Source organism: Leuresthes tenuis, unplaced genomic scaffold (assembly GCF_036924035.1).
Source record: "Leuresthes tenuis unplaced genomic scaffold, fLeuTen1.0.hap1 SCAF_11, whole genome shotgun sequence".
In the NCBI taxonomy this organism is placed as follows: domain Eukaryota; kingdom Metazoa; phylum Chordata; class Actinopteri; order Atheriniformes; family Atherinopsidae; genus Leuresthes; species Leuresthes tenuis.
Genome location: NW_027325365.1, coordinates 14,455,396 through 14,729,452, shown reverse-complemented (window position 1 = coordinate 14,729,452; position 274,057 = coordinate 14,455,396). Strand labels below are relative to the sequence as shown.

At 38.7% G+C, this 274,057-nt stretch overlaps 1 protein-coding gene across 2 annotated transcripts; it reads right to left on the bottom strand.

Annotated features, from left to right (window-relative positions):
* Positions 1-87,191: 87,191 nt before the first annotated feature.
* Positions 87,192-207,965, bottom strand: pcdh11 (protocadherin 11). 2 transcript variants are annotated; one of them, XM_072395622.1, is made up of 7 exons: positions 207,231-207,965; positions 201,243-201,823; positions 191,993-194,500; positions 157,425-157,484; positions 136,890-136,925; positions 130,780-130,978; positions 87,192-90,996 (listed from the first exon to the last, which is right to left on the bottom strand). In XM_072395622.1, exons 2-7 carry the CDS (start codon positions 201,780-201,782, stop codon positions 90,536-90,538), a joined length of 3,804 nt encoding a protein of 1,267 aa, XP_072251723.1. In that variant the 5' UTR covers positions 201,783-201,823; positions 207,231-207,965; the 3' UTR covers positions 87,192-90,535. The 2 variants fall into 2 exon arrangements, with proteins under 2 accessions (XP_072251723.1, XP_072251724.1); XM_072395623.1 differs by lacking the exons at positions 87,192-90,996; positions 130,780-130,978; positions 136,890-136,925; positions 157,425-157,484 and adding an exon at positions 185,429-187,464.
* Between the last annotated feature and the right edge of the window lie 66,092 nt (positions 207,966-274,057).

Below are 274,057 nucleotides of genomic sequence, written 5' to 3'. Positions count from 1 at the left end.
AGTAAGTAAATTCTAATATTTGTTTTTCTAAAGAGACAGTGAATGATGCTACATCCATCTCTTCGAGACATGAGCGTTTTTGCACACCCATAGGTCTCTTTTGGCAACATTCGTCAATGAAATTTTGCCACGGTTTGTCCAACATGTCCAACAATGAGGAGAAGTAAACAAGTGCAGATCAGCTTGTTTCTGGAAAGTTCAGAGAGAAACGTTGGGGTGGGCCTGCATCATGAGTGAGGAGCAAGCGGCATACACACTAACAGCTTTAGAAGAGACATAAATTTCTCCAGATTATATCAGCACAAACATGATTATCTCATTTCATATCTGGTTTGAAAAAATGTCAGTATAAGGCAGATGCAATTACATTGTACTAATCTTATTCACAGATAAGCCTGTTGCTCTTGTTCTAGTTGGAAGTATCAGTCAACATTGGAACTTATATTTTTCCTTCTGGGTGTGCACAACCATTGCCTGTGATGATAAGCTGCCAAGTAGCATTCATAGCTTCAAATAAAGACATTGGAACTTGTGGCCAGCAGTCATGTTCTTATAACTTCCACACTAAGGGAAAATCTTCCTGAATCTGTTGATTCAGTAATGGTGATTATCATGGAAGATACTCCAGTGGTCTGGAAACTGACATTATCCAACACAGCAACGTAATATGGCAAATGTAGTCCTGCTAAGATTTGCTTTGGGTCCTATTGTTAGGTGTCTGTTAAGTGCATTTAGAAAAAAAAACACACACACAGAGAGCCTAATGTGTAGAACATGTGACTTCACAGTAATGGCAGCTCACACTGACTTCACTGGTCTGGTGTGCTGCTTTAGACTGAACCTCCACTTCACCATGAAAAACAGAATGTGGGTTATTTGGGCTCCTTCCAGGTGAAGAAAAATTTGAATTATTTCCTGTTACCTGACAGATAATTTGCGAACTTACTTGACACATCTTTCATAATTTCTCACATACACAGCATTTATGAAATATACATGTTTTGCTGACAATTTCATGGCTCAAAAGATGATAAATTGAGATTAAATTATTGATATCATACCAAAATCACAGCATATACATATGTCTATATACATATATAGAACATTCATAGTTGTTTACAACATGAACATACCTACTGGATGCCATTTTTATTCTTAACTTGCACTTGCTTTGTATTCTAACAGAGTTACTGGTTGTATTTCATCTTTAACAAATGCCACATGGGGCATTTTGGGGAGGAGGGCAGTATCTATTGTAGTCACAACATTAACAACGGTGGAATTTATGCTGCTACTGTTTCGGTGACCTGCCTCTTGTCTGTTTACACATCTCCACCTATAAACTCTGCTTTTCATACAGTAATTGCAGTATAAGTTAAAGCTAGAGCTAGTTTATTTTCTGTCTGCCTTTGCGACCAAAAGAGTTTTGGTTTTGCTCTATATTGTCTTCCTGACTTGTTTACACACAAAAAAAGATGGATGAAATCCACAAAAATAGGAAAAATGTTCCTGTGCTGCCTGTTCTCAAGAAAAGTCCTGTCAGACAATGGTTAAAGTAACAACAACACCAAATAAAAATATCCCAGACAAATTATAATTGACTACTTTAATCTTTAAAGCACTTAAAATCATTTGCATGCACCCATGCTATTATGCTCTTAATTCAAATTCCCATAGAAAATGACAGGTCAAACTGAAATTTAATTCAGTGAGAAGAGACATGCATACAGCTTCCCGTGCTCAAGGAGTAGACAGTTACAAGCGCAAATGTTCTAAAAGAATGGAAATGCACAAGTACAACGAAGCAATTTGGCCAAACTGAACAATTCTGCCACAATTTTCAAGCTGTAGGCAATAGTCCATACCTACTTACTGATGGCATCTGGACAGATACATACCAGGCTTGATTTAATCAATTTTTAGAACATGCTTGCTTAACCCCAGGCGATCAGAACCACACTGGCAAAACCCACACTGCAGCCATATAGCCAGAAGGATTGCCCACGGTGGACAAAAACTGAACCTTTCTTATCCTCCTATAGCCCACTGTCAGAATCTGATAGTGAATGTATGCTGATAACAACTTCAGAAGATTAATTCTCATCTTCCTAAACACATTTTTACATGAAAATCTCTTGTACTCAAAGTAGCCCGAGTCTTTTCTCACTTAGCCTTTAGCTTGATAAGAAACTTTCCCTTCAAATGCATCCTGAGGCTCATTCCTTATACGCCTGTTTGATATGCAGAGGTGCTAAATTATTTAGGATGAATCTGTATTTTGTTGTAGACAGGAGTTGGAATGAATACTAAAATACATTCAGTTAGGAGCTCTAAAGGCTACTTTGGGTGAATTTAATATGATATTGACCTTGTAAATTGTGTTTTTTTTTATACCTGATCATTACATAACTTAATGTTTCCCCTGACTGCCCCTGAGCAAATAATATTTTAGTCACAGAAAATGTGAGGCAAGAAATTTACACTCTAGAGAGAGGTGCATGTGAGCTGGCTTTTAATGACCACAGTGTCATTGCATATACTGGAGTTTCACCAAAATAGTAAAGTGTGATTAGAATTATATATTACACTACAACAGTAAAAATCAGAAGATAGAAACAAATCAAATGAAAGATGCAAATATAGTACAAAGGCAAATAATGAATCTCACCATTTTAATCCCCCCATCTCCTCTCCCTTGCACCGTACTGTATGCCTTATGTCCTTCACAGCATAGGAAACTAGGCATCCCAGCATGCCTCAGGCATTCCAACATAGCTGCCAGCAGGATGCAACACTGCAAAAGGTGCTGCCTCTTTAAGTCTCCTGTGTGGCATGTTAAGCAATGGTAATCTGCCGCAGTGCAGACAATAAATTCCACTGCATAACTAGTGTCGCCATGGCATCGTACCTGGATGGAATATCATATAGGCAGATGGAGGGATAGCTGCAGGGAGGCCATATCCCATGCAGACTGAATATGTGTCCCCAATGTTGACACAGAAGGGACAAAGCTTGACCACCAGTCACAGTGTCACCACTTGTCTGTGTGCTGTGTTTGAGAAAAACAAGGAGGACTTGTTCCTCTGGTTTAGTGCTGAGTTGGTCAGCATGCGATTCATCCATTCACTCCAACAACGCTATGACAAGGCTGAAGGTCTGGGCTATCTTCCCAGTACCCAAAAGCTTAATAGCGTGCCATGTGGAGTGATGTAATGCTAAAACATTGCAATTCTTGAGTGCTTACCCGCTTTTGTGAGGGTGGGAGAATGGAGAGACTGACTATAAACTGAGAGGGAGAAAGACAGTAGGGGACTCAGAGGGCCTGATTACTGCATATCATCTAGAATACAAGTTGTACCACAGAAATCTCCAGTGAGATCCCCATACTGTTCGAGTATGATAACAGAAATGAAAAGCCAGTGTTTGTTTGGCTTTTCTTAATGCAGACGCCTTGTGGTGTAAAGGAAAGTGATGCTCACTGCATGACTTAGACAGCAACTCTGCAGTTATTTGACAAACGGAAAGCCATTTCGGGCTGTCACAGGCAAAATTATTTGGAATACCCTGTAGCAAGGACCTATAATCCCCAACAAAGAAATGATATTATTCACAACAGTATGAAAAAGAGACACACCAAAGCTGCCCTGCACTAAGTGTGGTTTTTGATCATTTTTTTCTCCCTTTTTTCATGAAAGATATTAGACCGGCTTTTTATTCTTTTCATTTCTTTCCGAAACAGAAGATTAAATGGTGGAGCTCTGTAGCAAGCACAGTAACACTTGATAAGACTTGAGCAGCATTGACATTGCTTGTTACATGACGAAAAAAAAAGTGCCATTTCCACGTGTGACATTAAGCTGTCAAGTGGATGAGAACTGCAAAGTGAGATGGAGTGAAATACATTTACTATGGTGGTTTAATCTGTTTGTATGTTTTCCTCCTGTGTGAATAGGATTCTTTGGCATGCCGTTATAACTACTCCGAATGTTTTAAGACTGCAGCCTTTGAACATAGAATCTGAGTTTTCCACTTTGTACAACCACATTGTTGAAATAAAGCCAAGTATTTTGTTCCAATAAGTCAATGACACCAACATCAATGTGACACTGAAATTACTTAAAATGAAAATCTGAAAGCAAAACACGCACAAGGAATACATATCAGCTCTCGATCAGAGAATTCCACACCTAAGCCACAGTTTTTTGTACATCAACAATGAAATTACATTATATCATTAGGAAACATAATTGCAGTTTGTGTTTTCAATTATGATGTAGATGAAAACATTAAATCCAAGTTGTAATGAGGTCTGGTTGTTTAAAGGTCTCATAAGGGTACTTTTCTTCATGGCAGGTCTTTATTATTGCATAGTACAGAAATCAATTACAGTTTTATAAAGAATCTTGATCCCTTATGAGGAATTCAGCAAGGAGCACTTAGCATTTTTACAGGTCCTCATAACTGAGAAAGACAAAAAGAAAAAAATATTCACAGAAACAAGATGGTCTAGACTTTAGTAATAAACACAATGAAGTAAAACTTCATAGAAGACACTGTAGACTGAAATACCTTTTTTTCTGTGGCTTTTTTGAAGCTGTATGGCAAACTTGCTATCAAAGATTCAAAGTTGATTTTCTATTTCTATTCAGGTCCCTGGCCAATTTGTTGCAGTCCGTAGAAACACGCTCTTTACTATGCATGGTGCTCTAATACCCTTGGCTCTTTTTTGGACAAAAGGCAGAGTAGAGAGCCAGGGGCATTTCATTTCATGCTCTGCCTCCTCAACCCCAGATGTTCACCTCAAAAAACATCTCCACTGGTACAGGTAGAAGCTTAATGGCCAGCAAATTGCCCCAAGCTCAGGTAATGAAATGCAACCTCTGTATAATTTTAATTGAGAACTCTGGATGGAATTCAAATGATAATGTGCTCCATGCATGGGAAGTTTTCATGCAACAGTGAAATCTGTATCTATTGTAAGTCCAGCCAAGGTAATGGCTTTTTTCCTTGTGAGCCTTTCTTCCTTTTAATTGTGGATTGCATGGTGTAATAAACGAGTTGGTCATGACTTAACATCTGTTAAATGAGGCAGAGGATGTACACACCTCTGAATGCACAATGGTCTTCCATATTTACAATTCAATCTGACAGGGTGCCTATTAGAAACCATAAAGCTGCTCAACTGTTAGATAAGATACCCTAAATAACCCTCAACTCTCTCCCCTTCAGTGCAGATACATACACATACCCAGTTCCTACACTTGTTCAGTGTGTGTTCTCATTTATATTGCATGGTTCCTCCAAGTTGCCACTTCCAACTATTTGCTTTACTTGATTAAGACCAACACAAAACAGTGTCTACATGTAACTGTCCAGTCTTTTTGTGGCAGAGTTGCTGCACGAAAGAGGGAAAGTATGTAAAAGGTACACCGTCCCAAAAGCATTGACCAGATAATTTTGTATCAAGGTATTCCGAGTTACTGTTTTCTGCTAAGTCATTCAACCAGAGATCTCCCCATATTTTATCATGTTGTTTTCTAAATCTACTCTGCAGTTATTGATGTATTTGAACTAGACATTTAGCACATTGTGATCATAGAGAAAAGAAGGGAAGTTTTAATCTGCACATCAGTGGCTGTCACATTATATTTATTTTTAATGCCAGATTTCCAAAATAATTCACGATAAAGACAAAATTAGAAAATAATTATAAAAATGCATTTCATTCATTTTTCTCTGTTTTTGTGAATCGATTACATACACAATCCAGTACAAGGAGGCAGAGACATAAAAATAATTTAAGTACATGATAAACTTATATAATGCCTAAAATCAACTTCCTGTCATTACCTGTATGCAATAATGCTATATATGTAAACAGAGTTTTGCTATAATAGGGCCAGTCTCTATCATTTTAAAAGTGGTTTTAAAAATGTTAAAAACTGTACCTGTAAAATTTCTCACCATTATTCTTATAAAGCAGCTGCAAAAATAGACTGTATATAAAGATGAATGTAATGTTTGTGTTGAAACCCAGTGTCATCTCAGACTCAACTGAAATAATTTGGTGATGGTATTGAAGTGCAATATTTCATTGGTTTTTGAAACCAAAAGTGATTGTAAGGGACGGATTTTATTTAGACTGAGTATAAATTGTGTAAATTGTATAAATTGCATAAAGAAGAAGACTTCATGCAAACCCACAGCTCTAAAACGTCACTTAAAGTTGCTTCGTTTTTAAGTGTTAGTTTATTCCAGGATGTAAATGTTTGTTTCTGCTGTTAACTTGGATATTCTAACACTGAAGTCCAGGGGACTGATTTTGCTTTTGGCTCCAGTCTCTTCTGTCTATGAATGAACTGATTTTGTATTTTCACTCCAGAATTTACTCTCTAGGTTGCCAACATCATCTGTCAGTTTTGTTTTTTTGTTCTTTTTTTTACTGGGCTGGTAGGTGATGATGAATATGTCAGAACTTTTCATGAAAAAAGTGATTTGTTTAGTGCTGATAGAGGGTTGGTAATAGAAGTGTACATGAATTACTTGAAAATAAGGAATCATGGAGTCAAATTATAATTCCATTGTATTCTTCTCAGCTGCTAAAACAAAAGTACCGAAGTGTCCCACTCAGGAGCATCTTTGCCAACTATAATTAATTAAACCTGAGCTCCATCCTCTTAACAGTTGGATGATAAAAGTGGGTCACAGCCAACAGGTGTCAGCCTGCAAAGATGCTGCGGGTGCACTGCACCACGGGAAGCGCTTCAAGGACTCAGGGCAAACCAGATGTTGTCAAACTGTCAAATGAATCCCCAACTGTGGCATCAAATACAGTATTTGAAGCCAAAACTTGAGTGACAGTAAAACGCTTTAAAAAATGCATACATATTGAGAAGTAATGTTTCAGATGTTGAAAGAGGGCAAAGCATGCCAACTGTTTACAAAAAAGCCATTAGATTCAGCAAATACTTGGTTTTTCTTTGTCTCTCTATACGTGTATGTATGTGCGTGACATTTGACATTGGACGCAGAATTGCAATTCAACTGAAGTGCTGGTATCGTTTCAGAACTCTGCTGCTTATTCGACATTTGTCAAAATTTCCAGATGTTTTTGAGAGGCCTAATGATGCGCCCTCTCATGGTCTCGCCACAGTTTTCTTCAGGAGGATGAAATTCATACTCTGCCTGAAGTTGACTTTCAGTTACTGTGCGCGTGTACGAACGTACACACACACACATACCCACACACGCGCTGTAGATACATGCACTTAGAGCACGCATGAACCAAATTCGAAAGTCCTCTGACAGGCAGCAGGTGATGGCGCCAAGGCCAGCTGCTCCTGCTCCACCTCTGCTCAGCTGTCCGAGCCCAGAGCAGCCTTTGAACAGCCTATTACCCCGACACAGCACCAGGGGAAAGCAATCAGCTCCAGAGGTACACCGCTCTCACACCAGATGGCGTGGGAGATGAATCGAGCCATTATATTAGGGCCGGATAATTCCTCAGATGAAGCTAATTAAAAAGAAAAATAAGTGCTTTCCTCTCTCTTCTTTCCTCCTTAGTAATCTGAATAGAAACTCCACCTACATAAAAGACAGAAGAAAATGTGAAAGTGTTTTTTTTTTTAAATTTCTTTTTTACATCTCCTCAACATCAAGGGATGGAAAGTTTCTTTGCAAGATGTGAAAAACACGTTCTGTGAAATAAGTGAAGACACATTCTGATCCTCTTGCTTTCAAGCAATAAAGAGTGCTGTCGACAAGTTAGACTGTGCTTTGCAGGCCGGGACCTGCACGTTGTAATTGAGCTGAATGAGACTGTGATCTGATGAGAACGTACAGTATATTACTGCTTTTATCCCAGTAACTATATTATGATGAAGGATTCAAAGAGAAAAAGTTTTGGGATGATTTTTTCGTTTTTTTTTTTTTTTGTTAAAATGGAAACAAACAAACAAACAAAACTTTTTCTGGGCTTCAGAGCATTTAATTGGGTGACTTGGGCAGGAGTGACAACCAACTCAAGAAAACTCAGAAAAAAATACAACTCTGTCACTTTGTTTGAGGCTGCCTATGTCTGAAAATAATGTCATTCAGTGAGCTGTCACGAACCCAGCTCAGAGTAGAATTACCCGGCTTCCCCATCTTCATGTTCACCCAACTTCAACTTCAAATCATGCTGCATTCGCTGCACCTTGGAAGTGGGAAAACAAATCTCTTTAGCTGTTGCTTTTTGGCGTTGCTGTTAACGCCGCCGTTTTATAGTTCACTTAACTTAGAAAGATTCATGCTCTGTATCTCAACAAGGAAATTTATCTTTTTAGCGTTTTCTTAGATTTTTTCATACACTCAGAATTCCCATTGGTTATTGAATGCAACATCAATGGTGCAACAGCACGTTTGCCATTACACAAACCCATTTGGAAACGTCATTGGAACATTGGCCATATAAGCAACAGTTCTTAACAATAACTCTGAAATCAAAATGGGCCGACGGTTAAGGGTCGGATTCATCAAGCCAATATACAACGGGCAAATTATGGGATTTTTACTGGCCTAATATACCTGCGATGCATTGTTTTGATAACCAGGGACAGTTCAACATATTAAAGTGAGATTAGTACAACCTACCCATAGTTGAACTGCAAATGGCTGAAATGTGATTGTTTGAGAATAAAATTGCCAAGTAGTCTTCAATGCTCTGGTAGTCTGGTAGTGTGTGGTCAGTGTTGTGTTTGTTTGCAAGCTTTCAGACTTGGTTCTACTCAATAACTCAATATTTATTGAGTTATTGGGGGTTATTGAGGGCAATCTGTGTCCAAATTCCTGTTTGCATATTCGCACCAAGCTGTACCACTGATCTCAGATAAGCCTCAGCCTGCATATTAGATACAGTAGTTAGAATAAAGTGAAGTGGCTTACCTCACATTTTAAAAGTGGACATTGTTATTTAGTAAAAAGTTATTTCTTTCTATCCTTCTTACTGAATTTCAAATTGACTTAAATTGATTTGAATTAAATTTCATAATTTACAAACTGGAGATACAACATTCTACTGTAGGCATTTTTTAACTCCTTCCAACACTTCTTGATGTTGTCTAAGTTTACGCTGCTTGATGAAAAAAATAACTTCACCCCTACTATTGTTGCAGTCCCACCCTTTTTTAAACATATGGATGAAAAACTATGTCAAAAAGCTCTGCAAATACGGTTCCTGTGTTGGCTTAAACCTGAGCAGACAGAGACAGGTGACACCAGAATATGAATCTCAGTTAGCTTCATAGGATTTAGGTAAACTCTGAAACAGTGCTTATTCCTCTCTTATCCACTTTTTTGTTAATGAAAAGCATGTCCTGAATCTGTCAGTGGAGATTAGGGAAATATCATTACTATTGTTCTTTGCCAATGTAGATTCACTGAATCCATAGGGATTATAGCCCATCCCATCCCAACTTGCATTACCTCTCTCTGCCATGGAAACTTAAGAAAGGTTGAGCTGATAAGGACTACAAATCATGTGTCAGAGTAAATTCTGACTGGCTTAAATTCTGAGAGATCCCATTTTCTTGCTTCGCCATTAAGATCAAGTGTCTAGAAAGTAAAAAATAAATAAAAAAAGGATAGAGTAGAGAACTTTTGGATGATGAAGATGTGTGTGCTCCATATTAAAGCAATACAATTATAAAAAACAGATTTTTGTATCATGATAGATTCTGATTTCACAGTTATCACACATGGATTTTCAGAAAGAGTGCAAACCATTTCACGTGTAAATTGCTCCCCAAAATTACTCTCATTTAAAAGTACAACAGAGCAACAATTCCAAATATCGGTTTGGTTTGGGAAAAAGGTTAAAAATGTCATTTTGACAAAGGTGTTTTTTCTTATTTTCTGTTTTGCAGAAATCTAAGAACAAAGATTTAGTTTGAAATGTTTTTTTCTTTCTTTTCTTCCTCTTGTGATTTCTTTGTTTTCATTTGCAAGTCTTAGGTTAAATAGTGGGGCTGCACGGCGGTGTGATTGCCTCACACCACCAAGAGGGTTCCAGATTCAACTCCCGGCTGGGGCCTTTCTGTGTGTTTGCATGTTCTCCCCGTGTATGCGTGGGTTCTCTCTGGGTACTCCGGATTCCTCCCACCATCCAAAAACATGCATGTTAGGTTAATGGACTGGATAGTGTGGTGGTAAGATTGCCACCTAAGTCGCTTTGGATAAAAGCGTCTGCCAAATGAATAAATGAATGAATGAAATTAATAATTGGTGTCAAAAATTGTGCTTAGGAGTGAGTGAGTGAGTGTGTGTGTGTGTGGTTATTTGTACTCGTTTGTCCCTGTGATTGACTGTCCAGGGTGCACCACACCTCTCGCCCAATGACTGCTGGGACCCTGTGACCCAACCATGGGTATAGAAAATGGATGGATGGAGGTTAAATGTGTTAATTTTGATTATTTTTTCCTTCCAAAGTTAAGTTGTGTGGTTCATCTCTTCTTTTGCACTGATAGCTGTCTTGTCCTGCCACAAATTTACTGTCAAAACAAAACTCTGACACTACATACAGTCAGGCATTATGGCTGTCATCTGTTTTAGTTATTAAATTCCTTTTTTTGCTTGACAATAAATATTAAATGCATAGCACATTTAATTGCACATTATTTTTCTACTTTGCATTAATCAACCATAAAAAATATAAAAATTGAAATGTTTATTTGGTCTAATTTCGGTGTCTGTCAATAGCAAATAGAAAAAGTAAATTAATGACTAGATAACAAGTTAAACAAAAAAATACATAGACAAGTGAATGAATAAAGCAGCTAAATTGTGGAAGTATGAAATGGCTCAAAATAGGGATAGCATAAATTACTAGCATAAATTGTAGGCTGCTGTGCTGCTTTTTGTATTCTATTGTGGTGCTTGCCTTCTCAAGGAATGGTGAAGCAAGATCGAGTGTTGCTGGAGACTTATTTACAGACAATAGACAGGCTATTGTGGGCCGTCGCCAACCAACAGTCAACAGCCATCCCCTCCACATGGATGACTAACTGATCCATATCACCAAAATACACAGCAAAGAACTTTGACTGTCATTTGGATTAGATAAAAGCATTTGAATGGTACCAAAGACAGGCAAGATGATAATTATTAAGGGGTTGAACTACCATAAGACAATATAACAGATGTTTAGGACAGTCTCAAATACCTTTGGCAACAAAAAAGTGAAGAGGCCTCAAATCAGTCAGCCACAGTTCAGGTCCAAAGAGATTAATGGAAAGAACAAAGTCTTAGCCATCAACAAGTATGCCCTGCCAGTTAAAAGTAATAAAAGGTCATTGCAGCACTCGAAGTTGTGACTCCCAAAATGGGAGAGTGGATCCAAGAAATCCCAGGAAGATCTTCAAAAATCTGACGGGAACAGCACAGAGATACCTATAATACTCGGACCCTTCAAGCTCCTAGACCTCCTTTAGAGGACCTGAGCTTGATCAACAACAACAACAAAAAAAAATCACTTGTTTGGAGAGACATAAGTTGAAAATCAACATTTTTAAGTGATAAAATTGTTAATTAGAAGCAAGCAGTTTCATGAAAACAGCTGGCAACTCGGGTCCGAGTTAAATTATCGACTTTATTCAAAATACTTTAACTGTTTTGAAATGTAATCTGGTTAGACACTTTGCCTTAGTGACAATCTATTAACGTGTGCATTTATGTTGCCAACTGCAAGCTGAATTCCTTTTGTAGATTTCGATGAAGACTGGTTCATGCATGAATAAATATATATTTTCTATTTCTAGTTGTGGCCTAACAACATCACCTGTGCCATCAGTGTCACAAGTAAGAAACTAATTTCAAATCAATGGAATCTGGCATCAGTATCATACAGCGTGAATTGAGCTTACTTTTAATCTTTAAAAAGATTAGTTTCAATACACATATTTGCAACATGAAGTTAAAAGTTACCACAAAACAGTAATAAGTACTTTAAAGTCATTTTCTCTAAAACCTGCTCTGCCTAATGTTCCCAAATTGGTCACAGCAACAGAAATACTGAAATCTCTTGTCTTGACCACATAACATTTAAAGTCAGAGGTGAAAAGCTCTTAGTCTTAATTCCAAGAAAATGGACAGGTTCCCTTGTCAGTGCCTGGAGATGCCTTGAGGGCTTTTTCATTAAAAATCGCAATAACTGAATCATATTTGTACATTGACATATCTTTATAAACTCTTTCTGACTTTGCTTTAAACAGAATATCTTGATGTAACCATTGCAAAACGATGCACATTCACTGTATTTGCAGAAGATATTGAGTTTTAATACATATTTGTACTTGACTTAGATCAAAGTATCTTTCAAATTCAAATGAAAAACACAAACACATTCAAATCAAAGCACTCCAAAATCTAATGCCTTGCTTTGTTTGATTTTTTTCCTCATTGCTGGAACACTTTGTTCACAGTGGTTCATGTTAGGTCAGAGGACTGCATTGTAGTTATCAAAGGTCACACTGTTTGGCTTCACGCTTCCACTGTAGCCAGTGCAGTGCAATGTTTAGAGATGAGAGCTATGTTCCCCACACATATTCAGATAAAAACTTTAAAAACTTTAAAAAGAGTCCATTTGAAGATGTCAGCTTTGAATAGCGAAAAAAAGACACATCCACAAAAATGCAAAGCAGCCAATTATGTAGTCTGTATAAGTTGCAGTTCATTGAAAATACATTACAGGCCCACCAGTGTCTGTGAACTGATACACAACCCAAACTTTATTTTAAGGCACATATGCAGTGGTCAGAAATCAAAAGGATTCAACAGCAGAGTTGAGTTCAAATCTTCCCTTTTCTGAAGCTCTGCAAAACATAAATCTGCAATGCCTTACTGCTTGCCTCTTATTTACATAAAATGGAGCAAAGTGGAATCAAATCCAACCTGCTACTCTGCCATTTTTCTATTGCCGACAGACTTACTAGACCTTTTCTATAGATCCAATCCGTGCACCTGATGCCTATTAGACTGAACAGAGCTCAGAGCTGAGAGGATTTGAGGTATGAATCCAGTGTTGCCATCTGCATGCAGAATGCCTAGTGCCGTTTGCTTTAAACCAAGACAAGAGACAGACAATCCATTTAGGAAACATAGAGCATCTTTTAAATGCTTGTCTTTCGCATTATGATGCTGATAGACTGGGCACATGGAGTTTCACCTATCTGTGTTTTGTCAAGAGAAGTTTGGCAGTTCAGACTAAGTTCAGAGCTTTGGAGAAGACTGAAGGCATAAATGAGATTGTCAGCGCTGTCAGTGCAGGTTATAAGCTATACCCGAAGCTCAGATGAGTTTAAAAATTCATAGACTATTGATCCCCACACTGGAGCAAAGTAAAACAGCACATATACAGACAATATTGATGTATATCGTACCCGAAGTACAATGTTTAAGATACAAGTTAAGGAGACCACATATTGTTGATCCAGCAGGAGGTCAGCTCAGGTCTTAGCTATTACTCATGTGCTGAGCAGGGTCTTTAATCTATTTTGTTGTACAGCTTTTTTAGGTGACAGCAGAGCAATGGGAGGCGGAGAGAGGTGTTTGCTCTTATGCACCTGTATTTTTAAGAGTGATGCAGTGCACAACAACAAACAGAACAAAGTCAGTGGAATATTTAAGTTAATGTTGAGAGCAGCAACCAGACAATCTAAGCTTTTCTTAAAAAGGCACAAAGTAGCTGTTTAAGGACCCAACAATCATGTTATTCTGACATCTTTGGGTTGTAAAAATAGGAAAACACCTCAGTCAAAGTGATGATTTATTTCCCTCCAACTGTAATTCCAGGCCAATGCTGTGCCCCGTTCAGCAGTAGCAACTAATCATGCAAATGGTATCAAGAGTGCCACTTTTGTCACTCCCATAGGTGACAGTATGCCCACACAGCACAGGCATTTACACAAAAGTTCACGTCTACACAAAATCAACGTTTATAGACAAACACATACTGTCAAAAAACACAAGACAAAATACATATATCTAAGGTAAACAGCTATTCCATCAACCTATCAGACATGACTGATATATAATCAGTGGTAAAAAGGATTGCAAAGATGACCAAGCACTTGTCCAAGATGTAATTTCCATTTGAAGATGTGTTTGAAAGTAGTTACTGAGTGGATATTTCTTTTCTCATCATCAGCTGGACTTTGTTTTTTCTTGCATTTTGCGACACAACTTCCCTAGAAAGGACTTTTTTTTTTAAGTGAAGCTTTCAAGACTTTTCACAAAGTCAAAACAGATGCTAGTGTTGTTTAATACCCACATAACTCTACTACTTAAAATCTCAACACACTAGCTCTGGTCAGGGACTTGAGCGACCGCGCAAGTGTAAATTAAGAACACACAAAAATAGTATATGCAAAATAGATAAAAATATGGTGTAAATGCTACCTTGAAATGCTAATATTTTGCGAGTCTCAAGACTTTCTCTGACAGATATTCAGTAGAATAGTTTGATGTTTATGTAAATCATGTCTTGCTGACAGATGTAATGTTGTCTTTGGTGGTGCAAACAAAGGAAAACCGGGAAGGGGAAAGTAAGCACTGAAGAGCATGTCTATTGTTTCGACAGCTTGTGTCCCTTGCATCTGGCATCAAGCAGGAACAGCATGTCAAGATTAATGAAATGTTTCTGTTATTGATCTACAGCATGCAGTTTATAAATATATACTTCTCTAAAAAACTGCAGGGACTCATATTGTGCCCATCAGTGGGTGTGCAGGCTCAGTTTGCAAAGTTTCTAAAGTTTTACGGCTGCAAACTCAAAAGACAAGGCCTCAGCCATGCTGTACCACAAATTAAAAAACAAATGTTCAGTGCTAGGTTTAGGGAATTGATAAACTTAATGTCTTCCTTGCTCTATACTGGAGCTTTAAATTCCAATCAATGAAGTGAAATTAAAGACCATGTGAATGACTTTCAGTGCGAGCCGACTGAGCGGACTTGTTAGTGGGAGCAGGAGCACGGTGACAAGAGCGTGGCAGAGACTGCTCTCTCACTCTCCTCTCCCCATTTAATTTTCCAATCCACTTCCTCCACATAGTTAGGAGAAGTGAGTTTTGTTCTGGTTTGATACACCATCTAATGAGAGCTACTAAGAGCCTGTTGAAATCATTCCCCAATAATACATTCTGAATTCTGCGAATGTGGAATATTTTTCCTCTATCTCTCCATTCATGGTTTAATGTATTCTTTCATTCACCTCTGTTCCATTTCCTTTCCCACACTGTGTTTCTCCACTTTCATTAACTGTACTTCTAGAAGAGGGGGGAAAGATGTTTTGAATCATTACGCTTTGATTTTATATGACTTTAACAAGCCATGCACTTTGGATTTACTGTGTGTGGTCATTGGATGCAGATGTATCAGCAGTACACGGGTTTGATATTTTCTATGCAGAGATTCAGCTATATAAAAGTTCCAATGAAATTAACCTTTATCTCAATAAAGCCATTGGCTTAACCAGGAAACCTTGATACAATCTAAAATTTATTACACGCTCACTGTGGAAACTTCTTCTGATCCAGTTTATAAGGCATGCTCTATACTGTAGTGGAATATGTTTCCTATCAATCATTAATTATTCACTACTTCGTGTTACTGACAGATCCCCTGTTGAACTGATGAATACATGACAGCATGGCTTGTTCATTCTTAATCCATTGCACTTGCTTGACATACTTCATCTCTAACAGGAGCAAGTGACCTGACCTCTCTTGCTTGGCAGTATTCTGCCTGCTTAAAACTCTTCTGTGATGTAAATGTTATCTCCTCCAAAGATAATGCACTCTTCCCTCCTCTTGCTTTGGCTGTGAGTATTAGTTACAGCTGAAACACTAGTTGATATTCCGCTTTGAATCTTGGAATTTTGTCGGCACCTTGAGGTTTGATTGGATCTGCGCAAATACATGTATATGCAAATTTAGCAGACATCAGTTCTTGCTCAGGGTGAAATGGGAAACAGTGGTTGCATTCTGACGAGGCTTCTGCATGGACTTTCCCTCTGTGTCTCTTCAGAGAGCAGCATTTGGTGATCTATAAATTCACAGTAAATCTTAGAGCCTGGGTGCCTTGCCTGACATTTCTATGCTCCCACGTAGCATATTTTTAAGCAGGTAAAATCCATAATGTGTGTCAATGGTATCACACGGTGTATTCACAGGGGGGCCTGTATGCACTATACTGGCCATGGACGCTGTGCAGAAGCTCAGAGGAGGTAAAATGTTTGTTCTAACCTATGATGTTATACACATGCCTCGGGGCCTACAGCACAGTTACTCATACCCCTGCAAAGACAATCGAATATTCTGCTTACAACGCTGTCAATAGTGTTCATATAAGAAGACTAAACCTAACCATATTTAAAACAGCCATGCAGTTGCTTGTGGACTGGAACCCTTATTAATATTTGCAATAACAAAGTTAAAAGTAACTTAGATTACTTAGATCATGGTAAGATTTGTATAAAAAAAGTCAAAGTGAATGATCTAGATGCAATGACCACAACCTTTCTTGCTATAAACAAAAGATATCTTTGCTCATGTTTTCACTGCCATTTATTCTGTTCAAAATGATGGACTTATCTATATCATCAAAGATCAGTGTAAAGACAAATTTGCATGTAATGCCCTTATGTGATGTAATATTTAAAAATGCTATTTAGTGATTCCACTTGTACTACTCTTCACAGTATACAGCGTGACTGAAAATGAGAGGGTCCTTTAAATCTCCTCATTTCTACTTAAAGGATCCTTTCTTTTCTCTTTTAAATGTGGTTGTGTAAAGTATTCATGTATAATCATAGTCTCGTCTGCAGTAGACAGAAATCAGGGCATTTTCAGTTTGGAGGACTGAGATACAACTCCTGAAAGGTGACTCAAAGTTCAGACAGTTACATGGACTTGGTCCGCTTAACGTGGCACGTTACCACGGTGTAATCTGGAGTGTGTTGCAATGGACCAAGGACTTTGTTGTAACACATATGTTCTGTCGTTGGTACAATGAAATCACACACTGTATGATGCAAAGGGGACACAGTGTAAAAATCCACAACATGGTGCTCATTCAAACTGCCATGAAATGTTTCAGGTTTGAGTTGTTTTAGATGGCAACAAGTGTGCTCTTATCATGCCTCCTTTCTGACTAGCTTTAGCTTAGCTCAGTATTTGTTTGTAATTCTCCAAACTGAGAGTGCTGTGACCGATGTCTGCTGCAGGTAAGACAATGACTACTTAAAAGTACTTCACACAACCCCAACATAAAAAGAACAACATAAGAAGTTTTTTTAATATATTCTAAACAAGGGATCGGCAACACTCAAAGAGCCTATTCTGTCTGGAAACCAACTGGAGTTGGTTAAGTTTTTTTGTTTTCTTGACCTCAGTCTACTGTAGTTTTAGGTTATCCTTGGCTCATAACCCATGTTAATTTGGCTGAGGGCAGGGTTGATTCTTGGAGTGTTTTTGTCTATCTACCTGTCTTGGTCAACTGTGCCACTAGCTAGTACTAACTCTTGTCCAGTCTCTAGTCCTGTGCCTGATCTTTCCTGTGTCCCTCCTGAATAGCATAACGTAGCTCAGGTTATTAGCAAAGAGAGGGCCTCATCGCACCCCCCTTCATTGGCCCTACGACTGCGCCACTGATCTTCTTCCTGATGCGCTGCTTCCCTCCAGTCGCCTCTTTAATCTGTCTTGTCCTGAGGCTATGCAGACCCTGAGGCCCTGCATCGACTACTGTGAACTGAAACAAATTACGGTAAAGAACAAATATCCATTGCCTCTAATCATCTTTGAGTCGCTACAGGAAGCAAAAATATTAATGAAACTGGATTTGTGGAATGCGTATCACCTTATAACCCTAGGATGAATGGAAGATGGCTTTCAACACACCTTTGAGGCACTTTGAATATCTGGTTATGCCCTTTGGCTTTAGCAACACACCAGCTGTTTTCCTAGCTCTCGTGAATGACATCATAGAGGATTTTCTCAATGTGTTCATTTTTGTCTATCTAGATAACGTCTTGATCTACTCCTGGGTTCATGAAAATCAGCTGCATGTTAGCAAGGTAGTGCAATGCCTTTTGGAGAATCAGTTGCATGTGATAGCAGAGAAATGTGAATTTCATTGTGAAACAGCATCTTTCCTTGGTTATGTGTTCGAGAGTGGGCAGGTGAGGACAGATCCAGAGAAGGTGAAAGCAGTCATGGACTGGCCCACGCCCATCACCCAAAAGCAACTTCAGTGTTTCCTAGGTTGTGCTAATTTCTATCATCGCTTCATTAGAAACTATAGCAAGCTAGCAATACCCTTAACTTACATGACCTCTGACTTCTGGAACTTTTCTTAGACCCTTGAAGTTGACGAAACCTTGAAGAAAAAAATTGAAGGAGATTCAGTGGAATTCAGCTCCACGCCAGTGCTAACCCAATCTGACCCTCTGAGACAGTTTTTTGTAGTCGCTTATGTTGATACCAGTAAGTTGATGCTTCTAATACTAGCGTTGAAGCCATCCTTTCCCAACAACGCGACCCAGACGGAACGCTACATCCATGTGCCTTTCTCTCTCTATGTCTCACTCCATGTGAGTGGAACTATGATGTTGGGAGCAAGGAATTACTGGCAGTCAAACCAGCCCTGGAAGAGTGGAGGCACTGGCTGAAGGGGAGTGAACAACCTTTTCTGGTATGGGCTGATCATACAATTCTAGCCTATTTGCAAAATGCTAAAAGAATAAACTCAAGTCAATCAAGGTGGTCTCTGTTTTTTGTTTGTTTTAACTTTGTTATGTATTATCGTTCAGGCTCCTCCAGCCAAGTCCCGTCTCAGTCTTCCTCCTGGAGAATTGTACCTAGAATCACTTAACCGCAAAGTTTCTGCAAGATGTTTGCTTCACTTGGTCTGCTGGGATTTCACTGGTCTGCTCATTCTCCACCTGTAATGCACTTACCTCTTGGAGTCCAGCCAGCTGCCTCCAGTCCGCCTTGGGAACTTAGACCAGTATTTGGATTAAGAATCATAACTCGCATAACTTCGGATCCCACCTTGAATCATGCTTACCAGTCTTTCTCTCTCCACAGATCAACCCGTACCTGTGAGCAGTAGTTTCACTGTACACAAATTGTAAATAAATCAATTTTGCACCTAGAAACTCATGTTTGTGTGCTGATTCTGCATCGGGGTCCACTCGTCTTAGTTCAAATTATTACACAATAATGATTAATGAAATGATCCACTACAGAAGTACTGTATGCTGAAAGAAGAAGGGAAGGAAGAGTTATGAGTAACTGAACTGGATATAGAAGGACCTACTTGACACTTTTCCACCAGTGTCCCATTATTCTCTGATGACAACTTCGCAAATTCTAACCATTTGTGGTATTTGGATTTAGATGTGTTTCTGCTTTGATATTAATTCACTGAGAGAAGAGGAGATAATTGTATATGATACCCACTAAAAAGTAATTATACTGCTGTGTCTGTGCATCTATGCATTCTGACAGTGCTAATCATTAGTCTTTCAGGGATCTTTGCAATTAATCTATCTTGACATGATAATTTGTGTCTGTTCTATTTGAGGTGTTTTTGTGAACCTTTGCACAGCAGGATGGCACTGCAGTGTGCTTCTCCGAAAGAAACAAGAAGCAGATGCACTCAGTGTTCCAGCCTGTTAACACCACACAGGCTGTTAACAGGAAAGATCAGAACAGCACAGACCTGCCAGGTTTTATTCATTGTGTCACCAACTAATGTGACATGTGAAGGGAGGAATTCAGTGATTGATTAACAAAGTAATTCTTTACATGTAATTAATACGCTACTAATGGCTGTTCATTTGTCTTCCATGCTACACGGTAAAAAAAAAGTAGGGCAACATATTGTGATGAAGGCTCCAGACTAAGCTCCCTGTGATGTGGAAGATTGGGTTTCTTTCACAAGATTTTGTTACCTAATGGCTTTTTGGAAAGCCACAGGGACATGTAATGGACCATGTAATGGATAAAGGATGGTATTGATTGGCATGTGTTGACTTAACAACATTGATCTGGAGAATTTATATTGATAAATGTAAAATGATTTTTGTGTAAAAAAGTAATACAAAACGGCGCAACAAAAAAAGGCATCTCCATAGGAACGAATGTGTTTAAATACTGAGCAGTGGATGGTATTGGATAACGTGAAAGCTCTTAAGCACCACAAAGATAAAGAGTGTAGGCGTAGAGGGTGATGCCTTGCCTTTTCTTCAACAGCACCGATATTTGCTTGTAAAGAAACATGAAAAAAGACAAAAGAACTTAACATAAAAAAATAATTGCTATAATGAAGTAAATGACGAATGAAAGAAAAAGATGCAATAGAGATTAACGTAGTGTTTGATTGGGAAGATGTCTCTAGGGAACTACTGAAGTTCAGGTAAACCTCAGTAGAGAACACGGAGACAAAATGCAACAAAACACATTCAAAGCAAAGTCTTTCATTTATACTGTAAAAGGAGTGGGATATCTCCATAAATGAAATAATACATAGAAGGACAACGAGACAGGTGAATATATCCAATCAAACTATTTAAGCTTAGTATGATGGTGGGGAGAGAGGGAGGGTGAAAGAAAAGTGAGGCGAAAGAGCAGTGAGATTGTGATGGATGACCCAACATCCAGCATAGTATCATATCTCTGTGGATTAAATGCTCTGGGAAGCTGGCCCCGGAGTGTGCTTGTGCATCTCATTAAGCCCCATGAAGAGGAGGAGGAGGACACATTGGAGCTGTGGCTCGGCCAAGTGCACAGATAGGCCACATCTCACAGCTGGCTCTCAGACTCCAAAGGCAAGCGTTTCTAAGAAAGATAGAGTTTTATAACTTGTATATTTATTTTTTTTCACTCAGTATTTGAGATGATAAACATTTCAACTGGACAGAGGGAGAAAAATCAAAGTAGCCCTGCAGGACTCGGTTGTTTGTGTCTGAGTGTGTAGGTTGTGCAGGATTTTGCACATGCATGTACACTGACTGCAGCTTGTGTGTATTAACCTAGAGTGTCCGCAGTCTGTGTCTTTCTTCCGGAAGGCTGTTTAAAAACACACTATGTCAGACATTGGAAGGCGACTGTATAATTTGATGGGTCTGTGCACAGAGGCCGGCTGTGGTATGAGTCATTGATTACATATCAGCTTAGTATGCTGCAGTGCAGACCCCTACATTGGTGAGGCAACCTGAAGCCCCCAATCAATAGATGCAGCCCTGTGAAGCTTTCCGTCAGCTTTCCGAGTGAAGGACTCCCTGCCTCTCCTCTGGGCTCAGGCCTAACCTTTTGCAAAGAGAGGTGATGAAGAAGCTCATCATTTCTAATGAGGAATTAGTGATTGCGCAAGAAGAAGACTATCAGCACCACATTTAGGAGTCCAAAAGGTCTTGGAGACTGGGAAGTGCCAAACAGTATATATCAGGGAGCTGGAGATTGCTTGAGCAGCAGACGACAAGGTTTAACGACTGGGCAGGGAACCCTGGTGATAAAATATATATTTGTGTTCTTTTCATAATTCTTTATGCTATAAATTGGTAGAGAAATCATTTCGGTTCAGGATAACACTGTTGTCTTCTTTTGCAGAGCAGAGAAAGAAAGACATATCAGGACTTATCAGAGACTTGAATGGCAGAACTTTTAACCCAGAAGCCACTCTCTAATGCTGTAAAAACAGAAGGAGTGTTTTTTTTTTTGGAGTCTTTTTGGAATCACATGATGCATTTCATGTTGAAGAGATGAATCACTGCAATTGACAGAAACATATTCACAGCTAATTAAAAACGTAATTGCGTGCACTTTAGCCATTTAGAGGAAGATGAATGTGAAATCATTAGGCATCCTCTGAAAACCAGATGTTCATTAAATTATGTCTATACAAATGCCATTGTTCGATAGATTACCAGAATATATGCTTACAGTAAAATGCTGGGTAATTCATCCCATAAAGTCTTTAATTGATTTAGGTCTGCAAAAATAACCCATTGCCTCCACAAATAGGTCATCACTGCAGCACTATGACAGTTCACTGTTATTCCCCTTTTTCCCCCGTAGCTCTACATCTCATCCATATTTAAGATAAATTTAAGAATCTTAAAAGAATAGTGAATGCTTGAAGAGTTTGATTAGTTTGAAGAGAATGATCCTATTGCCAGGTAGCCTAATGTTGCTTTTAAATAATTAATATCTGTAACTGCTAAACTTAAGAGTGTAATCTGCATTTGAAGCATGCTAATCACAGTAGAGACAAGGCGACCTTCTTCTTCTCCTGGCCTCTGACAAAACCATCTCTGGAGAATGTAGCAATCATGTCCCAGTCTCTCGCTTTCAATTAGCCCCCACTGTGCAATTCATTGGCTTTGCTGTAACAGTCCCTTAACAATACTTACCCAACTTAGTCATTACTCAGTTCTACAAGATAGGGACTGCCATCTGCATATTTGGGAGGCATAAGTCTGATAAAGATGAAGTAAATCCTAGGTCTCCTAGTTTAGGGCAAGAGATAGAAATCTTCCAAAACTCCAACTAAGAATTATCCAATCATCCAATTCTCTGTAAAACCATCCACAAAATGTTTACTTTTCCACGAGCACTTATTAAGTTAAGCTCACACGTTGGCAGGAACACAAAATTTCTGTTTGGACTGCCAATGAGAAGCAACTATCTGGGAACAAAAATTCCAACAGTGTCTCACATTTTTTTCTTTTATTTCTTTGTTTTTTCATTTAATTTTCTTGGATTCGTTTTATCCATAAAAAAACAAACAAAAAAAAAACTTCACAAGCAATCCTGGCACGGGCTGGATGCATATTCAGTTCTCAGTCAAGATCACAAGGGTACACCTCAAAGTTGTCTCACTGGTAGAAGGAATCTGACTCCTGTACATTCTCCTCTTTCATTTGCCATATTTTTGTCTTTTGACAATTAATATAGGTCTTTTTCAGACACACCAGGAAGCCAACTCAATGATGTTTTTGTGACTAAGAAAAACCTTGCTGAGTAAATCAGTCATTTAAATTACTCTGAAGGCTTAGCAACAGCCTCTGCCGCTGCTTTTTTACACCAGACCTCCTTTCTGCAGGCTGTGGGTTGAAGTAAAGGTAGTGCATGTGCTTTTTCTCTGGAACGATGGTGGGAGGAAAAAAAAAACAAAGGGGGTGGGGGGTTACAGTACATGTAGTGGATCATAGATATGCAGACTACATATGTGAGTCTGTTCCGTACAGATTTGTGTACATCTCTACTTAGAAGAAGCTTTATTTTGAATATTTTGTTAATTCAGACAGATAATCCACTTTATAACTCTTTTTGTTCATTGAATATCTGGAACGATTCACCAAGCAGTAAGGTGTTTGCATTCCTAAATGATCTGTGTTACTGCTGGAGCCACTCAAAGTGTTGTTAACAAAAGAGTGTAAAAGACAAGCTTACATGCCTCGCTCAAAGCAGCCACATCTATTAGTCTCTGCTCTTGTGGAAGCCATTGGGACTCTGTCAACATTCACTAGGTGGCAGTCTAGTAACATAAAACCTCCTGGCTGACATATGCCTGCATGTACGCATCAAGATAGGAGAGATGAGTAGATAATATGGATTAACAAGATTTGGCTATTTTACAGCTGTGTCAGAATATGTAATTTAGTGTTGCATTTGAAAAAGGAACCTTGAAACTCAAAGTTCTACATGGAATGGTTCTGATTATGGTCATCACATCTTTTTCTTTGTCTTTTTTTTTTTTTTTTACATGACAGTGTTTGTTGATGCAGTTGTAACAGTTGTAGACTGGGGGGGTGGGGGCTCTCCTTTTTACTTTAGGGATCTGCAAATTGTCCAGGCTGTGTTCTTTCCTCAGTTATCTACCCACCTGAAACTGCTGTTCCTACACTTCACTGAAGCAATTACAGAGAAGGACTTTGGCAGATCAATGAAATCCCCTTTAGATGAGAAAGCCATACAGGCATTTTGATCAATGCCAGATCAATTCCACTGTTTTTGCCCAAACTTTGGCCAAATAAAAGTGGGACTTCTTGTTTAGAAGTAGTCCATGCCAATAATGATAACAATGTCTTCATCGATTGCTGTTTGCTGGCTACAGTATACTGTCTGCACTGCTGGGCTTAGGACACACCTGCTGGTCTCTCTGTCTGCACGCTTCCCCATCTCCCTTCTTTCAAATGTCAAATGGTGACAGGTGCTCGAATGCAATCTGAGCTGGCAACCCACATCAAAGCTCTCAGTATATTCTAAAGAGGAGCTGAAAGTCTTCATTAAAGAGACTCTGCATGGCTACATCTGACAAGACTAAGTGCTGTGTGTAATTGAGATGGCAGCGAATTGAATGATGGAGTAGCTGTAATTTCTTCTAAAATTCACTGTCATTGTACAATATTTTCATTGTCAAAAAATACTGCCAATATAGTTGATTGGTCTTGATGTAAGAGTACAGGATGAGAGAATGAACAACGTTTTTTCTTTTTTTTTTTCCAAAAGTTAGAAAGATGTTTACCACAGCTTTAAAAAACAAAGGTTACAGGAGCAGATTAAAAAGATACAACTGGTTAAACTGTCTTTTTCTGGAATGAGGTCTGGGTGCTAAGAATTATTCGTAACAGGTCAGACATTCGTAACAAGTCAACTTTTTTTTTTCTAATCTGAGTTCATATAGGCCAAATCCCATTTTTTTTTCAGTTGGTGAGAGTGGGTCTGATTTATTTAATGCAGGGTCACTTTTGGATGGAACTGATGAGCATAGGTGCCTCTTTGTATTAAAAGCTGCCTTTATGCAGCTTAGAAATATCAACTACTGCAGGACTTAATTTGCTCATTTTTGTATGCATTGCTTATGTTAGAAGCTGTTCTGTTTGCTGACATACTGTTTGCATAAAATGATCATCTTCCTTCTTTTGGTAGATTTTCTGTTTTGCTCTTTCCTTTATATTTGAACCCTCTGACCATGTCAGGCTCTCTACTCTTAACAGAGATAACATAACAATTGCCAATGACGAATTTATACACTTCAAGCATAAACTCTGCTCTGATCAACACACAGATGCACAAGCTTTGCCTCTTCTGCCGCACACAAGGGGAGCACAGCATGACAATATTTGTAGAGTCAAGCATACTCATCCTGTGCTTTGCACTAGAGCAAGTCAGAAGCTGCTAATACATTTGTGTGCTTCTCCAGCTCTCCACAGCTTCATAATAATATATTTCCATCAGTTGAAAACAAGAAAAACACATTTCAGGCCTTTAATAATGCAGACAAGAGAGCCACTTTGCCACACCCGCACAGTGCATCCAAAATTAGTGTCAAATGCACACATTGTCAGAAACAGCTTGGCTGCCAAAGCAGTCTGAAAAATAAATATGTCAAATGTATTGGCGTTCTGCATGAATAATGGATATCCTCATACATCACTGTGTTGTATTGTATCGCAAAAAAGCCATATGAAATATACATAATCTAATTAGACAATGTTCTCGGACGTGGCACGGCTTGTTTTTGATCAATATGTAATAAGATCTAGTATCAATTAGTAATGGTTGGGGGTGGAGCTTTAGCAGCAGGAACGCTGTCACACTAAAGGTAAGTAAAACTGGAGTAAAGTCACTGCAGCATAAAAAACAAACAAATCACACAATAAAGATTTGAAAGTACCATTTAGAACACACAGTATTGAAATCTTTAGATGTATTGCTTCATTATGCAGTGGTTCAGCTATGACCAGTGTATTGATCAAAGGAATTAAGCTTGGTATTCGGGTTCACATTCACTGTGCTTGAAGACTTTTCCATCTTTAAGAAGATAGCCTGAGAGAATGTGACCATAAATCTGTTAATTAGGACCACCCTTTCATGAAAGGGCTGTTCAAAACCTGCATTCGCAAACTTTGAACAGTGAAAACAGAAAATACATTTGATTTAGGAAAATATGTGCCAGTGGATGACAAAATATTCCACTTGTCATACAGAATGAGAGCGTCATAAAGTTTTGTTGTAAGGATTATAGAATCCCCACATCGAACTAACTACTTTGACTTTCACTCAAGCTGGGAGATTAATCCTGAGTTATGTGCACATCTATCAATCCACTTGCAACTGCAAGTCAGCACAGCTCAAGGATCTCAGACAGAGAGGGACAGAAAAGCCAGATTGTGATCTAACCTGTTCTGCTGCTGCTGCTGGTGGCAGCGGGCAGCCTATCTCTTAACACAGGAGAGGTGCCTGCTTGTGCCTCTGCAGGAGAATGTGTTGAGGGAAGTCACTGAAGCAAAGACAGAGCATGCACTTGAATGATTGAGGTTACCTGGGTGACCTCATAAACCAAAACCCGTGGCAGCCTCCCAAGGTGAACGCTGAATTATGCCGTCATTAAAGGACAGGCCCAGTTGCCAAGGTTAGTATGTAAAGTATAATCATCTTCCTCCCTCTTCTTCCACTCACTCATTAGTCCCCTTCACAGGCCAAGAGAGATTATACCTTGAACTTGCTTGACAATTGCTATCTGCCCGTTGGGAATGGATCCGCTATGGGCCATTTAGATACCCTCCCACTATCGGCAGCCATATCTGGGCCTGCGATTCTGCAGTTGTGTTTGGATGTGCCTGCGAGAGTGTGTGTCTTCTAGCCCTCACTCTGAACACAGCTCATCGAGTTTGTCCCATAAAAAATGAGAGATGCTTTGACTTACTGCCGATTTATGTCCTAATTTATAAAAGAACCACTGGGAGGAGGCCCGCTGACATTTCAACAGTTTGTTAGAATTAGCATCATCTGTTTTGTTTCTCTTGGCAGTGATTCAAACCCTTTATGCTAAAAAAGGTCTCAGTAGCATTTTTAGCACAACAACAATATCACATAAATGTTTGAAATATAACTTCATTCTTCAAGAGTCTATCTGTTCAAAGAGCTCTAATGGCAAACAAAATACCTATTGCAATCAAGCCTGGACACTTTGAAGGGACTCAATCTCATTGGTATGCATACAGGACAGCCAAGTTTAATCACACCCTGCTGAACGCATTTTAATTTTTGGAGGAAATCACGTGCTGCAGAAGGTAAACCTGACCAACCATTTTTGTAATTTCCATTTGTTTACCTGACACTGACCACTCAAAAACGAGTTCCATTCAAAATCAAATTAAATTTTTTGTCTTTGCTTTTAATTATTAAATGCCGGTTTGTCCGGTGATGCCCATTTCGAATATTTAAAGCAATTACTGAGATGAGTTGCAATCTCATTGAATACTGGCACAGGTTTGTGAACAGACTGTTTATGTTTGTATAAAGTGATAGATAATGTTTATCCACTTTCCCATTTACTCTAGCCAATTGCCCGCTAATGTTGGTATCGGACGCTAAGAGAGGGTATTCATTTCAAAATTGGCAGTGACACGCCGCACACTTCAATCTACGAGGGCTTTTGGTTGGATGTACAGCTGCTAAAAAGTAACACATTCTGACTCAATTGATGTGTCTGCTTTGACTTACTCGCTCATTGCGATTCCATTTAGGCGGAATCATTTTCGACAAGAGAGAGCTCGTGCATCAGGTAACCATTCTGTTGTAGGTTTATAGCATCAGAGAGTCTGACAGCACATCTCATTCCCCTCAAGAGAGTAAAGAACTGCATCTTTCCTGTTTGAATTTAAAAAGGAGACGATCAGGATCTCTGAAGTTTTTTTATTTCCTTTTTGCATGCATGTAATAAAGAAGCAAAGAAACCAAAAGGGAAGTTGTACCACATAATGCACTACAAAGCTTAATGATCACGAAGAAAACTATACATTTTGATCTTTCATGGTGTCTTTTAGAAAATGCTGTTTTATGATGTACGATTTGTTCAAATGGACTAAGGGCAACAGACATCTGCTGTAAGCACAGACAAGGGTCTCCATGGTTGCAAAAGGCTTTGATGTACTTCATAGTCTCGAATTTATTGCAGACTTATAGGCTATGCAGCTCAGCTATGCGTGGGACCCATTAAAATCATTGGTATATGAAGTATTCAGATTGCTAAAAGAGTCCAAAACTTTAAAAAGAAAAGCTGACCACTGACTTAAGAGTATTTGAAAGTTTATGATTCCTTCAGTATTCCAATAATTCAGCACAAACATAACCAAACACAGGTTTCTGAGGAACTTAAAAAAAAACAGTTGGTGTGATAATAAGACAGACAAAGGGTGAAAACTATTTTTAATGGCATTTTTACCCTTCCCATTTGTATCATCTACCCTTTATCTATTATCACTCTGAATCTAACTTTTAATCCTATAGTGAACTCCAGTTTGTGGATCTCAATAACAAAGCAAAAATGTAAAGTTTATACACGCACACACACACACACACACACACACACACATACATGGATTACATGGCCTTGACTCCCAAATATGTTGTTAGAACACAGAACAAAATTCACAGCAAATTCTACACCTGGTAGTCATTGTAGTTTAAAGTGGCGTCTTCAGTTGACTTCCTTTCATGCCAGTCTCTGGGAAAATAAGCTGTCAGCTTTCTGTTTTTAATAAATACAGTCAGGTCCCAGCGCAGGAACCTCCTAGGTGAAAGGTGTTAATACTTTAGTGTGGTTTTGCATGTGAAAACATTTGTCTGATGAAAACACATTTTCATTCCTATATTGAGTATACAGAAGTCATAATACCATCACTTTTGACTGCAAAATTTTAACCTTTACTAACAATATACTTGTTTCAAGATAAATGTTTCTAAATCTTGAGATTACACAAACAGAATTCATGACATTATGATTTGAAATTGGGCTGCTCGGTGGTGTGGTGTTTAGCACCATCGCCTCACAGCAAAAAGGTTCCAAGTTCAACTCCCAGCTGGGGTCTTTCTGTGTGCATGTTCTCCCCATGTATGCATGGATTCTCTCCAGGTACTCTGGCATCCTCCCACCACCAAAAAACATGCATGTTAGGTTAATTGGTGACTTTAAATTGACCCTAGGAGTGAGTGTGAGCGTGGATGGTTGTCTGTTGGCCCTGTGATGGACTGGCAACCTGTCCAGGGTGCACCCCACCTCTCGCCCGATGACTGCTGGGATAGACTCCAGCCCTCCGCGATCTGACCGACGGCTTAAGCGGGTATAGAAGATGGATGGATGATTTGAAATTAATTTGACCACAAAAATAAAGATTTTCTGGCCAAAAAAAGAGAGAAGATTTCAAGGTCTCGACACTTGAACTGAACTCTATAGAGATTACAGTTCTCTGACAACTGAATGATTTCAAGTTCTGTTTCGATAAAGTTATTTTTCATAACTTCCTCACAGAATCATGTTACCATTTGAGCATCACAGTTCTTACAGGCCCTTTTGAGCACATTTGGCACGTTTCTCAAATTGGTCGCAATTAAGATGGTATAGTTACCCACTTTGACATCCACAAAGAGAGAAAGTGTGTTTCAGTTCCTTTTTGTGAACCTGCATTGCATGAAAAGGCAGATCTGAGTAGAGCCTCAAACAAAATCCATCCCTCTTGCTTAAGCACATTTAACTCCAACACATCAGCACAATGCAATCAATCCTCCCACCTGTACGGATGACAGGCACAGTGACAGAGAGGTTGCATAATTTGTCCAGGGAAGATAGCATATCAAAATGGGATCCTCCTACAGTGGCGTGCAAGGATTCCTCAAGAGGCGTTCAGGCATCACGCCTTGTTCAGTGCAGCCTGTGTGTTCGAGATTTGTGCTTGATTCCCCTGCCCATTCATCAGCTTTACCTGCTGGATGTCTCAGTGCTTCTTCAGGGCTATGTTTGGCATTAAAGGATGTGTTAAGAGTTCAAGCTGCTGGCTACTGCTGAGGCACTTCTATGTTCAGCACAAGGGCCAACTTGTTTGGTCTGCTTTTTCTGGGGCCAGGCGAGCAAATTATTACTCGCTGACTTGCTGCACTACATCAGTTGGGATTTGCTGTAATTCTAAAGCTACAAGTTAACAGGAAAACTCATATTTGCTCGGTGAACTGAGAGCAAAACACATCAAAACTCACTTGAATGCCAGGGTTTTATAAATCCAATTCATGAAATTGTAAAAAGAAAAGGAGGTAAGGAAAGTTGTTTAGAGTAAAAACAGTGAGAAATATTTCTTGTGGCAATATTTATCTGTATTAGCACACAAATCCACTATGGATGCTCATATAGAGAGTGCTAATATCACTAGAGTTTAACTTTTTAAACTTTAGTTTCAGAATGCTCTGACTTAGTAATTCATTCTTTCACATTCCATGCCCACCTCATCCTATTCAGGGTGGGGGGTTGGATCATGTCCAATTACCATCTAGTTAGAGGCAGGGTGCACTCTGGGAAAAATCATTTTTTGTACCACATTATTTCAAATAATACAACTAATGTAAATGGCATGGACAAAAATCAGGGCTCTTACGTGAGGCAACCACAGCAATCAAGCACTTTTAGTATCGCTTAACGAGACCTCTACAATTCTTAACTGGTAGTTTGGCCTTCTGGAGCAACTGCTTGAGTTCTCTCAGATTTGTTGGACACTGTCTCCCAATTCTGCAAGTTAAAACTCTTTCCATAAATTATCATTTGAAATCTTTAGCTAACTTCTTCAATTTTCTTTCTTGATACATGTGGAACTGTATGGGGGAAAGGGTGTGTGTGTGTGTGTGTGGGGGTGTGTGTGTGTGTGTGTGGGGGGGGTGTCATGACCAGTTTATCAGCTTTTTGCTTCATTTTGCGCCACCATATGAAATTCTGGTGACACAGAGACACCTTCCTTGTGTATGTAGTGTGTTTATTGCACTCGGTTCTGAGAATAGAAGTGTTTTACGTCTTTTCAGAGTAAGTGTGACAGCAATGCATGACAGAGCTAAACTCTGGTCATCAGTAAAAAAAAGGAGTGGTTTACAAACGTACTCATGTATTCATAAGTAATTTACATGGATATGTCAATATGTCATCCCTGCACACAGATGAGAGGGGGGGGGGGCAGAAGACAACCCATAAACATGTAATTTGTGCCTGAACTGGATACCAATAAAAAAAGCCATCTGGTAGCACTTAAGCGTATAACAGGAGAAAACAACACAATGCGAAACAAGGGAATAACAACTGACTGCAAAGAAACGAGAACTAGATCAAACTTAATCTCTCAGTAGTCTTTAAGTACTTGGTACATTGTAGGGAGTTAAATCTGGAAAAGGGGAAAAAAAAAACCTGTAAGTTAAGGTCAACTTGCTCCAACACAATTGCTATGATTGCATACTATTTCCATTGCTGTGTGATGGGCAATAATATTTCAGTTTGTAGAAAGAAAATGCCAGTTCCTATTAGCAGAAAGCAGTAATTAGATTTACACTGACAATCTATTTGGTTTGACAGACACAAAAGAAAACTTTAATAACAAAACCAGCAGGTAGCTGACAATTCACAAGAGAAACATATTCGGACTAAGGGCAATTAAAATAACAAAAACCAAATAAAACACAGAAGGATTTCGGTCCAGTCACAACATTAAAAACACACAATTGCCTCAATGTTTTATGCTTCAGCTATCAGCTCTGCGCAGAGGTAAAGTCCTAGTGATAACTTTTAGTTAGTTCGTTTTATTTTGTAATATTCCTCACCATTTAAAAGTTTTCTCTGCGTCACACATTAAATATGACCTTACTCAACAGGTCCCAGAGTACAAAAATACATGGTTCATTACAGCTGGGAAAAGATTACTTTTAGAATATGTTTTGACCTGAGCTCAGTGGCCCGTTCTTTTCCCGTTCGGCAGCTTAACCAGAAGAACAACAAGAATAGGTTCACTGTGAAAGGTCACTGCTCTGAAGGCCAAAGAGGGGTGTGAGCTCAGAGTGCCATGCCAGTCAACCCAGTGCTAATGTGTGCACATAGAGAAAGTAACAAAGATGTGCTTCAGTATGATGTCTATGTTCTTACAGCCTTGAAAGAGTGGAAGTAATAGCTTGGTCCTGTGAGCAGTGTGACCACCGTGCAAATAAACAGGGTGACAGTCGTGAGGATGCTTGAAACTGTAAGCGCACGGAGGTGAATGTGTAGGTTCTCCAAGGCTTTGTTAGAAGTTCAGGGCAGGGACACTTTTTTTCATTTAGCACTTTTTAACTCAGCTGCATTTATAAATAAAGATAGAGGCAAACATCTGAACTTATATTAAGCAGTGATAATGGTAAAATGCTACACATATATTTGAAAACACATTTCTTATTTATGTGTCATGCAGATAAAGGATATCAACTGAAATGCTGTTGTGGTGCAGACCTCAAGTATTGACTGCGAAAGGTATTAGAGTTCAATGTTGATAAATTGACTGTGAGTGACTGATGGCATTATTTTATTAATGACTTAGCATTGAACTTTGCATTGTGCTGACACCTGAGATGGGCTAGCTAAGCTGTGTATTAAGCTCCAAATCCCTTTGATTCCCTCTGGCCAGAAGTCTGCTCATCACCATTACTTATTCACCAGAAATAAAAAATAAATAAAAAAAGGAACTTCCAGGCTGGTAGCAGCCTTCTACTTATACTATATCCTCCAAGTCCTACCTACCTGTTATAATCCTGCATAATGGAAAACTGGAATGTCACCTTGTGTGAGAGGCAGTTGATATCTCTACGAGCAGGAAAAAAAAAAGTCATTTAGCACAAGTGCAGATCACATTTAATTAGACGAGAGGATTTAAATTGCCATGCATCAAACACTGCAGATGACCAGAAAGGAAAGAACTTGGGCCACAGGCCAGATTCCATGAGCTTTTCCATAACCCATCAAAATCCCCACAGCTACGAGGGGTCAATAAGTCAGAACACAGCCACCTTAATTAACAATGACCATAGCTGGAAGGTGCCCAGAATTTAAATGCCTGCCAACCTGCACTCCATTGAAAAATGGAGGAAATTCATAAAGCAACATCTCCAATCACAGAGCATCCATTATTGTTTTGTGCAGAGAAAGCCTTAATTTTTGATTGTCCAGGACTGTGCCATTAGAAATCCTCTTTGCATGAGTAACATCAGAGGGTCACACTGCAGTGACTCATTACATATACAAGATTGATATCCTTTCAGGGTGTTGCAGATCATATGAGTTTGATGCTTCTCTTTCACTAATGACTCCAGTCTCGGGGTAATTTTTTTTTTATACAGGTTAACCTGTCAGGAGTAGGTGAATATTTTCACCATTTAGCTGCCACCTATTGTTGAGGAGTAATTTCACTTTCATTATGCTTCCTGGAGACATCAATAATAGCCACACAGCTGTCAGAGTCCATTAAGACACATCTACATAAGGATGGGAGCAAATATTCATAGGCATATCAGTTTTCTGGGGACTGTTGGTTGAGATGGATTTGAATGACACAAAGATGAACTCCCTTTTGAATCCATTGTGAGACTGGAACTGCCACATTGGCTCAAGGTAAAATATCACCCACGCCTGTACACACATATTGAACAGCATATGCACACACGCATCTATCACATAGAAATGTATCATGGAAATCCACTACTGTTGGGGTGAATGCAGGCTGGAATTAGGTAGCACATATATTCCATGTTTATTTGCTTACTGTGTGAGATTGATTTTGGCAATATCTTAACAAAAGACAAGTTAAGATAAAATATGTTGTTTTTATTATTTTTTTTAAACTCAGCTGAACTCAGGTTTATATATACAGCACTTTTTCAAGCACACGTTCAACCCAAGGGGCTTTACAGAGCAAAAGCAAACCTTGAAAGAAACACAGGCATGGTAAAAAAGAAAGAAAAAGTATGTGTAAAACATTGAAGGAATTCTAAAAGATTAAATTGTACTTAAAGCAAAAATTCAAAAATAAGTACAAACTTGTTAAAACCATTTACTGAACTCTGTATTCAAACTGGCAGCTGGTTCTTCAGTAGAAGGAGCCTGAAAACTAAGATCTCTGTCTATACTAGTAGAAAGTCTTGGAACCACAAGAAAGCCTGCATTTGGAGGGTCAAATGTTCTTGTGGGCAAATAGAAAAATATGATCTTGCGTTACCAATCAATACTGAAATATTTTCAGGAAATTATTTGAAAACCCAGCTAAAATTGAATTGCAGTAGTTGTAGTAAATGCATCCCATTTTTTAAATATTTTATTTGTGTTTTTGATTTGTACATTTTCATTGGGTTATTGTCGGAATGTTGTGATTCCAAACGGTCACTTTGGAATCCCAATCTTCTATTACAGAGGCTTGAACGTGTTATTAGTATTAAAATAATTACATTAGGCTGTTTTAAGTTATACCATCTGATAGATTTCAGTTTATTCGTACAAACAATGATTCTTGAGTTGGTTACATAGTTCAGCAGGATTCTGTGCTTAGACCTACACTTTTCACTTGTTATATGCTTTCACTAATATTGTTAGACAGCATAGTATACATTTCAGCCATACTTATCCATTAACCTAGATCAAACCAATCAGTTGGTTAGACTACAAGCATGTCTTAAAGACACAAAGTCCTGAATTAATTAATTTTTTCCTTTTAGACAGGACTGGGGTTGTTGTCTTTGGACCTGAGCTTCTCAGATAGACATTGCAACGTAATTATTTCTTTCACCTTTGGAATATTAGGAACATTTTGTCTGAGATTGATCCTGAAAAACTTGTCCATGCATTTATTACTAGATTGGACTACTTATAGGGCTATCCCAAAAAAATGTCTGAAAAGCCACCAGCTCCAGCCTCTGCAGGAGAAATCATATTTCTCAATTTCTTCTCCTCATAGTTTCCTTGTTAAATCCAGAGATAAATTTAGAATTCATCTCCTCACATAGATATTATTTATGGCCAAGCTCCATCATATCTTGATCTCATAGTTATTATTTTCCCAACAGAGCACCAAGGTCTCAGACTGCAGGTTTACTTATGGTTCCTAGAGTTACTAGAGCTTATAGTCAGGGATGGTTCAGGTGAACCCTGAACCATTCTTTGGTCATGGTATTATAGGACTTGGCTCCTGGGGGACCTGGACACCTTTCCTCAGCTCTCTTTACTCTCCATATATAAATATGTGACATTAATTTCGTAATTATTTGCATTTTTTTTTCCAGACTCGTGTAATTGCGCTTGTTGAGCCTTCCTTCCTGTCCTCTCAACCCCGAACCGTTTAAGGCAGATGGCCACCCCTCCTGAGTCTGTTTCTGCTATTAAAACAGAACTTTCCCATACATTTAACACAGCCGCCTCACAGCAGGCATGCTCAAGGTTGGACTCTCAGCAGGAACTGCATCTGTGGATTCTCACTGGGTAGTCCAGCTTCCTCCCACAGACTGAAAACATGCATGGTAGTCTACTTGGTGATTCTAAAGTCACAGTAGGAGCCAGTCTGAATGTGCGTTTGACCCAATGTTGGTCCTGTGATGGAACGACAACCTGTCTAGGATGTACCCTGCTTTAACACTTGAGCAAAAACTTGGGCAACTCACACATGGATGCTGGGCTTTCTCAAGAACAGATCACAGAGAGTCAGGATGAGGGACCACACATCATCCACTCTGATCTGAGCACCAGAACACCAGAGGGATCCGAGCTCAGTCTCTTCCTCTACTCTCCTTTTACTTATTACTGGTCACCCATCTACCCCACTAACACCATTGTGAAATTTGCAGATGATACTGTCATAGCAGTACTAATAACTCAAAATACATTCTAATAGACTTCAGGAGATCAAAGCTGGTGGGACACTCAGCCCCATGTATCGAAAGGGAGGAGGTAGAGAGATGGATTGCTTTATATACTTTATAGTTTACATCTTGGTTGATCTCATTTGGTCCAGACACTTCTCTCTTCAGATGGGAAAAGCTCAGCTGAATATAATTTATTTGGAAGCTGAAGCAGGCTCACCTTCCCCACACCTGCTGATCAACCTTTACCTGGCCACCATCGAGAGTCTCCTGTCCTACTACTGCACCATGTGGCTTGCAAGATGCACAGCAGACAACAGGAAGAGCCTACAGCATGTGGCGAGGACAGCGGAAATGGTGACTGGGACCACACTGCCCCCTTCTAAAAGAATTGTATTCTGGCTGAATTTACAGGAAAGCCAGCCATATCATAAAGAATGCTACCCACCCTGGACATAAACTGTTTACCCCTCTTCCATCTGGAATTAGATACAGAGCAACCAAAACACACACCAACAGACTTTGGTATAGCTTTTATGAAGAGGCAGTAAAAATGCACTCCCCCATAAGAAAAAAAGATTAAGAACACTATCTGCTATGGCAATATATGCTTTACTGATAGACTGTTTACCTATTTATTTCAATGTTTTTGCACCATGAATGATTTGCTCTATGAATAAAGGTTGACTGCTAAGAGAGCTGCTAAACTGCTTTTCATGTTTTGTTTTTTTTTACAATAAAGTTCCTCCCTGTGTTACCATTACTTAGTTTCTGCAGGTTTCACTCAGCACAGTTACATGCACATTTGAGTCATGCTCGTGCTACGGCTGGTTTTTATGTTTTGACAAATCTTTTTTATTATTATTATTAAGGTATTATTAATAAACATAACTACTATTCAGAGCTGAGTTTTGCAGATCAAATAAATGAAGATTTATAAAGAAATCAGATGTAGTGGAGCTCTTGAACGTAGCCCTGGCCTGACTCTGTCCCTAATGAAAGCCAGCTAGTATTAAGCCCTGCTTGGGCTACCCTCTTTTATCTACCTCACTTCCTGTCCTGCCCCTGCTGTGGCTTTGTGATTGTGGCCTCCTGGTAGGTAACTGCATCATTTTGCATGCTACATATTTTCCTTGTAAACAGTTGTTTGCTGAGCATCATCCTTTCCCCTTTGAAGGCTTTGACATTGGAAGCTCCTGGAACTTGAGTTTAGGCTTCCTAGGTGGTGATGAGTGGTTGTCAGCCCTTATTTATCTGTTCAGTATCGGTGAGCGTGGCTAACTGAAAATTTCCCCTTTGCAAGTTTCCTGCTCAGCCAGGCCAGCTGCTGTTTGTCCAGCTTCTGTTCCATTTTCTCTTGCTACTGCTCTATTTGTTTCTTTGCCCAGCTCTGTTTTGCCTTTGGTCATGTTACTTTTGTTTGCCAAGTTCAGTGTTGATTTTTATTTTGGTTTAGTTGTACATCTGTAATGGATTGTCTTGTTTATTGCTAACTCCTCTTGCTTTGTCATTGTTTCATTTTTACTTTAGTAATTTTGAATTTTTGGTTCATCCAACTGGTTTGATGTCTTGATTCACTGGTTATGTTGTTCCTTTCTATTGTCATTTTTTCAATATTTTTTGATGTTGGGTTGTGGGGAGGCTAAGCACTTGTGGTGAGGTCCCTTCACACTGTTGCATGAGTATTGGTAGTAATTGTACCTGGTGACATGAGGACTGTTGTATAGCACCAGTGGTGAGTACAGGGCCGTACGCAGAGCCCAAAAATTATTGAGGTCATGAGTCAGAACAGATTCGGGGGCATGCTCAAAAATCCTCAAAAATCTGGCCATTTTCAGGGTCTTAAGGAGCAAAAACAACATCAGAATGGCTTTTAGGCTTATTTGTTTTGTTTGTTATCAGAGAACATCACCCTCATCCTAAGTGATTTACAATGTAAAACTGGAGAATGAATTTCATCAAGTCTTGGATTAGGAATAAAAAGGAATGAACTGTCCTGGGACAGAGGGACAAATGCTTCATATTTCCTTCAGTATTTAAAATAGATACCCAAGCCCTATTACACTATCGTGTTGATGATAGTGCCTAATCTGTTCACTCTTGTTATGGAAAGCCAGCTTTTGAACACATTGCTATTATAATCTTACACAATACTTCAATTATCATGCATTATACATCTGACTTTTAAAACGTATACAGTTCTGGCATAGCCTCTTCCTTTTATAGTACCTGCTCTCCCTCTATCACTGCTCCTCTTCTTGCTGCTTGGCCCAAAGATGAGCTTGGTTTGGCTCAGCCTTTTCCTCCCTATCCTGTTTCCCCTTTAGTGAAGAATATAAATACAGTCAGATACTAAACTGATAGAAATGAAAACAAAAAGCCATTTCAAAATCATGTTTTCAGACATCTTAAAAAGCTTTTGAAATTTGAGGTAAAAATGGGGCATTCTGAGGCTTCCTGAAGGACCGTTATGGTGACTCATGAAGTAAGGGCAAGTTACCACAGAAAATTATTCATTATTATGGGCATGCCAAGAAATGGCATGACCATATTGTCCCTTCGGGACATTTTGCACTTCCCCACCAACTAACTAAAAAAACGTAAATACCCCCTGTGGAGTAGGGGGTAGTTACCTAGAATCTCCCTAGAAAATAAAAAAAAAAAAAAAAAAAACATACGAAAAACCCTTTTGGCATGCACATATTGCGATGGTGCTAAACGGCCCATCACCTAGAACTAGGTAAAAAAATAAACACATCCAAAGGCATGCAGGGGGTGCATGCCTAGAACCTCCCTGAAAAAAAAAATCGTGAAAAAAAAATTAACGTAGAAAAATAAAAAAAAATTGAAAAAACCTGTTTCTTAGGCCAATATTTTGATTTTGTTTCATGCATTTTTGTAATTCAGCAGTTCACTAGGTTAAAAAAAGAAAACACCCCTCGCAGAGCAGGGGGTGCATGCCAAGAACTTCCCTGAAATAAAATTGTGAAAAAAAAACAAAACAGATAAACGTCCGAAAAAATCAGAAAAAAACCCATTTTACATGAAAAAGTTGGGTAGACATGAACTCACTATGTTTTTGTGCTCTATTAGTTGATGCCATGAGGTAAATATGCCGATTTTTGGAGGACTTTTGCTCGGCTGCACTATAACGTAGAGACATCGTTCAAATGTTTAAACACACGGGACGCTTTGGACTACAACATATTAGAGTCTCGTTATGCTGGCTACTACGATGTTAGAGATATGACACTTTCAATTGGTCATAATTTTAATGCTAATGATTGACATGCTGATTTTGGAGAGGTTTTGCCAAACTTTATCATACAGACATTGTTCAAACATTGAAAGACTCGAGACAGTTTGGACTACAACATACTTAAGTCTCATTATGCTGGCATTTACAGTTTCTGAGAAATTGAACTTTAACTTTATGCTAATTTTGAAGCTAATTGATTGATATGCTGATTTTTGAAGGATTGTTGCTTGGCAACATTTCATTGTGGAGACATCATTCAAATGTTCAAAGACCCGGGGCGCTCCGGAAGCAGGGAGTGTGGTTCATTAACAACATCACCCCGAACTCAACCAGAACCACTTTAAACAAAGCAAAGCAGCAAGAGGGCAGAAATAGGCAGTAGGGCATGCCCATAATCAAAATTTCCTGAAATTTTTTAGTCATTAGTTTTATTTTGAAAATTAACTGGGTGTTTTATTTTGTTTCTGCACACGACTTCCTGTCCCGTATGATCTGCTGTGTGCCGTGTAGCTGCGTTGTGCTCCAGCATTCGGCAGAAATATATAGCAGGTTCAAGTTCCAACACTGAGAAATCAACACTGACTAAACGTTTAATTTTCAACCGAAGACATCACTGAGATTTCAGTCGCAAAATAAATTATGACTCAACCGGTGGAAATTGATTGACGACCGGTACTGACGGAGTTAACCAAAAGTAAACTTTGATTCGATGTTTCCTTCTGAGTAGTACGCTGGGCTGCAGTCATCTACCGCTTAAACTGCTCTCCACCTATTTTTTTTTCTCTTCCTCCTCCAGTGACTGGTGTGACTGACAGACTCACTAAGGTAACAACAACGTCCAACATGTGTGCGGTAGTTACCATAGCGACAGTGCATGTTGTTGATGACGCGCAGCACGTATGCCCAGACTGAGCCACTGTTTTATTTAACAGCGCTACTCTTGGCTCTTCAAATATAAAATCACCACAATTTCAGCAAAAAAATAAAAAATAAAATAAAATAAAAATACCGAGGACATGACCTCGGTGTCCTCTATGGTAGTTACGGCCTTGGGTGAGTACTGGTAGTACCTCTGGGCACCCCTCAGTGTAGTCTGCTTCTCCACAGGCAGCCTCTGCTTCCTCTTTCTGTGGGTTGGAGGGCTATTTCTTTGAAACATTTTAGATTTTAATATTACAAAGGCCTTCATATAATTCTAATAATATAGACAGAATTCTAACCTTTATCTCCTTGTTGGTGTCTTTATTATTTTACCATCTCCAGCCCAGGTTAATTTTATTTTCTTTGGAATAAAAATCTTATTTTTATTGTGAAAGCATATCTCTGCGTCTTCGGTGCTAGCCAGTGTGTTACATGAACAAAATTCAAGAGTATTTCCTGGGGTTCAACTCCCCAGGTGGTGTTGTCAACCCTATTCATTTTCTCCTTCAGCCCCTCGCTACACAGACATGATGTGACAATTTATGCTATGCATTTACTGATCGTTCTTTCTCTGAAAAGGCTGGACCCTGTCAGTTGACAGCCACTAGCCGTGAGCACGTACAGCAGAAGCTGCTTTGTCTTTGTGGCTGCAGATGTGATCATGGTAACTATATTATTACCACTCTTTTCTGTTCCCATTAGCAGAGAAAGGGGCACATGGGATTTGACCCACTGTGGCTGCGTCATGACACGTGTCACCAGCTTGTCATGGGTGTTCAGGAGTAGTTTCAGTCAAAGTCTCAGTCACATATACCAAGTCAGTTTGAAGCAAATGTATAAACCTTGTATGTAGTTACTTTGACAAATTAAATTTATCAACAACAAGCACACAGCAAGAGCTAATCAAAGCCACAGCAGGAATAAAAGCTGTTATGCCGTGGTTAGTCGTAACAGCTTCTCCAAAAGTGAAATCTTTGTTATCTTCTTTCAACACATCATTACTATCTGCAGCGTATAGGTGAGTATTCTGTTTGACACAAAAAGTTACCATGAACATCGCCTGCATCTCTGTCTTCCCAATGTCTCCTCCATAATTACAGACTGCAATGTTGATTAGTTTTTTTTTATTTAGTTTTTTATTGACGACATACTCTGTAACTAGCCCAATACTGGTGTTTGTTCGACACAGGGCCAGGCAATAAGCAGCAACTGTTCAGAGTGAGGTGGCTGCAAGAGAACCAAAGAATTAGATTTAAATTTGATCTGCAGTCAGATCAGATAAAGTATGGTGATTCCAGTAATTAGAAAATTCTAACAATAACCCTAATGGAGGTTATTCATAGTATTTAACCTCACTATCTACAATCAAAGCATGCCCTTAAATGGTCACTGTGATGTCAGCCACTGGTTTGTGAATTACAGTTTACTTCATGCCATCACTGTTTTATTGACCCAGCAATGACCACATCTGGACAAGAAGGTGGAGCTGAAGAGAACTTGGAAACTTCAGTTGGAAAAAAAAACAAAACACATCTTAAGTTATTTTCAGATATGCCACTGATCAGGAAGAGTAAATACTGGCAATGTTGACTTTGTAGTATTTGTTTCGTGAAGAATATTTTGAAAATGTTTTCACTGGGAATATATATTAATACATATACATACACTATATTGCCAAAAGTATTCACTCATCTGCCTTTACACGCATATGAACTTAAGTGACATCCCGTTCTTAATCCATAGGGTTTAATATGACGTCGGCCCACCCTTTGCAGCTATAACAGCTGCAACTCTTCTGGCCAAGCTTTCCACAAGGTTTAGGAGTGTGTTTATGGAAATTGTTGACCATTCTTCCAGAAGCGCATTTGTGAGGTCAGACACTGATGTTGGACGAGGCCTGGCTTGCAATCTCCGCTCTAATTCATCCCAAAGGTGTTCTATCGGGTTGAGGTCACGACTCTGTGCAGGCCAGTCAAGTTCTTCCACACCAAACTCACTCAGCCATGTCTTTATGGACCTTGGTTTGTGCACTGGTGAGCAGGCATGTTCCCAATCACTTCCACTTTGTTATAATTCCACTGACAGTTGACTGTGGAATATTTAGTAGCGAGGACATTTCATGACTGGACTTGTTGCACAGGTGCCATCCTATCACGGTACATATATATATGTATGCAAGTGTGTACTGGAGCGAGTATCTGGTGATGTTATTGAGCTTCCACATCAGGTTTATGTCTGAAAGTGGAGGACTAAACATATCTTGAGGTTTATGCTACATGAAAACCCCTCAGTAATGACCCAACAGAAGTTGTTTGTGCTTATCAACAGTATTTCACAAAAGAGGGAGGGTTTGTATCCAATTAAAGTCAGAAGGAAACTTAAGTTGAAACGGTCCAGGAAGTGTGTAGTCAAAGCTTGTCAAGCTGGTGGTTTGTTAGCGTGCGCTCTTCTTTGTTTATCCAGCTTTCCCTCTCACAGCATGGTCTCCCTCCACAAACCATTGCATAAGTTCATCTTTCTTTTTAATGTACTTGATGTAAATTGCAGAGTCAAAACAACTGACAGTGAAGTTTTGCACAGTTACAGAGACTTTGATGAATCCCTTGGGAATGAATGATCTTCTTATTGACACAGGTATGTGTAGATGACGCTTGTTTATGTGCCCCCATTCCAGATTTAGTTTGAGACATTAAAAAAGGCATTGTGCAAAAATGTCAAGTCGTATGATGAAAATTACAAAGACTTGGCCCTAAAACACCTGTGCAGTTAAAGTAAATAACGACCGTGGCCTGTATTTGAGGATAAACAGTATATGTGGAGACACCCTCCAATGCTAGTGTTTCCCTTGTTTATTCTTATGTCGGGACAATTTTGGGGGGTAAAGATTTGGGCAGAGGATGTGTAGATGCAACTGTATAATGTAATCATTTCAAATCACTGTATTTCTCAGATTAACTGCTTTCGTTTAGGTCTATATGGTACTTTCTGAACAGGCTCTTATGGATTGTAGGGGTGAGGTGGTGTTGTAGTACTGGTTTGGGTTTTGAGATCTCTTTTTGGTAGTCTCATCTCAGAATCAACTGGATTTTCACTCGGCCTTGTCTTGGTCTGGAGTGGACTGGATATGGCTAGATGAAGCTCAAGCTGTCAAACCATGGCCATATGAATATCACCAAACTGTCTGTCCACTGTCTGGCTGTGATTTTAAAAATTTAATAAAATTTTTCAAAATGTTCCTTCTATGAAAACCATGCTCATCAAATAGACAGTTGTAGGGTTCTAATTAGATGTTTTGTAGGCTACACATGTACAGGTCAGTTAAGCTTAATTGGTCAAATCCTGGTGCCTTTTGTATTTTGAGGGTTACACAGAATAATGGGGACTAAATTTATTAGGAATTTTGTTTGTTCACAGAAAGCAATTAAAGATTATCAAAACCAAATTAAATCTTTACATTATATATTCTATCCAAACAGTTATCACAATGTACTAATGCATGCATGCACATGAACTAGGCAGTGAACGTCAGGGGATAAATTAACAAGAATTTTATTGTTTTTTTCTGTTGGTTTCTAACTGAAATGTGGATCTCTCAGATGAGTTTGAGTGTCTATTGTTTTTGAGTTTAGCATTTAACTGCTCTGCGGCTGGTCTTGACTTGATCTCGACCTCTTAATGTGCTGGTCTTTAGACACTCAGGTCTTGGTACCTCATTGGTTTTGCTGTAGGTGGTCTAGACTACAACATTCAGGTAAGGGGTTTATTGTGTCTATGATATGATAGCTCGATTTGTTAGTGGAATCCTAACTTTAGCACTTGACATGAACAAACTCAATGAGATTTTTGAAAAAAAAAACAACATTTGGATTAAAGGACGCAACAGAAGAATAGAATAACAAGTTAGCTCACATAAATACACTGCAAGCTTGACGCAGTGCTTTTTCATTAGGAATGCAATGTTTTGTACAATCAACAAGAACATGACTTATTGTTCTTGATTCACATCTGTAAGATATAGAGCAAAATGGCCAGAGTGAGTTATCCTGCACTGGCATTTTTGCCATGATGGTGCCATAGCCCCCAGCAGTAACAGCATAACGACTACAATCTATTTGAGAGGCTAATGATTACTGCATATTGCTTTGCATATACAAGGCCTCAAAAAAGCCACACAAGTAGGCTTATGTGCCTCACACTTGCATTAATATTAAAAGGCCTATTGCTTTTATTGTCTAAGTTTAAAAAAAAAAATGTAAAAGAAAATAAAAGGAAGAATTAATGCGCCGCTCCATCATTAAATGGGATCAAATCCCAATGGAACGATACCGTTACAGTGACCGAACATCCCAGCCCACTTCTAGATGTTTCTGGAAGCATTGGTATTGACTATCGGAACACTGCTGGGGTGGGAACAACCTTCCCTGTGGGGCCCAGATGAGTAAGGAGCTGTCAAGGTTGGTTCCCCAAAGTGTTAATGGACCTCCCGCTTGAAACAATCTCCAGGTCTACATCTACCCTTGAGCTGAGCTTTCCAATGCTCGAGCTGTAGTGCCATGTTTCTAAATTGACCTACATCTCTGTCTATGTCACAGATGAAGAATTTAGTAATGGGGGATTGTTAAGTAAAGTTGTCAACAGTGTGCTCATTTCCTGCGTTTCACTAGCCCATATTTACGACAGGTGGGACTCTTTAGGCACTTGACGAATCGATTTTGTTATAACTGAGAGGGTTTACGAGGCCATTATAAAACAAGAATCAATACATCAGAATTTGTGTGATATGTAAAATGTTTGAAAGCACAACATTGACTGAAGAAAAAATAAGACCAAAAATCTTATCAACTCAAGAATTTGCCTTGAACTCTCGTGTATAAATTCTTGATGAACTGTATTTTGGGTTTCCTTGGGAGCAGCTGAGTTGTCTCTTCACAGACCGAACGAATAGCTCCAGTCTATGCAAAATGGATTCAGACATTGAATGTGTAGAATGTAAGGTTACTGTTACATGTTTTGTATAACTGTCCACTCTGGTAATGGATCAGAACTATATTACCTAAATACACAACATTCTCTACAGTCTTAACAATAATCTTTTATTATGTAGGAGTACAGTATTATGCTGTCAATGGCTAAACTAATTAAAACATGATAGCAGTTCTTATTTTTGTGGACTTTTGTGAAGTTGATTTTTTTTTTTGTTATGTTGCCTTAGCAGTGAAACTGGGTGACAAGTGATAGTGTTGACAAACTGACATTATGAACCTCATTTGCAGATCCTGAAATGAATCAGCATATTGTATTTGAGACCAAAGAATCTCCTATGAGTGTTTTGTCTTCCTGTGCACTTGTGAAATAGCAGTAACGATAATGCCTCTTTAGAGAGCAGAAATCTTAATCCTTCCATCATGCTAGAATTGTATTTTCTCTAAACCCTTTGTCATGTATTTTGCTTGCTTTTTTTTCTTTTTTTAGGGTTGTTGATTCATTGCCTAAGATGATTCATACATTTGTCTCCAAAGAACAAAAAGTGACTTTCTAATTTTGCTACTTGAAAAACTAAACATTGAGGGTTTGCAGAAAACAGCTGGGACACTGTGTAAAATGTAAATAAATTCAAAATGATTAGAAAATCTCATAAACTTTTCACTGTAGAACACAGAAAATACAAAAGTGCTGAAGGTAAAAGATTGTACCATTCCGTGAAAAATATGAGCTTATCTTGAATTTTATGCCAGCAACATGCCTAAAAAAGTTGGGACAGGGCCATGTTTACTTCTGTATATCAGACAACAGTCAGCAAACATCTGGAAACTGAGGATACCAGTTGCTGCTCTACAGTCCTGGGTCTTCTTTGTGATACTCTGCATTGCTGATGCGTCACTTGTTTTCAGTTGGTTAAAGATTGCAGGCAGGTCAGTCCAGCACCTGAACTCTTCTTCTACAAAAGGCCATGCTGTTGTAATAGATACAGAATCTGGGTTAGCATTATCTTGCTGAAATATGCAATGTTCTTCCAGATGTGCGAGTTCCCCGTTCCATAGGTGCCAATGTACCCTCATACCATAAGAGATGTAGGCTTTTGCTTAGAAAACAAATCAGTTGGTCTCTCTCCCCTTCAGTACAAGGGATGGGGTGTCCATGAGGGTTCCAGGTTTGAATCCCAGAGGGGCATTTTTCTGTGTGGTGTTTTAATGTTCTCCCCATGTATGTGGGGGTTCTCTATGGGTGCTTTATTCCAGGGTGTACCCTGCTTCTCACCCAATGACAGCTGGGATAGGCTCCAGCCACCCTGTGACTCTAGTTGGCTTAGGTGGACATAGAAAATAGATTTGTCTGACCACAGCACAATATACCACTTTACCACAGTCCATTTTAAGTGATCTTTAACCCAGAGAAGACAGCAGTTTTTCTGGATTATGTCCACATGTGGTTTTCTCTTGAAGTTGAAAGATTTAACCTGCTTTGGTGGATGCCATGGTGAACTGTGTCCAATTTCTGGGATTATTCCTGAGCTCATGCGATGACCTCCATGACAGAATCTTGTCTGTTTGTCAGGGCCTGAAGATCAGGGGAATCCAATTTTGATTTCCAGCTGTATCCTGTGTGCACAGAGATTTCTCCAGATTGTCTGGGCTGTAGATAATGAGATATTCAAAGTCTTCATCGTTTTACATTAAGGGACATCAATCTGAACTTGTTCCAAAATTTGTGAAAATGTTCTTTTGCAGATTGCTGAATGTCTGCCCATCTTCACTTCTGAGAAACTACCTCTGTAAAGTGCTCTTTTCATCCCAATCACACTACAGTCCTGTTACAAATGAACCTAATTAGTTGCAGCATGCTCCTCCACCTGTTTTTTATCTACCCCTTTTTCAACCCAGTCTCTATCCCAACTTTTTTGAGATGTGATGTAATATTTTATTGTGAAAAAAATGATGCTTTATGAGATTAGAATAATCACTTTTCATTTCACACATCGTCCCAACTGTTTTCCAACTCTTTTGAATTTTTTTAGTACTTTGGGAAAACATAGAATGAAAAGTAAAAATAACCACATCTGCAATTAGCGCATGCCCCGGTTGTCTGCGTGTTACTAAACTGCTTACCTCTATTCCAAAACACACTTGCACTGATTGATCTTCATTCTATTGGTTTTAGGAGAAGTTCAGTAAACCTGTGAATGAGTTTTAAAAGGGAAGGCCAGAATTCATATACACGTGGGAGCTTTTAAAAGGATTTCTAATCTATGTGGAGCTAGTAAGACTGAGATGTTTGGATTGTGGATTTTGCCCCTACCATTTTCGCACAGTGTCCTCTTTGCGCCTCAAGCATTCTAGCTTCACTAATGGGTGCAAATTGGAGGTGCACTTATCCAAGTAACTGTTGAACCACATGCCCACTTTTTTAAAATTGAGGTTACATTTGGAATTATTGGATCAAGGTGAGTTTAAAGCACCTCCTGACTTTGATTTTGTTTTGATTTCGATTTCTCATCCCATTGTATTTCATGAAGGAGTTTGTTTAAAAAAAAAGTGTGTGTGTCTGTGTGTGTATATATTTACATTAGCATGTCAAGTGCATTGCGTCTGTAAAACAATTAATGCATCTCAACCACAGCTTGATAGAGTTTTGGTGTAGGTCATATTTTTCACGAATAAGGTAAGCATCAGAGACATTGTTCTCACTGAAGATATCTAATTAAAACATTTGTAGATTTGTTGATCATCGTTTTTACTTCATATCAGTGACAATGGGGGCTGTATGGTGGTGTGGTGGTACCTTTGCCTCAAAGCAAGAGGGTTCCAGGTTTGAATCCTGGCTGGGGCCTTTCTGTACGGACTTTGCACGTTCTCCCCGTGTATGCATGGGTTCTCTCCGGGTACTTCGGCTTCTTATTATTTGTTCCTAGTGAGTCCAGGGTGTCCCCGACCTCTTGCCTTCACAAAAATCACTACTGTGCTCAACTGATCTGTTTTACCCTGTAATTGCAGCTTGCAGCTAGGTTTTCATGCTATATATGGCCTATGTTCGCATAAACTATGACCATAGATGCCAAAGTAGCTTTCCTGTCATTCCGTATTAAATGTAATGGTTAAAGATTAATTAAAAGTGATTACATAGTAATGATGCAACCATAACATTTTCTCATACTGACACCATACAGCCAGACATCTATGCAGTGCACACCGTAAATCATGGCATTAGCTTATAATCTTCACCACATGATATTTACTTTTATTTTCTGGAGTGACTTTGTGGAATATATTATAATCTATTTTTAGAGCCTCACGCTTTATCAAAAGTCCCATCCTGATGGTACTAACATAACAGTAAAACTGAGGAAAAAAAATCAACTCTTGCGGGTTTCTTTCTTCAAAAGATTCCATACATATGCACACATTCACTCACATACTTGCTAAATGCAAAACAACCCTGATCTGCCCATTTTCACAAGTTGCTCAACATAAAGTCGTTTAGTCACTCAGCGACTCGTTTTTCAACAACAGCTGAATGAGGTCAAACGATACCCATCCTTGTTCAGAGTCTTTGTGATCAAGAGTTATGTCACCCTGTCACTGTGTCTGTGTTGCAAATCAAAAAAACATCATTCATCGGCTCTGTTGTAGTACAGCTATGTTTTACTACCAGAAGAGACCGTGGTGAATACCATCAGAACTCTGTCTCACAGAGATGGACAAGTGCAAAAATTTAGGTAACAATGGGAAATGCAAGAGGTAAAAAGGTTTCCATGGTAACAGAGAAAGCCTTTAATACCTCTTGGCGTTGAATGATGAAGACAGAGACAGACTGTAGAAATTTACATGTTCCTCCTCCATTAGAATTCCTGTCATTTACAATGAAAACTGAAAACCTGTTGAATATTATCTTAAAACATATTTTGCACTTGGGAATGAAAATGACCCTCAGATGCAATCATATTATGCTAAAAGGTACCTAAATACTGCAAATACATTGCCTTGCTGAGGCTTTAGCAGCTGGCTTTATCCGTTTCAAACACATATTGGAACCACACAGCCTTTGTAGGGCTACAAATAATCATGAATAATTCAATTTCTTTTTGAAGAGTGTCTGGTTACATTTCTTAAACTTTCTTAAACTACATGCCTTTTGTCATGCACTCTCTTCCCTAAAACATAGAAAATAACTTTTTTATAGGACTGTTATTAATTTAAAACATATCCCACCTCTAACTCAAATGCCATGCTGATATGTAAGAATGTCTGCCACATTTTACAGTCGGCCCGTCACGGTGTGTTATTACAAGCCGCATTGGTTCCCTGATTTTCATTTAATCTGCCTCTGAGATGCATTATTGCTCACCCTTTATGATCTCATATTGTTTTATTGAACGTGCATTGTGCTTCTCTGGTAGTGCTTGCTTTTATGGAAAAGCAGTAAATTCCCCCTCTTTTAAGATGAAATCTTGGATCACTTTAAGAAGTTGGTACCGAACCGCACAGAGAACACAGGCTCAGTGTGGAAGATGCGGTTTGGTGAGACGTGGTTTGATGACAGGTTCACAGAATGTAACAGCCAACTACAGTGGAGTGGGACGCCTTTAACTGAAATCTGCTTCCCAGCCAGCCAGTTGAGCTTCAAAACAAGATCAAAGTGCTTTCACCTTTCATATTATTGAGAAAACATACAGGTTATAGCTTTAAAGATGTCATGCTCACCTGAAATTTCAGGTTACTGTGATGAGTAGAAGAATTTGAATATCTGGTGAGGTCTGATGAAATAACATGAACGCATTCCAAAATCTGAAAACAGTTTTATAAATAACAGCAGTAAAAATGTGGTGGGATATTCTTAACAAAGCCTAGAGAACTTTCTGTGCAACTATAGATAGAAATGGTATGCCTCACATTAGAAACCTAACTGAGGGGACTACCCAAAAACAGTAAGATAGATGAAAACAGACATAAATAAGCATCACAACTGCTTCTTAGATTAAATATATCACAATACACAACTTTCTAGCATGGTAAAGGAGACTCGTTAATTCCAACAAGAGTGATGTGGGCCTATGCTATATGCTCAATATGTGATGGAGGGCACTTATCCTGTCAAAGTAACTGTGAAAGTATTCACATTATTCTATATCTGATGCTATTATTAGATCGAAAATATTACCTTTGAGATGTTGTTAATTTGTCGGTAGTCCTGGTCTGTACAACTGTACACACCTTTACACTGACAGATGGAACTAAATGTATGAGGAAGGGAAGATTATATATTGGAGGACTGTGATCAGGGGTCAGATAAGAGGGACACCTTGCAGTATTTTGCTTGGGGACCCAGGGAGTACAGCACCAACTATTCAAGTGAAAATATTATTGGAATTGATGATTTCTAATGTGTACCTACTGCTCATTAATCTACAGGAATATTTTTAAATTTTGATATGTCCCGTGCTGTTTCTCAAGTCCTACTCCTCTTTTCCAGCTCATTGGTTGCTGTGGCGGTTACCGGGGTCCTTGAAGCCAGTCGCTGCTAAGGAGTGGGCCATGTTACCATGTTAAGTGGATCTGCACTTCTGGGCCTTTTTACCATTTATCTGCCATTATACCACGGCACTGTTCAGGCTTTCGGTTTTTGGTTACAATACTTGAATTGTTGACTTTGTTGTATTTAAATCTTTTATAAATTTTGATTATGTTTATAACATTTTGTTTGCCAAATTGGACTACTGGGGAATGATCATTTTCATTTTTCCGAGCTTTTCTTCTCTTTTGTTTGTAAAGTTAGGAAGCCATGTTGTTCATTTGTACGTGAGCTTTGTTTTCTCTTTCCTTTTTTTTCTGTGGTTAGGTTTGTGGAACTTTCTATATTTATGGTTATTTTGTTTGCTGTGTTGGCCTTGGCTCTCCCTAAGGTTTTAATGTATTTTTGTTTCAAAAGCAAAAAAAAAAAAAACCTTTAAAAAAAGGTTATCTGCCAAATCTTTCACTCAAATTTCTTTGCTTGGAAGTTTTTCTTTTTCGTGATTTTTACTCTATTGCCTAACAGAATGTGGTTGCATCTAAATGCTTCTGCAAGTGCCATCCATGGACTGAACATTAAAAAGTCATGCTGTCGTGTAAAGACATTTACACTTAAATTTGCCTAAAAATTGTAGGATTTTTTAATTGGGAATTTTATTTGCCTTTAAATCTAAGAGAGTATCTTCCTCACCAGTGGAAAGTGAGAACCAGCTTTCAACACCTTGTTCAAGATTCACAGGAAAAGTTAGAATGGTTTAACAGCCAACAAGAATGCTGTTTGCCAGAAATGCGAGAACAATGCTATAAATATATCGACTGCTCTTCGTCAGCTAATACTTATCTGACTGATTCAGTGGTTTCAAACACATGTTCCAAGTGAAAGGATTTCTTTGAAGGAGAACACATACATAATATAAAAGAGGAGCACAAGAAATACCACTAACAAGCTCTTTGGTTTTCACAAGGATTGGTTTGGGAACTCATAAAGCATGGCTAGTTGTGCTTTATGGGAATTATCAGCTCAGCTGGAGCACATCTTTGACCAAATTGCTTGGCTCAAGCTACACATTACTTAACAGTATATTAACCGCAAATTGTGATTCAGCAAAATTTGGGCATTACTATATCCTTTATTCTGTCAGTGGTGCAAAGATATTGCTTTATTAGACTGTCTGTGCAGTGAGTTGGGTGAAGATACTTTGGCTTATTCATGCGAAAGGGATATTAACCAGATTTGGGGGAGTAAAACTTGGATTCATGCAATTTAAAACATCCCAGAGTGCATCCACAATGCATTTACAACCCATATGTGGGTCTCAAAGTAATTTGGTAGTACTATGTACTATTTTGGTCCTACATGAATCCTCTACCGACCTTGAAATACCTTGTCTAAATGCAAATCGATGTAATATACATATGTTTCCATTTCAGAACATCTAAAACACTATTTTTTTTCAAATGCAAAATCTTCTATATCTTAATCACTGTACTGAAGTCTCGAGAAACTACTTGGGTGATGTAATTTACATAAACTTTGCAGAGACCTGTTAATATTTAGCGAGACATTGATTGCAACTATTTCTCATGCTGAGCTCTCACCCAGTGCTGCTTATGGGAGAATTCTTCACAGTGAAAAGAATCATATGGACGTATAAATCAAAAAGTGCATTCTAAGCTGATAAAGAGGAAGATAAATAGGCTTAATCCAATAATGCCTCTGGAAGGAGCTGTGAGCTTGAGGCATTCAAAAGCAGCCCACCCTCTTCAATAAGCCATGAGCAGATGAATGGACTATGCACCCATTCCAGGCTGAGTGGTGCTGACAAACTATAGATCACCTGTGAGGGAGCAGAACCCTATTTTACAAGGAGTTGTCTAACTCTATTCCTCAGCCACAGGAATCACTCTAACCAAGACAAAACGGCAACTCAGGCGTTTTGCGGGACTTTGTGATTTTTACCCCTAGAGCCATTTTAAGTTTAATAGAGGCCACTTTTTTTTTGTGGATACGGCACTGACAGTGCCAGGGTCCGGTTTAGGAGACTTAGAACCTGAATATTTTCAGCACAATATTTTCACAGCTCAGATTCTTTTACTGTTCATAACTTTCAGCATTTCCTTTTTTTTAATTCCAAACCTTGTTCATAGCCGCAAAGGAATCAATGAGTTTTAAGTGGAGTTGTCAGAGCGAAGCACTATCAGAATGAAAGACAGAGACCCTTCCCTTAAGAAGGTATTAGCAGCTCCTCACAGGCGGAACACCATCAAGAAAAGTATTCAGTGGGCAGTTTTTATGTCCTGACAGTCAGACCGCTTTAGAAAGTAAATGAATATACTCAGCAAGAGCTAAAACTCTTACATATTATCTTCTTATTCGGTAGATTTGACCAAAAACATCATTAAAACATGCATAGACAGCAAACACAAAGACACATGCAAGACATACATGCAAATGTAGACATGGATGTAGGTCAGCCTGACCTTCTTTGTGTCTTTAAAACACATCGTAACTATAGGACATTATAAATGCTTTCACGGTGAATGGCACAATTAATGCAGCACATTCTCATTCTCATCTAATCGCTTACTGCTACTTATTCAAGAGTCCATAACACAGGATTTGTTTTGGGGTTAAGCTTAACTTTTCTTTGACATTATTTTGACTTTTTTTACTGTACAACTTTACAAATGAATTACACATTGAAAATACTTGGTTAAGTTTATAAAAACATTACGATTTGGCCTTCGAATCAACAATGAAAAACTTTCGATTACATAAAGGTTTACCAATATTTCTCATTTGCCATGGTGGTGTGTCTTCTGTCTTACCAGCTTGTCTCCTGTCCTGAAGTGAAGCTTTGGGGATACCCTATGGTTCCAAAATTTACATTAAAACTGCTAATGATGATGACAGTTGAGAAAAAGAGTAAAATATTTTCATATTAAAGAAATATTTTAGTTAATTTGAAATAGGTTTCTGTGAAGTTCTTACCAATAGTATCTTACCAGTAGTAGACTCTTAGTTTGGAGAATCAGACAGTTTTCTGACTTGTGAGCTGAAGTTAAAATTATAAATGATACTACAAATTCAACATCAAAACCATATATATATATATTTTTTACCTTCTGCATTTGAGAAAGTGTAGTGACAAAGTAAACAACTGTCTGATTGACGGTGACACGGTGTAAAAATCCATAAAACAGTTCTCCCTTGATCTGTTATGAAATATCTAAAACTTGCCTCGGTTAAGATGGTGCAAAATTTGCACTTGTGGTGGCCGCATTCTGAGTATGTTTTAGCCTTTTAGCTTGCCCATCAAGAAACAATCTGATTCTGCAAACTAAGAGGGCTCTGACTGTTGTCTACTGCTGGTAAGACACTGATTACTCATAAGTACTTCACACAACATCATTTAAAAAAATACATATGTTTAGATATCTCTTCAAGGCTCAGATGATTGGGTGAGCAACGCGCATATAGAGGCTTAAGATATTTGTGCATCTGGCCCAGATCATTTTTCAAATTCATGACCCTTTGCTACATGTCATTCTCTTGCTGCTGAAGGCCACTAGAGTGTCTTGTAATTAGAACATGGCTTATCATCTGGATTTATTCTTTCTTTATGTGACTTCAGAGAGATACCCAGATATCTCAGCTGGTTAATGCCTGGCACTGCCATAGGTGATAGCTTTAAAAAAAACAAAAAAAACATGCAGGGCTAGTTGCCAAATTATGCTGATTTACAGTTTATATGAATCCCAGATGTAACATACAGTACATTTGAGAACATTTGACAAATGGTGTAATGAACCCACACCCACAGCGACTTTTACTTTGAGAAACATCTCATTAGAGTCAGAGAAAAGAGGATCTTCCCAACCACAGCAAAGAACAATTGGTTTAGTTGCTATTGGAGCATTATACATGTGAATGATGAAAACAGCTTGTGAACTACAGGCAATGGTGAACTTATCAGTTGAATAAATTGTGTGATTTATATCCTGTTAATACATCCTTTAAACTAATTTTTAATACCTTAGGCGAAACTCGGCTTCTTTGATCCTCTGCAAGTCTGTGCATAAAAGGATCATAAGGAATTGTGCCATTAGGATTAGGGGAACAGCTTCTTTTATCAATTACATCAAAGTTTCAGCTGGTGCCCATTAAATAAATGGTCACACAGACACATGGTAATACACAAACACACTATTTCTTATTCTGGACCTCCAAAAGATTGTTGGTATAAAATAAGGAAGAAGCGTTTTTGAACATGACTTGACTCAGTGTTTGCATAGTAATCAGCTTGTAAATTTGGGTTGAATCACAAGTCAATCCTCAAAGCATCATGCTTGTTAGACCCACAGGCTTGAGGCTGAAAGCTTGGAAGAAAGCCAGGGGCATTTAAAAACAGTCTTCTATCCAAAAAAGGGATGAAAGCTTACTTTTAACTCCTATGCTATCTGTGTTGAAAGTGTACTGCTGACACAGTAACTGTGCCCTCTGCAAACATTCTGAGATCTACACCCAACTATAGATGACACTAATGATAATAAGCAGCAGGGTATATTGTGTAGAGCCGAGACTCTCTTATTAGCAACTTCAAGTGCAGCTTTTAAAATGCGAAAAGATACCAAAAGAAAAAAAAAATCACAACTTGCCACTGCTCAAGAGACGAAACATTTTCATTTAAGTCCAGTAATTACATAAAAAGTTGAATTAGCATTCAGCTGCTGGAAGTAAAAAGCACAACCTCTAAAATGCCCTTGTGAGACAGTAAATTTTATGATGGAGCCCTCTGTGTTGGGTATTCACTGAGTAAAATCCCTCATGACTTGTTATATGGCAGCCAAGAGGAGATGGATCACCCGCTCAAAGCAGATGTTGTCGGCACACACAGGGCACTCTGAAAACAATGTGATCCTCCCAGACTAACTAAAGCACACGCAGAGGCAGACACAAATAAAAGTCACAGTAACACACGCTGATCTTAATCTATTACACAAGCAGCCTGTGGGCTATGCACACGCACACACACACACATAATCGCCTTTTATTTTACAGTCCACAGACACACCACTACAGGTACAGAATTTCAGTAGGATTTTGTCACCACACAAAGCACACATCAGCCGAGCTTTATTTGTTTGAGTTTTATCCTCAGAGCCGCCACAACAGAGAGCACATCACACTGCGAAAAGCTGTCAATAAAATCAGTGTGCCCTATAGTGTTTGTTTTAGAATGAGAGGTAAGGTCACCATGTTACAGACGGCAAACGCCTACAGCAAAAACACATGCCAAACACTGACATTACGTGTAATCTTCTTGAATACATATCGAAAGCACACGATGTAGAAGCCATAGGTAAATACTCAGGCAGGAGGGCTACATCACAATGATAGCAACAAGACAGCGCGGTGAGTCTCTGTTTTACCACCGATGCATAACATCTGTAAGAAATGGCCAATGGGGGACAATTTTATGATTTAACATTTCATTCATTTCTTGCTGATTTATTTCAACACCATAACCATCAGTTTTGTTTTATGATTTTTTTTTTCCAAAGTAATTATTTTAAAATGTATTTGATATTTATCCTCAAGGTAACAATCTAACCTTTCGACAAGCTTGCCTTACTGCTTAGCACATGAGATATATTATACTTTTCATCTTAGAATATACACACGTCATCCACACGATGCTCTGCACATCTGTCTATGGTTAGAGATGTGTGAGAATAGAACAGAGTTGCATTTTTCATCATGATTGATTCACCTTGACATAATGCGTTACAGCTGATGACCAATGGTGGTTCAGTTGCTAAATTGACTTATTGCAACAAATTGCTGAAGTGTGAAGTGTAGTATTTTAAATCTTTGGGACAGCTGCAGCTCAAGAGGAAGAGCAGTTGTCTGCGGTACGATTCCTTGCTTCCCTGGACCACACGTCAAAATGTCCTTGGTCAAAAACACTGAACCCCAAGTTGCCTTCAATGCACCCATCTGTGTTGGAATATATATACACACACACATAAAAAGAAGCGGTCGAGATGAGTGGTCCGCTAGACTGGAAAAGCAGTACATAAATACAACCCATTTAGCATTTAAATCCAAGTACAATATTTGCTTTCAGTTTAAAAAAACAAACAAAAAAAAACAAGACAAGGACGATTGTGTGGCGAAACAACAAGAAAATGTTGTTGAAACTGAAATAAAGCTTTTTTTTTAGTGCCCGTTTTGTTTAAGGATGCATTCCAGGGACATGATGCAAACATGTAGCTATATACGTGTTAATCAAACCTTTATTTTTTATATATCTAAAGCAAACCCAATATTTTGACAGTTTCACATAATGCAAAACAAAAAAAATTTATGATTTGCAAAGGAAAACATGGACATGCACCATTTTTTTGGAGCCCTCGAAATAGTCATTTTAGTATTTGTGAGCATTGGAACACAAATAATTGGGATGGTAAGAAATACCTGCCTAAATTATGAAGTGAATTAGAAGTTAGAAGCTCTGTGAATCAACATTTTACACATTCTGCTGCAAGACTGTTGTAGACAGAGGAGTGACGAAAGGGACTTTTAGGTCAGAGAAAGCACAATAAACTAAAGACTGTCACGGCTAGGTGCCTAGCCAACTCACAAAAAGGGCCCAAGAGCAGACGCAGACACTGGGAGTTAGATTTAAGACAAGAGTTTATTTACAGGTAGGTGGTGTAGGAAGCCAAAGGGATCTGCGTAGTCAGGGGACTCAGAGAGGAGGACACAATGTGAATCTGAGAGTGATTTGTCCAGACAAGGGGTAATGAACTGTTCTTACAGAGTGGATATCCAGAGTGGATGGGAGAATTTTGGCTGTGGTGCAATGGCTCGGAGTCTGCGGTGGGGCGAGCAGGCAGGAAGGTGAGACAGGAAGGTGTCCTGGAATCCAGCAGTGAATGCTAGTCCTTAGCATGGGAACCCAGAGCAAGGAGAATGATGATGAGATCGGTACTGAAGAACACAGGAAGGCAAGGTAAGTACGAGAAGGAATACTTTCTGAGAAGACACAGGAATTAGCCTAATTACCACTGGTGAAGTGAGACAATCTAGCGGATCTGGTTGCTCATGCAAACCCTTGAGAATGCGTCTTGATGAGGAGAGACGAGTGTGAAGGCAGGAGCAATCCAGACTCCGCCCAGGACTTCCTGGAAATGTGCTCAGCCCCACCTAAGGCCCAGAAACCACAACAACAACATCACAGCCAAGCATGATCGTGACGAAGACCCCTTATTTCATGAAAGCAACCGTTTTTGCAAATCGCAAACAGAAGACAACACAAAAATTAAGAATTGCATGCTCTAAAGACATGGTGAATTTACAACCTTCTTCTTAATGAAGAGAGCGCACACGGGGGACCGTTTTTATTCCTTTTTGATATCTTGAGATTTCTTGATTAATTCTGATGCTTGCATCTTTTCAAAAGCCACCGTTATCATGGGAATAAAGATGGAGCACATGCACACACAGAACTAAATGTCAACATTCCTCCTGTGGGTACATGAATCATAAGGTGTTTGAAGACTGGAGAGGAAAGGTGTGAAATAGACTAAAGCTAAAGCAAGTGAAAAGTTGGTGGTAGCTGTCCTAATAAAAAAGTCAGTTTAAGTGTGCCATTCATGTTTCACTAATTATAGAAAAATGTATGACATAGATATTTCAGTGCTTGTTCAATACAAAGGCAGATGTGAGAATAGCACACATGAAGTAAGCAACTTAAATTTGGCAGTTTTTGGTGAGAGTCCTCATTTCTCCTCATGCGTTGAAACTCGGTGCTCAAATTCCCTTCATTGTCTCTTTTGTCAGATCTGTAAGTGAGAGACAATTTATATTATGTGCCATTGGTAAAGGGATTAGAAGGCATGATTTATGCTCCAAAGACATTTATCGTTCAAAGCAAATGAGTTTCTTTTCTCAGAGGAACAATGGGGGACCGCCTGACTCCTCCCTTAATCTCTGTGAACAAAGAAGGCTCACCAAACTGGAACTCGGGGTCCATGTAATTCAGGCCCTGATTAAACAATTTCTCTTAATTTTACATGAGCACTGCTTTGTATTTCACAAGTTACAGGCATACATTACAGCTTCACAAGCCAATCAGTGGTTGAAACAACCTGATATGTTACTTTTTTTATTGGTTGTTGTATGAACAGAAAACCAGAGGCTGGAATCAAAGGTTTTCTTTGTCTTTGAAATAGTTGGAGAAATTGGAGAAACAAGAGTAAAGAGTAAAATAGTGTCTTTTGTTCTTTCTCTTTGTCCAGAGAGGCTGCAGTAGACTATGAGCTGAAGGTGCCTTTCCTTTTTATGAAAAAGGCTTCTGCAAAAAAACCCTCTACTGTTTACTACTGTCCCTTTTGAACATGATTTGTTGGAATTGGCTCCTGACAAAGCTCAAGGATATTCTGTCTTTAACATTGCAGATCCAAAAAACAACACACCTGCAAGACTGAAAATGCATACCGTTACTCCCGTTTGAACCGTCGTCCAACAACAACAGGGTGACTGGGTTGAATGGAATGTTTCCTGTGTTCTGCTCATAATGTGTTTTTCACAATCATCAGAGGCTTGTCCATAATCTTGATGAGCTCAAGGGACCATCAGAGTCAAAGAAGTCAATATGATTGGCATGACTTTGAACCTCGGCGGTGGTGCTTGGCAGTGAAACGGGGGCTGGGGGGGTTCTTGGCTGTTAGCACATGGCATGGTACTCAGCCAGGGAGATTAATGGTTGTGACTGCATCAGGCCAGTGACTGGGGATCAGAGGATGTAATTGGGTTGAATCCAAATATGGGCATTTTAGACAGCTGCTCATAGCAGGAGCCAATCACACGCTCTCATCTCCATCATGCTTCCAGTTGTTCACCACCTCAGGTAAAGATACTTGAATCTCTTCTGAGCTAGGGAAGCTGCTCTGAAATTCTTGATTACTTGTCTTATCCTTGAAGAGGTTCCTTCCAAAATCAAACATCCATTATTTCAGAGACTTGACAACTCCTTAGAAAAAGAATCACTGAGGGGATTATTATTTCTCTCATCTGCAACTTGCAAAATTTTATAACAATAGCGACTGTATCTTTTTATGTTCTAAATAGTGAGACTTTTGAAAGTGCAGAAAGCTTTGCTTTAAGCACAGTATATTTTACAATAACAGAGCCACATAACATCCATTGCACATCCATTGACTTTTTTTTATGTTCAAATACAAAGGTCCTTGGTGGTCACCTGACAAATTCATACAAAATCCCCATAAAAGCTAATTAGAACCTAGGTATGTTGTACCCTAATTTGTCATTAAAATATACTGTATTCCTAAGTTACGGTTATTCTTGTGTCAGCACATTGGGAATCAAAAGTTTTGTGTTACTAAAATGTAGTAATAAGCTTTACCTAAAACTAGCCAACTTTAAAAGAGCTGGTGTTGCTCTTTTGACATTGTCATGCTCTCCTGATTCCAGCAAAGTCCCCACTCTGATCCTGGCTGTAACAGGATAGATATCATGTAAATTTATTGGTGACATTGAGATGGCTCTTTGCTATTCAAATGAGGCCTGCCTCATCAGACGCTAAACTGTACCACGTATTGGCTTGTAGCGGTAACCTCCCCGCAAACAGCTGTGACCCCATGCAGGAAGTCAGACATCCCACTTCCTGTGGCAAGCTGTGCCACTGGCTCTCTTAGCTGTGGATGGCTTTCTAATTGGTGTCCTCTCACCTCTTTACTTTGAGATGCTCCTGCCTGACAGGTCCTGGCAGCAGGAGGAGATGTCCTTGGGGGTGGGGGAGAAAAAAGTCAGATCTATGAAAATGCCAGAGCACGAGATTTTCAAAAATGTCCCTCAAAGTCTTTTCAGAAAGTAAACTGAGAGAGAGTTTTATTAGATCTAAAGAACAATGGAGAGATTAACTAATGTGAGCATGTCACAAGCTGCCTGTCACTGACACAGATGAGACGCTTTGGGGGACTAAACTTTTTCTTTGTCTCAACAGAGCTGCTAAAAGTTTAAGTGATTCTATTCGGTCAGTTTTCGTCTTTGCCTGAGAAGCTGAATTGCTGTTCATGTAATGTGATCTAGTGATTAATAAAAACTATTCAAAGGATTTAGCAAGGAGAATAGTATACGTAAGGGATTGAAGTATGATACAACTTAGAAACTATTTATTTATTTACTTCTTTGACAGCAAAGTTTTAAATAATATCTTTCTCCTTTTTAAAAATCAAATTCTAGATGTTAAAAGAATGCATGAATTGTATTCAAAACCACAATAATGCATTCAATTTTGTATTAAAAAGAAGACAAAAAAGGAGAAAGAAAGGAAGTAAACACAAAGTGTAAAATACATTTTCATAAAATCATTAGAACACAATCTATAAAGTTGTTGAATACATAAAAAATGAAAAAATATGGTGTAAAAAATTGAAAACTTCATCCATACTTTAGACTAGACTCGCACAAAACTGTATTTAATATTTGATCTATTGGTAAAACTTATATGTATATATATCATAAATGACCTGTATGGGGCCATTTCAGGCTATGTTAAATAAAAAATATATACACAAAAATATGTTTTGAAACCAAAAGTCTGATTGTGAACTTGAAAAAAAATTGTGTTCAAAATAAAAGTTATTTGAGTTTAATTTTAATTTCATAAAGTTTTTTTTTTTATTTCAAAATTTCCCTTTCATACAAAATCTCATTTATTTTTCAGATTTGACATTTTCACATTCAGATACTTTATTTTACACTTTGAGATTCCTTTTTTTCAGTTTCAAACTTTTGGCACTTTTCTGGCTTGAGGGGCGGGGCTTCAGATGACGGGTGTAGAATACAGAGTGACAGCTAGCTGAAGAGGATTCCTGTATCACGTTGAACAGAAATAACTTGTCCGACGCCTTTTATACACAGTATTATCGTGATAATATATGGCACTGACAAAGTATGTTTTTTTTGGGTTAATACCAGACACAAATCAAAGTGTAAGAGTAATATAATATGCCAAATTGATCAGGATTCTCAGCAACACTTCAACATTAGAAATTTTTCACACCCACACAGTATTCCACACAGCAGTTCACTTCAACAGGAAATCCTACCGATCATCCTACCTGTGGTCAACCAGGGGATCTCTCAGAATACAGTCCTATCTGGATTCTTGTATTTCTGTGTGCTTGTGAAATGGCCTTAGTTAAAGCCTGGCTGAGGCCACTGCTGACCGCCTGTTCAATGTGTGTCTACCCCGGCAACCACAGACTCCTCTCAAGCTAATTGGTGGTTGTTGCAAGTGGTTGTTTATTTGCTGCATGTTTTTAAAATTTTGAATACAACCTTTTTATTTTCAAATTCCCGGTTCAAAATCAGACTTTCGGTTTAAAAGCAGATTTCTATTCAGTTTCAAATATTTGTGTCAGATTAACGAATATTATGAGCCTGACATTGGATCCATACATTGGATTTCATGAAACAGGCTTTTTTTTTTCAAATTCTCCTTTAGACCAAGCATCACAGGAGCTCTCATATTGATTTAAGCTTTTCTACAGCATTAGTCTGTCTCAGCCAAGTGACAAACTAAATTCAAGGTCAAATCTCAGCAACCCTTTTAAAGATTAAAACTAAACTTAGTGTTTGGACTGTGGCCCCAATATTTAAGGAGCGCAAATGGTTTTGTGGCTTTTTAACACTCAGGGTCTTGCAATAAACAAAACTGTTTTATGCCATGTAACTGGTGATGTCTTCGCTTGAAAAAAAGAACTCTTATGTCTGGCAATACTGTGGGGAGGTCCAAGGTGTCAATTTGACAGCATAATTCATATGCCTGCCATATTGGATTTATCACAAAGTTGACTTTTTCACCCTCCTATGCATCCTCTTATTTTACAATACTCACAAAAACTGTCATAGTTGATGTTCTGACCAGGTCTCTGAAAAGGATTCACATGGAAAAGAGAGATTTTTTAATCGGGTTTGTTACAGCCAAGCACGGAGTAAGCTGTGAAGTTCTTTTTCCACTCATCCAGCTGTCCCCACATATCTCCTCCCTCTCTGAGTTCCCCACTACTTGCCCAGTAGTTAATTTTTTTTCAAATTGTTGCACTGCAGTCTGTAACATTTCAATCAAAAGCTAATTTTCCATCATAAATATAAATTGCTGTGTAATGAGTGAACTTTATCTTCCTGTTTATTTGCAATTATTCATCCATTACTGATTTCTAATTGTTTTGTCAACTTTAAGCTGATTTAATGCATTTGAATATATTAGTATGTCTGTTTCAATAAAGGCATTACAGATTACGAATAATCAGGGAGTATTCAACTGAAGATGGTGGCTAAAATATGCCGGGGGGTTGTTTGTGGTTGAGGGACTATACACCGTTAAACTTGTTGCTGTGCATAAATACAACTTCGCTGATGTAACACAATTTGTTAAAATCCAAATCTTTATCATGTCTGTCCTTAACAGGTTTGATTAGAGGCAGAGCATGAAGTCTTTATTGCAAATTAGTGTTTAAAGAGCATTTTTATTTACATTTATGGCAAACCAGAGTTGAAAACCACGTTCATCCTGTTGTACTGTGAAAAGATTTATAAAAGAGAAAACTAAGGGAGGTTCTGTAAACATTACAACCATATCCATATTATGTTTTAAACATTTTCAGCAATATATCTTTAGCCTGTGCAATTACGTAATGGATTAGGCAAAGAATTGTACAAAAGCCAATAATCCTTTAATGGTTTTGTTATGTGCTTCGAAGCCATAATCTCTACTGCCGATATCAAATGTGTATGCTTTGCATTTAAGTAAATAAATTAAGCTCAAAGTCAAGTCATATGATATTACCTTTTGTGCATTCTCAATTTTATATTGCATGTATGTTTATGCATGTGTGTGTGTTTCTTTGATTAGCAATGATCAATAGCAGTTCACTATTATTTCCATGGTAATGATGAAAACTACAGGGTAGAACAACTTTGAAAAAAATCATATTGAAATCTGATCTTATCACTATGTTTAGACAGTAATTTAAAATGCAATATCATGACCTGCATTGTATCCTCAGTGTATCTGTTGCTTTTTAATTGGCATATCTATTTGCATCCAGCTGCATAGATAAACAAAAAAGGGAATTGCTTCCCACTGAAATGCACAAGGTTCACGTTGCTTCATGATTCTCTTGTTGCTCTTTTGAGACTTCCGGTTCAGTTCTGGATCTTGCACCCTCCAGCGATCTTTTGATGATTGTGTTATGGTGTGAGTTAGAAGAACCATCTGCCGTTAAATGTCAATAAGATCAAGGGGTTGGTGGTGGATTTCTGACAGACGGAGAATCTACTGACACATGTCATTATTCAGGGTGAACAGGTGGAGATGGTGCAGACCTTCAAGTAACTGTGTGTGTGTGTGTGTGTACATTGACAAACAGGCAAACCTAAGATAGGGGAATGCAGACTACAGACTTCTAAAAGCAAAAAACAGCTGTGCCAGGACACGATGGCTTATTTCTGCAAATATAGGAGTTGGGTTAATATAAACTGTATTGAAAAATAAATTAATGAACCTTTGCCACTCATTCACACAAGGACTCACACACCATTTGTCACAAACTGACATGGAATGTGCTTATTTGCATCAGCAGGAACGTGGGGTTCTACTTTTGCTTAAGACCCATCAGGAGGTGGACCAGGAGGTGCTTGGAACTGGACTGCCATCCTTACAATTAGTGGGCAAATCTGTCTTCCTTTGAGACTGTCCTTCTCACAAAAACAACCCCTTGCCTCTTTGTTCATGCAGGTAATAACTACATGTAATTACCTAAAATAATATTCACATTTCACACTTCACATGCAGTAGCTCTCAAGGTCATGAGAGCTACTGCATGTGAAGTGTCAACATTACGTCCATTAAGACCATAATGCATAAGAATGTCTTCTAGCCCTACTATTCTGTTCCATCCCGACCATTTTTTTTTTTAACTCTATCAAGTAGTCTTGATTTCTAACTATTGCGTTGACACAACCATTGAGTTGTGTTGACATGTCACCAAGGCAACTAGCAAAATGGCATCCATTAAAGTGATGGTGGTGTTGTAAAAACATCTATTCCAGTCCTAGCCTTGACAGTTTTCTAACTCTGAAAAAGTGACGTAATTGCTGGAACACAACCAGGAAATGTTGCCAGTAGTAGAAATCAGTTGTGTCTGGGTGTGTTTGAAAGTGCTGAGAGTAATTGTGACATCCACCCTACATCCTTATTCCTTAAAAGGATATTAAGGGAGTTTTGATGTAAGGCTGTGTGTAGAACTTTATTCAGTAGTACTTTATTTAATGTTTTCGCTGAAGTATAAACCAGTCAGAGTGCTCTAAGTTTGGAGAAGCAGAAACTTTTTTGAGGGGAATGCTACTGCAAATATACTCTCAATTGGGCCACCTGAAGAAGTATTTTCTTTCCAAAACAACTCAACTTCAAAAATTTCATAGCGGTTCCACTTTATTACACTTTATTGACGACTGAACGTCTGTGTCAAAGTCTGCAGTGTATACAAAAATAGTCTGGGTTGCACCGTCATTTCTCATTGTGTACCGTGTTACATGGACCCACTCCATGTAACCATGTCATGCAGAAGGGACGCCGGGTACAAATACACAATGCAGTGGTCACTCAAATCACTATGACAATTTTGAGGTTTGAGTTGTTTTAGATGCCCCAACATTTGCTCCTCTGGTTCCCCCAATTTTTGTAATTTTTGGTTTTCTGATTCTCCAACCTGAGTATCTTACATGCAGCAGACACACCACCTTCTACAGGTAAGATACTGACCATTCTTAAGTATTTCACACAACCCTACTACAAAGAAACTGAAATACAGGGTGCTGTGTTGCTCAAGTGGTTGAGTGGGGGGCAGTGGTGCCAAAAAAGTGTGCAAAATTTACAATCCTATCAAAACTAATTTTAGTCCACTTGCTGATGCTCTTTTAAGACTTATTTCTAACCCTAATCAGTGGTTTACAATACTCTTGGGTCATATTTAAGTCTAGGAACAAATTGCCTGTTTAGTCATTTCGATTTAAGTACTTGTTGCTTCCACCTGAAACTCATCAGGCCCCCTTTCTACCATATAAAACACCTCCTTCTGTCACTTAGTGTTGTTTTAACCCCTGCTGCCATCTTCGATTTTAGGTCTCTTACAGATTAATAACATTTGTACTTAGAGTACCAAATCTATTTTGTGTCATTTGTATATATTTAAATGGCTTGCATTTGCTCTATTTTTATTCTTTGTTCATATTCAGCATTCATGTATTCTGCTTCTATTTCCTATTGTAATGCAGTTCCCATGGTGATTATTAGGATGCCAATTTGTCTTCTCTTCTCATTGACAAAACACAATTTTCTTTTCACCTGAAATATCTTGAACCTGTATAGAAACCAGCTGTATAGGGAGAGATATTTCAGTTATGAGTTAACAGAATAGCAAAATCTAGAGTGAGGAACATGCAGCATTTCTGATACCCATGGTTTTGATATTGAGTGCACTAGCTGTGCTTTCAAACTTTATCTGATGGTGCACAGAGGAAAGGAGCACTATCTATATTGTTAAAGCCAAAGCCTGTGGGCATCACACATGGAAATGTCAGGGCTGGGCTAAATTCAAAGGATAAATTATTCATATGGCCCTAGTAAATGCTGTGCTTGAGGTCACAGGCAGGCCTCACAAGCAAAGGAAAATTTGACAGGGTGCGGCATACAAGTAGTCCTCCAGTCCCTGTTAGGAAGAGGGGGGTCATCACTGAAGCAGCTGTTCGAGCAAGCAGGGGAAATGACCTGCTCAGTAAACCATAAACAAGTGTGAAGAATATGCAAAAAAAAGCTTCTTCACTCTACACTCAGTTGGGTTTGGCATGATAGCACCCTCACCTTGGGGAGGTGATGAAGTGTGATGAGAAAGGAATGCCAAGATAAATACACTGATGTCATTGTAAATTTGGGAAACCATTTGATCTTGCTGATGGACCTGTACTGAAACATCATGACAGGAGTCTTTGCCCCTATCGATATGATGACAGGAAGACAATTTTGGGTTAAATAAAAGACAAAGTTGTAAAACAAGTGTTTATTCTAGGTAATCAAAAACATTTCATTTTCTTCTTTTACTGTGAGTTAAAGAAAAAATGGATGCACAGCATGACAAACACCTTTGATTGACATCTATTTGATCTGACAGAGCACTTACTGGAGAGTAAGTTCAGATAGATATGATGGCTTAAAAAGGTGGGGGATTCATCAAAGGAGAAAAAAAGTGAGTTTCATCAGCTATTTCTATTTGCCAGCGATGTTCAGTTTTTGTTGAAAAAAAAAAGATTCCTCACTTAGACAAAGATAAGACAGAGATGTTCATATAGTGTTTCAAATCTGCTGCTGAACAAATTAACACCGTTTATTATGTGCACACCTTGTTCATACAAGACCGATCTTGCACTTGCTGAAAGCTCTGCTATAGAAAAAGGTTGTATTGAAACAATTAATCCTCGGAGACCAAAAAACAACTTATTTCAATCTTGGAAGACCTCTTTCTTTCAAATACATAGATTGCTATATTTCAACTGCATCTCTGTAGCAGTGACAAGGAAACCGATGCTGACCTTCATTTAGACAAAAGAATGACAATACCAGAGGGAGATAAGAAAGTGAGGGGGGCAAAGAAAAAAAAAGGAAAATCAATAGCTCATTTTCTGCTTTTTTGTATAGGGATTCTCATGTTTGCTGAGATAAAGGTCGACTAGCCTGAGATATCTCTCACACCGTCTCAGCTTGAACAACCATGAAATTGCTATTGTGTCAGCAGCAATTCAAAAGTGAGAAATTTCTTAGAGCCTTTAATGTGCCTCATGGAAATATGGTTCTGTTTGCACTTATGTGCATTGTCTTAATTCTCTTTCCATAATCTTGTATTACTCCTGTATCTATTACATGCAAATTGTGAAAAAATGCTTAATTTTTGCAGATCTGTAGTAAAGATGAAGAAAAAAACAACAACTTTAAACTACAACAACATACTTTGGAATCTCAGATGTATTAATTTGTTATAAACCATATTGATTGATGCAAAATTTTGATTTAAGAAAAAAAGAAATAAAGCATCAGCTGGTAAGGTGTGTCTGCCCAGTGAACATGATGCAAGATGCGTGAAGTGAAACATCAGAAACGATGAAAACAGCTTGGATGGGCGGACCAGCAGATGCTTAACTTTTTTTATCATACATCATGGCTGATGAGTACATATCAGTGAAGCAGAGCCGTAGACTTGACTGACATGACATGTAGTGGTTACAAACGCAAATATGCCCATTAATCGAAACAAGAGCGCATTGAAATTGCACAAATATAAGAGCTTGAAATCTGTAATCCAACAACAAGTACAAAACAGAACATTTTAAAATGACTAATAGGTTAAAACAGTATCTGTTAATTATTTGTTGCAATTTTACAAATCACCTAAGCACGTGTTCTTTTTTTTTTGTTTATTCGAGAAACTGGCCAAAAATCTTTTGTTATCATGATCATCTACCTAATGTCAAAATAGATCCCTTCTGCCCATTTCAGCTGAGCTAGCCATTCATCACTGTGTTCCCTGTTGTGAGTTCTCTCGATAATTTGTAGGTTCTGAAGGTGGTCCTATTAAATCCACAGGAGGCCTTCACACTCATCGTCACTTCCATCATTTCCTCTATTCAAAGGGGACAAGTGTCAAATTCACATCCTCTTGCAATTATGATGTCTTTACAAAGCTGGATGGACATTTCGAAATGGGTCACGGACCAAACTCAACATTGTTTTGGCCCACCAGTGTCAGGATAACACATCAATCAATACAAATTCAACAGACACATTGTGATATATTCAGTTATTAGCCTTTCCTAGATTTGTACACTACTGAATACATTAAACAGCCTCAGCTACACTGAATTGTAAATGTGTTGTTGGTTGGTTGGATGATTATTTCATATTTTGTGTAAAATCCTATCTGTTTGGTGCTGTGAAACTGCATTAGAAGGCTGGAGAAGTTTGTGGGGTTGGAGGATGACGCTCCACACACGATTGTCAAGTGAAAGCCAAGATTGATTACCATGTCAACCAGCAGGGTTTTCAGGTATCTCTGCTTTGAAATGTCATTTTGTTTCACTCCCTTTTCGTTCTCTTGTGCTTTCACTCACTGTTTTTGTCTCTGTTCTCCACATTACACAATACGTGGTTATGGTTGGATATATTTAAAATGAAGTGAAGGTTAAGAAAACATGATGGCTCGCATTAAAACAGACACTGTAATAATATAGCACATCGAACTATTACTTTCATAGATTGCATGCTGCCGAGTCCTGCCTCCTCGGTGAAACAAATTCTACTTCATCAGCACAAATACAAAGTTTTCTTATGCGTGTCTCTTACATGTTTTAGCCATGGAACTGGGCAGAATTTTAATAGAAAATACAAGTCTACTCAAACACACTTTCATTAATCTTGCCCATTTGACCTAGCAATTAGTGCCATTTAAGCCGTAATTGGTTAATCTCTTATATTCTTCTGCCTTGAAACAAATCACAGGAAAGAATGAAACTGGTAATAGTAATAGTACTAAGCGACTGATATTTTCACTTTGGAAGGCACACATTCTTATAAGGGGGAAGGAGGGGTGGCTGGATGGAGCAGCTAACTGTGCTAAGTGCTAACTGCTGATTGCGACCAACAAACATTGCATCAGTAACACAATGAAATGTTACTAAAACGCCTTTGTCAATTCCTGGGCAGATCAAGGCAATAACCTTGCTTGGTTAGAGTTAGGAAATTATCAAGATTTCTTCACAACTCGACCATCAATATCAAGGATGCCATTAATCGGTTGCCTTAATTACATGTAAACACAACGTGCTACAACAACATGTTGTCACTTTTTGGTTGATTTTAGACATGACTCGACAAGATAGATAGATATATAGATATTCTTTTTAATGTCTGACAAGATAATGATGACTATTTATTTGTTAAAGCCAAAGCCTGTGGGCTTTATATATATTGACAGGGATTATTTCTATAATCAGTCTATTGTTTTGTTGAAGAAATATTACTCTCCAACCAAATCCTTGAAATGAAGTGAAGAGATTGAAACGGTCCATAATGCAGCTTTCAAATAAATGGTATCTATCTTTGAGGCTACAAATGACTAGTGAATAATGAATGGTCAATTTTTCTAACAACCATCCATCAGCTATTTGTTTGCAGAACTGATGGCAATCCATTGATCAAGATTTTGTCAATAACAGCTCAAATTCCAAGCCAGTCAGCAGTGAAGCAAAATTCCTGCTCATTAATGTATTCATGTCTAAATCATTCTGTTATTCTTGTTTAAATGTTTAATGATATGTTGTCAAGGCTAATGTTAACGAAATAGAAACACAATACATCAAATATTTCTGACTTTCAATTTTCAAATAGAAAACACACCAACTTGTATAGAAAAATAATATGTTGCGGTAGGCTATATGTTGCTTGTGGAACCTGTAGAAGTAAACCACCTGTTGTATGTGATTATTTCTGACATTGATGGCATAAGGACTGGAACCAGATAACAGATGCTTCTATCTAACCAGTCTGCCGGGCCACTAATGAATCACAGAGTCCTTGAATGCTAAGTGGCATTTGAGAACTCCCAGGGTAGGCATGTGTTTTTTAGTCAGAGTGGCTTTCCCAGTGCACCTGCACTATGACAGTTAAATGCCTCTCCAACGCCTGTCTAGCATCTAGTTAGGGATTTGTGCCAAAATGGGGAAACCAGTCACAATAATGTTTAAGAAATGCACAATGCGCACAGTCATGTTTGACTTAGATTTAGCTGTATTTTTCGAAGAAGAATCCTCCAGCCAGGTTGATTTCTTGTCAGTCATGTAGGCAACCTATCAATGAAAGTGACTGGTGAAATACCAGAGATCTTTTATCTGAATAAGCAGCATCCTTTTGCCCCCTACAATTGACTTGCACACATCAGCTGTTGTCTGCTGTGATCAATTACCTCAGATAAAAGTGACAAGGCTACTGCACCTTCACAGTGAAGCATTTCCTGTACTAGCCTCAACATAAGGAGTGATGGGTTGTCTCTGTCAGCAAATCTATCTCTTGAAATTCAGGCTTCTCAAAGGTGACATGTGCTCAAACAGCAACAGAAATGTGACTATGGTATGGAAGAGAGGTGTCAGTTATTGAATGACCCCCCCCCCCCCCCCCTATATATTGGTTGAAAAGAATGAGGTGTCAGAACAAAAGTGGTAATAGACTGGAATACATTAAATGATGTGGAGTGTCCATCCAGCTGGAACCAATTCAACCCATTTCTTTAAAGCGCACAAGGTGCGCCCACCTGTGTGTGATTTTGGGGGCTATGAGAGAGAAAGGAACAAAGATGAAAACTGAAATGCGAACAAAGCTCAATGAGGTCAAAGGTTGTCTTTGATTTTCCGTCTTTGGCATGCGTCTGCATTTGGGTGCACATGGCAAAAAATGTAAAATCGACATTTTCTTCATGTTTTGTCAGTGAGCAAAACGATAGTCTTGGAATCCACAAGCACACATTTCCCTGTGGTGCAAAACAGTGGACGAAAAATAATAGGATTTCAAAAAGGTCTCTTGAAATGTCATTCACTGAGATTTACGAGCTACTTCCCTGAGATACTTTCATTTATGTTGATTCTTTTGGGTTTTGTGATACTTTGTTTTTTTTTCTCATTCTGCTTTGAGTTTTGTGTTTTAGCTCCGTCTCACAAGAAGACCTGTAACAGGCACATTTCTCCATAACAACTTAGTGTGAAAATGAAAAAAGTATAAATTGTAAAATAATCATTTTTCTTTGCCTGTTGTTCTTTGTGGGGCAGTTTTTAGGCAAAATTAACCTAAACTGTTACCACGATTTGTTAATATCTATCTTTGATAATGTGCTTTTATTCAAAAGAGGAAATGTGAACATTTCTTTGACAATTTTGGATCAAATGGGACTCAAACGTGGCTCAAGCAAACCATGATATGATGCAACACTACTCCTCTCCTACCTTCTTGTGTTGTTTAACAAGTTACAGTTGCACAGTAAAACTTTTGTGAGCTTTTCATGCAATGCAAAACGCAGGCATGCTACTATGTGCGTGTTTTTCCATTAATCTTTTTGTTTAACTGTCGTGCACTTGATTTTTCTGTGTTTTTGGTTTCATTGTTTTCTTTAGGAATTCAACTCAAATGACTAGAATTAAAACAAAATCCCATCATTTTAAAAGACATAATAAGATATATAATGTAACTTAATTAGAAATTGAGAACACAATATCTGCATGAACATCAAACATTTAGTCCTTTATTGTGCGACATTAGATATTTACTTTGGGTACAGATGTTTAAGAAATTTGCCACATCTTTTTAAGCTTGACACTTCAAAGTGCACATGGTAAAGAAAAAAAAAAGTCTTTAATCTATTTCATAAGCCTTTTAAAAGAAAAATATGTCACCAATTTATTATGATTTGCATTTTCATGTTGAAATCATCCCTAAGCTTCACTGCGTCATTTTGTGGAAACATAATACCTCTTGTGAATCTTATTTGTGTGACATTTCAAATGATTTCAAAGTACGTCTCCTCCCCTCCCCATCTTGCTTTCTTTGACACACACATACTCATATGTCCACACCCTCCTCTCTTAGTCTAGTAAATCTCGTAGCATTGGCTGTGAAAGCTGCTGGGATCTGCTATTTTGCTCTCTTTGGGATTGCTGCCTCTTCCCACTTGATCCAAACAGTCAGCTTAGGGAGCTTGTGGCACACAGGCGCAGAAGTTGCCAAGGAGCTGTCACAGAGATGTCCGCACAAAGGATTTCTGCTGCAGACTAGTGGAGTTTGATAAACAGAGCAGCACTTTTCCTCGTTATTTCAATGTACATATTGGTAGGGAGTTGATCCAATTGCCGCTCCAAGAAAGGGCTGAATTTTCTACCACCAACCCAGTTTAGAGACAAAATGACAGCTTGAAAAATAAATGAGTGTTGATGAGGTACAAGATGCCGCTTGACAACACTGTCAACAAGAATATTTTTATTTTAAAAAAAAAGTCTGATGGCATGCAAATGAGTCAGGCAGAACTAGGGGAAGGCAGTTGGGAATGATTATCATGTATTTCTCAACCAAGTACTCCAGACAGTGTGATATATAAGTAAAGAACAAAAAAGCCAAAACACAGATAGACAAATAAAATACACATCCATGCAGGATGTTGATGTTTATTCTCCACCAGAGCTACATTTGTCCCTTTTTTTAAAAATGTCAATACGTTTGGTGTCATCTTTCTGAATATTAATGATTACACAGCACAGATGTCTCTTGTTTATGTTGTTTCTGCCCTCATGATTACCGGCACACCAGTGCCATTCAGTTTGGAAACTCTGGAGTGAATCTTCAGCCACTGTCCGTCTAATGGCATAAGAGACTCCAGCAAGCCCCCGACCACAGACAGCACTCAATCAGTTTGAACCTTCAAACTGACCTTGCTCTGCAATCATCTAGCTACAGGGGATTAGGCAATCACTCAAACTACCTGGAAAGGACTGTTTGTTCACATTTCACAGCCTCCATCATGTATACCAAATATACATCAAGGCATTTTTCCCCTTTTAAGCCCTTGGATTCATCAGTGACCATCTGATTAATGAGGAACCTCAGTGTTTCATACAATCACAGTTACAATGTCTGTTGAACATCTTTTTCCCCTTCATATATATATATATTTTTCATTTTCTTTTTTCATGGAGGCATGCCTATGGACACCTAATTGGACATTGTTACTTGATTATATCTATTATACAATCAGGATAATGAGGCGCTTCACAGGAGACATTCAGCTTCGCCTGATTTTAGCAATAACACATTGAGAATATCAAGTTTGCTCATTACTACTCTTCTCTTCTTTTTGTACTTTTTCACAATTGACTTTGTCCTCGAAAGCTTGTCTGTTTAATTCTTCATTTTAAGAAAATAAAAAAAGATTCCCATCAGGAGAAGGGTGTCATGGTGTCCTCCCCTTGTCCCCTCAAGAGCATACCTAGGTCCCTGTGTGACAATTATCCCCCTCCCCGCCTCCCTGTGGATTTAAGAGTTTGTTCTGTAATTGCAAATGAGACGACCAAAGAGAGATCATGATTGAAGGTCACTGTGATGTTGTTTTGTCTCCTCTCATCTTTGTGGTATTGTTTGGTGTCGTTAATTGGCTTATTTCAGAAACCCTATTAGAATAAATACTAAGCAGGGGACACGTAGTTAAGATGAAAGCACACACAAAAAAATCCATTTCTCTTGAAATTTTAGAAAAAAGACGACTGTTACCTTTTATTTTCTGCATTGTAAATGGCATTTGTTGAGTGAAACAATACTTTTGGTGTCAGAACTGATGTGTCTGTCAAGGTAAGCACTTAATCAGCACAGATTTGGAAAGTGTAGCTTCAGTTTTAATTCAGTCCTTTCATTGAAACAGTTTTTCATGTGATGTAGCGTTTTAACAAGGGATTACTGAACAACAGAGTGGAGACATATCAGGGCCCGGCGCATAGCAACACTGCAACTTGACAAAGTGAGGACAAATCTAGAGCAACTGACACAGTGATATGGGAATCAGGGATGTTGAAAATATATTCAGGTCTTCTAGTAACAAAAAAAAACAAAACATATTGTTTGTGAAGAGTCAGATTTTATTCTACCAGAGTCGATTCGTTAGAACTCGGTGCCCCTGAGAAGTGAACTTGCAGTTCCCGTCAAAACACTCAATGACAAATGTCATGATAACGGTGATGCATATTCATTAAACTGTGATGCCAGCTGTTGGAAAGAAACACCCAAAGCACCTACTCAATGTCAACTCTTCGTAAAATGCTAATACCTTTGGTAATCATGTCTTGGTATGGTACACGTACAGTTCATTTGGAAGATTCCCTGCCATCCTCATGTTGAAAAACTGCTCGTAATTAACTTCAGAAATATCAACGATATGACACGGTGTCTTCAAATGCGGCATGTTATTTAAGTTGATAAAACTGCTTTGGTATAATATAAGGGGTTGTAATGTATCTTTTTGCAACGTATTTTGGCTAAAACCGACATCAACGGAAATGTTTCCTCTGCTTTCCCTGTGACAATTACAAGTTGATTGTGTTTTGCTTTGTTTCTTAGCACAGGTAAAATCCATTACATTTCCAAAACAGGCTCGCAAAACAGCAGCTGATCGAGTTCTTTTACTTGTGCTTTTCTGAGTCAGGAGGAAAACAGATAAAACTTCTCTGTAGCTCAGATATGGGATTGTAACATTTTTTTTGTGTGTAAAAAATGGAACAAGACCTCTGACTCTGTTTCTTCAAATTACATTTTCTGTTATTTTCTGTTCACCTCTACCAAGTGCATATTTTTTTTCCCCTACAACCTCCCTGAACATACAAACTTGTGTTTTAGGCAATCCATCAAGACAAATCCTGAGAGAGGCACCAAGACGAGGTAAAGTCATGTCAAAGAAGATGGGCAAAGTCACCCAGAAAAAGATGACGCCAGCCAGCCGGCCTGCAGGTTGTCAAATCCTCGAAAGAAACTTGGACTTTGAGTGGGACTTGTCAGTGATGTCAGTTGTACAAGTCAGTGAGCTCAGTCATTCACACACTTAGACACAGACATACTTTTGGTCTTACAGCCACACTGCTCCGTCAGTGTTAATCACTGACTCACTAATCGCTCACTTATTCTGCTACTAAGTCTTTATTATTTTGATCATTTTTGCATAACTATTTCTTTAATCGCTTCAAAGTATTTACTGAGCATGTTTTAGGCTTTAATTCGTGCTCAGGTCATTACAGAATTGTATCTTTTGTCTGACCAGCTGCAACCCCAAAATGCAATGTTATCTTTCTTGCCTCTTATGGCAAGATTGCCAAGAAGTGATTTATCAAACCACAAAGTCAATCAAAAACTACATCTAACAGGCTGTGGCACAGCATCTAATATACACCTGATGCTGTGCCAAATCTGACTGAACAGGAAAATGATTGATAAGTAGAATGAGGGAGGGTTCTTCGTTATGGTAAGAGATTTTCTCACCTCAAGGTACAAATCATTCCCTCTGCTCTGCTTTGAACACACTGTTTCATAGCAATGAGTTGCTACAAATGAGGAAGATCTGATGGCTGTCATTTTAACCAGTCTGTGGCATCTTTCTGATCTCCTCTGCAGTGTTCTCCTTAATGAAGACTTCATCTTCTTGTTGCTTTATGTTGTACTTTCTGCATCCAGTTACGAGTCACATTAGGGACATTTCACACAGTGCTGCATTTGCATTCTGTATGAGACAGGCGACCGGGATGTCAGTCATTAATCATAGAGCAATGAGGGCTGTCAGAGCATTGTCATGCTTGTCAAATGTCTGTTCTCTAAACTCCCTCCAGTTATCAAATCCACATCAATGACCCACCTGGAAAGCTTGACAGAGCTGGAGGTGACCTCTTTTGAGAATGTAAAAGCAAGCCGGATTGGTGTGTGTGTGGGTTTTTGTGTGGTTATCTTTCTCCTGTCCTTCCTCCACTTGTGGTCGCACCGTGGCTTTCTCTACTCGACTGTGTGTGTGTGTGTGCGTGGATTTTGTTGTCTAAAATCTCAATTAGGTAATTGCAGTGTTTGTTGCTTGTCTTTTTCGCAGCCAATAAAACATAATGGGAAGCTGAGTTTTAACCGAGGCTAGTGATTGTGTACAAACATAAAGAAGAACCCAGTGATTAGATGGTGCTAAACAATGCTAATTCAGCTGTGGCAAAGCTGGAAAACAACAAAACCACCATTGGCTTCCTGGAGTTTGATGACACTAAATCTATGCCAGAAGCACCAGATCTGAGCCAATGAAATGTTTGCACTATTAGAATTGGCTTTATGTCACCTCTTCTTTTCTGTTACTCCAAATAACACCTTGATGTCCATTATCTGCACACGTAATTGCTATATCGATTTTCCTTGTTGGTTCTTTTTTTTTTGATCCAACCGTGCTTTCACCTGCCATTGTGCAAAATGTGTTCTTCAAAGTAAAGGTTGATTGCTTAGAATAGCACTGCTTTGGAATGATTAACCATATCGGTGCCTTTTTTTACATTTGGTCACACCCATTTTTCAGAGATCATTGTAGTATTCTGCTAAATCACTGCAGAATATCACATATTCTAGCTAGATAGATAGACAGACAGATAGATAGATACATAGATAGATAGAAAAAACTGTACAGATTCTAAACTAATAAGACCTTTAACCATATAATAGTAATATGTAATCAAACAACAAACACAGCACAGACTGCGTTAACACTGTTGTTTTGTTTGATCCTCCAGATTTCAAAGAGCAGGGAGAGGGATCCCTCTATCAGATAGACTGACAATAAACTCTATGGAGGAAGAGCTTCAGGGACTCGGTGCCTTAACTGCAGGAAAGTGGTGTGTGCTGAACATGAGCAGGCTTGTCAGGCACAGTCGCTGCCCTGTGATACTTTCTTTAGATTTGCACAAAGAACTCGCAGCAGTAGCAGTTTCACTGATGTACTTTCTAACTGTGAAAGAGGCATGATAGGAACTTTGTTTCTTTTTATAAAGCCAGTCAACACGATCCATGTTTAATCTTTTTTTTATATACCAAATCAGCAAAACAAAAAGCAAAATGTGATGGGGCTTTGTGGTTGTTATTTGTTCATGTTAAGAAAACAGATGTTTTTAGAGCCTTTTTACCCCCTCCTTTTTCTTTTTTTAAACAAGTCTTATTTAGAAGCATGTGACAGGCTTTGGTCAAAATACCTGTTGGTTTAAGCCTAGTGGCTCCTGTCTGACCCCTACAGAAACAGCTCTGCAGCACTCTGTTTGAAGGGTTGGAGACTGAGCAAGTGCTCAACCCCCACCCTTTTGGCAAGGTCAGCGACTCCTCTATCTCAGCTGATCAGGCCAAGCTGACCGACTTGAAGAAAGAGACACGAAGAAAGTTTCTGAATGGAAAGTGACTGTCTCTCTCACAGAAACGTGGATTTTTTTAGTTTGAAGCGGAGTTAAGGAGCTACCGGAGTGGTTCAACTAATAAAACTGCAGCAAGATGTCCCTCACTGACATCTTGCTGCAGTTTTATTAGTTATTAGTTAGTTTCCGAATGCTCGCACATTGACTTAGGACACACTACCGTGCTGGCTTTAGCGAGTTATGCTGTGTTTACATCCATTATCTGTCATCAAAACTTGGGTATCCATTGTGTAATTTAATACAATAATCGCAAATATAATGAAGATATTTCTCCAGTCGTACCAAAACCACTCCAGCTCTATATATACGTAGATAAAGACAGTTACTGTATATTTCTGAGAGGGAAATAGTTTAGCATTGTAGCTGTAAGTGTGCAACAGATGCAACTAAACAACTCGGAACAAGCTGGAGATGTATACCACATAACTTGTAGCAATGAATCTTTAATGTTAATTACTGCGTTTGAACATTTTTTATATCTTTTACATAATTAAACAATTGTACTTGGAGACCATCATCTTTTTTAGAAAGGATGTTCAGGCACTGAGAATTTAAACTCTCAGTCAAACAAAGGCGCACTAAAAATGCAAGGATTGTGTTTTTTTGGGAGTTTTACACTCACTTGTGACTTCAGAGACCCTGATATTTGCTCCCAAGAACAGAAAAAGGTGGTTTTCCCACAATATATCACCTTTAATCCCATCAACAATGTTTTATGGATGACCTGTGGATCAAAATTTTGGTCCAAAGTAAAAAAAAATTAAACCATTTCTTAGACAGTAAAAGTCATCCGGAAAAGCTAATAAGGGGTCACTTGAAAAAAATGGGTATAGTAGAATATAACTGTGAACAAAATCCGTGAACATTCTCAATCTGTCCATTTATTTTTACAGTTTAACTATCATACTGAGAGTTTCTTAGAAAACTTTGAAATAATAAGTTGCGTTAATTTGCACAAACAATATAAAATAAAGTTTGCATGCTTCCACTTGCAGCTGTGTGTCTTTTATCTGGAGTTAACTGTCTTCTATCAGCAATTGCTCTCTAATGACAGGGGTTGGGGGACTGGCTTGGCAGCAGTTTTCTCATTTCCAAGAGAACAAGGTCATTGCTTATTATCACCAGTTACCCCAAATTTTGACCAATTAGGGTCTTCTATGCAAGTAGTAAAAAGCTGTTTCTGACAATCCTTAATAGTATCCCATAATGTTAAAATGAGATCATACTTAATTTGAATATTTAGTGTTCCTGATCATACATTTATATTTATTTTGTCCTTTTAATACAACATATATCTATCTATTTATATAATATACATATAGTAAATGCAACATTCTCCAAAAAAATGTTGTCAATATTCAAAAAGGCCAATGTTTTCACTAGTTCACTTACATTAAATCAGACAATTGAATGGCAATTTCTTCTGTTTAGCTTCACTGATTTACAATGGGAAATTCTTATGATTTTGTCAGCAGTGCTCACTTCTCAGGTGAAATGAGAAAAAACTCTTTGACCATTCTTAAAAATGTTGTGTTTGACTGCCACTTGGTAGGTAGTCGTGTCATCTCCCTTCCTCTCTCCCTCTTTTTTTCTGTGCTTAATTGCAGGAGCAGTGCATGGTGTGTAAGGTTTGGTCACGGCAGAGGCTAATCATTCAAGTCCTCTGTGAATACATGATTGTTCAATCCAAACAGTGCCACATTTTAGTCCTGTTTTCACAATTGTGGACCAACCTTGCCTCAGAATGCTTCTTATCTGGAGAGAGACTCTGGCTTTCACTGCACCGAATAAGCCCTGGATTTCTCTATCAAGACTGGGGAACTCTAGATCCTTAGCAGAATCAAACAATATCAAAGTCCAAGGACAATACTTACATGCACAATATAAATGGTGAATCGACTGTACTTGTATAGCGCTTTTCTAGTCTAGCTGATCACTCAAAACACTTCTAACATAACACGCCACATTCACCAATTCACACACACTCATACAGCACGTCTTAGTTTTCATGCATAACTACGTGTTTCGTATTCAATCACACACATTCATACACCGATGGATGCATATAGGCAACATGGGGTTCAGTGTCTTGCCCAAGAATTTAAAATTGGCTCAGTATGATTTGGAGTACTTTGGAATTTAATGAACTGGATCATGATTGGATTACAAAGAATTTGAATTCAGAATTTCTCTTGAATTTCAAAGAGTTTGAAATTGGGTGGTGTGGTGGTTAGCACCGTCACCTCACAGTTAGAAGGTCCCAGGTTCAACTCCTGGCTGGGATCTTTCTGTGTGGAGTTTGAACGTTCTCCCTGTGTATGTGTGGGTTCTCTTCAGGTACTCCGACTTCCTCCCACTGTCCAAAAACATGCAGGTTAACTGAATAATTAGATTGCATAAAACATGCATGTTTTATGCAGGATAATTAGATTGCATAAAACATGCATGTTTTCATGCAGGTTAATTGGTTTCTCTACCAAATTGTCCTTAGGAGTGAGTGTGAGCGTGTGTGGTTGTTTGTTTCTGTGCGGCCCTGTGATGGACTGGTGACCTGTCCAGGGTGTACCCCGCCTCTCGCCCGATGACCGCTGGGATAGGCTCCAGGCCCCCCCACGGCCCAACCGGCGGATTAAGCAGGTATAGAAAATGGATGGATGGTTTGTAATTGGCTTGAACTGAACGGAATCTTTGAAGTGCCATGAGATGACATTTGTTGCGATTTGGCACATAAAACTGAACTGAAGTAAATTGAATTGTCTCTCCTTCACCATCTTGATCGGTCTTTTCATTCAAGCCCCAGAACTATGCTTTGGTGATTTCAGTTTCTGGTGCCCCTTTTTTTCCTCTCAGTGCTTTTTGGGTGTAGGGAGCAATTTTGTGCAGGTCAAGAGACGGAAACTTAGTGACCCTTTGGTGACAACAAATGTGACTGGATGTGACACTTATTCAAGGCGAGGATTTTGTATCCAGTTATTCTTTGGAGTTTCAGATGGGAGGCTGAAATTAGAACTGAGTGAGATTGATGGCAGACTGGGGTTCACTCCATGTGGTTGCTTCCATACAATGCCTATGTGTCCATTACCATCATGCTTTTAGGACATGTGCACAAGACCAAGTCATGTAGCCCTGATTTACAACTCAAGAGATACTGAAATTGCACAGTGTTAAATCATGTTTTCTAATTTGATAGTTTGCCTTTCATGTCTTTCCTGATTTACCCTCCCTTTCTTGCTCCTAAGTCACTGGCATCATATAATATAGGCTTTTTGAGCTACAGCCCCTTTCTTATTTCACCTAGTGTTCCTACATTGCCTACTTTGTGAACCTGCAAATGGATTCTGCTTTGGACTGGGGTGGTGAAGTAAGAGACTTATGCTGAGATATGAATTGGCTCTTGGACAGGGTAATCTCTGTGAGGCTTAGTTTGCCATAAGTTTCCTGACAGTTGCTGTTCAAAGCAGTTGTAAATGAAAATATTAAGGATGAGCTGGTCTACCACAAAAATGGCGAGGAAATTCCAAAATCTCCCTCAAACTCATTACACTTGACTCATCACTTAAAACAGCTACTTTTGATAGTTCACTGTTAGTAAGTAAACTTTGTCACCTCTCCAGTTAAGGTACTCATCTCTCGTAACAATCAAGTAAAGATCAAATTGAATGTATTCTTGTGTATTTTGCACAACTGGTTCTTCTTCTCCATTTGCTGAAATTCCCTAATTTTCTCATTTAACAGGAAGAGATGTTAATTTATCTCTTCGCATTTGTACTATTATTACAGTACAGCCACTAATCTCACTGAAATCTTGAAATGGGCACATCTTTTAACATGGAGAATATTGAGTGTAATGGCAATTCACCTGGTACAACTGCGTTGCCAAAAACACGATGTCTTTCTCTCTGTAACCAAGTCGTTTTTTTTGTTCCTAACTAGACGGCAACAGAGCAACGATGCCACAAAGGGACTTAAACAGAATCTGTTATTTGAAAGTCATACAGTTGGGCATCTCCATCACCACATGGGGACTCGTGTCTACACCACAGGAAAGCTGCTAATTGACTTTCCATCGGCATTGTTTCTGTGGTGCTGGCATGTTATTTCAACACATCACCTACCACCACCAGTGTTAACGAGGTCATGGTCATTTCCCCTATTACTGTGACACTATCTTGGCTAAATTCATTGGATGACTTCTTGTGTTTAGTAATAGAGACCATGTAAATCATGTAAAGGCAAAAATAGCTTTTTTTTATGGAGAAAAAATATTTGTGTTTAGGCTCTGCATTGATTCAGCCATCCAGATTCCCCAGCCACTCAGGGGGTGCCACATGCTGGTCTAACTTCAAGTACTAGTTTTATGGGTTTTTTTTCTGTATTTATGTCACACAGAGATATGGAGAGGAGTTTTGTGGAAGGTCCCAGGAGTAATTATGGCAAAGTGTCCCCAAAGGTTGAACAGATATGGGAAAGAAACTCTTCAGGACCTCTGCCCTCTCTCTGCAAAATACCCCACAGAAACATGTGAAGCATGAGGGAATAGATGCTGTTAAGAGTTTCTGAAAGTAACTGCAGGCAGATGAATTAGTTGGAATATGTTATCACAGCGTTGCCTCTCCTTCTTTTTGTTCTTCCTTTTGTCTTTAATGTCATATATTCTCTTTTATGAAACAAAATATTTCTTACTATTAAATTATCAACCCTACGTTTTGCTAAAGATCATCATAAATAGGAAATTGAAAGCAATATGTTTCTCTGGGCAGTTTTTAGTATCAAAATATGGTGTGAGATCTTATTGAAATTTAAAGTTTCACAGTCCGATATCACATTACAATGAGGGACTCTAAATTTAAGACAGCTGTGAGGGAAGAGGTGAGAAATGAATGACTAAATACTAATCAACCAACAGTTAATGAGTGACTTTTGCTCACATTTTCTTAACAAGCTAACAAATAACTAGTGCTTGAATAAAAATAAAGTGAGGAATAAATAAAGAACAACCTGAAATTTAGATTATAGTTAATAGATACTTCCCTAAAAATTAATAATGTGAGATTATAAAATAGATAATGCATTAGTGTTGGCAGTTTGTTCTCCCATTACTATTAACAATTACCAAGTCAGTCCAGAATTATTCTTCACTTTTTCTAATTTAATTAATCATTTACTAGTTATTTGCAGTTAAATAACGCTTACTTAGCAGTTACTTTCTCACGCTTATCTAATTTAATCCCTAGCAACTAATCAAAAGTATGTGTCCCATTCCCTTATGGTAGTGTTATTTTTAGAGTTTTACGTTTACATTTTACTTTGTTGAACTGGTATTTGAAAAGTTAGTTTAGTAAAAAATCTATTCCAATCTAATATAAATCTTAATGTATTGCATAATATATAACTGGAGAAATAAACAAACAAAACAAAAAAAAAACATTGTGGGTAGTGCTTGTCTGTTTTATTTATTCATATTTTAGTTTCCCAACCAATGCATTGTTTTACAAAACATGGAGAGCAATCTCTGTCAGGATACATGGTGCAAGTGGACCAAACTGCAGACAGCAGGCAGGAGCCAGGTAGGTATAGAACACAAAGAATTGAATTAACTTTCAGAACAGGTACAGATATATGTATCTCTCTTTCTCTCTATCTTTCTCTCTCTCTCTCTCATATATATATATATATATATATATATATATATATACTTCAGAGTAAGGATACTGAAAATTCCTGAAGATTTGTCCTGTAACGTTACAGTTAACAGGGGTTAATATAAATTGATCTTTTCTACATTTAGCATTACTCCATTACTCCAGGTTAGTGTTCCTGGGTGCAGGGAGAAATTTTGTGCAGGTCAAGAGACGGAAACTTAGTGGCCCTTCGGTGTGACTGTGTTTGACACTCATTTTAGACAAGAGTATCTTGTATCCAGTTATTCTGTGGAGTTTCAGATGGGAGGCTGAAATTAGAATTGAGTGAGATTGATAGCAGACTGGGGTTCACTCCATGCATTTGCTTCCATACAATGCCTATGTGTCCATTAACATCAGGCTTTTAGGACACGTGTACAAGATCAAGGCATCTGATTTACATCTCAAGAGGTACTGCACAGTGTTAAATCATGTTTTCTAATTTGATAGTTTGCCTTTCATGTCCTTCATGATTTACCCTCCCTTTCTTAATCCTAAATCACTGCCATCGTATAATATAGCTGTGTTTTGTTATACAGTGTGTAAAAGCTCTCCGGCTGATCACTGGGCATTAGGTTGTATTTTGTGTCCTTTGTGATAGTTCAGTAAAAAAAAAAAACAACCACATCTATTTTGTATAACTCTGGTAATTAAATTTTACAGTACTGTGAACACAACGTCAGCAATCATGTTAATGCCACTAACTCACTAGCACAGTTCTCCATCAGTTCTCCTCACACCACAAATGAATTTCTTTCTGATTACATTTCTCCAAATCCCTCCCTGATCTTTTCCTAGCTATCGGGCTCCTACATAATTATAAAGTGGATGTCTGTCATGTGGGTGTACAAAACTTGTATACCAATGCAGCTCTAAATTTGAATAAAGGGCATATGAAGACATTTTTTTCAGAAAAGTTCTTGCTACATGCTCCCACATTGTATGTCACAGGTGCACAGGTGCACTTTTTTACGAGTAATTCTTTTTTAGAGTATTTTCAGTTCCTCAGCCCCCATAAAACAGGTTGTCTTCTCTCTTCAAAATCCTTTAGCATTAATTTGACATATTTCGGTCTATTTTGTTTTCATTCATTTTTGTGTTTGAATAAGGTTTAATTTAGTCTTTGCTTTTTGTGAATAATCTCATTTTCTCTTGCCAAAAGCAACAGTTTTGTCCATCACCTGGCCTCATTTTCATGGGCAGAATGAACTCTTTGCATGTGTGTACAGTCAGCCGTCCCTTGGATGTGGTTGGCATATCTCCGAAGCAATTTTCTCAACTATGAATAATTCACCAGATATTATTCCAAAGGTCATCTTATAGTAATTAGTACCCTGCTGTTGACTAAACAGCCTCTAGGTACCTGATGGCCAGTTTAATTACAATTTGAAATGAGTGTACTGTTTGACAATCTCTATATGTTCTCCTGACACTTCAACAGATGACACCTTGAGAACTAAGTAGGCTTACAATAAGTTGGGCTTGTTAGCAGATGGCGAAGTAGTGTGTGGAGTATACGTGTGTCTCAGCATTCTGTTAAGATCACAAAATTTTAACTGCTCAAATATGCAGTAATTACTGGAAATGCAGATTAGTGTGTTTGGGTGTGTATTTTGACAGTGTAGATATCCTTGGGACCGTCACTATCTCATTATTAGCCAATTACTATGGAAAACTAATGGGACAAGTCAGAGCAGACTCCTTTAAGGAGACTGGGGACTGAACATATGCTGAAGATGACACAGTCCAGAAAGGCTTTAGAGAGGTAGCAGCTACATGTCATGGCACTTTGTGTCGCACGAGCTAGGAGTTGGTGTCGAGAGATCCTGTCATGTCCGGTTGTTGTTGTGAACATCAACCCCTGCACTGTACTGTATGCTTGAGACTTCCTCTCTGAGGGCTTGTATGTATTCATAAAAGAACAGTGGATAAAGCATTGAGCCAAAAGGGCCTCAGGTAAGATAGATAGCTCCGGGGGATTGTTGAGGTTGTTACAGAGTTTACCTTTGAGGCATCAAAGCTCTCATGGATGGCTTATGATGGATGGATGAATGGATAAACAGATACATGGTACAGATTTATCAGAAGCAATGACAAAAAAGACATATATCTACAGGTTCATATTTCCTATCTTTAGTGTTTAGGAGGCTAAATGACCACAGCTGGAGTAAACAGCCTTTCTGTGTCAGTGAAGCTGCTGAGAGATGAAGGTGCTCTGAGTTTAAAGTAAATCAAACTTGTCTCTCTATAAAATCTTTGCACACGGATGGAAAGATATATTTTATATTCCAGGCTTAAACTTACATTTACTTCTAGACTCTATTGAACCATCAGGCTCAAAGTTTATAGTGTCCTATTGATTTTTCTCACAAAATTTATGGGCTACTTCTGCCCATGGCCGATACTGATATGACTGAACAGTCTAATGAGTGTAGTATCAGCGCTGTGATAGAAAGCGCACTGTTATTCATTGCTTGACAAATCCAAAAATGTAAGAAAAGGAATCAAAATTTCATTTAGACTCTGGAGATGTCAGAGAATTTTTCAGTTTAAATAAAATCGTTGGTATGTGAATGCACATATTCTAACTGAAGCATCTGACTTACTATTAAAAGGAAAAAGCAGCAGTTTGTTTTTTTTCATTGTTGTGTAATGTGTGTTGGTCACATCTTTATGTAAAAATGGAACTCCATACATTCCAGGGACTGTTTACAGTGCAACACACCACAAAGTTATGGCTAGATATTTACACTGAGTCCAAAAATGCAGCAGTTCGACAATCCCTGGTTGAACATTTTGAGATGACAACCTATTTAGATGTTTTTGTCACATAATCGCATAATTTAAAGAACAATTTCCAAGAAATGGTTGCAACATCAAGCGGCGGTTATGGGGAGAATGCAAATGTTTTGTTGGTCAAGTCCAGCGGTGTGAGAGGAGAAGGAAGTGAATATTAAATATAGTTTGTGGTTGGTTTGTTATGAGAGGAGGTACGTTCGGAAAAGCAGAGTTTGCAACAGTCCAGAATAACTCATATCATTGAAAGCTGAGAGAGCAGAAGTTAGGAAAAGCAGGAAATAGGAGAGTGCAATGATTTAACGTGCAGGATAATTTGCATCTTCCAACATCATCTCCATTCTCCCTTATAAGCATTCTTGGCTCTGGAAATTTGAATGTACCATGGAGATGTAGGACATTCCTTACATTCATATCACCGTCAGCAGTCACTGACTTGCAGAATAAACAAACCGTTGAATTCTGTGTATTTCAATTAAATCTATATTTCCAACAACAAAAAGTTTTTAACTTAACTAATGAATGCCAAAGGCTGAACCATCTTACCAGCAGTGTTAGCTCTTAGAAACAATGACAGTAAAATGTTACATCCCAGGTTTGAATATGGTAGCAGGTACGGTTAAAAACAAGCAAGATCAGTGTATTCTTTGATGTCTCAATTTTTAATAACTCAAGTAAAATTCAATGACAAGAAAAATCATTTCACCATACAGAAGGTAATTTTTTTTAATAGAATTAAGTGGTATATCTTACAAAGGCATGACAACACAGACTGTATAGCTTTTACTGACCAATACAGATTTGCTGGCAAGCATTGAAGCCTTCTCTCAAAGCAAACTTGACCCGACTCACTGATGACTATTTTACAAGCATATACTTAAGTCTTATATCATATTTTGATACAGTTTTTTTTTTTTTTTGTACAAGATACATTGTGTACATAAAAATGCTCTGGCAAGGCGCATGCCAGTACACGCACACCCACTCTCACACACACACACATACATGCAAGGGGACACACCTGCTCGCACTCACACACATACAAGATCACTTATGAACACATTCAAACACACTCATCAATATTATGCATATGTATTCATTTACATTACAACAGAGATTGTCATCTCATCACTTCTTATGTTTTCCCTTATTCCTCATTGAGTACACTGTAAATTGAATTTTTTTTGTCTTTATCTAGGGTCTTTCCAGTTTGTAACCATTACTCACGGTTCTTTAGGGGTACTGCTATGTACAATTTAAAATCCAGTTTACCTGACAGTATAGATATTTGATATTTCTGTACGTGTAGAAGTGCGAGTGGTACACACGGTTGACTCACGGTTTGAATGTGTACACTGTATACGATTTGTTTTGTTCTTTCAGACAGACAAACAGGTAGAGAATTAAATATCAATGCTAACACTGATTGTATCGATGAATGCATGAAGCACGCAGTGAAGTGTCAAAATGTCTCGTCCAAGTCCAAAAGGTTTGTGCAACCAAAGAGGCTAACTGGACACAGTGATCATGGCACACATTTTGAACAGAAAATATAAATAATAAAAGTACAAATAGAGAAAAGGAGGAAACGTTACGTTGTTTGTCACTACAGTATTGTCACCGTCTCTATTATTCTATTAAAACAATGAGAGTAAAGTCATGTAAAGAGAAAATCTATGGCCAGTCATCATTTTGCCTTGCTCAACATTCTTTGAGATATTTTTGACACTGAAAGAGTAGCCATTCTCTTTGCTCTTGAAATAAATAGATAATCCACCAATACATTTACCTCTGACAGGAAAAAAAAATGCACGCAAGTAGACACTAATGAAGAAAAACTCAAATCAGTGCCAAAAGCTACATACTCCTGGTGTACATTCATGCAGTTATTACACCATTCCTTCCAGAAGTTGTCTTTCAATTAATGTCTCTGCTGCCACACTGCAGTAGCAAAAAGCATTGTAGACAGAATTAGCATAAACACAGTGTCGAGTTACAGATAGATGATTTTGTGCTTACTGTACATGTGTGATCAGAGTCATTTCAAACAATCTTATTTTCATTACAGCGAGACATTTTTTATTATTCCATATTCCATATATAGCTACTCTTTCCTTTCACGATATGAGGGCAGTTGTCTGAGTCATATTAATTATCACCCCAAGAGCAGAAAATGTTTTTTTTTTTCCCGTAATAAATGCGAGAGGACATTTTCTATTATTATTATTATCATTATATAATTTATCATTTTAAACCAACTCATCGACCCGGCTTTTTTTTTTTTTTTACACAGCTGTAAGAAGAGACCGAAAAGAATAATAAGAATTCTGAGGCAACTTTTGGTTCACATACTGGGGGTCTGGAATATGAAGAGTTAATTCTGCTTTTGGTAGAATGATAAAACTCCTATCTTCACTGACATCATGATGCATGTTCCCTTTGATATGTGCTCCTTTTGATTAAAAATGTAGACTGATACAGCATGTCTGTCCGAAAACAATGTGAGGAGATGAGAAGTGAGAAAAGAGAAAACAATAGTTATATTAAAGTATTAGAAACTGAGCTGAAACTAGATTCTCAAGGGAAGTTATTTTCAGAAATGAACATTTATAGGATGGTTTATCTAAGTTGCCTTTTTTAAAATTTCAATTCATTTTCACAATAGTTGAAACTGAATCATCTTTTCTTTGTCCATGACACACTGTCCCCTTAAGTGATCACTTCATTGACTATCAGATAAATTCTCTATATTGTTTGTAAGGAATCCTGATTTGACAGAACAGAATAGCTAAGCGCATACAACACACACTTAGCCTAGCACTTTCCCTTGAGGATACCATGTTGCATTATAGATTTAGGCTTGTTCCCAATTTGCAAGATGGTAGAAGTAAATGAATCGCATGAATCATATACCTGATGATGTAGACACCTGGCTTGGATGTTACCGAAAAAGAAAAATGGATATCAGCAAAGTCACTTATTGCTGTAGCAATACATTATGCTGCACCCAATCTGTTACAAGGCAAGTTAGTATGCAGTAGTTAGAATCATTAGAACAATTTGCACGTTCAGGCAGGGATGCAGTTTTCTTTGGAAACCTTGTGAGGAACAGCCTGCTGGGTGGACCTCTCAATTGGTCCCAGTGTCTATTCTAGTGATAACTGCAAAAATAACACCAACATAAATAATTCAGTTAGACTCGGGGCCTTGAAAAAATATTTTGCTGCCTGGTCTATTATTGTAGTGTCAACCCATAGTAAGAACCAATATCAGAAACATTACAGCCCACAGTAACTACTGTTTGAGTGTAGTCGATAAAAATGAATAGCAGGAACATAGGTGTTAATAACATGATAAGAACAGAGGAAATATGAAAAGCTGCTGTCTCCGGACCTTTGCACATGCAGAGCATGTTTTGCGAATTAGAAATAAAATCATTGCAAACCTCTAAACACAGTATGGGTTGCTACCGAGATCATGCATCAAAGTAATTAGACTGAGAATGTCATAATTGGCTCCAAAGCTGTTATTATGTGAAGGTTTCTGAGCAGTAAAATGTGAAGAATGGAAACAAAAGGAGAAAAACAAAGGCTACATTTCCAAAGCACATCTGTCTGTGCCTTTCAAGACTAAGCTACTGAGATAATGCTAGGAGTGAACATTTTCTTAATAGAGTTGGCAAGGATGGAGCAATCACCATATGGAAAACATCAGGAGTATGCAAGTGTGCATGAGTGAGGATTTTTTGTTATTTTGGTTTTATTTTGTGTACTGGTCCATGATGACAACGACTGCAAAAGATGAAGATGCTGTGCTGTTGGCCTACTTATGCTTTGTACATTTTGAAAAAAACAATCCTTCTGCAGTCCCCTGACCCAAAATAGACTTCTGAAACATGTTCAGGCAAGACAAAAGAAACTTCTTCTGCTACCAAAGGAGTTTGTGTCATGTGTTATAAAGAGCGATACTTCACAAGAACTTGAACAGAAACACCATCAACCCAGAGCTCATAATTAACATTTAGCCCAATTTAGCTCACTCATAACACCAAGTACTGCATTTGCATTTGCTTCTGTGCCAGGAAATGGTCTTTTAGAACACAGTCTCACTATGCTAGGCCAAATGAGCTTAAAGTGTAACAGTGCCCTTTCGTGTCACTAAGCAAGCATCACCAAACTGAAAGCAAAGTTATCTTTTTTTTTTTTTCTTCTGCGATGGATCTCCTTTGGTACAGAACTACCTCTTATTTACTATACATGGGTCTGATGTGTTGAGACTTACATTTTCTTTAAATGCTTAAGCTGTCAGACTGATTCCATTTGATTTTGTCTGATTACATCATCATGTCTCATCCATTCTCAGATGTCTTCATTGGTTAGCTTGAGCTGACCGAACTAATTCAAAGTATGCACACCTCCACATGTACGCATACATACTAATCATAAAGTCATTAACCATCTATGAAAACTGAGTCATATGCACTGGATGTCAGGCCAATGGAGATCTGTCTTTTACTATTACAGCTGGTGCTCATGTAAGAAGGGGCTACTGCCCCCACCAGTGGATGTCTGCTGCCCAGGCGAGGAGAAGCTTGCCAGGGGGATGACCTTGACAGGGTCCTCCTTCTTACTACTGCAGTGTCTATCCAGGGTGTTGTAGAACTGCGGCCGGTTGATCCCTTTGTCCAGTTCGTCTTTTTTGGGCACAGACCTGCCCAGAGTATGGCGTCCATCCATGACCCCCATGCTGCCCATGTTAGCTTTAACTCCCCGGGAACAGCTCTGCTGGAAACCAAATGAGGGGAGGGTGGCGATGGTGGTGGTGGTAGGGTTGGAGGTGGGGCTGTTGCTGCCAGGACTCTGGAACTGGGCCAGGGCTGGGGGCATCCAGCAGCTGTCGGAGTGGCCCAGTATTAAACACTCCTGGGTGCAGGTCTCAGAGGCCTCAGCCATGGCTTTCTGCAGGTTCACCTCGATGGCTGTAAAAATGAGAGAAACGAAGAAAACAATACATTCAATACACGAGGTCAGAATATACAGAGAGTGCAGCTGGAATGCAATGTTTTCACTTGGGTCAAGTCAAAGTGGTGAATGAAGTCAGGAATCATAATTGAAATAGAAAAAAGTTCAGAAATCAGAGATTGAGCCACTAAATGTCAGCCTTTTAGTGAAATGAAAGTCAGTGATAAATGTTTAATTTCATCTTGTAATGAGAAAAACACTAACAGAGCATTTAATTTCCATTGGTATTCCCATGACTCTGTCTGTTTACCTACAATACGCATTGAATTCCCTGTTGCTTAATTAGAGTTGGAAAAAAAAATGTCTCACTGTTTGTGTCTCGGATTGGCTGTACTGTGCTAAATATTTAATGAACGTATTAACAAAGTGTTGTGTATTTTGATCACTGTCAGTGCTTTTTTGATTTATCAGAAACCAAAACAAATATGGTGACATAAAAAAAACTCGAGATCTTATCGCTCCAGCATCTTGTGTATGAAGTGACGGATTGGCATAAAAAGAATAGTTGGGTGCAAAAATAACGATGAGAATAAACAAATGAGGAAACATGAAGGGGAATAAACAGAGGAATAAATGAACATAAGGTAAAGTTATTACACGCTGTGCAAGCATTTACATTTCCGACATGGAAGGGAAGAAATAACTGAAAGTCGAATGAGGAGGAAAGCGTGCAAGGCTAAGCACTCTAACTATCTTATCTCATTATCCCGACACTGACATCATATGTGGAATGAGTCGGGGATAAGACCTCAGCACAGAGACTTAGCAATAAAGCCTGTCATGCCAGATAATTAGAATGTAAAACAGTATGCATGAAGGCAACCCCAAGCCTGAAGTGTTATGTTTCTTAGACCATGCAAAGGAAAGGGGGTCCTCATTCAAACATCACATTGCTCCTGCAGGACTCAAGTTTCAAGCTGCCATGTAGAAATTATTCAGTGTATTTGCATAAGTAAGAATGCTGTAAATAATTAAGCTGTCTTACATCCGGGTATTGCAAGGACTTTTTCCTTTACACTTAGTTCTGCATGCTCTCCTTCGCAGATGTCTGCAAAACTTTCCACCGCTTAGTTTATTGTTTCACGGTATTCTGAAAATAAAATAAATAAAAATAAATAATCTCATTATGTTAGTAATATCGGTCAGGCCTCCCAAAATTATCAAGATTGGAGCAGAATGGTTCAGGGAACACCTTTCTCTTATGTTTGCGCCTCCCCGGATTGAATATCATTGCATCAACTTTAATTATCAGAGCAGTGTCTGAAAATGAATCACATGGCATAAATTGTGAGGATATATTTGGAGGGCCCGCATGGAGCCAAATCTGCCCTCTCCATATTGAACTGGAGCGGTGGAGCAGGAGTGTATAAATCCCTTGGGTGGTAAATGTGTCACCTTTCAGAGGGTCACTAACTTCATTAAGGCAAAAATGGATGCTTTCTCATTCTCTGAGCTAGCACAATAGGGTAGAGCCAATTCTCTACTATGCCTCGACTCAATCTTTCGCCAAGTGTTTTCTACTGCTGGAGAAGCCTTTTTGGGGTACTAATATTCAATGAGGTAATGCAGTTAAATACATGCTTCTTGTATTTCTGTTTTGGATTCATCACTGCCCGTTGAATTGAATTGATCCATACAGTCACAGGTGAGGCTATCTTTATTTGACCTGTGAGAATTTCTTTCTCACATTGTGTATCAATCTCCATTGATTGACAGTTTAGTCTGATACAATTTGCTTGTAGCTCTGTTGTGTTCAGGTATTTTCACAAATTTATATTTTAATTGATAGTCTGCTATAACAAATCCTGTGATAGCAGTGGGTAACATGATTTTGATTAAAAAATATCAACGATTTCCATACAACTTGAGTGAAAACTGCAAAATATACACATGCAGAGCAGGTCTGGACTGACATTGAGACCTAAGACATAGCTTTCCAAACACTCCTTTTGATGCAAATCTAGTTAATTGTGTAAGTCTTGTTAACTGGGAAGATTACAAATGTTGGCCTTCAATATAATATGCCTAAATACCTCTGCAGGAACTTCAAATGGTTTGAATTTTTTTTTCTTCACACACAATAGTGCTAAAATGAAATAGAGGGTAAAGGTTTTGTATATTATATAGAGACCTGAAATCAGTCATTGCACGAGTCTAATTGATATTTAATCTGTTCAGAAGAGTGTTAAAACAGAAGAGGCTATCTCATCCAACTACTTTTCTGAATCTCTTATCTGTTGCATTTGACAAACATATCCTTAAAAACCTGGATAAAAAATATTCATGTTTACATATCCCCAGTACATCTTAATATTTGATGGTATTATATTTACTCTGCATTATGTCATCGTCATCTCTAATAATATTTTATGTTTGAAGAAATTTGAATCTTTCTAGGTCAGCAGCTGAAGTGTATGCTTCATTTAGAAAGATAATAACACTAATTTGATTATATCTCGATTCAATAAACAAACACACCTATACCGTGGTTAGCATATCTGGCTGCAAACAAGTGCTGAACACGCATAAAAAGCCATACTATAAACATTGCATCATTTTCAAATTCAAAGTCCAAAACTAAATATAGGTCTCAAAGATAGATGACTCTTAATAAACTGAATAACAGAAAGAACTGTAGAAAAAATATCCCCTAAAAATTTGTCAAATTCTAGAAGTTTCATCGCAAATGGGTTTCCGTATGCTGTACGCAATACGGAACAAGATGGCATTTAAATGGAACCTTCAAAAGAAGACAGAAGAAGAGGCTGACTGTTCCTATATATATAATGAAGAATGTTACTGGCAGAAAACAACTCAGGTGACAAATTTCTTGTCAATAGACAGTTTAAGAATTTAGTTTTCATAAAAAGTGAATTGACTTGAGACTGTCAACAAACATACAGGCTTTCAGGAAAGAAAATAGTTTATATAAAAAAGTAATCTAATCCATTTGAAAAAAGCAGGCACCAGCCCCCAGTCCATCCCTTATCTATAACTTCACACAGTTTTAATTAATTGGAGTTCTAGATGCAGACGCGTACGCATTTTGTATGAAATCTACCAAAGACATGGGCCTGTACTATTTTGCTTTCCGGTAGGACAGTTCGGATAGGCAGCGGCAGGTTTGGGAGAGTGGGAGCATGACTTGAGTGATGTCGCTGACAGCTCTTGCTGCTTTTGTCAGTTAGAGGTATGCCGCAGCCCGTTTGTGATGCTGCTGTCTTTTGTATTCAGGGGAAACAACTGTACCCCACGGAGCTTTCGGGAGAAATCACACATCACTGATGCCACGGATCCCCTGATGGTGTGAACATTCTTTTCTGTGTTCCCTTCAAGGAAATTTGAATGGCAGACAAGTGGGGATAATGGCAAACAATGGGGAGTAATAGACAGCATGAGAGAGATCAGACACACAGTTCTCATTTGAGATGATTTATCTTCACTGTGTAGCGGTGATGTGGCTGAAAAATAACCCTGATACCTGTTCAGTAACTCCGCAGTGTTAACTTTAACAAAAGCTCCACTGCAGTCTGACTGCTGCTGACTGCACAAATTCAATGGGTTCAATTCACGATTTGATTCGAAACAGCCTGTGCCATAAGCCGATCATTTATCCATGGCCTTGTTGTGTATTCCTGGACAAAGTGCCACAGTTCTAAGTTTCCTCTTGATCTCGTGATCGTACACAAGGTCAATACCAGCGGTAGCCTACGGCAACCTTGTTCTGCAACATCAACACATCCTTTGGCCTGCCGCAGATCGAACACCGCTGCATCCACATTCAGCTGACCTTCCATCCGTGCGGTCAAACATCACAGCTTGTTTGAACACGTGTCGGAAAGCGATGACATGCAAAGCAGTGCTAAATATGTTTTTTTTTTATTTAGTAAAAACATTGGATAAATTGCAGCTTGTGGTTTGATTGGATACAAGGTGAGGTTGAGACAGTGCGACTGACATACTGTATACTTATGTTAGGCACATTTGGTGTGTACATTGCTTTAAAACAACTTGTAATGGAAACGGAAAAAAAGAGCAATGAATCAAATATTGGGCTTCCTGCTTCTGCAGGCTAATGGAAAGGAAAATGAACACATTCCGTAATATAAAGATAATCGGTTATATTTTGGCACCGATGTAGCATGACAATGATTTAATATATCCTTTGTGAGCAGCACATGTATGAACCTTATCACGTTGTTCTTTAGCCTTTGTAGCAGGAAATCTGATCTGGAGTAATGACATTTCAATAGGTATTATATTTGACTGTCGCCACTCATCCATTTTCTGCACTTTTTTTCTTCTGTGGCGGTCATTAAATCTACTAATGCATACATGACATGACCTCACATGCAGAAACCCACACAGACGCTCTCCCTCACACACACAGGTAGCCAGCTGATAGGTACTTTGCAGCACAATGGTATGAGATATTTAACATGACAGTTAATGATATTTACTGACAGAGCTTGTTACATCTTGATGAGCTTCACATTAAGGTCTGCACACATATCACGATTCAGCTCATTATTTCAGCATGCACAAACTCATTATTGCTAATTAAAAGGATAATTGCATGCATCTAGGACATTAAATTGTTCAAACAGGCATCAGGAAGGTGGACTAGGCCCCCGACTCATCCTACACTGTTCATTTGTACAGTTTTTACATTTTTTATTCCTTTTGCCTGAACCTTGCTTGCATCTATGCATCAAACAAGTCCAGTCATACCATTTGACTGGTATTGTCAAATGAAATGTGTCCTGCCCACATGGCAGCTTTTTGTTGTAGTCCAGTATTGTAGATAAATCCAATTCATCAGCATGAATTCTTTATTTCTTCTTTTAAAGTTTTATTGTCCATGGTTTGAAAACACGTGCTGTCACAATGCAGCATGGTTATTTTTATTCACTGCAAAGACCACAAAGGTTATTTCATCAAGTTACACAACATCCAGAGAAGTGCAAGTGCTCATGCATATTCCAGTGTGTAGCAGCCAAGTAAATAAACCTTTCACCACCCAAAGCAATAGCACCCTGCGCTCTCCCCCTCTCGGTGTCAGGTAATTTGGGATCAACAGGTTTAATAGTGCCAGAGAATGCAAAAGCCTCCGTAAAAGAGAGCCCCTGTCTTTCACCGAGAGTTACAGAACCATTCTGAAGTAGTACATATAATACAATTATCAGGAGTGCAAACAATATTATAATCGTCATTATATTATGTGCTCTTGTGATATGAGGAGGTAATGGAGGAGAGAATGAAAACAAAAAGTAACAAGGTACTCGAGCATGGCTCTTGTATCTGGGAGACGGAAGGCAGAAACACAAGATTATGACAGATTCTTTCAAAAAATAGAATCTCACTAGGAATAATTGGGTTTGTAATTAGACTTTATCTCCTCACTCAGCCTTATGCCCACTCCAAATGTTCAATCTGGATAAGCAAATGGATGGTTATTAATAATAATAGGCCCATTAAAACCACTTGGTGATGCAGGGAAAAGAGAGGTGCTGCTACTTGCATCACAGCTCTGACAAATATCATTTAAAGGATGGACGTATGTCTCACTTTCACATAACTACAAAAACAAGGCAGCCCACTTCCCTTCTTTCTGTTAGCTCATGTCCTCTTAAGACCCAGACTTAAAGCTGCATGCATTTCTTAATTTCTCCTAGCTATTTGAGATGAATAGAACACGATAAAACCTTAGCACTACCTCTGAACAGGATGAAGACTGGGGTCTTCTTTATGAGAACCCGTGTTCTCATATGGGGATGCTGTTTCTCAGGAGGATATTTAAGTTGCACACTTGTGAGTGATTCATGCAGCAGTTTTAATGATGTGTATGAACTCGAGCTGCATTAAAGATATTTCAAACTCAGGGGAGACTGGTTTCTGAAAGAAATTAAAATTACATGTCATACTTGTAAGTCTTGCTTATATGCTACATTAATAATGAAGTAAGAGTGTGCAAGTTCTGAGACAAGGTCTTCTTCTGTGGAGAAAACCCTGTATCCATGGCAATCAGCCGAAAAATATTCCTTCCTCTTCATGTCAGGCTTAAATGTTATTTAGGATTCTTCACTTTTATCAGAGGGAGGTATAGTATAATCCGTAGCGAAGGCAATAACAGCTGTCATTTTCATTGTGGTCAACTTAAGTCCAAGACTGGTATGTTGGTGAATTGTAATGAGATCGCTTTAATAACGACAAAACCGATTTTTCAACCAAAACGAATTTCAGAGCAATTCTATGGAGCAGTGATACAAAGTGAGATATAAGAAATGGCAGAGCCATTGCTCCCTTTTTTTGTTTTTTAAAACAAATAGTGCCAGAAGTAACGAATGGCCTTTTTTAAAAGGAGACAATGTGACTGAGATAAGAAGGGAGCAAGGTTGTCCATATATATTCTAGACTAATTACTTTTGATGCATTTACGGAGACGCCGCTGACAACGATAAGTCTCTGAGCCACATACGTATTTATCAGCGCTTGTGGGACCTATACAGTTCCTCGCCTGTAATCCATCTAGCCTTGTCTTCTCGCGACCCCTTTTGCTTTCCGAGTGTTTGACCCATTGTAACGGAAAGTAATTGCAGGCAGAAAACAACATCTAATGATTACTTTATCTGGGAGTCTGAGAGAGAGTGAAAAGTCACAGACAGGTACTTTCAACAAAAGGAGGAGGCCTTTTTGTTCCCGACACACAATTTCAGACAACAAAGAATATTATTGACTTGGCAGAGATTAGAACACCAAAACAAATAACAAAGCACAGAGAGAGGACAAAGTGCACAAAGAGAAAAAGGATCTCCTGAACAAGCAAGTGCCAAACACTTTCTTCTTGTTGCTATTGATTAAAAGTACGTTGTAGGTAGAAGCACCCATTTCAGCAGTGAGACTATACAACACAGAAAAAGTGTATGGGCTTAATTTAATGTAAATTCCATTTTCTTTCAGTCACCTTTGTTGTCAAGGGGAGAAAAAGAGCCTCAAAATTTCATTTCGCCACAGCATAGAATGTTTACACAAAAGCAAGCTCTGACACCTACAACCGCATTCGTGTGATTTCCATCAGCAGAGAACACAGTTGGGAAGGTAGAACACAGAAACAGTTTTTATACACTCGATTTCTTTTTTTCTGCGTGACACTGGTTGATTACATCTCTTTCATTATACCCGGACTACTACTGGGCCTTCCCACCCGAGGACAAGACGCCGGTGTCACCATCAACACAATCAGGCCTGGCCAAATAACCAGCATGGGCCAGATAGATGAGAGGCGCAAACACCATAACAATCTGCAATCAGCGCTCATCACCGCAATGACACACAGAGGAGGAGGCTCAGAAGTTCTGTGGGGGGCAGAAACACAAGACACGCTCACGTAGTCGCACACACATAAACCCACACGCGCATACGGTGATTGCTCTCAGTTTAAAATCTCATACGTGGCAGCCGTTCACTCTCGTTGTAAATCTGCACTGGATGATATTGCAGATATACTGTGCAGGTGTGCTGTTGCTGAACAGGGGGTTATACATAAATGTATATTTATAAGACAAAAAAAAAAAAATGAATCCACCTTAAAATTCATTGCACATGGATGAATGGATGAACATTTCCATATTGTGTGGATAACGTGAGGTCTAGGAAATGGAAATAAAGAGTGTGGAATGAATAGGACGTGAAAATATTTTAGATTAAGAAAGAAAAGAAAATAGGCTGATTAAGCGAGATGCAGTCTGGTATTTGAAAGAAGATCGGACTGTATAGCATCAAAACAATCTTCTTTTTTCTTTTTTTTTGACACGATTTAGATCTAAAAAAAGCTAATGACACTTATCATACTCCTAAGTTTTCTTTTTAAAATCAAATTAAGAGACGATGTGAAACGTACGAGCCGGTAACAACTAGATATTTTCAGAAAATTGCTTCTAAAAAAGGCAACGTCTGCTTTACATGATGGGAGAGACTGCAGAGACTAACTGTACAGCGTCGCTGACGTGCTACATCCTGTGTCATGTAACAAGCAAATCCATCACACTGACCCATTGCCCCCAATTATTATGGAAAACAAGAATGAATCAAATTAACATTGAAGAAGCTCTCGGATCCGGAGGTCTGTCTGTAGAGCCGACGGATACCGCAGGAGGAAAAGAGAGGGTAATAAACAAGGTGCCACTCTATATGCCATATATCTTACAGTCATTGATGATTAGCTGTTTTCCCTTAGCCATACATTACTGTTATTGCTTCCATGGCCAGGCAGATAGAAAGTGGATACAAAGGCATCGTGAAGCCCATCTTTCAACTGATAACTGGCAGGCTGAAAACAATTCAGCACCAGCAGCAACATGACTTTAGGACATGAGTAATCTGGATATGGTGAAAAATGTAATCTCTTTTATGACAGTGTTGAGAGGAGGACCTGGTGTACAGTTTTTTGTTGTGTTTCTCTTGCATGGAGGTTTATTGCATTGTGAAGCACTTCTGAGTGAAATAATCTAATGTGGTTACTAAAATGAGCCTCCGCATGTCAGCGGCTCAAGTCCCGGTGTTTTGTCCTCCTTTGCGACATTGTGAATGTGGAATTTGTATAAGTTGTCAGCATCTGAAGCAGACACTCATTCTTCTCATTTCTTTTCGCTTTCCTTTTCTTTCTCTTCCCCTCAAAATATTTTGCAGAGAGCTTAGGCATGAATGCAGACTGTATACGGTATTAGTCACAGTCATTAGTGATGAGCAAACTTACATTTCCAATATCAATGTGTAGTGTAGCATGGTAAAGCTTTTAATATGAGGGGCAGCCTCTCTCCAGATTCCCCTGAGCATGTACACTTTAAAGGTTTTCCTTCTCCAAAGCACCACAGACCCTCCTCTGGGGACAACTATTAATTTTTCACTGAAACCTCCCCTGAATAATGAATTCTGTCCTATTTATACGCTGTGATAAGTCCACTGAATGTCTAAAAAGGGGTTATCGTGAAAAGGGTAAAGCTTTCAGAGAAAGACCTGTTCCTGCTTAACATGTTTAATTCATTCGCATCGCCATGTTCTTGAAAGCAGAAGAAAAGTCATATAATGTATCACTGGCAAACATAAAAGCAGACACAAGCGGCACATTCAATAAATCACAGCTTTGCTTTCACTGTTTTGATGTTGACTGTCACAATCCTCCACCCAAACACCGGCAGCTGAAAGTTCAGATGTGTGCTTTTTACTCTTCCAGGCCCCGGCTGACAGATAACACTCTCGCTAAAATCACAGAGGTACTCAGTGGCTTGTGTTAATGTTTCTGTAACTGCGTACTTTATTTGGGGTGTGCTGAGTGCAGACATTGTCGACTAGCATTCTCAACAGAAGGAGCGACAGACATAGATAGACATTTGGAGAGCAGAGAGTGGGAGTAAAAGAGCAACGGCTGAAACAACCAAAAGAAAAAAGAAAAAAAGGCATAAAGTGAAGCCCATAAACAATGACATGAAAACTAGAACATACTTTTAAATCTGTGAGGGGAAAACATCAGCTAGAGGTGACAAACATCTCTAAAACTTAGAACACCTTTGATACTTAAAATAGCTGCTGCTGTTACGTTATCCACAGACAGAAAAAGCCTCAACATAATACTCTTTGTGCAACGTGATCTTACTGAAATACGTGAGATCAACAAGTCAATTAACAGGTTATGGAGCACACAGTGACTTCTTCGTTCAACTATAAAGACACACCGACATCTGTTTTTGTGAACAGATAGGGGCAGTGGTAGGATGAAACGAATGGAAGACTTTTGAACAAGACACCTGTGAGCCAACATTGTTTTTTTGGTGTCATGCAGGCGGAGGTGTAGTAGTATTTGTTAAAGTACCGAAACACACCTGAGACACCAGGCAAACGCAAGTGTAAGCACCAATCACACTGCTTCTTTCTACGGTTATGCGACCACCGTCGCTTTAGTGGCAAGTATTCATAAATTGACCAGCTCTTAATATCCGCACAACCATTTCATGTACCCAAAGTCCTCTGTGGAGCTACATGACTCTTCATTGCCTTGCAAATAAAAAAAGGAAATGCTTTAAATAACCAAAGGTTTACAACACCCATTTTTTAACTATGGGTATCAAGGTGTTACTTCTTTTTTTTTTAATTTAAGTGTGAAATGTAGCTCTTGTGAAATAATATAATACTCTCCTCACTTTGAGTTCACAGTGTTGCTTGATAGTCACTAAAATGACACCAAAAGAAGCAGCTAAGCTCTGCATTTCCAACCACTGACTTTAGTGTGAGATTGAGATCAACCTGTTATTGTGAGAGATTTATCAAAAACCCTTTTAGCATAACATTGTTTTGTTACGGTTAGATATCAGAACTACTTGGGTTGGGATTACCCAAGTAGCTTTAGGTTACCCTTCTTACACCTTCATTGCTCTTGCAACCACTAGAGGTCACATACTCTTTTTCACATAAGCCATCTGCCTGCATGAACTGATGCGACATGGGGGGGGGGGACAGTCTCAAAACACCAGTTTAAAATTCTGATCTTTCCTGAATGTATTAATCTTAAACCCTTTCACAAAGATCAGATGGGACTTGTCACCCTGGCAACCAGGACTGACAGATCGTGTAGAGACTACTGGATTTGAATCAAGATTAACTTGGGTGTCCTAGCTCATGGGTATGCATGTAATTCCATCAACAAACCCCTCGAGCAACCTTTTACAGACTTTTACACCTGCTGAATATGTTTAGAACTGAAATTGCGACAGGTTCACAAACTTTCATAAGACCCTTTCTTGTAACAACAGATAGCCAATGCAAATCAAGCTCTCTGTGGTACTGGCGCATAATCTTTACATATTTTGTACCCGCTAATGCGGTGTTAACAAGTCAGGCTCAATTCACGTGAGACCAGCTTGGTTTTCATCAGCCCGATAATTAAACCAAATAATTTAAGTTTTGCTGTCAGACCAAATGACATTTAATGGAGTCTGTGTTAGTATCGATGCTATTGAAAAAGGTCAGCTGTTGCAAATACCAAAATGTGCCTTTTTGATGAAATTTTAAGTTTAAGTCATGACTTTATACTCATAATTAGTATTTAGGTAAGTTCTGCTTATAAATAAAAACTGCATTTGTAATAATGACTATCTGCTTTCTATAGTCAATTTGTTTTCACCTTGCTGATTATAGTAACTGTTTGCCGTTGCAATCTTAATGTGTTTTTCTAGCAAAACAATCTGTTCTCTGTATGTAAAGATATTTCAGAGATTACATATATCCGCAAAAGAGGAGACAGTAGAAAAAGCGTGGATACTGTATGTTTTGTCACAATTCTTTTGCCCGTTTACTTTTTTTTCCCTCTAATTTCCATGTCTCACCAGAGCGAAGGGGCTACATGGAGACGTACAAAGTTTGATCGAAAAGAAAGAAAAAAATCATCACTACCCACCATCATTTTTACAGTGACATCACTGTTGCCAATTTCATCTTGCACTTTATTTCAAGCTAATGTGTGCATGCCTGTATGAGAGAAACACAAACAGGTGCTCTCTCTATGTAATTCAGTGTTTGAAGGCACCAATATCCATCTCTATGATAATTTCCTATTCAGCATGAGCAAAGACAGCAGCTCTGATACAATTCATTTCCCTTTTATTAACTGGTGCAGAAATGCTGGGCCTAGCAGAGGTGCATTCTGAAGTCTTTTGCTGCTGAGGGTTTGTGGAGTTTGTTTTAGGGAAGGGAGGAAAAAGCTGCAGTGCAGGGCACATTATTCTGGGAGCCATGCAACCTTGACAGTGTGTTTGCTGAACATAGGGTGTTTAATGTTAATGAACATTTAGTGGCATCTTAAGTTTAACATGAGACTGGGATTCAAAGCGGATCAGTTCTAAGACATCCTACATTTTCCAGCAAAAACCCCCTCGATATCAACCTTTGAGAAAGTTTCAGAATCCATTATAGTTTGCATTCCTTGTGTGAGTTTCCTGTTTGACTTCCAGAGTCAAGTCCAGTCAATCACTGTGACATTCAATTCACTAGAATTGATGACTTGCCATTTTTATCTAGGACTGATGTCCCTTTTATTTGTCCTCATCCGTGACTCTTCCTCTCTCCACTCTGACACTGCTAATTATTTCAAACTATCAGGTAGGCAGTTTCAATTTCAATTAAATCTCATCTTCTCTGCTGACCTTGGGGTGGAAAACGGCATTGCTTTCTCAGCCCTGAATATTTCCTCTAGCAGTTATAGGTGCCATTTAAGATTTAAACAAATTTTGAGCGTGACTTCAGTGAATACACAGCAAGAGAGAAGTTTGGTCAGTGTACGCATTCCAGTGACATCCTTAATGTGATAATTGAGAGCAGCCAAATTAAAGCTTCAAGGCATAACTGACTACTTCAGCACACTCTTGGATGGCTAGGAAAGACAGACACTACCACATGCTGCTGAACAAGCTTTCTGGCATGTGCTTTGAATCTTAATATTTTGATATTAAGTTGATGTGACAGATTTTTTATTTGTTCACTTATTAATTTACTTTTTTAACTCAGTATCAAAAAGAGACTAAATGCATCCGTATAATAGTCATTGTAGGTTAAATTTAAAACAAATTCAACAAAAGATAATTATATTATGCTCTAAAAGTATATTTCAAACAGCTACAAGTTCTCCAACTTATCCCTCAATATAGCTTAATGTAGCATACTGAAGTACTGTACTGCTAAACACTGTGTTTTCAATCATGGGCTTTATGTGACATAAGAGAGAGACCAACCTACATTCTGCCAATAAAACTAAAACATTTTTGTCACTTCGTGGTTGGATTGAAACGATAGCATCACTTGTTTAGGGTTAGAAAACAATTCACGGCTAGGTCTAAAATACATTCTTTATACAATGCACCCACTACCCTCATGGAAACCAAGTTACTGAATGTTTTGTTCACATGTAAACACAACATATCACGACAAAATCTCACTTTCTAGTAGGCATTAAAAGATTGGTAAAGATTACAAATCAAAATGACATAAGTAGAGTTAAAAAAACAAAAAACAATTATGGTTCAGGCTAAAGAATATGCTTCAAACAACGCAACCATACTGTCATGGATGCTGTTTTTACCCTTCACATTTTACCATTCATAATTGCTCCCGTGACCACTAGAGATCACCTAGTCTTTGAACGTTATAATTGGCTATATGTACCTGCATGAACAAATGCCACATGGGCTCGTACTGAGGAGGAGGACAGTCTCACAACTGGAGACCCTGCAGCAAAAAAAAAGGAAAAGGAATAAAAAGAGGAGTACAAACAGAGGGCATCATGTATGTAAGAAAAACAATTACTTGATATTGACAGCTAGTGCAATCAAAGGCTCCCCCGCCCGACTCAATGAGGTGCCAATCAACTGAGTGTCTCTGCCTCATGTTGCTGCTGCTGCCGCCTTTCATTTCAGAGTCAGAGAAGATTCTGCCGTAGTGAATCATCAGTCAATAGCTCAGAGCTGATGGTTAATGCTGATTGATGATATTCAATACCCTCTCTCCACCCCCAGCATGTCCATCACCCCTCTAAACTCTCATCTGTGGGGAATCAAGAGGAAATATGCAAGCTTGTGTATTATTATTATTGTTATTATCATCTTTATTTTCATTATTGTTATTACTGGTAGTAGTAGTAGTAGTAGTGGTGGTGGTGGTAATAGCAGTCCTAGTAGTTGTAGTAAAAGAAGTAGAAGTAAATGTCTTTGGAAGACTTTAGTCTTGCTATGTTCTGATGGCTTCATTGTTTATTTTTGCAAGAAATCTGTTGTTCATCAAGTGCTACGAAAGGTCATCCCTGACTGATTTAAGCTATAATTAAAGTCATTATTAAAACAAATGATGAGCCACCACATGTCTTCTCTTCATTGTCCCATGAAATAATGTGAATTAAAATGTCATTCAGATAATGGCATTAGCCAGCACAATGTGCAGGCTTTCAGGAACAACTTACTACATGCCTGTAATTACAGTGATTCTATCAAATGTGACATCTGTATAATCTCAGCACTGCGTGTTGCTCTTACCTGTGGCAACTTGCTCGCGACCGGTATCAAAGAACAAGATCAGTCCTCGACCGTGAAAAAGACTAATTCAGTGGAAATATCCGAATGTGAAATTATGTGTAACATACCTGCAACAGGAACTTTCTAATCCAGTGATGTCAAACATGAGGAGGAGCATTGCAACACAACGTAGGTATGATACTGACCTGAGTGGAGGTGTCACCTTTAAAAGAGAAATGATTCTTGCTCCTTATTTCAATTTTTGTCTCTTTCTATCTTGTTATTATCTTTAAGTAAGCTTTCTTCTAGCTCTCCAACTTGTTGTTTCTTAGATCGTCAACACAATTGAGACACTTTTAGGTATTTTGCTTTTTTAAAGCATGCTTTGGGCAAAGGAAATGTCTCTGTCTACACAACAAGAGAGAGGCATCAGGGGATCCACTCTAAAAGAAAGTCCATATGTTGTCCAGCAACTGCTAATGGTTTCCCTTGATAAAGCTTTGCATAACGTCTCTTCAACTCCTCTCCCTAACACAGCCTATTATATCTAAAAGTAGATATAATAGGCTGGGGTCAAACTACCCGTCTCTCTGACAAGTATAACAGATATATTTACCAATTTGCGAGCATGTCACCAATATCAATTCCATTCTTAATCCATTATAGGAATATAATCAAACAAAAAATTAATTAATGAAAGAATGAAAAACAATGATAACAGTATTCTCTGGGAGACTTTAAAACAAAAGCTAATAATGTCTTCAGTGCTCAGAAGCTCCAAGGAATGTATCTGGCTTCCATCCCCTCCTTTTCCATTTGCTCTTTGATTCATAAAGGCCTTTAAAGAGTAAGGTTGGACAATTACCATTTATAGTGGTTAACATGCCCCTGCTGGTATTTCTTTCCATTTTCATCTCAAATATTATTCATAGTCATTAATAAACATGTTGAGAGCACTTTGTGGAGTTTGCTGGCTATGTTGCACATCTTAGCCTCAAGTAGTGATAAACAGACTGAAAGCTGCCAAACCCAAGTGGCGCGAAGGGAATAATCATTTGGAAACAGCTTTCTCCAAACACTTACCGGTCAAAAACTATCGTCGAGAATTTAAACACTATAAGGAGCAAATCACAATGATATTCCATTAATGACACAACTCTCCTTCTACCCTTCATTCCGTCTACACTTCACAGTAAACATAACAAAGGATTGTAAACTCTACTGGCAGAAGAAGAAAGGGTATTAGTTTTTCAACCTGGAAACTGTAAACTGAAAATACCTGTGAAGTGGATAATTCTGTCTGGGGGAGACATGTATTTCCCCCTTCTTTGTGTCAACACAACTTCTTTTGAGGTACGCAGCGATGTCTGTATGGGCCTGATAAGTCTCTTATTCTCAGCAAAGAGTAATTTGCAAAATGCAGACGGCTGTACACAGACTCTCCATATTGTTAATTAAATCATTGTGCCTTTGATGTTTTCTCAGGTTTTAATGGGAAAATAACAAAATTAAATAGGATGCTGTCTTTCCTCCTTGTGAAAAGAATGATCTGTGGATGCTACATCAGCTATTGATGTTGAAATACTGTAAATAAATTGAATTAACCATGAATAAATGTGCATGACTTCCCACTGAAAGCGAGGTATTGTTTCTCTTCATTGCTGTCACAACACTGGTATGTTGTGGAAGGCATATATTATTTTCAGTTATTTGCAACTTGCACTGTGAAATGAGAGTGAACTGCGACGTGATCGGGCAACAACCATGCGTCTGATGCAACTCAGTTGTTGTCTTTTATTGTAACTTCAATATTTGAAAACACACAACAGTAACCATCCACAACTGGAAATGGATTCTTGGCCGGACTTTGGGAAGTTTCGACATCAAACTGTACAATACATTCTGAAGACAGTGTAATGTTCTAGTCTCTCCAGCTCAACAATTCGGTGATGCAAGCCGGGAGTTTTACAAGACATTTTGCCAGGTGGATATGGGGATTTTACATACAAAGTCATCAGACCACACGTTTCAGTTCCTTCTACAACAACCAGTCGCCTTAATTTGATCAATAAAGATGAGTTTCTCCCCATAATTAAAATGACATTCAATCACACTCCAGTTTGTCAGTGGAAAGGTCACACAATAAATTGAGCTTTTGTTCCAGGAAAAAAAAAAAGCCTAATTAGTTAACTTCTCTCAATGTGAGGGTGATGAACAGCAGCCTTGCAGAAAAGTATGATGCCATCCATTTTGTTTAGTCAATAACTTCCGAGGTCACGAATATGCTGAGAGTATTGCACAATGACCTTTGCCCTAATCAATCCACTAACACTTCAGGCCTAAAGAGTAACATCTGTAGCTCAGATGGGGAGTCTGTGTTTTCCAAGTAGGGTCAAGCTGATGAAAGAATACAGCCCCCAAGGTGTTAATGACAAGTTGATTATCTGAATAGTTATCTGAATAGTTTGTGTTTTTACTCCAACCTCTAATTACTTCCAAGGCTAGTCTTTGAAAAAGCAATTATGAGCTTGACTGTACATCTCACTTAAACGGTTCAGAGCCATAATAATTTATCTGTTCTTATTTGCAAAATGTCAGCCATAAGTAGATTATAAAAAAATGGGATAATAACACAGGAAATATCTTTCTTGGTTGATATCCTGAATTTCATGCCTCGATCACTTTACCCATTCAAAATTAGATGATCGTTATGTGCCACAGACATCCACCAGTAGAGGGCAGGTGGTCTCACTCAGTGTTGTATTTCAATGTCTTGCTGAGTATAAAACTTGTAAAGAAATAATGCCGCTGCCAAGCCTACTGATGTGCTGACGGAGAAGTCCGTTGGCAGACGTGCTGCAGGTGAGTTTGATTTACCTTTAGCTATCTTGTAAGATTACGAAGGTGTGAGGCACCTGCTTAAATGGTATCTCCTGCTTCTGTCTCACCACAGATGTCCAAAGGCAACCTGACAGCGTGGCCCCACAGACAGGCCACAGATTAATGATTTGTGACAGCTTCAACGAGCCAGGATATGAACAGTCATCCCGCAGCCATTACATAAGTAGAAACAGCTGTTGTTTCAGCAGAGGCTTTGATTCCTTACCGTAGCGGCCTCTCGTAGGTGTGCGGAGGCAGGGGGGACTCCCACTGTCACATACTAAGGCTGAAACACTATAGTGTCTAAGGTTTGGCCGAGAGCAGACAAAGAATCTTTCTAATGTCAGTTTTTTCATACTGAGATATCATCAAAACGAATAACTGTATCTATGTAGTTTATATCTGTGGTTTTGGTGGATCCTACCAATGCCCACAGTGTAATTATAACAGCATGAATTATGTGTGGCAGTAATTCTGGTGCTCTGACTATGTTGTGATTATCGTGGGCATGAATGGAGCTAGATTAAACCCAGTTGGAGGAAATAGAGAAACAACTGCAATTATAAACATTATTCCTTTTCTGCCTTGTTCTGAGAACATTGCCTTGTTCTGCCACTGTAAGATTTAGATAGTCCCATTGTGATGAAAGCCCATTTTGAAACCTGGTGAATGTATACAACACAACAGACCACTTTGTTTCAGCAGGACAAAAGAAAGGCTTGGCATGTACTTTTTGACAATGTCTGCTTGCTATAAGCCTTTCTTTTCTGGATCGCCCCAAAGAGCCATACAGAGGGGCTTTAAATGGAAAACTGTCTGGAGGAGGCTTTGTATAAAGGCCAGCCTTTTGAATGACCATCTAATTTAGTTTGTTACATCACCATCTCTCTTTCAATATGCACTTTTATTCAAGGTTATTGTGATTCAGAAAGTGACAATAATCACAATTTCAACTGAACAAATTCTGAGCATACATTTTGATTCACTGCATTAGCGAACGCTGCATACATATTTTCCAGGAAGAAGAAGAAAAAAGAAAAACTTCTCAAACTCATCTTTTTGCACAATTCTTCATCACATTTGCAAGATGTCATTGTTTGGGTTTGTCTGCATGCGCTGTCCTTGCTTAGGATTCAGCAGATGGAACCATGGGATGGAGGTTATCAGCCATCCCATTCCCCTCTGGACTGTAATTCGTTGTCGACAATGTGCTATGGACCCTAAAGGCCTGCCATCTGCTTACTTTCGCTCCTTCCAAAGGTGAGAAATTCCAAACCCCCACCTGGTTGTTGTCTTGTCCATGTATGCCTCCTACAGCACAAGTCACAAGTGTTGATTACACTTTTTTTTGCATATATAAATATATATATATATATATATATATATATATATATATTAATATCCTCTCATTTGCAATTACATTGCATATTGTAATAAATGATGTGGTAATCTTAAAGATTATATCTTTGAGAGGAATTAAAAGGATTTTGTGTTTCTGTTTCAAAAAAGGGTTAGAATGTTAAGAAGACTTAGTTTTTTAATTAATACAATCATTTATTTGATTCTTTAAAAAAATTCTAGTCTTAAAACTGAAGTGCTTGTTCTTTCTAAAACGAAGAATTAACAAAAGAACACATGCAGTGAAACGTACATCAGTGGACAGTGAAAACATACACAAATATTTATCAAATCTTTATCAGTCTAATAATGTTTGAAAGTGCTCAGTAAAGTTATCATATTGGTTTTAGCAAAGGTGGACTTAAGTTAAGTTAGTGACCTTGTAAATCATGCACAACAATGTTTCAGTCACACATATTGTGCTCTGTGGTAACAGATTTGGTCATAAAGAGCAGGAGAAAAAAACAAATAAAAAAACACTTTGAGGCTGGTAGATTGCTGTTTTGTCACTTATGAGCCATCAGCGTGCTGCGAGATTTCATTCTGACAAAAATTAATCCTTGGTCAAGTCAATTTACCGGGTCGATGTGACCCGAGGTCTTTGTGTATTTGTGTGATCACATTTGTAGGTGGGCAGTGGGGTTCGCAAACAATATTTGAACTTAATCTGTCTGGAAAAAGTTAGATGCTGTATTTCCTGTTTCATTAACAGAAATACACTGGTGTAAAGTTGTAATGATGGTTATTACAACAGTCGTTATTTTTTTGAGTTTGTAAGTTTGATTCTTTGAAACTGACATTGAAATAAATTAAATAAATACACCTAAATCCAACACACAAACACAATAATATGTACTGCTGCACAGCTAAAGTCGAATCCATGGAATCCCAAATCTATGATTTTGGAAAAAAAATAATGCAATAAATCACAATTTGCCAAGTAATTTAAGCCACATTTTACTGGATGCAATCTCAAGTAGTATTTTGAGTTAACTTTTCAACCCAAGGAGCTTGAGCTAATTGAAAATACGCAGAAAAAAGAGTGGTGACTTGAGTGATCCATTGTCCCGTGGGACCCTTTATACTTAGATATTGAGCTCTTCTCTCAAGCTTCCTGTGAAATACTCTATACATCATCACATTGATCTGGTTCAAAAGATTTAAGCCTTTGCTCAGAGACAGAACTCTCATTCCAAGGTTGGGTAGCGGGAGGCAAAAGTCAAGGGTCACCTGTCTCCTCTCACCTGCCCTTGATGTATGCCCTGCCCAACATCCCAAAGTCCCAAGACATTCCTATTCTGCTGATGAGTTAAACTTGTCTGAGCCATAGAAATCCACAGGAATCCTATCAGCCTTGTCTGCTGCTGTGCGGGACAGCGATTTTCCTGCTCAGATGCATCAATCAATACCCACATAACATGTGCACAGCATGAAGCTGCTGATGTCGCCAATGCACAGTGTCCAAAGTTTGTGCAGCTGACCAAAGTTCATCTTGCAAAAAAACATTTATACATCCTCAACATTCTTATTCATCATAAGAGGAATTCTTCAAAGAAACATTGACCCATCATAGCGACACTGATTCCCAAAGAGACACAATCTAATTGCACTAAATCGTTCATTCCCTCGATATAAAGACAGGGGAAGTGTTGAAACTATGCTGCCATACAGTATGATCCAGAGTTGCTAAGTATAGTGCATGCAGCCCTCAGAAGCTGTGGACAGAAGGTATCCCCTGGGCGTTTAGAGAAATGCTACGTATGAAATGGAGCGGCAAACTTTCTCTTTTTTGAAATAGGGCATTATGTATGCATGTGGGGATGTTTGTTAAAAACCCTTGTCTGCTGTCAGGCTTCACCTCCTCTCTTCTGTGCTCAAAGACAGAAACGTAAGCTGTTTACAAATACAGTATGACAGGCTGGATACTGCTAACTTAAGTTTCCATGTCAAAACCTGTCAGTGACATTTAACAAGAAGAAAAAAGCATGTCAGACCAAAAAGCCTTCCAGATAAAAGGACCCTCTGAAATGTGAATGAAAATAGCACTTCGACCTGAGATCTATTCATGTGCATTTATTTTAGACTACACAGAGCTTTCTAGAATGATATAATTGGATCAGATGGTTATTTAATATGGTGCTATAATCTTCTAATTACTCAGTGGATAATCAAATGTCTTTGGAGTATAAAAGTCATTGATATTATGGTCATTGTCTCACTTTTATTCTGAGTTTTTATAATACTGCTGTTCCTTTATATTTTTTAGTACATATAGCAGAGTGTATACAAGAAAAATATTGAGTTTGGTGAGAAAAGCTTTGGGCTGTTTTGATTTCAACCGGGAATAGAATTTTTTTTCTGAGGGCAATGCACAATCATGACGCTATGTTATTCCCCATGATTGCCAGACCACTGGCAAAATGCATACACACATACACTTGTACATGGACGTGCACATGCGCTCGGCATGGTTGTGTTAAAATGTGATTCACATCATCAACAAAATATTCAGCGGGAAGATCACAGAGAAGAGACATCAGACACCCAAGACCAGGTGTTGCCACACTTTTGTACATGAAGCATCTTTGTCTCTGTCCAAGTAGACTTGTACTATGGATTAGTTGCGCTTGTTGTCAAGGAAACATGTGGAATATACACAAAATTAAGAGCCTATCATAGCTACAATAGAATTTTAGTATGATGCTTTAGCAAAACGGGTCAGTGTAACAGCAAATAAAGAGCAGCTAACTCAAGGAGGAAGAAAAATCATTCAGTGTACAGCTTGGAAATAAAGTCATCAGGCATAAATGTATCGCTCTACAAATGTCTGTCAGTGGAAGTCTGAATGATTTTGTGAAGAACAAAGGTGATCACGAAAAAATGTATATGTAGAGGAAAAGCATGGCTGTAATCCACAATATTCTGTCTTTGGCATACAAGCAAGGATTATTCGTCATTTCCTCTTGCCTGTTTTTTTTTCTTTTTGGAAGATAAGCACAGACACAGCTGTGTTTGTTGATGCTAAAGTACCAGAGAACATGGAACCAAAGTGTCAACAATAATTTACTGGCTCTGCTGGAAAGACATTTAAGCACATTCCATTTTTCATTTGTTTTATCTTAACTAACAACACGCCTATTGCTCAGTTGTGGTGGTCAGATTTAGTTCTTTTCAATGGGTTGCCATTTTTCTGACTTTTAATTTTCAAAACTTTCACTTGTGTGTGCGTGTATATGTATTTTGCATGCCTGTAGTGCTTTGGGGGCTTTACTAATGAAAGGGAAGCAACTTCAAAGAGATTAACTCATCCGCTTTAGACAATAATAAAACAATGAGATAGCACATGGTTTTCTCCTCCTGTTGCTGCCACAGTATTAGCCATCGGGAAAGACTATGTAGATGAATTTTATTATATTTTCATTCTCTGCTGCTTTCCTTTGCTCATTTCATTTTTTAGTCGCTTTTTATTAGAGGAAAGAAGTATTTGTGAGGACACAGTTTTGCCAACAGATGCTGCATGTAATAAAGAGTGATTTTGGGAAAATCACCCATAGCTGAGCCTGAGATCAGAGGCTATTGTTCCTCCAGCACTGCAAGCAGCGGTGAGAAGTCAGCGATCGAATCAAGACAGATCATGAACTCTACAGCAAGAAGAATGATTTGTTTTCCGTTATAACTTATAGTAGCAGCCAAGTTTGAAATCCAGGCACTCGATGAGCAGCTTATGAGGGCAAAGTGTATTAGGAAATGATACAAATGTGCCAGGACTGTGGATATAGCATGGCTTCGAGCTTGTTAAAAGGGCCTGGTCAAGTTATGTCAGATTTTTAACAGCCATTCGCACAGATTGGCCTCGCAGGCATCCTGAAGGTCCATAAAGCCTGATTCATCACCTCCATTGCTTGCAGAGGGCATGCAGAAGGCAGGGAAAGAGAAGCTCTCAGGTATGCTAAAGTCATCCATGATGGAATCTGTCAACTCTGCAAATGCCTCCCTCTCGCCCTGCTGCCTTGCGCATTTTATCATCTGAAGGAGTAGGTGACAGAAAGTCTATTGAACTCTGACTGTCTCTCCATACAAATTATTTCTCTCCGTTGAGAAACATTTGTGTTCGAAGGGATCTTGATTATCAGTCAAATTTGGATCTGCCTTGACATTAAGAATGAGAACTGGCTAGGTAACTTGTCAAAAGCCACAGTGTTATTTGCCAGGAGTATCCCTGTTTACCAGCTCAGCTCTGCTTTTTCACTTTCCCTCTGGTAATCATAATTACATTGAGAAATTCTATTTTGTTGCAGGGCTGCTGACAACCCTTGAGAATGAAAAATACAATTTGATAATTTGCTGCTGCTGACACATCTTCAAGCACAGCAGGATCTGTGGGCAGAAGACAACGGGTGGGCTTTAGAAGCATTATGGATGCTATTGGATCATCTTTTGAATGACAGATAACAAGCTCAGAGGACAGGGAAGTTTTCCCAGGATAGGTATAGAGAGCTCAATGTTCGTAAACAGACCTGTTTATTCAAATTATGGCAGAATATCAACCCCGTTGTAAATATCAACATGTTTTTGGATGAACATATTGAGTCATTGTAACAGATTTTTTAGTTAGTAACTGTGTTTGTATAGTTTTTCGGTATTAATGATATATTCATCATTTATTCGTTTGCTTAAAAGTCGGTTTTTGTCCCAGATTTAAACTGCAGATTCTCTGATGTGCGTCGCAAGAATGTGTGCTGTTGATATCATGGGAAACTCTCGAAAGGTAGAGAAGTCTGAGGCTTTCTGTTTCCCCTGAAAGTCTACCCTTGTTTCTCTGTGGTGGAAAATGGAGTGTTGGAGTGTGGAAGGAGGCAGACCAGCTGCCGAGCTGCCTGCTTAAATTTTGTTTCCCTCCACTGGTTCAATTTCATATTGATGAGCTCTGCAGCAATTCAAATGGCATGTCTTCTTTAAACATTTAACTAGCAAAGAGCGGAATCACAGCCTTTGCTCAAATCCTGACACTGTTGAAAATTGCAAACGCTATAGCTTTAAAAAGAAAATCAGAGAGCAAGTACCTGTAGAAGTTCAGATTTTCCACCTTATAACAACAGACTTTGTTTTGGTGCATAACCGGGGCACAGTGGGTGGAAAATGCAACCACTCCACATGATGATTCCTTTGTAATTCAGCTTGTACCGAAGATCAATAGTAATACTGAATTGTAATTTCACCATCTGTTTCGATATGAAATTGCAACTTGCTCTCGAGGATTTGCCATGCTGCATATGCAGCGCTCTATGGGTGTCAATTGCAGAAAAAAAACAATAAAGTGGGATTATTCAAAGAGCCTTCCCTGTACCCTCCTGAGGTCAGTTCTAGGTGTCTTTTTCCAAATAAAAATATAACCAAGTTTGGAATAAATTCTGCAAGAAAAGGAAAACGTAGCTTGTTTTACTGGCCGTGACATTCAAATTTCATTCCCTCATCATTTATAAAAAAACAACAATCTGCTGAGATTGAGTGTGCCAGATGGATAAACTGATTAAGTACAAGTGCATAAATTGAGGAGTTGCCCCAACAAAGTGCAGCTCCCATTGCTTTATATTTTGGGGGTAAATGAGTCAAAGCTTGCTTGAATGTTTATGAAAAGTAAATTTCCTTAATAATTGAGATGAGGTAAATTGGTGAAATATCTAAATTGGTAAGGCCTGTATCTCTTTTCAAGCCTGGATTTACAGAAAAAAAAAATTGATTCTGGATGCTCCCAGGGAAGCTGCTTAAAAATGATAATCCAGGGAAGGAAGGGAGAATCTCAACAGACATGCCTCAAGCCTGCTCTCAACCCTATTAAGAAATATTATGCAGCTTTCCAAAGAAACCTAAACTCCAGCCTCAAACTCTGCATACCCTGCCTCCAGCATACCTTCCCCTAGTCTCATCCTTTACGGCTGAGCAACTGTCGGTGTAAAAAAAAATCTTAAAGCACCTGTCAAATTAGCAATTAATAACACATGTGTCGCTTTTAGATTCCCACAGAGTTTGACGTAGCCCTAGTAATTGATTTTCATCATTCTTATTGTATTATTTTGTAGCATCATTTCATTTTTTTCTGTGAAAGACAGTGAGCTCGTCCTGGATGTTGCCCTAAAGAGATTAGGCTACTGCTTTTGGGTTTGTCACACCTCAAGACCAAATCCCAAAGCAGTGCCACAAAGACGAATGCTCTGCCTGGCTTGCAGCTATGTATGTGAGACTGCCTCGGGTAACCTCCAATACATATAGCTTTATACTGGGTTAGAATAAACTGCAGACGTTTGCTTTATAAGTTGGTGATGGTGTATTGTAATGCATGAGCTTTTAATTAACACTAATACAAGCACATATAGCTTTCTTGTGCTCAGGTTTCACAGTCACATTGGCAAACTGAGCTGTAGCTAAAGGCAGGCTTCACTTCTGCTATCAAGCACCTTTTGTTCCCTGTTTATTTTCATCTATTATTTACTATAGCCACAGTATTTTACAATTACTGTCAGGGTTTCTGTATGAGTTGACATGAACAGATATTACAATGTAACATTGCATACCCTCAGGTCACCTTGTTTACCCAGCATGCATCTCTCTGACAGAAAAGTAGGCAGAAAAAAAACAAAAAAAAAAACAAGAGTTCAAAACTTCAGTTATACGGGGCAGCTCTGCTACCTGGAGGCTTGTTGTGTGGATTTTAAAATGCGTTTTGATGCACTAAAATTGTGGTACTTCATAGGCATAGCCGGCAAAACGCTCCCCAAACGCTAAGCAAGGGAAAGGTGCTGTCTGGAGCCATATGTACAGTAAAATTATTTGGAATCAGTTTAGTTTAAACACCCTGCTTTGTCAATACCCATCATGGCTGAAAGCCTTATAGTGCGTGTTGTGTTCAACGACTCCGTTAAAGACGGTCCCTCTTGTGGCATATATGTCAATTTGTCTGGTGATTTATTTGTTGGCTGACTGAGCTGGTATCAGCTAACTCATTGAGGTAGTCAGAGTGTGTGTTTGTGTGAGTCACGGAGAGCCAGAACGAGAGAGAATGAGAGAGAGGCTATGCAATGCAATCATACTTGGCCTGCATCCACTCACGCTGTAATGGGAAAAGCAGCGTGCAAGCATAACTCTCATGAGAAAACAGGGAAAGATGAGAAAATAAGTGGGTCAAGCACGAGGCGTGAGGGGCAGGACTGGCGAAGAGGACCCCACTGAAATCAATGCACATCTCAAGGCTTGCTTTGGTGGGATATCGAACAACACAAAAGTGTTTTTTGGTGGTAAATGATGGGCTAGGTGCCCTATCTGAGCCTGATTATCTCATTCCCAAGGCATTTGTTGTCATTATATCTTGTGATCTAAGTATCATAATTGTTGTGTTTTCTTTGCAGTTACTTTAAAGGCTGCCCAAATCGTCGGCCATTACGTCGCTTCTCTCCCGAGATAACATCACAGTTCTTCTGGTGTTAAAGAGGCTAATTGTTTCTGTCTGTGTAAATGCAAGCTAGACTTCACAGCAATTACCAGATATACTAAAGCGATGACAGAAGACAAACAAAATTCAGAAAAAAACCCCAACATGATTTCAACATTCGTCTTTGACCTCAATGATTTGTAATTTTCACATTTTCATATAGCGATGTTTAAGTTCATCAGAGGATAAACACCATTTGGCTCTTGAGTGACACAATCCCGAAGAGAAAACCTGGCAAAGCTTTTTAAATTTTTTTTTTTTATGGGTTAACCTCAGTCTCCACATCAGTCAGGGAAGAACAGTTTGTTACTGCATAATTTATTTGATTAGTTATCAATTGTACGGGGAAAATACTGTGACGTACAAATGACTCAGCTATTGAGTGAATAAATTTAAAGTTGAAAAGGGCTGAGGCTGACGCTGGTTTCTTTTAAAATATGGAAAAACAAACTCCATGTCCATTTATTTGGATTGTTCCACAAGGCAGCACACATGAGCAAAAATTACACAAACAGAGTTTTATGGCGCCTATGTTGTAATAGTCTTTATTATCCAAATTACTACGAATGTCTGATTGCTTTAAATTTGCCAAAAGGACACTCATCTATAAATGTTTACATGACCTTGCTGCCGTGGTTTCAGTGACATGTTGAAACCTTTTTGGGCGATTGGCTCAATTACCCGAGATGCTGCTGTGGGAATTTACAAAGTGCTCTGTCACAAAACCTTGTTTATAGAGAAAGCTTTTATTTCTGCAGAGAGGGTCAACATATGGAATGCTTTACGCATACAACACAAAATTGACAATAATTTGGCCACCTTAACTACAAAATGGAACACTTTCTGAAGAGGAACCGTACAGGATTGAATCACAAGGCATTTCAGTCTGTCTCCATCTCTGTGTTTGTCTTGCTTTTGTTATATCTTCAAGGTTGCACTCTGCATGGTCTATGTTTAGCGTCTCAGTTATTATCAGCCATTCATAAAGAATTATATGAATTTAAATCAAGAATTATTAAAAAATGTTCCACCTGCCACTACATTAACCATCAAAACTGTGGCATTTCTACCCTTGAGCTTATACAAAACTGACGGAAATGAAAAACAGAAACATAATAGATCTTTTCCAGCATCCTGAGGGGAGAATTAAACATTTCAATGTCACATCTTCCATGTACAGTGAATCAATATGATTTTAGTAAGCGCTTTCATGTGATATAAATCACCATGGGTCCTGAACAGGGGAGGAAAAAAAAAATCCCATTTACAAATTGTGTCCTCGTTTGTTAGCTGCACTGCACCTCAATTACCCAGTGAGCAGGTTTTTATTTATTCATGCAGACAAAGTCACGTATTCATGAGGATTAACCCAAAACTCGCTCATAGACTGGCAGGACCAGATTGCATATTTTTCCGTATGAGGAATAGCTGACGTGTTTACCCCGAGAAGATTGAGAGAAAGCACGGGAGATGGAGGACTAGCTGAGAGAGCGTTCGGGCCTCCGGATGGTCAGTATCACCATTCTTGTTCTTATTTGTATTTGCCAGAACATATGAGATGGACTTATGAATAAAATGTGTGCGGTAGAGAGTGTGATTGCTTTGTAGAAGTAACAGAACATGTGTTGTTGTAACAGAAAATGGAAAATTAAGTAACGTTTTGTGATTGCAAACCTATTTCATGTTTTGTTTTTCTCTTTGGATAAATGGGATTTGAAAAAGCACAAAAAAAGCTACTTTAGAATAAATGTTGCTTGAATAAATCAAGATACAATGTTCACATGCACGGCCACAAACAACCATAGAAACAACACAGACAATATGTGCATCGATTTTCAAAACTAAAGAAGTCATACAAAACTGCACTGAATGCCAACAACATACAATCCCTTCAGATCAAATGTACTCTCTCTGGACAATATCAAATGATCCTTACTGCCAAACCCCTCTTCAGAAATTATTAGGGAAATCCTCTGTCCCCTGTCATATTACCCACATTTATCAGGATGTAGCATAGCCATTACATCTGGAGGTTTATCAAATGATCTGCTTGCAGAATGGCCAAAAAGGGACACATTACAACAGCTAACTTTGTCTGAGCTGCTGCAAAGCAATATTACGGGATGCTGCGGCAACCAAAAGCAAATTATGGTGAACATAACACAGACTTCAGTGGAGCGTTAACAGAATGGATGGCCCTTTCCTGATTTTCTATCTGTTGGGACAGATGTCGCCAAGCCCCTGTGACTCGTGAGGTGGACGGCCCTGTAAGCAATGGCAGATGCTCCCAAGGTAAGACAGATGGGAGTTCTGTGTTAGTATGTGCATTTTTTTTTTCATTTTGGAAAAAATGATATTAATCATTCACAACACAACTATAGTAACCCCTGTTCCTACAAGTTCTGAGCAAAATGTTTCCGTATTTGAAAGTTTATGTGACAAATGAATCAGTTATAGCTTTACATATTAAACTGTTAACATTACAGATCAAAAACATATTGTAACTTCAAAGCCATTTTTGTCCACATGTGACCAAAATCTAAGATTTTCTATCCTTTTCAACCTCAAAGGTGAAAACTGTTGGATACAGAGATGGAGTTTGCAGCCAATTTCAGGCTTTGTTTGTCTTGAATCACATGGACAAAGCACAGTAAAAATAAGAATGAAGCTCAGACAATAAGTGAAACAGTATAATGGAAAAGCCTTCCGTTCATGGCTACTGTGTCTTTCTGTCTGCATTTGTCAACAGTGTGAGCAGTGGACATGTGGGTGTATAAATATATTAAAGTAAATGAATTCCTGCTTGAGAGGACACAGGCATGTGTCTGCTGCACACGTGAATGTGAGAGCGTGCATGTTGCATTCAAATCCAGCCAGCGTCACGCAATTGGCCCAAACCCTGCATTATACAAACAACATGCCTACTTATACACCGTGATATCAAACACTCTTTGTTGGGTAATTGCCACTGATGGAGGGGAAAAAAAGCGAAAATTATTTCATTCAAAATAGTCTGCGGTAAACTGAAATCAATGAGGTTGAATGCTGTTATTAAGACGTGATCGGATCACTGACGACCAACAGTGACAACAAACAAGGAAGACACAAAGCAGCTCAGTCAGATTCCAGTTTTGTCCAGCGTAGCCTGGATAATGGCAGCCAATTGATCTTCTTTGGACCAACACTGAAATGTAACTTTTTAAGCGCTTCACGTTTATTCTAAAGTAGCAGTGAAATTATGTGAAAGTGTAAGGCTTTTTGTTTGAGTTTGGAGTATTTACTTCTTTTTTTTCCTTGGGCTGCTGTTATTATGTTTGTTCTCTTGCAGCCGTTCGGCCAGACTGAGGTCACATCTGCAAATGGGGCATTTCAAAGACTGTCAGTGGCAGTGCTTTGTGCTGGACTTGGACTGTTTTTAACTGCAGTTATATGAGGTGGGGATGTTACTTGTTGATCAAAGTGTATTTTTTATCACTGGATGTGTGAGGTGTCTGTATGTTCTGTAAAAGTGAGAAATATTAGCCAAGTAACCAAAAGCAAAGTTTTACTTTTCACTAGAGCAAAAGTAAATAAACAGAAGAGGGGGAAAGTAGGTCATGGTGTAGGCTTAAGGCACGATGAAGTATTGGACTTATAAAGGAGTGTATTTTTCTCTAGCTCACCTTGCAGCCCCACTCCTTTTATTCTCAGTATATAAGTTGAAAAAATAACATTTTACAGAACATTTGGTATTTTTTTTAATGCTGCTGTGGTCCGGGAGCTTCATTTTACAGCATCTTGTGAACACCTTAAGACTAAAATTATCCTAAATTGACATCTGCTTATAGTGACTTTAACTTACAGCTTTCATCTCTACTGTCCCTTCTTTCAGGCCCTTCAGTCCCTTCTTTTCCCTTTATTTTGCGTCCTTTTCCTCCCCATTATATTGACAGGCCAATAACAATAAGAAGCTTCAAGGCAACATCATTTTAAAAGAGAGCCTTTAGTGATCAAATGTATTGAGTTCCCACAGGGATGAAATCAGCTGTTCGTTCAACATGTGTAAGGAGAAAAAGGTGGAAGAGGAGGTTTTCTGTGATTTCTTTCATGTGGACTTTTTTTTTCCTTCAATCATCCTTTATGGCACATGAGATAGAAGTCAGCATGAGACCTTGTGGCACCTCTGTCCTCATCCCCATGTGTTGCAGTATGGATGTGTTATGTCATGGACCAGTGACTCCCAGATGTAACAGCAGGGCTGATCATCAATTATTATACCTCAGTGAATCAAAATGAGCATATCTGCTCATTCCAACATCACCAGCGCTGGCCTGTGGCAGCTTAACTATGGCTAAGTGCACCACCAAACCCCTGCCCCCAACATCCCCTTTACACCCGTAAGCTCACTAAGACCAGCCAGATTCCTTGTGGAAGAAGATGGACTTGCCTAGAGACAACATCTGCCTCCTATTGGTGACCTACCGAGTTAAGCCAACTGCAGAATCAAGGTCGTGCTCACTGAGGGCCCCGATTTTAACATGACAAAGACACTGCTGTAGTTAGTGCCTGGAACTTGAGTCTATTTTCTGCAAACACTATGAACTCAAGCTGCGTCTTCCGTTCACTCATTTATTCCTTTTTTTCTCTCTTACAATGATATCTAAAATGCACACTGAGGGATACCTCCAAAGCACCCAGATTTATGTCAGCGAAAACATCAGCTGCTTTAGAAAGAAGAGCATGCAAATATGGGAAAAGGCCAATGCAGGTGTCTAGGTAAAAAGAAATCAAAGTAAACCATGATATTGTATAATTTCATGTTGTGTTGATTTGAAAAGTGTGAGAATATTTTGGAGCCAAAAATGTTTTTTCTACAAACCACTGAAAGTAAGACATTTGTTTTTCTTCTCCTGTTCCTGTTGATTCATCAAAGTCAATTCTATGAAAATTTAGCTCTTTCAAGTGTTCTGAATAAGTCAGTGTGAGGGCGCCTCCGTATGACAGATGTTTGACACTCGAACCCCTGGCTGAATGGAATCAGGACAAATCAATGCAATCATGAAGGTTTCTCAAGGGAAATGGGGACAAAGGGACACAGTCTTTTCTTTTTTTTCTTTTTTTTTTTTTTGCAGAGGCTTCTGGCAAGGATTTTGAGCAGGTCTGCTTCTGCATGCATGGAATAGCAGACAGCTGACCGACCTCACGAGTGCTACATTGCCTTGAGGTCCCCACAGATGCCTCACAAAGAGCTTGGGCATAAAGTGCAGCACAAACCACAGACCACAGTGAGTGTGATGAATGGGCTTTCTTGTTGAGTAGGTACACAACAACCAGGTTTGTGTTTTCAACGTCAAGCCCCTCGAAAGCCCTGTCATTTCTGATAAGCCAAACGTCCTGAAGGGCCCACTGTACGTGGAAAACTACTCCTCCAGTGTGTCCCACCTGAAAATCTCATCCTTCTCATTCTCTCTTTCTGTCTCCACTCCTTCTTTTTCTCACCAGACTTTCACTCCATTTGTCAGCATGACCAGACCATGAGTGTTCACTGACGTGATCTATTTGTCCACAAATATCAATTCGTCAACTCGTCAGTATATATATTGATTCGATAGGGATAGGGTCCCCTACAGCTCAGTGGGGAGTAATCTCATACATGCTTGTGCATTCAGCACCTGGATTAGATGCCAGCAGTAGCTCAGGATGCAGATTAAAAACAATCTGAAACGAGCATGCGTTATTATCTTTCAACGGCTGAAGAAAACTTCATCATAATTCAAGTTTGTGCATTTCTTGTGTCTGTCTCTGTTACAACTTTTCCGCATTCATTTTTTTGTCTGTTTATTGCAATTTTATGCCTGCGCTTGTGACGTGAATGATTTTAATGGGCAAAAAATACTTGTGAATGACAGATTTTAGCTGAAATATGTTAATACGTGAAATGTAGACAGATGGCATCATAGTTGTGGCCGTCTGTCATCATATCATTGATGTCACTGCCGCAATTCTGCTGCTATCACTGTGAAGTGTATCTCATTAAGACCGTAGTTTATGTCATCCTGTTTCCTTATTGGAAAATAAGGCAAAGAAAAGCAGTAATACAGTTTTACATTGGTCTCAGCATGTCATTCTCCAAGCAAATCTAATCTGTCAGCATACACATTATAATAAGTTTGCTCTGATACATTGATAATTTAGCTCTGTTTTTAGGACTATAAGGCTATATGATAGATTTGCCCATATGTTTTTAGCTTGCTGTGCTGTGCTACAGCATATCAGGACAACTCAGGTCAATAACATTAAAGGCTGAGAGAAGAGGTGAAAATACAACCCCTGAGATGATGTGTTCTCCTCAGCCTTCAGGAGACATATTGATGCACAGTTATTTTGGTCAATAAGTCCTTCTGAGCAGAGGCCATCCTTATCCTTGAGACTGACTGCATGTGAAAAATGAGAAAGGGATGAGACCATGCATTCTAATGTATATTGCACAATGTCTTAAAGGGAGGAAGAAGGGAGGAAAGAGGAGAGGGAGGGGAAAAAAGAGGAGATAGGGCTGCACTTCCTCTAACCCCATTTCAACCTCACTAATGCAGTTGTTAACAATAAACCATACCACTAGTTATATTGAAATACAACACCTCAGAGCCAGAACATAATAGCTTTAATGAAATATGACAGAGGCTGACCTCTAAGATCATGGCAGGATTTACACGCAAACATAAAATCTCAAATGAGATAATTATGTATTCAACATATCTATTTCTCTGTTTGAATGGCAGGGAAAAATTAACACATTTCAAAGATGTTTGACTAATGAGTGTTGCCAGTCATATGGAACTGAATATATCCTTATTTCAGTCGGTAAATTGTAAACAGGCACGTTGTATGAAACGGGAGATGCTAAATTGCAGGGAAATATGTTGATACAAACACAAGCTCTGAAACTAACAATGATGACAACTGGGATTTTTTTGTGGAGGCTATCTATAACAAATGTCTTTCAATAAAACATTAGCACATGTATATTTAATAGCTTCCCATGTTTTCTTCCTGCTTCTGAAAGAGTGAGAGTTTCTGCTCTGCCAACCAGATGTAGTGTAATATCGGATCATCAAGGACAGGATATGAGAAATGCTGGGATCGTTGTGGTGGTGTGTGGTGAGGTAGCCTCAGTTTAAAAGTTCTGGTAACTTACTATTTGGATAACTCTAACAACAGCCTCGAGGCAGCATTTCCTGGCTGTTTGGTTGCAGCCAGATTGAAACAAATGACAGTGAAAAAAGGCTATGATGTGGGTCATAGCCTTTGGCACCATACGCCAAAGACAACATTCAATGAACAAATTTCCCAGTTACTACTTTATCATTATTTTTCTATTTTCAGGTGTTATGTTGCTGTTTGAATGACTCATGCTTTGACGTGAGATCAAATCAGTTAAATGGAATCAAGGACTCAAACGGCTCATCCCTCTGACACCCAACATTTCATAGATTTTATATGCAGTCCAAGCTATTCCAGTTTAGGCATCACAGAGTCAGTGAATGGAACAAAGTGAATTGTTGGCTGGGGCCTTTGAGCCTTTATTCTTGTTTGAAGTGTCTCTCTAGCTCCTCCGCATTCAGAATACGTTGTTCGGAGATACTATCAAACTTGGCAGATATTGATTCCTTCCCAAGCCAGACACAAGACTTACTGAACATGTTAACAACTTTGGGATGAGTATTTTAATTGTGCAGGTCTCTGAAAAAGCCCACTCAAGTCATGGCACTGCTGGGTGAATTTGAAGCAGCAACTTCTGGACAGTTGAACAGGGAGTTCACAGCTAACTTTCCTGACCTGGCTGATCTCCACAAGTCTTTGCATCTTCCTGGGCAAGCATACACACACAATGCTTCCTATTCAAGAAGTCATTACATCTGCTAAAATGGTGGGAACCAAAAGCTTAAAATTAACATTTTAAGTCAAACCAGCTTAAAAAGACAGTAAATATGTAATCTCCTAATACACTGTGGCAATAGACAGGTGTTGGTTTCATGTTCTCAGAATAAACTAACTTGGATCTGTTTGTTAGTTTGTAGTTTCCTAGTCGTATTGTGCTGAACTTCTTATTTGTGTTATTTATTCTTTCTGTTGGGGGGATTGCAGCCATCCTCTGAATGTCTCAAAACCCTTTAACATCTTTTTCTGTCTTGTCCGGGTGAGATCTGGATGATTGCACTGGAAAGCCCCCGTCTCAACTTCACAGAAGTCTTTGGCAAGACAACAAAGACAAGGCACTAATACTGTGGAAAAGGAGGTTTCTTACATGACACTTTTCAGTTGTTTGAAGGAGGGTAGAGAGAGATTTCCACGAGCTGAGTTGACTCCTCCAGATCAATAGCTCGTCTCTCTCTCCCCATCTCTAAGACAACTGGTGTGGCATTTGAACCATATAAAACAAGGGTTCCCCTCCACCTCACCTCTGAGAACTGAGCACTTCCACCAAATCCCAGTCGGTTGAAAAGGATACAGATGAGTCCATTTAAATCCTTTCTAACTCAGTGCTATACCCCCAGCGGTCACAAAAAAAAAAGAGAGAAAAGGAAGAGGAAAAAAAAAAAGATTAAATCATCTTGAAAGGAAAGTCCAATCTATGTAGGTTAATATTCAGTGTTGCTTCATTTAGCTCAGTTAGGCCCACTGGGGCAAGTGTAAAAAGTTTTGGGAGCCAGAAGGCACAAAGGCTTTTATTTATTTATATGATGGAGAATATATGGTGGAGAACTAAACTGGTGCAAAGGATATAAGACAAAAAATAAAAAAAATAAAAAAATTGTAATCTGAAGAAGTTAGCTTGTAGATTGTGAAAAAACTTCAAGAAAAAGAATAGACTGCATTACCATTTTATGTGCAGCATGAATTAAATATACACACCACTGCCAGAATAACTCTGATAACATGACAATATGTAAGGTCATGATATGAAATGAATGAGCAATACCTCTTCCCATATTTCCACCAGCAGTGATATACCCTTAAGCAAGGCACTTCATCCTTAATTACTCCAGTGAAGTTGCTCATTTGTCAGCGGTAGCTGATGAGATGGGCTGGCAAACGTACAAGGTTGCGCAGGCAGTTACTAAGTGTGGCTTTGCTATTAAAGAGAATGCCTGCCCAGTCAACCTTGCATGAATAAAAGTTGGGGGAAAAAAGAGCTGAACAGTCTTACAACATTCAACGTTCATCATATTTCTAACCTGTGGTCAGCCAATTATCTGGCTCTTGCTGCATTATTGGACTTCTGACTCTCGTTACAAGGGTCTTCTTCTTCCTTGCATGTCAGCTTAGTCTTTCCCCCTGGTCGCTGATGACATTGTAACACTAATTACAGCTAATTGTTCTTTGCCGAATGGATTTAGTCACATTGCAAATGATATGCCATTGGTCAGTGTCACAATGTTTCCACAGAAAAATTCAATGGGGACTGGAAATTTGCACAAATGAATGTAATTAAGAAGCACATTCATTACATCTAATTGCATATGAGAACTCTCAAAGTGAGACTGAGATTGGACTCATATGAATAATTAATGCCGCTAACTATACTGAACACTGTAACATTGTTGCTGTCATATAATGATGTGCTAAGCAAATGGTTTGAATGATAAAATGCAGTGTTCCTTTTTTTTCTTTTTCTTTTTTGTTTTGTATTACTCCTATCACAACCACCAAACTTTTTCCTTTTCACATAAAATCCCTTTACTCGTTAGGAGATTTCGTCTAGACAGTCAAATTCCAATCTCAGTGCAAGCTTTGAATTAGCTGGGTAGAGTTGGAGGTTAGAGGAGTATTAAAATTCAAGTGGTACCAATGTGTTTGGCACACTTGATCAAGTCAAGGAGTGTTTTCTAAAGAAAAGAAAAGAGTAGTTGTGAATCAGCCAACTGGAAACTCACTCTGAGAGCCATTATGAAGATTTTGGACAACCAGAAATCAAAGAGTTCAGAATTTAACTCCTGGAAAATATGAGCCCAGCAAGCCTTTAATCAGATTACTTGTCTGCTGACATCTGGAATTAAGTCCTGTACAATGAAAGACACAAAGGAGCCCAAAGTGAAACAATATATAAATGTTGAACAGAAAAATATGATATGAATCTGATATTTTTTGAAGCTCTTCTTCTTTGTAAACATTTCTGTAGATTCACAGCGTGGCGTGCAATGGATTTAAAACTATAATCTTATTACACTTGCAGTATTTAAAAAGGATTGGCTTATTTTTAATAGCAGATTAGATCTTAGACAGACAAGGTGTAAGCTGGTCATTTGAAAGCCATATGCCGTAGATTAAGATACGGCACTATGCTGTACAGCTTTTTCATGTCTCATCGAAAGACTAATGCACCACGTCAGAATTGCTTTTAGTGAGCTGTTTGTAAGTGGGCAAAAAGCACAAGCTCCTAAATCCCTCAACTCCGACAACAGGAGAAAAAAATAAGGATATTACAAATCATCCAGAGAACAAAATTGTGTATTGTTTGAAAAATGTGAGGGATTTGGACTCGAGGATTTGCTCCCACTTTGCTGCACTTTGTCTGGGAGCTTAGAGCTGATCATTGTTTGTGACATGACGATTCACATCATTCTTCAAAAGCCTTTCAGGTCATCAGTGGGACCGTATCAAACAGCTCAGGATGTGCAAACAGTGTGGGATGAGAAAAAAATGGAAAGAAACACAACAAGAATAAAAAAAATAAATAAAAAAAAGAGACGAATCTCAATAAACTTAATTATTCCCAAGTCCTGTTACTTTTCATAGAGCTATGCTAATAAATACCACTAAAACGAACACAAACAAATCCACAGAACGAGCCTTATTTCTTATCATTCTGGAAACGTGCATCATGAACCTCAGTAAAACTGCTTGAGAGAAATTCCACCGCTCTGAGTCGATGTATGCATTGGAGAATGTCAGCAGATTGGTGTATGGTTTTAGAGGGAGGGGTGGCATCTCAGAGCGTCACGCCTTTTTTATTCATTCATTCATTTTTTTGTGATGTTTTTGATGTATTGTCGCAATTGTACCAAAAAAAAAGGACAGGCACCATTTGCCTTGCTTAACAGCTCTGGATGTGTAATTTTACAGAAACCCAGCTGAAAAATATAAGGAGGTTGGACATGAAATTACACATTCAAATTACATTAGTGTATTTGCCGTGACAGAGGAAGAAGTATCAAAATCTTTGGAACAAAATGTGACAAGAGAGATGACAGCTTAAGACTGATGGCAGTGTGGTGATGGAAGCCTGGAGGGGGGCGGGCAAGAGCCCATAAAATGAACAGCCGCCTAACTCATAAATAATAGAAACATAAAATGTCATATGAACTTTATTTCAAGAGAGGGGGGCCTAATAAAGATGCAGGTTTAAAGAGGAGTTGAGAAATTCATTGTCATAAGAAGGCCACATGGCTTGCCTTTGGCACAGACAATTATTCAGTGCAAGTTGACATTCAGGTTCTTGCTGAGGCACCTTTACTAAACAATACCGCTTTTGACCCCTGAAATTCTCACTTTCTACCATTCCTTGGATCTTGTAATATCTCAGCTCTATTTCTCTGTCTTCACTTGGAGCCCTTCCATCTCCTCTCTCCTCTTTCCACTTTTCCTTGTTCCTCCTGCCTTACAAATTGAGACGACATGATAAGAGATTGCAGCCGCCATGCCAGCCTGCTGCTCATTGATAAAACCATATCTAATCCATCTTAGGCCCCCTTCTGTCACCAATGCACTCATCTCTGAGACCGTCAACGTGCACAGGAGCTGTATCTGTTTTTGAACTGAGTAGCACGGAGTCAGAATTTATCTGACTTAACTTCTGGAGGAGGAAAATGGATCTCGGTGAGTCAGATGACTTTGTCTTAAAAAGATGCACAGATGTCTGTGTCAGCAGGTTATTCAGTAGCATCTAGTAAATTAAAGACTTGATTAAGTTAGATTGTAGTGTATATAGTGTAAGATTAAAATGTTATAATGATAGAAACAAATAAAAGCTTTGTAAGGGCAAGAAATTAACATCTAAATGCCTCTCTAATGCATTCTACCATTTTGCATATCAGTCGAAACTCCTCATATGGTTTAAACACTTATATAGTTTAAACACTATCCTTGAATATGATCAAGTTTCATCTGCTTTAACAGGCTTTCACACTTTATCTCTTTAAACTACATAGGCTTTAATGTAAATTTGTGTGATAAGGTGACAACTGGGGGATTAGAAGCAGCCTTTTGGTCAAATAAGTAAAAACAGCGTTTCTGATATCCAATAACTGATATTATACCCCATTATTTCGTTCACTCTGCTGGGATTTTTAATGCAGCAATTTGTAAAAGTACACAAGCATTTAATACATTTACACGGTCTCCTACCTAAAATGAATGTACCTTAACAAATATTACCCTAGGGGGAGAGTGGATAATAAGTGCAGTATTTGAGTTAGTTTATGAAGTATTAGATGTGTACGTCTGTGAATATTAATGAAATGATGAGAAATTGCCTCTGTGTGTGAATGAATCATGTATATGAATCACTGCTGTCACCATGGAGAATACATTAAAGATAACAGCTTGGGAGGGGGCAGCCTGATCCTGAGATGTATACTTTTACCTGTATGTTTATAAGTGTTGAATGTACGAAGAGAAATTAGTCTTTTGTGTTAGTCTGTTAATAATCTTTCTGCTGTAACTTCCAATTGGGCTGACAGCCACATGTAAATGAGCAGAGGGCTATCACCAGAATGTCACCAAATTTGTCTGACGTCTAACAAAAGCACTCGTTCACAATCACACTGACGCTCCGGCCCTGGACCTGTCAGCCCAGCTGCTGGGGAGGCATCCAAGGGCTGTTGTCTCACTTACAGCAATGACACAAAGGTTGTGCTGCACGTGGGTGTATGCAAAGCAATCTATTTTCCTCTGCCCTGTGTATTTTTTCCACCACAAAGAATGAAATGACGGTTTTTGACAGGTAAGTCAGAGTGATGTTGAAAGCAATCCTGGCAATGACGCATACGAGCCACAGAGGGAGTGAAGGCCTGCACCCATTTGAGCCTCCATCTTTTCCACAGTATGTGATGCAAGGCTACCTGAAGAAAGATCAAATCTGATTCACCAGAACTAGAATATCCATCTTGGGAGGGGGGGGGGCAGATTGACTGAGAATAGCCTTGTTCATGTTATGGTGCAGCAAAATAATTTCAGCAGAAGCAGCATCACTGCTGCTGATGAAAAAGGCTTCGGATGCACACTACCACTGGTGAGAAATCCCACTTCTCTTTTCCCCTCAGCAAGTTTTCTGAGCAACGATTAAAAAAAAGAAAAAAGAAATTGTATATGCATGAGGAAGACGTTGTGCAACCCTGTGTTCAATGACGCTTTTTATGGAGAACATCACTGGGCAGTAAGCCATGCAGTGACAGCTGTCTTGTGAATCATTTACGAAAAACTCTGCAGCAGACTTCCAACCTCAGGGGTATCATTTTTTTTACATTATACAACTTAGCACTTGACAACATTTACAAAACTCAACCCAACAGATTTTATTTTTTGCCATAATTGCACCGTTGTGCAAATTAAACTAAAATATTTGGGTTTCAGTTTAATCTCAGCACAAAAAAGCCTTTCTGTCTCATCATCAACCATCCCCTTTTGCTTGCTTGACTTGTTTAACAACAAAGTTGTCGTCCAACCAGTCCAGAGAACGTTCTCACGAAAACGGCAAGTATCACAAACAAAATTCCATGTGTAACTAACTTATTCATAATTATTCGACAGAAAATATCTGCCTCTCAAGTGTTTGTTACTATAATTACAACCACAGCTGTAATCTCAAAAAATTGGACTGTCTAAAAACACAGATGGCCACTTATAAATCGTGTTTTCAGTCTAAACGCTGAAAATATAGTACTCACTGGATTCAGGGTCTGAGTTTCCATCTCCCTCGGTGCGGCTGTTTGGTGATGTTTGTTCATAGTACTCCTCTTGGGGAAAGTTAAGGGGAAGAGGCTGGGTGGCACTGGCTGCACTGCTGGGCTCTGGGTCTCCCAGGCCGCTGTCACTGCAGCTCTCCTGGGAACCATCTGGAAGATGGAAGGTCACACGGCGTTGGGTCTGGAACACACAAACAGACAAGACAATTGTCCCATGATAATCTTTGAAGTGTTGTTGAATATGGCATGACTATACAACAAACAAATACAGAAGAAGAAGAAGAAAAAGAAAGTATAAATTAACACCAAGAGTTGATGTTGCCCAATCCCAAGCAAATATCAATAAGTTGATGATAGTGAAACGTGTCACCTCCAGTGTTTTGATATGTCTTCTACTGGAAATAAGTACTGCAGATCAGCAAATCATTGCATTCTGTTTTCATTTCCATTTTCCATTTTATTTTGCCTGTATGCTAATAGGTTGATGCAATCTCAGTGGTCGTAGTAAGTAAAAATATCACAAGATTTAAAACATCAACGGCCAATTTTTTTTCAGTTCAAGAATTATAACCTTTGATAATCTATATCATAAGAAACAATTGGCACATTTTATTTGTTTTTGGTAATGGAGAGCCAATGGAGGTTTCACTGTAGGATCCATCCAGACAACAAAAAAAAAAAGAACATCTCCTCTGGTGAGAAACAGTTTTGTTCAATCTTCTAAAATGTTGAAATGCGTTGCATGAAAGCACCAAGCACCACAGTCCAAACTTCCTCTCACCTCCATTGCACCAAGATAAGGAAAGAAATGTCGATAGGTGGGATATTTTAAAACTCTGGCATAAAAAAAAAAAAAAAAAACATCTAGAGATTTTTATCACAACAGCCAAGGGAGAAAAATGATGTTTTTCCCTTTTTGTGGGAAAAGGTTTAGTGACTCACTAAGCCAATGTAATTATCAATTTAAAGGGTGACCCTAGTTACTGCTATGTTTCCTCTCTTGGGTTATTTTTCAAAAAGCACTGAGTCATTTACAGGTCACCAGAGATGAATATCGCAGCCTTAAAACGTGTATTTTTGGAATATATGCAGCTTGGTATTAAAGAAAGAATCCTTCATGGATGTTCACTCTGTTCACAGAAAAACATTCCCGACACACGACCTCTGACAAACACGGATATTTAATATCATCATGGATGGTGACAGCGATGCTCGTTCATGGGTGAATAAATACAGTGAGATGGCATTTACAAGGGGAACCCTTGCCTCAATGAATCAAATGTTGCATGCAAAGCAGTCATCCTCTCCACCTGCTTTTAATAGGAAAACATGTCCAAATTGCATCTTGTCATTAGAAAGACTAATTGAGACCGTGACCTCATAACCCAAAACTGTTTCTGGCCTGTTGAGTCTAGTGAATCAGTTTCCAGATGATAAAGTAACTGTGGCACTATAATTGAGACGTCTCTGATACACATCCTGAAAATAGATACGATATGTATTAACAGGTTGAACTATGTCCCAGTTTTCCCTCTCACCCAATTTAGCCACAAAAGAAGTGGAAACTTGTGTGGAGGCTGAGACTTTGATTTGTGAAGTCTTGGGGATCACAGAAGTGTGGGCATTTTCTTCTGAACAGTGCAGGCCTCTTTGATTTCTCCGGAGATTTACAGAAGTTCATGTTGCGACCTTTCTTTGGTGCTATAGAGGAAAACACGTTCTGTATGTGACGGCGTCAGCTAACATGTTAGCGATTTCTACAGAGAGCAGACCACACACTTGCCGTCATTCATATCATGGGCCACAATGCAGACACAGAGAAAAATGAGGCTTTGGGAGATCTGACTTGGCTTTGAGGTAATACTAGTATATAACAGAGCATGTGGCTGTAACGCAGACTGCAGCTTAAATTTATGTCTTCACATGATTCTCTGAGTAACATCATACTGCATCACACCGTATAGAGACATAAAACGCATAAAATATAATTACGCCCTCAGCTGTGGTTATTGCAGTGAATTTTATTCGGCCCATTATTCAAACTGATAAGATTTTTTTTTTTTTCGAGAGCAAATACAACTGGTGCACAAAAGACTATCTTAATTTTCTTCATCGCTATAGCAACAAAAGCAATATGCCAGTCCTGAATTAAAAACATCATTAACACATGCTCCTTTGAGCTTGGGAGGAGGTGATGTCTCTGTTCTCACGTAGTTTGAAAAAAAATAAAAAATATTTAGCCGCTACAGTACATCGATGAAATGCATATTGCTCTTAGATAAGGCCAAAGAAGACTGGGGAAATAGAGGAGAGCGGTAGAGTAAAATAAAGTCTGACACTAATGAAGGACAAACTGCCAATAACCAAGTGCACAAAAAGCTTCGTTTTAAAACTATCAGCAAGGGTTGACTAGCCTAAATCCACACAATTAGCATCCTGAAAGCACAACTGAGTGGTTTTCAATGCCATAATGCTGAAACACCCGGCTAAATATTCTATTTACTCGATTCATTAAGATCCTGAGGCTACAAATCTCTTTGTGAGCATTTGTGTGAGAGCTGTTAAGAAAATCACAAATGAAAAATAAGGAGAAGAAAAGAAAGGACAGGCAAAGAAACAAACACCCTTCAACTCAAGTACGAGATAACAAGTCAGAAACTAAAGGTTTGAGTTGCATGTTGCTCCTAGTGTGAAACAGAGAGGAGGAAAAAAGGGTACGTTGTCACATGTAATGACTAAAACTTAGCTACATGAAATGATGTGATGTAGGACTACTCAAAATAATTTTTGGTTCAGTTCATGGAGAATGACACGTTCTTCTGGCAAATCTTGAAATAACACTAAAGTACACGATTTTCTTTCCCACTCAACTTAACATTTAATCCATTTTCTTAGACAAAGAGGAGACAGATACCTTCTTGGCAAAGTTATGTAGCTCTGTGTGCCATGTTTGCCCACGCTTTTAAGTAATCTAAATATCTACTTGTTCTCAAACAGCTTTGGCAGCTGTTTCTCAAATTAGTGGGGGGATGCATGCAAAAGCAATGTCCAGGTTCCAGCAAAAGAGAGAGCCCACTTACAAAAGTGTTGGCAGCTCTACAAAAAGCCTCCTTCCTCTCCACATGATTCTAATTATTAAAAACTTGCACTAACAATAACATCCAGAATCTATTAGAACAAACAGCTGCCCGGGACAATTAGGATATTATCATTTTGCATAAGGTAGTGTCTTCATTTTTAGTCTGCCTTTTATTCAAGCCCATTCAGGTCGATGCCAGATGTTAGGAAAGCTTAATTTGGGTTCACTATATGCTCCACAACAAGTCGTTCAGAGCTACAATATTAATTAGGATTAAATAGTATTAATGGGTTTTGAATAAATAAAACTTTTGCTCTCCGTGGTAATGGCTGGTGTGAGTATGACATTAATATTAGAAGACAAACATGGCAAACAAAAACAAACACCCAGGAGTCAAGGTGAGTGTTTTGCTAAGCATGATCACTTATTTAAAGAAGCTGCCAGAAATCCATAAAACAAAGACAAGCTGCTGCAAGAGATATCAAGACCAAACAAAGCCCGCTCAGTCAGATAAAACATCGCCTTGAGAAGTATGTACACAGAGATAAAATAAACAGGAAAGATGTGCGCCAAGTTCTCCCATAAAACATGCCAGAAAATCCAACCCCCCACCTCTCATAGCCACTCGGATGGGGCAGGATTCATGGGTTACCGGATTAGAAGTCTGTTTAAATAGAGGACCATCAGCTAAGTGGCTGCCACCTTGTCCTTTGGTAGACCACAGCTCTTTGAGTTTTATCATACTATGTACTTTCCCTCAACTATTATTCTCTCAAAATAGCAAAGTAGTCAATGCTGCAGAGAAAAGGACTTGGCTGACAACCACCACACTTTGAGTGATAAACAGGGACCACTTAGAAGTGAATCAGCGGAGATTGGCTCTGCCATTCCAGATAAGGATCACCTCGCGGGCACACCTAGACCTGCATAAATCTGTTCAGGAGAGATGGCGATTTGTCATGTCACACATGTCTCATGTGTGTGGAGCAAGGAAAAAAGAAAAAAAAGGAATACAACAATGCCTTGATCCAAAACACGCTGTCCCGCACGCCCCTGCTCTATAATGTCAAGATTGCATGTAAGATCCACAAAAAATCCCTAGGCAACTGCTACTTTTTGGAAACAGCTTTCTTTTTTATGGTACGTGTCGTTCCATTGCAGCCTTTTATGTGTGAGGTGATGAGTGTCTGTGAGATGATGAGTTAGCAGGAACATGAGTGAAGGAGGTGATTCTCGCAAGTGTGCTGAGAGATTACAGGATTATCTCTGACAAATCAAATGAATTTTCATCAATTTCATCTGTTATTGAGTCATCTGCTATGACCATAACATCAGTGTAACATAAACTCTACCAAAACCAGTTGTATTCCTAGCAAAAGCAAACTAGGGCTTTGTGCTAAACTGTGATCCATCTCTTTTGACAACATTGTAATGATATGCCAGTTGTTAGCACAGACGACCAGCAGACGTGAACAATATTTGGCGGTGTCACAGGCACACTGAAAACTATTTTAATATCCGAGCATTTTGTCTGTGTGCTCCAAAAACTAAAGGCAGAAGAGCTAAGAACAGAAACTATCTCAGCAAAATTTAGCTGAAACTGAAAAGTAGGTTGGAGAGACATGTAACTGTGTAAACTGCAGGAAGGAAGAATTTTTACAATCCTGTAGGCACTGACGAAAGATTGTTGAAACATGAATATGTATGCTCAGCTATTAAATACAGAACGAGCAAGTGAAAATTAAAGAGACAGTCTAACAGTCAGATGTCACAATACAATGGAATCCAGTGACGGCTTACGTGGGAAAAGCTTGGTGAGCTGTTCACTCAAACATGTAGCGCGACTGACGGATGAAAGTCAACACCTTTTTTATCTCACTCTCAGCAACAACGTACAACATTCCTACCTCTGTCACAAAAGCAACTTGGATGAAGAAAATGCTGGGATGTCAATATGCTACTGCAGATGATATCAGTTTATGAGATTTTATTGTATTCTGATAATGCAGTTTGAAAGACAAAAATGATCAGCCATAGTCTACAGTTGTGACATACGATCATTACTGCAGGACCTTCTCTCCTCAAGATCACAGCGACATGTGTATTCATAGTAAGAAATGTATATCTCTGAAAATGAGAGGTGATAGGTCAGTTTGCCAGAAACCTTGCTAATCTCATTCACGATGCAGTTCATTTTGTTTGTTTGGTGTAGAATCTAGTTGACATGACTCTTGTTTAAGAAGAAAATCGGGAAATTGTTTTCTGGCATTTTCTCCATGCAGAAAGCGTTTTGTGAAATTCATCTACATCCAGACAATGTCCACTGTGTATAAGTAATGTGATGTGAATCATTCTTAGATTTGGTGCACATGTGCAGCATCTTTTCTCTCATTCAATCGTAACACTGACACTAGACTATACAAACTGAATGAGCTAGCATCACAAGCCAAACTTTTAGCACATACTCAACCAAATACATTCCTCATACATTCTTTCTTCGTCAAGTCTGAGGTGGAAGCAACAAAGTTTTATCTTGCAATCTACAACTCCTGTGATAATATTAGCACATATAGGCTGGATTTGTCTGTTTTACTTGAAATTAAAAGATGAGAAACACAGCCCCATTATATGAAATCACATTTTCACCTTAAATTGCAAATGTGAAGGAAACACCTGTCAAGTAGTTAATGCTGTGAATTCTGCGAATGGCTAGCGCTGGTGAGTGTAGAAGAGTGTTAAATTCTAACTACACACAGAGCCAGTAATTACTGTTACAGTATTAACACTCGCAAAGAGGTACATTAACAATGTGTGATGTTGACCCAAGTGTTAACATAAACTGACAAAGTTAATTTGTGCTTGCAGCTTGCAGCTTACCAGAGTGCAGGAGATAAGCAGAAAAAGAGAAGTTACTTCATATAGAAGTTGTTCGAAATGTATAAACTCGGCAAATGCAGTGTCATGTTAGAGTGATGCCTTCGGTAGCACAAATGCAAGAAAGAGAGACACTTACATTCACAGAAGTAATCTTGCCAAGTTGACAGGCGTCCTAAAAAAGACAGAAAAACATTTTGCATCATTAACTGACTGTAACTCTTCAGCGATTTACTGTTTAAACACATATTTGGACCCAACAAAGAAACTTCTATAGACGTCTTAGAGTCAACCAGAGTTCACAATTGACACGCTCATAGAATTAGGAGTATAAAGTCTTTTTTCAATTGGATTTAAGAAATTTAGATTATTTTATACAGATGCAGAGTTTCCACGGCACGTCGCGCTCAGAAGGCTCACCAGCACACCGGGTTGCAGAACACACACCTCAGAAATGTAAAGAATAGGGCAAACCTGACATTCTGACAACACAAGGCATACGCTGACACTTTGATAAAGATGTTTTCTCTTCATGTCAGGGAGGAAAGTGAACAGAATATCAAATGAAGCATCAAAAATTAACAATAAACAGCGACAAGCTTCTAAATTGAGAACAAAAGACCCCTCCAAGCCAACAAAATAGCATCCTCTCTCTGGGGACTGAGATAACTCAGAGAGAGAGATACGAGTATTTAATTTTTAATCATCAATTTTGTTTTCTTTGTACTGTATATAATAATCTGAAAACGTGGCTTTATTTGCGGAGGAAATAGAAGAAATCTGGCAGCGAGGAGCCACTTAGAACAGGGAGAAGCTGAAAGGACTGCTGGGGTGGAACGATAAAACAATGAAAATGAAACAAGTTCATGTCAACAGATTATCCCACCATAATTGTTCATGATGGGATGCTGCTGCTGACTAAGTGATGGAGCAACACAACCGAAGCTATTGATCACAAACAAGATGGTTCTTTATAGTGGACAATAAAAGTAAATTAGAGAATGTCACCAAAGTTCAGGTTTACTGCGTAATAATATTGCACTGTACTGTCTATGTAGTTATGAATAGTAATAGATTAGTGTAGAGAGAGAAGAATCCAATTTACGTGGGTACAAATTTCTTTCTGTTTTTCTTTTGCCAAGTCCTTAAAATAACAAAACAGCGTGTCTCATCATTCTCTCTGCAACTTCTCTCTGCAACTGTATTTAGTAATGAATAAATACATAAACTAAAAAAAAAAAGAAAAAAGAAATATTTGGGTCATCAGAGGGCAGTCAAACAAAGTCAGCTGTGAGCTGAGAAACAAAGCACACAGCCAGATATTTATCTCAAATGTTGGTCAAGTCAAAACCAGAGGTAATGAACTTAAACGGTGGGCCTTGCAATCACTAACTGGAAAGAAAAAACTAATTTCAGTGTTCGATTATTTTTTTTCTTCGTATCTTAAAGAAGCGTAAATAGGCAACATGCCAATACATGATGACGGTTGTGTTTGGTTCACACCTCAATGTGCTGCTGTATAAAATGCTAATTATTGTGAACTTAATCAGCATCTGATGGTGTAACAGCGTAAGGTAATGTGCCACTTTTTATATCTTTCTTAAGTTCTTTAGTCACTTCCAAAGCTGTCTTGCTCTTAGGTAGAAAATAGATTTAAAACCGAGAAACCACACTCCCTGAGCATAGAAAATGTCGTAATTAGGGAAACAGTGCTACTCTCCATTTCACAAGTCAGCTGTTTAAAAACTTAACGTAGACACGCTTCAACAAACTGCTTTGTAAATGTATCACATGTACAGTGGCCTGAGCTCTCCAGACATGCATTTGATTGTTTAAGGCATTCATTGACCAGTGCTTATATGAATAGGCTCCTGTAAACGTGTTAATGTGTGCATATCAAAGAGCAAAATGGTGTTGTCACAGGTAAACTGAGGAAAAATGAGAAGAAGTTTGTCACACAAAGAAGCTTGCTTTGTTGCATGTGATTAATGTTAATGATACAAATCCAAACAATGACCTGTTCCTGAACTTCACCAACTTGTTGACTTGTGTAAGTCTGACCAAATATTGAAAAAAAAAAAAAGATTTGCTAATACAAACAGTGGGAGATGATGGTACTAGGACACAAACCCTATTCTACTGGCTAGAGTCCTCTGTTTGAGTCATTTCCATCCTGCACACCACCTCCAAGTGTGGACGCTGTCAATCTCATAAGCTTGTTACTACAGACAAGCTGATTTCATACAGTTCCTTTCACCATGCCTGACTCACAATATGTCTTGAACACTAATAGTATTAATCTATATGAATGAAATAATAAGGAAATGCATTATTAAATGTATTCACAGGTGCACATTTGTATTTTTTGTCAATGTGAGGCGAAAAAAGGATCTTTTCGCAATACTTGACATCAACATTTGTCAGGTCTAAGAAGTTTCTCATTTGCATCGAATGACTAATCATTTGCAGCACAATATTACTTGAAACTGCCATCAGGCAGTTGTTCCTCCAGCAAATAATGTTTTATTCAACATCTGGCGACATATATTTCAAGTTAGAGACCTTGCCAACCAATTAAATATATGATAATGTACAGAAAGGATCAGAGAAGGTGACGTGTAGTTGTTTTATATTTAGATGACATTCAATGAAGTAGTTGTACATCGGATTGGTAGAGATTAAAAAGTGTGGGCTTTCTCTTTTTTTCCCTCCTCAGCATGGGTCGGTCAGTGACCTTCTCTCTGTATGTCCGCCTCTCAAACTAGCAGTTTCAAACCACTCAAATGCATGCCTGGGAGACAGTTATGCTTAAGATAAGTGCATTTGTTGGTGAACCACATCAAAGAACTGAGGGATGTCTTAGTGAGGAAAGGCAGTGAAGCTCGAGCCCCGCCTTTGATCACCCCAGGCACTCTGATCATTAAAATATTGGCTAAATAATTGATTAAAAACACCAGACCTTATTGTGCTCTATTCCTCTACCCAAATGTATCTCAATTTTGAGATACAGTGGCTGCACATGTTGTGAAAAGTGAATACAGACAGGAGTGAAAGGACCATATGCTGCTATGTGCACATATCGTAGCCTTCTATGCCATGTTTTGAGAAAGTAAACGGAAAAGATTATATCTGATGGAGTAAACTGGCAAGTGAGCTGACTATAGTACCCTTTCTGTGTTCCCCAGAATCGAGTTCCAGAATGAACTGGAAGTGTTGCAACAACTCCTCTTCACCAGTAAAGGTCTGGGCTAAGGCATGGCAGTTTGCCACAGAGGTAGAATAATCAAAAGACAGACGGTAAGAAAGAGTGCGTTCAAGCTGTGCGTAGGTGACTGGGGGGAAGCTAATATTACGCCTACTGCAGAACAAGGCATGCTGTTTCTCAGACAATGAGCCCACTGTGCTAATTTCAAGGACATTAAAAATATCATTTTTTTTCTTTAGCTTAGGACTGCACATTCAGTGTATATACATTTTTACATTTAGAGCATAAAAAGGAATCTAAATTAATAAAATGTATTCCTATTCCAACTTAGAGCACCAGAAAGAATCTCTGAGCATTTAAAGTCTCATTGGGCCCACTTATCCATTTAATAAATCCATTGTGACGATTGTATGAGTAACTAACACTGCATGTCTAAAGCTGAAATCTATATATTGGAATCAATGGTTTATTTACAGCCATAAGGTACCACAATCAATCTAAGAACATATACCCACTTAATACACCAACTTAGTCTCCCGGAATGTGCGATAGTTACAATAGTGCACAGTGCGAAATGTAGCAGTTTCCCATTTAATGTTAAGAATTGTAAATGATATTTTTACATACCTCAAAAAGACATTACGGACAAAGAGGCAACATTCTTTGGAGTGAGGCCTGAAATGAGGTGTGAAATGCTATGCTTCTATTTACAGTTACTAACTTCAACTGCTTTAGACAAATTCAAGGTTGTTTAAAAGTCACAAACACAGTTGATAGTTGTTTAGTGCATAATAGAACATTAATACAAATCAAGAAAACTCATTTGTTGAGCATCTATAGATTTCAAGGATCTCGAGGAGATTTTCTCCTGACTTCTGCGAGCTTGATGTGACAAGCTCAGTGATGACCTCCATCTGTGGACAGTAACGCAGTGCAAAGCTGTGCTGATTATGTTTCTTTAGCAATTGCTTCAAGTGAAAATGAAAGAAAAAAGAGAGAAAGAGAGAAAACATTGGTGCACCAGATGACCTTGCTGCAGACTGCAGATTTGGATTTTTTTTTCTTTCTTTAAAGAACATATGATGTCATAAATTTAAGCTGCAATAAAAAGCTTCAAAACCCCTTGTCCCTGGGGTCCTCATGCTGCTAATAGTTTAACACTAATGAGATCTGCTGCTCCCATCTCTACAGCCTCCTACAAACAATTTATTTCATAGTGTAAATACCTTTGAAGGTGGTGAAATGCACAGCGCATGGCAACAGAAGTAGCTGGCTACAGTCTCCTGACTTGGTTAAACTTGTCCTTGCATGTCTCACATTTTCTTTGACTTTGTCCTCAAGGTTCTTTGGTGAAAATCCGTAATGTCGACTACATTTCAGCTCGCCCCCCTGCATGAAGCCTGTGAAAATAATGGTCAAGCAGGACTTGCTAGGACTGCAGTATGCCAAAATGTCAAAGAAGTGCCACACTCTGCTACTTAATCTGTTTAGAGAGGGCGAGAGAAAAGCATGTGGCCCGCTTTCAAGTGACTTTCCCTGTGGATGAGATGGCTAAGTCTGAATTTATCAATCAGAGTAAAATGAGTATTGTCAGGCGGCCACAACACAATCAAACACATGCAGACATATGCATGCATAATACAAATGCTCACTGTGGAGAACTTGGACGCGAACGCCATCTGCCCATGTGTGCAGACACAAGAAACATGGATGTCTTAGCCAAGAAAAAATTGAGTAGGGTTCAAGTTTGCATCTTTTCTATTTCTGGCAAATGCAGCAAGTCTTAGACAGAGTGATAAAACTGTTGCAAAACAAAACACCTCCTCATCAAAAGGGGCTAATAAAGTCTTCAATATACTTAAGTGTAGCCTTAGATAAATAGAATACCCATTTACCTCTGCATTGGTGTTGTCGTCCAAACTATATTGATGTCTCCATTGACATTCAATAAAGGGAAGCCCTCTCAGCAAACCACAGAGAGTGGCGTAAATCCTGTAAACTTCTTGAGTGAGCACAAAGAGCATCTTTCCTTTAACACAATTACAAGACAGCAATAATGTCACAGTGTTCGAACCGGTTTTGATTTATAAGTGGGCACTGTTACCTTTTCATGAGCTTATTATTATTAAGTGGTCTGTATATACGTTTCCCCTGGACAATCCTCATTCTCGCTTCACTCTTAGTGAGGTATTGATCCTCCGAGTGTACCATCCCCTACTGATTTCATTAGGCAAGCTGCTGTTAATTACTCCACACTCTAACCTTTCACTGTTTCATTTGGACCAACAAATTGGGCAAATTAAAAATGGGGGGATGCAGGAAAGGAATGAACGGAGGATAAAAAAGCTCCCTGGTAGCTGCAGTGATGGACCCCTCCCTTTCGGGGGCGTTTGTCTCGGGGTCCCAAGCGGCATAGTAATTGAAAAAAAAAGAAAACGTAATCAGTGTTCGTTTTTGCTCATCAAATTATGCAGAAGGATGCTACTCTAGTAATTGTTGTGAGGGATTCATTTCTGAAAACCATACCAGCTAGTTCTTGCATGGTTGTCTTGGGAGGTGAATTGCAACTTTTTTTTTTTTAAACTCTTATCGTCTGTTTCTCGGATTCAAGCAGACTGATCATTAAAACACATTTTATTCATTTATGCATACCTGTTTACAAGGATCATGGGACAGCCTTAATGAACTTCTAAATTTTGTTTTACACTGAATCAAAATGCAGCACATCGCATTCCTGACACACCAATTTGTCTTCGTAGGTATTAAAAGAGTGTGATGAGACACATAGCTGCAAAGTTATAATTAGACTTCATTTAATACCTTATGTCATGAGATTACATGCACTGAGCATGGCATCCAAAGCGTTCTCAAATCACAGGGGATGTAATTGATTAATCATAAGAGACTGGGAACCAGATGATGAGGGTGATGCTCTAAATCCATGTTAAATTGATGGAGTCACTTTCTACACATCGAGTGATTATTGACAGAAATTACAACCAGATGTATTTGTTGACTACAAACACGTCGGCTCATTTTTACCTCTGTGTAATAATCTGTTATGTGGGTAACGTAGATGCAAACAGAATAATTCACCTGCTTATATTTGGACCAATTTCTCAACATGGATACATTACAAACCAAGCGAGTGAGATTTTTTTAGGATCTCTCGCATCTATCTTATGAGAGCTGCCCTTTTTCTCAAGGTTGAATATATTCTAGTTGAAGAAATTCTATACACGATGTAGGAGAAGCCATTCAGATAACTCCCTTTGGCTGAGATAATAACTTCATCATAATTAGCTTCTGGTGCTCGGGAGTGTTGAATTGTCGGTTGCAGTGGGATCTGGGCTGATTTATTGCTTGATTTAATTACATATCAAAATTCAATTAGACGTGCTTTCAACCAAATTCAAAGTGAGGTTTGTCAAGCTGTCCCTTGAAATCAGGTGAACCTTGAAGGACATCCTTCATAACGCAGTGACATCTAACTCAATAATTATCACTTACCAAAAAACATTCATGTGCTTAAAAAAAAAAAAAAAAGAGCATAAAAATGCCCTGCTAGTTTTAGTGATGATTTTTTTTCCCCCCTCAACTGACATCAAACAGCATTGCATAGTGCGAAACAGGCCTTGATTCAAAAGTGATGTGAAGAGAGTTGCAGGTACTTTATCAAGTGAAGATACATGACAAAATGCTCTTTGAGGCTGACTACGACTGAGGAGGTGTCTGACTTTCTTTACCCGCATCACTCACTGCCTGCTCACCCCTTTTTGCAATAGACTACACAAGGGAAAAAAAAAAAAAAAAAGGGGAGCTGTTTTGAATAAGTGTCACAGCAGCCTCCAAGAGCTACATTGATCTTTACCACTATGCAAATTTAGGATGTCACGGTGTCTATGTTAAGAAGCCAAGCGAGGGAATGAGTATTTCAGCCGGAGGTCTCTAACAAAGTGTAGCCCTTTACCAGTATTGTAAATACATTCATTGACAATTTTATTAGGTACACCTAGGTAATACCATGTATGGCTCCTTTAAACTCTCCTTTTTGAGGCATTGAGTCACCAAGCTCCTAAAAATGTTACATAGGGATTTTGATCAATACTGACTTGACAGCAGAGATTTTGTGGTTTTCTTAGTGGCACATATGCTGTGAACATTCCACTTCACCTCATCCCTAAAGTGTTTTATTAGGCTGTGATGTGGGGAGTGCACAGACCACCAGAGGAAAGGAAAGTAAAGTAATTTCCTGGAACATCTTGAAATGATGACACATTATCTTGCAAGAAGACTCCCTTCAAAAAAAAAAAAACAGAACCAAGGGTCGCACCTGGTCAGCAATAATGTTGTATTTATAGAGGCGAGACTATCATAAATATACCAAGCACTGGCAGACACAAGACATTTTTCTGCTTGTAGTCAAGCTTCCATTTGTTTCCAATAATATCAAGTATCCGTTGCATTGCAGAGATAAACACTCTGCCCCTTCCCAACACCAACAGTCAGAGTTACACTCCAGATATATCCACTGCAGGCTTTTACCTTTTGTTTTAACTTTATCCTTCAAAAATACAACATTGCCGTTACCATATACAACATTTGCACAGCTATATAGTTACACTGAAACAATAAGCATTACCATTGTTGTAGCGCAGCCTCCGGTTTCTATGCCGGCAGAAACTGGCATCATCCTCTTATGGCGATATGGTTTTACAAACAATAGTAAGTCAGCTTGCTCCATTTTAGTGTGGGTGAAACACAACATACTCTTGCCACGAAACTTGCTGCTTTCTTTGTTAAATCAAACACTGGCACTGAGTCAGACTTTAGATGAGACACTGAGCCACTGTCTGAACAAACCATTTGATTTTGAATCAAAACTACAAATAAAGTCAAATATATGTCCTAAATAGAAATCTTTCAGCAAATTCCATGGCGCCAAACATGGTGCTTGCATGACAACGCCCCCCGTTCAGAGACCAGAGAACAACCCCTGCGTCTTTCTCATAGTTTCAAAAGCTGCAGGTTTATCAAAGCATTTCTCAGATATGCACAAGGTGTCCTTTGGCACCTCTGCTGTAACGCCCCGGCCACAGCAATCTTTGACGCCAAAAGCAATTCACCGTGACATACAGGAGTGTTTGCCTTATGAACAAGCATTAAAGTCCTTTGAAGGAGTTAGAGGGAGTGGAGGTTGAATATGTTGTGGGATTTCATTCTAGGGATGTGAGTTCGGGTCTCTTCAGGAGAGCTGTTGTAGTTCTAAACGTCAAAGTGCATTGTGGTGTAAAAGGTAAAGATTTTTCCTACTCTTCTGAGATTCCACTTTATTGATTACATTGCTCAGAAGCTTCTATGCTGTCTTATGTCATACATTAAAACGCTATTTAAAGGCCTCTCTCTGTGTGTCAAGGCTTACAGATTTTCACACCAGTTCAATACAAGAGGAACCGCTTTCGCCGCCAAATGTGCTGCATCTGAAAAATAAATTAAAAAAAGGGTGCAGCATTTGACTGGACTGACATTAAACATGTTTTATCTGTTGATGACACATGTGTGGAACTTTAATGTTTAGCTGACCAGAAACTACTGAACTGTTCAACCCTGTCTGCCATGTCCTGGCTGCCTACATCGTGAGTCACAACAGCTTGACTCACTGTCTGAGGAGAAAGCCGCATTAAAGAGGAGGCACCTGAAATACAGCGAGTGTACTAAGTGTACTATCAAGGAGGAAACATGGGAAAGAGAATGGGGGAGCCCCATTGATGTGTCAAAACGTCATTATCAAGATTCTGTGGTAATGTGAATTGTTCATCTGTTTGATCTGTCTCCCACGGAAACATCTGACAGTTTTCTTCATTGAGACTGACAAGACGCATTGTCCATAGATTGTGATGTGCCGTGACATACTGAATCACAAGCTCGTGTTTGAAGCAAAGAGCCTGACTCTCTGTCATTCACTGACAAATATGGAGCACGTTGATGATACTGATTAATGATTCCCAAAACATCCATGGAACTGATCTCCTGCAAAGAGGGTGTAGCTTAAATTCAAACGCACGGTTCCTAGATGTAATGTCATTCAGTGGTTGTCATCTGGATTTTGAAATGTATTCACTGTCATTCTTCACACACTACCACAGGCATAAAGATTTCACCAAGAAGCTTATGAAAAATTAACAATCCAAATGACTGTGGCCTCGTTATAAATTCCAATGAGGAGCAGACAACACGAAGTGATAATACTTTATTAATGACTCAGAGAATAACAGCTCTCTCTCATCTGAAACGTTTACAGGTTTTATTTAGGACTTTATTTGTTGCTATTCAACTTATACGTAATTCCGATACTACACTGTGTATTAATTTAAATTTCTCTTGAGATTAATTTCAACACGGAGACAACGGCATTCATTTGCTGCGTTTGGAATTCATGCACAACTATTTGTTGTGGGTTGTCACTCATTTCTGTTACCGGCAGACTGAACCTTCTGGATATGTTTCCATATCCCTGTGGCCCCATGGCGCAATAGGCAAACAGCATTTGACAAACCACCCAAACCAACAGCAAAACTAAAAACCGAGTTTCAGAAGTCAGAAAAGAAAAACACATTATTGGCGACGTGCTCTTGTGTTCTCTGAGTTGCTGGGTTTTGTCAATCAGGGCTACAGCGGAGCATTGAAAAAGCTCTTTTTTTGTCACTGTACTATAATAATCCACGTTACAAACAATATCATAATTGTTTTGGTTTTGTTTTTACTTACACATAGATGACACAAGTTTAATATGAATGAAGAATTGGAGTAAGAAGAGGCTCGTTTTCACTGTTGTAACGATAGCATGAACCAGAGTCTCGATTTGTATTCGTTTCACAGCACATAAGTACATTTTTATAGAGAAAAAATGCTCAAGGGATAAAAATTGTGAACGTCAATAGATTGTGCGGTGTACAGATTCTGTTCATTATCCTGTTGTTACAATTAACAAAACAGCTAGAGACGGTATAGATCATCAGATGCCATCAGAATGAGGTGTTTTTTCCACTGAGATGGTGATACAAGATATAGAGCCAAAAGGTTAATATACTGTCTTTCTAAAAAAAAAAGACAATGTCACACAGAGCATGAAAAACAAAAGTCACAGCTTAATGATGTAGTATCTAATGCCTCATGTTCAGAAGTACAGTTTGATATATTTCTGTTACACTATTAGTTTCTTCTTCCACCATCTCCAATAAGAAAACTGCCATGTTTGCGAATATTTGCTCAACAGCCTATATGAGTGCGACGACCAAGCATTTCACTCCAGGAAATTCTTGTCCATGTAAATGATCTACATCTACATCTGTTACTTGCAGTTTTTAGAAGTCAATCATTACAAAACAAAGAATAAGAGGACAGTAAAATGAAATACTTTCCTACCATTTTTCTCTTATGATGACACCTCATACACTGTAGGTTCCACAGAGAAGGCACTGACAACCATTCCAACAAAGCCAGTAGCAAAACAAAGACAAGCCTCCCAGACCTATTCCCATTTCTTTCATGCCTGTCTTCCTCAAATATGCTGATGTCTTTTTTTTTTTTTCTTGGTCATGGAGCTGGATAAAGGTGTACCTCTGATGTAAGCAAGCTAGTGCAAAGCTGTCTCTCCTCCCGACGTTGCTTCACTTGATTAGGGTCCGACACCATCTCCAAAACAAACTTTTCCTCACTGCCAGAGTAGTTTTTACCTCCTTTTCCACCGCTGACACCCGTCATGTTGATATCTTTGCACAAGGCAAATGTATGCTCCAGGAGGCCTGCCCCATGTGTTTTTTGTTCCAAGCCCCTTGCTGTTTCTCTGGCCACAGCCAAGTGCATTAACATATGTTCTCACAGCGCACAGTGCTACTCTGCATTGGTAAATGCCTTATTACAGCAAGGCCCACTCTGTGCTCTTCATTGAATATCCATAAGTGGCAAAACACAGCCATATCAACCCACTCAGAGCAGTAGGGATGTGTCTCACATGATGGGGGGCTCCTTAACATTTAGTCAGAGACCCTCATTGTCAATTTGATATTCCACCCACTCACGGTCATAGCAGGTGGTAATAATGACAAATAAAAGCAATATTGCTACTGCATTGTACATAGTGAGTATAATAAGGTCATCTGTTGGCTATGTTTTTTTTTTCCCTCCCGTATTTATGCCTTTTTAGCATGCAGAGTCAAATTCACTCAGTATGACTTACATCTCGAAAGACTACGCCAGTGTGAAATATGCAAAAGCAGAGAGTGAGAAAAATATCCTTAGCAATGCAGCTCGTTCTTGCCTCGAGAGCTTACTTGCTTGTAATCATTTCCAAACTGAAATTTCCTGTTATTATCTCATTTGCTCTTTTCTTAATTTCTGTCTGAAGAAATTAGAATTTTCAGAGGTCATATATGTGTCATGCCATTAAAAAAACATACAAATTTGTCCTTTTTTTTTTTCTGCGATGCACACACCACGGCATACAGAATAGAGCATGATACACCTCCCATAGTATAGAGTATAAAACAAATAAATGGTGACACACAAGGAGACACTTGACATATTAACAAGAATTAGAAATGCAATTTGATTAGCTCTTACAAGAAAAGAGTTGCTTGTACAGAATCTGTAACATGTGAAACTGGAGAACAGAGAACACACCCACAAGGCTATCTGTGCATGCAGCCCACTGATAAATACACTGAAAGCTGCAAGAATACGGCTTTGGGTAGAATGTGTTTGCAGATCTCTAAACGGTCACTAAGGTTGTTTATGCTTAGGGTTATGGGATGCTGAGGCGTTTATTGTTACATTTATTTTTAATTTCAAATTTGGGTTATCTTTGTTCCTTCTGCCAGAAACACAATTGCCTGAGTTGATCTAAGACATGTATTCTTAAAGAATGTGTATCAAACACTTGCACAAAGAACTGAGAGCTGGCAACCATGTCATCTCGCAGCGCTGCAGAGATTTATAATGGTAGGGAAGAAGAAATAAGAGGCCACGATGCATCACTGAAATATGAAGGCCAAGAACAAAACTTTGCTTATGAATAAAATCATTAAAAGGGGGTTTCTTATAACTTAAACATTAACTATGAACCTTTCGTCCTCAATGATTAATGCTTTAATCTATAACTTAAATATTTCACATTTCAATGGGTTTATTTTTGTTATTTTGTTTGGCTTTTTAGTTATTTCCAATCCTATCTCATTTCTGACGAGCCAGATCGACTGAGGATAAAAGTTTAGCTTTTGTTAACTTCTAAGATCTATTCACTAAGGCTCTAAATTGCCCTGTGCAATATCATAAACATGTTTAAAGACTATTGAAAAAAAAAGCTTTGTTCTGAAACATTTTCATTGTTAAATCTAAAGAGAAGGGTGTTAAATCTGATGTAAACCAAAGAACAAACAGTGGAAGCAGAGCAAAGGTGAGTGAAACAAGTAAAATGAGCAGTGCTTGAGATCACTGAAAAAGGCTTAACATGTAGTTTCCATTCAATGTTTACACAAAAGTATGTTTATTACAGAGTTTCTGTGATATGTCTGTCCAAACTGCGCTGCAGTGTTCTGCTAGGAAAACTTGAATACTCGTGGGTGTTACTTTGACTTTTGTGACCTGCCTAAATCTCTCTAAAAAAGCAAATGTACTCCCTGCAAGCAGCTGTTTAGCAAGGATTCAAAGAACAGCACAAAGACTCTGAGGTTTTCACCCAACCTCCAAACTCTCAAGACACTGATCTGATGGGATCTGATAGTGTCAGTGGGAAACAAGCCCGATCCGCAAAGACCGCACTATACAAGCCACAGGGCCCAAAGGATCTATTGATAACGTCCTGGTACCAGACACTCAAAGACACCCTAAGTATTTCTTTGTCCACAGGATCTACCTAATATTAAAAAAATAAAATAATGATCATTCTGCTTTTGGGGATTTATATATATTTCTTGTGTCTATTATAATCCTACCTTAAATTCCATCTGAGCTAATACAAAACAGTAGGTGATGCTTCTTTAAGCCAGGGGAGTTGATCACTGAGAGCAGATATGGCTTTTCCGTGGGAGGCAGTCTCCTTGACTTCTGTTTTTATGAGAGCGATCCTGCTGCAGAAAAGTTGGTGGACCATGACATTACGTTTTAGCATGAACTTTTATATCGGACGTGTGCACAGCTTACTTATTGCAGAGAAAGTAGGAGAACTTCACACATGTAAGTCAAGAAATCTGTGGATCTGAAGAATCCAGCATTAGAAGCACTACTGATATTTGAAAACGTTATGTGACTCTGTTTGTTGCAGGTTGCGTAAAAGCAGTTTTTAAGGAATCATTTTGACTTGTTCTGCACAATCAGTTTGCTCCATTTATGCACAAACTTGCAAACATGTGAAGCTTCCTGTGTAGAACACATTTGCTGTTTTCCCACAAGTAAAATGTCTATTGTGTCGGTATGGCTTTTACCCATAGTTAATGCTATGTTAAGCCTAGTCTCACAAGAAAATGTCTGAAAGTTAGTAATATCAGTTAGTGGTATCAGAGTTCACTGTTGAAAATGGTGAAATGGCAATATGTGTACTGGTCAGTGTCACATTATCATAACAGCGAGGCATGAATAATCAAATGTGTGAGCATTAATTGTGTATATGCATTCTACCCTTTACCATGTACTTTTAACTTCTAACTTTAAACATCATGAGTGAGTTATTAGGAGGTAAAAAAATTGTAATAAGTCAGCAATAACATAAGCTTTGGCAGCTATCCACAGTACAGTAAACTGCTCACAAACATAAAATGGAACAAAACTAAAAGAGACAATGATCCCAAACTCCTTTCTAACATCACGTGAGAGTTTTTTTTTTTTCTGAAGAAAATAATCAAAAGCATGACCTGGTCAAGTGTGCCCTCTAACTAAAATCCAATAGTAAACCTTTAGAGTATTTTTAGCAGAAAGGTGCAACAACAACAAAGACCCCCTGATCAAAGAGCATCTGAAAAGAACGGCAGAACATCTCTCTACAGGTTTACGCAAGACTGGCATCATCCATGCCCGGGAGGATCAAATCTGTCATCAAGAATAAACGTGGACACACAGAATATTAAGAATCAAAGGAATACAATTTTACTAGAGTGGTGGACTGATTTTGTTGCACTGGGGTTCTGCTTTACATCTTGTATTGACTCCTTCACTCACTGGTTGTGCTACACTTGACTAAAATGCTTCTTTTCTGAATATAATACATTTGCTTTACATCTTGTATTGACTCCTTCACTCACTGGTTGTGCTACACTTGACTAAGAATGCTTCTTTTCTGAATATAATACATTTGCTTTACATCTTGTATTGACTCCTTCACTCACTGCTTGTGCTACACTTGACTAAAAATGCTTCTTTTCTGAATATAATACATTTTCTTCTGTAGGCAGCTACAGATATATTCATACACCAGAGTATTTAACATGCACTTAATGCCACCCAGTGCATTTCATATATTCATTACAAATTGTGTGATCTCTGTATATTTATAGTTTGGCAAAAAAAAAAAAGAAATAAAAGACAAAAGAAATATAATATGAGGACATAATTATGTGAAACGCTTCAGTTGAAAGATGAAATCTATAGCAGGCATAGACCTCCCTACAATGCATTTGCATTTCTTTAATCACTGAGGAGGAGAATCTTGCGATGTTGCAGTATTTGAATAAAAGTTTGCTCTGTGGTGTGGTGGCATATTGTTGCTTCATAGAATGAAGGTATTCAGTGTGAATCTCAAAGTGTTTGCATGCATGCTTGGGTTCGCTCCCAGTACTCCGGCTTTCACACAAAGCTCAAAAAGATATGTAGCAGGGAGATGTGTGATTTTGAATTGATCCTAGGAGCGAGTGCAAGTAGAGATTATTGTTTGTTTCTGTGCTGGCCCTGTGATGGACTGAAAACCCATCCAGGGTTTTACTCTGAACAGAATGAAGCTGATATGACAAACATAATGAATGAACAATCATTGTACCCTCTCTGCAAATGACAGACCTTTTATTAAGGAGAGAGGCTTTCATTTCCTACATCTTTTTAATCCACTTTTGTTTGACAAAATCAGATTGTATGTGACTGTTTTACTGTATGTTCAGAACTTGAATGTATATATCTGTTTGGGTGTTTTCTCTGCAAACTTCAGGTCCCCTACTTCAGGGCACTGAGGTATTTTGTCTTTGCATTTTGAAAATGTACCTTGGGTACCCTTACTGCAGCCTTTATGCAAAGCATATGAACACTTCAAATAAGATATGCAAAAAAAAATCACATTTTGCCTGACTAGTCTGAATTCTAGAGGTATGGTATTATCCTCTGGACAGGCTAAGATGCTTATACATTAGCAATCCAGGCAGCTGGACTGCAGTCCTGAAGCACACAATGACTTTGCATTAATAGGTTGGGAAGCATCAGGAGAGCCCACCCTGAGCAGAGATTTCCACATGGATATGGCCTATGGCACAGGGGTACCTGCCCCCAGCCATCTGCACTGATTTGACAAATGATTCTATATCAAAGGCCTCCACACTGATTTGGGTGGTAATTGATTGGAAGTGAGGCCCTCAAATCCCTGATTGGTTTAGCTGGATGTGGGACCGAGATATGCTGTGGCAAGTCAGAGGAAAGATCAGGCAGTGAGAGAGAAAGTGAGTCCACAGTGCAGCGAAATACACTGTATAATTCTGCTTCATTTACACTCAAGGATACGGAATACTGAATGACATTTGTGAGATGCACATTTTCATCATGCAGCATACATAGTATGCTCTTTACTGAACAAGTCATATCATCTCTGTGTTTTTCGTGTCACTTTCTATCGCAGCCGTGAGCCTATCCGATTTCTAACTGTGTCCATGAAGATTGGATTTCACCATTCAAAAAGAGGAATTTGGTTAGAAATTGAATACTATCGATTTGTTCCACATGGAGGTGTGGTCTGATGCAGATATATGAGCATTCCATATTGGCTAAGAGGGAAACATGCATTATATATCCCTTTATCAGTTTTCCTTGAATTTCTGATGCCATTAACCACTGTTGCGGAAATAGTGTGACAAGAGAGATTACGTGAAACATGGAGGGTACTCGTTGTTAGTCATCCCCCTGAAGATTACCTAAACCCCATGAACCATTTTAGGATTAGCAATGCATAATTGTGCATGATTAAATAAATTATTGTTATTCCAGCTATGTATAACAATAAAGTGAAAGAAATATGAGTAAAATGTCATCTCTCACCCCTCTGAACATATCAGTCTGAAGATGATGTGCTCTTTAAAAGCACAGTATTTTCAAATGACAATCATGTTATTAAATGGGTGGTACGTATGTGGCTGAGGTGATTGAGTGGGTTATCTACTAATCGCAGGGTTGGCTTTTCAATCTAGCCCCACGTTTTTCATGGAGCAAGACACTTAACTTGAAGTTGATTCGGATGGCAGGCCAACTCCTTGCGTGGCAGCTCTGTTGCCAGCTCTGTGAGTGTGTGCATGGGTGGTTGAAAGAAGTTACAACACTGTAAGCACTTTGGAGCCACTAACCTAATGTCGCGCCTTATAAGTGCACTCCATTTACCATATCAAATGGTATTTGGGGATTTTTCAGTGGAATTACTACATTCTGAATATAGATGTGAATTTAGTCATATTTATTCATACAGCATTCCATGTGTGACCTTAAAACTTGTGCTTGCATAATGTGAGCTTTACCCAGCTTCAAGTTATCCATCCAGTCATGTATATGATAGGGCATGTTGGATGTTCTGCTGATAAGCCAGAATACTGCCGAGGCCTGTTAATGCAACTGTGACAGTGATGCTATATATATATACATATACATACATATGGGCCCTACTGCTTTTATTTCATGGCAAGTTGACTGGACTGCATACCTTTTGCCGTTTGACACAGACATGTGGTGTTTGCTAGTGACAGATGCTGCACAGTACTGGTCCCAGAGGTCATAAGTGACCTTTTGCATTGTCTTTTTTTCAGTCACAGAGCATTATTTGTTTGACAATGACCACCAATGCAACCCCAGGCACCCTGATAGAGCCGTGGGTGATAGCTGCTTGTCTTCTGAGATCACATTTACCTCAAATGAATTGTGATTGTGTGTGTGTGTGTGTGTGTGTGAGTGAGAGAGAGAGAGAGAGAGAGAGAGAGGGGTTGAATGAATGTGTATGTCAGTGAGCTTAAATGTGAAAAGACATGAATGTGGATCTATATATCCAGGGAGATGCCTCACTTCCCATCAGTACAGTAGTCAGCTCGATGTTTATAACTAAGCTTAATTAATTACTGCATGACAGCCCTCCTTTTTGAGTTGCCAGAGGGGGTTTAATACTAAATGAAGCATCACTAAGGTTTGTGTCTTTCAGTGTTCTTTTCTTAGCTTGAAAATGCTGCAGCAGACAAGATGCGCTAAGCATTTCACCTGTGACCACAAGTAAGTTTTCATTCATTGGATTTCAAGGCATATAGAGCCTCAAGAAGCAAGATGTCTGCCGCAAATGTTCATCACCAAAATTTTTACAATGATGCGTAGCTTTTCACAAGAGAGATTCTCTTTTGTGGAAACTGAAATGGTGAAATGTGTGGAGAATAAAACCGTGAAATGACATTCTGGAGTTGTTCGGCTCAAGTTTACCATAGCAATTTTACAGCTGGCAGGAACAAGGTGCAGTGCAGGCCCAATATTGTCGGAGGTGCTTGATCTCCACTTCCACCCCCACCCCTCGCCCTCTCCATCTGTCACCTATTTAGATTGTACAGTTTGCAGTGCTTTACGCATACTTATTGGTACAAAAACCATCTTACACGCATATACCATTGCATCAAGCCGAACACTGCCATCACAAACAGAAAAAAATCATAACCAAACACTTAGTGTGTAACATTTTGACAAACACAGAGAAAAAAGCACCTGCACCTAAAATACCATTCTACAGCTGTAGAGACAGCAAGCGTGTATGTGTGCATTCCTGATTACATTTATTTTGTTCCTGTGGTGCGGTAATGAGAAGCTGTAATGCATTCTGTAGATCCAAACGGAAACCCTGTGAAAAACCGAGACAATTTTCTACTGCCTGAAGCCTTGTGTCAGAAATATGATCTTTCCCTCACCTCTTACCCTGAATGCCAAACTGTAATGATGCTCTGAGGTGAACCCACTCTTCAATTATTCACATAATGCAAGATTTTCACTTTTTATCTTCTTGCTAGCAAGAGAGGACCATTTAGGGAAACCAGAGGTGAAAAGAATGGAAAAGAGAAGGGAAAAGCAGGAAAATGCTTGGAGGGTGAATAAAAGAGTTTGTCGTAGACAGACAATGCTCTTGATGTGAGTTATAATTGTAGTTTAACAATGAGCGGACCTCTGGGATATTCACTATGCAATATATGGCCTTTAGACTCTGATCACTATGGAAACCAAAGGCCCTGAACGACCTGCAGTGCCCACCCACTTGGACAGCCGTTAATCATCTTCGCTCAGATCCTGGCACTGCAGAATTTGGCCAATGTGTCAAGAAGCAATTATATATACTTAGTGCTCGGGCACCAGATCTCCTCCCTCTCCTTCTCTCCTCGCTCTCTCACTCTCACACTCTTAATATAATCACAGAGTAGTCAGTTTAAAAGCCCTCTGTTCATTTCACTATCTATCTGGGGATGCACACAATGCAGATGAAGAGAAGTTTAAAAAGAAAGAGGATATTCTTTTCTGAGAGTCATTATAATCATAACACTCTTTACATATAAATCGTATTCAGCCGTTTACTCATTTTACCAGCCTCCTGAGCTGACTGACGCTCTAAATTACCCCAGCTGGCCCATTGCATTCACTGCACATATTGGGCTGGTGCTGATCATGGAGACTAATGTGAGCTGACTAGAGGGAGATTATGTTCCTCTGCTAACAGCTAGAACGTGAACAACACCATCAGCAAACCCACGGTGTTTCCCCATTACATCAGTTCTGATCAGCTGTGTACAAATGGAGAGAGGACAAGTGAGAGAAAGGTGTACCGAGACGGCAATATCGTGGGCAGATGGAACTAAACATACAGCAGACTTGCTCTGCAGAGCAATAGAAAGAGAGATGTTTTTATACTGAAAATCCAGTAACATCCCATCTTACAACAGTGTGTGTCTCTGTGACTGTATTTGGTCATCTAAAGCAACCTAAATGCAAAAAACAAACCTGTTCTCATTGTCAGGGTCGTGAAGCTGCTACTGTTTTTGAGAGGAGCAAGAGGTGATCTTCCAATTGGGTGTCATGGCACAACGGCTGCAGCAGTACCTGACACTGCATGAAAAAATTTTCTTAAAAAAAAAATTTCTCACAATTCCTATCAGATTCTCTTTTTCAGTTCAGCTCTCACTTGCTAAATGCTTACATGTAGGCAACAAAACAATTAAGACGGGGTTAGAAATAAGGCACGTTTTGGCTCAAAATGCACAGTTTCACACTGTCAGCCCTGAGTGTTAAAAGTCTCACAAAGTAAGTGGTGCATTGGGAGTGAGCTCAAAGTTCAGGTCCTTTTTGAAGGCCACGCAGCGTTATTTTGCACTGGCAGACATGTAAACAGCAGTTGATTGCCTTCCTTGTGATTTCCTTTTGACAGAGCAGGGAGAGGGCCATCATACTTTGTTATTATTTACTGTCCCACCACTGTCTGCAGATTTGAATCCAGCCAGAGTAATTTTAGACAGCTAGCTGCGCATTAGGGAAGTAGAGCAGTGTTGTGCTTTGAACACTTGATGACAGGCTGTCAGACAGCTTCCATCTATTGGGCTCTTTTTACCAGGGTCCACTCTTGCAATAAGCCACTCTCCATCATAACAGCCATTCATCCAGAAAAGGACACAGCCATTTTTTGACACGTTTTGTGCTAAGTGAACTGAAATTGTGTGAATTTCACTGCATAGCACATTATCATATTTGCAAGAGGTGTGCACTGGGAGCAGGGGTTGAAGGGGAGAGCTACTTCAATAAGTGTGCTGAGATGACTTGAGACCATCAGAACGAAGTAACAACTTTGACTGTGCATGTTAAGGACTAATTAGCTTTGAATAAATCTGCCCTTCTCACCTCATGTTAAATAAGTCTTGAATGATTCACAGAATGCAGAGAGGAAGAGCATGAAAGCAAAGAAAGTGTTGTTTTTAAATGGAAACAGTTTCCATCGGAATCACCGAACAAATTAATTTGCACATCCTTTGGCAGAGAATCTCACAATGATAATAGTACAGAACGTCGAATTTGAGGAAAGATGAGAGGGGTCTTGACATGGCAGAGAGCTAATTTAAATAGCAAAACCAAAATAGAAATAGGAGGACAAGAACATTGAATTCTTAAAATATCTGCAGTTATTCCTCCTAATTCTGTTTATCACTTGCTAGAAATCAAGCTGGAGCTTACCTTATGAGGACAAATGGGGGGTGGTGAGTTAAAAGACATCTCTGGTGTCTGGCTCGGGTTCTACAAGAAAAACACATTATCAGAGACATGTTTTCAGTGGAGGGTATCTGAAAGCAAATCTTCAGTGATAGAAGTTGCAGCTTATTTCCTAGTCTCTGCTATTAGCATTTTTGCAATATATTTCAGAGGGGCTAAGCGATTCTCAACTCCCACTCTTTGCCATCCACTAATCCAAGTCCACAGCTTTTGTTGCCAGTCACATTTTAAGTCTTTATCTTGACAACATCATCTTACTGTGCATGATGTGAGAGGGAATAGGGATGCATTTTGTTTTGTTTCCCAGTCTCCACCTCTTTCTATCCCAGCGCACGGATTATAAATCCTTCTTTGTCAGAAGATTTTACTGAACATATGTTCAGACTTTTGCACACACGCCTGATTGCGGTTTTTGAGGTTAAATGATTATCACATTGTTAATACACCAATACATCACTCAGACACAAGAAAACACTATTAAAAGCAGACACAAGGTAAGTCAACAAGCCAACAACAGATGGTCCTGCTGCTTGTGATTATGCAAAGATCCAAAGTATTTGCATATTTGCAATGCCACTTGTAAAAAAAACAAAAAAAAAACAACCAAAAAAAAAAAGGACACAAGAAGCCATCTTGAGCTGACCAGGGTGAGAAATTAAAGGAGCAATGGGTGAGGCAAACCCAGCAGGGGAGTGTATGGGCCCTGCAAATGTCTTTGGGAATCTACCAAGGGCCAGCCTCATGGGAAGGCCCTGTTGATTTCCAAGCAGGTGCTTTCAGTTATGTCCTCATATCCAATTATATGCCTGTGGTATGTCTGATGCTCTGCGACACTATTAATGGCTGCCTTATGGTATCACCAGGACAGATGAGACACTCAACTCTCCAGACTCTTAACATCTATATTTCATTGCAGCGAAGAAGAAGAGCACCTCACTGGCCATGACAGCCGAAGGAGAAAAACACCCGGGCTTTCACTGTAGCATAAACACCATGTCATGAAGTATAAATGAATAAAATGGATTTTGCTGGGACAACGGAATTAGTTGACAAAATTTTCCCTACAGATTGAACAGGCAATATAACTATGATATCTTAAGTGATGTGACAAATAAAAACAAAATAATATTCTTCGGGGAACGGAGCATTGGATGGATTTTGTATGTTTCCTGACTGTTTGTGTATGTTTTCACTCAGGGGAGGGATACTAACTGACACTTGGCTCCAAAGTCTGCCTCCAAAATTGCGACTTATAAATTTTTCAGTGTATTGTTGATATAAGTGGAGATGGAAGAAAAAGTGAGGTTAGTCCTATTAATTAAAGAGAGACCCAGTGCTTTTACAATGTTCTGCACTGAAACACCACTGAAGTTTATCAAGAAGTAAAACAAGTGAAAGCCTTAAAAAGCCTCCAAAAAACCATTCCAGTGTAACTTGAAATGAACTTCACCACTCTTAGTCACTTTAAAGAGGCTGTGGTATCACTATAGACCAGAAAATGTGCTTTTTTTCTTGGAGAATTTATTTAGTCATTCTAAAATAGCAAGTAATCAACTACTTTAAACTAAAAGCGCAAACAATGTGGTGAAAGAGATATTAACAAAAACAAATATGTGTTTTTAAACCCTCTTTGTGGACTAGGCTTTATTTCAGGTTTATTTAGGTGTATTTAAATAAACCAAAGCCTAAACCTTTATTGAAATAAACCAAAGCATCATGTCCTAAAGCCCACACACATATATACACAGCAAGATCTCTCCTTTTTCCTTTTTTCCCATAGCAGTCTCATTTAAATCCTTGAGTAGAGCAAAATTTCACTTTTCATTCACATCGCCTCCCTTTGTTGTGCAGTCCCTGTGTTACAAACACATGTAGAAGGTAATTATTAATCATTAGTATTTCATCAGTGTCGAAACCATACAGCTTTTGTGAGAAATAGCTAATAGCTCATGCCCACTTTTTTACAGGAGACACAGAGGATGATTTATTCCAGATAGAAGCCAAAAGTCGAAAAACACAAAAAGGAAAAACTGCTGTCGTTTTTCAACTTTGTTCAGGGACATTTTGCATCTGATAAAGAAACACTATTGACAAGGCTTGCAACAGAGGGCTTCGGATTACACCGCATATTGATGTTTTTTTGTATTTTCAGACTGCTAGGGGCGGTTATTGTAATTTGATGAGATCCAGAGAGCACAATGCTATGATGTATTTTGATGTATATGAAGTTATTTTCCAAGGAAACAGAAAGATTACTGAAACATGATGTTTTCTTGTCTGATTTCTTGGAGACATGCTGATTTAGGAAGAGTCGTCTTTGCTTCGCCTTAAGTTTTTTTCATCACGCTAATACTCTTCCTCAATAGGCCACACAAACTGTCTGAGTCATAATTATCTACTCTGCAATACATATTCAGATAGATCTTTAGCACAACGTAGAAGTAACTAGGAAGCCAACTTGCTTGGGAGTCTTATTATACTAAACCTTGCTTGCACTCTGTTTCTATGTGCCAGATGTAGTACATAACAGTCTAGTCACATTCATTGAACCAACTTCCCCAAGAAGCCCCATGAAAAAAACAAGAGCACCATTCAGCGCTGAGTGGACAGGGACTTGTGGCACATTTGTGCTGCGAGCTCCATCAGCTCAGCCTCCATTTTCCACACACACAAGGAGGCTCTATACTGTCATCTTCCCTAGAACCGCTCCAAAGTACTGTGCTACATTTAGTAAACTGCATTTCTACCAGCTATTTCCACTTTTCTATGACTGTTTGCAACCCCAACATTGCCACTGCTACCCCCCACACACACCCCACCCAATAACATACAGTTCTCTGACTGGGATTAAAGGAGCAATGTAGTTCAAGGATTATCAAATGCCTTTGATCATGTGACTGCCATGTTTTTGATCTCCAGCTCACTAAATATATTCCCTTTTTCTTGCCTTCTGTCTCTGTCCCTCTCCATGGATTTCCCCTTGCTTGCTGTTTATCTGCAGTGTGAGAACAGTTCATGACAGGCAGTGAAAGAAGAGAATTCAACAAGCATAAAACACACATTTTTATCTGTAAAATTGTGATGAAGGAGATCAAACTTACATGTGCTACGTAAGATGTTGGGTGTAGAAGTCAATTTAAATGAATTGTTATTTATCCCTGTTATGTGTTCACAGACGCCTGTGTGATGTTTTCAGGTCACAGTGTGCATTTAATGCCTCCCCTCTTTGGAGGCAATGACACAGTATTTTGGATTTTAAGGAAAGTGACCATACAATCGAAACATTTGCTCTTGAAACATGAAGTTAGGATTCAGATGCTTTTATCCTTCATCGTAACACCAACTGCACCCTGCTGCTCTTCATTTGCGAAATTTTCTTTTCAGCCCCGGGCTATATTTCAATATTTCAGTTGCTGTATTATCATCATTTAGTAGCTGAATTGGACATGCAATCAAAGCGACGCACAGTATATGCAACACTTGTATCAAAAAGCAATGCCTGTTTCCATGATCCCCATGCTAAAAACATACAATTGTGATCCAAGGGATCTGTGGCTGAAATTTAGTCAACATACCTCAAAAATGTTCTTTATAGTCACTGCACAATCACCTCATATTAATGTCATTGCCAAGGCAGAAACCGAGCATATCAAAACAATTATTTTGATGTGGCTCCAAGCAACACAACATTTCAACAAAAATGGCACTTGAACCTCAAATCATTATAAGGCGTGGTTTCAGGCAAAAAACAGAAAAAGCCCATCAAAAAATGATTGAATATCCTTTTAATGGGTATATCCCTACAAGGCTTTCATACTGTCTACCTGCCATGTTATTAGATAGACCTTGTCAGTCAAGCTGAGCAACACAAAATCAACATACAGACAGGCTGAGAAGACATAAGCATTCCGCCTTCCATCTTCCTCCTAGCTTGGCATGTTTATCTAGTCTTCCATGTGAGCTTAGTGCAGTATTGGGCATATGCATACAGAATGATGAAGGTTCAGAAACTAGTGCCTGAAGGAGGCTGCACATATAGCACATGCTCTTTGAAATAGTGCCAGGGTGGGACTCATTTGCAAAGCAATTTGACAACAAAAGTAAAATGCTCTGCAACCCCAAACCAAATTCTGGAGATGCTGAGAGAGGGAATTCAAGAAGGTTACATCCGATGTCTTGTGTGTGTGCTTCTGACATGACTTATTTGCAGACCTAGCATTGCACCAATGCAACGTCATGATTGCTTTGGCAAAGAATGGGGGCTTATTTACATGGGAGGGAGTCAGGGGAGCTTGCATTTGACCAAGGTGCCAAAGAGCCTGCAGAAAAAACAATGTAATTACATCTTCAAAGCTGTTGGGTTTGTAGCAAATTTTCGTTTACAAAAAAATGGACCTCATATGAGGGAGGGACACAATCTACCAAATGGACAAGGCTGGAAAATAAAGAGTTATTTAAATCATATGGAATATTCATTTAAACCTTAGGTGCAGAAGCTGCTGAATTTGAATAAATTCCTTTCTTTCATGATTAAATATTTCTAATACTAAATATCTTGTAGATATGCTCCTTAGGTAGGCAAAGATCTCAAGCACCTCCAACATTAAACAGCCAGTCACTATTTGGTTATTTTAGATGACAAACACCCCTACTATCATTGGATATCTTACTTTTCTTGTGCCTGTGATTTTGAGCAGCCCCTGGTACCATGGATTGTTTTTACAAATGCAACATTTGTGTGGATTAACTAGAGCAGGATTTCATTCTATGGGGACTTTTTTTTCTTCGGTAATCTATAATGTGTTGAGGCTTAACATTGTTTTTTATTGCCTATAGAATGCTGCTTGTAGAATCTTTATAAACCTGCAGAAAAAACACAAAAACAAACACATCGCAAGCTCCAACCGTTGTGCTAAAAGCTTTGCATGCCATGTAGCGCATCCTGCACCTTCTCAAAGCTTTAGATGTTCATGATGTCTTTCCAAAATGTATCTCATACAACATGCAGTGTCCAAGTTAGATTCCAATACTCAGCCAAAAGCTAGATAACCGTGGTGTTTCTTAAGACTGCTTAAACACAGAGCATTATTAACTGGCTATAATCACGTTTGGTAGCGGGGGGGAATCATTTGGAAATTATCAGATTGTTGAAATAATGAATTAAGCAATAGATTTAAAATCAATAATTCATGAGTGAAAATGATTTTAGCATAGAGCAACATGTTTTTTTCGCTGGCTAGTTCTGTGATGGTCTTGTATGAGCTATGTAAGAAATCTGCAAATTTTTGCGAAGCTGACAGCATTTGAAATATGAAAAAAATGTAACATAATTGTTGCTCAAATACTTTGGAGAGGAGGGGCAGTTTTGACACAAATTGAGGCCAGGAGACAAGAGACCGCGCTCTCTAATCCTGTCATATTTTGGGTGACTTTTGATGATAAATACTTTGGCATTGTCTTGATGAGAGAGCCTTGCCTCATTTAAGTGTCTTTGGGATCTGGATCAATCCACATAGTGGGAGTCAGACTTGTACACTTGACCATATAATGTGCCATGCTTGTCGAAAACCGGAATGCCATTCTCTCTTCAAAGTATATTTCTTGGCCTGCTCTCATCACTCACTCCCTCTAACCAATTTGTCATTCTAAGCCTCGCCTCACTGATGCCAGCGCCCGGATGATAGCAGTGGGCCTTTCTGATCCAGGCAGTGGCAAGGGAGCAGGCCAAGTGTTATGCGAGCCACCCTGGGACACTGAGCAGGCGCTTGCGCCGGCTGATGCACGCCTCCACGGCCGGGAGGAACTGGCTTTGTAGATGCTTTCGATTCGACACAGAATAGAGCTCATCTACTTTGTGGGGACATTTGCTTTGTGTTTGTGCACTGCATTTGTGCTTGTTTGTGAATTTTGTAAGCAAGTGTGCATGCGTTTGTGCGTGTCTGACAGATTAGAAGTGTTTGCTTTAGCGTTCACTTGCTATATCTGTGCGCGAATGGGGGAGAAGCTGCTTTAAATATAACGTCACAGTTACGCTGAAATGAGGCTAAGGCTTTCTTTTTTGGTTCTCAATTATAGTGTATGCTAAGATCTGATGACCTACGGTTGTACTTTTCTTACCAATGTCCTTTAGAGTTTAGCAGTCACTATTCTCCTCTACTTTCCTCTGAAGAGCAAGCGGCAAGAGAACAACGTCAACACTTTATTATTCCTGTTTTCAACAACCATTAACACCCTCATTCAAATGCTTGGATGCTGCTTTGCTGTTAAGCTTAACAGCAAGTTCCCCAATTTACCACCATTGTTCTTTTCCTAGTCGGCCGAGCAAAGCTTTAAGTGCATTCAATTTTATTTTGGTTGCACATTGTTATTCACCGCTCCCTATGGTCAGGCAAAACTTTTGACTGATAAATTATACCCCATCTCATCATGTTGGTGTAAAATACAACACTGACATTTCATTTGACCGCCTTCTTGACTAAACCATTACGATTCAAAACAGCATATTTGAAGAAGAAGAGATGTTGTAAAACTATTTGGAAAATGTATCTTGCAAACAGCTGCATATCAAATTCAAGCCTGCCCAGTGTCAGACAAGAAGCTCTGTTTTGATGAGCTGTCAACTCCTCTTGAAGCAGAGATGCCAAATATCGACCTTTCAGACCCCTGTGTTTATATGTAGCTGCCTTTTTCAACAGTGATTAAACTATGCGTGGCTAATGGCATTTCCACAGGAGTGGATGTATTTATCTTGGCAATAAACTGTCGCTCGGAATATAGCATCCAACAATCAGCTTTCTGAAAATAGACCTGTTAGTTTGTCTGAGAATTGAGACCCTATGGCAACTCATTGAATGCTTAGCCAAACATTTCTTGTTATTCATTGACACTCATCTCACAAAGCAGCATCAGTTTTTTTTTTTTTTCTGAGTGCAGTTCAGTATTTGATTGAGAATGAATCTAGAAGGCTCCAATCAGTTTCCTTTGTGTGGGCACTGTTAACATGTGTGTGACTGTTCCTTGAGTGCTGATGGCAGGGAGATGGGCGATTAAGGCCGGAGTCCAATCAAACCAGCTGTGTGCCATTCCCCCCATGGCCCTGGCTGTGCCAGGCATGTGTTCCACGCTCGTAGCACGAGGAGAGGCCTCGACCAAACCCCCAGTCGTGGGAGTTAGGGCCACACATGAACCAGAACATGTAGACAGATTGGGGGTTTAGCTATACAAACATTTATCAGAGACAGAGCTGCTATGCAAGCAGAAATAATCTCATTGGTTGCAATAAACCTCAGAGGAGAGACTTTCTGCCCGGGTAGCAGTAGGCTGCTGAAGCCTTTTGAAAAAAGCAGTGCTAAGACAGGAGGTTACTAATATGATGAATCCAAGCTCTTCATAAGTAAAAGGATATACTTTAGCTTTGGTGGTCGTGAATTTCAACGAGAATGTTCAGGGCACTCTGCCAAACTAACTTTTACTGTGAAATAGGCTCAAGTATGATTCTATGACCTCCAAGATAAACTATGTGTTTGTTTGTTTGTTTTATATTAAATGCCTTGAATCATTTATGGTAGCCAGATACAGCCTCTTAAAATTCTGGCTGATATCATCATCACTATTAAATTTTAAGAAGGATGTGAATAAAGCATTGAAAAGTAAAGGGTAAAGCGCACATATACACTTTATGATTTTTCAAAATGAGTGAAAAAAGAAGCCTACATGCATTTTCAGACTTTTTTTTTTTTACCGTTTCAAATAGATATAGATAAGATGGGCATTTGTTCAAATAAGACACTGACTGTCTTTATGAATGTAACTAATTGAGACAAATTAGACACTGACATCTTAAAGCAAATAGTTAAAACATATCTAAACTCTACAGTAAATAGCTTTAAATAGTAAATGGATTTAATCTGATATTCTTTTGTACCAACTAAACAATTACAGACCCACAGGCTAAACAAACACGCATTACAAAAAATTACATCATCTTTGACTATAATTCTTCAACACAAAGGATAAACTTTACAGCAGCTCTTTACTGATAAAATTTGTGAACTTAGTTGCAGACAGGCTCTGTAGCTTTCCATAAAAACAACTTATGGCTATTTGTTTTACTTCATCTGTAACTGCAAACAGAGTGGAGTTGAATGTAAAAGGAATCCTTTCGGTCATTTTGGAATTTAGTATTATCTGAAAGACACATACTGACAGGAACTGATCTGAACCTCTTCAGTCAATCCCAGTTTGTTCATATTTCCAAAACGTCGTGTCACAAGGAAGGTGTAGAAATTGTAAGATACTAACCATTCCGTCAATGTAAAGCAAAACTGTTACCGTGTATTATTAATAATTACATCTAAAGAAACGTTTTTACCTTAAGCAACTGCAAAAGTGGGCTTGTGCTGTGGGACTTTTTACTGAAGTCTCTGAGTTTGTGTGGTAGTTACACAGGTGTTTTGCAGATTTGAAAGGCAGACATAAGCAGATAATGATTTTGTTGCCCAGAGAGTGTTGTCATTTCTGAGCCTTTCATACTGTGGATTAGTGCAGCTTTTACACATTTTAATGTGAGAGTGAGTTTTTCAGTATCTATCAATTCTACTTGATCCGTTCCAACAGGTTGATAATGTAATAAGTGGGGTGTTCTGATTGGGAATGACATTAACTTTTTTTTGTTTCTATAGCGACAGTATCTGAATCTCTGTGGTTATAGAAGAAAGCAGGTTTGACCAGACTATCTAGTCCAAACCTCCTTATCAGAACCTTCCCCAAAACATGGGTTTTTACTTACAACATGCCCACAAATCACTTTCTCTGAATGGTATCAAGAGGCTATCAAACAGAGGCACATGCAAGGTCTGTTAAACACCTATCCGAGCTATTGATGGCCAAGGCAAAGGTTATGACCATGAAATGGAGAAGATATTTGTCTCCGACTTCACATCCATGGAACAAGCTTTATAGATTTGGACAGAGGCAAAGGAGGACTTTATCAGTACCAACACAGAGAAACACATTAGGAGATCAGAACCCCAAAGGTCAATTGTGGCTGTGGGCAGTGCTTTGTTTTACTGCACTGGAGCCAAGGAATACAAGTGTATAGACAAGTAATGGCACCGATTTAATCTACATTCTAGACACATAAAGACCCCATGCAAAATTAGAAATTGTACATTGTTCTGCAGCATTACTGAATATGTCATAGCATATGTGCTGTACTGTTTATGACATAGTATAGTGTAACACTGTGTTGTGATTCACTTGTTTTTTGCTGGGCAACACTACATACTGGGACAAATTGAGACAAATCCTTAATCCCTCACAAGATAATAACTATAATATAATCCTTATTCCCAGATGGAACCATTTTCTAAAAAAGCCCTACAGAGTTTCTATTCAAGAAGAGAATCAATGGGAAGTTATTCAAAATACACAGCAATTAAAATGAGACAGTGTCCAATTCTACTCACCAGGCTAATTGTCTGTGATACAGATGTAAAGACTATAGTGGAAAAGTTTCTAATTTTACTCTATTTTGTATCTTTGCACAGTGTTGATGACTAACTCCATGACTGTGTTTCTTCAGAAAATTATGCTTTCCTTTCAGATGCAAGTGAGTACAAATGAATGCTCAAACATTTTAGTTTCAAAGTAGCAGGTTGACAATATTTCTGGGGGGAAAAAAAGGGAAGAAATATGGCCAGAACAGCTACCACACAGCTAACAAAGAGTAAAATATGCCTTTTTACTTGTGGGCTTCACAAGAGTCTAGGAACACACACACAGGCATTTTCACAGAGAAACGCATCCACAAAAAAAAAAAGCAGACAAACACGAGACTATCTACTAAGCAGAAGAGAGATCCAATTTGAGGAATAGACATATTCTTTCCTTGTCAAGAAAGCTGTTCATGACCACAATTAATTGTGGTTAAAAGAAAATCCCAATGAATGTTGCAACTTGTCTGTGAATACCATCTTGTTAACTGACTGATGCATGTATTATGATGAACTATATGGACTATAAATGAGCAAAAGTGCACACATGACGCACATGCTTCTTTGCTTTTTGTGTTTTCTGCGCTCTCGTCATTCAGTCCTAACTTGTTCTTGTTTTAAAGCAGCCTCTGTAAATCCCGTACAGTTTCTCACAGCATGTGGCAGCTTCAAAGACCTGCTTCACGGTCAGGCCCGTCGATCCTCTCGCCCACATCCAGGTTGTTCAAGAGAGCAGAAGCACAGCACTGCGGTTCTAAACACACAGAATCACCCCAGCACCAACGAAGGAGACTGCCATTTGGCAAAAGAGCCTCTCTTTCATTTTTGCCCTGAATCTCTCAATCCTCCATTATCTTTCTTTACTTAGAAACTCTCCTCTAACTCAACCTGCCCCGTCACATAGATCTCATTAAATGCGGATACTCCTCTCTTTTTCTTTCCACGCCTTTTTCTCCCATTTTCTTTAACTGTGCAGCTCCCTCATTGTACAATTTATCTTTCTTTCCTTTTCGCACACTCACTCCTTCTGTCAGTTACCTCACTCTCTGCATCCCTCTACCATCATTTACTTTTTCCCATCCCCAGCTACTTGAGCTATCCTCACTCTTCACCCGGCACTCCATCCCAGTGTTCTCTCTATTTTTGCTGTAACTCAATCCCTATAGCCGCCTCTGCCATACACCTCGCTCCAGATGTAGAGTGATTGATGCCAAGCATGGGCTCTGGGCCATCCCTCCTACCGCACACGCAGGGACATCACGCTGAACCCAGAGGGGATGCCATTACCTCAGAAAGGGAGTTGAAGTAGAGGGTGGCTGTGGAAGGTTTGGAGAACAAGCCGTGCCCACCCATGTCTGAGCGAAGGCAGGCTTTGGGGGCCCCTTGGTGGGGAGCATGAATTGGTACACTGGAGTGCTCATTATGGCTCTGTAGGGACTGTCCTGCAGGGCATCTACTGTGGAGCTCATTACGCCAAGCAGCCACAGCGCTCAAGGCATCCAGAGGCAGCAGGGCTTGTTGCGGAGATAAAATAGGGGAGGGATACTCAGATTCCTTAATCAGAGGCACCTGTAGACTGCCAGAGCCTCCGTCTTCATTGCCCTCCGTGTAGACCCTATACCCTTCCTGATGTGCCCACAAATTTTCTTGCTGTTGTAATTATTGCAACGGCTTTCATTCCGGAACACAGAGTTGCGCGGTTTGCCTGCTAATAAGAAAGCCAAGCCATGAAACAGAGGTGTTATTTATTTGTTTAATCATTCATTCAACACACTATGTGCACTGTCAATTATTAAAGTTAGTACGACGTTAGCATACTGTGCTTTTGCAAAGCTCTCCCTACAGTATGGTATTGGCATTCAACTCACCACACTCCTCTCGATGGTAGAAGGAGAGTTAATTAAGTTTTCATTTGACATGTGCACCAAAATGGAGGGATTCCATTTATATCAGCTATTACTGAAATTGAAGGTGACATGTATAGGAATATTACTCCTGCAGAGTGAAAAAAACTAAACAAAACAAAAACTATCAATTGATTCAGCGAGTGAATAAAATATCATATTCACACAAATATGAGAATGAAATAAGGAGGCCTGGTTCAATACAAATCAGATGCAACTGATTTAGCAGTGCATCACTTTTCTTCCACCTGTAACCTGATGTGAAACCAGTGCTACAAATATACCCATTAAGTCTCTGTTTTGACTATTTGGATATAGAGCGTTCTTGTAGGTTGTTTGGGAAAATGTCTACTTCTAAAGATGACATAACAAACAAATATGGACTTTGATGAGAGTTAGAAGGTACTAAGACTGTTTTAAGTGCTGCAGAGATGTACAGTTGGGATTAGCAAAACACAAGAACAATGCGATGTACATGACTAAACCACTTTTGTGATTCTTTCCTTCCTTCCACAACTCCCTTCGGGTGCTCAGGTGTTCTTTGAAACCAGCTGTCAAGCTTTTCTCTGAGCAGGCAGAGTTCATCCAAAACCTGCACTTGGGTTTTTGATGCGCTACAATGAATGTGTGAGTTGGCTCACACTGTTTGCGATATGTTTGAGACAACAAGCACAGCAGCCTTGATCGTATGCTTAGGCTAATTGTAAACAGCACAACATGGGCTATAGTTTTGCTCTGGCATCACAGATAAAAAAGCATGACTTGATACCGCAATGCATCCATTGCAATTCAAATTAGATGGCCTTATGTCACTTAATGCGTGAAAAGATTTATAAAATAAACCAAAAATAAAGCAGACATGTTCAAACTCCTTAGCAGCAACAACTCCTCACCCTCACGTGTCTACCATGTCGCACTGCAGATTCTGCCTCAATTAGATTAATACGCCCACTTAAAAAGTAGCCTGCTTGATTTCTGGTTGACATCGCTAGGTATTATTTTGCCTTTTTTAAAAGAAATAATTTTAGTTTATTGTAGAAAAAGACCAAATTTTGTAAATATTATGGTGAGAGTGGCTGCTGTGTATTATAGATGTAAACAATACAAAGAAATAGAACAGGGTCTTTGGTGAAATCATCACAGGAGCCAACTATGTGATAAAAGAGAACGCTTATTGTCACATAAATATCTAAAAAGCTTTGTCAGTTATCGTGAAGTGTGGCCTCATTATTTCAGCTTGATGAGCTGCCACACCTGACAATATGACATGAATATACAAAAACAAAAGATTTACGTTGAGAGGCTGATCAGCTCATTCCCTTGGTGCCCAGGAAGAAGACTTACTTTGTGGGCTACACAATGGCTGCACCATGGGGGGAAAATGTTGTTCAAAGAAGTTGTCATCTCACAAAGTGGAATAAAGTGGTGAAACATTCACAAAACACCCAGCTTTATTTGTGTTTTATCTCTGAGTTAAGTTGATGAAATGGAACTGCCACACATTTTGTTTTGCCTGCAGTGCAAAGGCAAAAGGTGAAACAAAGAAACAACAAGCAGGAAACAGAATAAAGGCACTTTCAAGGTAGAATGATGTATTTTCAATCTCTGTCATGGTCACAAATCAAACACCCTGATGTGGTATGAAGCATGCTGCCCCGGGAGCCTTCGTTTGTACTCCTGTATTCTGTCTGTAGTTATGCAACTCTAGAAACTAGAATCTAAGACTTTATGACAGAGATACTGAAACTAATTTGTCATAAATTCCTGCTGCTTACAAGATGATGGATTACATTCATCCATGCAATGCCTCTAATCGAATTTGGAACTGCACCAAACTCCTCAGAGGAGGTATGCCGATGTAGGATCACTGAATATGTCTTTATTTTTCTTCCATTTTCGAAGTGATATATAGCTAAAACTGATCGTAGTTCAGCATTGGTTCTTCAGAAAAATAATAGTCCTGATCTTATTTTGGTTTTGATTAAAGAGCTTTGAAAGAGAAGGCGTTTCTAAAGACACGTACAGGACATCCAAACTTTTGAAGTTCAAGCTGGAAATCAGTTAAATAAGAAGCAATACAGCTGTTACATGTAGAGATGTAGAGAGAGAGATAGATAGATAGATAGATAGATAGATAGATAGATAGATAGATAGATAGATAGATAGATAGATAGATAGATAGATAGATAGATAGATAGATAGATAGATAGATAGATAGATAGATAGATAGATAGATAGATAACCTTAAACTGAAGTAAAACACTTCTAGAAACACCTATTCAGCAGAAATCTGCTGTGAAAAAGAACTTTTTACCTTCCCTCTCCCTGCCTATACATTATGACACGCTTGAGTTAAGCATTCCGTTTTCAATAGACCAGGGCCAAAATCCTCATACATAATGACAGCCGAACTTCAACTCTGGTATAGTGTATTTCTTTTCGTCAGACTACCAGTACATTTGTTTTCATTAGATCGGACTGGTCTGCAGTCAAGACCCTTGTGTCCTGTAATGCATACAACTGCAGGCCCATTATAGACTCCCAGATAAGAATTAATTATATATATCCATATATATCACATATATGAGAGATTGTAAAAATCCCATGCTCTCGTGTCTATCTGAATAACTGTAACTGCAACAAAACAAATATCTACATATCCTTCCTCTGTTTTAATTCATTTTAGGAATATCAGTTAGTGGATGCAACTGCAGCAAACGCAGTTTGGCTGGCACATGTGGTGGACTTAATATACACAGCAAATACTGAGACCTTAAACAACAAAAGAAATTACATAGTAAAGTAATCACAGCTAATGTAAAGCAGTCATGAAAACAAACTATACACAGAGGTGCAACATTGAGCATTAATGAAATTACAGAGCTGGAACTCAATAGGCTCCTGCTTGTATTGTGCAATGGAACAGAACAGGACAGGGTGGCAACTGAGGCATGCAAGTCACAGTCACAATTACTATTTCATTAAGGAGCTGCTACCATTGGCAGGCTTTCTCTGGCATTGTTCTGGGGAGGCTGGCATGGCACCGGAAGAAGTGGGGGTGGGGATAAGAGCTTTGAGTAGTGAAGAGGGAAACTGAGGAGGAAGGGGGAGCAGTGGGTGGGAGGAAACATGCTCTAATTTGGGTCATCTCCCAGTCTGCATGGGGTCGGGTGACAGAGCCTCTGCACCTAATCTGAAAACACATATGCTGTGATGGGTATCCACCTGAATTAATTGCCCTAATTATTCCTGATACAGGGGAGAGGGTGTGTTAGAGAGAAGAAAGCAAAAAAAATGGAAATAGCATGTTAGTCCTACAAAGTCTTATTGCTGTGGAATCCATTTAAGCAGATAACAGGGCAGCTCCTAATTGTGTTAAAGGGGGAGAAGTGTGCATCTATTGAAGAGTGTCAGCACTGGGGGAGAAATGCACATCTTTGTCACCACATTTGGAGTATCCAGTCGTGATGAGTCAATGCTGCCTTGGAGACCACAGTACACAAAACTAAACAAAGCCTATATGTGTCTCATGGCAACTTTTCATACACAACTATACAGTCACAATAGTGAGACCCCCTTATGATACCTGCCTACCTGGGGTAAGTCCTTTTGTATAAAAGTGTCTGACAAATGCATAAACATAAAGGCCAACATACAATATCTGAACAACAACGAGTAATATGCAGAATAAAAGGTGAAAATGTTGTGCAGTGTTACTTGGTCAAAGTGAACTTTTGCTGGTGAAATATAGTTTGACTGACATGGAAAAGATGTCTTATGTCAAAGATCAAATTGAAGGAATGGTCTTAACAGCATTTTGCTAAGACTGAGGCTCATAAAGGGCTTGAGGTTGTTTGACATATACAGTATAATACAAATGTACCATATATGTCAAGACATTTCAAACCCAGAATAATGTTTGCTGTGATAAAAAAAAAAAAAACAGCTGTGACTAAAAGGCAAACAGAAAGACAACAAAAGGGTGAACGGGGAGCAATCCATTGCACAAACAGCTGAAATTACAATTCATTACCGTTTATTTTTTAAGGTGGCTTCAATTAGCCTGACCACTTCAACAGTCAAAAAATAGTGGCTGATGGCAGCTAATGTTTTGCAGGTGTTATACTGCACTTTATTCATCTCACTTTATGTGTAACTGGTTATGTTAATAGGATTTCAACTCAATTTATTCAAGTGCTGATCAATGGCATGCAATCTCGGCACTTCATGCATTATGTATTTTAATGGAACTCACTTGCTTTATGGCTGAATGGCTAAAGGTTAACAGTCCCAATAGGTGGAACTCCCTGAAGACTAATCTGAACTTCAAACACAGCTTTTTTTCCACTTCACAAGGGAATAGCACATAATAACAGACAAAAAGTTGTATTTATCACCAATTCTTATGGCTCATTGAGAGAATGGAGCGATTTATTGCCCTGCATCCAATGCTTACATTAATGTGAATATAAATGCCCACAGACATTTTACTCTCCGCAGTATGTGATGCAGAGAAAAGCAGGAGTTAGAGGTTGGGGAATTAGTAAGAAGGGTACTGGCACAAGGTAGGGGCCAGGGGAAAGAGAGAGGTTTGGAAATGATTAGGGGAATCTGGAGGTGGGGTAGAAGTAAAAATGAGAAAATGGGAGGAAGTGGGTTAGAAATAGTGGGATGAAATCTCTTTTACCAACTGACAGATATGTCAAAGTTTCCATAATTATCTACTTGAACTGGCACTTTCATATTAAAAATGAGTCATTTCAGCAGTGAGATCTTAAGTTTTGTTCTTTTCAGTTTAATATGGAAAGAATCATGGAGTCTCTGAGGGCCCTTGTCTCTCTCTGCTGCCACTCCCTGCACAATAAAGCTGGCATGCTATTCCCAAGATGAGAGTCCCACTGGAATAAGTGGGGACTGTGAGGTAAAAACCCCTCCAGTCCCTTCTAAATCTAGAAGTAGAAGACACAATGTGCTGGAGACATATCCTGTGAGGGTCACTTGGCAGTTTTCACCTTATTGTCTTCTAAGTCATCAAGATGAGCCCCTAGGCTTTTTGAAAAAGGATGTGGAGCTGCCTGTGAGATGACTTATTTTACTCTTATGGAAACTGTACATTCAAAAAGCCCTTTTTGCCACCTTGCCAAGCAACTTTGAATGATGCTCATTATACAGAAAATGTTAGCAGCCAAATGGATTGTTGAGCGGATGTAAAGATTTGATCAGTGGTTATTTAGAAGCAATTGAATGATGAAAGACCAAAAAATGCAATCTGGCTGTTTTAGGGCTTAAATGGACAAGTACTGCCTCCAGCCTCACAGCTGGTCTGCTTGAATATGGATTGCACTGCTGGGACATTTTACACTATGGTTACGTAAACAAGCATGGATTCATGAATCAATTCCGCACAAGTTAATGAGAACAAATTTGACTTATGCAATCAGAATTTGGCTGCATTCGCTGCCATTATCATTCAATCATTGTTTTTGCTTCATAAGGATTAAAGGGGTTTCATGGTAAGATGTATGATTGCATGGGGAATATGGGTATTTGGTGAAGCAAGAGAAGGCTTAAAGCTGTCAGAAAATCACTTACTCGACAGAAGATTCCAGTCAGAAACATGACGTACAACCTGTAAAGAAGCACTTGACTTCAACACAGCGTGAGCAGAGGCCAGCCATTTTAACTGGCGCCATCAGTCTTCTGCAGGTAATGCAATTAGATGCCACTAATATCTTGGGATGCTCTTCAAACTGCAAATGCACTTTTGCTAAATAGCACACACTGTAATAACTAGTGACAGCACTCAAGGAGCCAGATTGAAAAAGCTTTTGCATGTGATTGGTTCAAGTAATTGCACATACAGAATGCAGCAGCTGATTGAAATCACAAGCAGAAAACAGATGTTATCCAAATCTATCCAGGCTTGTTTGTGTTGTTGCTAGGTAACATGTTTCATGTTTGTAATATAAAGTGCATAGTAAGTTTGTGAGATCGGCTTGGACAGTTCCAAAGTGTAACAGCACTTCTATGCTCTTTTTGTTGGGGTTTTCTTTGTATATCTAACCACTAGTTTCTCCTGCCAGATCACAGAAATCATGCTTCATGCTTGCTTAGAAGCTCAAGACTTACAATAAAGGTTCCATTTCAGCTTAACATGAAATCGAGGGCCTCGGATCTCATTTTGTTCAACTGTTGGCACATAGTTTCTGTTTTCATTTGTTCGAAACTTAAGATAACTGTAAGGTCAATAAAACTTTCAGAGATTGAATGCATGCTTTGTCATTTACATTTCCAATCATCTATTACAGCTTCTGAGGTGGTTAAGAGAAACTGTGGGGCTGCAAGACCATCAATGACCAGCACTATGCAACTATATCTTGGAACAGTCAAAGGGTGCCAAAACAACAAATGTAGACAATCTCACTCAACACACATAAATACACAAACATATAAATGCGAGTACATTGCATTGAGAAAATGCCATAGGGCCACAGACATTAGTAATCTAAAGTTCACTGAATCACTGCAATCTTAGACTGAATCTCTTCACTTGACGGATTAACTGGAAAATCAAAGAACACAATGCAATATAACTAAATAGGGCTGATCGAGGGCTGAGATAGTGACTATGTATCCAGAGGAACAGAGATAGAGAGACAGAGACGAAGGGAATGGGATCTGCTTCTTGCTCTTACTGTTCCCCTCAAGGCAGCGTCAGGATAAATCTTCTAAGGGATTATCCCAGCTGCACAATGTTCTCTGTTCTGCCCATTGTATGCCACTTTAAGCACAACTGATAAATTAGTTATTTATATTGTGGATGGATCAAAGTCATACATTGGGATTTTCTTTTGATTTGTCTGGCTTGGGAGGCATTACAAATAATCGTCTGTGTGTGTACTTTCCATGCCAGATCCTTCTGCGTGGACATTTATGAAATGAGATCAAATAACCAGAATGTAGAGTTGTTTTGAAGCCAAAAGTTTAGCTTATTTTAAATGTTTTCCAGCATAAATGTCATCTGGTTCCGAGCTAAAGAAAGGGCTGTGAGCCAACAGAAGTTAAACAACACTGTGCAGCTGAACTATTCATTTATGTTCTCCTACCCTAATTTCATTTTGGCTGTCAGCTTAATAGGGGCCCAAATCAGTCTTCAATGACTTACACGGGGGATCAAATATCTATGCGGGATCCCTTCTACATTTAATTTAAGATAAACTAATAGCTTAATTTATTTGCAATTAGAAAAAAAAATAATATCCTGCTTCAAAAGAGTGTCATCCTCTCCACCTTTCACCGGCAGCTCACTCTTCAATAGTTCATGAATTTTAATTCATCTTTGTCGTTAGGCCAATCCCCCAGTTGTATGAGGCGGCAGAGAGTTTTAGTCAAATTGAATTACCCTCCCTGTGTTTCACTGCTCTCACCCCCTACCTTACTCATTTCTCCTCCTCCTTCTCTCCTCTTCCTTCCTTCCCTTTATTTTGCTCTTCCTCTTTTTATTTACTTCACCTCTATTTTATCCTGTAAAACCTCCTCATGTTCTTCATTTGGTAGACAGCAGTAAGTTGTATGCCTGTGCTTTTACTCTGCTTGCCCCTAGCACATGTAAATGACTTTGTCACTTGATGTTTGAAGAGAAAAGATGAAGTAAAAAATCCCTAAGTGCAAAATCAAACAGATAAGAGGCACGGATCTTCACTTTGCTGGGGAGCGCGTGTCTTGACATGCACTGCCTTTTTATGTTTTCCTTTTAAAGTCGTCAAGGACAGTTAGTTTTGCAAGCATTCTAATCCTGAATGTTAAAGATCCACTTATAGGTTTCAATTTCAGTAGCATGATGTATTTTTTCAAGAGAACGTTAATAGAAAGATAACAGGTTTTTTTTCATAACCTTTTTGAACCAGTTTAATGTGCATTGGTTCTCATGTTATCACCCAGTCCCATATGTGTGGCCCTGCACTCTGGATTTAGCCAGCAGAGATATCATTCCTGTATACACAACCAGGCTCTCTTATATAAAAAATAAAAATGTAAAAACTGCTAGAGAGCAAAAATCTCACGTGTCAGGAAGTTGGTTGCTCTGTGCGTTCGAGGTGACCCACATTACACAAAGTCGTTCATATGACCTCTGAGGCGTTATCTCCAAAAGGCAAACATGGCAGCATTACTGCCTCCCGTACTTACCAAGGATGCCAGAAACTATCTGGCTTTGCAAAGATTCATTCTTGCTGCATCACCTTTCCAAGGTCAAATATCGTGTTGCGTCTATTGGTGATAATGGTGTAACAATAAATTACGAGAAGGCTTTATCGCAATAACACAACTGTCAAATAAATTCATAGTTGAATAGTCCTCAGTCTTCCAGCTCATGTCCTTCTGTCTTGGACAGTAGCAAATTAATATTCAAAAAGAGCACCACAAACAAAAGTTGCACAAATTTGGGAGGCGTTAAGGTTTATCGGTGCCATGACTACAAGATTAACATTTATACTGTCTGCAAGTTTGAGAGGTTGGGGTCTATCTTGTGATCCCTCTTAAGGATCTACTCTCAACTTCTGGTGTGGAGCACTTTGTCCTTCTCTGACCTGGATCATCAACTGTAAACCCATTAGAAAGAGAACACCAGATGACAAATACCCCAGGATCATGCTGAGCATTCATCTGCCACATTTGTCTGAGTGACAAAGCATTTCCTGCTGGCAGGAAGGGTCATCTTTCAGGGTTACTATGCATGTTGCCAACTGTTGTGCACAATACAAAACTCAGAATCATCTCCCTTGATCTTAATGTTTCTATCTATTATCTAATAATGTAGAAAAAAAATGATAATTCATAAACACATTCATCCACTGACTCCCAATGGAGGCTGATTGGCATTGTCTGGAGGGAGACTGTAGTTTCCATTTCTCTGTATGTTTAAGTTCGAAGGACAAGCAGTTGTTCTCTGACAAGTGGAGAGATCTCCATAACTTATGGACACCCCTGGCAATTTCTTTGTTGTGTCTAAAAATAGTGGGTCCCAGTGGTCTCTCGTGGAAAAGAAAAAGCAGAGGCACTTTTCATTATTTCATTAAACCCCCCCACTCTGATTTACATACACACCAGAGGAAGAGTAATTTTTATCTGAGCGTCATGGCTGCAAAGAGAAGCTGTGTACTGATCCCCAGCAGAGTAACACACACACAAAAACAAGCCAAAGATCCGCTCAGTGCATCCTACCCTCCAGAGGCAGACATGATCTCATGTTATCCCTGTTTCCCCTCAAGCATTAAGATATGTATGCATCATGTCAGTGAGATTTTGACTGCAAAACCCAGCCTTTTCAGTCAGTGTGATAAATAATGCATCAAGGAGCTGAATGGAATTTAATTTGAAACAAATCCAGGATTCAGTATTGCATCATCATTCTAATACACACATCTTCATACACTTGATGTTTTACTTTATTTATACATGGTACATACACACGTTTTGGAATATTCTCTTAGATGTATATTTATTTATTCATCATACAGAAGTGGCTTACTGACATTGCACTGGATTGAGTACTTCTATGCCTTTGAACTATTTGTGACCTCACTGACTCTTCCTTTGTGGAGTCAGCATACTGAGCTTATACATACGTAGCAATATTGGACACCTGAGTAGCAGCATATTGTACACCATTCATTGATTACACACAATATCATACTGTAGTCCAGTCTACACCAAATGTGGACAACAGAAATGTGGCTTAATATAAAGTGAGCTGAGATTTGCACTTTATAAATCAAACCAGTTTAGATTTATTTGAACTGAAGTGTAAAAGTCGCTAGCTAAGTTCAGTTATTTGATGGAAATGATTTGAACTATAACTGCTTACGAGAAATCTGAGGATCTTCTGCTATGTATTAAGGCAACAGCATTGTGCCCCAGCATGATGAAAGGAAATCAGGGCTTAGTTTCTTGAACATATGGGTGTATTTAATCATTTTGACATAATACCTAAACATGTTATAAATGGTCAATGTTTGCATTTAGGAGGATTCTTACAAAAGACTCCCAAAGGAATTGCAGACAGAGGTTGATGTGAGTGAGGGGGGGTGAGGAGGGTCAAACAAATGTGGTGTGTCTGGATGACCTTAATCACTTCCAGGTTCATCCAGACTCAGATTTCACTTGTGTGCCTTATTTCAGGTCACTGCCTCAGAGTCAAAGTAGGGCACAGTCATTATCTGAGGGAGCATAACGCAATCATCCACACAATACAATAAGGTCGGAACAATTCACCAAAGTCATTGAAGTGTTGTCAGTAACCTCTGAGTTTGAACACAAATGTACTTCAACCAGAGGCCCCCGTCTTTGTATGTGAATCACAGGTAATGTGATGCATGTACAATTCTCATGACTATTTCTGTGTTCTTTTCTTGCAGAAACATACTGGAATCGCAATCCAAGTAGAAGAAAAAAAAAAACAAAACCTTATATGGAACAAACACTGTAGAAATTCTATAGGAGAGATAACCCATTGAGGTCGGGCTACAAACACACTCAGTGGAGAGGAGGACTTTGAACAAAAGGATTGAGAAAGTCGTTCAATTCTTTGTTGGTTGTATGAGCAAATGATGGACAAGAACATGCTTTGTCCTATTTAAAGAAATCAGAAATGGAGTAAATACCTCTGTTAGTTATGATTGAGCTACCATTAAAATCAAGCCATCGGTGCAAAAGATTATTAAAAAAAGAAAGCTCAAATGGTGAGTGAGAAGCACCCGTCTCCCTTTTAAAGCCATATCACCTCATAGTGGTTATCTCACTATTCAAACAACTTCTGCCATTAAATCAAAATCCTTCCAAAAGGCATAATTGTATGTATGACTGATCTTGGGAATAAGTTGCTGCTCTTTTTGAAGGCTGCATGCACATAAATTCTTTATGATCATTGGTGAATTGCACACGCATTATTTACGAAGACTCTTCAAAATATCCTTGATTCTATTATCCTTTCATGTTTCAAGTTCTAGCCAACTTTTTGCTGGAATGTGATATGTTTCCTGGTACTGTGGGTACATTTTATGACTACCAGCTGCATTTGAAAGCAAACTGTTATCTAGGTAAAGGTATTTAAGGAAGTGGAGCTGTTTCAAATGGAGAAAAGTAATTGGGTCACAATGCTGATAAAAGCAAGGAGGCGTTGGCTTTAAAAGAGAAGTCGTACAAATATGCAACATAGTATTAACATTTGTACAAGTAAAGATCCGAACCATTAGACTAAGCAGCTAAATGTGTATTACCGCTGACTAGCATCATGTGGTTCAACATCTTATATTCTCCATTAATGGCTGTGTACACACCTCTATTCTAGCCGTTTTCAAGCATTTGCATCTATTGCATTTTTATAATGAGAGTACTTGAGTAGCAATATAAAAAAGGGGGCAATAACCATTTTAATCATTTCAGGTATGAAAAAGGTTGCAATCTGAAAATGTAATGGTTGTATGTCTGCATGTAAACTGTAACATAACCACTCCCTTTAAACGGTTTGCTTAAAGGTTTTCGCCCCTTGGTGGGTGAAAGAAAACACGCATGTCATTGCGTTTGTGTGGATTAACTTTGCTCTGTGTACATGTGCCCAGTGCTACGCATTTTGGGCCACGGCTTGCCTTTTGTGTTTCTACCCCAGAATGAACCTAACAGCTTTGTGCAATAGCCCGTTAACACAACTACAAAAACAAAGAAGGATTGGATGAAATTAATGTTTTGGTTAAACAATTCCTCGGTAAGTGCAAATCTTTCAAGTTAGCCCACTTATGCCATGCGCGGCTCTAATTAGTCAATGGGCTGATCTAATTTGTTCAAATGCTTTTGCTGCAGGTGTCCAGTCCAAGCTGAGAAGATTGCCAGAGGCATTAGGTTAGAGAGGCGGGCTTAGGAAACCAATATAAATGACTTAATGGCTTATATGCAGTCATGCATCCAACTTGCCTACATGTTATCAGATGTATAGTATAGCCACAGTTTTCTAAGAGTTTCTGAAATTGCACGTTGTTATTAGAACAAAATTGTGTCTATTCAACTTTTGCAGATAAGAGCATCTTGACAGCTGTAGGACAACGCCATTTGCAGTTTAAAAAATAGCAACTGTTTCTTTCAACTGTTCTGTTGTCAGAATATGTCAGCACACTTCTTGTTAACTAATGAAGTGTTACAATTACAGTGCAGCAGATCTTTGGGTTCATACTCTCTGTGTTTTTGATCACACAGGAACAGACATCTTCAAGCTCAAGCATCAACTGAGATATCACTTGTAGGATGTCTTCTTCCAGCTGGATATGGTATTTCCACTGCACCAGAAAATCAAGTGTTTCAAATGCAGCGATTAGAGCAGTGTCCAGTTAATTCTAACAAGGTTCGCAATGGGACTAATGAGGAATTAGGAATTGACATCTTCTTTAAATCTTTGTCTTTACGCATTCGTAGGGGAATACTGTCAGGGTGGAAAAAAGGCAATTGTCTGCGGTCTCCCGATTATCCCCTGCAAAAGCCTATAATCTGGCTGAAAGTACTTAAAGAGTCAAGCAGCAAAATAAACAACATTGATTATCATCCCACTGTTCTTTTTTTCCCCCATAGAGGACCATGCAGTGAGGGAGGAGGTTGGAGGCTGAGGTTGTGCCTTCCCCCATCAGCGCCATCTGCTTGGGCAAATGTTAAGGCAGGCTAAATACCCCCTGAGTCCTCTGTTCAAACCAGATTATCAGCTATTCTAAGGAGGCGGACGAGCATCTTATCATCTCCCAATCTCTTTTACAAAGGCAAATCAAGAATTCTGTGCAAGGATTACCAGGATTAAGGAGGACACAGACATGGCCCTCCTTGGCCAAAGTCTTTAAGTTGCTGCCCTGTCTTTAAGTCTGACTTCCTTCATCTTACAAACAAACGGCTGCTTCTTGCCATGACGTTGTACTCAATAATGGGTGTATTTCTCTTGAGCTCACACATCCTGTCCTGGAGTTATTGAAGTGCTATCAGTTTTAAATATTGAAGATTGATATTCAAATTCAGTCATACAGCTGAGATATCATTTAGAAAAGAGTCTCTGTTTTGACTTTGACTGCATCCCATATTGTTGAACAATGGCCCACAGTGGGATATGACTTTGTTAAGTGAATGCACTTGCTCCACAGAATGATAGATTGCTCCACAGGCTTCTGACTGTATGCTTAAGAGAATGTAAAATGAGGGAAGAATTTCAATAGAAACAACCCATATTTTGTGTGCATCGCCACAAAATGCAGGTGCACGAGTGACCTAGTAGCTAAAATAATAACACATGAAAACACAGAGACAGAAAGAAACAGTGGTCAGTTTACCGTAATAATGCCTTTATATCATTGTGTTTTGGGGGTTTATAGTTTAAAGTACATGGGTAAAACTAAGGCTGAAACTATGCAATTGCCTAAAAGAGGGGTGGAATGAGAGTGGGGGATGTGTATCTCCTACAGAATGCTTTTAAAGCTCAGTTATCCCTGCTTTTACTAACTGTAGCAACATACATATAATATAACAATGAAGCTCTGACAAAAGCCATGCAAATCCGCCAGCCAGTACAACTCTGAAAATCATTGCATGGTTGTTAATCTTGAGGGCATTTTTTTAATCCTACCCAAAATATAATGAAGGAAATCTCTACCTGGGATAGTTTAGGGATGACAGAGCTATATCTTGGAGGCACACCAGCAAACCATATGCTCTTTGCACACTATTAGCAACCACAGTTTTAGATCACACTTTTAACAAGGAACAAACAATTGTACAAGCAATCGATGTTCTTCAGATCCCTGCTCCACAGTCACACCTCGTTTAATCAACAGAATTGTTTTCAATGAAAACAATCTCCGGGCTGTACAGCTATACTCAGGGTCTCAGAAAGAACCACTCGGCAGGCTTCCACACTGATTTGATTGTTGCACACACAAAGGTAGCTAGCCCAACGTAGCTATGGGAGGATGATTGAATTATTCAGTTTGGCAAAGATTTGGCAGCAATTGTGTGGAGTGTTGCCTTGAGTGGAGTGCAACAGTAAAACAACATCTTCTTGTTTCCTGCCCTGCTGCACATCACATGCCTAAATAGCTTCTGCTTAAACAGTCAGTATTGCTTCGGGACAACTTCACATCATAACCTAAACATGCCTGCTGCTATGCAATTTGATTTACACCTTCTCGCAGACACCCGTCACATTAAATGCATTTACAGTATTTACATTAACAGATTGAAAAGAGGGGTGTTTTTTTTTTTAATGGGAAGCAAAGAACCGCAAAGTAAAACCTCCACGTTTAAGGTGTCTTGGTTCACCACTATAAGACATATATAAGCATGCAAATCTATTAAAGCGAGGGGCTGCTAAAATCTCGTTAATCATATTTACAAGGCATGATGAGATAGGAAAACAAATACACACTTTCATGACTACTGCTTTCAGACGGCTTTAAGAAATATCATAAAACATCGACAGTAGTGCTGACACTTCTCAATGCACACAGCTTTTAAGGGATCAGCTGAGACAGCAACTGCAGCCATCATTTAGCTAAAACAATCTGTAATCTTGAGTTGTCACTCTATACTGTCTGCAGCAGATGACAGTGATCTCAGTGGGCAATGTTGGTGACTCGTAAAAATCAATGCAACATGAACAAATGGTGGTTTTCCTGGCCATCTCACTAGCTACTTTGCAATGTTAGGCACATAAATAACGGATATGTTAAAGTGTTATGTTACAGGCAACAGACTGATAACAGTGAGGCACTGATTGAACCGATTGCGTTTTCAAGGTTGTGGAAAGTCACTGAGCTAGTCATGCATGCTCTGCCTAGAATAACAAGCTTCGCATGTGCTTTCTGATTAATCCTGAGGTTTATTATTTCTAACTAAGAATAAACATGCCAGCTTGATTACTGTGGTGTTTTAAACAGTTTACATACAGAAACTAAGATGCCTGTAGCCACAGAATGAAGGAAACTTGAAAATTTGTGTAAAAAATGCAATTAATGAGGACCACATGGATGGTCTCAACATCACAACAGAATAAATGGATGTGTGTGTGTCTGTGTAAATGCCTGGGTGTGGGTCTGTATACGCATTGCATAATATGCAATCAAATTCTCCAAATATAACCAGCGTTCTGGCCTGTTAGGTGAAATTCAATACTGTGTCCTCATAAATCATGATAGGTATGTCAACAAAGAAACTCTGGAAGCACTTCTTTTTCAGATCAACTTTTCAAAAGTCTCCTCATAAGTGTTAAAAATGATTAGGAATGCACAAATTCACCCTCAGGAAAAAAAAAAAAAAAGGATGAAAAAAATCAAACCTGCAACTGCTGCTCAGTGCTTCCTCTAAATCTTTTTTTTCTCCACTCACTTCTTTTTCCTCTTTAACTTTGCATTCCAAAGCAAAAGAGGAATCTATTTATCCGCAACTCCACCTTCATGCAGACATGTTAACGCTCAATGCTCTTCCTTTCCAGAATATTTCTTTTTTTTTAATCCATATTTATGGCTCATTTGAAAGCAGTTCATTAACTAATAATGTATTAAAAAAAAATTGAACTAATTTAGCCAGCTCAAAGTGGAAACCATACCATATGATCCATCCAAGCTCTGTTTTAAAGTGAAGGTGATGCATTTAGCAGATTAACGCTTACCTATTAATAGAAAACTGACATTTATACACTTTCTCAACCAGATTGCGCCATTTTCTTTGCAAATCACCAAGGACTCTCTTCCCGAGGGAACTGATTAGCTCTCTCTCAGTTTAAAAATATGAAGCAACTTTGATAAGCAATTAAACATTTTCTCTTGTCAGGCTTTGTTTTGTGCCTTTCAAGTTTGTATTTTTGGATCGAGTCTGCATAAACAGTGCATAACACAACATTTGAGTGGTGGTTATTGCACCTTCTCACATCAATCTCTCAGATGTGTAAAACCCTACATTCGTGCACTATTGCACAGAGGTATCATAATCATACGATCATTATCAGCTTTCATGGAAGGGAGATAAAAACAATAAAAAAAAAAAAAAAGATCCAATAAAAGATTTTCTGCTGTTTTTGTCTGTGCACTTCAAAGGATGAATTCTCTCCAGATTTACATAGCTTTTTATCTGCAATCTGTTCCTAATTAGTGATGTATATCTAAACTTGAATATCTTAATTTCTTTCTACTATTTAAGTGCTATATTGTTGCAAAACGAAGACAGAATGTATGGGTGTTTTTCTATTAATTGTCTGTACCTACTGTATAGCTACAGCTCTTGTTGATGGTGTTCAAACGCAGCCAAACATACCTCCAAAGGCCGCAATGTGCATGACCAAATGTTATGACAAACTGTAAGTGAGAGATGCGACACGTCATCTCAAGCATGTGCTTGCCTTATTGTGGTCTCACTGTTAAAGCACATACGGAAGCTATATTATATGCAGACAAGTGAACTGAGTGATATAAGCTAATACTGAGAACAGTGAATAAGAAGAGTCATCAAAATATGCAATACAATGCAAAAGACTTTAATAAATTTCAGAAGCGCACACAGAGATAAACAAAACATTTACAGTTTTCTCCACACTGGCAAATCAAAGTCAATTACAAAGGTCATGTAAGGTGCATATTGAACTTCACATTGAATAAAAGTGAGGTTTTCTGTCTCCCTTACAAGGAAAAAAGGTCTCCCCATGTATATATATATTTTTTCTCTTTTCCCCAAAGATCAGGCAAATCTAATTATTACACAGTGCTAGGATGCTATGTATATTTCATACTGTGGCTCCTACGCAGTAGTGAATACATTTGATACCATAATTACATGAACATACCTTCTTAAATAATAACAACCTGCCTCATTGAGAGGCCACACGCATAAAATTAAAAGATTCAAAATAGACATAGTCTGTACAGTCGTAACATATGAAGACTGGAACACAATCAAAAAGGCTTCTGGTCGGTGGAGTAATTTTAGTTTTACTATATATAGTCTCTTATAAGAGAAGACACAGCCTCTGGTCCTGTCCATCTGTACAGTTTTCAGTGAATACACAGGCTATGTCTATTTTAATAACTCTAATTCTATGGACATATGTGTGTACTGAAGATTACTGCTAAGCCTTACCTATCAAAAAAGTCTTAAGCTTTCCATTTAAGAGAACTATTGAACAACAATGCTGCTGACCCATCACGCCATTTATTGGTGTTTACTGTAAAGACGAGCATACCATGATGGTTTTATGGGTAAAAGAAAATAAGAGGGGAAAAAAAAAACTAATACTCTGAATAAAAGGCCAAAGAAGTAGCGTGGATTTTCTGTCAAATGTGAACTTATTGCTGTTTTCAAACTGAGTCCTGGATTACCTTTTCATTTTGGTGTTCAGTGTTCTCATCTGGACATTTTTGTTAGTCTGACTAAATAAGTGCACAAAGTCATGCAATGTTTGCTAAAACCCACCAACTCATATTAACCACTGCCTGAGGATTATTGTTTTTTTTTTTTGTTTTTTATCATCTGGAGTCATTTTAATATGAACCTCATGGGTTAAATCACTTCTCATTTAGGCACAGAAAGCGACACATGAAAGGTTAAGCTCAGTGCTCTTCAAATCTGCCCTACATAAACAGCTTTTGATTATGACCCCAGCAGTTAGTCCCTTGTGATTGTGGCTTAGCTAAAAGTATTAAACTTGTCCTTCCATTTCTTCCAGTGTAATAACAAAACAGTGATCTTTAGCACAGTTGTCAAAGAGCATTGCAGATGTGGGTGGATTGGGAGGCCAGGCGTATTTCTGTTACATTAGCCACACTCGTCACCCACAATGCTATCGGTGGCATCAAATGTGGAACAGAAAAAAGGCGAAGGATGACACACATGATACATTTTGAGTTGGCTAAAAACTAATGTAAGCCTACAGGTTGTAGACCTTGCAGCATAAATACAATAAAAATCATCAGTTCCATTGGCAAGCCCAGTCAAATGATAGAAAAAATAGAAAGTAAGAAAATAAAATGGCCACTAGGCAGTTTTGAAAACAAGGCAAATAAATGCAATCAATAAATATAAACACCATCAACTCTGTGATAGATATACATACATACATATAAACATACTTTACAGATCTACTGACACCTATTTTACAGATTGGTGGCTGGAGTGTGATAAATTTGGGGAAGGTTCAGGTCATATAATCCTCATTGATACAGTTCAAATGTAGCATAGGACTCATTAAAGCATTTCAGGCTTCCAACAGCATCACAGGAGGAGCTTTGTCAAGTTTCAGGCAGCAACACGAAGCATGCCTCCTTGTCTGAGACCTCACCCTTCCCTTCCCTTTCCAAATTCATCATATCTACTTAATTGAATAAAGAGGTGGAGTTTGAGGCTGTAGAGACAGTAAAGTACTTGTTTCACCTCTTCAGTTTTCGCCTTCCTTCTTTTCCTCCCTCTGCCCTCTCTGCCTCTTTTCTCTCTTTTTCTCGCTTTAGGAAGTGGGAGCTAGAGATTGATTTTAATCCTGTGGGAGCGAGCTGTACCTGTGCCACAGAGTGTGCCATAGTGTGGTGGTTTCAGTGCCATTTCCTGAAATATAGAGAGACAGACAGATATAGGGAGATTGTAGTTACAATGTCATTGAGCTCTGAGCAGCCTGAGCTGTAGCCCTATCAGTGTGAGGCTACATTGAACACTGAATTAAAAAAGTCTCTGAAAAGAGTGTAGACGAGAGAACAAAAAGCATTCTTCAAGGTACGGCTGGCAATCAAGTCGTTACCGTGTCAGGTTTCCTTGAAGAATGCTACAGGTTTCACAAGTTTTGTGCATTTTCCTGTACTTATCAGAGCATGCAATCTTATCCAATTATCACTCCCAATTTGTCTTTTTGTCTCCCACCACACTATGGAGCACTCCTCATTTCCCCTAAGACATACATTTGGATCAATTTAGGCCCACTCTTTCATTCGGGACCCTTGCCAGTGGGTCCTCTGATATGTACAGAATATGACATTTTTTCTGTTCCTCTGAAAGTCAGCGAGACATCGGTGAGTGTTTGAAAGAGGGAGAATCTGACCGGACAATGCTTACAGTAGGGAGACACAGTGACTGCTGATGTAATGGTTCAACAGAGATTGAAAACAAAAAACCCAACGGACAACAACAAAATATAATGGTAAAAAGGTGCCATCAAAACAAGGTTTTGATATTGACATCAATTTTGATATTAAAAACACTGAGTTAATATTGTAAAAATAATGGCATCTGATCCTTTCAAATTTTTGTCAGCAGACCTTGGCAAAGTGTGAAAACTCATACATTTACCTATAGAAACACACAATGATGTGGGGAAATGTAGTTTACACTGTTCACGGCTTTTAAATTCTATAAACAATAAATCATGAGACAAATGCTATTTCTATTTTTTTATTTTCTGCAGAGCCAGAACAGTAGCACTTTTAGTTTATGGGCTGTTTATTCTAAGGGGTACTATTTATCTGTTATTTCCTAAATAAGTTCAATGTATGTGGTAATACACGGCACTAACAAAATACTCCCCTGCATCATCCCACAAGAGGTTATATTCGTAAAACAGCAACCCTCCAACAAATGAATTCATTAACCTCTTTTTTTTTCTTTTTCTCTGTATATTCACTGTGATGTCTGAAATCACTCAAGAAGGGTGGTAGTTATTTGATGTGCCCGCTCTAAAGCCCAGGCTCTAACAAGAGCTCCTCATCACTGGAGGCAGATTGACCTCTAATATCAAGGGGGTACGGGTTAAAAGAAAATGATGAGATGCATAAAAAAAGCTGTGAAGAGAAGGGAGGGAAAAGAGGAGGCTGGCATTTTCAAATACAGTTCTCGCTGTATAATGAAGCCATATGGTGGCACAAATCGGAAGTCTCTGATGTATTCTTACAAGCTTTACTCTTTATCAGCTACATCTGTAAAGTCTCAGAAAACATTTTGGTGACCTTCAACCATAATTATCTCCTCCTGTTTTCCCTCCCCGTTATTATTCCAAGTGTGGGCTTTTTGTCTGTGGTTTACTTTCGCCGGCTTCAGGTGTGTGGCAGATCACTACAAAGTCACTGAAGCACTGTCTGTTACTTTGATGAAGCAAAAGGGAGAACTCAACATCCTGCATATGATCTCTGCTTTTGGAGTTCTGGCATTACATTTCACAGAAGAGAGCCACAATAGCTGCCACTTACAGAACAAATGCAGCTTCTGTTTTAAGAAGCGCACTTGAAATGATCTCAACAAATTCTAGAGTGCTCACATATTCTTTTTACCTCATCTGATAAAAGCAAGAAGCGCACCTTTTGAAGAAGTGCTGTTTTCAAGTGTTCTTCTTTAGACTTAGAAAATGGAGTTTCTTTGAGGACTCACAAAGATAAAATCAAACTCGGATGAAACTGTAACAAACAGGTCTGATGGTCATCTACCCCAAATCACTTTGGATCTTGAAAAAAATGACTTGCCCTAAGGATAGTTTGTGGAAATCCTGATAATCTTAAAGGACGGCTGCTTTTTTCCTCTTTCTTATCAGACTCATTCGCAAACCAATTACAGTGATTTTAATCATACTGTATTACGAGTGATTAACCCTTTAGTGCATTTAATTAACCTTTGCAACCACCGATTCTCATCGGGCGTAGCTTCATGCTATTTTTTTTCTGTGACACAGGCTTTAAATAAGCACAATTTAAACTGGTGGGAAATCTAATGTCTAAAGTGGGAGGAATCACTTGTCAGTTGCTCAAGGGGACACAAAAATTACATATGCTTTCAGTGTAACGCCACTGATGATAGTAGTGGGTGAGTAGAAGCATTAAGAACAGATTTCAGAACAGATATATGTATATATATATATATATATATATATATACATAAATGTGTATAATTTTTTTTCAAATATATTACGCAGCTGCTCGGTATATGTGACATCGAGATATGAGAAAGCTCTACACGAGAAACATGTCTCAGATCAGATGAGTGAATAAATACCTTAACGAGATATAAACATAGTCTCAAGATTTGGAAGAATGTTTACTCATCAAATATTCATAGATTTGAAATTATATGCACTAAAATACTCCACTCTGATCAGCAACATAAGTGAAAATCAATTTGAATCTGTGATGCATAACATTCGTATTGGATAATTATTCAGAATTGTTGAACACAAACTGAATATTTCTGAATATATCTTGGCAGTAACTGTGCGTAAGAGGGGAAAATCATTCTGACAACTCGTCAGTGTGTCGTATAAACACATTATGAACTAAATCTTCAGCACCAGGAGCATGTAGTAGGCTTATGTATAATGTACCATGGCAGGGCATAGCTTTTAACTAGGGTTTTAAATAAAAGGTGGATGAAGGAAATGACTATCAGTTCTATGTGGGTGTCTTCATGAATTAGCCTAAGTACAATATTTTACAGGATCAACAGTCATTTGCAGCAACTACAGTAAAATGAATTTTAAAGCTGACTAGATGTCACACAGAAGAACACTAGGAGCAAGGAGACAGAACTGAACCAGAGATCTAGAGACGAAGAGCAACATGAGGCTGTAGACATAGACAAATGCAGGCACCTCATGAAAGAAGAAGAAAAAAAAATCAAATATTGATGCAATATCATGAAACTGACCCAAAAATGGATGAATGGCATTTGTGATTATTATGATCAAAACCGGAACAAAAACAAAAGCCAGTGTGACCAAGCAACAACCAAATCTTCAAGAATCTCAAAAGAAACAACACAACAACACAAGACAAGAAAACGGTAGGAAAAGCCAACAAAATTGACTGGATGTTTGAGACTCGGAGGAAACTATGGCAACACACATATCAACGTGAATAAATTGCTACCCTGTGCACAGACCACTCAGCCTAATCTAATTCAATTGTTCTGGTGATGGTTGGTCAAATATCAAAATGTACATACTTTCTCATATATTATGAACACCACTCTAAAATGTCTCGCCCAGCACCAACAAAAACACATCAAAGTGGCATACATGTGAGATTATCCATCCTTTAGATTATCGAATTTAAAGGATGCAAATAATGTGTATTAATATAAACCATTCCTAACAATAATTAGGGTAATTAAAGTAGAACATTTATGGGTTTAATGCTATGTTGACCTAGCAGGCTTTTTTCACTACTGCTCCCTTGGTGTTGAAGTTTATTGGTCTCAAGAATCTGCATCACCTTGATCCTTGTGACCCCTCCCCAGCCCCAAGCAGTACTCAGTCTTCCCCGCAGCACTGTACTTGGGCTGTCAGCACTGAGAAAGGCCACCTCTCCTTACATCTGATTTACATTTATTTCCCTCGCCAGCTTTTATTTATTGCGCCACTTCGTATTTGGCACGTATCTCTTAGGGACTCATAAGCCCTTTGCTGTACCTTGGCATTCAAATTAGCTATACTGCCACGAACCTCACTGGCACATTTAAGACATTTTATATTCTAAGGACAGAAGCCACAAAAGAGTTATTTATCAAGTTGCTTTAGCACATCAGCAGAGTTTATTTGTGCTATTACCTACACACTTTCTGGCTTAATGAATACCTGATGAGATGAGTAGCCTTTGACATGCTTTACATGCCTTGTTAAACATGTCAGTCAGATATACACAGCTTCATTCGCCCTTGACCTCAAATACAACAGTAGAGAGTTCAATCATTGTCACCTTTCCCAGACCCCTCTAAATCAAGCCACTGCCACCAAATATTAACAGTTAAAAATAGGTAGCCGGAAGGATTGCATTCATATAATTTTTAAAGATTCTGAAAATGGAATTAACCTTGAAATGTAATCTGGTGATGGAATTATGGCTGCTTATAAAGTAAAGTGAATATGAGAAATGACAAAAGTATAGTGAAAGGTTTGCGCCATTATTTGTTTATGTTCTTTCTTAAATACTTGCATTTTTAAGTGCAAATGACATTCATGCTGACATGGTCATGGCTTGTGCAAGAAAAATCCCCTGGCTTCATGCTCCCACACTCCCCCTTTCACATCACCTACCAGGGAATAGCAAGAGGAGTGTAAGTGGGGACTAGTGTGGGTGGGTTTAAAAAAAAAGTCATGAATTACCTGTCGGGTGGTGATTTGCCCCGCAGTCTTGAATCCCCCCTGACAGCTGCATTCTGAGACACTGTATGGGTCGGAGCTAGTCGATGAACACTTGGAGAGTGAGTCACAGCCAACCACAAATGTGTTGTCCAAGGGGAGCTCCTGGATCACATGATGTTTCTTTGGGGCCACAGGAGTTTCTGGTTTGATTTGAAATGTAGGCTGTGGGGATGCGGACTTGTAATGCTTGGCTAGATCTGGGCTGTCAGGTTTGAAGGTAGTGGGCGTCGTTGCCCAATTGTATTTCCCCATGGTTTGCTCCTCTAGCTCCACAGGAAGATCCAGAGTACCATTAACATGCTCATGACTTGGGTCATCGGGCTTTGATTCATCTATGGTCACAAAGTTCAAGAGGAGACTCTTGGGGGATCGCTTCTTTCTCTTCTTCTTCTTCTTGATCTGACGGTTCTCTTGATTGGGTGACACCCACTCACCACTCTGCTTGCCCTTCTGTACTACTTTGTGTCTGGGTGTCTGCCGGCAGCGCACCAGAGCAGTAACAAATATCACCAAGATGACAGTCATGGTCCCCGCTATGATAGCTATGACAACAATCACATATCCATTAGCTTGAGGTGTTACCTCACTGTCCCCTATGTTACGATCCAAGGGTGTTTCCATACTTTTCCGCAGCTGCTCTTGAATAAAGGTAGCATTTGACACAGTGTCATTGACAAACAAGTGAATAAGTGCGATAGCATGTAACGACTCAGGCTGGCCTAAATCCTTGACCTTGACTACCAGCCTATGCAGGCCCTGATCAGCTGTGACTATTTTCTCCTGCAGCGTTATGTTACCGGTTGTTTTGTTGATGGCAAAGAGACCTCGAGGGGAGACCCTGGATGTGATGATGATGCTGCTCAGGATACTGTATTGCAGCTCAGCATTCATACCTGTGTCATTGTCAATGGCAAACACTCTGGTGACCACAGCACCAGGGGCGGTGGTGGTTCGCACTAGGTCATAAGAGTAATTGGAGGATGGGCTGACAAACACCGGGCGATTGTCATTCACATCAACAACATTGATAGTGACCTTGGCATAGGAGGAGCTTGGAGGCTGCCCTCCATCAACTGCCTTGACCATAAACGTGTAGGAGCTTTGCTGCTCCCTGTCAAAGGTGATATTTGGTTTGATCACACCAGTTTGGGGGTCAATGATGAAATTGTCTTTTCCGTTCAAAATTGACAGGGTTATGACAGCATTATCTCCCGCATCTGCATCTGTCACTGTGATTAAGCCGACGGTTCCATAGAGAGGAAGGTTTTCAGGCACGTAGAAGTTGTACTCAGGGTGTGTAAAAGCTGGGCTGTTGTCATTAAGGTCCTGGACAATTAGCCTGACGGTGACATTGTTCTGGAGGGATGTAGAGCCGTTGTCCCTCGCTATGACAGTGAATGAGTACCTCTCCTGCTTCTCTCTGTCCAATCGTTTGCCAACAGAGAGAATTCCTGACCGTCTGTCAATGTTAAACCCATCAGGTGCATCAGGGCCAAGAGCATAAATAATCTCAGCATTATGTCCACTATCTGCATCAGTGGCGCTGATTTTTATTAACTGTGTTGAGGGGTCATTGTTCTCAGGTATGGAAAGCTGAATTTCAGGCTGGGGGAATATAGGAGCATTATCATTCTCATCCTTGATTTTAATAAGGACCATAGCTGAGGTGTTCAAAGGAGGAGTCCCTCTATCTGAGGCCACTATCTTAATAGCATATTCTCGAGTTGTCTCATAATCTAGAGGGGCAGCTGTTTCCAATAAGAACTGATCATTAAAGACAGGCTTCAACCGGAAAGGAACGTCATGGTCAGTGTAGCAAGCCACTTTGCCATACAGATCTGCATCCTTGTCAGTAACAGTAATAAGGGCTATTTTGGTGTTGAGGGGTGCATTCTCAGAGAGCAGTACAGTCCCATTTACTAGGTTGATAATGTAGCGAGTGTCTATGGAGGGAACATTGTCATTAACATCAGTGACATTAACAATTACTGTGGCTCTGGATGGGGTTGAGCTGCCATCACTTGCCAGGACAATGAGTTTATGAACAGGTGTTACCTCCCTGTCCAGTGGTTGCTTCACAGTGATCAGTCCAGTAGAGCTGTTGATTGCAAAGTGACGTTTGGTTGAGGAAGAGACCTGGTTACTGAAGGCGAAGTGGATCTGTGCATTGGAACCTAAATCTGCGTCCGTAGCATGAAGCTGAGCGACTGATGTTCCCATTGGAGCGTTCTCCGGTACAGAGACCTCCAGCTCACTGTCCTTGAAGATGGGACGATTGTCATTGACATCAGAGATGGTAACTTGGAGAATGGCAGTGCTGGATTTCGGAGGGTTGCCACCATCCTCCACTTTTATCTTCATGACAAAAGTGTCCTTCTGCTCACGATCAAGATTCTGCTGCACAATGAGCTGTGGCCACTTGTCACCTTCAGGAGTCTCGATGATGTCTAAGCCAAACTCACTGACACTCTGCAAAGACAATACAATATATTTGGTTACTTTTGTTGAGTTGACTGCAAAAAATGTCAATGTCAAGTTTTAAAACAAACATCTGAACTTCAAATACAAGATGAAATGTTGCTTATTATTCCAAATAATCATTTCCGTTTGATTTCACTTTTGCTTTAATGACTCAAGGTTGTAAAATAAAATTTAGAAAACAATATACATAAAACATGTCCAAGGTATCGATAACATGAGTAACAATATCACATTATTACTTGCTTGTTTCTGTAGTTGTTTAAAAAACAAATCAACTAATTCTTGATTTTTTTTGATCATTCAGCCCCATTTGTTGCCCTTCTTTTTGCTTTTTGTGAATTATCAAGAGCAGTTTTACCAGCATGATCAGCAGGTTATTGGCACTGCACTGCTCATCTCAGTTGGGTCCCTGCAAATGTGCAAACATGCTAATCATCAGCTTGTTTTATAGTTATTTCGTAGTCTAGAAAACACAATCCAGAGAAAATGTTAAAAAAAGGTAATAAATCCTTTTGAAATGTGACCAATCATTGTGATAACTCAGGTCTCTCCATAGCTCCAAGAAACTACAGCTTAAATGTATTTAGTCTCCTCATAAGATTTTTTTCTTCCTTCACTAAAACAAGATTTCTCTCTCTCCTCCTATCTTGTATCAAGTTAGAAAAGAGGAAGCAGCATTGCACCATTTTAACTTCATCATAGGAGAGAAGAAGACAAATGTAAATGGAGTCACACCAATAAATTTGTATCAAAGTAGACTGCAAAACCAGACAGATTAAGAGAGGGAGAGTGGAACAACCCTACATGCTATAAAGGCACTTTGCTATATAATAGCTAATTCCAGACAAATCTTAAGCAAAAGAAAAATGAAAACAAATTCATGAGCAATCCACATGAGAAATCCAAAACTGGGTCTGGTTGTTAAGAGTAAATGTTTTCTATCCAAAAAGCTAGCACTAATGTTTACAATAAATGGCGCATGGTATGGAATTGAGGGGAAAGGAATAGAGTAAGGGAGAGACAGAGAGAAGGGATGGAAAAGAGGAGAAAAGGAGACCAGTGGGAGGAAATAAGAAGATCAAGCCTATGAATGAGCTGCATGCACATTATGAAACAAAGAAGCCCTTTGAAGCTCCTTCAGTCAGAAGCAGTTTCATGGTAAAACAAGAAAAAGCATCCTCTTTAAAGAGATAAGCTTCATGCTGCACGTAATGTTGGAAGAGATTACTCTGTCTAGGCACAGCTATCAAATGAGATTAAGATATGTACATTCTCGTTATTCAAGGGAGGACCATTTAAACCAAATTGTGAGCACAAGAGCCTGCCGTATATTTCAAAATGTAGAGCTGTTTTTGTGCCAACAGCGTTGTAGCCGACACAAGGAAACGTGCAGCTGCAGCATGTAAATTATTGTGTACTCTGAAAAATTGCTTGCAGAGGAAATGTTGTCAACACGTCAGTGATTGACAGAACTACTTAAAACAGCCAACACTGCAGCAGTGATCTTTCAGACCTCATTTTGTGATCCCTTTGGCAAGATAAAGTCATATAGGGATAAGCAGACATGGCATATAAAATGTAGGATCTGTCACATGGCTAAAATCTCGACATGCACTGCAAAAATGATTTCTCTTAACTGAAAGGTTGAGAAAGGTTCTGGGGGCTGTGTTGTGATCCACTTCGTCATGCATACAGAGCTCCCCAATCCTCAATTGTTTGACTACTTTATAGAATTGGCACAGTAGCTCAGTATCCGCGCGCTGATATTAGACAAACCATGGTGGTAATAGTAGGATGTCGAGTTAACATGCGTCAAAGGGAATGCTGCATGATGATTTATGAGCTAGCGGTTCCTCCATGCTTTTGTCTTGGTTTGAGACAATTTTACAACTGACAAGGCAACTCTCACTGCATTTCAATAAGTTGAAGAGAGCTTTCTCTCCAGCTGTGCATTTTCCTGAATGCAGAATTAGCCTGGTGGATTGTGATAAGATCTAGGGCAGGCTAAGAAAAGGCCAAGTACCAACATGAGTCACTCACCAGGAACCTTAGGGCTGAACGAAAAGGACAAAGCTCGCTAAATGACTAAGTGCACTCATTATACCTTTTCTCATTTTTCAACTACATATGTACTGTATGTGCTTGCCTTGTTGAACTTTGATGAGTTCCTTTTCAGCCCACAGAGCCACAGGTCTCAATGAGAGCTGTAGATGTGGGGTACGTGCAATCTAATGAGAGTTGACTAATTCAAAGGAAAATAATTGAGGGAAAATAACAGAAGAAGAGATGCCAGATTATGAGGAATGACATATATTGGGAGAACTCTGTGTTCTAACGGTGATGCCCATGGATGGGAGTACCGCTTTATATTGCAGACTTTTTGCTCTCCTTCTCAATCTCTTCCATCTTTGTTTTATTCCTATCTGTCTCACACTTTTGCTGCTGGCTGTGATACCATGCACATAATTAAGATAAAAGAACTTGGGAATTGTTTGTTTCCTTTTGTCAACCCTAATAAGAGAATAATGTGTAAGCATAGGATGCTAATGAGAATGAAGATATGCTTAACAGTGATTTTTCTGCCCCAAAATTAGATGCCTATGGGCAGCAGGCTATGAATTAGTTAAAGTTTACAAAGCACTTGAATAAATTTAGCATCCTCATATCATTTGGGGAATTAAATTGGTTCAACTTAGATATGGAGTACCAGCAAAAAGACAATTCCATCCACTTAAAAATCAAAATTATACTTCAGGAAGACCAAGTAGATTGGCTGGTGAAAATAGCGTGGGCTAAGGTTAAGGAGGTTCAGGGTTAATGAGTTCACTTCCTCATCGTGTTTACCAGGGATGCGCAGCCCAGCCAGTGAAATAACGATCATTTAAAAACCATGATTTAAGAAATATGATCACTTTGAATTTGCCGACAGATTCTGATATAAAATTCTCAAAATGCATATATCACTGGAAAAAAGAATGGAACCAATGTTTGTGAAAAGCCAACAGTGGAATCTTATTTTCTCCTATTTATGGGAGAATCTCCAACCAGCCACATGTGTGATTACTTTCCTTGTCTCTTCTTTTTTGTGGACAACTCTTCGCAATTAAAGTGACATAACACTAATGGCAGAGTTCCACTCAAAGCGTGATTACCAATCATTAAGTGTGGTGCCACAATACTGTGCAGGACAAATGACGCCTTGTTCGTCTTAGCTTTGAAAAGGTGAACAAAGAGGAGCTCCTGTGTTTCTTTTTTTCTTTCCGTATGTTGACAACACAAACAAGTTACATGTGGAGTGACCGATCACTAAATATGACTGACTGCGCTTCACAATAGTAGCAATTTTAGAGCCATGCCTTGAACAACACAAAAAAACCTGGACAAACTATCACTCTGAGCGAGCTTCTGGAACAAATCTCAGAGGACCATACACAGATAGACCACGGGTGGTTTAGCAGCCAAGAGCTATTCTAGGAATTGCTTGTACAGTGCTTCACCACTAAACCTCTGACTTTCTCCTGCACTTATGAAATAAACAATACAAAAAGTTGAAAATGTCTCTGGCTCCTTTAAGGCTTTTTGCGTTTTATATAGAACCTGGGACCCGAGAAAATTAATCTTGGATACAATGAGAATATAATGAGAAGAACTGAATCAGTGACACAAACCCACGGATACGACTGTGTCCGAGACAAAAAGGTTTTAGAGAGCTATATATATATATTCTGAAAAGGGCAAAGAAAATGATTGCAGATGATCATTCTAATGAGCAGAACATTTGGTTGGTGATTTTCCAGGCATGAACAATTCAGGACATTGCACTGGAGAGGTCTTGGCAGCAGGGACTCTTTAAAAATGCAAACTGGTAGGCAATACAGACACAGACACCAATGCTTTTGTTCATTTCATCACAGCGTTGAGTTAATCTGAGAATACAAGGTGGACTTGTCAAATCTGTCTCGCACCGTGATCTCAGATACAGTAACCTTTTGGTGTTTGTTATGTTTAGGGTTTCCTTCAGAGGACTTGCACCTCTTTAATTATACTTTATTTGTATGAGCTCGTTTCATCTCCAAAACACAAAGCATAAAGTGTAGTCTAGACTGTAACTGAAGAATTAATCATATCATTTTACAAATCTGAATTTAAGGCTAACTCTATTAGGTAACAGAAAATATTGCACTGCAGTGTGAAAGAGCATCAATTAGATGATGAAAAAGCTTTTCCTAGTCTTGCATGAGGCATCTATTAGCATAATACAATTCATCCCTTTGCACTTGCTTTAATCTACTACAGTATGCTCAGTACATGTAACCTGTAGCTGGAAATTGGACAAGGAGTATATGCTGTGTATGCACTCTCTACAGCATGGTTTTTACCTTATTACTGTACATGGTGAAAACTCACTTTTTCTTCAAACCTCTCATAATAAAAGGAGGCGTATGGAAATACGAATGGCTGATATGAAATATGTTTGGCTTTGCAACATATTCCACTTTATGAAAAAGTAGGTCATATATTTAATGCTAGTCTATATTAATTTCCTTTATTGATACAGGGCAGTGATACACAACTAAAGTGCTATACTAGGTTATTAGACCAAGCTAATGCAGAGTGTGAATCATAGCACACACAATCCCCTAAACTGGCAAAGAAAAATAATGTAAGCAGTCACTAATTAAAAACAGCAAATTAATCAGACTTTATATAGACAGGTGGCATGCTGCAGGCCAAGCAGTGAGGCAGAGCCTAATCAATTACATGTGTGTTGAATATTCTACTTGCACTGAAGACAGTCATCTATTGAATTATTTAAGAAATAGACAATTCGGTTTATACTTTCCATTCAATTTTTTTTTTCTTATTGTGTTACAAGAACATAATGACTTTTTTTCTATCAAATATATGGCTGTGGGATTGCTCTTTGCTTTTATCCCCAAAAGCCATTTAAAGTTATTTATTTTATTAAATCCTTAAAGCAGACAGATAACTGAAACGCTGTTTTCCAGTAACACAAGACTTCAGACTCTTATCTATCACGACCAATTTCTGTAACCCATTCACTATTTAATTAATTTGAACCAAATAGCTTGACGTATAGACAAAGACATCGCAGACAATCAACATGACCCATTCTCAACTCCAGTCTTGCTGCAGATCTTTGAGAATCTTCAAATGAAATGCCATCTTTAAATACTTCAATTTACAGGTCGGGAAATAAGTAAAAGGAGTACATTAAGTAAAAAGGAGTACACACAGCGGTCCTAAAATATCGACGATGACAACCCAGTGAAGGGAATGGGACAAATATATATTATCTTCTGAATAAAGCCCTCTAATTCTTCATATGCATCAGGAGAAATTTAAGTCAACCTTAATTTGACAGAGTCATAGGAGTCTGGTCTCCCAACAAATGGACTTACAACTAGGTGTGAGTAAGGACCCTATTTGTTCGAAGGACAGGGATCTATCAAAGTCTGACTGTCACAATATGTTTGTGGAAGTGTATCATGACACCATTAACTACCATTCAATTATTATTCACCTTTATTAATGAAAGAAGGAGGCATCCTCCCTGCAGTCAACATAGAAAGACCACTCTAAAAGCAAGACATGTAATAGTCTGCAATGTAACAAAGGAAACTAGGAGCAACTAAAAGCCTCTCTTACACTGGCTAATGTTAATGTTCAGGAGCCAAACATTTATTGTAGGGCTGCCAGACAAAAGCCAGCTGTCTCCAATAAGAACATTGTCCACCTGTCTGCAGTTTACAATATGTCAGGCTGGATGGTTGTTGGAGACCTTTTTTGAAATGGATGACTTTTATCATTTTTTATTTTTCATTTATATGAGGAGTGTTATGGCTTGCGAGAGGAAAACATTGCATTCCAGCAAAATAACCACACCCCACCAGTGAAACATGGTGGCGTTAGTGTCATTATTTGGGCTGAGCTGTTTTTTTCTGGGCCAGCACAGCTTGCCATCGTTGACAGAATATTAAATTCTGAATGCAAGATATCTGTATGAGGGAAATTTCTAGAAAAAAAGTGGCAAAAATAAGCAGAACAACCCCAAGCATGTAAGCTGTTTTTCCCAGAAGAACTATTGAAGAACAATATGTACTTTTGGTTTAGTCAAATAACTGGATTTTGATGCAAACAGATTGTGAAATAAAATCCACCAACATATGAGAGTCGAAGCTATTATAAACACTGATTGAAGATAATACGGCATAAGGAGGCCATACTAGACACTAGAGAGAGATGACCACATGCATGTGCCATTAACATTGGATGTTTATTCTTAATAGATAATTGATGAAGAGTACTATTTCTATTACAACTCTCTAAGTGGGATCTCTATATCCTTTGTAAGAGCTTGGATGAAAATCTGACGACACATACTCGAAACAGTTAGAATAATAGTGTTAGACTCAAAACCAAATCATTAATTCAAAATGAATAAAATATCCAGAAACAGGTTTGAAACACTAGGAACAGTTTCTTGTCTAAAGTTGGATTGTAATTATATGCTTTTATGGTCATAAGAGTCCTCCTTCAAAATGTCAGTTTAAATACACAAATATTACTTTTTTAACACAATTAACAACACAGCAACGCCAGGATTAGTTGGAGAAATGGAAATCAAATAAAGGCTTCACAAAATAAGCATTTGTACATTTTTTCTTTTCTTTGTACATATTGGAGATGGAATAGAATGAATATTTACCTTGACTAGCTCGTAATGTTGGATCCCATTGATCCCTACATCAGGGTCAAACGCTGATGGCACTGGGTATCGGGTGTTGATGGCCGTGTTCTCTGGGATCGAGATGTTTATAACAGTGGACTGGAAAAGGGGTGCGTTGTCATTCACATCCTCAATCAGGAAACGGATCTTGACCAATCTAAAGATCTCATCGGGAAGCACTGCCACCTCAATCTCATAATAGCAGCGTTTCTCAGTGAAGACCCCGGAGCACAGCTTCTCCCGGTCGATTCTGTGATTGGTGGTAAAGATCTCCCCTGTGTTGGCCTCAACCCTCACCAAAGGCACGTCACCTGTCTTATACACAGGCTTGAACTGCAGCGGAGAGGAAAGCCTGATGTTCGGGTCAAGGTTAAGGTCCAGGTCCCTGCGCAGATTCCCAATACGGACATTCTCTGGCTGCTCCTCCTTCACTATGTAGTCCCTCTCCTGGGCCTTGCATATTAAGACTACACAGGTGAGCAAGACCACCAGCGCTAGCGACTGACTTGCTAAGTCCATACTCAAGATCAGATGGGAGCTTCACTTCTACTGCAGCAATTCTGTAAGAAGAAGGAGACGAGAGAAAGAAAAGAAAAGAGAAAGAGAGAACACACAATGTCAATGCAGAAAATAACAATACATTCAAGTTCCACTGTAATTAGTACATTTAGCTGGAATGGAGAGATTTGAACTTGACCTCTTCATCTTCACTTGTAATAAGCCAACATCTTTCCCATGGCTTTGAGACCAAATTAATGACGGTTTCATACAATTAACCTTCCATAGAGCAAGGAGACACGTAAAGGTTAGTAGGTCACACTTTCCATCAATCCGTTTAATCGCTGTAATGAACTGTTTCATATTTTTATTGAGAAATACGAATGCTGTTGAGTTCACTGTTGCATCATATGCTTATTCACAAACTACCATGGATGAAACAAAGACACAAAGAAGAAAAAAAAACGCTGCAATATCTGAATCAGTCTGAGTCAAAATGGTGCAGTAGTCTCTCTAACTCTACATCCAGATTTCAGCTAATTTGGAGGAAGCAAAGCTGATCCTTAACTGTTGGTGCTTTCATGCAAGAACACACACACTTGCAGTTGTACTGCTTGACAGCAGCTATTAATGGAGAGCCTCATTTGCTCTGTTTGCTCTGAATGTAAACAATTGAGCTCTCAAATATTTCATGAACGCCCATGTGTGTAAACTAGAACAGTATGATAAGAGCACTGTTGAGAGTAGCAGCAGTGGAAGGAGAAAACAGTGTGAGATTCTTCATTGTGTGAGCCACCATCAGTCAAATTAGGGACGTCTAATTGTAACTTCTCTATATCGCGACAGATGCTCTTCTCTCTTGCATCAAATGTAAAAGTACCCAGTTGGCTGTTTGCATGTAAAGATAAAACCCGAAGATGAGTTTTCCATGACTGATCATTATTCATTGAAATGTTTTCTGATGGGGAGGTCCAGTTCATTTCAAGCTGTTGTTCTACAAATTTTTTTGACTGTTTCATATGTGTAAATGCTTGCCACAGGGCAGGTTTGCCAACTGCCAAAACCAAAGTAGGTCATTGGAACACAATGAAGGAGTCATGCAATAACTTCACTGATAGTAGATTAAAAACAAAAAAGAGACAAAGACATTGACTGTTTTCTCCCCTTTAATTAATAGGTTATTGGAGAGTTACTTTGTGTGGTTTGCCAACTGACATTTTGACTTATTTATTCATCTAACCCATTATCAGACATGTTTAACAGATTTATTCCTTAATTTCCACCACAATCACACAGGTCAAACAGGTTTGGCCACACGGGCATTAATGAGCATTTGGCAGCTGAACTAATGTAATTATAAAATTGCATTTGTGTTCAGTGAAACCGTATATCACGAGTCAAGTATCGTTGGGGTGTTTCAAATCGCATCAGGATAAAGCCACCAATGCACAGGTACATGCATATTTACCTGACATAATAACGCTGGCTACATGAATTTCAGCACAATTGACTTCACAGCTAATTTCATTACTCATTTCCCGCTGTGTTTTAAAGTCCAACAACCCCCTTCAGAGCTTATTAACTGCATATGACTTTCCTCAAGATATTGGTTTGTATTAATAAGGCAGCTGCCTTGAAATCAAACATCCGTTTCCATCAAAGAACAGTAAAGTGTGTGTGACAGCGTTCTTGGAAGCGATTTACAGCTGGTGCTGTAACATGCATACATATCTGCAGTAACAAGGGATCACAAATTGCTTTTTGGGAATCATGATATTTCTTACTTTTTGAAATTTCTATCTATCTACATAAGTCAAACAGTATCCTAAAAAGGTATGACTACCTAAACTGCACGACAGGGGTCCTCTAAATTGGCAGGGCAACAGCGTTCATGGCAATTGAAGTTCTCGGCTGGCTGACAAAGGGGAATTGATTAAAAATAAAAATTTCATTAGGCTGGTTTTGAATCTGCAACAATTGCAAGGCATTCATGAAACATGCAAAGACAGACTTCACACATCTCATAAAGCAATCACATGAGACTCATTATAGAACCGTTGGACAAAAAAAGCACGGCCAGCACTGATCAGTTTGGGAATTTTTTTCATCCCACAAAAAGGAGCACAGACAGTGTTAAGCTTTCACGTCAAAATATTGATCATATATATCCTATTAGTAACAGTGACACACTTTCTGAGAGTGAGCAGCCAATGCTTTCCTGTGCTGATCGCCGAGCAGACCAAGGCTGAGCTCTCACAACGCATAATGAAGTTTAAATTACATCCTTAAATGGGATGTGATTCGCTGAAGTGAAAACACAGAAAAGATCAAAGGATGATCTAGATTTCCTCTCCCTTGTAAGTGACAATAATGTTCTGCAGGATGAAGGGGTGTAGTGTGGGTTTTTTACACACAGGGAACATGCAGGAGTACAAATGTAGTGAAAAAGACAACCTTGCAGTTACAATGTGATGTCGGGGAACTAAATTGAACTATTATGTCAGATATGCATAGACATGGTATGTATGTAGCTATTTCTTGTCCAGTACTCAAACTCAAATGCTAAAGTTAGATATTTAACAGGTGAGCGGTACTTCTTGCTCTTGAACATATTATGGTCAAAACACATTCACTCTCTGTATTCTATTATCTTGATGGAGGCTCTTAACTCTGTGCCATGGTTTTCTAACATTTGCACTTCTGTTTGCTTGCCACAATGCTATACAAACCTGTCAATGAGGGATAAACTAGGTGAGGGAGGGAATTGTGCTGCGGGGGAAAAAAGTAACAGGGGGAGGATTCTAGTTGTCACTCAGTGTCTCCTTTGCTTACATTTCACTAGTCTCCTGAAATGCTATTTTGAGCCCCAAACAGCAGGTTGAATCTAGTAGGCAAACTCAAACCTCCCTCTTGGGAGTGATAAGGAGCTGGCCATCCTTAGATCACTTTCCATGACAGTGTGATGGATGGGTCTTCCTGGTGTTTGCATCTGCTGAAAGTAGCGGAGGCATACAGCTACAATCACCCTCTACCTTTACCCCTAAAGATGGCCCAAACTAGAAACTGTAATCTTGGTATTGTTGAGGCTAAGGCTCAAGAAGCTTGGAGTCCTTCAAATGTTTTTACTGTTGTATCTAATAACATTGTCTGTGGATCCAAGGAGATTTCCAACGAGAGGGCAGCAGTTGATGCAATACTTTTCATTGTCTTGTCTCTCTCTTTTTTTTTAACAGCTTTAAGGATCATGACAGTCTGACAAACCCAGTTTATGTCATGATCAGACAGTTCTGTTTCAGTTCACAAAGCGAAAACAGTTCTCTCCTACGGTGGAGGAATAAAAGTTGATTTCTCTTGGAAATCTTCAACAGCAACTCTAGGACCAAAGTCAATCTGCAATGTGGAATATTGATGGTAGCACTGACGTTGTTTATAGTAAAGCGTGGGGAAAAGCAAACTTAATGATGTTCAAATAGCATCCTATTATTTGCGGTGCAACACTGTTCTCTACTCTAACAGTACTGTTTAGCTAAAAAAGCAAGTGTGTGTTCAAACTTAAGTCGCCTTCATAATTCTTCGATCAAATTGGATTGTGAAGAGTTACACTACTTGGGTAATTAAATGGCCGCTGCACAACATTTCTTATCCTCCTCCATTAACAAAACGACAAGCTAATCTTCAATGTGGTAATATGAACCTCAAGAGGGCAGTCCACACCTGCAAATGTAATCCAACAGCTAAACGTATGTATAAACACTTCGTCATAGCGTCACATCATTTTACTGAGTATAGCGGACTTTCAAATCAAAGATTCTTCATGAAAATGTGACAAAATCCTAAATCACGGACTAACTGCTAGAGAAATTATACAAAAATACAAAAAAAATAAATAAAAAAGAATTTCAAATACTTAAAATAAAATCAACAGTAGGAGAATCTGAAACAATTTGTACCATAATTAAATACTAAACCAGAAATTTCTGTTTTGATGACATTGGTAAGACACTAACCCAATCTATTAGAGTATCTTTATATAATTCACAGTATTCAAATTCAAAGGGGAAATTGTGTTGCCACTTGTAGACATAGATTCTTAGATCAGTTCAAGAGGACAAGCTTATGGTGGGTGGTTGTATTCACTATATTGTCTTTTAATGGTAACTCAATGGGCAAAATATGGTGAATATCAGAAATCTATTCAGAACATTTTAAATGGTCTCAGACTATGTATCAACTTTTAAATGAGTTTTAGTGACTGTCAAAGGGCAACAGTGAAAATATAAGATACTCTGGAAGATAAAAACTAGCAGCAAAGCAGAAAGATAACGTCTTTGACACTTGGGAAGCATCCCTAAGACCTCTAATAGGTACTCTCTGGACTCTTCAAACATAAATTACAAATATTTTTTCCCTGGAAGTCAATGACCCCCAAAGTCACCTCTCAGCCATCAGAATCAGATTGATTCAAGGTGTGCCAACTCATAATTAGATATGTTTGACCACAATACGTTGCTCTACAGCGAACTATGTTTTTTTTTTCTGTACCAACTGGGATCATATAAAATGTGGCTGTGAATGAGCAAATGGTTTTATTGCTTTTGGCAAATCAACAAAAAACTCAGCTTCCACAGTCAGCTTTCAAATATTCGGTTCACCTTTAGGAAGTTCACATTATCGTTTGATTTCATGCTCCGACATATGCTGAGTTCGACAGGCTTCGCAAACAAGCCAAATGGTATTATAGAGCGTATTGAGCGGGTATATTGGTAATAGAGAAAAAAAAAAACTCAACCAACTGTGGCGTTGATCATCATTTAGCTGGCATTTACACGGACTATTTTAACGACTCTTCTTATCAGCAATCGATTGTGTGCATGTAAAGCTACATATATTTTTTCCACAGTCGGAGAACCACCAGAGTTACAGCCCTTGGGGTCTGTGACAGGTGAAACGCTCAAGCAAGGGTGCGCTATCGGCGCGCACCCACGCAAGCTGCTGAAAAACCGGTCTGAAAAGTCCCTGCAGTTTGATGCTCTCATAAAGATGGCCTGTCTATGTAGCCATCAGAGGAATGAAAAACCAAATAACCCCCAAACTCCTGACCAAACATTAACACGAAAATCACTCTCATAATGCGACAACTCAGCTTCATTTTACGACGCACTGTTTAAAGTCTATTTAGATCGGGTAGCAGCTCCAGGAAAATCCACGGAACATTTGACTGACCCACTGTCGCAGCAGAATGATTCATTTTACCTTAGTCTATCTTGACATGTTTACCCATTGTATGTTGTTGTCTGTGATTGTAAATAGAAAACAGGTCCACGTCGATATTGGGACATTAAATTGATCCTACGGAGCACATAAGCTATAAGGCTTAATGAGACAGAACGGCCGCGTGCATGGCCAGAGAACGCTAAAGTAATACATTTGATCAAATCAGAGAAGTCATAATAAAAAAGAAAATCTCACCTTCTGTGCTTGGATATGGTGGAAAATCAACCGTCAGTACCGTCGCGAAGAGACATCACTGATTTACAAAAAAGAAGTGCCATGAATTAATCTGAAGTGGAGAATTTGGGGAGAGAGGATCCTTATCAGAATCGGCAGCAAAAAGGCAAACGAAGTAGAATAACAATGTTACCTACTATAAAACTTATCCGTGAGCTAAAAATACAAAATAAAAATATCAATGTGGTCCTTGCGTACGAAAGAAAAAGGAAAGGCAAGCACAGCGATCAAGTTTGTATGAAAAGGACGCTGTAATTCCTCTTCGAATGTCTTAGGCTCGCAATCCCAAAGGCGGAGAAACGCTGTGATCCAAGGTTGTTTTACGTAAACTTTGTGTCCCTTGCCTATATTTGCTTCACAATTTCACCAGCTGAAAACGCTGGATTGTCACTTGCACGTGCGTCAAACGCCTCTTGGCCAGGGCGCAAAACTTCAATCCAAGAGGGGTGGGGGGGTGGGGGTTAAAAAAAAAAAGCAAGACTTCTGATGAATAACAAAAAGCTTGAACCTAAGTTATCTTAAAAACCACTTGTTTTTACTGATTTAAGGTAGTGCACGCTCCCAAAACTCTTAAATGAGGGAGGCAGGGAGCGCATCTTCCCCCGGTGGAGTTGGATCAAAGTGTGCCTCAGTGCAGCATCACTTACAGGAGCCGGGATAGGCGGTTCACCGTATCTGTCTGCTAAGCTGTAGATGTCTCAGTAGTATTGTATGAACTCAGTTCCTCAATACTGCCCACCTCTCTTCCTCTCGCTCTCCCTCCGTCTGACATCATGGCGGAAGGAGGAGCCAGTCAGAGATTTAAGAGCTTCGGTCCTCTTAAAGCCGCACTGCGTTGGAGAGATGCTTGCACGGAGATGTACAGTAGGTAGGCTATATGTCGGGCTGTATGAGGACCACAGATGCCTCTGCTGTTTGCAGTAGCTACCTTACTCCAGAAATCTGCCTGAAAGCAAGAGGGGGGCACTGTTCTCTTTTGTATCGAGCTTCGTTTCAGCTTTTTATTTCCAGTAAGGTTCTACTGTAACTTTAGCGTTTCCAAATAATGAAAAGGTTCCAACTCTCTCCAGACATCCATCGCTGTCAACATGTAATGACGATGCGTCTCAGGAATGGGATAAGAAATAATCCTGATGATGAGTTTGCTCACATTTTCTATAAATTCAGTTTACAGGAACATCTCTAAACACTGCCTCTATGAGCCATATGGCAGAGTGAAAACATAACTTGTATTCTTTGTTAAAATAATGCTGTTCATATGTATCAGGTATCAGCATACCCTTTGTTTAACCTTATGAGGTGAAACATCAGCAAGTTTTGCTTGAGCTGTAGAAGCAACTGTCAGATACACATCAATACAACAGATTGCTTTAAAAATCACTGATCACTCACTGCCCATAATGTGCATCCACCTCCTAAGAGGCACTTTTACACAGTCACAAAGGGTATAGTCTCAAGTCATCATCACTATCATCACCCTATAAATGAAACAACTGTAACTTTTAACTTTGACCACTTATTATCCCTTGCAAAGTTCCATAGAAAAGCTTTGTTCGCCTGTTTGCTATTTTCTTTCTCATGTCTTACCACACATCAAGCGACCTCACCGGATTATCTTGAGTGACTACTCAGAGTTTGCCTCGTTATTAATGAAAATTTACCACACAGTTTTTTTTTCCTGCAAGAAAAGTCAGCATAGACTGTAAGTTTTTCCTTTTAATTAGCTGTGCTTTCTTAGTTTTATTTTTAGTATGAAAACATAATCTGAAAGCTGAGAAGACAATATTATTGATCAAAATCCTCAGAATTTGTCTCCGTTTTTGCCTTGTTTAGATATAGCAGCTTTGATCAGTTTCGATTACAAATTAACTCTCTAATTTTCCTCTCAGGTTGTATTGTTAGTGCAAAGCCACCCCATCCCTCAGGCAATTGTTACTGTTCTGTAAGTAAAGTCAAAGCAGAGTTGAGTTTCAAGTCAAAAAATTACATTTTTTGGAAGTTTAGTGATGTATAATCTACACAAAATATCTCATATAGTACTAGAATTATCATGTCTGTTAGTTTTGTTATGTTTTAAGTTCCTGGTTAGTCTTTAGTCTTTGCCATGTTTTTCCTCAGTCACTGTTGCCCTGCCATCAGCTTCACTCACGTCACCTGTTTCTCCCCTCAGCTGCACTCCATCACTAATCACTTATTTCACTCAGTATTTAGTCTCCAGGTTTTCTCATGTCCATTGCCACATCCTCACTGTCACTGATGCCATGTCACACATAGCCTTGTTGAGTCAGGTTTGTCCAGATTTTCACAGTCATAGTCAGGTTTTGTTTTGCCAAGTTTTTGTCATATTTTAGGTTTAGTATTGCGGCTCAGCCACACTTTTAGTTGTATTTTGGAATAAGTCAAGTGTTTTCTGTGAAATATCTGCGTCCGGGTTCTTCCTTCACCACCACGACACGCTACAACAAGTATGACAAGAGTGAGACGAAGTATTGTTGCAACAAGTGAGCATGAATATAAAATGTATGTCTTTAAGTTTGAACTCAATCTTGTCTGAACATTCACATGTCAATACGCTCAGAAATGTTGAAAGAGTGTATTCTTACTATGTTCAGGAGTGGCGCTCATTGATTTCAGAGCCTGACCTCGAGCAAAGATAACAAGACAGGTTGATTATTCAACGGGGTTTAATGGCCCACGTTAACCTGTTTTGCAGAGTGAGATGTAGTCTTTCCTGTCAATGCAACTTCTTTCCCCAGTAATCCAGAAAATGGAGACCTTTGTTGCAGATGGGAGAAGTTTCGCATTTACACATGATCGTTGATCTAAAAGGGTCTCTTTCAAGCCAAACATAAACAAATTGTACTAATTAATTCAACTGACTTCACTCAAATTATATGCTCTTTTTTAAAGATCCAGTATAAGACATGTTGTGATCTCTATGGCAGAAATTAGAGATTTCACTGTATACGCTCAACTTCACCCTCCAATTACAAGTGCATAGACAAAAAAAAAAGACTTCTGGCCAAGCGCTTAGTGAACAGGTTAACTATGAAAAAATCATTGTGTTAGTCTGACCAAAACTAGACAAAAATGCATGTAAACATATTAGTCGGACTAAAATAATATCAAATAAAGCTTCTCAAAATTTGGCTTATAAACTAATGCAGTTACGCTTCCAATCACTCTATATGTGTACGATCAATTAGATAAAAGGGCCTCGACATTCTGTCCGTGCTCCAAAGTTACATCTTTTTTTGTAAAAAACATTGAAGTGTATATTTTTCTATCAGAAATTGTGACTGAAAATCAGCCAAAATGGACTATTAGTGAAATAATGGGCAGTTAAAACAATTCCGGGCGGTGACTCTGCTCTAACGAAATCACGATCTTACAACTACAGCGTCATCAGACAAAATCATCATTCAAGTAACGTAAAACTGACATGTGTGGACTGAATTAGAAGCATAGAAAGTTAGAAGCAGCATAATGTCTTGAATTAGTTTATTTCCCCCCACAGTCCACAGTATTGTGGCATCAGATGTACTTCAGTTCACTGTATCAATTTTGCTCCAATGCAAAATTCATGCTGTTTTGCTCGTTGCCTTCATTCCATTTATAAACAACACTTGACCTTCAGTCACTTTGCTGGTCAGCTTGAGGCAGTAGTATCACTTGGTTAGGGTCACAAACCAGAACTACATGGTTTGTGTTTCTTTTCCCATTTTTTTTGACAATGCGACAGTGAACAACATGGATGCCATTTTTACATTTCACAAGCAGCTGCCCTCACGACCAGTTGAGGTTGCATATCCCGCAAATGTAATAATGGCGCGTATCAATCTGCATGAACAATTATTAAGGAGGACCGTCTTAAGTAAATAACTAAGTCTTCAGTCTCCAGAGTGTGTGAGTCATTTCTCCTCCCTGTCCACCTCAAGTGTGGAATTTTTTTTTCATACTACCTCTTATTGCAACTGCTCATATATGTTGTTTGTGGGAGTCACAGGCAATAAACCTGTCCCATCATTCAGAGGAAGTCTTGTATTTTCAGTTTGAGAGTGTGTGTGTGTGTGTCACATTGGCAAAAGAAAAGTCTGAGTGCTTTTGCTGGTATTTGAATTTCTGTTTGCGGACAGATATTGTCCACATGACTGTGTACCAACTATGCAAAAAGTTCTCACAAAACCTGCAGTGCAGCTGAGGGCAAAATTACAGCTAAATTGACAAAGATCGGGTGTGGTGCGTTGTCAAAATGTTGGCAGATAGTCCAAACAATGTCATCTCTTCGAAAGACAGTGATTCGTTTTAAACAAAAAGACATTTTCTTCATTTCTTTCATCGTGTTTGCCATATTCGTCCTTGTGGATCCAATAGTTGCTCTGCACACGTGTAAAAGAAAACGCATAAGAGCCCACTCACTAATACATCTTATCAGTCGTGCACAGCTGGAAAAGAGAATGGTTGAAGGAAAGAGTTGCTAAACTAAATTGCAAGGTCGCTGTATATTAACGTTCAGTGGTGTTAAGAAAGGAGAGCTTCTTTGCCGACCATGCCCAATTCAATGACTTTCTGTGGGTTTTTTATTATCCTTTCAGCTTAAACAGCATAACTCATGCAAGAGAAAAAGCATCTTTGTACATCTTTCTTGATCACTCTCTGAGTTGCCATGGATATTTTTTCTTTTACATTTAGGCCAACATTGTTAATATTGTTTTTTCTTTTTTTTTTAAGTAGCAAAAAAAGGAAAAAGAAAGTTCTTCACAGCCAATCACTCAGAATGATATGAGTGTAAATACATCTTAAGTTATATTCTGTATAAATACAACATTTTTGAAGATTTGGAAACTTACTGACAAAACACTTTTTTTATTATCTATACAGGCCTTATTTGTATCCTTGGCAACTTTCAAGAACCACTGAGATTTACCACAATGAGTTGAAACTATTGCTATTGCCTCCTTTCTCTCTTTCTGTTTCTCTCTCTCCCACTTTCTCAAGGATCTCTGGAGAAAGAAAAAGATTTGAGAAAGATGGAGTGGACAGAGTGAGGACAATTCAATATTTGCTTTTACCTTATTGGAAACAGAGATAGAATTTCAGAGAAATGGTTTTGAAATACAGGGAAGACTAAAGACACCCTGAATTAAATAATATTTGGGAAAATAATATTTGAACTTTTCCCCACATGATGGAAAAGTTCATGCAGCATATAAAGAAATCTGTCATGACTTGGACAATATGGCTAACACCAAAATGGGGGAAATTACACAACATCAGAAGATGAAATTTTGCAGTCAATTTTCTGAATGCAGTTAATCATGGACAATATAACTTGTGAATCAATGTGAAATAGATGTGAATATATATATAATCATAGCCAAACTATTGAAGTGAGGTTTAATAGAAACAAAATGTTTTGAACTGATTATTAGATAAAATCTAAGCTGTCTTTGTCTAATGACTTTGCCATCACGGCGTCCTAAACAAAGCCTGGTGGGGTATTAATAAGTTATTTCCCAAAAAAGATACCAACAGTAACTAACAGTGTCGCTCCAATGGGTGATGCCGTAGTAGCTACTTAAACCTGTACGTTTGCTCATCATCTAATATCTGACGAAGCTTATTAAAAATCTAAATGGAAAAAAATAGAACAGATCTCAGACAATATGTCATTTTATCAGCTATATTACTAAAGGAATGCTACTGATATTTTATTTTTTTTCAGCTTTTGTTTTCAATCAGCCATAAGCCTGAAATCAACATGATGTTCTGCTGTTTAGAAGACCCCTGTCATTCATATCTGCTCAGAGGAGGATGAAGTGGGTTAAAACAGAGTAAGACAGACTTCATAAGAAAGCAAACAACCTTTGAGGCTAATGAAGGGTCTAACATTGTGTGGCTGCAATGCACCAATTAGTTTGTGAACTACCATTATCGTTATTTCACACGTCCACATGAAATGGCAAATTAATACGTGTGAGTGTGTGTTGTAAAAAGTTATGTTATTGTCAGATGATTTCTAATTCAAATAATGTCTTGTAGAAAACTGACTTCACACATGTATGTCTTTTCTGTGACTTTGTTATGTCATGTTTGTCCCTGGCAGGTGCTAAACTGCTACTTGCTTTTGTCAAGCTTACACCTAAGGGCACTCTCATTGAATCACCTTGTTCTTAAAATAACATTTTCTGGGCCTTTAAATTAAAGATGATAGTCCCTTTATTTGTCAGCTTGAGGTGCGCCCCTAAATAGGAAACAACCAGTGCTGATTAATTATAAATCACCTATTTACGACACGTGCATAATGAGGTCTGTGTGCTAAGACGTGTTCTATGTTATAAATAGTGAGAACTACAAGAGATTATTGAATTATAATGTGCAGGTGTAAAGAGTGGCAGTTAATGACTCTGCTTTGTCCCTAAATAAATAATGTTTCTGTGGAAGTGTTTTGCATTGTGCTGTATTTCATGTACAAAGGGATAGGAAATACAAACATAAAGTTTGCTGGTAAGGTATGGTGCCACCAAATGTTGCCAAACGCAGCATAAGTGTGCTTACAGAAGATATTATAAAAGATATTCCCTAATTTGGTTTTCATAACATTAGGCTTTCTGACATAAAAGAGCAAAAGAAGACAAATGTCTGAACATATAAGTGCCCACTTATTTCATGTTTTTTGATGGGATTGGGCTGCAACCGCTTAGCAGAGCCACTGGACCCCCCCTAACTGTAAATGTGAAGGGTCCATGTGTTTGTCAGGCAGTAAAAGCAATAATAACGTGTTAATATAATTAATTACATTCATCGGCCTCTTTATTAGGTACAGCTGTTCAATTGCTTATTAACACAAATAGCTAATCAACCAATCACATGGCCGCAACTCAATGCATTTAAGGCATGTGGAGGTGATCAAGACAACTTGCTGAAATTCAAACCGAGCATCAAAATGGGGAAGAAAGGAGATTTAAGTGACTGAGTATTTCAAAAACTGCTGATCTACTGGGATTTTCAGGCACAACCATCTCTAGGGTTTACAGAGAATGGTCCGAAAAAGAGAAACTATGCAGTGAGTGGCAGTTGTGTGGACAAAAGTGCCTTGTTAATGTGAGAGGTCAGAGGAGAATGGGCACACCGGTTCAATGATAGGAAGGCAACAGTAACTCAAATACCCACTTGTTACAACCAAGGAATGCAGAATATCATCTCTGAGCGCACAACACGTCAAACCTTGAAGAAGTTAGGCTACAGCAGCAGAAGACCACTCCGGGTGCCACTCTTGTAAGCTAAGAACAGGAAACTGAGACTACAATTTGCACAGCCTCACCAAAACTGGACAATAAAAGATAAAAAAAAAAGGTTGCCTGGTCTGACGAGACTCAATTTAAGCTTTGACATTCTGATGGTAGGGTCAGAATTTGGCGTAAACAACTTGAAAGCATGGATCCAGCCTGCCTTGTATCAACGGTTCAGGCTGCTGGTGGTGGTGTAATGGTGTGTGGGATATTCTCTTGGCACACTTTGGGCCCCCTAGTACCAAGTGAGCATCATTTAAATGCCGCAGCCTACCTGAGTATTATTGCTGACCATGTCCATCCCCTTATGACCACAGTGTATCCATCTTCCGATGGCTACTTCCAGCAGGATAATGCACCATGTCATTAAGCTCATATCATCTCAAACTGGTTTCTTGACCATGACAATGAGTTCACTGTACTCCAATGGCCTCCACAGTCGCCAGATCTCAATCCAATAGAGCACCTGTGAGATGTGGTGGAACGGGAGAATCGCATCATAGATGTGCAGCCAACACATCTGCAGCAACTGTGTGATGCTTTCATGTAAATGTGGACCAAAATCTCTGAGGAATGTTTAATTTGTACCTAACATTTGTACTTAACAATGTCGTCAGTGAATGTATAATGCTGTTTAAAAAAGTATAGGTGTTAACATAAGTAAATGTATAACTAGACTCCCAATTCACGCTCCATCTCAATAGTGTTATTTGATGCCGCATTTCATTCACAATCACATCCATAGATGTGTATTTGTGCTCATTTGGGCTTTATACAACAAATACAACTTCTCAAACAACTTTGTCACTGCCAGGTTACCCAGAAGGCCTTGTTCTGAGAGACAAAGACCTTGTCCAGTCATAACATATTTCTATGGAGCGTATTTACATTCGCTTAAAACTTTAACATTTTACAAAGTGAAACAAATCTTCAACTGATTTGCAATTAACTGTGTAGTCTTTGGCTACACTCTCCAATTCGTGTTTACGAATACTAACAGAAATGTTTTATGGCTTGACAGCCAAAATAGTTCTCTTTAATTTGTCAAATTTGTTTGTCTATGACACATCTGCTTTTGACGAATCATAATTCATGTCACCGACTCACTTTGTCATAGTAGCTCATAAAGATGCACATCATATGGAAAACACGCATCCTCATGTAATATCTCAAAATAGTTTACAAAAAATGTCTATTTATGTAAATCTATGGTAAGATGGATGCACAAACTTTGTCAATGCTGTTCCCAACAAAATAACTAACTGTTAAACCATCCTTTGTATGTTGTTTGGTGAAGGCGATTGTACATGCTGTGGTGATGCTTCCCTCCATCTGTCTCCCGTGAAACAGCGCCTTAGGCAACACTGTCAGACAAAAATGGTGTTCTTGGCTGTATACATTTGGTTGAAAAACAAAAGTCCCATCCAATCTTTACGTATATCAATTTGCATGAGTTGGGAAACAGAAAAATGCTCTATTGAAACTATTTCAATAAACAATTGTTTAATACATGGTACAACTGAATACGTCTTTAAAATTGCTTGAAAAACTGAACACGATGATGGTTTAATCTTTTTTTTATATATTGGCTGCAAGGGACTCAACAGTAAAGAAATGCAACATTTGTTCAACCGAATGCCTCCGAACAAGAAGGGCTTGACAATGTCTTTGCCTTTGCACGGTGGAGGTCACTGAATTGATTTCAAATAAAGTTTTATGTGGTAGAGATTTCAATCTTAATGATGAGTCTTTGTGAGGCCATGGACAAGAAAGACCATGCTGGCAACAAAAGGAAGCTGAAAATAAATTGCATTGGAGTGCGTTAAGGATGGCTGAACTGGTTTTAAATCAATCAACATCTTTGAAATAGCAAATTTATTAAATATATAATGTGTGTCTCAGAGGGAGAATGTGACCGGTGTCATACAAACGCATGGTGAGATCAGTGCTCACACATATTTCTCCTTCATTCCATGATCTTTTTTTTCTTGGGGGGGTGTGCCAAGCAAGAATAAGAATAACACTTCCACGATCGCTTAGGAGTGATTATTTGGCACTCTCCCTCCCCAGATGGCTGAATGCTTGATGTTCTTGTCACGTTCTGTTGCGTTTTCCCTGCCTTGAACGGGCTGTGTACACAACCATTGTTTGATGAGTAAAATTGAAGGCAAGTCTTGTAAACTGTGGATGCCCCTTTGCCAAAGACATGGCACTGCAAAGACAATGTGTGCAGACATCTCTTTTGCACTCTCGAGACTTCATGCTACTTAGCTTGAGGCTTGAGAGAGAGAAAAAAAAGATTGTTTTATGTGGAGGAAAACCTGACAACCTTTACACGTTTTATGGCATGAAAACTATTATAGCTGAAGAATTACAAGCTTTTACGATAGAGCTTTAATGTTTTGACTAACGAAATAATAGTATGCTCTTGATATATCAGAGTTACTTTAATGACAACTTTAAAAAGAATTCAGAGCAACATCAAAGCTCTAAATATTACTCAAATATTCTGAGAAATAACTTACTTTACCTTAAATTTGGCAATAGAAAGTGTGGAAGTCCTAGCAAAAGCAAGGAACAGGAATATCAGCCAAAGCCTCTTTTCAAAGAAAATGAAACACTGATATGTCATGTAATATTTAAAAAGCAAAGTGGTTTACCCCAACAAGTTGAAGTCATACAAGTTTGCAATGATAATGTAGCCACAGTGTAGTTGACTCATTGCAGTGCAGTGCACCAAATAGCCAAGAACACATTTGCTAATTTGCAATGACTTTCCTTGCAAGTGCTTCAAAGAGGAAATCTGTTACATTTCTTTCATCTCATCTATATTTTATTAGATTTACTTGATCAGGCACTCTTACTGAAATAAGAGCTTTTAGGAGCCCTGAACAAACTTTTAACATTCACTCTCCATCACTTTTGAACTACTTAGAAATCAATTTGTGCATGTGTCCTTCCATTAAATCAGTCTACCCATAAACACATCTGTTTGGTTTGTTTGGCTGTGTAGCAACAGCAGTATAGCAAACAACAAATTCCACACACAAGTGTTCCCAAACTCTGACTCCTTAAATGGCCAAATGTTCTTCTAGTTTGTCATTTATCTGTCTTTAGTGTACAGACCTCATCGACTTGGAGGCATCTTTTTTCAGTACTGATATTTCTGTTCAGATTCCTTTAAATGCTTTTGGTCTGTTTCTGAGAGAAATCTGACTTGATCGGACCTTACTAATTCGGTGGCTAACAGTCTGTAGAATAACATTATGCCATAACATGACAGTATTGCAGCACAATAAAAATCACAGGCAGCAGCACATGGTGTTTACTCGACTGAGGTTGTAAAAAAGAGATTTTCTGTACAAAATCAGAACACATTTATCAGACTAGCAAAAAATGTATATGAGGATGAAGTGTTGCTGTTACATACTGAGGTACATTAGTTGTTTTATGCAATTGCAGAAAATAAAAGAATTTTTGAATGAGTGCATCTCTAACTCTTTACAAACGGCTAACTGGTGTGTTTTCCATTAAAACGGCATACCTGTTCGTAGACGTGTTCACATTCTACAATAAGACCAGCAAGTGGACATGTGCTACAGATGTCACTCATTAGTGTGCTTTGTTGGAAACATTTGAAATGTGGAGCCACAATAACATCCTGTGCTGATAAAATAGTCAGATGGCACTTTTACTCGATTTACTCGGCAACATACTTTCGGACGAAATTAGATATCATTTGACCTATTTAGCTGCGTCCTTATATATATAAAAAAAAACTAATATATTATATATATTGAGGTTTGGTCTTTATATTTTCAACCTGCAAAGACGCTGAATACCTCGACAGTGATGACGAGCTGATTAACCGTTAAGATGATTCATTGTCACAGAAACATATCGAGCAGAATGCAAACAAAATACTTTGGACAGTCAAAGGACAAGCTGTTGTACCCAGAACGGCAAAACACATTCCGTGTTCTCCTCCCACTCAACACCTACCCGTTGGAGAGAGCTTTTAGTTTTAGAAAAAAAAGAAAACCTGGCAGGACTGCAGAAACCTCACACCTAACATCCCATCCCTGTGCAGAGGTATGCATGCTCAAGGGAAAAGGCTGAGAAGTGCTGCAGCAACAGATGTCCAGTATGTCTAGTTAGTTCAGGGCTCTGACTTCAACCCTAAAACACTTCTTTGGTATGAACTGAAACACTAACTACAAAGGAAAGCATTGTAAAAAGGTGGGGACTATTCTTGGAATGTTAAGGCATCATGTTAATGCTCATGGACTTGATGTTTAAATCATGTTTAAATTATTTGTTTGGTAGTCCACATACTTTCACACATGTAATGTGCTTCAACATATTCATTCTAAGCCACAAAAGTGCTTAAATGTAGATTTCAGTGAAGTTAGAAAAACAGCAACATTTGCAAACAACAACAGCAAACAAATCGATCCAAATGTTACCAAGATACTAACTCCAGACATCATCTGTACTTAACATTATGTCTAGGAATATCCCCTACAGTCTTACAGCTTCTGTAAAATTCATAGGAAAAATTTTACTTACATATAGTTTGACCATTGAAAAGCAAAAATAACAGAAAACCTTTTTAACCTCAGGTGAAGTTATATTGTGAACTGTATGCTTGTTTAAGTTTATCTACAACCCGCTTGAATTTAATTGATAATACACTGTGGTGATTTCTACAAAATACCCATAATCTACACTGTCTGCATGAGTAATACCGTGCACTTATACTGGTGGAGACTCAAATACTCTTTTAATAAGCACTGTTTTGTAATGCTCCCCGGGATTATTCATTTGTTTTTGCTATTTTACTATAATGCAAAAATGTTCACTAATTGCCTAAGAGTGGTAAAGGTGACATTTCCTCATTAGAAGAATCCCCCTTAATGTTTGAGCCAATTTACAAAATTATATAAAATCATGTAACCCAGACTTCTCTTACAGGCGACCGGAGGAGCTAAGAGGCTAAATAAAAGCGAAGAGCGGATCATGAAGTGACTCGTTAATAGAGCATCAGTGGATTTAATCATCAGTGATGCCACCTTTTCAGCATGTCTCTGGTCGATTGTGAGGGAGTGTTACTTTTTACTGAGGTCAAAGAGTTTACTTTAACTGACCTTGGTAACAGAAAAGAAGTAGTTAAATGTACTGAATGATTATCCAATTAATCTTAAATGCAAGACCTGTTGTAGTGATGTGAGCAAATGTGGCTTACATTTTGATGTAGTCTTTGAATAGTTTGCCTTTAACAGTGATCCAACGTGTTCATAAATAAAAGAAATACCTTGACAATGGGTATGTTCATTCTAATGTTTCACAGCCAAGGCTGCGATATCACGTTGGGATAATTGATTTGATGATTGAAATTTTCTAAAAATGAAGTTTGAACAAATTAAAATGGTGTATTTCTACCCTTTCTGCCACACCAATGTTGTTATCGACATTTCTATTGATATTTGATCAACTTTTTATTACAGTTGTGATGGTATATAAATACCAGTTCTATCTTAAGGTCTGAAAACCCCTCATCCAAAAACAATATAAATGGGCAACATATATTTACAATCAAGTCTTGCTGAATTGAGGGTGATGGCATTTTTTTCAATCCTCTCACAGGAGAGCTGTTTCAGGTATTACTCAGATGAAAAACACTCAGCATTGCCTTGATATGTATATCGATGTATGTCTTCCTTCCATTCAATCAGTTGGATAATGAATAACCAGGCACAAAGTGATAAAGTTTTTTGCCACATAAATCGAAGATATGACACTTGGGTACACTTCTAAACGCCTGTTTAGGTGTTTGTTATGGACGATCCACGACTAGCTCTGAAGTCCAATAAAAATAAAGTGTCCGGGTTGAGATCAGGCAAGCAATTCATCCCAATCACACCCCTCCAGGTCACTCAGTCATTGCCTACATTGAAAAATTCATTAAAGTTTTGCAACAGAATAATGGAACCCCACAGTGGCACAACTTCCAAAACATCATCTAGAGACTCCAAGAAGATCAAATAATCTGTACAGCCGTTTAGTGTATATGCAGAAATCCTAGTCTGCTATATTGTGTTTGTCCCAGTAACATCCGATCTCCTGCCATATGTCATGAAAATGCGTGAGGAGAGGGGCAGAGCTCTTAACTGATCACCGTTTGCTGATGAGTTTGATCTGGTGGCAGGGAAGACTTGGTAGACCTAAAAAAGTAGTGAGTGTGAAAAACGACTGCCTCGTGGGGGCTCAGTCCATGACATTTTCAACACAAACCCTAACAGAGAATTTTTAACACTTATCGGAGAAGGTTGGGGACAAAGAATCTAAAATGGGTCATGTACATGGCCTCCGCTGCAGATGTGACTGCGACTAGAAGGTTGTTGGTGGTTGTTGGTGGTTGTTGTGGCGGCAACTGGCAGAGCCACTGTTGAACACTAGTGTTGAGAAAGCTGTCAAGCTGAAGAAGGAGGCTTTCCAGGTTTGTTGTATGTTAGGGATCACCTGAAGCTGCTGAAAGCTTCTATACAAACCATTGGTGATGAGACTATAGAGGCTAGAATTTGGAGATGAGAAGAATTGATTGGCTTCAAGGGAGTTTTTGCAAGCTATTCAATGGCTCAGAAAGGGAGGGCAGGGCCTGTCCCTGGTTGTATTTAGCCAGGGTGATGAACTGCTGACCCAAACTAGGGATATTGTTAAGCAGTGAAAAAAGCACTTTGACGATCTTCGTAATTCAGCCTTCATGTCTACCACTGAGGTGACAGTGTCTGAAGACTAGGTGAAAGACTAAATCATCCCCTTAGGGGAGGTTGTAGTAGTAGTTAAAAAGCTTCTCTGCCACAGGTTGATCTAAAAATGCTGAAGGCTTTGGTTGTGTAGAGCTTTTCTGGGCTTACACATCTCTTCAATGTCATATGAAGGTCTGGGACATTGCATGTGGAGTGGCAAACCTTGTGGTGGTCCCAATTTTTTTAAAAGGTTTACAGAAGGGTGTGCTTCAATCAGGGGTTGTTCCTCACACAACTCAGCCTCCACGGAAAAATGTACTCTAGGGTGTTGGAAAGGGGCCTCGAACTCATTGCTAAACCTTTGATCCAAGAAAAGCTGCATAGTTTTTGTCTAGGTTGTGGAACAGTGTACCAAATCCTTATCTTCACTTGAACTTAAGGACGAATGGGAGTTCGACCATGCAATCTGTATGTGTTGTATGTGGATTTACAGAAGGCTTTTTCACTGTGTCCCTGTGGTTTCTGTAGGGTTGCTGAAGGGGGTTCAGGGTACTGAAGTTGAAGGCTTTTAGATCCCTGTATAACCATAACAAGAACTGTGTCCACACCATCAGTTGGGGTAGTTTTCAGTGCGTGTTGGACTCTTCCAGAGCTGCCCCTTGTCAGTAATCTTCCTTCTGGATAGATGGTTGGAAAATAAAATTATTTGCAAGCAGGCAAATTCATTCTAATGTTCTGAAGCAGAGTTCTACTTAGTCTATGGCCTGAAGTGCTTACAGACTGTAAGTCTTTAATTCAAATGGGTCATTTTAGATAGAAGTTTCCCAGATGTTCAAGCTTTGAATAAAAGTAACAGCCCTGGTAACCAATATTTAACTCATATAAGTGGGTCTGAGGCTCTCTCATGAGGACTTACTGTAGATTGAGCAGGAAGCCATCAAGATAGTTTGCAGAGAGTGCTGAAGATGTCCGCTGAGATTTAGTCTGCCACCTTTACATCTGCCACAGGTGTACAAAATCTAATCTTGATACTGTTTGCTCAGGACGAGAAGTCAGTTTGGCTTTGCTCATGACATGAAGGTGGCTTTGGCAGAGATGAAAAAAAAGAAAAGTTAATGGTATGTCACATTCAAAAGGGAAAGGGTAGAAAAAGAAGTGATTATTATTGATTTACATGCCAACCAAAAATGTACTGAAATACAAAAAAAAAAAAAGGAAAAATACAGAAGGGACAATCTTCCAAATCCATAATGCCTATTTATGAAAAAGAAAAAAAAGTATCTACCAATTGCTTGGACATCCTGTAGACAAACTGCTCTAGTGACTCTTTTTCTCATACGACCTATCTGTTGACCTTTATAGAATGAACTAATAGTACTGAAGATACCATTTTTAGGTATACTGACTTTTTTTAATACTTTTTTTAGACTTTTTTGACCTTGTCAGCCTTTGTACTGTGTAGTTGTCACTCTATCCACTAAATCACAGAATCTCTGTAAATCTGTTTGTGCTCTTTGCGTTTCCAGACATTCAACTAAAACTTGGCATGCATGTTACAGAAGACCCACTGAGGCACAGTGCAAAGTCAGAAGTAATTTTAAAGAGCACTTTTTATGTTTTGGCTAAATGTTTTACATTTGCTAGTTGTAATTGGATAAGTGGAAGTGAAGCTTTACTCAGTTGTGATTGCTTATTTCACTAAGCAGCTGTGATTGGCTATGTCACCGTTTGTAGACCTTTCTCATCAGGGGTAATTGTCAAGTGTGAAGTGGTATTGTTCAGTAACTGCTTCCTTGTAGCTCAGAGTTACATTTACATACACTGTCACGTTTTTTCCTTTCTGGTGAATTAAGTAAATTACAACAATGTTATCAGTTGTGCTGCTTAAAATACAGCAAAATATACATATACAAAATATAAATACAGTACAATGTGATACAGGGTGGTAAAGGGTCTGTTTTCTATTTCTAATGACCACCATACACTTGTGGTCTGTGACATAAACTCAATGAATAAGTTTTTCAGTTCTTACAAAACCCAGTTTAAGTCTTTCTAGCGGCCCTTTTTTCAAAACTGTTGTATGTTGTCTTAAATCTACTCTTGGGCTTGTGAATATAGACATTACTCATAACTACAGTCCCATCTCCATCTAAGCCTTAGATCCAAAAGGCCTGAGTTTAGCAGCATTTTGCAGATGGACAAGCAGAAATCAGTTGAGCATTTGCTACCAATACTACTGGTAGTACCAAAGAGAATTTTGTGATTCCGTTATTATTCATTATTGTTATTACATTAAGATTTAATAGATATGCAGGCACATAGGTGCTAATGTTGAAAAAACTAAATGTTGAACTGAGCAGGACGTCCTACGGAACATAAACCCTTGACGAGTTAGTGAAAGCAAAATTGTTTGAGAACAGATCAGTTTTTGAAACAGAAAATAATATACAATCATTCTTCAGAAAGGTGTAACTTCTGTCAGCACCATCCTGGCAGGGGCAGAGTCCAATCTTTCAACAAGAGAAGCCTGGGGTGCTCAGAAGCCAAGGTTTACTTGGTTCTGCAGGCAGACTTCAAGTGAGCAAACGTGCACTGGTTTTTGTTCTTATTTCCACAAAATTTTCAGTTTAAATAAATAGCAGATAATAAATAGATAAAAGACAGTTTACTTTACAGTTTAGTGGTCAGTGCCCAAATGATATCAGTATTACATTGGTAACATGCAGGAGAGTTCCCTTCAGTCTTAAAAGACTGCATTTCCATCGGTGTATACGTTTCCTAAGCTTTAAATTATCTCTATTTTTTATTTTGGGAAACTCTCACAACTTTTAAAAATAGCATCCCTTTGCAAAGCCAAAACATCACAAGAAAAACTAGACAAGGAGGGAACAGCAGTGCCATTTGTAGAGCTTGAATATTGTCACACTGCCTTTGGTCTATAGTTGTGGAATAAGATGAAGAAAACATCTAGCGAAAATGGTTGAAAATCGACAATTAGTTCCCTGTCCAATTGCATTATCTTGGCTAATGAGATATCTAACTGTGTTTAGCAACATGGACAAGTGTGAGCTTTTTACAATATAACATGAAACGGTAGCTGACACCACACTCGGGACTGCATGTAGCACACAATAAAGCTGGTCTTCACCTAGGAAACCGCCTCTGTATTATATTGGTTTGCATGTGTGATCAAGGACAACGTTGAATAAGTTACAAATAGAACATCTTTCTTTCCTGAAAGATCAGCCACCTCAGCCTTTCGACCAGTTGAACCAGTTAACGAGCATTTGTCTTTTACAGTTAGCCCTCTGCTTGTGTAAAGATTGACCATTGTTTTAACATTTCAGCAAATTGCTCTCTTGAGACTTAAACAGAGATGTGCTGTAAAATTTCTGGAAGCCTTAGTTGTTGATGTTGCTGTTGGGCATGTGTTGTGCCAGAATAGGGACACTGAAAAGAGGCAATAGAGCCCATAGCAGCCGGTCTGACTTGTTTCTTGCAGTCTTTATGGAATAATTTCAAATAAAGAACAGAGACCAGCAGCTGCGACTCAAATTTGTTGGTCAATACCAAAGGAAAGACAGAGGATCAGACAAACAAATAACCAGCAAATGGAAGAAAAGTAGAAAACTGTTGACAAGCTTTGCCGACACATTCTGTCAAAAATGAAGAATGATTGAAAAGGGAATTATAAAAGGTACATCTTGAAAGTGTAAATTAAGAAGGTACTCGGTACTCGTCACTTGAAAGATAGTGTGTATGTTTTAAAAGAAGGACGTTTCTGGGGTCACTTCAGCTAACACAAAGATAAATGCTCATTTTTTCAGGCAAGCAAAACAACCTTTGTATGTATGTCCCAGAAAAAAGAGCAGAACATTTTCTGCCATTCTGGATTCTTGTCACATGGAAGAGAACCCTTTTCTTCGTTTTCTTCTTTCTCCGATAACAGTTACAGGGAAGTCCAGAGGTAACAGCAAAGAGTCTTAAGTTAGCATCATTCCAACTTCCAGCTGCCACTGAGTGACCTTGACATCTTGACATGCGACACGGCTTTGCGTACTGTATCATATGTGTGGAGCTGCTTTTTCAGTTGTGATGACAGAGGATGTGAATTGCTTCAGAGTAGTTTCCAAAAGAAAATGCGAGAGAGACATTAGATATTAAAATTCTAGCTGGTTTTTGTTTGTTTGTTTGTTTTGGTTCTTGTTTCTTTGAAATGCTCAGGAAATGTATCTTGGTTATATCCTCTTCTTGTGTTTCAGACACAGGGGGCTTGCTTTGATCCTGGGGGTAGAGTGGATTTTCCACTTGTTGAAGACACTGAGTCCCAAAATTGCCCCAAGTGTATCATTAGTGTATGAGTGTGTGAAAATGAATAATAGAATAATTGCGCATTTTGAATGTTTATGGACGGGTGCCGTGGCTTGCAGTGTGAGGGTCTGTGATGAAATTGGATTTCACATACAACTGTAAAAGTGTGTATGAATACAGTCCAATTACTGTGTGCCCGACCTGCAACGTGATAGTTCTGGAATCTATCAAATTACTGCCATCCGAAATACAGATGATTTCCTTGACATGCCTGTCCTATAACCTAAGTGCTACTAAAGTAATTGTTGGTTTTCATTTCTGAGCCTCAGACTTTGAACCTCTGACCTTGTACTTAATGAGTTGTCGAAGATGAACCTAAGCCAGTGCTAAAAGTGAAATGTGCTTTAAAAAGTATCTATGTTAGTCTGACATTGTAAAATGGCAGGATATTTTCAGAGCAGAGTCGGGAGAGCAATGAATGGGAACAAAATAAAGAGAGGGCAACAGGCTGGATGCCAGTACCACAACATTGATGACCAAATGAATAAAATGTGCCTGCACCAACGCCATTTGGAGATTGTTGTGCCAGGCAGCATCGAGCCTCAGGGCCACTACTGCCATCTGTAAGAACATCCGACTCTCCATGGGATTGTTCCTGCTGTAATTAAAGTCTAAGGCCAAACTGAAAGGGTTATGTCTGTATTTTGAGAAGTTGTACTGACTTAAAAAAAAAAGAAGAACAATACCTACATCTCTGTTGAACTCTTGGAGCTCGACATTCGAGTTCAAATAGAAAAGCAAGCAATTTTCAAAATGAACATACAACAACAAGACTGCTAACTGACTCATAAGAATGTAAATGTTGTAAGGGACGGTTTTATGTAATCTTTAATGAGGAAATCTACGGACCATCTGCTTTCAAGACAGCATATACAACAATCTTCTGACACAGTAACATTATGTTTATACGTTTATTTGTGTGTCGGTGGGGACATGTATCATTGGTGACTGTATCAAGTCGGATAATTACTTTCAAGAAGTCATTATGTTAAGTCAAAATGATCACAGCTTGACAAAATATAACAAAAAACTCAACTAACGACAAATGCTTTTGTCTAAGATGAAATCTCTCAACCCCCTAACCGAAATGAAGCCGATGATGCCATTTTGATAAGCAGTGAGATGTCTTCAGAATTCATATTATCCACTTGCTCCGTACCTAATTATTAATATTCCAACGTTATAATGTAAAGTAGTCTTTTTAATCCATTAGGAACCAAGGCAGCCTTTTAAGGGTTCCCTTACCTTTAGTGTTTTACATAAAAAGACTGCAGAGTAACAAATCAGTAAAGCCATCGGGACTTGTTCTCTCCCACCCACAGAAGTCAATTATTCTGAGTTTCCTGAAACACATCGTTTGTGGTCCAGGCTTTTTTTTCCCTAGACATGTCAACATCACCATGAAAGAGATTTGCATAATGCCCGCCTTTTCCTAGTTTGGCACACCATCAAACAAAGAATGAGCAGTTTTTCTGGCACGCTGCCATTTCTGACAAATCAGCTGACCAATGACAGCAAACCCAGTCTTTCGGGAGGGGAGCCTTAAAGACACAGGAGCTTGAAAGAAAAGTTTCTAACTGAAGGTGCCAGGAAGTGATACAGCATTCATTCATTCATTTTCTAAACCAGTTTCATCCTATTCGGGGGCCGGAGCCTATCCGGGCTTGTGATGCAGCATCTAATTAAAGGATAAAGAACATTTTGGTCTATCAACATTAGAGTTTATTAATTTAACAGCCCAACCCCCACCACACACTCTCACATACACACACACACACACAAAAGAATATCATGTGGAGACAAAAATGTAAGCAGTGACTGAACCAAGTTTACTTTTCTGAATGGTCTTTGTTGATCTGAAACATGAGATTAAAAGTTATTGTCAGTTCGACTTTTAGTGTAAGTGGGTGATTTAGCCTTAACGTTTCTAAACATAAAAGAGTGCATTTTTGCTTACGTGTCTTGAAAATAATATATAGAAAGCATTGCGTTGTCGTGCAGTTTTCACTCTTTGTTCTTTTGTCCTTTTCTAAGGATGGGCTTACAAAAGAACAACAAAAAAAAGAGAATTATAAAAAAAACTTTTATACTATACACAACACACCGAGCTATGACAGAGTACTTCTCATCTTACACTATAAAACACTATAAAACACTCAAAAAGAATAGAAAGGCTTACAGTATCAGTCTATTTCTTGTGATGTTGGTTAACATTTGTGTTCAAATTTAAACCCTAGATTGACACACTGAAAAAAGATTTTTGCAAATTTGTACATTTTCAAGATGCCTGTTAGAGGAAAGCTGGCAGTGTGAAGACATGATCATGGCCTCAACCCACACTGCCAGATGCTACAGTTAATGCACAGTTAGTGCTTCAAACAGCAGACTTACTTTGCATTTCATATCCTTTAATTCAGATGTCTACCTGTTTTTGTCACATTTTTGTGTCTTCGTTGTTGGACTCATTATCACTTAGGGCAGGGCTAAAATGCTAAGCAAGTTTTTCTTTCATGACCGAGTAACCGTGAAATTACAGATAAAGTTTGCATGTCAACCTATTTTAAACCAGGACATCTGTCTCGGCAAAGTGTAGACAGAAGTGAAAAAGAAACGGCGTGAAGTGCCGGGCAAAAATATCGTTCAAATGTATTTTTGTTAGCGAAAAGCTGCCACCATAGATCAAAGAGTAACTTCCTGTAGAGCTGTCTCTGTCAGTCCATCAGTCACATTAGCAATCTAAGTGTTGCTCAATCAACTGCAGTCTTTGGAAGGGGGATCTGCTTGTCCCCAGTATGTGTCCATCAGAAGGAAAATGCTGTATTGATTACATGTCAGGGTAGCCTATAAACTGCAGCTGCAAGTGACAGTCGGTGACTCTGTTTTGGTGACAGGCAAACGCTGAAAGAGAAACATTTCTGGAGGTGAATGGAGAAACTATCAGGCAGATGTTTATTGTACGGACAGAAAATAATTTCTTCTTGACAGTGTCACACAGACACTCGGTGCCAAGCAGTTTACAAAGCATCAGTGAACTCATAACCATCTTATTTTTGATAAGAAGAATGACAGTATTATGCCAGGGTTATGGCAATCTGCCAGCGTTGGAAGCTAAGACAATAGCTCTGTGTAAATTCAAATTAATCTCCTTGCCAAGAAGCTGGAAATAAAGAAAAGAGAAAAAAAAGACATAATGAAAGCGATAGTATCAGCATTGTCCTGTTTTCATGTTTGGTATGCTGCCATCCATGTTGCTTGCTGCCTATTGATATTTACTTTATATTGTTTTCTGTGTGTTGGCAGGTCAAACCTTTTTAATGAGGGCAAATAGAGGCCATGGCGTGGAAACGCAGAGCCAAGTTTGTGTTGCTGAGTTCAAAGCTAAATGTTGGCTGCCAAAAAGAAGAGATAAACAAAACTTACTGTGAGGTGTAGCATTCATTTGTTCCTGCATGCTATTTGTGTTTATTTGTAACATGGTAAATGTGCTTTTTTTTTTCCTCACGGACTCAGCTTTCTGTATGTATTGCATTTAAAATGGCATGCTATAATTTTGACAGTCGAGGTTCAGCTTAGTCGTCAGAAAGAGCCCTCATTCAGATCTTCTCAAGACTGATTACCTGTAAAGTCGTCATTTTTTCTGCAAAAAACAACATACTGGGACAGAAAATATCAAAATGACAAATGATGAAGATTTAAACCAGTATAAATGACATGACAAACCACTGTGCCCCATTCTGAAAATGATCAAATGTGTTAAAAGAGAAAAAAAATGAAATCGTATATTAGTCATATGTTCATTTTTCTTGAAGACATTTTCAATCAGGGGGAAAAAGTCTGAAATTCAGTGTTTATTATCAAGTTCTTGCAGTCCCTCCCTCTACTTTGTCAAAGCAAGAGGACAACCCCTTTCAGTTTTGTGATTTGGAGACTTAAGCAATTCAGTTTGAAGTGTCGCTCTTTTGGTTTTTTAAAGGACGCGGATTTGGCTTGTGACCACAGCTTCAAATTTTTCTGCCACGGGATTTACATAAAAAGCCCGCAGTTGGGAAAGTTTAGAACAGATTCTGGTGAAAAGTAGACCAAGGATGAGCAAGAAAATGAAAGCCTCAATGGCTGTTGGGTGGGGGGGTGTCATAACTATGTATGTGTGTATACGTGGGGCTGTTGGTGGCAGGGGGGGGGGGGGCTAGAAAGGGTTGCTGGTTAGCTGAGCTTTAGCCTGGCTGCATTAAAGAGCAGCAAATCCGACTTGCTTCGTAAACAGAGGCTCCAGGGACACTTGTTTTGCATGCAGGCTGCTGCTGACTAGATGGAAGCCGTCTGTGATTTTAATAGCGTAAGCTCATAGAAATCACCGTAGAAAATGCCAATACAGCTGTCAGCCAGCACTGCTTTCACTCAAACACATCAGCACTGAAAATGATACAACTAACAGAAACACACACGCATATTTAAATATGAATTTACCTCTGAACTTTGCAGCTTTCCAATATTGGTAAACATCCCAGTTTCTGAGGAGTAACTCAGTTTTGGCTTTACATATCATTAGTACACCATCTCTCCTTAATTTAACCCCCATTGACTTTCACTGCAGTAGTTTAAAGAAAGCATAGCCCCTTTTAACTCTACATAGCCACTAACAAACCAATTTTATGGTTGTGATTTTCAAAGGAGGATGAAGCACATTTGGAATTTCCCATATTGCTATGTTATTCTTTTGCCCTTGGATAGTTGCCGGCTTAGTGCAGAATAAAGTTTTTTAGAGTTTACTCTCTAATGACGTTTACATTCAGCTTCAAAAAGTTATAATTAGAATTTTTTTTGCAGCGAGCTCAGTGTGGCTGCAGATAGTCAGCACCCACAAATCAGCAGCCCCCGACTGTACACCCCAGTGACATCACAAATTTAAGAGTTCTGCCTCTGATGTCGAGCATGAAGAAATACTGATGCAAGTTCAGAGACATCACCCAAACTGTCCTGGGACGCTGAAATAATCCACGAATACTTACAAAAAGTCGGCATTACCCCTTAATAAAGCCTTTTTTGCTGGTCTATTGTGGACTAACATTCAGTGTACAGTTTGGATGGTCCTCTCTGGATATATAAGAAGATGAGAGGGACCTCCCCTGAGATCTGTTTTCCCTTTCTTTTTACTTTTCTTTTTCTTTAGAGGGATGCACCTGTAATTTGTCTTCATCAGCTATTATGGACATCCTCAGGAACAAAACCCAGACCCGAAAAGTATCAAATCAACAGCACATTTTTCAGAAAATGGCAGATCCAATTTTATACATGTCCCTGAGGCTTCCCTCTAACTGTTGGTGTGCTGACCCTTCACTCATTTGATGCTGCTTTTTGCAGCCTGGGAGAAGCTTTTCAAGATTGTTTCTGTCTCTTACAAACTGTGATATGGGCCTCTATTGGATAAATGCTAACAAGATGTCCCAATGATCTTCAATACAACATCTTGAACACATGCGTACACGCGTGGTCAGGTTGCAAATGGTCTACATGAGACAGGAGAGGAGGAGTATTGTTTCATTCTGACATCTGGCGAAGATAGCGTTGTCTTCTAATCTTATTGTGATGTGTGGTAGGAAAAATGCTGTAAATGCTGATTTGAATCTCATGAATTTGATTTGCTCTCTTTTTTTTTTTCCCTTTACTTCGTCCCTCACTTGCTCGTGTCCGACAGGAGGCCCGCTGAGCTTAATCGGTTAGTCCTCTAGATAACCTAACAGGATTATTTGATACATCAGATAAACTCGACTTCCTGCTCCCAAATCAGTACATTTAAAATGAAAAGATTTTTCTTTTCTTTTCTTTTTTTTTCACTTTTTGACATTTTCGCTCTGCTCAGTCACTGCAGGCTTTCTCATGCCACAGATCAACCCGCTGTGTCCCATCTGGCCAGGTGAAACATTAAAGACCCATTTTAGTATCAAGCTGACAGACATCCTGTCTCATCCTTCTTTTGTGTAATTGTGCAGTGAAAAAAACAAAAAACATCTTCTTTGACAGTCACCTTCGATACTGGTAGTTAACTGTGATGTGCCTCTCTGTTCAAACACCTGTATTTTCATTTCTGACAATATAATTGTTAACATATAATATTAAACATATCATATTTCAAAGCCCACTGCAGATCTAACAGTAGAATAAAATACTATAAAATATAGTCTTATTACAAAAGTCTAGCATATGTAATGTAGACTATTTAGTAGTTACGCTCTGGTGAGCATTGTCCAGCCAATGGAGTTCTGCGCGAAACAAGGAGATGGGGAAAAGACCCCCTGAAGTGTAGACGCTAGTGGTGGTTGAGATGATTTAGATACCCCGGAGAACGCAGATGAGGAGGGGATGGGGAGGAGGACATTCGCACGTAAGATGGTCCCAAAGTGACAAAATTAAAGTGACGCTTAAAGAACGAGGGCTAAGGGTTCATTGGTTCAGAGGAAATCAGCAACAAGATGATTGGATGAAAGCAGTGACGTGGAAATTGAGGACGGAATTATTTTGACAGTGTGGAAAAGTGGAAGTGATGAGGGGAATGGGCATGCAGAGGCAGCTCAAATTCACCACAGACGAACAGAAATGGAATAAGAGAACAGAGATTCCTTTTTGAACACGCTTGTCCTTCAGCTTAATTTAAGAATATTTTTAACATGTCATGGTTTAAATTGATTAATTTAACTAGTTAAAATATCAAGAATAATACTTAGCACCTGTAATACCCAGGACTAGTGGATTATCTATAGATGACAAGCTAAAGTCATACACATTCTGACAGCATAATTATATCTGTACATGTCAGATCTGAAATCTATCAAAACTGGGAGTGTGAAAATTGAAATAGAATGCTATATTCAACACGATGTTTATTATTTGATGAAACATGAAAGATGTTTTTGTAGGTTACTCAATCACTGATCAGATCATTCTAAATGATAAAAAAAACAATTCCCATTTCTGTGTCACAGCTTTATGTCCTGTTCAAATTGAATTATAGCATGAGAAATGTAATCGTATTTCCTATCATTAAGTAGACTTGTGCAACATTTTACTTGGTAGCACAAATTGATTCGTACATGCCCAATTGCCTTCCACATTGATATTCTATGTGGAAATCTTACAAGTGCTTAAACAATCAAAGTTTTCCACTGACACTAAAAACACGCTGCATGCTGCACATACTTTGATTGGAATACATTACGGATGTGAGCCAAGAGCGGTATCAAACAATATGGATCGGGTCCACTCAACATACTGCAAACTGTCAGGCTCAAATGATAAAACTAGAGTGAAATTGGCCTGTGTGCAAAGGTTTGCTGAGGGCGAGGATTATAAAGGTTTTTCACCCACCACCTCACCCTCATATTGATCTGAGAATAACTAGGAGATTTATCAACACAAAATATTTGACAGGGAATTCAGTAACACTATGAATTAAGATGCAGCTACATGAATGGAATAAAAATGCTGTGACAGCGCAGATTTAGGAGGGGAAGTTAGGTCGGTTGACCTCCAATCCACGTTGTTCAGACTGTGCAGATTAGCCTGATTTAAAGGAGATTAAATTTATGGAGCAACAAACCACTGCACAAGATATTTCAGCATGGGTGCAGAGCAAATGACACTAAGCACCACCTTGAAAAAGGTACAAGAAAAAAAAAAGAAAAGAAAATCAAAGCAGGCAGTCTAATCTGAACATGTCTAAAATTCTGTTGTGCATACTTTTCTATGCTGTATTTCCTTCCCGTCATTCTTTTTTTTGTGCAACAGAAGGGATAAAGAATATCAGAATTTGCCCATTATTACTGAAGTATGTTGTGTGACAGCAAAAATGCATTAATTCACTGCTAGAAATTTAATTAATCTCAGTGTCAAACCGAACCCCAGCAGCAACAAATGCAATGGTCAAATCTCAGACATTACAGTCATGCTACTATGGCAGTCAGCTTCAACTTATTCATGGTGACAAATCCCTTTCAGAGAATGTTTCTATTTCAGGAATGTAAGTTTTTATCTATCACAAGAAATATGAAATGCATGCATTGAACACATGCCCCAAACCCCTGTCAGCTCTGAAGACATGTTTTTGCTAAAAATGCAAGATGCTCTGAAGAATCTCTTTTGTATTCTGGTGTATCTAAGCTAATGCTTATGACTGAGAGAACATGTATACCCCATCTTTTTAACTGAGCAATGGTTATCTTTATGGAAAGCGGTCTCTGAGCCTCGTGTTGCCTGGAAGCACATGTGGGATGAGATAGGCGACAGAAACAAGAAGATGGGAGACAACACAGCGGATAGAGCATTGAAGCAAAAAAGCAGCAAGGGAATATGTCAAGAAATCAAAGCCAAGACAAGTTGAAGGGGAGAGGATTCAGATGCACAAACATACACTGTGTTTTTCTCAGACCTGGAGGTGGAGGATCTCAGCTCAAATCAAAATCCACTTTGCTGTTTTCATACTTTGGTCTGCTTACATTGCCTTTTACAACACCTCTCTCTGGCCTAAAATGGGACGCCTGATCCTGTAAATGACCAATTTGTGTGCAAATCTGTTGTTCTAAGTCCAAAAGAAGAAAGAATCCACTTTTTAGGTTTGGCTTTTAGAGATATCAGAATGGGTATGCCACAAAGGAGACTCCCTTTTGTTTTTCTTTCCACATTCACAAAAAAGCAAAGCTTCTTGACATTTTTTTTCTATTTCAGTCTTTCGTGTCAGGTCAGATTAGTTATTTTTTCTCTCTCTTTCATTCATCATTGCAATTTTGCTTATGTCTGGACACAACACTTTATTAATATTATTGCAAATGTATCTCTCCTAATGTTTGAATAACTTTGAGGGAATTTCCTAAATACTCTTTTTGATCCCCTCGTCTATTTCTATCGTAAGTAAGCGAGGTAAGCAGTCTCATGATATATCTATTCAGCAGTTTCTGGATGAAAGTTGCTGAATGGATACTAAATTTTGGAGCTCAAATTGTCATTTAGTCCACTCTTTTCCTTTTTGTTTTATTGACTCATTAGTCTACATTAACCATAATGTACTGACTGTGATGCAAGAAATGGCATGAAAAGCCTCTGTAAAATTTGCTTTCATTAATCTGTCTACTTATTTGTTTAATCATGTTCGTTTTTTGTTTTTAACTTGTCAAGTTTGCTTGCAATCCAGTAAAGACGTGCTTCTTTTTCTATACTAACAGAATATAATTAGACCCTGCGAAACTGGAATCAGTCCCTCATCACTGCTTCTCACAGATATTGTCAAGATGATTTTGATGGCTCCGCTGATAAAATCTACGAAATGCAAAGGTCAGTTACTTTCTGAAGAGAACATCTTTAATTAAGAACCATAGACAAATACAAAAGCTTGCTGAAATTAAAGTTGTCATTGTAATTATGCTGCGCATGCTTATCTCTGACAATCCTGGCACAAAATCCCGATGAGAAAGGATGACATTTGGCCATACCTGTTTTGTCCTTTTCTAAATTTAGTAAGAACATAAAGACTTTTTGAGTTTGTCCTTGAAGGCTGTGAACTCCCAAAATATCAATGTGTAATTTATATTTTGGATGGATTGGAGGTGAAAGCACAAAACACTTGAAAAAGTGATGCTAAGACATCACAAAACAATGGGAGATAAATGCATTTTGTTACAGGCTGACATCTGGCATGCAGGCATAGTGACATTCACTGAGAATATCACAGTCAAATCTTTTCACCAAAGATGTCTTTTTAACAACGCTCTCCCTTTCCTCTTGATGTTGACAATTACACTACTTGCACTAATGTCATTACCTCTACGTGTCCTCTACTTTCGGTTTCTTATTTCGGTGCTGAAAGAGCATCTCCAAAGCTTTGCAAAAGCTCCATTGAGATGCACAAGGACACAAGTCCAAAGGTTTAGAAACAAACAACAATCTATCATGGGAGTACAGAGCACCTGCTGGGTCCCAGATGTGCTGTGGCACTTTTTTACAGGGTGGCTGGTGGAGCGCTCCCCGAGGGACTCAGCAGACAGCTGTGACAGTGGTTGCAGCACATCTACACATCCGAGCCCTCCCCAGCTGCTTTACGTACAGATGTGCAAAAGCCAGTCTGAAGCGGTCACACATGAGCCCTAGCTTTATGTATATAATATACACGTAGGAGGACAGAGATATGAATACCAAAGGAAATTGAGAGGGCACATCATCTACTCTACATGACTGGAGAGAGTGAGTGTGTGAGGCACTGACTAACACCTGGCTGCTGATAGGTGATTCTCTGTCTAGCTACAGGCTACAGTATACAGCACAGTATTGTAGAAATAAATGAACTGACTAATATCGTTTATCACTTTACTATCCTGCCACAAATCAACCTCTGCTGGTGAGTCAGTGTCGTATGTTTTTCAGACTTATATAAACATAGTTGCACTGGCACAAAACATAAACGTCTCTGTGTTCACTGGCTCTGATTTGCTTGGCAGGATAAAATAGATGCTGCAACAAATAACACCGCAGATGCCAAATAATTAGCTTTAAAAGTCTGAGTGACAGTCTTCAACATGCTCATGTAGAAAAAAAAACGCCAAGAGGGTCATTCAGAGACATAAGCGATTTGATATGAGTATCTTTATACTTGGCATGTGTGAACTGCATATCAGGTGCTGCCTGTCTATTTGGTTATTTCTTTTCTGACCTGCAGATGGTCACGATCAGAACATTGAATTGTAAAAAAAAATGTAGGACATCTCTTGACAATTATTGCTGGATACCTGTGATCCCCAGGCCCTCAGGTGGCACTGCAACCGAAACGGTCTTGATTTTGTCATGGCAATGACTACGTGGGCTTAGGAACACATCCAGAAATCATTGCCTGTTAACACAGTTCCCCATGGCACCCACAAATGCAGATTAAATTCTATCGTGCAAAGAAGAGGCCACGTGTGAACACGATCCAGAAATGCCGTGTCTTCTCTGGGCCGAAGGTCATTTAAACTGGACTGAGCCAAAGTGGAAAACTGTTCTGTGGTCAAACAGCTAATACTGAGCTAATATTTTTCATCAGCTAGTTAAATGTCTCACTTTCAACATTTGTATATGTTTTTTTAATAATGTTGTGGACAAAATATTGGTTTGTTAGCTTTGAAAATCACTGCATTCTGTTTTTATTTTCATGTTTTTCATAATCTCTGCTTTTCTAAAGTATTTTTTTTGCCTAAATGTTCATGTTCATGTACCCTTTCTACATGCACCCTAATGCATCTTTTGTGAGTCTTTATGATACCAATTTTGATGCGTTTATGTTATTCTGAATTTTGTAAGGTTTGATGGTGTGATCAATATAAGCGAATCAATGTTTTTTTTCATAATAACAATACAAAAAATTCTCTACCTAGTTTTAACTGCAGAAAAGTTATTTATTTTTGTACCTCCTCAGTTCATTTAATATCATAAATTATGCTAGCTTTGCATGCCTGACCTAATGACCACAGAGGACAGAAAATGAGGGCAGTACATGCAGGAGTGCAACCTCATCCTCGACTTATCTTGAGATGAAAAATACTTACATAAGTTAAGAGTGTGGAGAAAGATATACAAACTGTCACATGAAGGCAAATGGCCTCGAAGCCTCGAGACAACTAACCAACAAGTGCTGTCATTTGTTGAGTATCTTGCCAGCAGCGACCCAGAGGCACAGCCTGTGTAAAACAGACATTTGCCTGAAGGCCTTTTTCTTGTTTTTCTTTTTTATATCTCTCTTCTACAATACTTTCTTGAATTTACCACTACTTCTTACACCTGTCGTCTTACAGATTCTCAAAAGCATCCACTTTCATTAGAAACCAGGGCAAATTAAAGCAATGAAATATTATCTCCACATCAGTGGTGATGAAGACTCTGCATCTGGTAATAGTTTCTTTGTATTCTGCATTTTTCAAAGAAGTTGATATGCCCTCAAAAACAAAAAAGAAGAATGATGATACAGACAAAAAAAAAGGATCATAAACGCATTATAGGTTAAAAAAAAACCTAAAAACTGACCCACTTAAAAGCTACAACAAAATAGATGTCCAAAAACTTTCTTCTAACCGTTAGTTTCGTCCTACTTAGAGAAAGCAAGTCACCTCTGTATAAATGCACCAAACAATCAGTCTTCAAACTAGTCAGACAATAAAATATAAGTGCTATGTTCCACACTTTTTTCTTTTTCTTCTTCTTACATCGCTCAAATCTATTTGGACAAGTTAACGAAACCATCAAAACAATGAAAGAAATATTTTGCATGTAATCTCTGTCTGAAGTGTGAAACCCACTAAAATCAGTAAAGAATGGGTTTCCTCTTTTTTTGGTCCTTCATCAGGCCCCACAGAAGCTGTCTTCAGCTCATGCTTTTATTTCAGTTTTCAGTCTATCTTGACCGGGATGTAATCGGTTGGGTTGAGATCAACTGATTTGGAGTGCTGCTGAAAAATATTCCACTTTTTTTTTTTTTTTACCACCAAAAACTTCTATGTCATTGTCCATCTGCACTGGAAAGCACAATCCAGTCAACATTGCTGCGTTTTTGCTTAATATGGGCAGACAGTAATTCCCTATGCACTTCACAATTCATCAGACTGCCTCTGCCTTCTGTCACATTATCAATAAACACAAGTGACCTGTCCCACTGGAAGCCATACATGTCCATGCCATCACACTGCCTCCATGAACTTGACAAATGATGTCGCATGCCTCACATCACGAGTCGTTTCTAAACCTTGTCCATTCTTTTAACCTCCAGTCATTCTGGCACAGGTTGATTGTTGTTTAATCTCTTCAAGAATACCATTTCAGAAATTGTCAAGCTTTTTTTAAGATATTTTCTGGTGAAAGCTCTACATTTACTCTCTCAGTTCTTGAGGTTTATGAATGGTTACACTTCACTGTGAGCCCTCTGGGTTCTCTTATGTCTTCTCTTTTCGACAGACTTGGAGTGTGTTCCTCACTTGGCTAGATGTTGGCAGGATTTTCCTCTTCATCGGGACAATATTCTTCCAAATATTTGACCATCCACCTGACATTAAAACTGTTAGCAAGTTATTAATTATTTACTTTTTACCTTACATTTCAAGCCCTTTTATTTAAGAGTTATATTTCATAAACACATTTGGGTAGGAGGTCCAACACAGGAAGCTAAGCAAGTCTACACTTTAAGTCTTGTAATATTCTAGCTAAAAATCGAACATAATTTCTTGTTAAGTACCTCTTCACATGGATGAGGAATTCTATAGCTTTTAACTTTAATTTAACTTGCTCAAACTAATTAACTTTCAAGTGTTTATTCTTTCTAAAATTTCACAGATGTCTGTTAGAATTCAAGCAAAGTTGTTGTTTTCAAATTTGGTTGATGGTGATTTTTAGTCAGATGTCATTAAAGCTAAGAACAACTTCACTTTTTCCGGGTTAAAACACATTCTTGGCTTCTGTCTCCCTCACGGATGACATCTATCTGGTTGCCTTGGTTACATATAAACTCATTTCGATGTTAGAAACCAAAACTTCTTAGTGAGGGTAATTAAAGGATAATGGTTACGACTAAAATAAATGATTTACAATGCATATACTACTTTCATGGCAGGCATTTATACAGTTCACACGCACATACGTTCATGACCACCTGAGAAAACATTGTCTTCTAATGTAATTATACATAATTTCATGCTGCTTGAGCAAACAATCCATGTGATTAAAATCATATTTGAGAGAAGGACAGTTATAATGGGCCACATTTGACTCACTATATTCAGACTTGTTATGTGATCTGGTATCAGAGAATGTGAAAAAAAACAAAAAAAACCCCCACAAAAACAGATGAAACCTTTCAGCTGATTTGACTGTGTTTGTTTGATTGTACTGAAGAACAGAAGCACATTTAAAGTTCAATCATTTCTCCTACTGGGTTTTGTTGGTTCATTTTCACTTTATGAAAATCCCACTGAAAATCACACACAGTATCACAAACCAGCTATCCGACTGCTCCAGCATCCCACTATAATTGCTGGACAGGTTGGTAAGACCAGGATCTGCATATCAGAAACATGCAGCTAGACACCTGCAGAAATGTAGGTATGTGAAGGGAAGAAAGAACAGGGAGAGGACGAGCTACAGAAGGGAAAAGTCAAGATATTCTAACACTGGCATAAATTCATGGGCCCATGGAAGCCTAAACCAAGAGCAGCATGATATAAATCAGGGTCCCGTGAACCAGCTCTTACTATAAACTTTAATTTGTTTAACTTTAACAAGCTACAAGGAGAAGAAGGTGATATATTAAGTTCTGAGTTCGCTTTTCCTTGTAGAGACACTTGGAATCACACGTGTGTTTTACTGTGCTTTGAATTTTGTGCTGGTATCAGGTATAAAAACATATCCTGAAACTGGTCAATATAGTATGTGAGAAGAGGGATTCTAAATTCTATTCTGGGTTTTACAGGAAGCCAAACGAGAGAAACTAATATAGAAGAAATATTACCTCCTTTGCTAGTTCCTGTCAGAGAGCTTGCTGCAGCATTTTGGAACAGCTAGAGGCTCTTCAGTGAGTTATTGGAACATCCTGATAATAAGGAATTACAATGAAGAAGTCTGTGAAGAAGACCATTATACCAGATTAAATTGTTTATCATTTGAAGATATAACAAGTGCAGAGTGTGGGGTGGAGATTTCCGCCCTAAGAATTCAACGATGGTATTTTAATAGCAGCGGGTTTTCCACTCAAAAGTAGGACAGACGTTAACTAAATGTTGCTGCCAGTGTTTGTGTTCTTCACCTGGGTCAAAATAATTACAAACATGCATAGTACCTTATTGTGTACTTTAAGTCTTTTCACAACTTATTTCTATCCTGGTGATGCTTCTGGCTGGATGGGTGGGTGCATGTGCGTACAAAAGGAAGAATAACAAGTATTCCTTGGTGTAACTGCTGTTAATAATGTGTTGTACAACAGAAGAGCCCAACAGAACTCTAATGTTACTGGAGGAAATCTACATACTGCTTCTAACAGGGCTCACATATACAGTGTATTTGCAACTTCTTCTCACATAATGAGGGAAAGGACCTTGACCATATTTATATATGCATTTGTTTTGCCATCAGTCTTTTTTTTGTCTTTCGTATGTTATATTGCATGTTGTTCCTGGAAATAAAATCAGGTGGGCAGCTTGGAATAATAACCTCAAAGGATGTAAAGGAAACAGAGAGACAGGAAAAACAAAATACCCTACTGAGCTATGCTCTACCGCCCCGTGTTCATTCATTTCCGATAAAGGCTCTTTCTTATTCAGATCTAACTGATCAGGTTTCATGGGAGTAACTCAGCTGAATTTTTCAACCCAACAGTCAACCAAACAGACCTGTCCTGTTTGTCTTGTCCAGTGGAAAGCTTCAGCAGATCCATGAGTTGCTGCCCAGGTCGAGTTGGTAGTTGTTTTCTCACTTGGCACCACTGACCATTTGGAGGCCAGTGTCAGCTTTGTGTCAGTAGTTGCCTTCGGCAGAAGTAAAAAGCTTCTGCTAAGTGCTTATTAGCCTTAATTTAGGCTATTTTTCCACTTCTGTTATTACTAGCTCTTTGTTGTCACAACCTGTTTTTTGTACATTGTGTTTACTTTTCATTTCCACGTTTTCTCTTGGAAAGATTCACTCAAGCACTACTTGGTAAAACTATAAAAACTGTGGCCCAATTGTTGAAAAACATATGCTAAACACATCCTCTTGGGAGCCTAAACGCATGGTAAAGTGTCTTCTCGGGAGCCAAAATGAGTGCTAATGTGCCCCCTTGGGAGCCAAAACACATGCTAAAGTATCCTCTATGTGCCCTTTTTTTCTGCCCTTCAAAAAGTCTGTGCATGCCACTATTTAAGGGGCTTCCTTAAAAAGAGTTCATAATTCTCTTTCTATATGACAGGTCAGTTTGGGGTTAGATGGTCTCCCTTCCCTAGTGCAAACATTTTTAACCAGATAATGTATTCCAGCATAAGAAAAACTAGAACCTCCCTTGCTCCAAAGAAGAAGTCCGAGCATGTTCATGCCCACATGAGTGTTTGAGCATGCATGGCCGTACCATCTCAGGAGCTTGTGAGAAGGAAATACAAGGCACAAAAGGGAAACAAGTAATGAAATCAGTACATAACCCTGTTATACCCTCACATAACAAGAAGCCATTTAATGTTACACTTAAAAAACTTTACACATGGAGTAACACACCTAAAATATGAAAATAGACAACAACAACCCTGTTCTTTCTCAATTTTTCTGATCCTTTATCAAGTAATTAAAGCCCCACTTCAACTTTTATCAGTTTACCTGCCGACTAATTTTGAGTTCCTCAAAATTGTACATTTCAATATGACAGAGGATATGTAAATATGCTCATCTATTAAAAAAAAAGCCCCTCCCACATCCCCACCCACCAGCAGATGACAATGCTATGCTATTCAGGGCCAGTTGTAATATCAGGGTTATTCAGCCGAGAACCCAACAGTCAACGTCGAGAAGAAAACAATAAGTTAGCAACGCTAGGTTGCATGCAAATGAAAGTATGAAATCATAATATGTTCACTGTCTATCACTTTCAGCAGCAAGATAGATATGATATACTTGCCCAGGCACTGGATCACACTCAGACTATAGTTCTAGCTGGGCTCTCTCACGGACTGCTGTCTTGTACTAAGTACCAACATTCACAACTTGAAGGTATTGAGAAATGCTAAGGAGGGAAAACACTTGAAAATAACTAACATACTTGTTGAGGGACACTCTCCCTTGTATTCATAGTGTTGCCTGGCTGGAACAGTGTCAAACCTCAAATTTACTTTTAACAAAATCAGTCTGTTTTTGGGTCTAATGATCACTTATGGTAAAATACCACCAACCAAAACTGGCCAGCAAACAGAAAAGTACTTTGTGCTGAGCAGCTACACACATAATAAGCAACTACTAGATCTAAAAGACTGCATAATGCATTTATTAGCGATTTATTGCATTTAGAGATCTAAAAGATGACAGAGTTCAATTTGCCGAGGCTAACATTCCCTCAAATAGCTAACAGAATCCTATTTGTTTCACTGGACTCTAGAAGCAGACACATTTAAGCAGTTACGTTTTAGGAGGATTTATTAAGTTGCATCATTTTAATAGATAATCCGATGAATCAATGGGGAGATCTGAGCGATGATGGAAAGACTCAAGGCAGGCAGACGGGGTGGGCATAGTTCAGACGAGCAGAGGCTGAGTTGCAGTGGCAATAGACCTGGGAACACACAGAGACTGTAATTACTAAGCAGACAGGCTGGACCAAAAAAGACTGAGCAAGACTTTCTTCGAGTTCCAGAAAATCCCATGATTGGGGGAGAACATAGCGAGGACTGGACACACACGCACACATACACAAATTTCATAAAGCACAGACTTTCATACATTCTCAGATCACAGCCATTGAGTTCTTTCCTCCATCTTTACCTCCATTTTTGTGCTTCACAGCCTGACTTTGCCTAATTTCACCTTTGCATCAGTTCTTGCATAAAGTGGGATTGTTATTTGATCACTACAACTGCAATTTTCTACCGACATACCGATTTATCTTTTTGTAAAAAAATCATGGAAATTATAATTCTAATACAAAGCTTGTTAGGCGCCGAACATTTCATAATCATATTTCAATATTTCATAATGCTCTTTTCTTGACTGATTTGGTATTCTTTTCCTCCCACTAATTGGACTCTCAGTGAGGCAGCGAATAGATTGTTGGATCATGTTTAGAGGGAAGTTGTCAAAATCTTCAATACGATGGCTCAAAGTCAACTAACCATAGAGCCGAAGGGTGCTTTAATAAGGTATCCTTCAAGACTGTTACAAGAGAGAAAAAGTGGAGAATAAACTCTCTTCTGGAAACAACAAACTAATGTTTTTTTGGATTATGTCATATGAGCAAAAGTGAGGAAAAAACATGTTTTAAATTAGTCTTATAATGAGACAATGTGTGCTTTGATGATATGACTCATAGCTATACTGTAATAAGTATAACAAAGTTTGAGCAAGATTTAGAAATATAACATTAGAGTGTTAATCTGAGAACACATGGATGATATTTCAACAATTGACTACGTGGGCTTCTCTATATTTCACTTCTCATTGTGTTTCTATCTAGTTTAATCAAAAGAGAACAGTAGTGCTTTTAAAGACTAGAATATTAAGAAGAAAATAGACTTTCAACAGTTCTAAAAATGAAGTTCTTTTATGTTTCTTGCAACAACAACACTGCAAATAAAAGGTCTAGCATTCCCTGCTTTACAAACAGCTCAAATTCTTCAGATAGATGGAAAAGTTGAAAGAATTTGGTTCTCGCTGCCATTTTAATAGCAAATCTATGCAACTATACCACCAACCACAGAGATAAAAATGGACATGAATGCCAAGGCGGCTTTGTTCTACACGCTACCGCTCTCATGGGTTTGTCAAGACATGCGATTGCTGCTTTTTTTTGTCTTCTGAATCCTCCATGCTGATCTCCATCATTATAACTGACGTGATCTGAAACAAGGCAAATGCTTTGTACTCTTCATCCAATGTGTGGAAAATCTTAAGATTAAAACAGTATCCACATTCAATTGATGGTGTGGACCCCGTGTACATAATCGCTGTTTATGCTCATATTGTACAAACAAATGTTTGTTGAAGATCTGAAAGTACTGAATTTGAATTTTCATCTCACACATGAGCTCTCATGGGCGGTCTCTTATGTGTGGCCTAAGCAGGGCAGCCTCTCAACTAAATGATTTTCTATCAATATCCCTAGACAAAATAAAACGCAGCAAGTGAGAGAAAAATGTTGTGTTTTTTGAAAAATGCTATATAGATACATTATCGCTTGCATCAGAATAAACCTTGGCCAAACCTGACCTTAACTTTTCACTTACTGTAATCTATCGGACAGCAGCATCAGAAGCTATGGCAAATATGATAACTGGATTCAGTTATTCTTATAATGCTCTGGTAAAATGTCAATGGGCATTAGCTAATTTCATCAGTGATGCTTTTTATTAAATTCTTCTAAAAGCCATTCCAGTTTCCTTGCCAAAGATGTCATATTAATTTAAGGCTGGAGACCTTGAAAGAAGGGTAACCCAATTTGTACATTAATATGGTAAGTCTGTGATACATTTTGAGAGAATTAAAAGGCACACACAGCAAAATATTCCTTCTGATAAAGGTATTTTCAATAGCTAAATAATGGTTCTTAAAGACAGTGTTATAAAAAGGCATACTTTTTTTTATTTAGAACATTTATTTACTGAAAAAGTGTAACTGATTAATACACAATAAGGTCCATGCCTACTATTAAGTGGTAATAAAACAATGTGTTCTCTCTATTTGATAATTAGGCAATAGATTTGATAACATGAAATACAGTGAGGATTTCAGCTCTGTGTATTTAAAACTGTTTAGCATTGTATAACTAGTCCTATCATTTGTTCCTTTGTTTGTCCTAAATGTTGAGTCAAACCTACTTCCGAAACGGGCTAAGACGACGGCAGACTCTGCAGAGAAGCCTTTCTATCACTCAGCTTCCCTGTAACCTTGAGAAGCAGCCTGTTGTGCCTTCGCTGTGCACACCTTTTTACAATGCTATAAGTTCCCATTTAAACAAAGATGAGAAAGAAATAAAAGACTTTTTACATGTGCCCACTCACTTCCTCAGTGCTTCTGTTTCTATGGTTTCTATGGTAACAAGCACAGTGTTATTCTCCCACAGATGCCACCGCCTGATTTTTATACAGCAGAGACGTTTTTTGTTTTTTTTTAAGTTTTTTTTTTTGGATTTCAAAGCAGTGGGGTATTTGATTAAACTCTTTCATTTCTTATATAATCTTTCACTAAAGAACCAAAGTTGAAGCACTGGTAGCAAGTCACCTACAAGAACGTAGAAGACATTTTTATTTAAGCACCATGAATGCTGCCTTAGAGGCCCCGTTGAATATTGTTTCTCATTTTTCCAACTTAGATTCCTATTTAGGATACAATCCTACAAGCATTTTTGTGATGATGTTCAGTGATGATGTTTTGTGATGATGTTTAGTCAATTAGATGTATGTGGGTTATAATGTATTGATATTTTTTCAAGAAACCTGGAACCTTAATAAAACAGAAAGCAACTATTTGCTATATGAAGAAGTAGCATTGCTATGATGCACTAATCAGAGCAGCCCAGTATTCTCTCAAAACAAAGAATAGTCCAAAAAAATTGCAGAACAGAAACTCTATTCTTGATAAATAAAATTCTGTATATTTTCCTTGCCACCCAGCACAGCCTTTGAAGTAAAGTGTTTTTCCAGTAGGACATCTGGTTTGTGTCCAACATATTTGGTGCGCAGAGGAGGTGGAAATTGACTGCCAGTAACTAAGGAAAAAGAACATTGCGACAGGAGATGTTATCAAAGTTTTTTTTCACAAACTGGTGTCTTGATGTGTAACCATAACCATGTAACCTTAACCGTGTCGTTCTTCATGTCTAACCTTTCCCAAGTAGTTTGTAACAGCCATGGAACAGCTACAGATACTGAAGAATAGAACCCAACAACATTTAGTTAGCTTTTCTTAAAACATCAGTGGTTAGAATAGGAGTCAAACTCTTCTAACCTCTAAATGCAGATTTTATAATATTATCCAATGGTAGTGTTATGACAACATCATGGAATGCTTTGACAATGTGTTATTCTTTGTATTAATTTTCCTGTCTAAGAGCATGATAACACAATCAAACATCACGTCTGTGGACACAAATCAAAAGATCATGTTTTTGTCACTATTGCATATTGTGACTGGGTAACTAGAAAGTGTAGTCAGTCTCCCTCTGTGTGTGTTGCAGCTGGGCCATACATACATACATGTCATGACATCTTTAAATTGCATTTCCCATGTTTGCAATCCATGCTAAAAGTACAACAAATCAGAGCACTAAGAGGTCAAGTGATATCTGGTGTGGGCAAGCTTCCATATTGCACTCAATGTGAATAAATGTGTTATGTTGCTAAAAAGCCACCCAAAAAGCCAAGGACGAGACCTTGAGAGGCTCAAAGATAGGTTTCATTTTGGTTTTTGATAGGGATCCCGCTACTCTAATTCAAGTCATTGCATATTACCTCTTCAGGGATCTTCCAGGAATCAAATTTAAAGGTCGTATATTCAAAATAAACAAGACACCTTCCATACTAGTCCTGAAGTATGCGAGACCTCGGTGAGTTTCGCCCAACAGAAACGTCATTATCAGAGCTTTAGTTTGCAGGTCTCTACAGACGACCATGTATCCAGCAATTTCTGATTTCTTGCAGAAACAGAGCAATAATCAAAAGGAGGGATAGGTTGTGGGTTTCATACAACTCTGGATTCTATAAAACGATAGTCAGTGTCGTGCATAAATGCTTCGAATTTGCAAGTTCATGAATGATAATCGTGTGGTTTGTGAATTTTAAACTGATCAATGCTGTTTTTCACTGGCGCACATTAAGGTAGCTTCACTCTCTTGTGGAAATGAACAGTGTTTTTAGCTAAGCGGTGTCTCACAAACCCAATGGAGGCTACTGGAACTTGCAACGATTTCTGCTCCAGGCACAGGCTGATCAGTAAATACATGTCCAGCAGACAAGGTCAGCACTAATCTTGCTACAGCGTTTGACTAATTTATTGTAGCTTCCCCAACAGATAAGTAACACTGAACAGTAAGCCTTATATTTGGATGCACTGGAATATCCAGGCCCAGCGTAATTTGACTGTTTTGACTAGTGCTGACTAGTTATTCAACCAGCACCAGAGTATTAAAAGGTAATCATTTCATTTGATACATGATGAATGCAAAGCGATTTGAACACAGCACCTTATGATACTTTAGAGGCAGCAATAATTTACGTAAGATGACCGAAGCAGAATTTCAGTGATAAATGTGGTATTATGAATGTGACATATGTAGGTAAAATCATTTTATTTAAACCTGCAAAAAATAACGTAAGTAATGCACAAAAAAATGCTTTCCAGATTCCACAGTTTGATTTTAGGTATCCTGACCCTTAGTAACAATGTAGATACATGCATCTGCTCAGATGGCTATGGTGCCCAATCTGTGTAAATTGAAAAACTTTGAACTAGTTCTCTTGAAGTCTGGTCGACACTTCTCTAGAAGTGTCAACATGCACAATTCAGCCCATAGTGAATATGGTGGTGGAAAAATGCAAGTCTGGGCATATTTTCCTCCTGCTCTATTCTCGAGGTAGTCTCTGATTTGCTATTTTTTGGAGAAGGATTCATACATATAAAAACCTAAACATTCATAGGGGCACTTGAAGTCTGACAAAGCCAAAAACTGCTGACATCACAAGAAAGTCTTTCAAACCTTGTCAGAACATAGTGGCAAAACATATGTTGTCAGGTTTGGTGAATTGAGTGGAGCTCAAATGCTGCTATTATGAAAGCAAAATCTGGACAAAGAAATACTTGGATACTCTGTAATGATTGTATCTGTGTATGAAATCATTTGGCTGATGAAATAATTTAAGAATAGAGAAAAACAAAACACTGAACAAAATGCGGGCATGTTGTCCTGCTGTGAGACACCAGCCATGTCAGTATACTGTAGGTCACACGTGTTGATGAACCGAGACTTAAAGGGCAGTAACAGATCACTGACAAAACTCATGAATTGTGACCTAACTTGAGGCCAGACAAGCGTGTCTTTGACAGTGCCATATTACAGAAATTTAGTACACTGAAGAGAGAGAAAAAGACAAATGAAATGCTGGAATAGCGAACACAAGCACAGAAGCCAATCTGTGTCTGACCATGTGTGTGGACGCTGTGATCCACCAAATTCAGACCACAGGCTAATTATTCCAGACTGATATTGGCAGCGAGCTGCCGTCTATTCGAGCAGAGCACCACGAGAGAAAGGGGTGCATCTTCACTAAAAATAATAGATGACTTTATTGCTACGAGGCACAAACAATAGCTTGACATCCAGAATGTGACTTTTAATTTAAAATTACTGCCAGTAAACAGAGGAGGCACTTTGATACAACAGTGAAATTAAGGACCTTCCTGGGGCTTGAGGGTATGAGGACTCCAACAAAGAGAGCAGAGAAAAATAGAAGTAGGAAAAAAAAAAAAAAGTACCTTTATTCTTAATTTCCTTGGGTTGAAAAATTAAACAAGGAGGGCAGTACAGAAGCCGTTTTAGTCAATCTCCAAAGATTCATTAAAATGCCCCTGAGCAATGCATCAGAGTGACTCAAGTTATGAATACTCACATATTTTTAGTTGTTTGTCATTGTCTGAAGCTATAAAAAGAAGCGTGTCATATGAATGTACAAAACCTGGCAGGTGTCAGTGATGAACTTGATCATCTGCACATTGTCAAACTGCTTTGTTTGCAACCTAAATTTAGTCATTTTTGTCTTAAATTTGCCTGAAATCATCTGTCGAAAAATAGTAAATGAATTTCAAAGACAAATGGTCAAAACGAAGCGCCGGGTAGCTCAACTGGTTGAGCCCCATGTGCAGAGAATGAGCCTTAATGCAGCCTCCCTGGGTTTGTGCATCAGCTGGAGGCCCTTCGCCGCATGCTCTCATTTCCCATTGCATTTGTTCTAGACTGCGCTTCTGTCACACCTGTTGAGATGTATCCGTAGTTTAAAATGTTTTCCATTCTCATTGGGCGCAATCCAACAGCACTAGCTAAAATGCCTTGGAGCCATTGCACTAAAATGTTCTTGTGTTTCTTTTAATCAAACTAATAAACACTTTCTGTGAGTTTCATGCTAGAATGTTTCATACTTGGTGGCACTGACGTCAAAGTGTTGCTTTTGGAACTGTGATGAATTCTGCCTGCACACGCATCGTAGCCAACGTGCTTAATGACCTCATTTAGCTGAGGGGAGGTGAAGGTGCTCTTAGCTTGCCACATTTCCCTAATTGTTTTTTAATTACACCTCAGACTGTATCATCTGCAGTAATTTGAGACAGCAGGTCAGTTTCCTGATAGAGACAGAGACCATTAATGAAATATTACTTTTCTTAAGCCTACTAATTCAATCTACAATGTGTTGTTTATAACAGGGAATTAAACATCTTTTGTAGAATTCTGTCCATCATAAACTAGAAAAACAGACTTTGACACGTGTAAAGAACAAACGCTGTTGTACTGAAGTTCTAATTTTGGGTAGTGCGCCAGTGTATTCAACTTTTGGACCATTACTGTTGCACTTTACAAAAAGAGGTTTAACCCTTCAACACGCGCTAAAGGTTTGACAGTAAAGCTGATCACCAACAGCACAAAGTTTATCTTTAAAGTCAATGCTTTGAGGCCAAAATAGCTGCCCTTCACAAAATGCACTCGCTGGCAATGTCCAGCTGTTTCTCCGGTTGTTTTTGGAACATGTTGACCTTGAAGTGGGCTGTGAAGCATCTCTCCTCTTTTCACATAAGAAATCCTTAAGACTTCCCAATTTTACATCCAGCAATAAAGCATTCACTTGCCCATGTTGGCCCTGAGACCTCTGAAAAAGCTTTGTGCTGCATTTTTGAGTGTGTGTGACCTCAGACAAAAAAAATTCAGAGACCTGGGTGTTTTATTTGTCTTTTATTGACAAGTTTGAACATTTATATGGAAACAAAGTAGAAAATACACAGCAAAGGAAATGAAGAATAAATGGGCTAGAACAGCAGTCAGCGTTTGTTAACAAACAGTAAAAAATGTTGGCTACAGAATATCAGATTTATGTTCAGAAAAGTCCAACAGAAAACATCACTAACGCCTAGTCAGAGGAAAACAAGGTTACAGTGGGCTACAGAGAAGCAGTTATGGACTGCTGATTACTGGATAAAAGTGATATTTAGTGATAAATCATCAGTCCGCATCTTGCAATGAGATGATACTAGAACTTATGTTTCAGCTTTATCGTTCATCACTCGATGGGAAATTTGGTGATGATGGAGGCGTTTTTGCTCTACGAGAAAGTTGGAATCTAATCGATGAAAAAAGTAGTTTTCTTTTTTTTTTCTAAGTGAGTCTTAAAGAATTCAAGCTGGCAAATTAACATGAAAACTGGAGGATCCATTTTTTTTCCTCTACTTGATCTGAAAAAAAAGTTAATTACAATCATTTTTCTATTACAAAACTACAATATTCAGCTGGTAAATAAAATTGTTCTCTTCTGTTTTTTGAATTTCTAGAAAAATAAAACTAGTAAATGAACCTCCTCCCAGAGTGGTGTTTCAATATTTTTTTTCCTTCAGGTTGTAAAAGTGAATGAAAGTTGGTCATTATTACACTAGTTATTGTACGATAAAAACCACTTTGTAATCACCCTATAAGCCTCCAAGATGATTATTTGTATGCTTATTGTGGTATAAATTGGGCATTTATATATCTGCCATCAGCACATGAACATACTGGTTTGCTGGAGTCAGTGAACAGTCTTAAGTGGAGGTAAGATGAGGCTATTTCTGGTGATAGAAATAAAGTTAAAGTCCTAAAGTATACTTAAATCGATGGTGGACATTTTTTGAATTGTAGTTAATGATAAAGAAATCAGATCTTTGATAGCCCAAAAACAGCATGTGTACTTTTCTCCTTGTTTTCTCTCCCCTGCTGCGCTTTCATTATGTGTCAATCTTGGCAAACTCCACTGAAGTGGAAGCAGTCAATATCACCCTGTTCTGTACCATGTGAAGGGTGAACTCTAATCGGAGAGTACATAGGGTGCATCGGTTCACTAAGGGATGACTCATCATCCAGATAAAATGTGTTGAAGCAGAAAAAACTTGAACCTTGATTACTTTCAGAATATCTATTTGCCTGATATAGAGTGTTTGGGCTAGAGGCAATGGGACAATTTAATTTCATAAGGAAAAGCTATTATGTTGTTATCATAATATGAAGCATCATTTATAATTACGTTTTTATTTAAATGCAATTCATATCTTTAATTCACTCTGTGTTAAGTATGGCAAGCAAAGTTGTCAGAAATTTCCAACCTTGGTGTAATACAGCTACAAATGGAAGCCCATTAGGCTATGCTGTTGAATATAATACTCAAATGATGGTTGCTGCTGGTGGTAATAGTGCCTTAAGGTTATAGCTGTCTGTGATCATCTCCGGCAATGAGCATTACAGGCGAAGCCCTCCCCATACCCTTCTTCCATGATCCATAAAGGCCACACTGAGCTTTTGTTCAGGCAATCAAGATATCCATGGACATTAGTTTTGAAAGCCAAATGGTCCAATTCAACCCTGACCTGCCTTCAGCGAAAAATGAATTGAGACTGAATTATTCTCCACCAGTTACTTTCTTATGCAGCACCATCATAAAGACCAGTAGCTCTAATTTCCTTTGACAAATCGTTAAAGAGCCCTGGCACTAATGCGTCAATTCATCTCTGCTCAGGCTGCTTAAGTACAATATCCATAGACACACACACACACACATACAGACACACACATAAATATATATATAATATCAGAAATAATAACCCACGATAAACTGGTCACATCCTCATTTTGTATCTTTTAAAAAAAATAGCTTCTTTTGAATGTGCAAGTGTATAAATGCAGTTTCTGTTGAAAAATGCACCTGTTTCTAATGTCTATAAAATTATACTAACCAAAAGGAATATGCTGCATTAAGCATGATGTAAGCATTTTACAGCATTTATAGAACATTTTCATTTTGACTTTACTCTGAACCTGATGGTGTTTAAAACCCAAATTAAATGATTTCAGCAGATGTTGTCACAATCAATCTGTATTAAATTTGAACAGTTCTCCTCCTCTCATGTCCCCCTCTGTTGTACACTGGCCTCTTGATGCACCCTCAGTGAATTGTGTCTTTCACTAAAAAAAGAGCATCTCTGTACCTCTTTAGGTACAATCCTTTGACAATATTTTAATCAGATTTTCTCATTAATTTCTCATTTATTGTTCTTTACATATGTGCAAAAGTACAGTGTGACTTGCTTTTATTTTACACAGTTAAAAAATCTATCAACAGTTTTGAGGAATATGACCTTATACCCCACATCTTTTACCAGTTACGATTACTTTATCTGTTTATATTAGCGTTTTTGTGTGGTTAGGCTTAGGTGCCTAATCTCCTTTATCATGTCTTGAAGCAGATTATGATTTTGGTTAAAATACACATTTCCAACAGTAACCAAGCAAGAGCAAACAAACCTGTCCCATTTCCAACAAGTTTCTCCATTTTGTTTTGCTTACTAGGATAACAAGTCCTACCAGCAGTGATTATGACACTGACTTCAGATATTTGATTTCCAATTTATCGACCCGACTTCAAACATGGGCATGTTGGTGGTCTCAAACAACTAATCAGTACTGATTTTCTGATCTGCTTGTGTTCCTGGTGATATGTTCCGATAATACCAGTGGGTACCTTATGAATCCATGAGACCTAAAGTCATTATGAAGATGGGGGGATTTTGCATTCAGCTCAATCACTCGGTAGACGTTTAACGATTCCTTCTCATACAGAAATCGAAAAGCTGGTACTGATGCAACTGGTTGCTGCTTGCCTCTTTGGAAACGTTGTGATGACTTCTATTTGGTCGAAAATAGAGGAAGTACCACATATTTATCGTATAAATATGTCGGCTAGCTCAGATTTCTGCAATGGACTCAGGGATGCTTTGTTTGTGTTTGTTTCCACGGTTCACCTATCTTGTTCATCCATGATATAACACTTTCTGATGTAGGTGGGTTCCACTCCAGTATACACCGTGTTGTAAAGCAACCTTCACTTGGTCTTGGCATGATCTCTCTTGTGTCTTATGATTCGGGGGTTTACAATAATACCTGGCATTAAAACTCCCGAGAAAACAGACTAAATTATTAAAGGAAGGCTTCTGTAAAACTCTTTCACTAAAATTGATCTGCTCTCAGATCCATCTCATATCCAACAACCAAGGCTCATTTCCAACTGAGAACTCCTGTTGCAAAAATAATGCACTTCACCCACTTAGACTTGCTTGAACTGCAACCTTAAATTATTGACTTTCTGTACCAGTTTTGGAAAAGCTCAAGTGGTGCCCATGCCAAATTTTATTAATGGTGTCCAATAAAAATCAAAAACTAGGTGATACCTCCATGACACCTTCTTTTACAACTAAATGAATATGATAGGAATTAAAATTCTTGTGGAAAAAAATGAAAGAAACAGAACTGTTAAACAAATAAAAAGCTTAATTTATTCTGAACTGTGAACTATCTCATACAGGACGTGGACAACAACACAAACTCGATAAACATTCCTCCCATTGAAAGAAACATCGGCAGCCTATGTTGGCTATGAGAGACTAACGCTGTTGTGTACGCTTGGTATCTGAAATACTGTGGCACAACTTTTTGCCTGATTAGTTAGTGACCATTTTTTCTTCGTATTAAGTATTAGCACAACTTAAAAACACTGCAAACTGTGAACACATACACATCTTAAGAATAAAACTCCCCCATTGTGTCTTCGTTTAAAACCGATCGAGTAGTTCAGTATGTTTTGAATCATGTGTGTCCTTCGATTGGTAAACAAACTAATTTTCCTGGTTATGAATTTTTGTTATGATCCCCTGAGTTTTCAAACAACAACAACAAAAAAAAGGTACGGTCAAACTAATTGTTAAAATAAACACACACCATGAATATAGTGTCATATTCTGCTGTAAAGGCATGTTAAGTTGGTGTGAAGTTCCCCCGTTCAGTAAAGCAGGTCCACAGCTTACTTCGCCTGCTGTAAACATACAGTGGATTTGTGGCATGCCTCTCATCTTTTTTTAATTGTGGAGGTGGGAAGAGCAATCTTCCTTTTGTGTCTGTTCTCTGTCTAATGCTGCTAAGACTATTAGGCTTGAACCATGGCAAAGGCTTTGGGGAAGTCTTTTGTTAAGTAGATGTTGGTGCATAAGTGATAAGAAGATTGAATTGCTTTCATGTTCAACAATGAAGTTTGAATAATCCACTGAAAGCATAGGGGTAATTTGGTGTGGCATCAACAGGAAAGCCTCGAAGCTCATCTTATTGGTTGGCTCAAATGATTCCAAAAGGAAAATATAACCCCAGTCCTGATTTAAACAGAGTATTGTCTATATTCAGGGACAGATAACTCAATTACATCTAATCCCTTCTTGAGAATATTCTTTATTTTCAGGAATTGGGCAGACGACCCCATAAGTGTTCATCCAGGTGCGTGTGACAAGACGCAAGATAAATATTTCAAAAATAATCTCATGCCACCAAATCACCGAATCTTCCACTGACATGTCAAGGAGACGAGGCTTCAGCATTTAAGATAAGCCATCATTGTCCAAAATAGAAATGCTGTCATCAGATTGTGCCCACACTGAGAACCAGGAACAGCATATTTCTACTATTGAAAAGAAAAAAGTGCTGGCATATTCACTAGAATTGTCAGGACTTGCTGATGAGTTGAAACGCGGTGATGAGACTTTGTCTGATAACTAGCATTTTAGCACAAAATGTGAGATAACAGATGAAGCCTGTGAAAATAAAATCATTTTACAAACGCTGACTTCAACATGAGGCTTTGATCGAATGTTGACTTCATTAAAAGAACATTAGCGTCACACAATCTTTGTGATCTCTATTTTGCCTTTTAAAGCTTGAATTATTAACATGGTTCAGGAAAGGTCTCATATCTTTAATCAATTCCAATTGTCAACCATCTTTCTGTTCAGTTACATGTGAAGCTAAAAATTGAATTGAGTCAGAAGCCTCTAGAATCGCTTGTTGCTGACCTTAGATGCTGTCCATCTTGGTCAGAACAGTCCTGGAAAATAGATTTTAGATCTCAAGAGTCTCTATATTCTGGATAAATAAAGGTTAGATAATAGTAAGGAAATAAAAAGTAGGTTTTATCATCTTTGTCTTGTATTCTTCTCCTGTTTTCCATATCCAGGATTAAGTTAAATGTGTCTTATGTCCGCAAGTCTTTACCATTTGCAATCTCTGTGAGGGGGCCTAGGAAATACAAACACAAAGATATGTCCTTCGATCTGTACTGTGGATATGGACTTTTGAGATTTCAATCCAGTTCCCCTCAGCTGATTACATGATGATGATAATTATGATCATTGTTGGACAAACACTGAGATAAGAGCTTTTGAAGAGACCTGAGAATCCTCCTACCCCCTCTTTAGTTTGATTATAGATCAAACAAAAAACCTGAAATGCCACCTTTACCCAGCATCTTATCTGGTCTGAATGTTTGGAAATAATGCTCAATCAAATTGCACAAGCTGTTCTAGAGATGTTATGCTGTCCTCCATTCTTTACACAGCTGTGTGCTACACCAAAATGACAAGAACTGATTCTTCTCACTTAATCTCGTGTTTAGTGTAAAGATGTCTGACTAAAGAAAGTTGGTAAGTTCGTAACTGAGACTGCGTCTACTAGAATTCAAGGTCTTATGTGGAAGAAGATACACTTTTCTCCGATTCTGCATTCAATAAGCTGCTATGAAAGATTTATTTGAGAGTTTAATTTCTTTACAAACATAAATCCCTTCAACCTATGTGCTCATTGTCTCCCACAGCTAGGTTATGTCAAGTTTAATTGATATCAACAGCTTTTCCTGGAATAGCTTTAATACCTTTGTGCCTTCAGACATTAAAATCTAAGTCACCACATACATTGAAACAGTTTGGACCAGGAGCAACTGAAGAGCCAAATGTGATCTCATTAACAGCTGGATCCTTCGATCGATTCCTCACCTGTTGTAATGGTCCTATATGTTATTGTTTAGCTGTCTCCTGTGAATCGTTATTCTACTGTCTGTACTGAGGCAAAAATGCAAGGAAGTAAAGACAAATGTAAAAAAAAATATGGTTTTACCTGTATTGGTAGTTTTATCTTGTATTTCTCTGGTTATAAATCAGTAGGAAATGAAATACACCAAAAAAAATCTACTCAACTTTCTCTGTTCCCCAGACTTTAAATGTTTGAGTAAAACATGCTGCATCTATATTTCCTGAACTTCTCCTCTCCCAGTGAGCCTGCTGGTCAAGGTGGAAGAGACATCTGACGCACAGAGATCTCCCAAAAATAACGTAAGCTTTCACAAAAAAAAAAAAGTTTTGCTCAAGTTACAACTCCCACGACAATCTGTGATAGAGATGAAAAGTGTAAAGTCAAATAATGTATGAAAGCACAAAATAACAAAGATCGGACACAGATCATGATGATATCCTCTTTATGTCCTTTGATCTTCTACTCTGTACAACAAAATGAGGCAAATGTTACTAAAGAGAGTGTCTAAGAGTGTTCATGCCTCAGAAAGTTATAAAAAATACTACGTTAAGTAATGTTGCATTCAGTCTAGGCACAATGGACCAAGGGAAATCTGATTCGTTCCACTGGTGAGATTGGACGAGAGCTGGTTTATGTTTTCCTGTAGAAAACACAAAAACTCTACTCCAGGTTATAGACAAAGACCACGGCTATAGAATCACTTCCCCGAGCCCCTGGAATCTCTGTATCCCCGAGCAATGCCTGAGTCTTAATTGGCTTTTTTGATTGGCTTGTTAGATTGCCAGAGTCCAGCCCTGAGATTCCCACTCAACTCATTCATTTTCAGTGTGAGTCACTGAGCCATAACAAGATGTCCAGTCCTGCAAGCAGGCAGCTGTGATCCTCCTGGGGCCAAACTGAGTACTCTCTTACTTCTTGTGTCTAAGAAAGGAGCTCCCTCGGGTGACGATCGGGGCCAAGGGATCAAAGAGTGTGTCACTATAACACTCTCAGTCTTAAACACAAGTTCATTCCTCATGCCCAGTACATCCAACTAATTAAACTTGATGCTCAGGAAGAAGCCCGACTTCAGCATTTACGTGAACTTCAGTGATAATCGTGGTCAAAGTTGAGACGCAGAAAACTACAGACTGCAGAAAACTAAGTTTGCAGGAGATGGGGCTTTACAGTCAGGCTGAACCTATGTTTGTTCATTTGGAGATTAACGTTTGAGCACATTCAACTATAAGTCTATGAAGAGCAAGCAAAAATTGCTATTGATAATATTGACAGAGTGCCATCTTATCTGTATAGATAGTCATAGGATTTAAAATAACATATTGGGAGGCTGCTCGCAGTAATGAGCAAAAGTGACTTTTAATAGCGCAACATTGATTTACAAAGATGTCATCTAGATCTGTACAGATAAAGTTATAACTGCTGAACTTTGCCAGGGTAATAAATTCAGCAGGCACATTGTTGTCCTGCTGAGGAGTCTACAGCAATTTGTAGTTTCTCTTGAGAGGTGATGTAAACCTTTCTACGCTGACAGATGCCCCATGTACGCCATTGTTTCCATGACAATTTGTATACGGACGACTTGTCTTTAATTAACTTCACCTCAATAAGAACTTGCTTTCAGTGCATACTTGTAATTTCATTGCATTCCACACAGCAGTTCGTATTAATGACGGTTGTTCAGGGCATCTCTAAATGGTTGTTTTTCCTCAAAGTTTTGAGTGAATTAGCTACAAAGGGATCGTCAGTGGCTTAAAACTATACATGGACTTGGTGGTTATGCATCAAATGTTTTGGTAAATTGTTCCTGAATCATAACAGTGGCTGTTCACTTTGTTTTTGTATTGGAAAACGCTTTTGTCCTCTGCTGTAATTGCCTCAAATAGGAGCCTGTTCCAGACAAGAGAGATGGCTAAACACAAGTGAAACGTGGCGAGGCAGGGCTAAATTAAGATGAGGAGTCTGGGCTGCTGCTAAATTTCAATTTGTATCATATGGATTTAATTTTTATTCATAATACACAGAAAAATAAGGATGGATGAAAATAAAGAAGTAGGTAGATAGATAGATAGATAGATAGATAGATAGATAGATAGATAGATAGATAGATAGATAGATAGATAGATAGATAGATAGATAGATAGATAGATAGATAGATAGATAGATAGATAGATAGATAGATAGATAGATAGATAGAAACTACTTAAGGGTTAATCTATTTTGCAAATCAAGGCAGAGCATGTTTTACAGTTCCCTCATCCCTTCCGGCTCCAGCTGTGTGTTTTAAAAGGGGCTGTTGATCATTAGCACTTCCCCCACATTGTGCAGTCTCTGGCATTACTCCCTGCTCTGTCATTGGCACGTTCTCCCATCTTGTGTTTTAAATTGTAGGAGGCAAAGAATGGTGCTATGTGGGGCTTGTTTGTTAACGACACAACACCCTCGTGAGTTTGCGCTGGCAGCATGCCTAGCCACAAGAACTGTGGCGCGGAACACTAGAAAACTGGAAGTGAACTCGCTCTTATTTTTAAACGTGCATATTTATTTAGTCATTTACCCAGAAGTCATTAGGGCCGTGTGTCTGTGCAGCAGTTTCCTGTGATCTGCTTAGACTAATTATATCAAACTTGCTCTATGGGTCTTAATCTGTTTACAATGGCTGATATAAATGAGGTCTTTTCTCCGATGGCATGACAGATTATTGAAGAGTTGCACTGGAATAAGGCTGAGCTGGGTTTAAAGCTCGAGCAGGGTTTCCCACGCCACAAACTCATTGTCTGTTGACTGGAAAATGCTGGCTGCTTTACGAACTCTGGCAAGCACCTTGCAAAACAGTTGCCTCGCAGACGGTGTCCAATAATACAAATTCACTTGGAGAAAATCATTTCTACCCTTCATATGTATGCAGGCACAACATGAAAAAGCAACATGGCATCTGAAAAAGGTACATCACCGCCAGAAAACATCAGTAGAAAGAGGCACTGGAAGCCATCAAAGAAAGTTCTCCCTAAAACCATCGAGCATACAGATTTATCTCTCTCCATTGACTGTCCTCTGCCATTAATAAAATGTGCCCATTTTGACACCAAATTGATCTAAAATAGTACTAAGACATTTTCACATAGCGTTTCTTCCTCAGTTTTCACAGCACTTAGACATAAAAGATGCAAAGATTCCATCTGGCTGTTGCTATGGACTTCCAGCGAGAAGCATTATATACTTCACATGCAAAAAGGGTCGGCTGGTCAGCCTGTGTTGAGTGGAGGTGATACTGTACTTTAGGTTTTATATCGGTCCCTTGTATTGTTTAAATAATCCATGAAAGCTCTTAAGGTGGCCACAGACAAATATAATAGACTTATTAACTTTTAATAAATAAGCAGAATGATAGTGTATCACTCTGATGGGAGGCTGGTATTATACATTAATAATTACCGTAGATCTTCACCTTGTTCTCCAACCACTTCCAACTGACTGGGTGTGAGGCTTTCAGGGAACCTGGCTCTGCATACGTAACATTCAAGTTGAAAATGGGAGCGTTCCATCATGCATACAAGATTACTGCATTGGGCATTGATGTAGATGCACAAAAAGAAAACGTAGGTTCTTTTATTTATTACGCCTGACAATAGACAATAGTGTTTTCTCACATTAAGATGTATCAAGCCAAACACAAGATGCATCAAATTATCAAGATACTGCCAAGGGTATTCATGTTTGCACAAGGTTTAGCAGTGGGGGTGGAAAACAGTTGTAGGTTGTCAGAAACCTTTGAGGATGAATAAATATGATGAAGGGCCTTAATTATGTGATTGCTGGCTTGGAAATCATATCACTGAAAATAGACACGAGCACGGCAGGGAGGTAAAGAACTCCCACACCCCTCACAGAGGAGGAATGACAGGTACTTTATGCCAGCGTTTGAATGGTGCGTTTGTGCATCCTGTGCCTTTGTGCACCTGAATTACACGTAGTTCCATTAAATAGCTCCAAATATTTGACTAAACACACTTGAACAGGTAAAGCTGAAACAAAAGAGCGATTTGGATTAGTTTGAGGCTATTTGTAAAGAAGATTTGAGTTGAAATACTGCTTCGAATAGGAGTTCGCTGATGCACAGGTGTTGGGGAGGAATCAGAGATTTTGATTTTTCCATTTGCTGCATGACTTGGATTTGGCCATAACTGAGATTACTCTGATAATGAAAACATTGAGATGCCCACAAGCCTTTCACAAACTTCTTACTAATGAAGAAATGACTTTCTACCATTCAGTTTGTTTTTGTTTGTAATAAATCCAAGCAACAAAATTATGGGTAAAGTACAGAGAGGATATTCTATGAAAAAAGATCACTATTTGTATGCTTCGGAGTATCAGAGGTGTCTGAAGTTACAGCCACATCAAAAACTCCCACAAACTTTGTTTGAGTCCCCCCTGTAGGTTTTAAATGATCTCATTCAGTGAATGGTTCAGATTTGGAGTGACTTGCTGTGTCTCATTCCCAAATAGGTGTAGAATAGCCACCTGCCCTCCTTGAAATAATGCTGGATTCACTGAACCTTGGAAGAGGTAATTTGATGAGCTTTTGGTTTTTCTTTTTTATCTCTGCTATTTAGAACAAATTCTCACCAGCACTTATATAGTATTGTTTAGCTTGAGGAAAAATAAGATAATAATGCTGCACCAGGTCTTTGTTTCATATCTTCAGGAGCGATTCTTTGTGTTTTTTAAATTCCTTTCAGGATTCCCATTTCCCATTTGTCACTGAATGCATCATCAGGGTGTCTGTCTATGTCTATGTCTTCAATAAACTCATTCACCTTGGTGAAAAGTAGCCCATTAAAGCAACGGTTAATAATCTTGACAACCAAAACTTGTATGAAAAACAACAAACAAAACACGGAGCAACAGAAAAGCCAAGGGGAGCCCCTATGCCATGGAGGAAATACTACAAGAGTTTTGACTTTAAAAACAAATGTTCTCATTGGCTGTTACATTCTGTAGTGCAGTGTTAAACCAACATAAGCTGATCCGATGCATGACCCGCAACAAAAACTGAAGACAAGGGAAATAAGGGTTTGTAGAGTGAGGTGGACTTGGTGTGTTGTGCCCCAAGGGTTGTTTAGTACTACAGAGCTCAAAGAGGCAGATCATGATGGAAGACGAGGGAGGAGTGGAGCGAGTGGGCCACTCACCATCCCAATAGCTCAACGTGAGTGGATGTGTAAAATGGTGTTGGAAAAATCAACACTTGTATTTTTTTGTCGAGTTTTGACCAAAAAGGCCCACAGACATGTCTATAGGACATCAGGAAATCGTCTCATCTAGTGAAAAAAGGCATCATATGTCACTTTAATACCAACAATAATGTTGAAACAACTATTTGTTTCCTTTTTACATTTGGGATTATGAATTCAATTTCATATTAAAAAGCCAGGCTCCAGCTGAATGAGCATGGCTTTTGGGCAAAACTTTTTATACTTTTCTGCTTAAATACTCTAAAGCAGAAAAATAAGCACCTCAAGGAGAAATTACTACTCTGTTAATTAGGATTTTGATAATACCAGTGCACCGCAACACCATATTTTCAAGGCACATGTGTGTCATTATGTTGAATAAGACCATGTGACCGACGGTAGGCTCTGCACACACAGAGAATGTACCCTCAGTAGTGTGACTATCATCATTTGCTAGCGACAATACACACAACTTAGTCATTTGGCACGAATGAAACATTCTCAGCAGCTCCACAGCAGGACTTGTCAAACTGGTAGGGAATATTTCTACACTGTACGACATAGTGAGCAATCTAAGCAGACAAGGTTGCGGGTGAGACACTAAGTTGAGCGTTATGACTGCTTTGAATCAATAATTTTCAGAAAACCTCTTAGCAGACAGCATTTTCTTACACACAATCCTGATATAGTCTGGTACCTGATGAGATAATGGTAGAAAAAAGGGGTCCTGTGGGGCTTTTTTTTCTTTCTTATTTCTTCTTTTTTTTTCTGCTGGAGAAACAAATATGCATTTTCTAAACTAGGTTCCCACAGAGTTGACTTAATACAGAGCTCCCTATTGATTCCTTTTCCCTACAGCTCTTTCACACTCTAATCAGACTAACAAAACAACAGGACAGGTGCTCCTTGAAGATACTGGCAGCACCATTAAGTATTTAACAACAATGGTGCACCGCAGAGGATGTATTCCTGTTCTAGGATAACCTACTTATCACCATAGTATGAATGCAAATGCTGATGTTTACCACTGTGTGCTTTGCATGTTTAAAATATTAGTTGAGTTCACACATCTGTTCCCAGTATATAGGCGTCTGTTGAGGAGAATTACAGTGAAGGAAAAAGAAACAGAAAAATGATTCTTATTTCAATTTTCAACAATTGGTTGTGCATGGCAACTATTATCCGAGGTATTCCATGTGGTAACTGTATGTCTCGCAGTCTGAATTTTCTCTGCCCGCATGAACCAGAAGCTTTACTCAGAGTAACACAAAACCCATTCGCGGCTGGTTATTTCACAGAGCAACAGCGTCCGACCGACACGTCATTCCATCACCGTACACCACAAAAGATGGTAGTCGTTTCTAAAACAAGAGCCAGCGTGTGCAGTCGTCCCGTTGTTCGCGTTTGCAACCTTTCTCTCTGTGGACCAACGGCATGAGCCTTCCTCACATGGAACAAGCTCGATTACCATTTATTGTTTGACCACAATACCTCAGGATAAGAGTTTGGTCTGACCCGGCTGACTGTCAATGATGCATTTTAGTTTTTTTTTTTTTTTCCTTTTTTCTTTGTCTCTCCCACGCCTGAGGAGGAAGTATAATTGAGAAATCAGCAGTGCCTTCTCCCCCTCCTCAAAGTCATTTGCTTACATAGTGTGTTCCCACACCAATCATCAGCTTAGTGGCTTAGCTGTATTTGTACTTGAAGATTGTGTGGCTGTTGCCGTTAGCTGTCTTATACTGACAGTGACTGTGGAAAAGAGCAGAAATTTTGGCTTTTGCGTGCACACAAACCCATTTGTTGTATGATTCTGTCGGTTAAGTGCAGTGATTAAAATCACTAGTAGTGGGGCTACATTTGTGGGGTGAATTACCTCCAAAATGCAGACACAGACACTACGTGACAAAATAATCTTGTCGAAGTTGACAGCGGATGACAATGCTGTGTCTTGAATGATTGCTTTTGATGACTGTGAAAGTGTTGTCCCACAAAAGAAGAAAACTGCCGTCGTTTTTTATGCCGATCAGAAAAAGATGGATTTATGTGGCAAAAAAACACTGATAATCATCTGTCAGGGAACAGATGCGTCAGGCTTCAGACAAGTAATTGTACGAAGCTTTTGGAAAGCTTTTACATTCTTCTTGCATGCTGCACTTTGCACGAACGTTCATAAAGGTCATATTTTGTTCAAATGAAGAAAAACAAGACTGTTTCGCCCATCAATGTATTTGAATTAAAATATATGCTTTCATATCTCCACACCTTTCTAAATCCTACACTTTTGCTTTGACTCTGTGAAAGGCTACCATTTAATTCAACCTATACTAAAAAAAAAAAAAAAGAAATAGAAGAAAAAAATGCTGAGATGTGGAATTTTCCCATAGATTACTGTGTCATCATTTCTGGGGGTTAGAGTGAGGAGTCAAGCCCTTGGAGATGTGATCATTCTTCTATTTCTGAGGTGAGCAGATTGTCTTCTGATGTAGCGAGGCCTTACCTGACTGCATGTGAATAAACTCTGGAATGGTCATACAGGATTTGTTCTGTCATTTTGAGTCAAATAGTATGATTCACAAAGTCAGCGCACATAACCAGCGCCTAAAATGTTTTATTTCTGTCAAAGGTGCAAGTCAAAGCATATCGTGATAAATTATCTCTTTTCTTTTATAATAAAATGGCTTACATTACCGAGTGTACCAAATGCTGAATTAACATTATCTACTGCTTGACAATGTGAAGGATATACCCCTAATAACCCAACTTACTCCCATCTGAAACATGACTCCCATGTCAAGCTTTTATATGCTGACACTGGAGGAACCTATGTGAATTAATCAAAGGCATGCGGTAATATCAGAGCAACTTACTCTAAGAGAGATGACTAATTAAAATAGGCAAAGGGGGATTAATGCATCATGTCAGCAGTTGATGAATAAGTATCAAATACTGGCCTGTCTAATTTGTTATGCAGCTCACCTATTACACAAACTTGAACAGGTGCACCACTTGCAGATATTGCTAATGTGAATATGGTAGAAAACATTAGGGAACATTCCCTCAGAGTTATCTTGAATTCAGCCCTTCATGCCTTCATGAGCTCATGTTCCTCCCTCATCAACTAGCCCAGGGATATCTAAGGCCCCCACTGCTAGTCTTTCTTTTTTTCCTTTATTTATTTATATATTTTATTATAATTCTAGATCTTTCCCTTCTTTTGATGGGGAATTAAATTTGTACTCATGAAACTTACTAACTAATTGGGCTCTAGTAAATTCTTTGGTAAATTCCTCAGTCCTCCCGTCAAACCACGGTGGCAAGTCGGGGCTCTTATAGGCCAAATTGACACAAAGAACCAGAGGTGATAAGAGGCTCCCTGCTGGGTCTCCAGACAGCAACCAGGCAAACAAGAAGCCCTTGAACACAGCCAAAAGACAACTTTCAATATGCACGAACAAAGGCTTGAGTGTGTGTTTTTTTTTTCTTTTAAGAAAAGCAGAAAAACAAAACGAACAAATGCTTTTTGTCTTTACCGTCTCTCTTGAATCATGATTATACGTTGGTCTTTAGTTTCTTTATTCCTCATGACCGTGAAGTTGTGAAAGTGTTGCTCGGTTTGGATAAATGACGATGAGAAATGAGAAAAGATTGTGTTTGACATGTTAAGTAGAATGTAAGGGCATATAAGAAGCCTAAAGGCCCTCATGCACTAAGCTGACAATCAGCCTCCAGAACCATCTTGAGCTTTGGTGATCATCTGTCTGATTTATCTTTTCGATGTATAATGCTCTGTCTGAACTGTTGGTCCTCTTCAAGGATTTTTCCACATATGCCATATTTGGTCGCCCTATTCCCTCATTCATCCAATCAACCTCCTCCGTGAAGTATTGCTGTGAGACAACATCACGCTAGGGCCAGCTCACGAGACTCAGATGGCATTCATTATTCATACAAGTACAAGAGGTTACTTGTTAAGAGACTCCAAGTATGAGTAATTCAATACATTTAAACATGTTAATATTGCTTTCTCGATGAAGGAATGACTTTACTTTGCAGACATTTCACCCTCGCCCTGTTTTAGAGGAGTCTGAACTCCACCAACATTTGGAGTATATCCAGGGAACAACTTTAAGATCAGTCATTCAGTTTTGCTGGTGGCCTTCATCAGATGCTGAGCCTGAAGAAGGCCACTAACTGAAAAACATTGGGCAAACCATAAAGTTGTTTTCTGTTCTTTCCTTCTTATTACTGGACTTCATGGTCCAGCTGTAATACAAATGTTAATGTTGTGGGTGCTATTAAGAGTGGACATGGGCCTCCAGGATGATCCTGACCGGCTTGGAGCAAGATAAGCAACAACCGATCCGATGCTCTGACACATTTCGGCTGCATCATAAAAATGATTAAAGGTGCAGTTTTCAAAAATGCATGTCACACTAGGACTCCTGTATCAAGTACAACTACCTTAAGCAAAATGTAGTGAGTATTTTAGTGAGTAATTATGTTTTTGAACCATCCGTTCAATGACTAATTACTTATGGGTTACAAATGGCATATAAAGCCATCCTTCTCTTATTGCCAGAAAATCAGGTCAAGCTTCAGCCACTGAAAAGAGACTGAAAGCAAAGCATTAGAGTTTCCAGCCCAGTCTTAAAAAGAAAGCCATTGAGATGACTCGTCCTGGAGCTAAATTATATTTTGTATTTATTCTTAAAAAAACTACACAGACGCAGTTTCATTAAAAGAGAAAAGAAAATATCTATTCATTTACTTGAATCGGTAGGTGTTTCCACACCTTTTCTAACACTGTATCTTCTGCCTTCCAGTGTAAATCTCATCTGTAGGTTCTTTTGAAAGGAGACGAACAATCATACTGTGCAGGTAGAAAAAAAAAAAAACCTATACACAGAGAACTGCTGATGAAGCAGAGACTGTAATCCTTAGGCATAGACACACTAATCTTCCCATTGGAAAAGTTTGAAACATAGAAATAGTATTTCCTGAAGTTAAAACATATTACCTTAAGGCACTGAACGACCAAAGTGGTTGTACATAAAAAAGACAATAGTAGGGGTGTTTTACTTTACAGATTTATGGGGTAGATTACATGGGTAGCCTAAGGGCTTGGTTGATATAAAGCTGGAGCAGAATTTTATCAGCCTGTCAGGTTTTGCACAGATGCGTGTCTTGATAAGTCAAAGTAAACTATTTGCACTGAAAACTACCACTTTGTAGTATATCAACATTGGTGGTGATACATTTTAAAAGGAGAAGTGTGTTGGTTTTATCACCACGTAGTTGTGAAATTGCTGATAGCAGCTAAGTGAATGCCCTCCGTGTCCCCCTCCAAACCCCCTCCAACCACAACAGGGAAACGACGGTAGCCACTGAAAATGTTGCCAACCGTTCCTGTTCGGTCTCCAGACAGTGGTCGGAAGGCACAGGGGAGAGGCTACAGCCTCGGGTGGACCCCCTTCACTTCACCCAACAGTGGAAAACAGACACTCGAGTTGTGCCTGGAGGAGCTGTGGCATTTATTGTCAGACTTGGGTCCCACACTTTCTATTGAACTTTCTTTTGCCCCGAAAACAAACTACGCTCTTTTTCTCTCCCATCTGTATGTACTTACGCTCTCCTGACCACACTCCTGAGCCTATTTTGTCATTCCCTTTTGGGCCACAGACGAAACATGGTGGATTTTAAGAAAAGGACCTGCTCTGTCTTTCAACAATAATGGCTCATAATTGGGTTGGCACAACATGCATTTTTATATTGAAAGTAACTGAAAAAACGATGTCAACAACGATGTTTTGAATATTATGAATATTTTGACAAGACAAAAAATTTTTAACACATTCACTTGAAAATTAATGTCTTTTCTCTTTTTGACATAAAAGTGCACTGCTCTCTTAACTGTATTTATACTCAGGTACATGTGTTTAAATTGAGAGATGATAAAGCTATTTCCATAAGGCCTCTTGAGGTAAACCGACCTCTTTATCAAGGTTAGATTAAAGCATTTAAATGTGCTGCTTGTTAAATCACCAATGAAAGCAGCTTAAAGTAATTCAGACCCAGATGAAAATGTTTTTTCCATATTCAGACCCAGATGAAGATGTTTTTTCCATATCTTTCATTCCCTGATTGTGCTTATGACATCCGGTGGATTTCAACATTTGTATTTTTTAACTCCTCCTCAAGGGGCAACTCAGAATGGAAAAAAAAAATGAGGAGAAGATTAGGAGGAAGCAAAGGAGGAAACCATAGAACAAATCTGTGTAAAATCCCTGTGATCTCTCTGGGCATCAACTCATATCAGACGGATGATATGACGGGCTTTAGCAAGTGAATCGGAAACACGTTGTAAAATGTTTGTTGAACACTGATGAGGCTAACAAACCTGCTGTATAAGTATAAAATATGTTTTTTTTTCATTTTGTGGTAAAATGAGTCCATGTTTAAGCTTACTGTTGGGAAAAACAGACTTTCAAAAGATGAAAGATCATCCAGACTCATCTGGCACCTTTCAAAGGTAGAAAAGCTGCGTTGGAATGGTGCAGTTGATGGCACAAAGGACTTGCATATGTGTGAGGGTACCACGGATGCAGAGGTGAATATTGGAATTTTGAGCAGCTATCCGACCATCAAAGTGACATATTTTCCCAGGATGTTCAAGGTTATTTCAGTTGGTCAGTGCCAGACCTTGATCAGCCTTACAACAGTGTAGCTTAACAGACACTGAGTGGGTTTGCTTTGCTGGCCTGCTTGCAGTGCAGGTCTGTCTCCTACTGAAAATGTATGACACATCATGCAGAAAAGAATCAGACACACTGACAACTATGGAGCTGTCCAAACCGTGTAATCAGCAAGAATGACCACAAACTCCCCATGCAAAAGTTCAACAATTAATATCCTCTGTTCAAAATTATTGAACGTGTAATCAAATGGAAGGGTGATTTAAAACGATGCTGAGCTGAAAAAAAAAAGGAAAGAACGGTGCCATCAAATTCTTTATAGTCATTTACTTTGTACTGTGTCTATTGAAAAAAAAGTACAAACAAATTGATTGATTTTAGATTGAAACTTTGTTGCATTTTACATGAACAGGCTGTGCACACAGCCTACGAGTGAGGTAATTGGATGATTTTAATATTCCATCAACACTAATTACATAAAGCATGTGCTTTCAGCACCAGATGAGAAACTAATGGTTTCCCGTCCATTATATTCATATTTGTGTCCTCTACAATGGTTAATGTGTGGCAGAAATATAACTTAAATAAACAACAATAATATATAACAAATATGATTATCAAGTTGTTCATCAAATATGAACGACACACCCAGAGCTCCCTTCACTCCTTTACTTTACTCATTCACCAACTGACTTAGAATTTTTTAGAAAAAAAAATATATACATATATAACATACATATAGCAGGGATACACTTTGGCCATGTGTTGTTTACTTTTAGTTCACCTTAGCAGCTTGCTGTACGAGATTAAAAGAATAATTTCAAAGCTGTAAATAATCTGTGCAGGCACATACTACATCCTCTGAAGGGCAGTGAATTATTTATTATAATCTGGCAATGCAAGGTTGTTTATCACATATTAATGCGATACATCAGGGGCGTAATTTTCCTCTGGCACACCACAAGCAGTTTCCCTCACTATGCATCAGGGTTCACGCTCTGTCTATGAGGATTCATGATGCTGTAATCTGACTAGGATCTAATCTTCACCTGCAGCACATTGTTGGAGACTGATGCTGATTATTTGTAAAGATTTGTGTGACTATGCACAGATAAATTGTTTAGGTATCATTTGTAGTCTTGAGAGACTTTGAAGTTACTGTTATTTATACACTTGAAAAATGATGCCTCTTTAGCTCTGTTCTTGCTGTGGTACGAGGCAGAATTCCCTTGACTGAAACAGTGAGAGAAAGGATGATGCTGCATTAAGCTACTTTGATTTGCAAGTTTCGTTTGGTATGTGGCGAGACAAGATGAAGGGGATCTCTGTAAAATGAGCTGTTACACACTAAAAATCTACACATCTACACTTCACTTTTAATACAGGAGATAACTGTATAAATATGATGGAACTATTTTTGTGCTAAATGCTGTTTTTATGTAGAATTAAGCAATCTAAGAGCCAAACCACAGAAGAGTTTCAAATTCACAAATGCATTAAAAATGCCCAGATGGCAGCTTTGATTTGAATATGTTTGAATAAATGCATGCTGCTGGTATAGAATCCAATTTGGGGAGTCCATCCCACCTTTTACTTGCTAGAGTAATACTGAGGAATAATGTTGACAAACTGGTTGTTGAAGTGAAATTTCATTTTCTGGGTGCTGCTTCTCTCTCTGTGGGCAGACAATAAGTCACCAGTTGCACAGGAGACATGGCTTGAGAAGTTTGAGAATGAGAGATTGCCTTTAGGCTCATTAGGAACAACAGCTGGTTGGGTAATGAAGAGGAAACAGCATGTCAAGAGGTTCCCTGAACTTCCCAGGAGATACATTTGCAGAATATGTGATTGAAGAGAAAGATTAATGCTGATGCATTGTCCTTTACCCCACTGAAATGTCTCTGAAAGCATACTAGTCTCTGTCATTGTTTAATGTTATAATATAACGCATGATGCATATGCAAAGATAAAGCAACTATTGTGCATAAATAAGAACTTAATCTTGTTATTGGCTGTCATACTATCATGTATTACTATATGCTTAATTATGTTATTGGGATTAAACAAACCCCATTAGGCTGATTTAAGTAATATTTATCTGACTGGTTCCAGTTTGTTCTTGTGAAAGTCTTCTTAGACACAGAGTTCTTCAGAGTTTTGTGTCTGAACCAGTACTTCATTAGGTAATATTATCAGATGTCACAGCATAAATTCCCCATTCATATGCAGATGATTCTCAGATATATCCATGACGCCAGATTAAACCGCTTAAAAAAATAAAGGATGACTCAGTTTTCTGCTCCTAAATTCAGACAAGACTGAAATCGTTGTCTTCAGACCTGACCACCTCGAGAGCACACTGTCTGGCTACTCACAAGAGGTCCAAAAATGCTCTACTTAAGTGACATGTCCAAGGTTACGCCATCTGTTGTGAACAAGCGCTACAATCCCCACTCCTTCACTGTTATCTCTCTGTCTGTATTCTTTTTCTGTCCTTACAGTGGGAAAGCTGGGTAATGAGATGTCACAGCCACTCGTGCAGCTATAAGGAAATAAATTATATTGCATCCACGATATTACTGTCCTAGTCAGGGCTCCAAATTCATCCATTTTACCTGCCAGTGACGGTAAAGGGAATACATGGTTGAAACTTTCTTTTCCTTTCTCTCCATTTTGTCCCTCCTCTGCATCTTAGACATCTCCTGTTCAACTCATCTGGATTTGGGATCTTATGCCAGGCATTACTCGAGCTTTGAAAAGTTCAATCTGTGACTCCCACATGCAAACAACTTTCATCGACATTCAAAATAAACTGCAATGGTACATAAACTGTAGAGTTTTCTTCCACTTTATGCAGCTTTGATTCTGCCAACTATTTTAAAACAGCTATGTTTAAATCAGTTCATAATTTCAGTTCATTTGGTGCTATATTTGATGTCTGATTTATTACCTTTTTTGTTTGTATTTACCGTCAGAATATTTTGGGTTTTTTTGTATTGTATTATGAAGCTTTAGTGATCATTACCAGAAAGGGGCTGTGGAAATAAACAATAGAAATGATGCAAATTTGAAAGCAGCAGTCAGTTAGCTTAGCTTACTATAGCACACCGATCGAGGCAGAGCAGCGTCGTACAAAGCAAGTTCATCCCAGCCAGGCTTTCTGTGTATAAGCTGGCTGGTAAAAAACAAACACTTGAATCAGAGAAGTGGGATACTATGAAGGTGATCATGATCTTTCTTTGTTAGCCCAAGCTCTCCCATAAGATCAGAAAAAGGAGTGTTTTAGTTGTGATTTGAAAAAACTTAAACATAATGCACTCTTAATGGAAAAGTGCGAAGAACATAACAATCACAAGGGTCAGTGCTGCTGCAATTAATACAAGAAATGAATGCTACAGAAAACTGTAATTTGTGATTATAATTATAAATTAGTATCTCTCTGGCTGCACATCCATCAATGGATTTTTTATACACACTTCATCCCATTCGGGGTTGCAGTGGTGCTGGGACCTATGCCAACAACCATACATACACACACTCTTCGGATAGAATGTTTTTGGACTACGGGAGTAAGCCGAAGTGCTCTGAGAGAACCCATATATGCAAAATATATGCCCCAGCCAAAATTCAAATAAGCAGCTTTGTTGCTGTGAGGTGACGATGCTAACCTGCTCAGAGCTCTTACCTTTTTAACTTGAAATCGATTTAGCTCTGACACTAGTCCTATGATAACAAAGCTTCTGATCATAATCAAAATAGATAGTTTTAATAGTTTAAAAATTCTTGACATCTAGACTATTCTTGTAATACGTGTTATATACAACATGAACTATATAGAATAGACTTGTTGTCATGTCTGGAACAAAAAAAAAACGAAAAACATATTTAGCACATTCTACATCTCCAACAGAATGCATGGTTTCCATGGTAAGTTGATGCACATGCTACAGTTAGCTTTAAAGCTGTAAAGCATTTTTGATGGCTTAACACACTCTTAATAGGTTTCATATTAGGTTCGTTCCTCAGATGAATACCATTTTAAATTCAACACTGAGTTGCAGTCAGAAGGATTGATTTTCAGTTATGGTTACCACTACTTACAAAATACAATATTTTCTGAAAAGATGACAATGTGTTTTAATTAAATTTGGTGACTGAAACTATTGTTCAAAGGCCAAATCGACTTTAAGATGATTGTTATTGGTTTCCATTGTTTTTTGACAAAGAAAATTTCTCTATCATTTCAGTGATTTAGCTGTCTGCAGTATTATCAGGGAAAGAGTAAAGGAAAGGATGGATGATATGATTCTAAACCCTGAACATAAACTGCTCTGGAGCAGGTTACGAGTTCATCTAAAGTTACCATGATGAGTGATCTGGTCAGGTTTAAAGAGGGCCTTTGTGACACTAAAAGCTCAGGCTTGACATAGCTCACTAAGTCATTAGTACAAAAAAGATTATTTTCAATAACCATAACACTGATAGCATATGCTTAAATTAGCTAATTTATGAACAGTTATGTGCTTTTTTGTTATTTTGGAATAATTGTCATTCATGTTTCTTTTTTCCTCAATCTTATTGTAACATCATCTTCATATAAGGATGCTAGCCTATGAGGATTTCAGTACTTTTCACAGTAAGATCAAGATGGCTTAAAGTAATTCTCGACTTCTATTCCAAATTTTCACTCCGCAGATGCTCAATTGACCTGAAAACTTGTGACAGGGCAGTCTGCTGCAGTACAATGATTTTACTGTTCTTTTGCTGGAGCTGTTCCCAACAATAGCGTCCATGTGGCATGGGGTATTACCCTGCTGGTGAAAAAAAAATTTTCCACCGCAGTGCTCCCATGCCGTTGGGGATATACCTGATTGGCAATAACACTGTAGTCCTGTGGCATTGAACCGTTACTTCTTTCTTTTTTTTTTTTATCAAGGAGTGGAATTTGTGCAAAAGAAAAAAAAAGAAAAAACTTCACTGTGCCACAGCCTGATATGTGGTATGATTCTCATGTTCTCGTGTGGATTTGTCTTCATACTCAGGTTTTTTTCATCAGCCTGGAGCAGCAAGAACCAGAATTCAGATGCATTTCCAATTGTCTGGTTGATTGTTTACATCCCAAAGTTTGCTGAAACAACAGCAGCTGTTCTTTCTGCTGAAAGATGACAAACTTTGTAAGCTCAAAGACTGCATCCTGTCATTGGTTAAATGATTGTCAAAGTGTAAGGATGTATGGAAAGCAATGTCAAACAGACTGACTGACTAATTTCTTCTATATTCTGTTAATGCGTTTATTCTTTACCTTTCAGGGGAAATACATTGTGGTAAACGATTAATATGACTTTTGGTTCATTTTCTACACACTGATCTGACACAGTCTACATTATTTGTTCACTTGATACTATTTATGTCACAAATGCTGCTCTCAAACCTAAAGTGAAAAACATTATTTTTATGCTGTCTTTGATTCATGTGCCAGGTGGAATTTGCCAGCAGATATCAGAATCACTGCCTGAATGTTAAGTTGTGCCACACAGCGACAAAAATGAAGCATTATTCACAGCACATGGATGAATTATGGCAGCGAGTTAACAAAGTAT

What these genes read in the sequence shown, in the direction of transcription:
- pcdh11 (XM_072395622.1), bottom strand. Translation starts at nt 201,782, where the DNA reads ATGGACTTAGCAAGTCAGTCGCTAGCGCTGGTGGTCTTGCTCACCTGT. An exon ending in AACATTACGAGCTAGTCAAG is followed by an intron (nt 194,501 to 201,242) that starts GTAAATATTCAT and finishes TTGTCTTTGCAG; the next exon opens with AGTGTCAGTGAGTTTGGCTT. An exon ending in CCCCCATTTGTCCTCATAAG is followed by an intron (nt 136,926 to 157,424) that starts GTAAGCTCCAGC and finishes TGTCTTTTTTAG; the next exon opens with GACGCCTGTCAACTTGGCAA.